Below are 288,358 nucleotides of genomic sequence, written 5' to 3'. Positions count from 1 at the left end.
CATCCAAATTAGTTAGCATATGGTGAAACAATGATTTCAGGAGTAGATTCCTTAATACCCTTACCCTTTTAGCCCATTCCCCCTTCCCACATCCCCTCCAGTAACCCTCAGTTTGTTCTCCATATTTATGAGTCTCTTCTGTTTTGTCCCCCTCCCTGTTTTTATATTATTTTTGTTTCCTTTCCCTTATGTTCATCTGTTTTGTCTCTTAAAGTCCTCATATGAGTGAAGTCATATGGTATTTGTCTTTCCATGACTAATTTCACTTTGCATAATACCCTCCAGTTCCAACCACATAGTTGCAAATCGCAAGATTTCATTCTTTTTGATTGCTGAGTAATACTCCATTATATATATATATATATATATATATATATATATATATATATACCACCTTTTCTTTATCCATTCATCCATCGATGGACATTTGGGCTCTTTCCATACTTTGGCTATTGTTGATAGTGCTGCTATAAACATGGGGGTGCATGTGTCCCTTCGAAACAGCACACCTGTATCCCTTGGATAAATCCCTAGTAGTGCAATTGCTGGGTCATAGGGTCGTTCTATTTTTAGTTTTTTGAGGAACCTCCATACTGTGTTCCAGAGTGGCTGCACCAGCTTGCATTGCCACCAGCAATGCAAAAGAGATCTTCTTTCTCTGCATTCTCGCCAACATCTGTTGTTGCCTGACTTGTTAATGTTAGTCATTCAGACAGGTGTAAGGTGGTATCTCATTGTGGTTTTGATTAGTACTTCCCTCATGATGAGTGATGTGGAGCATTTTTTCATGTGTCAGTTGGCCATCTGGATGTCTTCCTTGGAGAAGTGTCTATTCATGTCTTTTCCCTATTTCTTCACTGGATTATTTTTTTTGGGGGGGGTATTGAGTTTGATAAGTTCTTTATAGATTTTGGATAATAACCCTTTATCTGATATGTCATTTGCAAATATCTTCTCCATTCTGTCGGTTGCCTTTTAGTTTTACTGATTGTTTCCTTTGCTGTGCAGAAGCGTTTTATTTTGATGAGGTCCCAGTAGTTCATTTTTGCTTTTGTTACCCTTGCCTCTGGAGACGTGTTGAGTAAGAAGTGGCTATGGCCAAGATCAAAGAGGTTTTTGCCTGCTTTCTCCTCAAGGATTTTGATGGCTTCCTGTCTTACATTTAGGTCTTAGATCCATTTTGAGTGTATTTTTGTGTATGGTGTTAGAAAGTGAGGTCCAGGTTCATTCTTCTGCATGTTGCTGTCCAGTTTTCCCAGCTCCACTTGCTGAAGAGACTGTCTTTATTCCATTGGATGTTCTTTCCTGCTTTGTCAAAGATTAGTTGGCCATACGTTTGTGGGTCCATTTCTGAGTTTTCTATTCTGTTCCATTGATCTGAGTGTCTGTTCTTGTGCCAGTACCATACTGTCTTGATGATTCCAGCTTTGTAGTATAGCTTGAATCTGGGACTGATGCCTCCTGCTTTGGTTTTCTTTTTCAAGATTTCTTTGGCTATTCGGGGTCTTTTCTGGTTCCATACAAATTTTAAGATTATTTGTTCTAGCTTTGTGAAGAATGCTGGTGTTACTTTGGTAGGGATTGCATTGAATATGTAAAAGATTGCTTTGGGTAGTATTGACATTTTAACAAAATTTGTTCTTCCTACCCAGGAGCATGGAACCTTTTTCCATTTTTTTGTGTCTTCTTCAATTTCTTCCATAAGCTTTCTATAGTTTTCAGTGTATAGATTTTTCACCTCTTTGGTTAGATTTATTCCTAGGTATTTTATGGGTTTCGTTGCAACTGTAAATGGGATCGATCCCTTGATTTCTCTTTCTGTCGCTTCATTGTTGGTGTATAGGAATGCAACCGATTTCTGTGCATTGATTTTATATCCTGCAACTTTGCCAAATTCATGAATCAGTTCTAGCAGTCTTTTGGTGGAATCTTTTGGGTTTTCCATATAGAATACCATGTCATCTGAGAAGAGTGAAAGTTTGACCTCCTCCTGGCCCATTTGAATGCCTTTTATTTCTTTGTGTTGTCTGATTGCAGAGGCTAAGACTTCCAATACTATGTTGAATAACAGTGGCGAGAATGGACATCCCTGTCTTGTTCCTGACCTTAGGGGGAAAGCTCTCAGTTTTTCCCCATTGAGGATGATATTAGCATTGGGTCATTCATATGTGGCTCTTATGATCTCGAGGTATGCTCCTTCTATCCCTACTTTCTTGAGGGTTTTTATCAAGAAAGGATGCTGTATTTTGTCAAATGCTTTCTCTGCATCTATTGAGAGGATCATATGGTTCTTGTCCTTTCTTTTATTGATGTGATGAATCACATAAATTGTTTTGCGGATATTGAGCCAGCCCCGCATCCCAGGTGTAAATCCCGCTTGGTTGTGGTGAATAATATTTTTAATGTATTGTTGGATCTGGTTGACTAATATCTTGTTGAGGATTTTTGGATCCATGTTCATCAGGGAAATTGGTCTATAGTACTCCTTTTTCATGGGGTCTCTATCTGGTTTTGGAATCAAGTCAATGCTGACTTCATAGAAAGAGTTTGGAAGTGTTCCTTCTACATGAGTAGTTTTTAAAGAAAATTCCAAGTTATTTTCCCAGAGTGAATGTACCAGTTTACATTCCCATAAGCCATGGGAAGGTAATCCAGTTTCTCTGCATCTTCATCCATTTACTACTATTGTTGTTATTATTATTATTATTATTATTTTAGCCATTTGTAACAGCACTGCAGGCAGTCTTAAGGGTTAACTTGTTTCAAGTAACACACTCCTTGCTTACTGACTTAAGGCCCTTAATCTGTAACAGAACTAATTTGCTTTCTTTGAGATTTGCGGACCATTGGCATTAGGAAATGTGAGACCAAAACTTTCCCAAGTCACAGAGGCCAGTAAGTCTGCTTGAAGCCACTTCAACTTTCTGATTAGCCCAGCAATATGTCAGCAAAATGTTTTTTTTTTTTCAAGATCACACAAATGACTTTACTGACCTCCCTTTGTGTATCTGTGGACCTTGCCCTCCTTTGCAGAAAGAACAGAGTACTCTTGCACAACCACCCCCAGGTACAAAGGAACCAGACCTTCTTGTACAACCACTGAGTACCAAAATAACTCTGTAGCTGGCATCTTCAAGTCTGCGTGAAATGTCATAGACCATTGTACTCTCTTAACCGATTCAACCCCTTTAAAGGTCTCTGGGCCAGGCAGAAAACTCAGAGCTGGCTTTGGACAAGAATCTTCCTTCTCCCCAGATGGCTGGCCTCCTGAATATAGTTCATATTCCTTGCCAATCAAAACTCATCCCTTGGGGCTCCTGGGTGTCTCAGTCCATTAAGTGTCTGACTCTTGATATCGACTCAGATTCTGATTTCATGGTTCATGGGATTGAACCTCACAATGGGCTCTGTGCTGACAGTGTGGAGCCTGCTTGGGATTCTCTCACTCTTTCTTTGTCTGCTCTTCCCTTGCTCTCTCTCTGTCTCTCAAATAAATAAATAAACATTAAAAATAAAATTTATATAGAGAAGCAAAAAAAACAGTATAGCCACTACAATACTGTAGAATAACAAGGTTGGAGGACTGACAATTACCAACTTCAAAACTTACTATAAAGCTACAATAATCAAGACAGTGGTATCAGCAAGAGAATAGATAAATTGATTATTGGAACAGACAGATCCTTAAATAGACCCACATAAATATAGTGAACAGATTTATGGCAAAGGACCAAAGGCAATTCAATGGAACAAAGATAGTCTTTTCAGCAGATGGTGCTAAAATAAGTGGATAGCTACATGCAAAAAAAATAAATAAATAATATAGACACAACCTTACACCTTTCACAAAAATTAACTAAAAATTGATCATAGACATAACTGTAAAATGCAAAACTATAAAAAATCCCAGAAGATAGAATAGGAGAAAACCTAGAGGACCTTGAGTATGGCAAAGATATTTTAGATAGAACGGTAGAAGCATGATCCATGAAACAAAAATTTGATAACCTGGACTACATTAAAATTGTAAACTTCTGTTCTGTGAAAGACCATGTCAAGAGAATAAGAAGACAAATTACATCCAGAAAGAAAATATTTGCAAAAGATACATATTATAAAGGCTTGTTATCAAAACTATACAAAAAATTCTTAAAACTCAAAACAAGAGGGGTGCCTGGTGACTCAGTCATTTAAGTGGCTGACTTTGGCTCATGATGTCAGGGTTTGTGAATTCAAGCTCCGCATCAGGCTCTGTGCAAATAGCTCAGAGCCTGGAGCCTGCTTCAGATTCTGTGTCTCCCTCTCTCTCTGCTCTTCGCCCACTCACACTGTCTCTCTCTCTCAAAAATAAATATTTTAAAAATTAAAAAGAAAAAAAAAACCTCAATACAAGAAAATAAACCATTTGACAAATGGACCAAAGATCTTAACTGACACCTTACTAAAGAAAATACACAGTTGGGGCGCCTGGGTGGCTTAGTCGGTTGAGCATCTGACTTCAGCTTAGGTCATGAACTCGGGGTTTGTGGGTTCAAGCCCCGCTTTGGGCTCTGTGCTGACAGCTCAGAGCCTGGAGCCTGCTTTGGATTCTGTGTCTCCCTCTCTCTCTGCCCCTCCCTTACTCATGCTCTGTCTCTCTCTGTCTCTCAAAAATAAATAAATGTTAAAAAAAATTTTAGAAAAGATACACAGTTGACAAAATAAGCATATAAAAGGAAGTTCCGCATAAATGTTTTTAGAAATTAGCAAATTAAAACAGCAATGACACTACTACACACCTGTTAGAGTGTCTAAAATTTGGAACACTGGCAAGAGAAAATGCTTTTGAGGTTGTGGAGTAATTAGAACCCTCTTACATTAATTGTGGGACTACAAAATGGTACAGCCTCTTTGGAAGGCAGTTTGGCTGTTCCTTACAAAACAAAACATACTCCTACCATATGATCCAACAATCATGCTCCTTGATAGTTACATGAAGGAGTTTGAAACTTATGTCCACACAAAAGCTTGCACACAGATGTTTTTAGCAGTTTGATTCATAATTTCCCAAACTTGTAAGCAACCAAGATGTTCTTTGGTCGGTGAAGAGATAAATTGTGATACAACCAATCAATGAATGCTATTTGGCAATAAGGAAAAAAATGAACTACCAAGTCATGAAAAGATATGGAGCAAAATTAAATGCATATTTCTAAGTGAAAGAAGTAAATTTAAAAGACTACATATTATATGATTCCAACGATATGACATTCTGGAAAAGATAGAAAACTATACAGACAATAAAATGATCAATGATTGTCAAAGGTTGGGAGAGGGGGAAAAGAGAATGAGTAAATGGAGCACAGAGGATATTTAAGTGAAAATATTATTTATGTTTACATAATGATGGAAACATGTCATTATACATTTGCCTAAAGCCACAGAATGTACAACAATGAAAGTGAATCCTAATATAAACTATGGATTTTGGATGATTAAGAAGTGTCATTAATTATAACAAATGTACCATTCTGGTAAAGGATGTTGATAACTGGTGAGTCTATCCATGTGTGAGGGCAAGGAATGTATGGCAACCTTATTCTCAGTTTTGCTGTGAACTGAAAACTGCTCTCAAAAAAAGAAAATCTTTATAAAAATGATGTTAATTTTTTCTGTCCATCAAATTTACAGTTTATTCAAGCCTACCATATTGAGTATTTCTCAAGTACTTGAAAGAGTCAATGTTCTAAATATATGTAATGCAGATTCTAATTGAGATACTGAATAAATTTGAATTTTCAGATATTTCTCTGAATCATGTCTTGCCCTATTGCATATAGTACATATTCATTGAATATTTCTAATTTGTTAGAACAAACTACAAACTTGATAGAAGTTTTTGGAATAGGAAAGAGTCTTAACTATTTTAAATGTTGCCATTCCTCATTCATGTTGGTTATCTTAGAGATGAGTCTATCATACCGCTTATTAGATTTGAATAATTGAAATTATTTTAGTGTTGGCAGTCCTTATATTGAATGGATGAATGAATGAATAACAGAATTCTATGCTTCCTAACTTCACTATATACAATTGAAATAGTGGTATTTAGATTTTTTGGGAGGGAAAAAGACCACTTTGGAAGATATAAAGGCTCCAGTTAGATAGTAAAGAATTAATTTGGTTGTGAGGTAGAGATGAAGAAGAAAGAAAGATATTCTAGGCTGGATAAGAGGAATAGGCAAACCTTTGCTTGAGTTGATTGAAATTTAAATGTAAAAAAATATGAAAAATAATGACAGATTTATTGTGGCATAATTTGAAATAAATATGTGGTTCCTGTTCCATCCTATTTTTTTCTTGCCTCATAGCCCCTAAAAGCCTTGGAATCTTTGACAAATGTCTCTGTAGGCTCCTGAGAGGACTATGGCTGGGTACTCCTGTATAGCCACAGGGGAACCAACCAAGTGATAATGAGTAGAGTCTAGAAACTTTCAGCTCCACCCCCTTAACATCCAGGGAGGGGAGAGGGGCTAAAGAAAGAGGAACACCTATGGCCAAGGATTTAAGAAATCATGCCTCAACTACTGGCTTTGAGGGAGATTCTGCATTGTAAATACATGAAGGTTCTGTGAGGATGGCCCATACAGTGAGGGCATGGAAACTCTAACCCTTCCCTCCATACCTTGACCTATACATCTCTTCCATCTGCCTATTCTTGAGTTGTATCCTTTTATAATAAACTAGTAATATAAAAAGTAAACCATTTTCCTGAGCTCTGTGTGCTGTTCTAGAAGATGATCAAACCTGAGGAGGGGGTCATAGGAATCTCCCATTTATAGCCAGTCAGATGCACAGGTGACAGTCTTGACTTTCAACTGGCATCTGAAATGAGGTGGTGTAGTCTTGCAGGGCTGAACCTTCAACTTGTGAGATCTGGCACTAACTCCAGGTAGATAATGTCAGAATTAAATTAAAATATGTTAATGTAAGACATCCAACTGGTGTCCACAGAGAGTTGGAGAATTGCTTGATGTGGAAACGTTATCCCCACACTTACAGTGAGAAGTATTAGAGTAGAAGTATGAAGAAGAAACAACTTTTCACCTGTGGGTTGGAATCATGAATCATTTTCAAATTCAAGTAGAAAAGTACTGATTTGTTGCAGTGGGCTATCATTTTAAGTTATAGGGTAGTCATTTATAATTTCTGTCAATTCTGCTATAAGCCAGCATTTCAAAGATATTGGATTTGATGGATTATATATATATGTATATATATACATACATACATACATACATACATATATATATATATCTTCACCAAATCCATATTACCTTCCGCCTAGACTTCTCCTAATATTCTCCTAAATTTTATCTCATCCTTCCGGCTACCACCTACTGTAATCTTTGCACTGATTCTCAAGAGCTTTTGTTATCCTCCCATTGCACTTAGTATAAAACCGGTCATCTCTAACATGGCCTCCCAGATCCTACACAATCAAGTATTTGCTCATGTCCCCAGGTGACATCTCGTGACATGTTCTCACTCTATGATCTAGGAGTCTAGTCATTCTTGAGTTTAGAATTCACCAGCAATTTCCCTCTAAGTTCCTATATATACAATGATCTACCCTTCATTTCATTTACTAGATTTTCTTTCCTCATTCTTCAAGTTTCAGTATGAATGTTGGTTTATCAAACAAGCCTTTTCTATAGCCCCAAACCAAGATGGGCCCCTTTCTTTCATGGCACTCTGTTCATTTTCTTCATAACAGTTATCGGAGCTCGTATTTGCATATTCGTTTGGGTAATTATTTGTTAACTGTTTCTTTCCAGTGAACTTGAAATGTCAGTGAGGCCAAGATCATTATGCTTCATGCAGCATGGAGCACAGAAGTCAAAAACTAATTGATGAATAAAACAACGAATATGTGAAATAGCACTTTATGAGGATTAGCCTGAGATAACTGTGCAGGATGTATTGGAAAGGAGGAATCACCAGGTAAGAAACCAGTTGAAAGGCTCTGGTGAAAGGCCTGGTATGTCCTTAGAGAAGAGAGTAATATGATGGTAGAGAGACTAGAGAAACAAAGAATTTGAGAAACATATAGAAGGGAAATGAGGATTTTTTTTTACATTAGATATTAGGGTGCCAGAAAATATCAGTTATTTCTAAATGTTGCAATATTATTTAGGCATTTTAAGGTATTTTATTGTTATCTGTAATTTGTTTTTATTTTCTAAGTTCTCATATTTGTACATTTATTTTTTATTCTCTATTCTGCATTTGTCTCTGTGTAGCTTAATCAAAATCAGTGACTTGGCAAGTTAGACTGTTATTAATAATCCTATAAGATATCAAAAATATAAATTACATAAGCAGTTGCATTAGAAGTTTGAGAAATACTGATTATGAATCATTTGCTATAAAAGCAATTTGAATATATTGTGCTTTATCTCTAGGAAAGGATAGATTTAAGTTTCCATCCAAGTTTATGCCTAATTTCCTAGAATTTTTTTAATAGCATCCACTTTTCAGTTTTCCCATCAAAAGTGAGACTGTCCAGATTTGTGTGTATGTGTGTATATGTATCTGTGTGTGTGTGTGTGTGTGTGTGTGTATAAAATTACTAAATTTTCCTAATTACCTTAAGTACATTTTCAGAAATAGACTGAATAGGTGTGGATTTTAGATAGTAGAATAAATCTAAAGTTTATACCCCACCCCCAGAAGAAACATTGTTAAATTAAGGCCCTTATGTTACATATAAAATTATTGCTGAATGAAGTTATTTTATATAAATAAAATACATTTATGTTTACATAATTATGAAATATTTGCAGAGGTATGAATGATGCATCATGATATTTAATATAGTAACAATAGTGATATTTGTTTAACAGTATTCTTTTGTGATGGAAACATAACTTATTTATGTTTTAAGTTTTAAGATTCTTACAAAATATTAAATCTAAATTCTATCTCAGTGCATACTATATTCAAATGTGATGAGTTTCCTCATGAATAGGTCAACAGGAAAATCTACAGTCAGCCCACAGATGATAGTATTAAGTTACTGTCAGTGTAAGAAACTAAAATTTGTTTCATGTTGAGCTACTGGCTAACATAATCTGTTTTTAGGTATTTTAATGTCCAGTGGAATAAAATATGCCTAGTATACTATTCAAAACACATCCACCATTTTGATTATATTTCCTCAGAATCATAATGTATGTGGCTTTGTTGAAGTCATCATGAATGTTTTATATCAAAGAACTTTTTTAAAATGTTTGTATTGAGAGAGAGAGAGAGAGAGAGCGAGCGAGCAGGTGGAGGAGGGGCAGAGAGTGACGGAGAGAAAGAATCCTAAGCAGACTCCACACTGATAGGGCAGAGCCTGATGCAGGGCTCAAACTCAGGAACTGTGAAATCATGACCTGAACCAAATCAAGAATTCAATGTTCTACTGACTGAGCCACTCAGGCACCCTTCAAATTTTTTGATTTGTGTGCTACCTTCAGCTTTCTCTTTATATAATAAAGCAAAGCATGTCAACATTGTTTCTAACCCAAATCTTCTCCTCTTCTGATAACCAGGCCTGATCTATGTTTCCATAGCAGAATAAGGAGCATGATCTGTTTCTTTGTCTCACCTTGCCTTTCTACCTCTCTTCTCCCATTCACCCAGTTGCTTCTGTTTCCTCCTGGGTTAAAAAGAAGTAATGTTTAGAGGTAAAGGGAGAAAAGCCACTATACTTAGCAGTTTTTTGTGGTCCTCTCTTAACCGCTGAAAGCTATTCAATGCCTTCTGCCACAGTAGGAGTCCAACCAGTGGTTCTTTCTCTCTCAGGTTCTTTCTGTAGAATCTTTGGATACCCATCTGCCCCTTCCCTACTCCCTCCACCCACCTTGGGCCCCTGAAGGACACCTGGATACTGCCTTGTCTGGCCACCTTTCCATGACACAACCTCAGTTCCTTAGCTCCATTATCATACTTCAGGGGTCTGTTCATCCTGACAAGCAGCCATTTTGTGAATGATCTTTGCAAGATGAGACAAGTCTAGCTATACTCAACCGTGTACATTTGAACTTGGAAAACCTTCACTCTTGCCAAATTGTTGGTGAAATGCAGCTCACACTAATGCAGACTTTTTTTTTTCACCCAATTGGCTGGGGCAGCTTCATCATCTATAATTCAACTCTAAAAAACCCATGTGTGTTCCGCTCTGATAGTAGTCAGCAAGTTTCTGCAGTTTACAAGAATCTATCTAGAAATAAGATGTATCCTTTCTGACAAGCACCTCCTATGACTCAGAGGAAGCCTTTGCTGTTCTCTTACTTAGTTTGAGGAGGAGAGTGCAATTTGTCTTTCCCCACACAGAGGAATGGAGAAACAACAGAATTGTATTCCCTGTAAAAGACAGGAAATTCCTGTTTAAGACTGCATCTTTTTTTCCCAACAAATCCCTTTCTATTATCCCAAAGTCAATTTCTCTTCTTTTCTTATATAGATCAGTTAAAATGTTCCAAGCCACATTTTATCACGCTCTAGGAAAAGGATCTACACTATTTATCGTATTTTCATACTTAACAATCACTTCTTGTCCTTATACAAATGACTGCAGACAAAACACTGAAACACTCATAAAAATATTCCATTTATGTATTTGTTATACATGCTCCTTATTGATAAGCAATTTGGGGCCTAAATATTTAAAATTAATATTTTCAATGTAGGTAAATGATTCAAAATATAACTTGTTAATACTGAAGAAATCATTACCTTGAATATGTATCTCCACTCTGAATGCTGAATGCCCTTAGGTAAAAACATAAACAGTTTTCTCTAGGTTTCTCCATTCTGACTGAGAGCTGTATTTTGAAAAAAATTTTATTATATTTAATAATGCTTTGATAAGTTATTTCTTTCTATTTGATGTCATCTACAGTCTCCAAAGGAGTAATATACATAGACATAATGTTTTAAAAATATTCTGAGCTATATTAATTTACACAAAAGAACATAGTCATTACAAAATATCTGTAACCTAATAAATTATGTTGTTTTCTTGCATGTGATTTATAGCAATTGATATAATACAGTTGGGATGGTTACATTTTCTGTGTCAACATGAATAGGCTATAGTATCCAACCGTTTAGTCAAATACTAATCTAGTAGTTGCTGTGAAGGTATTTTTTAGATGTGGCTAACATTTATAATCAGGTGACTAAGTAATAGAGTTTACCCTTAATAATATGGACTGGTCTCATTTAATCAGTTGAAGGCTTAAAGAGTTATAGCTGAGGTTTCCCAGGTTAGAAGGAATTCTGCTTCAAGTCAATAACATAAAAATCCTGCCTGAGTTTCCAGACTGCCTTTGGATTTTGGGCTTGTCAGACCCCACAACTGCATGAGTCATTTCTTAAAATAAATTTCTCTGTATATTTGTATCTATCTATATCTAATTTATATCTCTGTCCTTTTAGTTCTATTCTCTGGAGGACATTGTCTGATATGACACTTATATCCATTATAAAAGGCTATTATTCCTTTTATTTATTCCTTTTTTAAATTCTGCAATGATCTGAGGTGATGGAAACAATATGTATTTTACTAACAGCATGATCATTCTTGTTTTGTTATTGTGGCCCAGTATAAGAGGTTTTTTTCTTTTATCTTTTTTTTTCTTTTTATGAGGATTTTATGATTCATGTTAAAATCTAGACAAATGTGTGAACTAGAAAATCTATTTTGTATAACACTTATAAAGATATTATTGTATCTGCCAACTGTATACACTAGTGAAAAAGAAAACTTTATGGACATCTTGAAAAGTGAATTCTGTGAAATAAATGTGATTATTGAGATTCAAATGTGCAATACATGATATGGATAAAGATGACCTTTTCTATGTAGTTCAGAATAAAGTTGTAAGAGTACTCATTTTGCCTGAATGAAATTTGAAATCAATGAAAGAAAAAGAAACAATCGTTGCGACTGTCCCACTATGAATTACCCAGTTAAAAGCACTATTTCAGATATAAGGGCTGTGTATGACCTGCTGGAAGACATGTGGGGTCAACTCTGTCAAATATACAACCATTACCTGCGTGAACTGTTGGTGGGAGAATGAATGGGTATAATCTTGGAAATATGTACCACAAGACTTAAAAATGTTCAGACCTTTACCAAATATGAATTACATTTCTAGAAATGTAGCCTGTGAAAATGGGGGGGGGAAGGGGGGAAAATGTGCTTAGTGATGTTTAGTAAATGTAATACTAAAAATGTTGAAGTCACATTAATTCTCACTTTGAAGGAGAATTATTATATTTAGAGCCAATCTTACTGAATTACAACAACTGCATGGAGGTACCCATTTATGACCATTAGATAGATTTAATAATTTACTTGAACATGAGTTTTTCAGAGTTTTTGGACAATTTATGAAAGAATGCTTCAGATTATCGTATAATTAAACTGAATTTATGAATAATTGTGGCTACAGGTACATTTGGCTGGCTACCAAGTGACTGAAAGTTAAACTCAATATTTGGTTAAAATTGGAGCTACAGTTAAATATCAGCATCATAGAATAAATTTATTGGCATATAAGAGTTAACTGGATGATATAAGTAAATATAATAAATTATGATACTTAAAATAATTTAAAATAGTCAAAATTTAATGTAACGGAGAAATGATAATTTCTTGATTTTTTAAAGTCTGAAAACATTAAATTGCTACTGTGATTTATTAAAAAGGACATTTATGTTGCTAAAAGGGACTCTTAACTCTAAGCTGATGGGTAGGTGAATAAGAGCAAGGCTTTTACTTTGGTTTTAAATCTACCCATAGACAGAATTGGCAATGGTAATGCTTCCACCAAGTCATTAAGCTTTAATTCTTATTCTCTTCAAAAGCGATTGAATAAGGTAAGGATTTATCTCCTGGACTACAAGTTTTGTTTGAAAGTGATTATGCACATTTACTAATGTAATCCTAAAAAGTAAAGTTTATGCATACCACTTGAAAAGATGATTTAGCACCATAGTCAGGAGTAGACTGTTGCCATCAAGAGTGGGTGTGTGTATACATATATACATATATTTATATATATGTACATACGTTGTTTTTGCATTCACTTGTTTATGTACATTATCATTTTAGAAAAGCTCCAAGTAAAATATTTTCTTGAGTTCCTTGGGATATAAATGTATTCGCGTAAATATTTTCAAAGTTAATTTTTACTTTTTAAATTAATTTATTTGTTTTAAGTTTTGAGAGAGCCAAAGAGGGGCAGAGAGAGATAATCCCAAGCAGGCTCCATGCTGTAAGCACAAAGCCTGACGTGGGGCTCAAATTCCTGAAGGGAAATACGACCTGAGGCGAAACTAAGAGTAAGAAGCTTAACTGACTGAGCTACCCAGAAGTCCTACAAAGTTTATTTTTTTGAGATTATGAATATTAGTTGCTCAGAAAGATTAGGATTAATGTATAATTTAATATCCATTATTGTGATTTGTATTATATTTTCAACTGTGTAATCATTTTGGTTCAAAGGAGATAAACAATAAATGAGATGACATGTCTATGCTATATTTTTCACATTTTTACACTGACTGGATATGATGATGGTGACTTACTTGATCATGAATTGTTTGATATGTACAGTTTGAGGAATGCCAGATATGACATTCAATTAACCTTCTAAAGGCTAAGACCAAAATGAAGGCCAAATAGGAATTTTTGGCTAATTAACAAAACCAAAGCCAAACATTGATGTTTCCTAAGCCAGAAGTATCACATGGAGGCCAGGGGCATTTGATGGATCAACATTAAGCCTTGGAAAGAGAATGATATTGTCCTTTCACCACTGTGTGCTCTTATATCAACTTTTTTCCAGAAAATATAGTGTTTACATAATATAAACATATAAAAGTGTTTATATAATATAACATACAAACATAAAAAGAATGGCACACATTCTTTTGCTTGTGTGTCTTAAATAAGTTGTGCCAAATATCTTCTGGTATGCAGTGTTACGTTAAGAAGTGAGTTGGTCTGTTTTCCTGGATGGCCAAATTTCTTTACTTTTTTAAAACTTTGTTTCTAAGGCATAATATAGACTTTTTATTCTTTGAATCAGCATTGACTTATTTTAGAACCCGAACATATAACATAGAAAGTTTGAAAAATTTTGAATTTGAAAATATGAATTTGTACAACATAAAATTTCAAATATACATGCAATATTCAAGTGAACAAAATTAAAATGATAAACTGTAAATTTTCAAACCTTTTTGAATTAGTACATAATAGTTCTAACAATTTTAGCAGAGCTCTTAGTATTCTTTCCTTCTTCCTTCCTTCTCCTTCTTCTTTTTCTTCTTGTTTTTCTTGTGGTTGTCATCATCCTCCTTCTCCTCCTTCTTTCTCCTCCTCCTCCCTTCTCCTTCTCCTTCTATCTCTTCTTCTGTTTCTTCTCCTTCTTCTCCTCCTCTTCCCTTTCTTCTCCCCCTCCTCCTCCTTCTTCCCCTTCTTCGCCTTCTCCTTTCTTCTTCTCCTTATTCTTCTTCCCTTTCTTCTCCTTCTTCTCCTTCCCCTTCTTCTTATCCTTCTTCTTTTTGTTATTTAAAGTTCATGTCTATAGGATAAATCCAAAGCATGCTACAGTTCATTTTACACTTTGGTTCCAAACAACCTTTTAGATCTCATCTCTTGTCATACCTTCGGAGCACTCTTGTACTCTGCCTGGGTCTTTTAATTCTAATAACACCAGACTACTTTCTATTCTCCAGATTAAATATATGCTTTCTGATATATTTGGAATTTCTGATCTCTTATCTTTTGGAATTTCCTCTGCTAGAAAGTTGTTCCTTTGGGCTTCATTCCCCTGAAGTATTTGTCAAAACTCTAGTCTTCAAATTCCATTCAGATGTTGATTTTTCCATCCCCATATATGTGGTCCAACACTCTGGTCAGAATTTATTATCTTTCACTCTGTGTTTCCATAGTCTGTTATTTATACCTCTCTTCTAGCTTTGAAATCCTTTGACTGCCTTTCAGTTCACTGATAACTTTTCATTTATTCACCATTTATTCATTAATTCAAAAGATATTTATTGAATGCCTGTTATATTCCAGGTGTTGGTAATACCAGTCCAAAAAAGTATATAGACTCAAAAATGAACAAACAAACAAACGACAATCCCAAAGTTATCTAAGTCCTCATGGCACTTAGGTTCTAGTCATGACTAACTTCTGAGTTCTTTGAGTGTTAGTGTCACTTTCTCCAGCATGAAATAAAATGTCCTTCCTACATAGAACAGGTACTCAAAAGCTATGCCTGCCTGTTGCCCTTTCCCATAGATAACTATTTCTCTGAAGTTAACAAAAAGTTTTGTTAAACATGCCAATGGAGTGTAGAGATTATCTAACTATTATGAAGGATCTAAATAATTAAATAATAAATACCACTGTTTTAACAAATAGCCATTAATCCATGCATGCTAGAAGTCATATATATATATATATATATATATATATATATATTTACATTTATGTATTTATTTATCAGTTGGATATTTTTTTAACACCTGTTAGTTTTTTTTTAATCACCTCTCCTAACCTGGGGAAAGAACCAAATATCCAGATCCAGAGAGTTCCAAACAATATAAACCCAAAGAGACCCACATCAAGGTACATTATAATTAAAATGTCAAAAGTTAAAGACAAGGAGAGAATCTTAAAAACAGCAAGGGAAAAACAATTTATACAAGGAAACTCCCATAAGATTATCAGCAGATTTTTTTCAGCAGAAACTTTGCAGGCCAGAAGAGCGTGGCATGATATATTCCAAGTGCTGAAAGAAAAAAACTTCCTAAAATACTCTACCAGGCAAAGTTGTCATTGAGAATTGAAAGAGTGGTACAGAGTTTTCCAGAGAAGCAAAAGCTAAAGGAGTTCACTCAATCAGCCTCACACAAAACGTTAAAAGGATTTTATGTGCTTATATCCAACGTATGCTTCTCTAAGTTAACCATGTCCTCAGGCATGTATAACATCAGTATACATATTATACATGTAAACATTGTCTAGTTTATACTTTTATGATGCAAAAAGGGTCCTGGGTAAGATCAGGGGCCTTTAAGACTTATGGAAGAAAGTAACATATTGGTTATAAAAAGACTTGCCTAATTTCAAAGAAAGATGGATAGCTTGTGTAAACCTTTATAGCCAGCTCTTTTATTAGTACTGATTTAGGTAGTAAAAGTAGACTGACCAGATAAACCTTGGAAGCAATTCCATCTAATCATATTGTGGAAACCTGTGAAGGTCCTCAGTAACTTCAGAGAAGTTCCTTAAACTAACAAAACCTCTGTTCTCTTTGTACCACACCATGCTGAAACCATGCTACATTCTGGCCACACTATTCACTGTGTATTACTTCTCCTGCCCCTGCATGCTGTTTCTCTCCTTTTGAATTCTTCTTAGCCATTATGAATTCTGAATATTTCATCTGCAGCCTAGACTTCACTATGCATACAACCCTCAAGGTACAACCAACACTTAAACTATCTAAACCAACCTCTGTATATCTAATCTCTCTCTTTATACCACTTTGAATATCCACCTACATGGTCAAGAATCAAATCAATTTTGCAGGAGCTAAATTTGTATTTACAACTGATGTCACTATAAAATCCATTGTTCATCTTCGATGTGAGTTAATAACCTTATTTACTCAGGCCCCTGAGTTTGGAATTCACATCTTCATAATCCCTTGCTTGAACGTAATGATCTTCCTATTGTCATCTATGTATAATGTTCCTCTCAACCATTTTCCACATTGCTAGAAATACCTTCCAGTTGCTTTCTTGCTAAAAATCCTTCAATGGCCTCCATTTTCTAGAAAAGAATATTTATATTCCTTAGTATGAAATGCAATTCCTGGTCTCATCTCCGTCTCTTTCTCTAATCTTGTTTTTCTCCATTACTCAGCATTACTATTATTCTCAAGGTACAAGTATAATAGGATAATCTTTCACATCTATTAAGACTCGGTTCAGGTGACACCTACACTATGAAGGTTTTGACAGTCTCCTGTATTGAGGCAAAACTAATACATGGTGAAAAACTATTTAAAAATCTTCAAGTTATATCAGAATAGAAGATTAATTGAACTATTTCTCACCTAGACTGAAACTCCCTGTTGTATATGCAAATGTATTCTCTCTCTCTCTCTCTCTCTCTCTCTCTCTCTCACACACACACACACACACACACAGAGTTTTAAAAAGTGAGTATAGTACATGATGGTACTATACTATGGTATACCATAGTCTTATGGTACATATTAAAGTTATATTTGTTGAAACAATAAATAAGAGTTTAGAATAGAAGAACTTTCACATTTCCATATTAAAAGGGTTTAGTAAGAAATTCACTTTGGGAAATGTTTCATATTATACTCAGTGAATAATTAAACCCTGAATTTATGGAACTCTCTTCCTTTGAACATAGATGTATGATATTATATTTGTTTGTCCTTGTGTGTTTTTGAAATTATAAAAAAACGAACCTAGAATTTTAAAAGTACTTATGACGAAAAAATATGTTTATAGACTGAGGAAATACCTTGGAAATGCATTAATCCATGTTATTGATGGGAGTATAGTAAATTGTATAATGTAATAACACTAACTTTTCTTTAAGGAAAGAACTGGAGTGTTTTTAACCAAATTCTGTATGTTTACTGATTTCATATCCCTTTGAGATTGAAAGCTTAAGAATGATTTGACTTTAATTCTCAGTCTCACAGTGGAATAAATCATAAATAAATTTCTTTACAGTACCAAATAATGCTAAATTTGAGGGTCAGGTTTAAAATACATGTTTCTGTATTTCCCTTTTATGTGTGTTTTTTACGTTTCTGAAGTCTTTTCCCTCCTATGATTTTGTGTGCATATAGAAAAAGACCATAATCTTGAGTACTTATGTTTACTTCAGTATTACTTATACTGTCATCTGCCTTTTCATTGATGTAGTAATCAACTGATCGAATATTTGCCCATTATTTAATATAGTCAGAGCTAAGACATATTCTAAATGCTGAGAACTGGAAATACAACAATGAACAGCATAATGATGATATGAAACCTTATATATAGTAAGGCGGTTAATAGTAACTATTTATGCTAATGTGCGCTTGACTGCACTTGTGATAAATGCTACAAAAGGAAGGAAAGGGAACTCTGAGAGCATAGACCTATCCTAGTCTGCAGAGTCAAGGATGGATTTTTTTGATAAAGTTACATTTCAGCTGAGAACTAAGCAGATTTAAATCTAAGAGGTTGGTGGGGTATTTCTAGGGAGTGGCAGGAGGTGTTTAAAGAGTTAACAGAAGTAAAAGATGTCTCCAGAGACATTAATACAAGTCAAATTAGGTATATAATTTTAGTGACAATTAAAATTGTTGCTTATGTTTCACTAATAGGTTAGAGATATTTCGCATTAAGATAAGTCATGCAAGGACAAGATTTATCAGGTAAATTTAATGTAATCTTTGTTTAGTTTTAGATACAGATACTTTGGTATAATCACAAGGTCTCTGGAAAAATTACAAATAATGGATAGGTCAAATAACAACTTAAATGCTATTTAGACCAGACTTATAGAGTTACACAGTCAATCATAATAATGGCTCAGCACAAAGGATATTTTTATTTTATTGAAACATAATCAAATTTAATGTTTACTTTTATCAAAATGTTTATCCTCAATTCTTAAGTTTAGCTTTCTAATACAGACTTATGTGGCTTTACAAAAAACAGATACAAATTAAAGGGAACTAAAATGGATATTAAATGACAAAAAAACTGTTTCACTTAAAATTGGTTCCAGTAGAAAGAATTCCAAACGTATGAATTGTGTATAACGGGAAAGCAGGTAAAAGCATGAGTGGAAAAAAAAAAAAAGATTTGTTGCTTTACCTTCAGTTATTTGGATCTCTTGTTTGTAAGCTATCTATCTTTATGCCACCCTCCTTAATTTAGTTCTATAATGACGAATTCACAGAGCATCAAGTGTTTCCCAATGAATATTATACAAAAGTACCTACTATCTACGGGAAAGAAAACATGAAGAATTAGGGACCCTCAGAGCCATAAGAATGGGGGCAAACCCATTAAAAATGACCGATATCACCTTTCTCTTAGGTCTCTTGTGACAGAATATTCATGTGAGAGTATATTTGCTCATTGAATTTTTCAGGAAATAAAGTAAAAGAGCAGAGAAATGAAAAGCAAGTCATTTCTTCCCAACGAGTATCAATAATGCTAGTAGTGAGGTCTCAGTAGTTGAGAGAAACATAAGAAAAATGGAATGAATAAAATATAGGACAAACAGAGGTCTTAAGAAAAGTAAATGAGGTGTGAAAAACAAGAAGAGGGCATGAAACATAGAAACAGAAAAGAACACAAAGGAAAATAAAATTCTTACTTAAAATTTAAATAATAATGAATTTTCATCTATTCATAAATCATCAAACTATTTTGATTATTCATATTACTATGTAGCAGTTTCATAGCTAGTGTGGTTTTTGAACTGCTTGGAATCCAAGGCCATCTGTTTTTTTTTCTAATATAAAAGGTACACTATATAAAGCAAATGTAGTTATTTTCTATTTGAACACACTATATTACTTAATCATTGAGAAGAGATTATATCATCTGGACTAACTGAAAACCTTTCCCTGGGAAGGGAATATGCCACTGAAATGTCTGCCAACTTAATACCCAAACCCAGTCAAGTGCAGTCAAGACTCATATACAGCCTGGTGAGTATAGGGCAGTAGGTGTTTCTGTGTGTTAGCTGCATTTAAGCTTAACCAAGAGAGATAATGGCCATATGAAACAGTAGTCACATAAATGGTTGTAGGAAGTGAGATCTAGTGCAGGCGAAAGATGACTGAGCTATGTATCAACTTAGGACAGTCTGAGGTGATAGAAGTTCACTGGGGCAGACCCATGATGGAATAATTAAGGTAAAATTTTCATTTCAGAGAACTAGGCTGTCAAAGGTGTGTGTGTGTGTGTGTGTGTGTGTGTAGAGAGAGAGAGGTGAAGGTGGTTTATTACTCATAGCCATAAGTTCTCAGAAATTGCCCACAGAGCACAGGAAACCAGATGTGCTGACAGAAAAGGAGACTGGCAGTTCTGATTTTGTTATATTTCAAGTTGTGGAATTCCAGGCAAAACTCCATTTCCATGTCTAATCAGATGTTACATGTGTGGTTGGAAGGGCCTGGAGTTCCTGGTAATTTGTTTCAGTCAGAAGTAGAAGTAGGATTTTAGGAGCTAGGACAGAGCAGATTAGGTAAGGAATGGAGATCTAGCTGTGTGAAGATAGAAACTGGAACTCTGGAGGCTAGGGCTTACAGTAATAAAAATAATAATACATATTGAGCACTCATACCATCCCCTGTGCTGATTAATTTATATGAATTGTTTTTCTTAATTTTCATGAGCATGCTATAGGGTAGGTAGCATTATTGTTCTCATCCAAATCATAAGAAAAACAGAATAAATGTCATGCTGAACATCACATAACTAGTAAGTGGTTAAGACATTATGCAAATTATCTTTATTAGACTACAGAGCTTATATCTCCATAAGAACTGAAAAGAAAGTACTGGGGCGCCTGGGTGGCTCAGCCGGTTAAGCGTCCGACTTCAGCTCAGGTTGTGATCTCATGGTCTGTGAGTTCTAGCCCCGCATCGGGCCCTGTGCTGACAGCTCAGAGCCTAGAGCCTGTTTCAGATTCTGTGTCTCCCTCTCTCTGACCCTGCCCCATTCATGCTCTGTCTCTCTCTGTCTCAAAAATAAATAAACATTAAAAAAATTTTTTTAAATTAAAAAAAAGAAAGTACTGAGGAAGACCGATTAGAAAACAACAAAAAAAAATAAATAAAAATAATACCACATTAACAACATCAAGGTCGACAAAATAAACAAATTATTTGGAAACAGATAAATACACCCAAAGGACACACATAATTGACTACAGTTTTCCCTAAAGGATTGGGAAAGATACAAAAGACTGTTGCATTTACTTTGGGGTTTTAGTACTTCATAGCAGTTTTTCATGGCTAATATCGTTATCCTCACTTTGCTGATATGGAAACTGAGACTTAAAGATAAGATCCTTGTCCGAGGTAATGAATTTAGTAGGAGGTAGATACAGTATTCAAACCAGACCAGTTTGTTTATTCTGTTTCAGAGCCAGTATTCTGAATGACTATACCATACAAAGTGTAGATATAAAAAATAATGAGGCTCAACATCCAAAGAAAATACAGAGAAAAGATCATGTCACTTTCAAAAACAAGGATGTTTTTAGTGAAAAAGGCAAGCAATGTACTGAGAAAAAAATCATTTTCAACTATATATCTTTTTTCCTTGCATGCCATTTCTCATGGCTTATTAAAAAAAAAAAACTACTAAATTTGACATCTATATTTCTGGTACATGATTAATTTACTTCAATACAATAAATGTGCAAATCATACCTTTGACTTTCCAAATGACATTGTGTGAATTTTGTTTTCAATTATGTTTTCAATTATGAACACAGTCTACCTCCTGAGGTTTCCAGTTAAGATAAAAGGATATGTCACAGTGAGGAACAGTCAACTCATCAAGAGTCATGGTGCGAAGTGGGTTCTACGAATCCCTGCCAGATGGAATTATTTGTAATGATGAACGATCTCAATTTCTGTACAAGTAATTTAAAACTTATTCTCAGTTGTGAATGAATTTTGTATCATATAACAAAAATTAATTGTATCTGTTTTTAAATGTATCTATTTTTAATCGGAACACTTGAGACGGCATTTACTATCATTGGATGCATCACTGTTCCAAAATATTTAATAAAAAAACAAACAATAAATGTCTACTAGATGACGAAGCAATAAAGCTGAACCATTCGAGTAAAACACAATATATGCAATGCCAGTATCTCTAAAAAGAACTTTGTTTTTTACATAACTAGCTATGTTTGATGGAAAAAATGATTTATGGAGAAAACACAAAACAAGATCAGTTTAGCTTTTTCTACTTTTTCTGCCCCTATGTCTCATTATAGTATCAAAAATAATTGGGCCGAACTGTTTTTTAAAGTATTTTTATTGTCCAGTTACTTGCATTAGGTCAGGGAAGATATCAGACGATGGTAATAGTTATTTAAAAAAAAAAAAAAAAAAAAAAAAACAACAGAGTGGCCAGTACAGTCTAAAGGAAGTAACATAAAAAGAAAATAATTAGTATGTCAAGTAGATAGGGTATCAAAGGATACTGTCAGAGTAAATAGGAGAAAAAAAAAAAAAGCTTCACCTACAAGAAATTTCACGTGGATAGGTCAGAGGATACAAATAATCACAATTGTAAAAAAAAGGTTTTTCCCCTTTATTTTTTTTCTTTGATAAATAAGTGAATACATGAGAAAATATTGTATTGCTGTTTATGTAGACTATGAGAGAACTGGCTTTTTAAAATTGGGACATGACAGCATTGCCTTAATTATTTGCTTTGTTTTAAATAAGTTATTTGGATAAAAATTAATTATTTTTCCTGGCCTTTAACATTTCCTTTAACAAATGGAAGAGTTCTTTCATTTCCTACATCTAACAAAACATAGGTCATAAAAATGCAAAAAGAGATTATTTGACTAGGTGAATATATGCATGAAAAAAATCATTGAATAAGTAATTGGTCAGAGTTGATGTGAAGCTTAAGAAAAAGTTAAAAAAAGAGAGAAAGAAAAGAAAAAATTCAAAAAGAGAACGGAAGTTACCCTTTGTCCCTAGCACTCTGGCCAGTGTTCTACTAGAATGCAAGGTCCTAGTCTATTGCACTCTTGCCAGTGCTGAAGAGCTCTGAGGGGAGGCTGAGAGCTATTACTGCTATGAAAATGTCTTGTTCCAGCCATCTCCTTCTGCAGGGTACTTTTTAGTATCATTAAAATCAAGTTAAAAAGAACGACGTAAAATGTGGAAATGATGGGGGGGGGAGTCGGTAAAGGAAATTACAATCCTTTGAGCATTCATGTATGCTATAAGGTGGTGATCAGGGAAGATAAATATATATATATTATATTATATTATATATGTTATAATATATTATATTATATTATTATATTATATTATATATGTAATATATATGTATATATAATATACAATATATAATATATATATGTAATATATGTATATATAATATATAATATATGTAATATATGTATATATAATATATAATATATATGTAATATATATGTATATATAATATATAATATTATATTATATTATATATGTAAATATACATATATATATTTACAGAAAAAATTTAAAAAACATGGTAGGCAATTAATGTTACTATTAACTATTGGCATGTAAAGAAGTTACTGTATTTCAGATACCTAAAAAAAGGAAAATACTGAATTTGATTCTAATCAGAAAATGGAAAAGAAAATATGTTAAATTTAAAAATTCATTTCAGGGGCGCTGGGATGGCTCAGTCGGTTAAGTGTCCGACTTCGGCTCAGCTCATGATCTCACGGTTTGTGAGTTCTAGCTCGGCATTAGGATCTGTGCTGACAGCTCAGAGCCTGGAGCCTGCTTTGGATTCTGTGTCTCCCTCTCTCTCTGCCCTCCCCCGCTCACGCTCTGTCTCTCTCTGTCTGTCTGTCTCTCTCAAAAATAAATAAATGCTAAACATTCATTTTAGACCTTTCTTCTTTTCCTAAGTACTTAAGGCTATAAATCTATCTGAAAGCTCTGCTTTATCTCCAGACCACAAGTTTGATATGTTTTAAAAATTTTTATTTCACTCAAAGTATTTTCTAAATCCCTGTATGCATATATTTTAATTTAGAAGTGTGTTGGATAATTTATGCAAGCATTTGGAGAATTTCTTGTCTTTCAACAGCTTCTAATTTAATTTTCTTTTGGTCGGAGAATATAATTTATGTAATTGTAATTCTTTAAAATTAGCATAAATTTCTTTACCACTAACTCTTATTATCTCTTTAATATCTGTAGTATTCATATGAGGTTCTCTTCTTATATATTATCTTCTGGGGATTGCTTAATTTTATAAATCTCTTCAAAGAATAAACTTTTGGCTGTTTATGATTGATTGTCACTTATTTTATTTTATTAACATTTCTGCTGCTATCAACTTATTTTCTTTCTCCTACTTCTTTTAAATTAATTTTCATCCTTCCAGAGCTTGAAGGTTAGTTTAGATTTGCAACTACTTTTCATTTGAAGCTATATTTTTTCTGTAAGCACTTCTTTAATAACAACTTCTAGTGAGTCATATTTTGTATTATTATTCAGCACATAAATTACCAATATCATGAATGAAAGAATGAATAAGGCCATCGATTGGATGCCACAATAATTGAATAAATAATGACAATTTTATACAGACATATTTGATAATTTAGATGAATGGAAATTGTCCTTTAAAGATACAAACTAATAGAGTCCACCAAAAACAGATAATTTGAGTATCTTCATATTTACTAATGAGATTCAATTTGTAGTTAAAAAAGGTTCCAACATTAGAAAACCCTGGGTCCTAAAAGCCTCAGCGGTTAATTCTACCAAATGCTAAAATCAATTAGTCATGAACTTTCAGGAAGTGGAACAGGAAGAAATAATATTTCTCTTATTTTATGAAGCCAGAAATATCATGATAACAAAACCAAAGATATTACGAGGAAAAATAAACAAAACGCTATGGAGGACTATTGTCATGGACATTGAGGCAAAAATCCTTTTAAAAATATTAGCAAAATGGGGCGCCTGGGTGGCGCAGTCGGTTAAGCGTCCGACTTCAGCCAGGTCACGATCTCGCGGTCCGTGAGTTCGAGCCCCGCGTCGGGCTCTGGGCTGATGGCTCAGAGCCTGGGGCCTGTTTCCGATTCTGTGTCTCCCTCTCTCTCTGCCCCTCCCCCGTTCATGCTCTGTCTCTCTCTGTCCCAAAAATAAATAAACGTTGAAAAAAAAAATTAAAAAAAAATATTAGCAAACTGAATCAGTGATATGTAAAAAGAATAAAATACTACAATCAAATGGCAGTTATTCCAGGAATGCAGGTTTGTTTGACATTGGAAATCAATCACTGTAAACCACCATACTGACAAAACTGACAAAACATTTTAAAAAATAATTTGATCATCTTAATAGATGTAGAATACAACATTAGATAAAATTCAACATCGTTTATGATAAAAACTTTAGGAACTGGGAATAGAAGCAAACTCCTTCACATAGTAGAGAATATCTACAAAAATGCATACTTAATGGTGATGGTTGAAAGCTATTGTCTAAGATCAGGTAAGTGCAAGGATATCCAATCTCACTTATCTATTCAGCATTGTACTAGAAGTCTTAGCCAATGCAATAAACTTGAGAAACCATCAAAATACATACAGACTGGAAGAGAAGAAGCACAAAGTTTTTGAGTTAGCACTTTTTTTTTAATTATAAATGGATTGCCAAATTATCCATTTCCCCAGTAAGTCCTTCTTCGTATAATGTGTTAGAAGTGTTTAACACTAGATTTTAGTGTATTTTCTTATTCTCTCTTCATCTCCCCTTTCTCCATGATTTTGTATTCTAATTATTTTCTTGCTATTTATTAATTCCAGTGTCCTCTTTAAGTTTTGTGTTGTACATCTCTCTCCTTTCTCATGCTGAACATTTGCCTGCTCCTTAAAGCCCATTATACTCTCAATGGCTATCTAATAGTTCTATATTAATATTCTAACTTTTAATGACAGATCCTTGATATAGCACCAAATTGCAAAGAATTGAGTTTCATAATGAGAATTTCTGTTAGCATGAAATATCTCTACAGGAGACATTTGAAATCTCCGAGGTCTTTCAGGGCATTTTACTGTAAAATTAACAATACTTTTAGCTGGTATTTTTTACTGCTTGGTGTTTAGTCATTGCCTTCTCCTGGCTAGAGGAAGGATCCTTCTAGATTGAAATTATGTCATGAGGTAAATGAAGAAAGAGGGTTTATTTAAAGAATATTATTCTTATGATGAACCTGGTTTTTGAATTAACATCCTACACTTAGCTCATGTATATACATAGCTAAGTCTTACATAGAAAATTTGTATTACCTATCTAACATTACATTAAAAAAATCATATGCCTGTTGGGTATAGGCACTCATAGAGACAAATAAATTTGTTTTCCCCACTTATCCTTTTTAAAAAACTGTATCTCACATTATCTCTCTTACATTTAGAAATATTATATACATAGTCCATGAATATTCATAAGGTGGAAAGCTCTCCTTTTAACCATTTTACTTAGGCCTGATTTTATTGATACCTGTGTTAGAGGATTCGGTGGACTTAGGAAAAAAAAGAAAAAAAGACCTGACTTCTAATTAAGCTCCTCCCAGTTTTGTAATAAAAATATTTATTTTAATAATTGTAGTAGCAGCATGATATCAACAACAGCTACCACATATGGGGCATTTACTATATGACTGTGTTGTGTTTTTTTTTAACTTTAAAAAAAATTTTTTAAAGTGTTTATTTTTTTAATGTTTATTTATTTTTCAGACAGAGAGAGAGAGAGAGAGAGCGCCAGGAGGGCCAGAGAGAGAAGCAGGCTGCAGGCTCCCAGCTGTCAGCACAGACCCCGATGTGGGGCTCAAACCCATGAACTGTGAGATCATTACCTGAGCTGCAGCCGGACAATTAACCAACTGAGCCACCCACGCACCCCATGGCTGTGTGAAGTGTTCACAATTACATTCACAACGATCCTATGAGATTGGTAAATTATTATGCTCATGTTTAAATACAGGCATAGGGAGACAAGATACTTTTCGTAACTTCACATAGCTACTATGTTCCATGTCTGTCAGCCTGAACTCAAAATCACTCTAACAGGAAGTTTATTTACTTGCCATTACTTCCATTCCAATACAGGACATTAAATTGAGGGTTTCAGAAAGAGGATAGTGTGGAAACCGTGCACAATGGTTTCATTCCCTGCTGGACTCAGAAGAATCCAAGAGATGGAAATACATGTTTATAAATTTAATTTGTAGCATAGTTCTATGGAAAGACACCTCTGTTCCTAAGTCAGATAAATATTGTTAACGTTTTTAAAGTGTCCAACCTCATAAAATCCATGACAGGGGTGCAATCAACTTGCATAATGACTGAAATTTAGTGTGTAAAAAAGACAGATTAGGACTTAGAAATATTGAGAATATCTTCATCTAATGTACTATCCCAGGAAATGAAGTTTCAGTACTTATGTGCTCATAAACTTAAGCAATTCATATAAGGCAGTTAAATATTCCAGTTCACCAGGGTCCTTATCACTGGCATAGTCAGAGTTGGTAAGAAATGGAAAGACCTTAGAGTTCATCTCACTTAACAGAAAGGAAGCTGACAGATTAAGCAATTTATGTAAGTCTTACAAGTAAGCTATTGACCCAGCATTAGAAACAGAATGTATGACAACGACTGATGTCTTGCTTACTATCTGCAGACAGCATGTTTGCTGCAGCAGAAACTGGCTCACACCCTGCTTCCATCCCTCTCCCCTTCACTGGCAGCCATTATTCTTGCACATTTTCATTTGAGAAGGCTCCATATCATCACTGATAAGAAATAATTGTCACCCTCAGCAAAAACGCAAGAGAGTGCACAGGGTTGATATTCTCATCCTCAAAATAATTTTTCCCCAAATCAGGGTTAAGTCACATTGATTCACAGGCATGAGCTTCAATCTGATATTGCCATTGATTGCCCTGAACTTGCCTGTGCTTTAGGAAAGGATTTCAATTTCTAGGATCTGTGCTCCACTTTTCACAAGTTGAAAACTTGCTCCAATTGGTGAAATAAAAATGACAACAAGGACTTTCCTCATTTCAATCCCTGATGTGACCTCGAATCTACTACTGTGCTTTCTTAAATATCCAACTGCATCATCTCATTTCAACTGTGGCAGCTAGTCCTGCTGATATAGTCTCACTCTGTCCTTTAAATTGAAAGCATTGCAGCTGTCCACCATGTTCTTGCCTTTCTAATCTGTCATGGCACTTTTTTAAATGTAGTTTTATTTTACTCAAGTATAAGCATGATTTAAAGAAAAGATGCATATATTAAATATTCCCATAGGACAAGCTATTACTTATTCAATAAACAGTGAATATGTGCACATAAGACATTCAGAAATTACAATTCTAAAATGTACTTAGAAATCATAGTTGTGTGTACCATACTTTCTGGTTAAAGTATCTAGTGGCTATTGTGATGCCGAAGTTAAAAAAAAAGGTAAAAATTATTTCTAGTACTCTCAATCTGTTAGCCAAACATTTATTTAGTCTGTAATGTAAGCAAGATAATTAGTAAACTTATTTTATAGTTCTATCTCAAATTTCCTTATAATATTGTTTCCAGATTTAGCAAATAAAACTATCAGATTACCTAGTTAAATATGAATTTCAGGTAAGCAGCAAATATTTTTAGTATGGATCTGTCCTAAATATTGCATAGGACATGTTCACACTAAAATTGTTTGTTGTTTATCTGAAATTAAATTTAACCAGGAGATCCATACTTTATCTCTGGCAATCTTAGACTCAAGGCAATTAATGGAATTTGCCATATATGTGGTAATCCTTAACTTTGCACTGGACCATCTCATCATCATCTTCTATAATAATAATTTTTCTAAGTTTATACTTAAAGATGAATTAACTTGAATTGAAAATACATTTTCTTTTGTGGCTTTTGGAAATCAATCTTACTTAACTCTTACATGTATACTTTTGGGTACATTATACAATAGCTGTAACAGATTTAATCTGATTGTCTGAGTGAATTGATTGCATTACCCATCTTTTCAATTAAATTAAATTAAATTAAATTAAATTAAATTAAATTTTTAAGTTTTATTTATTTATTTTGACAGAGAGAGAAAGAGAGAACGTGCAGAAGTGGGGGAGGGGCAGAGAGAAGGAGAGACAGAATCCCAAGCAAGCTCTACACCATCAGCACAGAGCCTGATGTGGGGCTTGAACTCACAAACTAGGAGATCTTGACCTGAGCCAAAATCAAGAGTTGGACACTTAACCGACTGGGCCACCCAGGTGCCTTGCATTAACCCACCTTTAAAAGAAACCAGGAAGTGGTATTATTATCTCTAAATTGCAAACCATCTGATTCTTTGATTTCTGTTTTTGTTGTTCTGGGTATTTCTTTTTTATAAATGGAGGTTTGATATTTTTGAACTTCAATATAAGTCCTTAATTACTTAGGAAAATTGCCTAACTAAATTTCTAACAGGGAGGAAAGACCTACTAGCAGCATTCTTTGGAATTCGAGAGGGTGACATCACTTTGAAATTATTCAGAGAACACTATTAAAAAAGGTCTTGCAATTTGCAGTTGCTAGGCTACTGTATAGAAAAGAAGTGTGAATGACACCTGCCTGTGCATGTAGGAGAGAATTAGAGCAATCAAATGGTTTATAAGACAGCAAGATAAAAGCTTTAATTTGCAAGCACAGGATTACCATTAATAATTATTTTTATGAATTAAGAAAACAGGGATGACTATGAAAGTTAGAGTTTTACAATTTTATTGGATAGAAGTGACTTAGGAAATTTGTGAATTAATGCTGATTTGAGGTAAGATTAAGTATAATGTGAAACAATTAAACATTTGTTCTGCTTTGTTTTATCTTCCAAAATAGTATAACAATCTGCATAAACTTTTATTAGACCCAAACTGTAATACAGTTTAAGTGCAGCAAGCTAAAGGGAATATTTAGTAGAGAACAAAATGAATCTTTGATGGGAAACAATTACAAAGAGAGTGTGGATTAGTCAAAGGATAATCTCTTAGCCTTACTTTCTGCTACACTTGTTTTTGTTTTGTTTTGTTTTGTTTTTGTTTTTTGATAATTTCAGTTTATCTGCTCTAATTCCTACTAATGTTTTATTGCTGTCTTTATAAGGTTACATTGAACACTATTTCCCCAGATATTTATCTGCCATTCAGATAAATCTGGTTATTTCTTCTCAACAATCCATAGCTCAAGTTTTTCAATTACATATTTTGGCAGTAATGTTGTCTTTTTTTTAATTTTTTTAACGTTTATTTATTTTTGAGACAGAGAGAGACAGAGCATGAATGGGGGAGGGTCAGAGAGAGAGAGGGAGACACAGAATCTGAAACAGGCTCCAGGCTCCGAGCTGTTAGCACAGGGCTCGACGGGGGGCTCGAACTCACGGACCGGGAGATCATGACCTGAGCCGAAGTCGGCTGCTTAACCACCCAAGTGCCCCAGCAGTAATGTTGTCTTTCAAACAATTCTAAATTTACAGATATTGATGGTGTGTAATATATTCTTGCTCGCCTTGTTAGTTCATCTAAAAGCACAGTTACTGTTCAAAATTCAGACATTATGCTATTCTCACAGAATTACAGTACCTGTAGAAGTTATCCCAAAGGATCTAGCTGGTCACTGGAATTTCGGTTTTTGATTTTCTCTCAAATATAGCTAGCAACTAAAACCAAAGTCATATATATACAATAAATACATAATTCATTAATGCTTTGCAAAAAAGTAATCTGTTATATGTAATTCCAAGAATAAAGAATCCTTATTGCTGTTAATAGTCTTTTAGTTATTGTTAGAGACTAAGTGTTTGCATCCCTCCCAAATTCATATGTTGAAGTTTTAATCCTTAGTGTGGCTATATTTGTAAATAGGGCCTGTGAGGAAGTGATGAATGTTAAATGAGCTCATAAGGTGGGGCCCTAATCCAATACGGTTAATACCCCTACAAAAAGAGGAATAAACACCAGAGCTCCTTCCATCATGTTGAGAACATAGTGAGAAGGCCATAGTCTGCAAGCGAGGAAGAGACCTCTTACCATAAGCTGACTATGCTGGCACCTTGATCTTCGACTTTCCAGCCTGCAGACTGTGAGAAATAAATTTATGTTGTTTAAGCCCCTCATCAATGCTATTTGTTAGGAAGCCCAAGCTGATGAAGACACTTATTACATTTTTTTCTAATAAATATTTTAATAAATATTTTCCTAGAAATTTTCCAAAACATGCCCTGAATTGCTATTATGGTATAATTATCACAATGCACCCCAATTTGGTCATAATCTTCCAGTCCCCTTACTCTTCCCATTCCTTCCCTTACAAATACACTTATTATGTTATTATGTGCTTTAAATATGATTAAAGTGTGATTTCTTGAGAACTAAACACTCTATCCCAAGAAACTTCAGCTATAGAGTTACTCAATTCACTCTAATCACATGCCATTTAGAATAGGAATAGTTGTGAATGTTTTAACAAAAGAAACTTTGTAGGCTGCTCACATAATTCTCAGCAAGGTCTGTTGCTGATAAAAACAAAACAAACAAAAACTTGAAACACACAAAATTCAGTGATTTCCTAAAGTTTGTGCATAGAAGAATGGGCAAATTGGAGTAAAGACATATCACAATCTGTGGCAAGAAATGAAGCTAAATAAGATGTGCCCTAGAATACGGGATCTTGAAAACAGTATAAATCTTTTATTTCCCAAAGCATCTACTCCAGAACCTCTCACAGAGTGGGTGACCAATTTAATTCTTACCCAGTTAACCTAAATGGATCTGTATGCCAATTATAGATTGAGTCAGTACTGCAGTAATGGAAAAATGAGGCTCCCAGTGATATTTCTGCTACAACAGCAACCTGAAGTATCTGCTACTGTTGTTTCCACAAGTCAGGTCTTTGCCATTGAGCTGATCCCTGTTAAAGAAGCAGAAAACATTAAGACTAGAACCTGGCGAGAGAAGACATTGTTGTCATCTCTCCACATACCTAACAAAAGATGATCTGTCTTCATGGCTGAACATGGTTAATGTATGCTTTTTTAAAATTTTTTTTTAATGTTTATGTATTTTTGACGGAGAGAGAGAGACAGAGCATGAGCAGGGGAGGGGCAGAGAGAGAGGGAGACACAGAATCCGAAGCAGGCTCCAGGCTCTGAGCTGTTAGCACAGAGCCCATGTGGGGCTCAAACTCACAGACTGCGAGATCATGACCTGAGCCAAAGTTGGAGGCTCAACCGACTGAGCCACCCAGGTGCCCCTTAATGTATACTTTAATTAAGAATTGTAGGGCGCCTGGGTGGCGCAGTCGGTTAAGCGTCCGACTTCAGCCAGGTCACGATCTCGCGGTCCGTGGGTTCGAGCCCCGCGTCAGGCTCTGGGCTGATGGCTCAGAGCCTGGAGCCTGTTTCCGATTCTGTGTCTCCCTCTCTCTCTGCCCCTCCCCCGTTCATGCTCTGTCTCTCTCTGTCCCCAAAATAAATAAACGTTGAAAAAAAAAAAAAAGAATTGTGAGTTATTTCAGTTGTAAAGAGATACGCCCCATTATTGACCTTGTGCTGTTACATTGCAAAGTTTCTTCTATTGAATATACCTCTTCAATTAGCAAAAAAGGAAAACAGACTCGTGATTGGGGACCTTTGCGGTGGGTCACTGAATTGCTTGTTGAAACATGTTAGCACTGATAACTGCATTGCTTATATTGGTTCATGAGTAAACAAGACGAAGTATATCTACAAGGAGCCAATGAGGTTATGTAAAATCATATATTCAATTTCAGACTGGCACCATTAATTAACTGTATTTGCCCAATTTTAACTTCACTTAAATTCTATAAAATTATTACAAGTGTATGATTGCATTTTTCTCATAAACAGCCCTTTCAAGAAAAAAATAAGTAAACTGTGCCTTGTGTCTTCATATAAATGCATAATAATGATTATTGTATCACAATGTAATTAAATTAGATATCATAAAACTTCTCACAAAGGTAAAAATATATCCATGATATTATATAAGGTAGGGCACTACTATAATGGAACTAATAATTCTACTAGTCTAAGAATATTTTTGGTCATATGAGGTTCCCTGGGAGGAGTATGTAATATAGAAATCTAATACAATATGTATTATGCATTAGATAAGAGACATTATTTATCTTTTCCCCACTACAGAAGCTTAGCTTATTTGATTACACAGGAAACCTAAAAAACCTTACTGAATGTTTCAGTGAAAGTATCTTTGTGAACTAATATGAATGCAAAAAAAAGAAATATTCTAAATTAATGTCTTTTGAAGTCAGTTTCTAAATTGATAAATTATGAATTTTTTTAAGTTTTTATAAAGTCTCATTACTTTTAAATATATAATAAAATTAATGTATCCAGTATTTATATGTAAAATGTTATTTTTATACCATATTTGTCTCATATTTTTTAAAGCTTATTTTATTTTGAGATAGAGAGAGAGAGAAAGAAGGAGCAGGGGAGGGGCAGAGAGTGAGAGAGAGAATCCCAAGCAGGTTGACACAGGACTCAGTCTCATGAACTGTGAGATCATGACCTCAGCTGAAATCAAGAGTTTGACACTTAACAAACTGAGCCATGCAGGTGCCCCTTGCCTCATATTTTAAATAAAATATAAAATATTACAGAACTAGCTAAAGTGTCTGCCTTATCTCACTCTTTTCTTCTCTGTTTGAACCATTATCCTGAAGTTGTTTATTCTCTCTAAGCATGATTATATTTTTCACTACCTATTTATGTCCCCTAAAATATATAGTACTATTCTGTGTGTTTATAAAATTTACATAATTGCTATCATACTGTAAATATTCTTTTGCAATTTTCTATTTTCTGTCAGCATTATGTTTTTGAGATTAGCCTTCTTGATACTTATAGATGTAGTTTATTCTTGTTAACTGATTTATGGAATAATACTATATGAATACACCAGAGTTTATTTGTTACTTTATTGAAAGACATTTAATTTTTTCCAAGTTTTTGCCATTACAAACAATACTGCAATAAAAGATCTGCACTTGTCTCCTGTATACATGTATGAGAATTGCTCTAAAATCTAGGGTCAGAATTGCTGGGGTAAACAAAATGCACATATTGAACTCTTCTAAATACTGTTTTTCTAGGTAGTCATTCCAATTTTATTTCTATGAACAGTGAATGAGGGATTCCATTCCCTTACATCCTTACTTATAACTAATATTAATGGACTTTACATGTTTGTCAGTGTGATGGATGTGAAAAGGAAACTTACTGGTTAGTTTTTCTTTATCCTTATTACTATTGTGCTTGAGTATACATATATATTTCATATATTGATTAGCCATCATAGTTCTGCTTCTGTGACTTGCTTGTATATTCTTTATCCATGTTCCATTGAGTTCACTGTCTTTACTCATTGAACTGTGGAAGTTTTTTGTTTAATTTTTAATAAAGTAATTTAAATAAATTCCATACATGGATCTATTGCAAAACATTCTCCCTAAGTTTTTACAAATTTTAATTTTTAATAAATTTGTATCCTTTTTTTTTTAATTTAAGTTAGTTAACATACAGTGTAGTCTTGGCTTCAGGAGTCGAATTCAGTGATTCAGAGTACTCATCCCAAAAAGTGCCCTCCTTAATGCCCATTGCCCATTTAACACATTCCCTCACCCACGTCCCCTCCAGCAACCCTCCATTGATTCTCTGTATTTAAGAGTCTCTTACGATTTGCCTCCCTCTGTTCTTATCTTATTTTTTCTTCCCTTTCTCTATGTTCATCTGTTGAGTTTCTCAAATTCCACATATGCACAAAAACACACATAGATCAATGGATTAGAATACAGAAGCAGAAATAGACTCACAAATATATGGCCAACTAATCTTCAACAAAGGAGGAAAGAGTATCCAATGGAAAAAAGACAGCCATTTTAGCAAATGGTGCTGGGAGAACTGGACAGTGACATTCAGAAGAATGAAGTTAGACCACTTTCTTACACCATAAACAAAAATAAACTCAAAATGGATGAAAGACCTAAATGTTAAGACAGGAAACCATCAAAATCCTACAGGAGAAAACAGGCAGCAACCTCTTTGACCTAACTGTTAATATTTTGAAATAAATCAATATTTTCCTTTATTATTTATGCATTTAATCCTTGGTTAAGACATCCTCCCTTAGAAAGGGTCAGAAATACATTGTGTTCTATATTCTAGTAAGTTGATAAAGTTTTGCTGTTTACATTTTTATCTTTAATCCATCTGGACCTTGTTTTCAGAATGAGATGGGGAATCTATTTTCTTCTATCTAGGTGGCAGCCACTTTTACCAGTACAATTTATCAAAGGGTCCATCCTTTCTCCTTGATTTTTAATGTCATCTCCATCATACCACACTAAATGTTTACTCCACAAGGAAGTGGCATCATTTTGCTTGTTAAGTTCATTCCTGACCTGTTAGAGTATGTGGTCTGCATGGTATTGATATTTTGGTTTCATTGAAATGTGTGCTTATGTGGATCCTGAGAAACTTAACAGGAACCCATGGGGGAGGGGAAGAGAAAAAAAAAAAAAAAAAAAAGGACGTTAGAGTGGGAGAGAGCCAAAGCATAAGAGACTGTTAAAAACTGAGAACAAACTGAGGGTTGATGGGGGGTGGGAGGGAGGGGCGGGTGGGTGATGGGTATTGAGGAGGGCACCTTTTGGGATGAGCACTGGGTGTTGTATGGAAACCAATTTGTCAATAAACTTCATATAAAAAAAAAAAAAAGAAATGTGTGCTTACTGATCTAGTACAGTACATGGCAATGTGATAAAAGTATTATATTTTTGCTTGAAATTACACATATTCTCTAAATTCTTGGTGCATGACTTTATATATGCTGATTAGATTAAGCATCCAAGGTGATCTTTAGTATGCTTTCATCTCTATACTAGATGTAGATTTAGAAACAGTTACATTATTTATCATATTTCTTTATCTGCTTTGCCCTTCATTTTTATACTCTCAATTTATTAAAGTTTATTTTAAATTACATTTAATACATCTCATACTAAATTCAATATTCAAAGAACATTTACTGCTTAACCTAAACTTAATTTTTCACAGTGGCCATGGAGATTCTGAAGGTGCAGAATGTGAAGTGCTGGTAGTAATATCACCATCAAAATTCCTTGAAAACCTCTCAATAAAGGGCACTCAGTTCCGTGTGTGCAACATGAGACTAGATCATAAATTCCACATTGAGATACCACCTTACCACAGGCTGAGTGGCTAAAATTAACAACTCAGGAAACAACAGATGCTGGTGAAAATATGGAGAAACGGGAACCCTCTTGCACTGTTGTTGGGAATACAAACTGATGCAGCCACACTGGGAAACAGTGTGGAAGTTCCTCAAAAAGTTAAAAATAAAACTACCCTATGGCCTAACAATAACACTACTATGACCTTATCCAAAGGATACAAGAGTGCAGATTCATAGGGACACATGTACCACAAGGTTTATAGCAGCACTTTCAACAGTAGCCAAATTAGGGAAAGAGCCTAAATGTCCATCAACTGAAGAAAGGATGAAGAAGATGTGGTTTATATATACAATGGAATACTAGTTGGCAATGAGAAAGAATGAAATCATGCCAATGTGGATGGAACTTGAGGGTATTATGCTAAGTGAAATAAGTCAGTCAGAGAAAGACAGATACATGTTTTCACTCATATGTGGAACTTGAGAAACTTAACAGAAGACCATGGGGGCTGTGATGGCTTCATTCCCATGTGGGTTATTCCTTTCTCTTGCATGCCAGGAAGAGGGTCAGAGAGAATAATTTGAGCTGGGGCATTTATTCCCCATACTTCATATTTTAATATCCTCAATGGGGTGACATATGGGAGGAATACTTCCATATTATCTCCACATTCTATTAACTTTTTCCCCAGGGGAGGAGGGACTTACTTAACAAATGTTCCGGCAAGAAGGAATTGAAGATGCCCACTCCAGTATCCTCTCCCTTTCATATCTGTCTACCACAGAAAAGGTTCATTCTACTTTGTTTTATTTTGTCATTATTTCACTGTGGCAGTCTCTGGTCTTTTATGGAAGGACTGTAATTCAGTTGTACAAAGGTGCCAATGCCTGGGCAGGTAAATCTAATTGTGTGCAAGTACTAGCAAACCTATTTGACAGCACTGCTGAGGTCATATTCTCCAAACAGGCCTATCAGTAATGAATATGGAATATTGATCTTTACTTCAATGTGTCCAATGTCTTGTTTCTCTGTTAATTCTGAAATCTGAGGGAAGGAATTATATTTTATTTATTGAATGTCAACATTTTTCACAAGTTCTGGAGTTACATTTTCCTATCTGAGTATAATTCTCATGTAAAGGTAATGCCTCTTTTGAATAATTCCAATAAAACAGGGAAAGAGGTAGTAAATATAGGTTTAATTTCTCCAAATAGAACCACATTTATCAATTTGATAAGGCATTATAATAGGCTCTGTCTAAATGTGATGAGCAAGGGTAAGTGTCAGTTCCATATAAATCAAATGAGTGTGTACCTCAAGAGAACTGTCTTCAGAAGAAAGGGTTTAAAGATGGAGGGTTGACACATCTAGAAAATACTCATACAGCATTGAGGGAAGACTTTGGCAATTGGATGTAGACCAAAGACAGAATGGAGTTAGGGCACATTGTCTTGGGTAACTGTAAACTGTGGGGTCATCATGAGGTTAACCCAGCAAATGGAAAAAAAATTGACCTGGGATAGGATGCCAATGAATTCAACTTTTAAATCATTTTTATTGAGACATAATAGCATATAATAAATAAAAGTTAACTATCTTAAAAGTTTCCTTCTGTCAGTTTACAGTCAATTTCCCTTAACTTCTAGCAACAGGTAAGTATTGACCCATATTGTGTCACTATAGATTAGATTTACAATTTCTAGGATTTCTTTTTTTTTTTTTAATTTTTAATGTTTATTTATTTTTGAGAGAGAGAGAGAGAGAGAGCATGCACGCATGAGTGGGGGAGGGGCAGACAGAGAGGGAGGCACAGTATCTGAAGCAGGCTCCAGGCTCCAGGCTCAGAGCTCTCAGCACAGAGCCTGACATGGGGCTCAAACCCACTGCCATGAGAAGATGACCTGAGTCAAAGTGAGACAGTTAATGAACTGAGCCACCTAGGTGCCTGGGGGGCTCCATCTGTTAAGCATCCAACTCTTGATTTCAGCTCAGGTCATTGATCCCATGGTTTTTGAGTTCGAGCCCCATGTCGGGCTCTCTCACTGACAGTATGGAGCCTGCTTGGGATTCTCTTTCTCTCTCTCTCTCTCTCTCTCTCTCTCTCTCAGCCACTCCACTGTGCACACACACTCTCTCTCTCTCTCTGAAAATAAATTTCATTTAAAAAAATGTTTTATAAAGGGAACCATTCAGTATGTACTGTGCCTATCTTTTTTTCTCTTAATGTATGTATTTGATATTCAGACATATATTTGAGTTATCAATTGTGTATTCCTTTTTTTATGACTTGGCAAAATTCCATTGGGTGGATATACTACAATTTTTTTATCCATTCATCTATTAGTGGATATTAGAGTTGTTTCCAGCTTTTGCATTACAAGTAAGGCTGTTTTGTATATCCATGTATAAAGCTTTGTGTGCATATATTTGTGCTCCTTGGTGAGTATTTAGAGTACTAACTGCAGGTCATTTAATTAGTATATATTTAAATTTATAATAATATTCTAGAGGTTTCCTAAAGCGGTTGCAGCATATTATATTCCCACCAGCAGGACATTAGAGTTGCAGTGCTCCTCATCTACCAATGCTTGATTCTATTAGTATTTTTATTTTTTGCCAATAAGTTAAGTTTTGAAGTAGATGCTATTGAAAAATACATAGAAGAGATTTAGATATTTAATTCTGAAACTCGAGGGAGAGGTGATCTGGATCATAAATTTAGAAATGACAAGTATATGAAAAAGAACTAAAATAATGAGAATAGATTAAATGATTCATATCATGCTTATAGAATAGAGGCTCCTGGAGATCAGAAATATTTCATTTAATAGAAGATTAGGAGTCTAACAGGCAGGCAAAGAAAATATAAAGATGGAAAGTAGATCCACAAGCATATGGAAGGATCAAGTGCACAGACAATTTAATTATAAGTGATTAACAGTGTCATATGCATCAGAGAGATCCTGTAAAGGACCAAAATTTCCCCTCTTTAATTTGGCAACTAGGATGTTATTGTACCTTCAACAAAACTGTTTTTGTTTTGGGGTGCTGGGTGGCTCAGTCGGTTGGGCGTCTGACTTCGGCTCAGGTCATGATTTCGCAGTCCATGAATTCAAGCCCCGCCTCGGGCTCTGTGCTGACAGCTCAGATCCTGGAGCCTGCTTCAGATTCTGTGTCTCCCTCTCTCTCTGCCCCTCCCCTGCTCATGCTCTGTCTCTCCTTGTCTCAAAAATAAATTAAAAAAAAACATTAAAAAAAACAAAAACAAAAAAAAACCCTGTTTTTGTTTTGTCCTTGAGCTGGCAATCAGATCACAGTGGGTAAGGTGTGATTGGGCAGAAATGAAGAGGTTGCAAATAAAAGTGACTGACTTTTCAGCATTTGGCTGAAAAGGGGAAAAAGAGACCCAATGAGTCACAGACATTGAATTGAGATCTAGTCTGTATAAACCTTACTACAATGTCTGGTATACAGAAAGAAACAAGTAACTGTAACCCTACTTGTTTTAAGTGAGGGATTAGAGAAGAGTGTGATATTTATCTTTCAAGATTGCACCAGATGTCAAAAACCAAGCTGCCTGTAGGCATTGCAGAGTCTGTGACACTCAGAGCAGTTTCTCTTAACACATTCCATAATCCACAAATTTTATGAAGGTAAATGTAGCTTAATAGTGACATGAAGAACATTCATAAAAGATAAAATGAGGGTAGGAGCCCATAAATTTTCATATATGCACATAATAATCTAGAAACATCTCTTTGGTGACTATGTGGAAGGCTCATGAATTATTAGTACATAAGTCTTGAGAATGTTTTTTCTCTTTGGTTTATAAACTATGTTTTTATTTTATTTTTATTTTTTTTAAGTTTATTTATTTATTTTGCGAGAGAGTACAAGCAAAGGAGGAGCAGAAAGAGAGAGAGAGAGGCAGAGAGAGAGGGAGAGTATCCCAAGTAGGCTATGTGCTGTCAGCACATAGCCTCACAAGGGGCTCAAACCCACGAACCGTGAGATCGTGACCTGAGCCAAAACCAAGAGTCCACACTTAACCGACTGAGGCACCCAGACACCCCTAAAGTTTGTTTTGAGAAACTGTCAGCAGAACCCTCTCTTTCTCCACACATGTTGACTTATTGATTATGTTTTTTTCCTGTTCAGACAGACTCAAAGGACAAGTTTCCAGTTTAAACAACTCATCAGAGCTCACCTAAGATGATGAATACAAATGTTGTTAGCCTGCTAAAAAGATTGCCTTATGTTGAAAGAAAAACATGCAAACTCTCTTGGTTAACTCACAAATATTACTGTTTTTGTTAATATGGTAGAAAGATAGAGAATAGAAACCATGAGGTTTAAAGGCCTCAAAAGAATAGAACTCAAAGACCTTTTCAAAAGTATTTTTCTAACATCATATTATTTAAATGTTAATCTTAGACATAAAAGTGTATCCATTTCTTTTTTAAGATTTTAGAGCTTACTAGGGTCCAATTTGCTAACGCTGGTTATCTAGACTTGGAACACTATATATGTGGGTAATTACTATAATTACCAATTAAATTACTCTTCAGATTTAAAGAATAAGGCACTTATTTCTGAAACCAGATCAAAAACTTCAAAAAATATTTTAAAGGTTTAAACAAAGAGCTATGATGATGGAATAAATCTCATAAAAATGAAAAATTATGGATTGATAAAAATTCACCTTATATTGTTACAAAATGTCTATAAAGTAACAAATCTGAACAGAATATAAATATGCATGTTTCTAAAATATATCTCAACTTACTAGGGCTGATAGAAATTCTATATGTAGTAAGAAGAGCTGGGAGAATATTTTAACATCTTACCTAATATTTAAACAAAATAAAACACACACAAATATATTTTAAAGAAAAATGTGAGATTGAATATATAAACTATTTAATCAAGATTCTTCTCTTTTTGTATTTTTCTTTGATAACAATGAATCATAGGCACAAGACTCAAATTATCAGCATACTCATAAAACGATTGGCTTATTTAGATCCGCCTGAACAAAAACTTTTAATAATTGACAATGATGAAGATAATGATGACTATTAAAATAAGCTACATTACATTTCTCCTTTGTGACAGACCCTGTTAAGTCATTATGTTAAGTCATTCATAAGTTATGTTAAGTCATTCATAAGTTTTTACCCGTTTGCTCCTCATATCAATATTATCAGGTTCATTGTGGTAGCTAAACTACGTAGTCTTTCTTCCATTTTTATAGAACTCATAAATGTTTGCTGGAAACATTGTTGCCCAAAAGAAGAACAGAATTTCCCAGCTTCATTTACAGCTAAGGTATGACCAAGTGACAAAATTTTGAACCATGTGATGAAAATAGTATTGTGTGAATCTTTCTTATTCAACAACCAGCATGAGCCTTTGCCCTACTTCTTTGTTTTTTTCCTCTCTCTCTCGTGCAGAGTATATTTATGATGGCTTGATTTGGAGAACTCCTCTTAGCCCATAAAACTTTTCTGTGAATGGAAGCCAGTGTAATACAAGAACAAGAGAAAGAAATATGAGAGCACTTTATGGATCCCACATGCCATAGGTGCCCTAAAGTACTGATTTGCTGACAGTTATATTAGAGATAACATTCTACCCTTTTTAGGCACTTATTTTTTGGATCGTTATCATAAACCTGATTCATATATATATATTCACAAATTATTATATCTTATATATATACACATATATTATTCCAGTGTTATTAATGAGGAAACTAAGATTCAAATTAGATAACTTCAAGGTTGCAAAATTACTAAATGATATCATTTATCAGATGCATAAGAATCATTATTATGGATGTTTCACCTCCTCTTTCCCTTTGGGTTCCAACCTATATGGGAAACATAAGGATCAGTATGAAAATGAGACCCAAAGCAGTCTATTAAGACTATCCAATTTCTTGATAACTTCCCAAACTCAGACAACTAGGAAAACTGTGTTGGAAGAGACTGGCTTAGACATTGGCCTCCCATTCACTTTCCAACAACCCCCCACCCCCGAATTAAAGTTCAACTGGAACAGGGGTAGAAAATATGAAATAGAATAAAAACAAGGATAATTGGTCCTGTCTTTCAGTGCAATCATTACTTAGATCCCTTGTAGAAGTGATGCCCTGTGTCAAACACTTACAGTGTACTGGAACATATTCCCTCGGCCTAATTTCAGTACAGATGTGGTCGACAGTTCCGTGCTGACTGCTATCATCAAACACTAAAGAGTCCTTGCTTTGCTGCCCCTGGACTACACGTAAGGCCCACCCTAGAGGTGTAAGGAGAAAGCCTCCCGGAGCAAGCCCTGAAGGGTGAATGCCATCCTTTCTGTCCTGTATGAAGTACATTCTACAGTTTTTCAGAGCATTCTCCCTAGGCTGAGGCTCACTTCCTCATACCTGCCACCAGCTTATTAATATAAACTTTATTAGCTTTTCTTCTGTCCCTGTGCTACTGTCCTTACTATCTAGCTTCTGTGTCCTGAGAACACCTCTCAAGGAAACTCCCTGCACTCAAATCTTTGTCAGACTTTATTTGAGGAAAGATCTAAAACCAAAACAGGTCAATAACTCTCACCTTTTTGATTAGCTACATTTCCCTCTTTTCTTAGAAGAGAATAAATTAAAAAAAGGAGAAAGAGACACATTTTTTCTTCCATTCTTCCTTAGTGAACCTTCTTACATATCCTGAGTAGATGGATAAGAGAGAAATTAACTCACTTGGAGTAATGTAAACTGGACTAGGTAAGAGATTTCTCCTGAAATAAGGTCAGCCATTATGTCTGACAATTGTAACGAGAACTTTAAAATCTACTCTCATAGCCACTTATGAATATACAATGAAATACTGTTAACTGTATTCATCATATGGTACATTAATTATACCCCAGAACTTACTCATAGGTAACTAGAAGTTTATACCTTGTGACCACGTTTAATTAATTCTCCCATTTCCCCAACCCCTGCCTCTGGGAACCACCAATCTGCTCTAAGTTTTTATAAGTCTGGCTTTTTCTTTTAGATTCCACATGTAAGTGAGATTATACAGCATTTGTCTTTCTCTTTCTAACTGATTCCAACTAGTATAATGCCCTCAAGATCCGTCCATGTTATCGCAAATGGCACGTTTTTTTCCTTTCCTTTCCTTTCCTTTCCTTTCCTTTCCTTTCCTTTCCTTTCCTTTCCTTTCCTTTCCTTTCCTTTCCTTTTTTCCTTCCTTCTTTCTTTCTATTTTTTAATGTATGAATAGAAAGTCATGTTTTCAATGATTACAATTACTGAAAACATATATAGTAAATTTAATTTCCTTATGGAAAAATCATATACCAGTGAGAATCATTACTCATAATATCAAAAAAATCAATGGAAAACAGATCTCAACTCTTGCCTCAAATGTGCCTACATCTATAATTGCTTTGAATTACATTTTACTCAGCTATTCTCCTTCCCCAGTTTATTTTCAATTTTTACATGATTATTTAAAAAAAATTAATGTTTATTTTTGAGACAGAGACAGAGTAAGAGCAGGGGAGAGTAGAGAGAGGGGGAGACAGAATGTGAAGCAGGCTTCAGGCTCTGAGCTGTCAACACAGAGCCTGACTCGGGGCTCAAACCCAAGAACCGTCAGATCATGACCTGAGCTGAAGTTGGATGCTCAACCGCCTGAGTCACCCAGGCACTCCTGCATGATTACTTCTATGCAATATTGGCAGCTTGAATCTTGGACATAAGACCTATATGCAAGAAACCAATGCACTATTGTGTATAACATATACAACTTTATTTTACTAATAAACCAGTAGGAAATGTGCTGTGATGGGTAGAACATGTACTGTTATATCTGTTTTAAAAGATAAATAGTTAACATAATGAGTTATAATTTGGCAAAACCACAAAGCTAGTTAGTTACAAACTCATGTAAAAGCTAGTTAGTCACAGACTCTTTTGACATCTTAACTAGTTTTCTTTCATTTAGATGGAATTGCTAAAACTTGACTGCTACATGAGCTTCCTTTCTAATAGCCCCGTGTTTCCTAGGGAGAAGGTCCAGGTTAATAGCTCTTTCCACTACTAACTTACTCCTCCCTGATGGTGAATTTCTAATAAGGAACTAATGCTAGTTGGCTCAACCACTTCTACGCTTCTTATTTTCAGGTCTGTTGGTCCACAGAAAGAGCAAAGCCTAGTCAACACTCTACTATATGGTATGAATAGGGCCAGTTCTCATCGTATGGGAATATCCTGCAATTGTTCAACTTCTTTGGTGACCAAAAAGCACCTCTGTATGATTAAAGGTCTCATTGACCATGTATTTAAAACCACATTCTGTAATAAATTTTATCCTTAAGTCTAACATTTCGATCTCCCTCTGTTATCTTGATTCTTATTTATTTTTGACCTTGAGAGAAAGATGAGATTTTATTGCCTGCCCCACCAATGAAAATACAATAATTACTTAAACTTAAAGACATCTCAAAAGTTTCATTTTTTAGTGTGTGTAGTAGTTGGTTATAAATCAGTAAATTAAAATGTGCTATTGCTAAATAGTGAAAATATTTTAACTATTCCAGAAAAAAATAATTTGGAAAAGTATAATACCAAGTCAAGTGAATAATCAAATGAATCAAAGATAAACTATGTTTGGGGATACAGCTATATAATTCATACATATTAAATAAGCAGAATGTCAACAACATTAGAATAGTCATAAGAGATAGTAGACTTTATCTAAATCCAATGTAAAATTATTAGTTCATTTGGTGCCAAAAGCTACTAAATTTATTAAAAACAGTATCCTTTTGTCCTCCTGCTGAAAATCTACATTTTACTACCAAAAATGATAGTAATCACGTACATATTTCATTACCATTAAAAGGAAACATTTAATTCCGACTGTGAAATTGGTTCTTAGCTTATGTGACTGTGCTAAAGTGTCCCGCATACCACTTATGTTTGAGTTGAATTCACAGCATGAAGCTTATCCTTATGAGAATGGCAAGTAGAAATACACTGTGGCACAACTTATTTTAGAAAGACACTATCATTTCAGTTATATAGGGAATCCTGGGACTTATGAAATATTTGACTTCCAAAAAGAAAATAGCCATTACTCTTCACTCCTCTTAATCTCCATCTGAAGAACAAAGAGAAAACTGAAGTCTCTAATTCTTGGTCTAATTTATCTACTTACACTTTGAAGGATGCAGAGTAAAGTTAAATTACTGAAAATATATCATTTCATTGCACTGTTTAGATAACTTGGTGAACAGTTTAAATTCTTTGAAAAATGGTTTTTTTTTTAATGTTTATTTATTCTTGAGACAGAGACAGAACGTGAACAGGGGAAGGGCAGAGAGAGAGGGAGACACAGAATCTGAAACAGGCTCCAGGCTCTGAGCTGTCAGCACAGAGCCCGACGTGGGGCTCGAACTCAAGAACTCTGAGATCATGACCTGAGCCGAAGTCAGACGTTTAACCTACTGAGCCAACCAGGCGCCCCTAAATTCTTTGGAACATAATTTAACTCAATGAATATATTCAGAGAAAATAAAAGTGAAAAATTCATTTTGGTGATTAACTTAGGAGCAGCATATATGCACTACACATCACAGATAAGTCTGTACCCAAATAAAACATATCTCTAAATGGAGGGGGGGCATATAGTATTAAGCAGGGCCCCAATATGAAGATGCTAGTTTTGTATGTGTACGTGCATTCCTTGTACATTTTTGTTGTGCTTTATATGTGCATGTTTTCATTGCCTACATGTTAGGAGACAATTCTCCATGGGTTTCTTGTTTTTCTGTGTTTTGGAACCAGAGGCACTAAGTGTCGTTGTCCCAGAATATCTTTTCCAAAATGTGTAGTGAATACCTTTGGAAGATAGAGGCACTGTATCTCTCAAAGAGCACAGGGTAGGAACACGTACTGCCCATTATAAAATGATAAAGGTTCCTAAACTCAGGGTTCTTTTCCTGTAGTGTAACCCACTGAATATGCTGGCATGTTTCTAGGTCCCTATACATCACCCTGGTGGGACATCAAGGTGAGGGAAACTGAATCAAATATGCTAAAGTTCAAAAGTGTAATGTGTTGTGAATAAGACAATCCTTTGTCCCTGACGTTGGAGTTTCCTGTCTTCCGGCAGCATCTAAAAACCTGACATTTATTTGTTAGCTTGAAAGTAGGATTAAATCTTAGAACCTTCTAAGCTCTTGACAGTTTAGATGATAAGAATGGGAAGGTGACAGAGACATGGCTTTGAAGAAGTATAGTAATCCCATGGGATGATCTGAGGTAAGTCGCTAGCAAGTAGTAAAGGACATTTTCACCAAATTTTATGGTCTGTTGGAAAGTAAAAAGTCCTTCACTTTATTACATGATAATGGGAAAGAATTGGGGAGAGAGTTGCAGGCCAAGTACTGAGAACTGGGTTGAGGACAGTTATCCAAATGGTGTTCTGATGGTTTCTATCTCTCTTCTGGATAGGAAAATTCCCTTGCCAACCTGGGCTGGCAGGAGTTTCTGCTGTCTTTCAGATAACAGTTATACAGATGTGAACCCACACTGAGCATGAAAGGGAGAAAATTCATTACTGCTAAAGCTAGTAACAAGATGGATCATTAGAACTCTGGCAGGTTTCCTTGAGAGGTAAAAAGTGGAACACATACTATTTTATTAAGAAGAATGGCAACATCTGGGCCATCTTACAAACTCAATATAATTTGTAATATATTTTGAGGAGACTAGGAACTCACATTTTTATAAATATGTTGGAGTCTTGGGTCGCCTGGGTGGCTTAGTCAATTGACAGCATGAGACTCTTGATTTCCTCTCAAGTCATGATATCATATTCTTGAGTTCGAGCACCCATTGCGCTCTGTGCTGACAGTGGAGAGACTGCTTGGGATTCTCTCTCTCTCCTTCCCTCTCTGCCCCTCCTACCCCCTTCTCTCAAAATAGATAAATAAACTTATGTATATATAGTGTCTTTTATGAATCAGTAGCTAGTACCTAGAGGATGGGGACTTTTTTGTCATTATTCATGTTTCATTGAGATGGGTAATCTTTCACAGATGTGGGCTATACATGGCTACTCAGCAAAAACTTCCCAACTTGCATGTTTCCAAGACCTTGTTGCTACATTTACCATTAAAACACTAGCATCCTGGTTACCCAAATTGTCAACTACACTTAGGGCAGCTGTAATACTTATCTCAGTTTAACACATTGGCTTACAAACTCTGGTCCCCCTCTTTTTTTTTTTTTTTTTTTTTTGTAAACTGCTACTGACAATATGCCTCAATTACTTGCGAGCTCAGCTATGTGTGTAAAATAATTTTATTTTATTTCATTAATCCTTGGTATTTTTACTAGATGCCATATCAGAATATAGTCTATCTAATTAACCACATTTTCTAAAATATATTTTTTTTAATAAGCCATTCCTCTGTTCTGTAAAACCAGATTGGTGATCTGGGTTGATGTATGATAATTCTAGTGAATTCCATATCAATGTATGTCTTTTCTTTTGTTTAAAGCTAAATATTTTTCACATATAAAAGCTTAATTTATATGCCATGTCAAAACAAGATATATTGTTAATAACATTTGTTGATTTGGGTAGACGTATTAGAGTCAAGGAAAGCAAAATGAAATCTAGATTTTGAATAAAAAAATATCCCTCCCTTTGTGAGGAAAAAGATTACCAATGGATAAGCTGCTGTTTGTCTACTCACCTAGATGAGATACTCAGGACTAATTGCTGTTGGAATGAGACAATTTGCAGTAACGGTAAATATGATAACCTTTGCAAGGTAAAATTCATCTTGTTGAACCCATGACTTGCCTCCATAATACCTTAGTCATAATTTTTCATGACCCCATTGATCTATCCCTTTAGAAACTGTGGTATAATCTTTTATGCATGAAATAGGTCATCTTTTCCATCTCATTATTAAATCTTTCACAAGGGAGGGCTTTGATGACAACCCAGTATTTTCTGATTCTGAGAAAATTTTAAAAATCTATCCATTCACATGCTTTTCCCAAAATCTCCTGGTCACTTAACAATAATACTTATAAATCTGAGATATCTTGCCAAATATAATTAGTATAGATCCTCACCTCAAGCTTATCTCGGTTTCAAGGCATTACGAAAAAATGAGACGTACTGCTGAAGACTCTTACATGAATTTCCTCATTCTCTCTTCTGCTTAAAAAAGACACTTAAATTCTACATCAGATTTCTAAATGGCTAGTGCAAGATTATTGGGTAATTATAAAATTAACTAAGTTTGGTATTCTGAGAATATTAATATCCTATTCATTTAACTTACATGTGTATTCAAGGTTTACTTGGTGTGATCTGCTAGATACCAAATTCAATTAATGAAGGAGTCAAAAAAAGACTTAATGACTAAATGATAAAATAACTCTAAGGTCATCTTTATTTTGATTATCACCTGGTGTCCTATAGTTTTAGTCTCCACCCATGTCCAGTTAGAATCCAAAGTATGTTTTTCAAAAGGAGAATTGGTATTTTCCAAAGAGAAATGTCTTTACTCTAAAACCATAGGGCCTCCACATTAAGTTTCCTATTAGAGTGTATCATAATTTCAATTATCAAAATGTCCAAGTGACAGAACTGTTTTCCATGCAGCCTATAAAGTTGGAAATATATATTTTTTCCCTTTGCCTTGGATCTGTTTAAAGTCAAAAGATTCTGTATCACCCATATAAACTCGGAGAAGTACAATAAACTATAAGAAATTCATCAAGGATTATACTACTTTCTAAATGGTAGAGAGTAGTTTCTAATAACCATCATTTGAAATGATATCTTGACATACTCCAAACTATTAGAATGCATAACTATTATTGAGATGATAGATAAATGTGGGATTTGTCTCATATATTATGAAAAGCATACATCTCATAAGGTGTATAGAAATTTCTTGTTTTCTGGCCAATGTAAATGATACCATTAAACTAGAAAATTAACATTCAGTTGTGAAGATGGTGAGATGGTCAATTTTCTTGATGGATTTGATTGTGATACAGAGCCAGATAATTTATATGTCCCAGGAGGGAAGACAGTCAATATAAACTAAAGTTGTTGTCAGATTAAAGCCATGGTATTTTTGCTCATTGTGAGAATAAAAAAATATTTACCAAATGAATCTCTATATAGCAGATATCAGAATATCCATTTACTTCAGTAAAAAGACCTTATTTCGAAGAGTCCCAAGAAAGAGACTATTATCCTTCTGTACATTTTATTTCTGATAAAAATAGATAATTAAATGGTGCTGTGAGAAGAATAAATATTCCTGCGCTTTGCTCATGTCTGTTCTAACACAATCTGTGATTTTACACTTGAGAAATAAAAGTTTCCAGGAGCTTCCCTTTTGGTCCCTTCCATGATTAGAGTTCTCAATCTGTAAGAATTTGTCAGATATTCTGGGACATTATTCTAACCATACACTCAGGAACCAGGAGCCATACCTACTGTGTTGTTCACAGATGATTTGGGGTCAAATTTTTAGTTAAGTTATGCTCTTTTGCCATGCCCATCTCCTTCAGTGATATTGTGTAACCTTAAATTTTGATACCTAGGTAAACCAATATGTGTTTGTATGTGTTATTATAGTTAAATACCATAATTTCAAGTGTTTTGTTTGAATTGGTCAGTTACCCTAATCAGAAAATTAGAATGATGGCAGAGAGGGAGGTTGCTGAAATTATTTATCTAGTTGATGGCAAAAGGAGTTGAATATTTTCTGTTTTCATATTGGATATTTCTATGATGATCCTAAAATATTTCCAATTATCAAACATTCCATCCTATTCAAAAATAATCAACTTTGTATTATTAAGAAAGAAACAGAATTTAGTTCCCATTATAACTGCAGCTTTATAGTTTTATTCTTTGAACTCATGATTTTTCTTTATACTCTGACATTTTTAAAACATTCTGTCATATATCGTAATCTGCTATTTACATATCAATTTCCCTATCTTTTCAGTATACAGAAACAGTTAGGTTTAAATTTTCTTGAGGGTAAGAACCTTCCTTTATTAACATCATAAATTCCTGCTACTATCTTATGTAATACCTTAAGAAATTAAGTGCTATATAAAATTTTGTTGCTCTAAAATAATAAAAAGCAGGAAGTGCCCTGATGTATTTAACTCAAAGTACCACCTATATGGTTACTTATAATATTTTCTGAGCCATTAATATTTTCAGGTATTTCACTAACCCCTTGCATATCTCTTCTTATTTTTCCTCTCAACTTTGTACTAAATAATAGCATTAAGTTACTAAAGTAATAAGAACATTTATACTAAAATACGATTATAATCAATATTTTACATATAAGAAATTCTAGACAGAAAAATTATGCATAATTTTTGTGTTGTACATTTAGTATTAAAGCTGGGATTTTAATGTAGACAGTCTGAATATGGAGCCCATCAATTTAAAAATCATAAGATAATTCTAGATATGATACTAAAGCTTAGATCTGATACTAAAAAGAAAGCATAAATAAAATTAAATATCAAACTATTTATAACTACACATGCAAAGATTCTAAATGGACTAGCAGAATTATAATCAAATGTCATATTATGGGGCATGTAGGTGGCTCAGTAAACTGAGCATCTGACTTTTGATGTCAGCTCAGGTCATGGTCTCATGGTTCATGAGACTGATTGAGATCAAGCCCCATGTTGGGCTCTGCCCTGACAGCACTGAGCCTGCTTGAGATTCTCTTTCTCCCTCTCTCTCTGCCCCTTTTCTACTCATGCTCTCTCTTTATCTCTCAAAAATAAACATTTTTTTAATTGTCATATTATTATTTTTATTATAATACTCCATTGTAATATTTAACCATCATGTGTCAATAGGTGCCAAAAAGAAATTTGGTAACATTGTTAGTAAAAATTGATTCATAGCTGCCAAACTTGAACTTCTACTCAATTATCCAATACCCTTTGACTATATTTATGGGTTTTTTTTTCAGCCATTTAAGAAAACTCTTCACGATATTTTAACATGGTTCCTTCATAGACTTCTTTATTACAAGGTCTTTGAAGGAGCACTTTGATCTGCCATTGCTACCAGTACTTTTCCATAATAAACTGCTGAGAACTCTATTCTTCATGTCTCATAAGATCCTTCATGAAAATGGCCTATGCAACTGTCTTCAGCCTTTCTCTTGATAAAAGCTAAAATCTATTCCCCTAAAGTTCCTCTGTCCCACTAGAGACAGAAAGCATTCTGTGTTCTCTCTTCCCTTTTTCCCTTGTAATTTTTAGATTTATCGCCCTCCCTTTCTTTTTCCAACTACAAGTACAACATCCCTTACAGTCATAAGCGGTCATCATATTCCATAAAATCACAAAGAAGAATCTCTCATATCACAGATCTTGATGTGTGAAAACAATTTGGGGTATTAAGTATCTTCTTTTGTGAATATGACAGATCTTCTAAACTGGTAAATTTTACTTATCAGTATGAAACTAATGTATCTTATCAACTGATATTAGATGTTGGAATCCCTGTTATACAGGTAGTTTTACTTGGCCATGTGATTTTGAATGGAAGGTTCTTTTGTCATGACACTAAGAGGCAACCAAATCTCTGTATATGTTATATTGAAGTCAGAAGTATAGAAAGACAAAAGATTGAGAACCATAGCGTATAATCTACAAGTAGATCTATAATCATGTATATATGTCATATATACTTTATATAAAATATATTATAAAATGAGTTAATATATATTAAATATATATTTTAGAGATCATCTGGTAGACAATTTTAGGGTTATAAGGGTAAATGCATTTTCAAGGATACAGTGGGAAGTAGTTTAGAGCAGAGACTTTAATTTAGACAACCAGTTTATTGGGATTTCCACTTTATTGGCACTTCAAATTCACCAAAATTCTTTTATATATATCACATCTTCTTTGTCCATTCATTAGTCAATGGACATTTGGGCTCTCTCCATAGTTTGACTATTGTTTATAACACTGCTATAAACATTGGAGTGCATTTAACCCTTCAAATCAGAAGGCTCCCATTTCTCCACACCCTTGCCAATACCCGTTGTTTCTTATGTTGTTGATTTTAGCCATTCTGGCAGGTGTGAGGTGATATCTCATCATGGTTTTGATTTATATTTCCCTGATGATGAGTGATATTACTCAGCCATCAAAAAGAATGAAATACTGCCATTTGCAATGACATGGATGGAGCTAGAATGTACTATGCTAAGTGAAATAAGTCAATCAGAGAAAGACAAATACCATATGATTTCACCCATTCGTGGAATACAAGAAACAAAAAGGATGAGTACACCGGAAGGGGGGGGGCAGCAGAGAGAAAAGAGGGAAACAAACCACAAGAGACTCTTAATGATAGAGAACAAATTGAGGGTTCACAGAGGGAGGTGGGTGGGAGATGGTCTAGATAGGTGATGGGTATTAAAAAGGACACTTGTGATAAGCACTGTGTGTTGTATGTAAGCGATGAATCACTGAATTTTACTCCTGAAACCAATATTACATGTTAACTAAAACAGGTTAATTAAAATTTAAATTTAAAAAATGCTTTTAAAATTTATCTTAAATTTCTTGCTTATTCTAGAGATTCACCGAGAATCTGGAATGGATCAACTAAATAGTTATTTCTAGTTTAAAAGTTCAGTGGTGATGTCACTAAGATACCACATGTTATTTGCATTTTTTGGGGGGGGGGAGAGAATTCATTAAACACGATGTCCAAAAAGTCCTACAGTTGATTCTATTGGGTACTTTTTTTCACAGTGCAGTGATTTTTCTTGCCCCCTATAGTTAGAAAAAACCTAAAATGCAACTTTTCTAACATAACAAAAAAGTAATTGCTATGAACCTTACACATAGTTGATGGCATATTTCACAAGTAATACTATACTGGGTTGGTATATTAATTGTTAACATCATCTGTTTCCTAGGAAACCAACATAAATTGAACAGACACACTAAATTCAAACTTGGTAAGATCTACATATTTTATAATTGTTACTTTTTTATATTTTTATACATTTATTTCAACTTGGTAATTACAGAAAAAAAAATCCAGCTTAAAATGCATGTGTCCTCTTTGCTACCCTGCTACCCTTATCTATGATCTCTCTGTCTCTCTATCGGCCTATTTATCATCTATTGATAATCCTAATTCTAGAATGTCAGAGTTGAAAGAGAGACTGGATACAGGATAAAGATTACTTCTCAAGCAACGTCCCAGAAAATGCAGAGATAAGATCAAGATCATGGGTACAGAAGCTTTTTGGAGGTAATATGTGACTTTTAAAGGCAAATGGGAGACTAGACGTACACATTTAGATTTTTTTTCCCCTAGTGGAGGATAACTGATGGGTCTTGATTATATTTGTGAAGTGAACTTGCTGAGACTGGGGGCCTGGAGGAATGAGTCGAGAGGTAACGGTTTGAAACTACAAAACATGAGATGCTGACATATCAGTTAATATTAATTAATATTAGTGTAAACACTTAAATATTTTTTAATTTTGTGTATTTGACATAGTGTGTTAAACTGGGGACTTAAAATTTCATACCCCCTATCCCTCCAACACAATTTTTAACCTGAGTGAAAAACAATGAAATTAAGCTGAACAAGCCTTAAATTTAACCTTACGCTGCTTAAGTACTAGAATATCTTGGAAGCATTGAGGGCAAAGAACAACAGAAAAAAAAAACTTGAATAACAAGATGTAAAGTAAAAAATTAACAGTCACGAGGTTGCCAATATTGGATAACACCATCCTCTTAGATTACTTGTCATGTATAATTTCTCTCCAGTAACAATGTCTTTGGACATGAACTTATGTGATTAAGAAATTACTGATATTATGTAAATTATAAATCAATAAAGTCATGCTGGAAGATTTAAACATAGCACAGAGGATATGCAGTTACTTTACTTATAGTAAAAAGTGTTATTTGAGCAGAGTAAAGAATAGTTGAGAGGTCCATAGGACTCTTGCTATGCCATAAACTCCATGAGTAAGAGGTGTTTTTTCTTGTCAACAAGTACGTCCCTGCCGATAGGGTCTGGCACATAGTGGATTTCAATAAATATTGACCTAGTGAATGAAGAAATGCTATTTTTCTCTAGGCATTTTTCATAGCTATTATTTTATAAGCTTTAATACTATTAACTTATTAATTTTCATTCTGTTATGGAGAAAATAAACTTGTTCATTGATTTTGAAAACTTTCAGGAAAGGGACCTATGGAGAATATCAGGAACATCTTAATTCACTGATTTCTGTTTTTTGTTAGTAAGTACAGCCATCTGGGAACTGGCCTTTAGGGGCATGTTGCTCTTGAACAGGTACATGCATAGAATATAGTTCTGGGAATCAGTATATGAGGCAACATAGACTGGAGACTGAATTGGGATTTCATTGCAGGGGAGCCAGAGAAATAGCACCTTAAGGAGTGACAAAGTAAACATGGCGGTGTCCATCAATCTACCATATCTGATGCCACACCATGTGGTTGAAGAATGGCTACCTGCAGTTGGAATACATTTTAGCTGCAAAACAATTAAAAATTTTTCCTGGTTTAATTAAAAGGCTCAGAAAAGTTTAGGATATGTAGAGTGAAGGGAGTCTCTACATCATTACCTTAAAGACAATATTTCATCCATTATTAATTCTTTGATACTGCTAATAAACATTACATATTATTAAAACTTTGCTATTAGGATTTAGGGGATATGCACAAAATTGTAAAATGACAAAAATAGTTGGGATACTATATAACAGTATTTGTGTCCCCTACTACATTTTAATGCGAACATTTTTTTTAGTGTCATTTTATTGTTAACTCATTTGTATTCATTGTAATAGCACTAATCATAATGAATTCATTTGGAATTAATGTGGGTGTCACACATACTTTCATAAGAATTCTACAGCAATTCAATGTTAATTTAGTGTTCTATTCAAATAAAGTGTAACTGTTTTAAGTCATGTAATAATCCCATTCTGTGAAGCTATAAAAATTATAATGGTATAGATTTTCTCCAGAGAGATGTCATAATCTCAGAAGCAGCATTTCCTAGCTTCCATATGCAACCTAATGGCTATGATCATGGGCTACTAATAACTCTCTCAATGATGTGTGGGGTCCTTCACTGGGCCATAGGTCAGCTACAGAGCAGGAGAAATTATGTCAGACCAAGGATATAGCCTCAGAGTGAACTGTTATTTATGTGGTCTTCTGGCTTTGGTGGATAGATGTGATTTGTATGAATTCACTTGTTACTATAGTTACAATAGTTCAAATGAGCAACATCCTTAACATTTTGTTCAAGTAAAAGAAACAGGCAAATATAGAAACCACCACTGTTGTGAAATGAAACTAAAATGTTTCATCCATTGACTTAACTGTTCATTGTTGAGTGAACAGCAAATGTTTAGAAGAGCTATTTATTGAGAGGATAACAAGATAATAAGGTGAGTTGGTAAAAATAAAGTGGCTTAAATTAATAAATTTAGGAACTAGCATAAAGATTTAGAAGAACAGAGAGAGAGAAAGTGAGCAGATAAGAATGTTATTTATGTACAGAACATTTTGTTATTCTATCAGCTGTGTGAATAGGGTACCTAGAAAGATACTAGAGTTGGGACAGAGTTAGTTAACTTTCCCTAAAGGCTAAATAACAGATGAGCCATTACCAGTTGCTCAGGTGCCAGAGTCCTCACCTTATAATGTTATTTTGGTGATAAAAATCACATGCAATTGAAAAAAACAGTGTTAAGAGGTAGCGTTGCCTCTCTAGTGTATCTGGTGTCAACAGCCCTAATGGGAATTAGCAAAGCTTTGTGCAAAAAAAGATAAAATACAAGACTAGGCACTCAAGAGTTTTTGGAGGTTTGATACATTCTATTACCTCTCCCAATGTTTTATTCACACCCAGTGCCAATAAATCAGTAATTTGCATATCCATATGGTCTCACATATTTTTTCCCAGCACCAGTGCAATATGAGAATTTGAATTTTAAATATGGCAATTCAGTGATAAACTATGCTTATGAGAACGTGCTATAGCAGTGTAAAAATTGACAACTGATATGGAATAGGTCTACAACACTCACAAAATTTAAAATGGAACTCAATTTATAATAAAGCTAAATTCCATAAATAAAGTTAATGATACTCATAATCCAACAAGTTTTTTTTCCTCTGACTTTTCCATGAACAATTTCTAACGGTAGAAAGTAGAATATCTGAAGGCACAGAGCACAAAACATTTGTCAAAATACAGAGAACATAATCAAAAGATCTAAAATTCATATATATCTTGTTGTCTTTACTATACATATCCATAATAATTTTGAAATAGCATCTGGGGAAAATCTTGTTGGTTGCTCTTGGGGAAAATTCTGCTAAATGTAATTTCATGCTGAAAATTCAACTCCCATAGCCGGAAAGATATGGCAAATTTTAAGGGTCTCAGTTATTACTAATCAGTTTCTTTTACAATGTTGAAATAGTTAGAAAATGCCTTTTTTTCATGAAGAGATGTAATCTCATATTCTTACTATTACTAAATTGTACTACTGCAAATTTTACCCAAAGTAACTGTAACAGTGTTTTTTAACAAAAAGAATTAATCCAATTCTCAAATTTTATTTTCACTTAATTTTGTAAATGTCATGAAAACAATAAAAATTTTGAGTTGAAGTAGTGACAGGTAATTAAAAATATCTGTTAAATGAATGTAATTATGAGTTTTTTTTTTGTATTATGAAAGAAAACAGTAAATTCCTCCCTTACCGTGCTTGGAATTTTAATAAGATATTTTCATTTCTGTGTAAAAAAAAAAACCTCAACCTTAAGCCTGAATATTCTGTCTCTTCTCCTCCCCTCTCCTCTCCTCTCTCCTCTCCTCTCCTCTCCTCTCCTCTCCTCTCCTCTCCTCTCCTCTCCTCTCCTCTCCTCTTCTTTCCTCTCCTCTCCTCTCCTCTCCTATCCCCCCCCCACCATGTGCATGCTCTCTCTATATATAAATAAATTTAAAAATTTAAAAAAATGTGTTTGATCAAAATTTCTTCCCTGAATGTGTACTTCCAGGAGATGTACTTAATGAGATTTTCTATTTCTATTTCTCTCGTTAAATACAACTAAAGTCCTTAGATATTATATATAAAACAAACATAAGACTCTGAAAGGTGAAGAGAAGACAGATTGTGAAGGGATAACACAGTGGTGAGTTCTCTTGGTTTTCTTTTTGTGTCATTTATCCTTAGATGGAGCAGAAGAAGCTGGCAAAAAAAATACCAACAGTGTTGATAAAATTACCCCAACAAAAGCTTGATCTCTCTAAAACAACCCAGACTTCAAAGGGTGAGTGGTTATGTAAGCTGAAGAACAACTATACCAGGGATTTCAGCTCTGCAGTAAAAATGGACAAACTACGGTACAGTGTAGGGAATATAGTCAATAATACAGTAATAATGTTATATGTTGATAGATGGTTACTACACTTATTATAGTGAGCACTAAGTAATGTTTAGAAGCCCACATGGTTTTATACAATGTCCAGCGCTTGTGAAAAAAAAAATGTTCCTAAAAATGAGTTGTGATTTGAGAATGCTGACTACCATCAGAGAAGCTAGGCATTCATTCCAGCATTCCAGTCTGTTGCTTTGGTTGAACTAGGACTTTCTATGTGGGCTCTGGCATTATCACCTTTACATCAGCAGTAACAAATTTGTTCACTAGGATTAAATTGCCACATAATGCCATCTGAGACCCACGTTACAGAAAAATACGAACTTCTTAAGTACTATGTTTCATAAGTACTACTCATAAAATATTTTCTCTGGCAAACCCAGAACATATTGATGGACAATTTTGTATTAATTTTGTTTGATGAAATCTTATGACAGGATAGAATTTGAACTTTCCTCCTTGAAAGGCTAAGAAATATTGATGCTCCACAGTAAGATAATCCATGTTTTATATTTTGGTTTCCATTATCCCCTGACTCAGAAACTGTCAGCTCACTATGGCATGAGTAACTCTGTTTCAGAGCATGGGAAATGTTGGGGCACCTGGGTGGCTCAGTCAGTTAAATGTCGAACTTCAGCTCAGGTCATAATCTCCTGCCCTGTGTCAGATTCTGTGCTGACAGCTCAGAGCCTGAAGCCTGCTTCAGAGTCTGTCTCCCTCTCTCTCTGCCCTTCCCCCACTCATGCTCTGTCTCTCTGTCTCTCTCAAAAATAAATAAACATTAAAAAATTAAAAAAAAAAGAACATGGGAAATGTTTTGAGTTCCATTTCTGATGGTGGTAATGAATTTAGTTTGATTCCTTCTGTACTGACTTACCTTGGTAATTTTTATAATGAAAATATGCGTTTACAATAACTATGCAACTAGAGCAAACCTGCCTTAAACCATAGATGGTTACGATTTATATTATTAAGTTTATTATGTGATTAAACCACACGGATGACACAAAAGACAAACTGGCTTCTTTTTCATGGCCGAATTGATGCCACCTACATGGCTGCATAACTAGGCGGTCCTTGAGGAAATAGTAAAGTAATGACCAGTATCGCCACATATGTCTGAGGATTTTGTGCTCAACACCAACCTACACAAGGTGACCTGCTAAGAAGCGTGAAATCCAGATTTCTCCCTACTCTCCCAACAATGAACTCTACAACACTAGCCTTGAAGGAAGAAGCCCTTCATCTAATTGTCTTCCCAGAGGACTCACCTTTTTCTAGCTGGCACAAAGGTTTATTCTGTGCTCTTCTGTGCCGTAGTGGTAACCAATACAATTATTTAACAAATACTCACTGAGTTCCAACATCGTATCATTAGCCTGGCGGCATTCACCGAGGATAAAAATAAATGACACAAGATCTAAGAATGTCACCAAGTAATTCATAATCTAATTTAAATGCTGATATATACAAACACATAACTATATTATCAATGTATATGAAAAGGAGGAAGAATCTGATATACCCTGGGCTCTTAAAACGACAGTAAATTATTTTGATAGTATGCATCTTCTGGTATACATAATCATTCTTTATTTTTCTCCTTTCTTATATGATTAATTTTTTTCCTATGATATTTTTGTTCAGTTTTATACAATGAAAAATCATATTATTACTGCTATAAAGGCTAACAATTATAAAATGGCAACTTAATATTCAGAAAATTCTTAATATTAGAATATAGAAAGTATTACATTTTCATTATTCTACCTGATCCTCATAAGATCTTGCAAAAATGCACATGTGTGATGGTTGATTTTATGTGTCAGCTTGACTAACTGGTCACGGGATGTCCAAATATTTACTTAAACATTATTTCTGAGGGTGTCTGTGAGTATGCTTCTGGATGAAGCTAGCATTTGAATTGGCGGAATAATTAAAGCAGATTGCCCTACCCAGTGTGTGGGCATCATCTAATCCACTGAAGGCCTAAAGAGAGCAAAAAGGTGGAGGAAGGGAGAATTTACTTCCTTTGCCTGCGTGTAGGCTGGGATATCCATCTTCTGAACTCAGACTAAAAGTTATATTATCAGTCTCTCCTAGTCTCTGGCCTTTGGACCCAGACTAGAATTACACCATCAGTTCTCCTGGTTCTCGGGCCTTCAGACTGAGAGTGGAACTATACCATTGATTTTCCTAGGTCTTCAGTTCATAGATAGCAGACTGTGTGACCTCTGAGCCTCCATCATTGTGTGAGCCAAATCCTCATTAACAAATTCTTTTCAAATATATATTTTATATAACATACATTTATAAATATAAATATTTTATATTCATATTTATTATTAAATTTATCAATGTAAATATATATATTAATATATATATCCTATTGATTCTAATTCTCTGTTGAACCCTAACACAGTGTAAATATTGTTAGAGAATCCACTTATATGAATAATTATTCCTCTTAAAAGTTCAATATAATCTATGTAGTGTTTTCCCACATAAATATATTTATGGATAGACATGAATGACTAATCCAGAAATACAATGTGTTAGGATTTTTTCTTTTAGAAAAACCTTTGGATAAAACTATTAATTACCCTTATTTGTTTTTTTGAATTTTTTAATGTTTACTTATTATTTTGAGACACAGAGACAGAGTGCAAGCAGGGGACAGGCAGAGAGAAAGGGAGACACAGAACTGAAGTAGGCTCCAGGCTCTGAGATGTCGGCACAGAGCCAATGTGGGGCTCGAACCCACAGACCACTAGATCATGACCTGAGCCAAAGTGGGATGCTTAACCTACTGAGGCACCCAGGTGCTCCTAATTAACCATATTTGACTAGCAAGTTTCTTTCTCCTTCTCTAGGTTATTCAACATTTTTCTGCAGTTTAAATTGCGTAATTCATGATTGTAAAGAGAAGTTGGGCATGAAGTTCCAGGATAAATGTGATACATTTTGAAAATTACCAACATTGTTAACTTTTAACTCCTTAAACTTATGTCTAGTCCCAGGCTGGTTTATGTTTATGTACAATAAAGCAGTCTGTTTACAGGCACTGATAAACCATTTTTAGTAACTTTCAGGCTCTCACGGAATGGATCATTGGTACTTGAAAAATAAAAACCATGTGTAGGTAGCCTATATAATAGATACAATGGGAATTTCATTCAAAAGGGTGGCCAAGGATAACAGCTGACAAGCTTATTTCTCAACATCTCCACTTTCAAAATAGCTTTCTATGCCCTTGTTCACATTTTAAATGGAATTTCTGCTCAGATTCATCTCTGAAAGAGACAAACACTTACTGTGCCATTAGTGTATACTGCTCTTGCAATAGAGAGCCAAAGGCCAACAGCACTATTTTCAGCATTTTTGCCTCCACACAAATCATTATTAAATACAAGCTTCACTGATAAGAGCCTTGCCACACTTTTAAAACACATACTTCCATTTTTTAAGTGCACCAATTAAACCAGACTGAATTATAAAATTACCATAACACGTCTTTAAAGCTTCAAAAAAATTCAAGGAAACAAAACACAATGAGTCAGAAAGAAATGTTTGGTCTTCTACTTCTAAGGAATTGGTTAAAGTTAATTTTCTTTGCAGTGTTAAGAGTGTCAGAATTTGGGGGGTCTGGGTGGCGCAGTCGGTTAAGCGTCCGACTTCAGCCAGGTCACGATCTCGCGGTCCGTGAGTTCGAGCCCCGCGTCGGGCTCTGGGCTGATGGCTCAGAGCCTGGAGCCTGCTTCCAATTCTGTGTCTCCCTCTCTCTCTGCCCCTCCCCCGTTCATGCTCTGTCTCTCTCTGTCCCAAAAATAAATAAAAACGTTGAAAAAAAAAAATTAAAGAGTGTCAGAATTAGGGACAGGAGAGGAAATCCACACTCTTACTGAATATGTATGTATATTAAGCACATATGTATGTATATATATTCAATATGTGTATATGTATGTTAACATATATATGTATATACATGTAATCCTATATATCCTATATGTAGAGCATATATATGTAAATATGTTATCCTATATATATAACATATATATAATATATATATGTTAACATACATATATCCATATTGAATATATATGCATACGTATGTGCTTAATCTACATACATATTCAGTTAGAGTGTGGATATGTATATATATGATATATATATAACATATATGGTAACATACATATACACATATTGAATATATACATACATATGTGCTTAATATACGTACATATATCCATACATACATGTATGTATACATACATACATACATACATACATATTCCAATATATACTTCAATAACCAGGAGCTAAATTCTCTTTGCAAAACACCAATGTCCATATCTAAAACAATTATTTAACACAAAGACTACTGGTAACATTTATTTCAGAAAGAAATGAGCTCAAGTTTTATTTTCAACAATGAGAATTAAGATTAAGGTCATATACAATTTTTATGTTCACAGAGTCTGAATAAAAATTAAATTAAATTACTGCTTCTTTGGTGTATACCCAATACCTAAATGATATTTGAGCATCTGACCATCCAAGTGGAAACTCAAAAAAGTGGCAGTGCTAGCTGACTGCCTCTTTATTAACTTCTGCCTCCTAACAATCAATACATTGGTCTACCACTGACCCATAGTACACAATATTACAGGTAGTAGTCAAAGAAAATAAAATGCAACACTTCCATGTCATGGTCCTATCACAATCATGTCAAAGGCAAGTGCATAATCATTTCAAATGTGTCCCATAAGACATTAATGCACATTCTCACCACTATGCTGAGTTGGTATTAGTGCTGTTTCAAAAGACATTTGTCATATTACCAACTCTCTTATGAGACACTTATTTCCTAAATAACTGCAATCCCTTTGTTCTGTGTCATTAATTTTCATAGCTTGGTTAGCAATAAACTCTAAAAACAGATTAGGGAAGATACCATCTTCCAAATATAAAATTTTAACTGAGATAAAAGCACACAAAATATAGAAGTTCTTCCTCCTTTCCCCCCCTCTCAAAATTTTGATACTTATTAATGTCAAAGTTTAATTATCTGTCTGAAAGCCAAAGCATATACACATTGAGTATTTACCATAAACACAGCTTACTGGGCTCCAAATGTAGCTATGCATAGTTGAGCTCCCAGATGGAAAGGACCATTTTATCTAATTCTATGATAGATGCCGCCTAGAATTGTGAAATGTAAAGCTTGGGGAGACTTAAGAAGTGGTCCTGTAGTTTATAATTCCATTTAAAAGGAATTATAAAACTGAAGATGATCAAAGTACAAGTAAACAGGTAAATGCTATCAAAGAGCTTGCAAATATATATGGCTAGATAATGAGAAAAGCAACCAATGTTAACTTAAAACTTCTACTTCACCAGATACTTCACTTGTATTATCTTCTTTAATGTGCACAAGTTAAAGATAAGGAATCTGACAATCCCAGAGGTAGCAAAGGATGGATATGGATTCAAAGTAGGGTTAGGCTGACTCTAAAATCCTATTTGTACTAAACCTTGTGCTCTTTTACAAATTCTTCAGTCAGGACTAATAAAATGAAAAATTGATCAAGTGGCTAAAACAACATAAATTTTTAAGACACTAGTGTGATTCCCCCTTACTCATTAAAGTAAGGGCGATGTTGGAAAGCTAGTCTGAAACCAGATAACAAAGGAGATTGGATTTCTGGGTAATGTCTGTATTTCGCCTTTAAATGTTTTTTTCCCACCATAGATATGTATAAAAATCATTTATTTTAATTTAAATATACAACTATGGACCCTGACTGAGGCATCCTAAGTCAGAATCTCTGCTACCAAAATTTACAAATTATGGGGGAAAAAATAAAGAGATTCCCTGGACAGGCAAAATTATACCTCAAGTCATTAAAAATATATGACCAAAGGATTGGCATGATAAGAGAATAGAGGGCTTGAAGAAGATAATCTGTTGGTAACTGCCTTGAAGGGGAGAAAATAAAATCAGAGACTGGTCAGCAATCAGACACAAAGTCATGTGAGCCTTGACCACAATTTGGCTGTGATAATGTAAAAGAGATTTTTTAAGTTTTCACTCATACATACTGTACTTGCTTTTGTTCTCCAAAGGTGATAGTGATCAGGAAGTTGCAACTAAATATACAGAATTTGTTCCAGGATTGAACTATCTTCCTGAATCAATTCTGGTGAACCATTCTAAACCACAGAGAAAAAGACCTAAAAATTATTTTTACTTTTCTTCCTTGAGCAAATATAATGTGCTAATCACCGCCTTTCCTGTTTCTTCACATCTGAAACATTTCTCTTCTACTTTATTTCTCTTGCAGTATTTAGCCCAGGTTGCATTCATTCATTGTTTTTATTAAGCACCTGGCCTATGTTACAGATAGTGGGTAGAAATGCAAACAAAATGTAATCCCACTTTCCAGAAGCTTGTAGACTAGTACAAGAAAATGCTATTTTTAAATCAACTGTGTGATTAATGCTAGGATAGAAAAATTGGACAAAATATCAAGAAAATTCTAAGGAGGGAATGCTAAATTTTACTAGCATGGCCACAAAAAGCATCATAGGAGACATATACTGGAGTTAAACACTGAAATTTGAGAGGCTGCTTTATACAAAATCAAGGATGTGTGGTATACTCCTGCCTAATAGAATATCGAAAAAATCACAAAACTACACAACAGGTTGGTTCAGAAGTTATGAGTATATGTCTAAGACTAGGATATGAGTCGAAATGGACATGGAAGGGGTGAGCAATACATATACCTAAGCCTATATTTAGAGAGGCAGGTATACATACTAGTTGGTGAATTGTATATTGGATCAAGGATCCAATGCTTAATCCTGTAAGCAATGGGGAGCAAATATACGATTTATGATTAGATTTTGTTTGGGGGAGGAGCAGTTAGGACACAGGAAATACTCCAAATGACAGATAGCAAACATGCACTTCCAGCAGCAGCGATGACACTGAGAGGTGTTATCTCTAAAATCTTCATTCTCTGAGGTTGTCTGTCACCCAGTTTACAATATTTGCCTCCGATTATAAGAGACAGATACCTAACTTTTGTTGTATGTATTCTTCATCAGTCTCACCTCACTTTAATTTTCAGGGAATAAAATTTGCCTAATTTCTCTGTTGGGCAATTTTTTTTTTCTATTTTGCCATCGTATTTTACTTTTTCAATAAGTATATAAAGAAGTGTCAATATTATTATTTTTTGACTAGTTAAGTCATTTTTGGTTTGTAGTCACCCTTCAGAAATGCATACTTTGTAGTATCTTATCTTAAAAGGAGACATGCAAATCAAATGCACTGTCCTCAAAGTGTCTTTTTTTTTTTTTTTCTTTTTTTTAACATCACCCAGTGTCAGCATGCAAATAGGATCAGCAGCTAAGAACAAAGTGTTGTTGTGGTGGCATTCTGGCTATCCCCTGTGACTGGCATTATCAGGACCCTTCCTACCTACTGGAACTTAGACACAGGGCCAAGGTCAGTGAAATATGTCTTCACTGGGCTGCTCTAATGTTTAGCAAATAAATGCCATTAAGGACATCTTTGAAATTCTTTAAAGGATTGGATGAGACTTTTATTTAATTATTCATTCTCATCAGAACTAAACAGCTACATCTGACTATGATTTCATCTACAAAGTAAACATTAAATATTTGTTGAATGCATTCGAATAAGTTAGTTACTTTTGAAAATTCCTTATAAAGAGAAAATGCAAAGGAATGGTGATATTCCAGGGCAATAATCACATCTCCTTGAATGTGATACTTTGTCTACTGTGGAAGTTAATAAGGATCACTAACTTGCTATCTGTTGATGAGAGTCTTTTCTTTTTCATTTATTTTTGAGTAGTTGGTTCATTTTATAGCTAATTTTGCATAATTGCATTAACAGCTACAGTTTTGAAACTGAATCAATTTATAACTAATTGCTAAAACTCTCAATTCTCCTTAAGGCTAATAAAAGGAATTTTACTGTGACACAAAGTTATTTAATAAACTAATAAACGTGGGAAAGAGGGAAATGCACAAGAACCTTATTTCTTGAAAACTCTTTGTTGCATACATTTATCTTGTATAATTACCACTTGGTGTAATTAATATCATCCTGCATACATTTATCTTTTCAGCATAGAGAGGCTATTATTCTCTTACTAGGATGTTTTTCTGCCTATGGCAGTCAATTAAGGGGAGATTTAAGGAAAAACACATATAGAAACAGAATACTTTGCAATGTGATTCTTTGCATTCATATGCAGTTTGAAACGATTTACAAGTGTTCTTGTATTAGGCTCCCATTTGATGATGGTTGAGCACAGATACTAGATATATTTTGAGGGGGAAACTCTAGCTTTTGCACTGTACAGAACTGAGAGTATATAAAAAACTGAATACCTCTAGAACCTTTATTCTGAACCTACTAAAACACAATATTTTTTTCAGCGTCTGGATTATACTCTACTCTGATTAATGTGAAACATTTAAGGAGGATCTGAAAGATTCCATTAACTTTCGGTTACTGGATTGCTGGAAAGATTATTTTCTTTTACCATTCTCTACCTTTTTGCATTGTTCTTTCTTTCTTTCTTTCTTTCTTTCTTTCTTTCTTTCTTTCTTTCAAAGATTGTTTATTTTGAAAGAGAGATAGAGTTCATGAGCTGGGGAGGGGCAGAGAGAAAAGGAGAGAGAAAATCTCAAGCAGGCTCCATGATGTGGGGCTTGATTCTATGAACCGTGAGATCATAACCTGAGCTGAAACCAAGAATCAGACACTTAACAGGCTGAGCCACCCAGGCAACCTACCCTGTACTTTCTTCTACAACAGACTCCAGACCAACATTTCTTCTCTCATTTTAGAAAAACAAGTTACAAAAAAAAATCAAGATTCAAAGAAATGCTTTCTGGAAGAAATTTATTTTTATTTCCTTCTTTAAATAACATGATCAAAAATTTTATGTCATATGGCTTTCTTCTTTAAGTGTGTGTATTAAGCCCTTAAGGAAAAGTAAGACCAGATGTCTCTGTGCCACCCTGTGCTTTCAAACATATTGAATTTTTGTTATTACTATTCATAGAGTATTGTGTTCAGCTTGTTAGCTGGTGATCTCCTCAGTAGTTTTTCAAGCTATAAATAATTTATCTTAGATTTGTGTGGATAGTAATATAATTAAATAAGTCTATTATTCAATTACTACATCAAATTATTTGAGGTTGTTTTATTGGACAGAACTTAGTAATTTTACTTGATAGGAAAAGTACTTCCATAAAACTTTCAATGAATCAAAGTCACAATTTTGCCATTAAATGACTTTGCTGTATATGTTTGTTTTTGGACCTTATTGATTGAGTTATGTAATGAGTACTTATGCAAATAATCGTCTCAAAAATTTTCAATCTCACACAAAGGAATACATGGTGCCTTGTAAAAAGGTTCCACCTCCTCTAGTACTCAAAGTCTCATCTTAAATGCAGATCATTAATGAATTTGTGGAAACAAAATAGATATCTCATAGTATCTCATTCCATCACTACTGTGTAAGTGGTTCTGCATACTATACACCCAGTAACCTGCTCCTAATTTCCATTCAATTAAAGATGCTGTAAGGTCTCTGGATTTATAGGTCTTACTAGTTATCTTCTACTAAATTTCATGTTTGAGGCCCTACTATAATTGCATTTGCAGGTTGCTTTAGTTTCAGAAATATGGTGAATATGGAAACAAAACATATCTCATTATTTCCTTTACTCCAGATATTTTTCTAAGTCACATAAGAAGACTACAGAAATATTAAATTAAGGGTATTTTAATTTTCATCCATTAATTTCTGCATACTTCAGCATTCCCCGGATGATACGGATATGAAATGAATCATCACATTCTTCCTTCCATTCCTTTCCTCAAACTTTGAATATAGAATTGACCAGTTAACTAATATATATGTTTAAAAATTGCATCTTAACTTTAATACATGTTTCTTCTCAGTAAAAGACAAACAAGCAAGTCAAACTAAATTACAGTCCTGGCTCATGAATATATGCATACTTATTTAATTAGGTCAGAAAGCAATATGGTCAAGGCAGGATACATTTACATTTTGACCATGTGCTAAAGAAAGTAAAAATAGAGCATTTTAAATGATACAAGTTTTGACAACATTGTATTTCCTTAGACATTGACGTAATTACATTGAAAAACTTCTAAATAGAGACTTACTACAACTAATATTCAAGAGAAAACCTTCAAATATTTTCTCTTTGAAAATAATAGTCCTAGTATCTAATGCACAGAATAGAAGCGCCATCCTTTCCCAAGTACCTCCTTATGTTCTTTGATTTCTTTGCCACTGATGAAACACACATATGAAAGACATGGGAACACATGAGGGCATTTGGAGTTCATAAAACATCAAAGAACTTAAAAAAAAAGAAACATTTTTTCTTCAATTTTAATATATATCCTTATTTCAAAATAAGTTGGATCTATATATTTCTGCTTCTATGCTTTAGCTATCAAATATTATTTGACAAAGTTTAGCTGATCCACACAAGCTTTCTGAGTACTCTTATATCCCTTCAAAAGTTTTATTTGAATCAGAAAATTGTTATTCCCATGGCTAGATGACCTATAAGCCAGAAATTGTTATAGAAGATAAATTTACATCCCATGGGCTTCAGCTCATTTGACCTTAATAAAATACATTTCCAGTAAGATGAGTTTCTCTAGTGAAAGCACAACTAAGTCACTGCTGGCCACACTCACCTTTTAGTTCACAAGGTTTTTACCCTTAGATTCAAGTATAATTGCAATACTTACACAAGTAAAAGAATTAAAACACCTTTTAGAATGAGAAAAAACTTCTAAATCTAGGTTTGTTATTTGAGCTCCTATTCTTTCATAAGTGGAGCTATGTCTTTCAATTTAGGTATAATATCTACGAATGATGTAATCAAGATGGTGACATAGGTAATTACTGACTTCAGTCGCCCTCAGGAGAAGACCAACTAGCACCTATCCACAGACAAGGCATCAATTGTGAAGATCCTAGAACATGGGAGTGAGGTTGAAGCACCTTCCTAGAGCAGAGAATAAGAATGACTGCATTGGAAGAGTAAGAGGAGTGACTACACTCTGATCACATCACTCTTCCTGTTGGTGACACAGTACCACACCAAGAGGACCCCCTTTGGCATACAGTTTCTCCAGTGGCAAAAAGAGAGGCCAAGGTAGACATCCAGCTCCCTCAACATTTTGGGTCATTGTCCAGGAGGCTGCTTAGGTCTGGCCTCATGGGAAATCTGCAAGTCTCGTACCAATGATTATATCATGATGGAGAAGTGGAGTGGACATTTTAACAACCAACACTCAGATCTTGGAAGACTAAGTTCCTATTAGAACCAGTACCCAAGTAAAAATCCCAACTAGAGGTTTTGTTCATCTGCAGAGCAAAGACGGTAGCCTCCTCTGACCACAGAACTTGGTGTGCAGTTTGGTCTGATTTGGGATCCCAAATGGTGAGCCTTGCCAGTTCTTGGAGCCTATTTAATTGCCCCATCCAGGCAGGGAAACTGATTCATAGTCCTGCCTGTGGATGAATGTAAACCTCAGGGGTGTAAACCAGGAATCTTAATCAAGGCACTCAGGAGGCTGGGTAGCCCATCTTCAGCCCTGCTTATAGTGACACATGAAGAGAAAGCCCAGCCAATGGCTCTGCCTATCTGCAGAAAAAAAGGCAGTGACCTCATCTGGCCAGGGAACCTGGTATGCAAGTCTGCCTGATTGGGGGTCTCCAAACAATGAGCCATACTGGCCATGAAACCTGTTCTGCCACCCTGTCTAGGCAGTGAAGCTAATTCATAGCCTTGACCACTGCTGAGTGTAGTTCCCAGTCCCATCTAACTAGAAAGTCTCACACGAGAATGCAGGCAACTGTATAGCCCATCCCACTGAGCAATCAGATAAGTAAAAGTAAATAAAAGTCATAAGAATTGTAAAGAAAGAACTAAAATTGTCTCTAATTGCAGAATCCATGTTTTGACATACAGAAAATCCTAAACACTCCACTAAAAAAATGATAGATTTAATCAATGAATTCAATAGGTTGCTGAGTACAAAATCAGCAGTGAATTATCTAAAAAAGAAATAAAGAAAACAATCCTATTTACAATAGCATTAAAAGCAATAAAATACTTAAGATGAAATTTAACCAGAGGGGTGAAAGATTTCTACACTGAAAACTAAGACTTTGATGGAAGAAATTAAAATGGACACACAAAATGGAGATATTCCATGTTCATAGATTGAGGGAATTAATATTGTTAAAATGTTCATACTATTCACAATCATTCACAGATTCAATGCAATGTCTATCAAGATTCTAATGGATTTTTTACAGAAAGAGAAAAATAATTATGAAATTTGTATGGAACCACAAAGGACCCCTAGTAACCAAAGCAATCCTGAGAAAGAAGAATAAAGCTGGAGGAATCACATTTCCTGATTTCAAACTATATTACAAAGCTATGGTTCAATACAGTATGGCACTGGCACAAAAAGAGACACATATACCAGTGGAACAGAATTGAATGCCCAAAATAAACCCATGCATATATTGTCAACTAATATTGCACAAGAGTGCCAAGATACCCAATGGATAACATATAGTCTCTTATAAATTGTGCTGGGAAAGTGGATATTCACATGCAAAAGAATGTAACTAGATTCTTATCTTACACTCCTCATAAAAATTAACTCAAAATGGATTAAAGACTTAAATGTAACACTTGAAACCATAAAATTTCTGAAAACAACACAACACAAAAGAAAACAAAGAAAAACAAAACAAAACAAAATATAAGGGAAAACTTCTTGACATGGGTCATGGTAATGATTTTTTGGATCTAATACCTAAAGCACAAGCAACAAAAGCAAAAATATAAAAGTGGGACTACATCAAACTAAAAAGTGTCTGCAAAGCAAAATAAATGATTAATAAAATGAAAAAGTAACTGGGGCACCTGGGTTGCTCAGTCAGTTAAGCATCTGACTCTTGGTTTGGGCTCAGATCATGATCTCACTTCCTAAGATCAAGCCCCGCATCGGGCGGTGCACTGACAATGTGGAGCCTGCTTGGGATGCTCTATCTCACTCTGTCTCTGCCTCTTTCTGTCAAAATAAATAAATAAACTTTAAAAAAATCTTTATTAAAAAAATGAAAAGGTAACCTACAGAATGGGGAAAATATTTGCAAACCACATGTCTGATAAGAGGTTAGTATCCAAAATATATAAGGAACTCATAAAACTTAATAGAAAAAAACAACAATCCAATTAAAAACAGGCAAATATCCTGAATAGGTATTATGCAAGGAAGGTTTTCAAGTGGCCAACAGGTACATGAAAAGGTGCTCAACATCACTAATTATCAGGGGAAAATGCAAATCAAAACTATAATATCACCTTACACCTGTCAGAATGTCTAGAATTTTTTTGACGTACAAATTGAGACTAATAACAACTGATGAGTCTATTCATATCCTAGGGCAGAGTTGTTGTAACAAAGTACCACAAACCAGATCATTTAAAACAGAAAATCATTACCTCACAGTTCTGTAGTCTAGAAGACTAAAATTAAAGTGTGGTCAGGGCCTTGCTGTCTCTCATGGCTCTAGGGGAGCAATCCTTGCTTGGCTCTTCCTAACTTCTGGCTCTCTTGGAAATTCTTATTTTTTTTCCTTGGTTTAGAGATGCATCTCTCCAACCTCTGCCTTAGTCTTTCCTCTGCATGCCTGGCTCTGTTTTCCAATCTTCTCTTCTTATAAGGATATGAGTCATACAGGAGTAGGGGCCACCCTAATGACCTCCGATTAAATCTGTATAAACCACACTTCTAGATAAGGTCACATTCACAATACCAGAGGTTAGGACCTCAACATATTATTTATGGAGACAAAATTCAACCCATAACAGTGTGTATCTGCCTTCTGCTAACAATTTGAAAACACAGGAGGGTGCCTTCCTGTTCTAACACTTCAGTTTTATGAAAATCATGTATGTACGGTTTTATAGAAAGGAAATGCCAGATGTACACTGAAGGAAAAGAGACATCAAATTAGTTTTTTGAGAATAATTTATTCACAAAGGTGATTTGAAGAGATCATTTAGTACTTTATAAATAAGGATAATTATGTCCCAGATAGGTTATGTGACTTGCCTTGAAAGTGACTCCACAAACAATACATTCTGAATACAACAATGACTACACTATTTATAGACACTGTGAGACTGAATTATACTCCAGCAGCAACTGTACTGTAGTTATTGCTCACTTGTCTAGTGTTGCTTTGTTGTCTAGAGTTACGTGATCCCTTTAAATACAGTGTGTAATTTTAGCATTTAAAAGTGGGCTTGAAGCATAACAAGATTGAAAACCACTACTCTAAAAAATTTCTGCAACAATAGGGGCACCTGGGTGGCTCAATTGGTTAAGCATCTGACTTTGACTCAGGTCATGATCTCACAGTTCATGAGCTCGAGCCCCACCTTGGGATCTGTGCTGATAGCTCAGAGTCTGGAGCCTGCTTCGGATTCTGTGTCTCCCTCTCTCTCTCTGCCCCTTCCCCACTCACACTCTTTCTCTACCACTCAAAAAATAAATAAATGCTAAAAAAATTAAAAAAAAAAACTTTCTGCAACAATAAAGTGATCCTTATCTCTTCGCTTGTCAAATTTTGTTTACCAGCTGTGGAACTACAGTTTCTATTTTAAGTAAATATTTGTAAACCCAATTATGTTTTAAGGGTTCTATATGAAAAGAAAATAATGAATATGGAAACGCTTCATGCAGGGTAAAACTTCTGCTTAACATATCATCAATAATTAAAAACTTGAAGAAAAATTATATAATTCTGGTATCATAAAAGGAAAACAAGCTACATACTATACTGCAGTGTGACTCTTACACTTTTCTCTCAGAAACAGATTGAATGTTTGGCACTTTGCACAGACCATAAGTCAAGACACTTAAGGAGACTTGTTTACATTAACTACACTTATGTAGGTCAATACATAATGGTCTAAAAAGAACTGCAAGCCAGTTTCAGGACTTTTGAATTAGAAGAATGCTGGAGCATTTCTTGAAAATGTGACAAATTACTAAGCTTTTTACCTAAAAGTCATTATTATTTTTCATGAATTGTAAATGTTGTATGAAGCAGGGTTATCACTTCTGCTGTTTTTTTTTTTTAAATCAAGGGCTAATAGAACTCCAAATTTTGAAAACATAAAAATACAGAAATTCAGTATGAATTTTGAAAATATTTTAAGAGAAGGGTGCCTGAGTGGCTCAGTCAGCTGATTGTGCAACTTTTGATTTCAGCTCAGGTTATGATCTCACAGTTCATGTGATGGAGCTTTGTGTTGGGTTCTGGGCTGACAGCACAGAGCCTGCTTGGGATTCTCTCTCTCCCTTTCTCTCTGCCCCTTTCCTGCTCCCTCTCTCTCTCTCTCTCTCAAAATAAGTAAATAGACTTTATGTTTACATATATAAAGAGAAATGCAGAAATTTATTCAAGAGGGACATCAATATGTAAGTATTACAAATGCAGTGATAAATTTACCCACATTATTTTTATAGCAGATAGTGGCAGATGAATTAAATATTCAGAACTATTTTGGCAAGCCTTCACTGATGGTTTTGAATTCTGGGGAAAAACTCCATAATGTAGCTAAGCTACTGTTCCTTTGAACAATGAAAGGAAGAACAATTGCCAAGATTTTAAGAAGGGAGGCATATCTGGAAAAAAGAAAGAAGGCAAGGTATGCCATTTTGGAGAGTAAGAAAAAGCTAGAGGGTTTATTATTACTGCTACTATTTAACCCTAATGAGATGTAATTTATATGAAATAAAATACATCTATGTAAGTCTTTGTTTAATCAGTCTTCAGAAAATACATACTTGTGTAACTACCACAAAATCAGAATATTAAACATTTTCATCAGTTACAAAAAAATCCCTATTTCCAGTCAATTTCCCCTTCCCCATCTCAGAATACCACTGATTTACTTGTCTGTAAAGATTAGATTTGTCATTTCTATGGTTTCCTATAAATATAATCAGACATTTGTCTACTTCTGACTTCATTTGCTCAGTGTAATGTTTTTGCTTGGTGTAATGTTTTGAGATCACCCACATTGCTGTATTATCAATACGATTTTGAAAAAAAAATTGACTGCTGTTCCATTATGTGAATATATCACACTTGTTTATATATTCACTTCCTGGTGATGCTTGAGTTGTTTCTAGTGTGAGTCTGTAATAAATAAAACTTCTACAAGCACTCATGTACAATTTTTTGTGTAAGTGTATGTGTTCATTTCTCTGGAGTATTACACAGGAATGGAAATTGCTGAGTCATGTGGCAAGTGTTTAATATTATAAGAAAATGTCCAATTGTTTTCCAAAGTAGTTTCATTATTTTAAAATTGTTATTTCCACAGTAATGCACACAATCTCCACTTGCTCCATATCCTTAGAAGTATTATCAATCATTAAATTTAGCTATTTTGGGCAATATTGAGTGCTACTTGCATAAATAATGCATTATAAAATTGAGTATTATTTCATGCACTTGTTTGACATTCTAATAACTTGGTTAAGTTTTTTGATTGGATCTTTAATTTTTTTATTATATTTTTGGCTTATTAATGAGTTGTGACAGTTTTTAATATAGCAGTCCTTCACATATATATGCATGGGAATATTCTGGTTTATATCATGCATTTTTAAGCATATGTTTTGAGAACTTAAATATTAAATTTTTCATTTTATCAATTTTATCCTATTTATCACTTTTTTCTTTTATTGCTCATGCTTTTGTGTCCTATTCAGAACTATGAAACAACCAAACAAAAAAAAAATAAATAAAATTTGTTTATTTAAAGATTGTGACTATTTTCTATTTTTTCACAGAAATTTTAAAAATTTTAGCTCTTAAATTTATGTCTATGATCCATTTCAGCTTTTATTTTTGTATTTAGTATATATGTGTGTATGTGTAAATATACAACACACACATGCCCATGTATACCATACTTAGATACATGCTTAGGGTATATATATACACTCATATTTATGCATTAACCCATGTATACACACATATTTATAATTATTTATGTATTATCCATAAAAATATAAGTTAAGCTAGAGTTCATACTGATATCTCTGATAGTAATTCAGTACCACAGTGCTGTCCTTCCTTGTTTATCTTTAACTTCCCTCTTTGAGAATCAGAAAGCTGGGAAACCTGCTTGTAAGCATCCAACACCCATATACTTATTTGTTCAGCGTAAGAGTACATGTAGAGCAGTTTCATAGGTTTTAAGCATCACTTAAGAAACATTAACAGAGATGCCTGGGTGGCTCAGTCGGTTAAGCATCTGACTTTGGCTCAGGTCATGATCTCGCAGTTTGTGCGTTCAAGCCCTGCATCGGGCTCTGTGCTGACAGCTCAGAGTCTGGAGGCTACTTCAGATTCTGTGTCTCCCCCTCTCTCTACCCCTCCCCTGCTCACACTCTGTGTCTCTCTGTCTCTCAATAATAAATAAACATTACAAAAATTAAAAAAAATAAATATATTACCAAATGTAATATGCGTTCATTGTTTTAATATGTATTTATACAAATAGTAAAAGAAATATATATATAAATAAATATATATACAAGAAAATCTGATCACTGATGAGATATTTCAGGTTAATAAAGTATTATTTTTTCTCTTTGTTGTGATAATGATATAGTGGTTATATTTTTTAAATGAGGCCTTCTTCTTAACTTATAGAGAGTGTCTATAAGTAGATAATTGTTAGTTCATTATATTATTCTTTCATCTTTTGTATGGATTTTTCTCCAGTGAGAGGTAAAATTATATATGACACTCATACAAATATAACATATGTATGGGTTTGTACACAACATATAGACAGATATACTTCATATATTTAAACGTTAGGAGAAAGAAATTATAGCAGTTGGACAGTAATCCATTCACTCCCATTAGGAAGCACTCCCAAGGAAACAAAAAAGAAGATGGGTAAGCCAGTATGGCCTTCATGTCAATAGCCTTCATATCTGGGAAAACATATTAATCATACTTGCTCTAAGAAAGAGCTACTATCTACACAATGTCCCTAGCAATATATAGTTGGCTAAAGGTAGGCTGAACAATTGTCTTAGTTTATCCCAAACCATTTTGGTTTTAGCACTGAAAGTCCACTGTCACCGTATATCCCTCACCAGGATTTTAAAAGTTACAATTTGGGAGGATAGGTACAGAGGTTTGAAGGGAAGATACAAAACACATGCAATAGCCAAAAAACAAAACAAAACAAAAAAATCAGAGAGAGAGAGAGAGAGAGAGAGAGAGACTCAAAGTAGTTTTAGTATCAAATTGTTAAGACACAGACCTATCCGACCCTTCACAGTCACGATTGCTGTTTTGTGCCATAGCAGCTGTTGTTGACAATCACCACAGTTGGTAACTTCCAATAATGGATCATCCATTGTGGCATCACTCTGAGCAATGTGACTAAGTGCACAACAGTCCTTTGACTTTGCCTATAATTAAATGTTATGTTATCAAGATAGTACTAGTTCAATCACTTTTAATATTATGACCACGTTTCATAAGAGTTCAGGTAATGAAAATGAGAAATGTTAAAAAACCAATGTTGGCATGATACAGAAATCACAACAAATGAAGGCTAAATAAATCTGTTACTTTTATAAATGGTCACATGCTACTGGGTTAGGAAGGTATAACCAAGACAGATTGTACTGCACAATATTCAGAAAGTAACTTGAGATTTGTCATGGTATAGAAGCAGATATGGAATTAATTACACACGAATACTGAATCTCACAGGTCTAGGATGATACAGGCATCTACTTCTAAACCAGACCAAAGTTTTTGTCTACCAAACAGACATTCATACTCAATCACAACACCAGCTGATTAATTTGGATGTACCACACATTATCCTGGTGTTTCCTTGATTGCTCTATAAATATGACAAAAGTAACATTTCCTGATTCAGTGGTTGAAACTAGAGGAGAAGAAAGGGAAAATCTTGATGAGAGATGTGTTGGCTCCTTCCAACTTGAAGCTGATTATGTCAGAGTTTATTAATGATTATACTTTCTGCAGTATATCAGGTGATGTGTTGGACCACAGCAGCAACAAAACTTGCCCCAGCTCTAATGTATTTTGGTTCCAAAAAAATGCATTTCATATCATCGAAGATTTTAATAAAACTATAGAAAACACAAAAAGATTGTTGATGTTGTCTCCAAATACAAACTAGACATTGCCAACAATCTGCACGTTCAAAAGACAGTGAAACTATAAATTTTGGCAAATTTTATTCAACTATAGAGCTCTTAATAAAGAAAATAAAAAGGTCATACTTACTAAATATACCTTCAAACTTTACAGTCTAAGCTGCAAAAAAGGAGTGTAGTTTGTGTACCTCTGATAACTGACAGTTTTGGTTTCCCCAAAACTTACAGACTCATTTATTGAGATTATTTTACATTATAAAAAAATAAGGAGATAAGTTTCTAGACTCGTGGTTGAAAGACTGCTAGCACTGTGGCTGGATATAAAGAAGATGTTACAATGATGGCTTGATATGAAATCCCATTTTCAAAGTGTGGGGCAAAGAATTTTCTTCTCTAATTTGAAAACACACTGAGAATGAAAGTAGAGAAAAAGGATTTCTACAAAACACACATTTATATGCTATTTCTTCAAAACTATTTGATGATCTTTGAAGTGGCCATCACGAGCATAGAAAAAGATGAATTGATTGCACCTGAGTGTATGATGTTAGAGTAGGTCACAACAAAACTCAGACACTAAAAAAAAAAAAAAAAAAAAAAAAAAAAGACTCATTTCTTGGAAAATAAGACTGTTTCAGAACACACATACTACTAGAAAAGGGCAGCTAAATTAAACCGGATTTTCTCAACTTCTTTATTAAAATTGTAACTTACTTAAAATACAACTTCATTTTCAGGAGTTCAAATTACCTCTTTGCCTCAAAATAAGTTTCACTGAGAAATAGAGGTTTAGCTTATGAAGATATTCAATATGCTTTGTAGTGTGTGAAAATAATGGGCATTTTAAACAGGAATAACTTATTACTAATAGACACAAAGAACATGATTAACAAATGGCTGATCTACCAAAACAAGCTGGTAAATACAATGTAGGTAGACATTTTCAGAGAGATGGAAAGTGATTCCTCCAATCCTAACCTGCTGCTGCTGCTAAATAAAATCCTAAGTATTCCATTCTCAAATGATTTTGTTGAGACAGTATTTAGTTTGAAATCATCACATTGGACTGACATCAGGACTCAGTGTACTGTTGGGCTGATAAGAGCAGAGATGTAAGTCAGGGCGCCTGGGAGGCTCAGTTGGTTGAGTGTCTGACTTTGGCCCGGGTCATGATCCCATGCTTCAAACCCTCGAGCCCTGTCTGTGCTGAAGACTCAGAGCCTGGAACTGCTTCAGATTCTGTGTCTCCAACTCTCTCTGCCTCTCCCCCAACTGTCTCTCTGTCTCCCAAAAATAAGCATTTTTTTTTAATTAAAAATAAAAATTGCTTGTTTTGGAGCAGTTTTAGTTTCATAGCAAAAGTTAGGAAAAGGTACAGATAATTCCCACACACCCCTTGCCCCACACATGCCTGGCCTCTCCTGTTAACATCCCCGCTGGAATGGTATATTTGTCACGAGTGATGAATCTACCTTGACACATCATTATCAACCCAAGTCCATTAGTTTACAATAGGGCTCAGTCTTGCTGTTTTACATCCTTTGGGTTTGGAAAAATGCCTCCTGGCACACACTCACCATTATAGTATACAGAATTGTTCCAGTGCCTTAATAATCTGTACTCCACCTATTTATTCCTCCTTCCACCCAAATACCTGGCAACCACTGGTATTTCCCCCCACCCCACATTCTTATTATTATCATTAATATTCTTTAGTTTCTTATTTTAAAAGTTTTTTTAGAGGAGCTTTAGATTTACATAAAAATTTCAAAGGGAAGCACAGAAATTTCCCATAAACTCCTTCCCCTGACACATGTGTACCCACCACCATTTATCAACATCTCCCACCACAGTGATACATTTTTTATCACGTCTGAACCCACACTGGCATGTCATAATCACCAAACTCCACAGTTTACCATAAATTTCACTGTTGATGCTATATATCCTGTGGGTTTGGACAAATGTAAAATGACAGTTATTTATTATTATAATATCATACAGAGCATTTTCCCCTCAATGCCCTACAAATGTTCTGTACTCCATCTTTTCATCTCCTTGTACCAACTCCTGGCAACCATTTATTTTTAACTACCTCCATAGTTTTGCCTTTTCTAGAATGTCATATAGTTGGAATTATATAGCATGCAGCCTTTCACATTGGCTTATTTCACTTTGTAGTATGCATTTAAGTTTTGTTCACGTCTTTGCATGGCTTGCCAGCTCATTTCTTTTTTTTTTTTTTTTTTTTTTTTTTTTATGAAGTTTATTGACAAATTGGTTTCCATACAACACCCAGTGCTCATCCCAAAAGGTGCCCTCCTCAATACCCATCACCCACCCGCCCCTCCCTCCCACCCCCCATCAACTCTCAGTTTGTTCTCAGTTTTTTAACAGTCTCTTATGCTTTGGCTCTCTCCCACTCTAACGTCTTTTTTTTTTTCTCCCTTCCCCTCCCCCATGGGTTCCTGTTGAGTTTCTCAGGATCCACATAAGAGTGAAACCATATGGTATCTGTCTTTCTCTGTATGGCTTATTTCACTTAGCATCACACTCTCCAGTTCCATCCACGTTGCTACAAAAGGCCATATTTCATTTTTTCTCATTGCCACGTAGTATTCCATTGTGTATATAAACCACAATTTCTTTATCCATTCATCAGTTGATGGACATTTAGGCTCTTTCCATAATTTGGCTATTGTTGAGAGTGCTGCTATGAACATTGGGGTACAAGTGCCCCTATGCATCAGTACTCCTGTATCCCTTGGGTAGATTCCTAGCAGTGCTATTGCTGGGTCATAGGGTAGGTCTATTTTTAATTTTCTGAGGAACCTCCACACTGCTTTCCAGAGCGGCTGCACCAATTTGCATTCCCACCAACAGTGCAAGAGGGTTCCCGTTTCTCCACATCCTCTCCAGCATCTATAGTCTCCTGATTTGTTCATTTTGGCCACTCTGACTGGCGTGAGGTGATACCTGAGTGTGGTTTTGATTTGTATTTCCCTGATAAGGAGCGACGCTGAACATCTTTTCATGTGCCTGTTGGCCATCTGGATGTCTTCTTTAGAGAAGTGTCTATTCATGTTTTCTGCCCATTTCTTCACTGGGTTATTTGTTTTTCGGGTGTGGAGTTTGGTGAGCTCTTTATAGATTTTAGATACTAGCCCTTTGTCCGATATGTCATTTGCAAATATCTTTTCCCATTCCGTTGGTTGTCTTTTAGTTTTGTTGGTTGTTTCCTTTGCTGTGCAGAAGCTTTTTATCTTCATAAGGTCCCAGTAATTCACTTTTGCTTTTAATTCCCTTGCCTTTGGGGATGTGTCGAGTAAGAGATTGCTACGGCTGAGGTCAGAGAGGTCTTTTCCTGCTTTCTCCTCTAAGGTTCTGATGGTTTCCTGTCTCACATTTAGGTCCTTTATCCATTTTGAGTTTATTTTTGTAAATGGTGTGAGAAAGTGGTCTAGTTTCAACCTTCTGCATGTTGCTGTCCAGTTCTCCCAGCACCATTTGTTAAAGAGGCTGTCTTTTTTCCATTGGATGTTCTTTCCTGCTTTGTCAAAGATGAGTTGGCCATATGTTTGTGGGTCTAGTTCTGGGGTTTCTATTCTATTCCATTGGTCTGTGTGTCTGTTTTTGTGCCAATACCATGCTGTCTTGATGATGACAGCTTTGTAGTAGAGGCTGAAGTCTGGGATTGTGATGCCTCCTGCTTTGGTCTTCTTCTTCAAAATTCCTTTGGCTATTCGGGGCCTTTTGTGGTTCCATATGAATTTTAGGATTGCTTGTTCTAGTTTCGAGAAGAATGCTGGTGCAATTTTGATTGGGATTGCATTGAATGTGTAGATAGCTTTGGGTAGTATTGACATTTTGACAATATTTATTTTTCCAATCCATGAGCAGGGAATGTCTTTCCATTTCTTTAAATCTTCTTCAATTACCTTCATAAGCTTTCTATAATTTTCAGCATACAGATCCTTTACATCTTTGGTTAGATTTATTCCTAGGTATTTTATGCTTTTTGGTGCAATTGTGAATGGGATCAGTTTCTTTATTTGTCTTTCTGTTGCTTCATTGTTAGTGTATAAGAATGCAACTGATTTCTGTACATTGATTTTGTATCCTGCAACTTTGCTGAATTCATGTATCAGTTCTAGCAGACTTTTGGTGGAGTCTATCGGATTTTCCATGTATAATATCATGTCATCTGCAAAAAGCGAAAGCTTGACTTCATCTTTGCCAATTTTGATGCCTTTGATTTCCTTTTGTTGTCTGATTGCTGATGCTAGAACTTCCAGCACTATGTTAAATAACAACGGTGAGAGTGGGCATCCCTGTCGTGTTCCTGATCTCAGGGAAAAAGCTCTCAGTTTTTCCCCGTTGAGGATGATGTTAGCTGTGGGCTTTTCATAAATGGCTTTTATGATCTTTAAGTATGTTCCTTCTATCCCGACTTTCTCAAGGGTTTTTATTAAGAAAGGGTGCTGGATTTTATCAAAGGCCTTTTCTGCATCGATTGACAGGATCATATGGTTCTTCTCTTTTTTTTTGTTAATGTGATGTATCACGTTGATTGATTTGCGAATGTTGAACCAGCCCTGCATCCCAGGAATGAATCCCACTTGATCATGGTGAATAATTCTTTTTATATGCTGTTGAATTCGATTTGCTAGTATCTTATTGAGAATTTTGGCATCCATATTCATCAGGGATATTGGCCTGTAGTTCTCTTTTTTTACTGGGTCTCTGTCTGGTTTAGGAATCAAAGTCATACTGGCTTCATAGAATGAGTCTGGAAGTTTTCCTTCCCTTTCTATTTCTTGGAATAGCTTGAGAAGGATAGGTATTATCTCTGCTTTAAACGTCTGGTAGAACTCCCCTGGGAAGCCATCTGGTCCTGGACTCTTATTTGTTGGGAGATTTTTGATAACCGATTCAATTTCTTCGCTGGTTATGGGTCTGTTCAAGCTTTCTATTTCCTCCTGATTGAGTTTTGGAAGAGTGTGGGTGTTCAGGAATTTGTCCATTTCTTCCAGGTTGTCCAATTTGTTGGCATATAATTTTTCATAGTATTCCCTGATAATTGTTTGTATCTCTGAGGGATTGGTTGTAATAATTCCATTTTCATTCATGATTTTATCTATTTGGGTCATCTCCCTTTTCTTTTTGAGAAGCCTGGCTAGAGGTTTGTCAATTTTGTTTATTTTTTCAAAAAAACCAACTCTTGGTTTCGTTGATCTGCTCTACAGTTTTTTTAGATTCTATATTGTTTATTTCTGCTCTGATCTTTATTATTTCTCTTCTTCTGCTGGGTTTAGGCTGCCTTTGCTGTTCTGCTTCTATTTCCTTTAGGTGTGCTGTTAGATTTTGTATTTGGGATTTTTCTTGTTTCTTGAGATAGGCCTGGATTGCGATGTATTTTCCTCTCAGGACTGCCTTCGCTGCGTCCCAAAGCGTTTGGATTGTTGTATTTTCATTTTCGTTTGTTTCCATATATTTTTTGATTTCTTCTCTAATTGCCTGGTTGACCCACTCATTCGTGAGTAGGGTGTTCTTTAACCTCCATGCTTTTGGAGGTTTTCCAGACTTTTTCCTGTGGTTGACTTCAAGCTTCATAGCATTGTGGTCTGAAAGTATGCATGGTATAATTTCAATTCTTGTAAACTTATGAAGGGCTGATTTGTGACCCAGTATATGATCTATCTTGGAGAATGTTCCATGTGCACTCGAGAAGAAAGTATATTCTGTTGCTTTGGGATGCAGAGTTCTAAATATATCTGTCAAGTCCATCTGATCCAGTGTCTCATTCAGGGCCCTTGTTTCTTTATTGACCGTGTGTCTAGATGATCTATCCATTTCTGTAAGTGGGGTGTTAAAGTCCCCAGCAATTACCACATTCTTATCAATAAGGTTGCTTATGTTTATGAGTAATTGTTTTATATATTTGGGGGCTCCGGTATTCGGCGCATAGACATTTATAATTGTTAGCTCTTCCTGATGGATAGACCCTGTAACTATTATATAATGTCCTTCTTCATCTCTTGTTACAGCCTTTAATTTAAAGTCTAGTTTGTCTGATATAAGTATGGCTACTCCAGCTTTCTTCTGGCTTCCAGTAGCATGATAAATAGTTCTCCATCCCCTCACTCTCAATCTAAAGGTGTCCTCAGGTCTAAAATGAGTCTCTTGTAGACAGCAAATAGATGGGTCTTGTTTTTTTATCCATTCTGATACCCTATGTCTTTTGGTTGGCGCATTTAATCCATTTACATTCAGTGTTATTATAGAAAGATACGGGTTTAGAGTCATTGTGATGTCTGTATGTTTTATGCTTGTAGTGATGTCTCTGGTACTTTGTCTCACAGGGTCCCCCTTAGGATCTCTTGTAGGGCTGGTTTAGTGGTGACAAATTCCTTCAGTTTTTGTTTGTTTGGGAAGACCTTTATCTCTCCTTCTATTCTAAATGACAGACTTGCTGGATAAAGGATTCTTGGCTGCATATTTTTGCTGTCTAGCACCCTGAAAATCTCGTGCCAATTCTTTCTGGCCTGCCAAGTTTCAAAAGAGAGATCAGTCACGAGTCTTATAGGTCTCCCTTTATATGTGAGGGCACGTTTACCCCTTGCTGCTTTCAGAATTTTCTCTTTATCCTTGTATTTTGCCAGTTTCACTATGATATGTCGTGCAGAAGATCGATTCAAGTTACGTCTGAAGGGAGTTCTCTGTGCCTCTTGGATTTCAATGCCTTTTTCCTTCCCCAGTTCAGGGAAGTTCTCAGCTATGATTTCTTCAAGTACCCCTTCAGCACCTTTCCCTCTCTCTTCCTCCTCTGGGATACCAATTATGCGTAAATTATTTCTTTTTAGTGTATCACTTAGTTCTCTAATTTTCCCCTCATACTCCTGGATTTTTTTATCTCTCTTTTTCTCAGCTTCCTCTTTTTCCATAACTTTATCTTCTAGTTCACCTATTCTCTCCTCTGCCTCTTCCATCCGAGCTGTGGCGGTTTGCATTTTGTTTTCCATTTCCTTTAAAGCGTTTTTCAGCTCCTCGTGACTGTTCATTAGTCCCCTGATGTCTGTAGCAAGAGATTCTCTGCTGTCCTGTATGCTGTTTTCCAGCCCAGCGATTAATTTTATGACTATTATTCTAAATTCACTTTCTGTTATATTATTTAAATCCTTTTTGATCAGCTCATTAGCTGTTGTTATTTCCTGGAGATTCTTCTGGGGGGAATTCTTCCGCTTGGTCATTTTGGATAGTCCCTGGTGTGGTGAGGGCCTGCAGGGCACTTCCCCTGTGCTGTGGTGTATAACTGGAGTTGGTGGGCGGGGCCGCAGTCGACCTGATGTCTGCCCCCAGCCCACCGCTGGGGCCACAGTCAGACTGGTGTGTGCCTTCTCTTCCCCTCTCCTAGGGGCGGGATTCACTGTGGGGTGGCGTGGCCCGTCTGGGCTACTTGCACACTGCCAGGCTTGTGATGCTGGGGATCTGGCGTATTAGCTGGGGTGGGAAGGCAAGGTGCACGGCGGCAGGGGGGGGGCAGGCTTAGCTCGCTTCTCCTTAGGTGATCCACTTCAGGAGGGGCCCTGTGCAGCCGGAGGGAGTCAGATCGCTGCCGGAGGTTTGGCTCCGCAGAAGCACAGAGTTGGGTGTTCGCGCGGAGCGAGCAATTTCCCTGGCCGGAGCCGGTTCCCTTTGGGATTTTGGCTGGGGGATGGGCGGGGGAGATGGCGCTGGAGAGCGCCTTTGTTCCCCGCCAAACTGAGCTCTGTCGTCCGGGGGCTCCGCAGCTCACCCTCCCTTTGTCCTCCAGCCTTCCCGCTTTCTGAGCAGAGCTGTTAACTTATGACCTCCCAGACGCTAAGTCGCGCTTGCTGTCGGAACACAGTCCGTCAGGCCCCTCCGCTTTTGCAAGCCGGACTCGGGGGCTCTGCTTGGCTGGCGAGCCGCCCCTCCGCCCCGGCTCCCTCCCGCCAGTCCGTGGAGCGCGCACCGCCTCGCCGCCCTTCCTACCCTCTTCCGTGGGCCTCTCGTCTGCACTTGGGTCCGGTGACTCTGTTCTGCTAATCCTCTGGCGGTTTTCTGGGTTATTTAGGCAGGTGTAGGTGGAATCTAAGTGATCAGCAGGACGCGCGGTGAGCCCAGCGTCCTCCTACGCCGCCATCTTCCTAGTATCTAAAAACCGCCAGCTCATTTCTTTTTACAACTAAATAATATCCCCCTCTCAGGCTGTATCACAGTCTATTTATCCATTCACCTACTGAAGGATATCTTGGTTGCTTCTAAGTTTTAGTAATTAGGAATAAAACAGCTATAAACATCCTTGGGCAGGTTTTTGTGTGGACATGTTTTGAACTCCTTTGGCTAAACACCAGGGAGAGTTACTGCTAGATCATATTGTAACAGTATGTTTAGTTTTATAAGAAACTGCTAAACTGTTTTCCACAGTGGCTACACCATTTTGCATTTCTGCTAGCAATGCATGGGAGTTTCTGTTACTCCACAACTTGGCCTGTATTTGGTGTCTTCAGTATTCCACACACTGGATCTTTAAAAAGTTGATTACTTTGGCTAAAAAAAAAAAAAAAGATACTTAATAGTAAAACCAACCAGGATATATGAATTTGTGATTCAGAGTCCCTGGAGAACACTGAGTAACCTCTAAACACTGTAGAGTATAAAACAGAGATGTTTCATAATTGTAATTCTTCCTGCTATGTGAGATACACCAGTATGCCACACCTATCTCCTGTGCTATTAGAGCTCAAAACATGCCCTGTGCAGGAAGGAAGGACCTGAGGAGCTTCGCTTGTTGCCTCTACTTCTCTATTTCACTTGATTGTCTATGTGCTTGAAATCATTAGAAAATATTAAAAATGCAGAAGAACTCTTATTCATATGGACTTTACAATGCAATCGTGTGTGGTGTTAACTCAATTATTATATAATATCCCTAAAATATAAAAGTAGGTATTTATTATATATTATATACAAATTATATATGTAAATTGTATACAGCCATATATTTATGTATATGTAATAAATTATACCTTATATTAAATTTTAATTTATGACCTTTTTTTTACAGAACATACTGAAATTTTCTATCTGCCAAATAAAGGGTGACACAGGAATTATTTAGAATTTTATCAATAGCTTAAAAAGTTATAATAACCATATGATTAGTATATAGCAGTCGGGGCAGTGACTGCTTGTGATAAATAGTGATATGAAGTTGTAGATAAAGTGAAGCATATTTGATGACTGGAAAATTTTTCAGGTACTTTTGCAGCATGAAACAAATATCCATGTGAGATAATGGCAGGTAAGACAATGTGATAATATTGATGAAAGTTCTCTCAAATTTGGGAAGAAGCCAAGATGGCGGAACAGCATGGAAGTTTTTTGTGTGTCTTGCGTCCATGAAATGCAGCCAGACCAACACTAAACCATCCTACACACCTAGAAAACTGATTGGAAGGTTAACACAACAATCTGCACAACCTGAACCACAGAATCCAGCAGGTATACGACACGAAGAGCTGAACTCGGGGAGCAAGAAGCCACGAAAGGTAGGGAACCCCTTTTGCGGGTGGAGAGAGGACGGAGACTGGGGAGGGAAGGAGCATATGGGAAAAGCACCCCTCCCCAAAAGCAGCTGGAGAAAAAGTGGAAAATTGGAAACAGCCACAGGAACTAAATTAAAAAGGGAGAAAGGAGAAAGGAGAGGTTTAATTCCATTAAGGCTGTAAACAAGGGGAGCGCAAAGGCTGCAACTCTGCAGCTCCATACCTGGCAGTGCTCTGGTGGGAAAGGTGAATCCGAAGGAACAGAGTGAGGTCTGGGAGGTTCTCGGCCACATGGGGAAAAGAGGTTCCACTGCTAGAAGGACAATCGGTAGAGACTGTTGAAGCCACCTGGTCCCAGCAGACCCCGGAAGGCAGCCACATTTGTTGGTGCTGGGGCAAGGTCATTGAGGGTGAAGCCTGTTGCCAGATGTGTGTTGCAATTTTCCATAATCCCTGAAATACTGATGCTACACTGTTTTTCGATCTTTATGGGGGGTGGGCTGGCACCTGGCTGCAGTCTCGGGGCACCAGCAAAAGCAGGGTCCAGCGGGTGTTCCTGGGTGCAGCCGACATTCTGCCATTGCCCATTCAACCATTGCTCGGTGAGACCCTCTCGCAGAGGGGCGGAACGGGTCAAAGCCGCAGTCCTTCAGAAGTAAGGGGCTGGGGAAGACAGCCGCATCTGATACAAAACTTTGGAGTGAGGTACTTCCTGGGGCCTGGTCACAGAGATGGAAAGTGGGGAGTGGACGAGAGCTGAAGACAGAGGACAGGTGCGCGATTGCTGATCCGGGAGAACAGAAAGGTTAGCTGGGTGGCGCCATTTTCACCACTCTCGCACATGCACATGCGCACCGACGAGCACCACAACAATTCACCCAGTAGGCTAGCGGCGGCGCCATCAGTAGAGAGCGGAGCTGAGCCCCACCCAACTGGGTCAACTTAATCCTTAAAGGACACAAACCTCACACGCAGCTTAAATTATGGACTAAAAAGAGCTACATGGACTGACCTCTAGGGGAAAACGAAGCCATTTCAGTCCTACTTCAATCTGTTAGCAGGTTCGTCTATTCAATTCTTTTTCTTTTTTTCTCTTTTTCCTTTTTCTCTTTAACAATTCTTTTCTTTTCTTGAATACGGAAAGAGAAAAAACTCATTTTTATTTTCAATTTTTATTGAAAATATGTCTTTAATTTTTATTACTATATTTTTTACTTTTGTGCAAATTTTTAAAATTCTACTTTACTTCCATTCTTTTATTTTAGTCTACTTCAGTGTACTCACCTTTTCAAATTGTCAAACAATTTCCTTTTTTTTCTTTTTCTTTTTTTCTCTTTTTCATTTCTTTTCTTTTTCTTGAATGCAGAAAGAGAAAAACTTCATTTTTACTTTCAATTTCTTTTAAAAATATTTTTACTTAATTTTTATTACTATATTTTTTGCTTTTATGTAATTTTTTTTCAAATTCTATCTACCTCCCATCATTTAATTTCAGTCTACTATAGTTATTCACTTTTTCAAATTTTCAAATGATTTCTTCTTTCTTTTCTTTTCTTTTTCCTTTTTTATCTTTTTTCTCTTTTTCATTCATTACTTTTTTCTTAAATACAGAAAATGAAAAAAAATCATTTATTTTTAATTTTTATTAAAAATATTTTTCTTGGGGCGCCTGGGTGGCGCAGTCGGTTAAGCGTCCGACTTCAGCCAGGTCACGATCTCGCGGTCTGTGAGTTCGAGCCCCGCGTCAGGCTCTGGGCTGATGGCTCAGAGCCTGGAGCCTGTTTCCGATTCTGTGTCTCCCTCTCTTTCTGCCCCTCCCCCGTTCATGCTCTGTCTCTCTCTGTCCCAAAAATAAATAAAAAACGTTGAAAAAAAAATTTAATAAAAAAATATTTTTCTTTAATTTTTTCTACTATATTTTCTACTTTTGTGTATATTTTTTTCAAATTCTATTTTACCCACATCATCTCATTTTAGTCTACTTTAATGTGTTCATTTTTTCAAATTCTCAAACGATTTTTTTTTTCTCCTCCGCCTTTTTTTCTCGTTTATCTAATCTGTCAAAACACTTTCAACACCCAGACCAAAACACACCTAGGAACTAGCATCATCTATTTGATTTTTGTGTGTGTGTGTGTGTGTGTCTTTAATTTTTAATTTTAATATTTTTTTAACTTTAATTTTTTTTAATTTCAATTTTTCTACCTCATGAATTCCTTTTCTCCCTTCAAAATGACAAAACGAAGGAATTCACCCCAAAAGAAACAGCACAAAGAAACGATAGCCAGGGATTTAACCAACATAGATACAAGCAAGAAATCTGAACCAGAATTTAGAATCACGATAATAAGAATACTAGCTGGAGTCAAAAATAGATTAGAATCCCTTTCTGCAAAGATAAAAGAAGTGAAAAATAACCAGAATGAAATTAAAAATGCTATAACTGAGCTGCAATCACGGATGGATGCAGTGGCGGCAAGGATGGACGAGGCAGAACAGAGACTCAGCAATATAGAGGAAAAACTTATAGAGAATAACAAAGCAGAACAAAAGAGAGATTAAGGCAAAAGAGCACGATTTAAGAATTACAGAAATCAGTGACTCAAAAAAAAGGAACAACATCAGAATCATAGGGGTCCCAGAGGAAGAAGAGAGAGAAATAGGGGTAGAAGGGTTATGTGAACAAACCATAGCAGAAAAATTTCCTAACCTGGGGAAAGACGCAGACATCAAAATCCAGAAAGCACAGAGGACTCCCATTAGAGTCAACAAAAACAAACCATCAACAAGGCATATCATAGTCAAATTCACAAAATACTCAGGCAAGGAGAGAATCATGAAAGCAGCAAGGGAAAAAAGTCCCTAACCTCCAAGGGAAGACAGATCAGGATTGCAGCAGGCCTATCCACAGAAACTTGGCAGACCAGAAAGGAGTGGCAGGATATATTCAATGTGCTGAATCAGAAAAATATGCAACCAAGAATTCTTTATTCAGCAAGACTGTCATTCAAAATAGAAGGAGAAATAAAAGTTTCCCAGACAAACAAAAATTAAGGGAGTTTGTGACCACTAAGCCCTGCAAGAAATTTTAAGGGGAACTCTCTGAGGGGAGAAAAGATGAAAATATATATACCAAAAGCAACAAAAGATTAGAAAGGACCAGAGAACACCACCAGAAACTCCAACACTACAAGCAATAAATTATGGCAATAAATTCATATCTTTCAGTACTCACTCTAACCGTCAATGGACTCAATGCTCCAATCAAAAGACATAGGGTAACAGAATGGATAAGAAAACAAGATCCATCTATATGCTTTTTACAAGAGACCCACTTTAGACCTAAAGACACCTACAGATTGAAAATAAGGAGATGGAGAACCATCTATCATGCTAATGGTCAACAAAAGACAGCTGGAGTAGCCATACTTATATCAGACAATCTAGACTTTAAAATAAAGACTGTATCAGGAGATGCAGAAGGGCATTATATTATAATCAAGGGGTCTATAGACCAAGAAGACCTAACAATTGTAAACATTTATGTGCCAAATGTGAAAGCACCCAAATATATAAATCAATTAATCACAAACATAAAGAAACTCACTGATCATAATACCATAATAGTAGGAGACTTCAACACCCCACTCACAACAATGGACAGATCATCTAATCAAAAAATCAATAAGGAAACAATGGCTTTGAATGACACACTGGACCAGATGGACTTAACAGATATATTCAGAACATTTCATCCTAAAGCAGTGGAATATACATTCTTCTCCAGTGCACATGGAACATTCTCCAGAATAGACCATACACTGGGACACAAATCAGCCCTAAGTACAAAAAGATCAAGATCATACGATGTATATTTTCAGACCACAATGCTATGAAACTCAAAATCAACCCCAAGAAAAAATATGGAAAGGTAACAAATACATGGAGACTGAAGAACATCCTACTAAACAATGAATGGGCTAACCAAGAAGTTAATGAGGAAATTAAAAAGTATATGGAAGTCAATGAAAATGACAGCACCACAACCCAACACCTCTGGGACACAGCAATGGCAGCCATAAGAGGAAAGGATATAGGAATCCAGGCCTTCCTAAAGAAGGAAGAAAGATCTCAATACACAACCTAACCTTATGCCTTAAGGATCTGAAAAAGAACAGCAAATAAAACCCAAAACCAGCAGAAGACAGGAAATAATAAGGATTAGAGCAGAAATTAATGCTATTGAAATAAAAAAAAAAACAGTAGAAAAGATCAATGAAAGCAAAATTCTTTGAAACAATTAACAAAACTGATAAACCACTAGCCAGTTTGATCAAGAAGAAAAAGGAAAGGACCCAAATAAGTAAAATCAAGAATGAGAGAGGAGAGATCACAACCAAAACAACAGAAATAAAACCAATAATAAGAGAATATTATGAGCAATTATATGCCAATAAAATGGGCAATCTGGACGAATTGGACAAATTCCTAGAAACATATACACTACCAAAACTGAAACAGGAAGAAATAGAAAATTTGAACAGACCCATAACCAGTAAGGAAATCAAATTAGTAATAAAAAATCTGCCAAAAAACAAGAGTCCAGGACCAGATGGCTTTCCAGGGGAATTCTACCAAACATTAGGGAAGAGTTAACACCTATTCTCTTGAAGCTGTTCCCAAACATAGAAATGGAAGGAAAACTTCCAAACTCTTTCTATGAGGCCAGCATTACCTTGATTCCAAAACCAGACAGAGACCCCACTAAAAAGGAGAACTATAGACCAATTTCCCTGATGAACATGGATGCAAAACTCCTCAACAAGATATTAGCCAACTGGATCCAACAATACATTAAAAAAATTATTCACCACGACCAAGTGGGATTTATACCTGGATGCAGGGCTGGTTCAATATCTGGAAAACAATTAACGTGATTCATCACATCAATAAAAGAAAGGACAAGAACCATATGACCGTATCAATAGATGCAGAGAAAGCATTTGACAAAATACAGCAAACTTTCTTGATAAAAACCCTCAAGAAAGTAGGGATAGAAGGATCATACCTCAAGATCATAAAAACCATATATGAACGAGCAACGGTAATATCATCCTCAATGGGGAAAAACTGAGAGCTTTCCCCTTAAGGTCAGGACATCCTTGTCTTCAGGGATGTCCACTCTCACCACTGTTATTCAAAATAGTATTGGGATTCTTAGCCTCTGCAATGAGACAACACAAAGAAATACAAGGCGTCCAAATCAGCCAGGAGGAGGTCAAACTTTCACTCTTCACAGATGACATGATACTCTATATGGAAAACCCTAAAGATTCCACCAAAAAACTGCCAGAACTGATTCATGAATTTGGCAAAGTTGCAAGATATAAAATCAATGCACAGAAATCAGTTGCATTCCTATACACCAACAATAAAGTGACAGAGAAATCAAGGAATTGATCCCATTTACAGTTGCACCAAAAACCATAAAACACCTAGGAATAAATCTAACCAAAGAGGTGAAAAATTTATACACTGAAAGCTATAGAAAGCTTATGAAAGAAATTGAAGAAGACACAAAGAAATGGAAAAAGATTCCATGCTCCTGGATAGGAAGAAAAATATTGTTAAAATGTCAATACTACCCAAAGCAATCTACATATTCAACTCAATCCCTATCAAAGTAACACCAGCATTCTTCACAGAGTTAGAACAAATAATCTATGTATGTTGTATGGAACCAGAAAAGACCCCGAATAGCCAAAGCAACCTTGCAAAAGAATACCAAAGCAGGAGGCATCACAGTCCCAGACTTCTAGCTATACTACAAAGCTGTAATCATCAAGACAGTATGGTACTGGCACAAGAACATACACTCAGATCAATGGCATAGAATAGAGAACCCAGAAATGGACCCACAAACGTATAGCCAACTAATCTTTGACAGAGCAGGAAAGAACATCCAATGGAATAAAGACAGTCTCTTCAGCAAGTGGAGCTGGGAAAACTAGACAGTGACATGCAGAAGAATGAACCTGGATCACTTTCTCACACCATACACAAAAATAAACTCAAAATGGATGAAAGACCTCAATGTAAGACAGGAAGCCATCAAAATCCTTGAGGAGAAAGCAGGCAAAACCTCTTTGATCTTGCCCACAGCAAGATCAACACTTCTCTTACTCAACACTTTTCTGGAGGCAAGGGAAACAAAAGCAAAAATGAACTACTGGGACCTCATCAAAATAAAACGCTTCTGCACAGGAAAGGAAACAATCAGCAAAACTAAAAGGCAACCAACAGAATGGGAGAAGATACTTGCAAACGACATATCCGATAAAGGGTTAGTATCCAAAATCTATGAAGAACCTATTAAACTCAACACCCAAAAAACAAATAATCCAGTGAAGAAATGGGCAAAAGACATGAATAGACACTTCTCCAGGAAGACATCCTGGTGGCCAGCTGACACATGAAAAAATGCTCCCCATCACTCATCATCAGGGAAATACAAATCAAAACCACAATGAGATATCACCTTATACCTGTCAGAATGGCTAACATTAACAACTCATGCAAAAACAGATGTTGGCAAGGATGTGGAGAGAGAGGATCTCTTTTGCATTGTTGGTGGGAATGCAAGCTGGTACAGTTACTCTGGAAAACAGTATGGAGGTTCCTTAGAAAACTAAAAATAGAACTACCCTACAACCCAGCAATTGCACTACTAGGCATTTATCCACGGGATACAGGTGTGCTGTTTCAAAAGGACATATGCCCCCCAATGTTTATAGCAGCACTACCAACAACAGCCAAAGTATGGAAATAGCCTGAATGTCCACTGATGGATGAATGGCTAAAAGAAGATACATACAATGTATGTATGGAGTACAATGGAGTATTACTCGGCAATCAAAAAGAATGAAATCTTGCCATTTGCAACTACTTGGATGGAACTGGAGGGTATTATGCTAAGTGAAATTAATCACTCAGAGAAAGACAAAAATCATATGACTTCACTCATATGAGGTCTTTAAGAGACAAAACACATGAACACAAGAGAAGGGAAACAAAAATAATATAAAAACAGGGAGGAAGACAAAACAGAAGAGACTCACAAATATGGAGAACAAACTGAGCATTGCTGGAGGGGTTGTGGGAGGAGGGATGGGCTAAATGGGTAAGGAGCATTAAGGAATCTACTCCTGAAATCATTGCTTCACCATATGCTAACTAATTTGGATGGAAATTTTAAAAAATAAAAAATAGAGTTAAAAAATAAAAAAATAAAACAAAAATTTTAAAAAATTAAAAGAAGTTCTCTCAAATTTAGACTCTCTCTGTCTCTCTGAACAAAGATGCAATTGGAAACACACTTAGTTTTGAGATTAGCAGCATAATAAAAATGAAAAACAATGAATATTATTTTTCCTAGTGTAGTGTAAATTCAACATAATGGCTTTTGCATCAAAGTGGGCTCCATTCTGAATCTGCCATTCCGAACTTTGTCCAGTTAATGACTTAACCTGTTCGCCTGAGTGACCCCTTAAATGTGAGATGGAAACAATACCACTACTTATTGTATAAATTTGGTGTGATCTCTAAATTACAGAATGATAATAACTTAGAACACAGGCTAAAACATAGTAGTAAGTTTTGGTATTACCTATGTTTTGTTGATTAAACTCGAGCAGCATCAAAATCCTTCAGTTTGTAAAACTGTAAAAGCCAATGTGTAATTCATGACCCCAGGGGCGGCTGTGATGATGGTGGTATGTGGGGACTGAACTTTCTCTCACTGAGCTTCTGGGTGACCAAGCTGAGCAAAGTTCCCTGATAGCCAGCACTGGATATGTAGTAAAAATCAAGGTTTTATACTTGATAAGGCTAAACTAGCCCACAGGAAGTGAAATGTTATTTGAAGAGAGCTAAGACTAAAGTCTTCAGGAGTGGTTATGGTACAGTTTGGAGAAATTCTAATAGGATAGTGCTGCAAAAAGAGGTTGACTAAAAAATGTTTCATAAAAAAGTAGAAAAATAAAATTGTGTGTGTGAGGTATTAAGAAGAGTCCAAGAAAATACTAAAACATTATTTTTGGGGCTCCTGGGTGGCTCAGTCGGTTGAGCATCTGACTTTGGCTCGTGATGTCATGATCTCATGGCTCGTGAGTTTGAGTCCTGCATCGGGCTCTGTGCTGACAGCTCAGAGCCTAGAGCCTGCTTCAGATTCTGTGTCTCCCTCTCTCTCTGCCACTAACCCACTCACATTCTGTCTCTGTCTCTCTCAAAAATAAATAAACATTAAAAAAAAACATTATTTTAAACCAGTCAATAAATGAAGAAGTGCTTAATGAAAAAGGTAGTGATTTTGTAGAATATTTAGGGAGAAGAGAATTTATATGTAGAACATAAATTCACTAGTCTTATTAAGGGATTAAGAGATTAAAAGAAACACACGAAAAAGAATTCCTCCAGGATAGGCACTTGGAAGATGCCCAGATTTAGAGGGCTTAACTCTCAAAAGACAAAAGGCTTTATTGGAAGAAACAGTAAGTGAAAATGTAAGTATGTGAGTTGTTGTTCCATATAGCTATGACTATATTTTAAGCATGTTTTTAAGTTTATTTATTTTGAGAGACAGAGATAAGGAGAGAGCACAAGTGGAGGAGGAGCAGATAGAGAGGGAGAGAGAAAGAATCCTAAGCAAGCTCCTCGCTGTCAGTAAGTAGTGTGATGCGGGGCTTGATCTCACAAACCTCGAGATAATGACCTGAGCCAAAATCAAGAGTCAGATGCTTAACTGACTGAGCCATCCAGGCACTCCAATTATATTTTAATTTCTTGGTTATTAATTAAATTTTCAAATGAATTAGTTAATTATATATAAAGATCAAATTCAGCATTCTGTGCCATTTGTGCCACTTACTAAGTATAAAATTTTAGATGACATATAAAGAACAGTGAATTTTTATTATCATTTTATTCTTGAATATCTACCATTTTATGATTGCATTTCCTTTTTTTTTAATGTTTATTTTTGAGAGAGAGCGAGAGAGTGAGCATGACCTGGGGAGGGGCAGAGAGAGAAACATAGAATCCGAAGCAGGCTCCAGGCTCTGAGCTGTCAGCACAGAGCCTGATGCAGGACTCAAAATCACAAACCGTGAGATCATGACCTGAGCAAAAGTTGGAGGCCACCCAGGTGCCCCAGTGATTGTATTTCCTAACTGAAATCACAAACATGTAATTTTCATTAAAAATACATTGATATTAGTAATTTTGATCTTAATTGATAAATATCTATAGTGATAGTTCACATTGCTCTTATTTTTCAATGCACATCAATAATCACTTTTTTCCAATAAATAAAACTGGAAAAGCATTACACTCTAGTCCTTCAGTATAACTGACCACTAATGATGGCACAGAAGGAAATGGAAAACACCCGTTCTCTTTTCTTATAGAATCTATAACAAACTAGGAAAGATAAATAGCATACTCACACAAATATTAACATATGTATAAGCCACTTAGGAAATAGAACAATGATTAACAGTAGTTAAGTGCAAAGGGAAAAGTATATAAATAAACAAGCAGAGTTAATTAGATAAAGCTGAGAAATTTTCTCAGAAAAGGATTTTGGTTGAATCTTAAGTTTTGTTGTTGTTGTTAATTGTATTTTATACATACACACACACACACAGAGAAAGTGAGAGAGAGAGAGAGAAAGAAGAGAGAGAGAGAGAGAGGAATATCAGGAGACTTTGGAGTGCATGTACATAAATCTCACTGCACCTGTAACAGAGGAATCTAATCTGTCTTCTCTTTCTAGCATCTCTTAACAACTACATACAATACTTTCTTTCCATGTTATATTGACTCTTTGTTCTCTTACTAGGCTCTAAAATTTGAGGGTGTGGGCTGTTCATAAAAGCTGCATACTACTTGAGCTAGAGCAATTGATGAAGCAGACTGGAGAGATCATTTTGACTATCACAGACAAAATAGGTCTAGTGTGGAACTGTTTCAAAATGAGAAATCAACTGAAACCAAATACTTGGATGACAAATGTGTAGAGAATTTGAAATGAGCCATTAAGGTACTGCAGCCCATTTTGAATTCATGGGCTAATTACTATAAGATTACCTCTTTTTCTGTCATTTTCCCAAATGGAAATAATTTACTGAGAAGGGAACTGATATTCTATATAACGGCTGCTATGGCGATAAAAGTATCTTTACCTGTTTAGGGGCTCCTGCGGCTCAGTTGGTTGAGCATCTGACTCTTGATTTCAGCTCAGGTCAAGATCCCAGGGTCAAGGGATTAAGCCCGACATCACGCTCTGTGCTGAGCACAGACCCTGCTTGAGAGTCTTTCTCTCTCCCTCTGCCTCTCCTCTGCATGCACTCTCTCTCTCTTTCTAAAAAGATAAAAAAAAAAGTATTTTTACCTGCTTAAATAGTCTGAATTTGGAATGGGGAAAGACAAAATTCCTTTACATTTTTTTCATTTAATACAGAGAGAAGAGGCAAGTATAACAACAAAAACAGCAATCTTAGACAAGTCTGTAATCTTTTTCAATATGTTATTTTATAACAGCACTGGCATTTTTAGTATGCTGCATTTGCTGAGCAGTAATTTAAGTCTCAAAAGGAATAAAAATACTTTGCAAATTTAAATGCATTTATTCAGGGACCACTCTACCACAAAAATAGCTGTTGCATTTCACCCCAGATTGTTAAAAATCAAAGTGCAAAATAATTTTAAAAGATAGTTAAAAGATGGAGCAAAAAACACTAAAAGTAATAGTTGCTGCATAGAGAAGCTAAGTAGGCAAAACATAGCCATCTGAGAATTAGGTAATTTGATCATGGCTCTAGGATGGAAATTCCTGTACTTCTTCATTAAGTGTAAAATATGTTACATTTTATGCGTTCAGTGGATTAGACTTTTTAACTTCAGATGAGCTTTCTGCTTGATTTAGCTCCTTAGACATAGATAAAACAGAATGGCAAATAAAAAGCTAATTGTGCACTATATTGTAGAGATGGAAAGAATACATATTTCACAAAAAAAAGTTAGTTACAATCTATGTTATGTTATGGAAGCCAATTAGATGACAACTGTTTTATTATTTACTTGTTCATCTCATCCAAACATTCATGGGTTTGGTAAATATATTTGGGTCTCATGAATGTCTAAATTAGGTGAGGTAGGAAGGGAGCACAGTGGTGAAAGTGGATATGGCCTCACTCTGGTTTTAAGGATCTTAGGTAGTTTAGAAAGACACTATAGGAAGCGTCTTAGACCCTAGGGTAATTTGATACAAAAAGCATCCATGATTATGCTCAGAGATGGTCAGAGATGGCTGTGAGGGGCATGAGATTACTAGATTTTATTTTGATCTCTGTTATGTCCCCCCTCTCCCCAGAAAAAGCATATCTATTTCACTAGAAAGATACATATTCATCTATTTATTACTACTGCGAGAAAAACTTCTAACTTCTTGAATGTTATTTTGTTTCATTAAAAGTTAACATAAACACACAGAACAGGAAAAGCATCTGCTGGGTAATTAGTAAAACATCCCTGGGAGAACTGAGAGAGCAACATAGTGTGGAGGTAGAAGAAACAAGACTAGAAATTCAGAGGTGACACTAGAGAGCCTAGATTTCTCTCCCTGATAACTTTATTCTTAAGCAAAATAACTATATAAAATTAAACATTGGGTAGGTACATTGTGCTATTCTGTGAGTTTGCAGCTGAAAAAGAGGCATGAAAATAAAAGCCCTGTGAACATTCAGCCCCATTGTTCTCTGATGAAGAACTATATTTACAGATTTAGCATATAAGTAGGTTATTAAAAGTATTAATGTTTATTCATTTTGGAGAGACAGATACAGACCATGAGTGGGGAAGGGGGCACAGAGAGAGAGGGAGACACAGGATCCCAAAGCAGATTCTAGGCTCTGAGTTTTCAAAATAGAGTCCTAGGCAGGGCTTGGACTCACAAACCACAAGATCATCACCAAAGCCGAAGTCAAACATTTAACAGACTGAGCCACCCAGGCACCTCTAAGTAGGTTCATTTGAAGACAATTTCTTAAGGATTCTTTTTTTTTTTTTTTTAATTTTTTTTTCAACGTTTATTTATTTTTGGGACAGAGAGAGACAGAGCACGAACGGGGGAGGGGCAGAGAGAGAGGGAGACACAGAATCGGAAACAGGCTCCAGGCTCTGAGCCATCAGCCCAGAGCCTGATGCGGGGCTCGAACTCCCGGACCGCGAGATCGTGACCTGGCTGAAGTCGGACGCTTAACCGACTGCGCCACCCAGGCGCCCCTTAAGGATTCTTTATTCTTCCCAAATTGTTACTGTCTTTGTATCTTTTGGGGCTCCAGATCTCATGCTTAGGTCCTTTAGGTTTTCGTATTTTTAAAAATCATTTTCTTTATTGCTTTCTAAACGATCATGTAACAGGGTTCTCACACAGAGAGTCATGACAGTGAGGCTTTTCTTTCCAGGAGGCAACTTTATTTGTTCCAGCACTACTCAGTTGCGTTCATACCCAAAGAGCTGAGTCCCAAATGCTACATGATGTAGCATTTTTATACATTTTCTATGTCTTTGTCTCCCGTATATGGTAACACACAAACATGCAGTCTGATTAAGTGTTCTTATGTTACAAGGTCAAGAGGGATGTTGTCAAGTGCGGTATGTATATAGTCAGGTTGCCTTGAGGTTTTGTTTTTGTTTTTGTTTTTTTCGTTCCTTGGACCCTACTACAATCTTAGTTTCACTTCTGCTTCACTTTATATACAAAGTTTTTCTGGACATATATTCATTAATTTCACAAGTTACATTGATTCTTTGGCCACATTTCTGTTTGCATTTGATCTGAGAATATATCTAGTTTTTGGAATAGTTATTTTTCTTTCTGCCTGACAGTACACAATTGATCTTGTGGTATTTTTTTCATCACATATATTCAACTAAATAACAGAGAATGATAGGTATTTTTCAATTCTCCAGTACTCTGAATTTTTTTGTTGTTATATCAGTCTGCTTCTTTTTTTACAATTTTTTAAATGTTTATTTATTATTTTTGAGAGACAACGAGAGATAGAGCACGAGCAGGGGAGGGACAGAAACAGAGGGAGACACAGACTCCAAATCAGGCTCCAGGCTCTGAGCTGTCAGCACAGAGGCCGACGTGGGGCTCGAACTCATGAACTATGAGACATTGACCTGAGCCAAAGTAGCAGACCTAACGGACTGAGCCACCCAGGTGCCCCTCAGTTCGCTTCTTAATGAGCAAGATTTGACTTTCCCTCTATAAGAACATGATTAGCAAGTTATCATTGTATTTCTATTAATTTTTATCTTACATACTTTCATTGTTTTTTTTGCAAAATGCGTCTTTTGTTATTTTATAATGTCAACTATTATATAGCTTCACAATTTTAATATTAAGACATACACACTAGATATTACTATTTATGATTTATTTTCTTGCATTTCCTTGGTAAATTTTTAATTTTCTTTTTTTCTTTTTATTTTTTATTTTAAATATAATTTATTGTCAGATTGGTCTTCATACAACACCCAGTGCTCATCCCAACAGGTGTCCTCCTCAATGCCCATCACCCACTTTGCCCTCTCCCCCACCCCCCATCAACCTTCAGTTTGTTCTCAGCATTTAAGTCTCTTATGGTTTGCCTCCCTGCCTCTCCGTAACTTTCCCCCCCTCTTCTCCTCCCCCATGGTTCTCTGTTAAATTTCTCAGGATCCACATATGAGTGAAAATATATGGTATCTGTGTTTCTCTGCCTGACTATTTCACTTAGCATAATACTCTCCAGTTCCATCCATGTTGCTACAAATGGCCAGATTTCATTCTTTCACATTGCCAAGTAGTATTCCATTGTATACATAAACCACAATTTCTTTATCCATTCGTCAGTTGATGGACATTTAGGCTCTTTCCATAATTTGGCTATTGTTGAAAGTGCTGATATAAACATTGGGGTACAAGTGCCCCTATGCATCAGCACTCCTGTATCCCTTGGGTAAATTCCTAGCAGTGCTATTGCTGGGTCATAGGGTAGATCTGTTTTTAATTTTTTGAGGAACCTCCACACTGTTTTCCAGAGCGGCTACACCAGTTTGCATTCCCACCAACAGTGCAAGAGGGTTCCGGTTTCTCCACATCCTCTCCAGCATCTATAGTCTCCTGATTTGTTCATTTTGGCCACTCTGACTGGTGTGAGGTAGTATCTCAGTGTGGTTTTGATTTGTATTTCCCTGATGAGGTGCGACGTTGAGCATCTTTTCATGTGCCTGTTGGCCATCTGGATGTCTTCTTTAGAGAAGTATCTATTCATGTCTTCTGCCCATTTCTTTGCTGGATCATTTGTTTTTCGGGTGTGGAGTTTGGTGAGTTCTTTATAGGTTTGGATACTAGCCCTTTATCCGATTTGTCATTTTTAAATGTCTTTTCCCATTCCATTGGTTGCCTTCTAGTTTTGTTGATTGATTCTTTTGCAGTGCTGAAGCTTTTTATCTTTATGAGGTTCCAGTAGTTCATATTTGCTTTAAATCCCTTGCCTTTGAAGATGTGTGGAGTAAGAAATTGCTGCAGCTGAGGTCAAAGAGGTTGTTGCCTGTTTCCTCCTCTAGGGTTTTGATGGTTTCCTGTCTCACATTCAGGTCCTTTATCCATTTTGAGTTTATTTTTGTGAAAGGTGGAAGAAAGTCGTTTAGTTTTATTCTTCTGCATGTTGCTGTCCAGTTCTACCAGCACCATTTGCTAAAGAGATTGTCTTTTTTCCATTGGATACTCTTTCCTGCTTTGTCAAAGATTAGTTGGACATATATCTGTGGGTCCAATTCTGGCTCTATTCTATTCCATTGGTCTATGTTTCTGTTTTTGTGCCAATACCATACTGTCTTGATGATTACAGCTTTGTAGTAGAGGTTAAAGTCTGGGATTGTGATGCCTCCCACTTGATTTTCTTCTTCAACATTACCTTGGCTATTTGGGGTCTTTTGTGGTTTCATTCAAATCTTATGATTGCTTGTTTTAGCTTCGAGAAGAATGCTGGCACAATTTTGATTGGGATTGCATTGAATGTGTAGATTGCTTTGGGTAGTATTGAGATTTTAACAATACATGAGCAGGGAATGTTTTTCCATTTATTTGTATCTTCTTCAATTTCCTTCATAAGCTTTCTATAGTTTTCAACATACAGATCTTTTACATCTTCAGTTAGACTTATTCCTAGGGATTTTATGATTCTTGGTGCAATTGTCAATGGGATCAGATTCTTTATTTCTCTTTCTGTTGCTTCATTATTGGTGTATAAAAATGCAACATATTTCTGTACATTGATTTCGTAACCTGCAACTTGCCTGAATTCACATATCAGTTCTAGCAGACTTTTGGTGGTCTGTCAGGTTTTCCATGTAGAGTATCATGTCGTCTGTGAATAGTGAAAGTTTCACTTCATCTTTGCTAATTTTGATGCCTTTGATTTCATTTTGTTGTCTGACTGCTGATGCTAGGACTTGCAACACTATGTTAAACAACAGCAGGGAGAGTGAACATCCCTGTCATGTTCCTGATCTCAGGGGGAAGGCTCTCAGTTTTTCCTCATTGAGTATATTAGCTGTGGGCTTTTCATAAATGGCTTTTATGATGTTTAAGTATGTTCCTTTTCCCGACTTTCCTGAGGGTTTTATTAAGAAAGGATGCTGTGTTTTGTCAAATGCTTTTTCTGCATCGATTGACAGGATCATATGGTTCTTATCTGTACTTTTATTAATGTGATGTATCACAATGATGGATTTGTGAATAATGAACCAGCCCTGCAGCCCAGGGATGAATCCCACTTGATCATGGTGAATAATTCTTTTTATATGCTGTTGAATTCGATCTCTTGTTTCTTATTGATAATTTTTGCATCCATATTCATCAGGGATATTTTCCTATAGTTGTCTTTTTGCTGGGTCTCCGTCTAGTTTGCGAATCAAAATAATGCTGGCTTCATACAATGAGTCTGGAAGTTTTTGGTCTCTTTTCCTCCCAGACTCCAGGTTTCAAAGTCCTTTGGCTTCAGCACTTCTTTGTTTGAGAGGTATGGATCCCCCTACTTCTCCACCATGTAGCCCTGTCCTTTCTAGAACAAGTTTTAAAAGAGTTTTCCAGACAGAAATTCTAGGTATAAGATAGAAAGGTAGAATCATGGAATATTTGGAAACGGCCTTTTACTTCTGTGTAGCTAGAATGCAGTATATGTGGAGATAAGCTGATCTAAGAGTGAGTGGGGAGGGGAAAAGGGAGAGGACAAAGAGGAGACTAATTTTTAATTTTCTACTTTATATTCAGATTTTATTGATTTCTTGAAAACTTAATCTAGTTTTGTTTTTATAATGCTTTTATTTTTCTTTTAATAAGCTATTAATATTCTTGTTTCTCTTTCCAGACTTTAGCATTGCTGTAAGAACTCAGATGACATTCTCATATTTCTTTTCCTTGGAAGTTTTTTTTTTTTTTTTTTAATTTTTTTTTTCAACGTTTATTTATTTTTGGGACAGAGAGAGACAGAGCATGAACGGGGGAGGGGCAGAGAGAGAGGGAGACACAGAATCGGAAACAGGCTCCAGGCTCCGAGCCATCAGCCCAGAGCCTGACGCGGGGCTCGAACTCACGGACCGCGAGATCGTGACGTGGCTGAAGTCGGACGCTTAACCTACTGCGCCACCCAGGCGCCCCGCTTGGAAGTTTTTTTAATCTTGTCACATTGTATGGTATTCTCTTTAGCCTTAGAATACAGGAATTCTACAAGAATATGTCCAGGCATTTTCTACATTCAAACTCAATAAACTTTTCAATAGAGAATATCACTTCTCTTCCAGCTACTAAAAAATGCCTTCTGTTATTCATTTCATCAATACGATTTGTCTCCTCTAGAACTTATATATTTATATGTGGAGCCAACTGGGTCTATGTTCCAGGTCTCTTTTTTGTTTTAGCATTTTTATCCTTTTTATGTTGTTGCTGTGTTATGAGAGAATTCTTGATTTTTGTCATCCAGTATACTTAAAAAGACTGCAAAATAAACTGAAATTTAATTTGATGTCCGTCGTTTTAAGATCTAAAAACCTATAAACTGCAATTTAATGACTATACACACTTCCAAGCATTTTAAAAGATAAGAAAAATCTGAACCACATATTATATTCTTTGAAAAAGCATTTATGGAAGATGGTTGTGCTTTTTAAAAAAATTATTGAAGTATAGTTGACATACATAATTATGTTAGTTTTAACTGTACAATATAGTGGTTTGACAGTTCTATACAGTATGCAATGATCATTATGATAAGTACAGTTACCATCTGTCACCATACATTATTACAATATTAATGACTATATTCTCTGTGCTGTACTTTTCCTCCTCATGACCTATTTATTCTCTAACTAGAAGTTTGTACCTCTTCATTCCCTTCACCTATTTTTCCAATCTCCCTGGCCATATCCCCTCTGGCAACCACATTTGTTCTCTATATTTATGAGCCTGTTTCTGATTTCGTTTGTTCTGTTTTTTAGGTTTCACACATAAATGAAATTAGGCGGTATTTGTCTTTGTCTGACTTATTTTACTTAGCATAATACCCTCCTGGTTCATCTACATTGTCACAAATGGCAAAAATCTTAATTTTTTTTATGGCTCAGTAATATTGCATTGTATATAAATATAAATACACACACATCACATCTTTATCCATTCATCTATCAACGGGCACTTAGGTTGATTCCATGTCTTGTCTATTGTAAATACTATAATGAACATAGAGGTACATGTGTCTCTTCAAATTGGTGTTTTCATTTTCTTCAGATAAATACCCAGTAGTGGAATTATTGAAGCATATGGTAGTTCTATTTTTTTTAATTTTTTGAGGACCCTCCACACTGTTTTCCACAGTGGTTGAATCATTTTACTTTCTGATCAACAGTGCACAACTGTTCCCTTTTCTAACATCCTCACCAACACTTGCTATTTCTTGTCTTTTTGATACTAGACATTCTGACTCATGTAAGGTGATATCTCATTGTGGTTTTGATTTGCATTTCCCTGGTGATTAGTGATGGTGAGCATCTTTTCATATGTCTCTTGGTCATCCATATTTCTTCTTTGGAAAAGTGTCTATTAAGGACCGTTGCCCATTTTTTAATTGGATTATTTGCATTTTTGGTGTTGAGTTGTATGAGACCTTTCTATATTTTGGATGCTAACTCCTAACTGGATGCATGTTTTGCAAATGTCTTTTCCAGTACAGTAGTTGGCTTTTCATTTTATATATGGTTTCCTCTGCTGTGCAAAAGCTTTTTATTTTGGTATACTCCCAATAGGTTATTTTTGACTTGTTTCCTTTGCCTGAGGAGACAAATCTGAAACAATGTTGCTAAGGCAGATGTCCAAGAGACTACTGCCTATATTTTCTTTAAGAAGTTTTATGTTTTTAAGTCTCACATTTAGGTCTTTAATTTATTTGGATTTTTTGTGTGTGTGTGGCTTGAGAAAGAGCTCTAGTTTCATTCTTCTGTCATGTGTTCCCAGCACCGTTTATTGAGGAAACTTTCTTTTTCCCATTGTTTTTTCTAGCCTCCTTTGTTGTATATTAATTGACCATTTAAGCATAGATTTACTTCTGGTCTCTTTATCCGGTTTCATTGATCTATGTCTATTTTTGTGTTGGTACCATACCATTTTGACTGCTATATCTTTGTAGTATATCTTGAATCTGGGGTTATGATACCTTGGGTTTTGTTCTTTTTTAAGATTATTTGGAGTCTTTTGTGGTTCGATAAAAATTTTAAGATTATTTATTCTAGTTAATTTGTTATAATTAATTTTGTTTCATATCTTGATAATATCAATCTGTTTTGGCATCTCATGTGTGCTACTGGCCTGGAAAACCCAGAAGGAAATCTACCCCTAATTTTGACCACAGGATGATGATGAAGGTCTAAGCAAGTTTATCTCTACTTTGTCAGTCAGTATTGTAGCCCCTCTGGTTCATCAGATTTCCAAGAGAAATGTCCACTGAATCTTCTTTAGTTCAGTTTATATGAGATTTATCATCCCATAGTAATAGCAAGGGGAGAAAATATTTTAGCATTTTCACTGACTTAAGGCATAATAAGGAGTTCTCTCACATTTATGTATGTTTTCCCTTGTTGCTTGATCTGAGTGTCCGTTTTTGTGCCAATACCATACTGTCTTGATGATTACAGCTTTGTAATATAGCTTCAAGTCTGGAATTGTGATGCTTCCAGCTTTCGTTTTCTTTTTCAACATTGCTTTGGCTTTTCAGGATCTTTTCTGGTTCCGTACAAATTTTAGGATTGTTTGTCCTAGCTCTGTGAAGAATGCTGGTGTTATTTTGATAGGGATTGCATTCAATGTGTAGATTGCTTTGGGTAGTATAGATGGTTTAACAATATTTTTTCTTCCAATCCAGAAGCATGAAATATTTTTCCATTTCTTTGTGTCTTCTTCAATTTCTTTCATAAGCTTTCTATAGTTTTCAGAGTACAGATCTTTTATATCTTTGGTTAGGTTTATTCCTAGTTACCTTATGGTTTTTGGTGTCATTGTAAATGGATTGTTTCCTTGATTTCTCATTCTGCTGCTTCATTATTGGTTTATAGAAATGCAACCAATTTCTCTACTATTGGTTATTCATCCCAATGTACTTCTCTTTCTCCTCCTTCTCCGTTTCCTTCACTTTCTCCTTCTTTTGAATTAGTACTCCCTACCCTTATGAGAAAGTTGGAAGTGCATGTATAAAATTTTGCTAGATCGGATTTCCCTCATAATAGAAATAAGAGTTATTAGAGTAGTTATGATGAGAAGAGTACTTATTAGATATTGCAAAGGGAATTTGCAAATTAAATTTAGTTCAAATTAAATAAATTTAGTTCAAATTAAAAAAAAGAAATAATTCCTAATTAAATAACTAAATCTTATAAAATAATGCTATAAATTTAGTTCAAATTAAAAAAAAGAAATAATTCCTGCTTAAATAACTAAATCTTATAAAATAATGCTATAACCTTATAAAGAAAAAAAAAGAATAAAATTTCATAAGACGGCTGTCAAGCGGAGCTTAGTCTTTCTACTAAAACAAACAAAAGACATATTGGTTACCACAAATAAAATGGAACAAAAAAAGGTACTGTTAAGCTCCGGATATTGTTTAATTTCACAAGACAAATACAGATGGAAACACTAGATTCTCATTCTGTATAGCTATTTTTTCAGCTTCTAACATCTTTAAAGGCAAAATTTTAAAGCTGTAATGGTTTTCTCACTGTTGTTGCTCCTGCTGTTGTTATTTTGTTTACTGACTTTATTTGACTAGTGTGATGGTCCTTATTAAACCCTCGGTTTCTTGAGCATTTTATTTGAACTCCATTTTACTTAGACTATACTCAGCAGATGCTATTTATCCCTTCTGTACCTAAGTACCCTTGTAGAGAAGATGAAAGGATCACTTTCCTATAAAATTCCATTGTGAGGTAAAAGGTTCCATAAAAATACATTTCAAGAGAACCCTTACATGATGTTTAAATAGAGACTATTTTTTCTCCTCTGCACAGTATCCATATAACATCTTGTTATGACTATCCTATATTTTTGAGAAAATTTATTTTATTCTTGAAAAGACAAATGTAATATGAATATTTTATAAATGTAATTTATAAGTTGGAACCAGAACTTCAAATATTACTTGACACATTTTTTTCCTGCCTGTTAAAATAATTAAATTTGCTTTTTTGAAGGAGAAATAACAGCTTTAAAAATTCAATAAGAAATTTTAGTTCAAGACAGTGGTCTGAAAATTATACTTAAGGTTGTTTCCTCCCTAAAATACCACAGAAATTACAGTAAGTGGTCACAAAATAGAAAGGGAAATAAATTCAGAAAAAACTCTGAGAATATTAGAAAATTACCTTGCCTTTGTCAGGCTGCTATAACAAAAAATACCATCAACTGAGTAGCTTATAAACAACAACCGTTTATGTCTCATAGTTCTGGAGGCTAAGAAGACCATGGCACCAACAGCTTCATTCTAATAAGGGCCCCCCTTATATTTCCATTATAACCTCACATGATGGAAGGGACAAAGGATTTCTCTAGATCTCTTTTATAAGGACACTAATACCATTTATAAGGGCCCAGCTCTCGTGACCTAATCACCTCCCAAAGGCTTCACTTCCTAATAATATCATCTTGGGGATTAGGTTTCAACATGTTACTCAGGTGGGGTGACACAATCATTGATACCATACCACACCTGAAAAAGGCTTTTACAATAAATCTCTATATACTGTAAAGTAGATGAGATGGAGGAAATGAATAAATAAAACTAGAGAAAATCACAGAACAATATAGACACAGGAAAATCTCCAACAGGAATAAAGCCCATTTTGCTTGGGGAACCCAAGTAAATTTAGAGTTACAAGGCACAGAAGATGTGTCTTACCATCTGCTTGGTGAAATGTGGTTTTCTCATTAAAAATAAAGTGATTTTTTTTTCAAAAAAAGTGAAGATCCACTAGGGAATAGGAAACGCTCTAAGTATACAGGTCAATACTTCAGAATACATCTCGTCTTACTTTGGCTTTGGAGGAGGTGATAGCCTATTGGAACCTTTCCATTTATGTGCTTAAGTAAAACCTTTTCTGAAATATGTACATTGGTAGGTCTAAACTTCCAAGGAGAAGACTAATGGGGAAACAGACTAGAAGTACAATTATAATCCCTTTCATGAATCATCCTGACCTCAATTCATCAACAGAGATGCAAATTAAACAATTAGCAGTAAAGAAAAATAAAACAAGATAGAATGTGTAAGGTGAACAAATAGAACAGATGACAGTGGAAAAAAGAGAAATCTCGAAAATATGATCAAATCTTTAAACTTCTTAACAATATTTTTAGATTAGAGAAGACAGCACATCCTTAAAGCAAGATCAGATTGTTGCACAAAAGTAAAAGAAAAAAAAAACTGTGAAAAGAAGGATTTCTGGATATCAAAAATATTTTATTTTTTATTAAAAAAAATTTTTAATGTTTATTTATTTTTGAGAAAGAGACAGAATTCAAGTGAGGGAGGGGCAAAGAGAGAGGGATACACAGAATCCAAAGCAGGCTGCAGGTTTTGAGCTGTCAGCACAAAGCCTGATGTGGGGCTCAAGCAAATGAACTGCCAGAATATGACCTGAGCCAAAGTCAGATGCTTAATTGACTGAGCCACCCAGGAGCCCCAGAAATACTTTAATAAGATATCTGACTTCTGCTCTGCGATACAGACAGCTAAAAGAAGTGTCGCTCTCACCCTTATAAAGTTAGAGGGACAGATTAACTTTCAGATGCATGATTTTTTTCAAACCAATTGGAGAGCTGAGGTTGCAGAGAATTGACCTAAAATTTAAGGAAAGACAGGCACCTGCTGGGAGAGAGGAGGTGAGATCACATATTTATCTAGAGAAGATATACCAGACATCTGTAAGAATAATTCAACCAAAAGAGTTGATGAGTTGATTTATGTCAAGTGTAGTGTGTTTTGCAGTATAAAATCCTTGGAAGATCACAGAATTTGCAAATATCCTTTTGTATTCAGCTAAATGAATAAAGATAGGCATCAAATAGTACATATTGGATGAATGTATTAATATATGACATTCCAGAAAAGGCAAAACTATAAGGATATAAAATCAATTGGTGGTATGTATGGGGATTTGGGAAGGAGAGGTTGATAGGAAGACACTATATGTGGGATGATGGACATGTTCTGCACAAAAGTGTAGTGGTGAATTTACAACTCTGAATTCGTCAAAGCCCATGGAACCATATACCAGAAAGAGTGATTTTTAATGCATATCTATAAATTTTTTAAAAAATCAGGATGGTAATATAGATGAAGTGTGAGAAAATAACTGAATACAACTGAATCACATAACCATACTGATGAGGAAAAAAGAATCTGTTCTAAATTAACTATGCAAACCAGTGTGTTGCCTCAATATTGTGTGGGTAAATATATACAAAGAAATGTATCCAATAATCTATTCTGGTTGATAGATGTGGTTCTCCCTTCGATATGGCTTAGCAAATATAAAAACACTTTATTTTTATAAAAATATTAAACAAGTAAGTAATATTTTTGCATATGAAAGCAAGGTTCCTCACTATTGGGGAAACACTTATAAATAACTAAATGAGAAATAGAATAAACCTTGTGCTGCCGATTGAATTAAATGTCAGTACAGACATGTGATAGAAGACAGATGACAGATTACACACATCTATACATGCATACATAATTATAGATGTGTGTGAATGCAGGAATTAGTAAATACGTATTCTTAGATCTGTATTGAGAGGAAATAGAAGTGGCAGCAATAAGCATACCTGGTGCCCAGGTCTTAGTTTCTAAATATAAGTTTCCAATAAAAAGATCCAGGGCTCCTTGGAGATGTTGTTGACTTCAGGGCTGTGGCAAGAAAAATACAAGATGAGCCTACAGCATCTATTGGTATCAGAAACCTAAGATATGTAATTAAAAATAGATGGGGGCATGTTAAAAGAACACAGGAGCCAACCTGAAAGAGTCCCAATGGACAAAGCTAGAACAACTTGAGTAACAAAATAAGGAAGGACAGAATAGGATTATAACCTCTGAATAAAATAAATGTCCATGAGTCCATACAGCTATAAATAAATAACCAAATAAATGGGAAGAAAAGGACATCACTTCCTTATAGAAGTAAAAATGTAGAAAGAGTAAAGGATGTACAAAATCATCATTAGAACAGTACAGCAATAATTACTCCAGGCAAGATAACATTAATGCATGAACATTTAAGCACAGAGGTTGTATTCATATTCTCAAAACATTATTTAGTAATTACAAAAGGAATAATAGGTACTATACAATGTAGAATCCTGACAGACACACCCTTCACCAAGCTAAGGTAACACCAGTAATATTTATCAACATAATGTAGATCCTAAGAGGGTGTACTGGAAAAGGAACACCACTTCTGTGGTACCTTTTGCCAAAATGTATAACATCAATATACTCATGAACAAATTCCAGAAAAGTCAGATCGAGGGACACTGTAAATATATTGTTCCAGGTCTTGAAGTAAAGTAAAAGACTGAGGATACTTCAAAGATTGGAGGAGAATAATAAAATACAACAACTAAACGCAAGATGAGATTCTGGATTGGTTCCTGGAACAGAAAGGTATTAGTGGGAGAAAAAAAAGATAAAATGTGAACAAATGCCACTGTTTAATTAATAGTACTGCCCAAAAGTAGTTTCTTAGTTTTGGTAATCATCCTATATCATGCAAAAAAAATATTTATAAGGGAAAATTTGGTGAAAGATATAGTGAAACTGTATTATTTTTGCACCTATCATGTAAGTCTAAAGTGCTAAGAATCCTTCTTTTTTGTTTGTTTAATTTTAAGGTATAGTAGGGTAACAGAAAATTTTCCTGAACCACAAGCAAAAATCAATGGTATGAAAATTAGCAGAAAAAATTATTAGATATAAAATATAAATCTAAGTAGATCCAATTATCATAAATAATAAAAACATATTAAATAATAAAGGAAAGATTAGGTACAAATATTCAGAACTCAAATAGTATGAGCCAATTAAATGTGTTCACTAAATGAATCACAAAATGTTGAAACCCCTTTCTCTAAACATAGGCAACAGACTTTCAAATCACACGGGCAGAGAAAAGATTGCATAAACTTTAAAAAATAGAAGCACACAAACAGTAAGAGCAAAAATAGGTAATGCCAGACATCTCATTGAAAATATTGCATAGGAGGAGTTAAGATGGCGGGGTTCCGGAGACCCTAGGTTTGTGTCATCCCTTGAACACATTTAGATCAACATCGAATCGTTCTGAACACCTACGAAATCGGTTTGAGGATTAAGAGAATAATCTGCACAATTAGAGGGAGAGAACGTGACAGGTAGGCGCTTGTGAAGACGTGCCTCCGCCATGTGGAGGAGAGGGAGAAAACAAAGCGGACAGATGGGGAGAGAGAGCAGCCCGATTGGGTTCACACAAAAAAAAAACCTCCCCTAAAACCATTGACGGGGAATCGAGAACTTACTATAGCAAGTTTTTGCCAACAATGGAGCTCAGATTCTGGGGTTTTAGAAGTCTGTGAAATTCCACAGAGTTGAGGGAGGCAGGCAGTGGTGCTGCTGGGGAGGAGCCCGAGGAATGGACGGTGTGGTGTGGGGATGCCCTGTGTCCTGCCGGGAGAGAAAGTTCCCCTTCTTGGAGTGCATTTGGATGGAGGTGTATTTCAACAGCAGGGGACAGAGGCTCCTGCAGAAGGCAGATAACCTGGTCGCAGTTTTTCCTTTGTTTCACCATAATCAACTCCAGGCACCTGCGCAGACAGGCACCTGCGCAGACATGCAACTGCTTTTCTGGCACAGAACGGCGCCAGGCACCGTGCAGCCAGGCTATCTTTCGGAGGAGGAGAGCAGTCTGCCTTACCGGGTCGTTTAAGATTTGCAGTTTTGAATCCCAGCCGCGCACCGGTGATAAAACACAGTGTGGCGCCAAATGTGTCATTGGCGTGGGCACGCAGGTTGAGGGAAGGAATCCCAGGGACCTGGGACACAGGAGGGGAGATTGTTCACACTTCTGTGAGGGCTTCCTGAACGGCAGTTGGTGGGCGTGACCTCCCCTCCCTGGGGGATGAGAGACCGGGCGAAGCCAGCTTCCTGCCCCTCCCCCGCCCACCAGCACTTTAGATCTTCAGTGAGCCACAAAGTGCCCCCAGCGGAGGCTCCAGTCACACCACACTGTTCCCTGCAGGGGCCTCTGTACTAGGGCAGATTTGACAGTAAACCAGCATAGCAAGGCCTCCCTCAACAGAGGACCCACGTCACCCCTGCCACCCCACTCCACCCCCATGCACCAAGTCATAGAGAGCGCCAAAGCATCAGCTTTAGCTCTGGTGGAAATAGGACCAGGTACTTTTTTATTTTTCTTTCTTTCTTTCTTTCTTTCTTTCTTTCTTTCTTTCTTTCTTTCTTTCCTCTTTCTTTCTTTCTTTCTTTCTTTCTTTCTTTCTTTCTTCCTCTCTCTGGGTTTCTCTCTTTCTTTGTTTCTTTCTCTTTTTGGAATCAGGCATTTTGTTCAGTTTGTTGGCTTTAATCATTTTTCAGATGAGGCTTCTTTTTTCTTTCTTTTTCTTCATAATCAGGCTTATAGTTTTTTTTGTTTGTCTGTTTGCTTGTTTTTGTTCCTTTATCCTTTTCTTTTTTTGGGGGGGCAGGCTTTATTTTTTTAATCAGGCTTATTTTTACAACCAAATGAAAGCACAGCTAATTAAAGGTCCAAACACTCCCCCACTGCAAACAAGAAGGATCTCTGTAGAGGACTGACTTGTGGGAAAGAGCAGGCAAAACACAATGGTGGAGTGCATGCAGCATACACCAGAAACACTTCCTGAAGCGTCTGGCCCTGGACAGTATATGACCCCTTCTTTATACAGCATTACTCTCAGGAGCAGGAAACATAACAAGCTTTCCTAACCCGCAAAAGTCAGAAACCTAGAAAAATGACAAGACAGAGGAATTCTCCCCATAAGAAAGATTAAGAAGAAATCACAGCCAAGGATGTGCTCAAAGCAGATATAACCAACATATCTGAATAAGAATTTAGAACAACAGTCATAAGAATACTAGTTGGGCTTGGATAAAAAGCATAGAGGACACCAGAGAAATCCTTACTGCAGAGATAAAAGACCTAAAAACTAGTCAGTCTGAAATAAAAAATGCTATAACTGAGATGCAAAACTGACTGGTGTAATTACAATGAGGATGGAAGAAGCAAAGGGATGAATAGATATTACAGAAGATAAGATTATATAAAATAAACTGAAAAGAAGAGGGAAAGAAAAAAATTATATCATAAATACAGACTTAGGGAAATCAGTGATTCGATGAAGTGCAATAATATCTGTAACAGTAGAGCAGGGAAAAGGGACAGAAGGTTTATTTGAACAAATTATGGCTGAGAAGTCCCTAATCTGGGGAAGGAAACAGGCATTCAAGCCTGGGGAGGCACAGAGACCTCCCCTCAAAAAACAAACAAACAAGCCAAACAGGTCAACACCTAAACACATCATAGTGAAACTTGAAAAATTCAAAGAAAAAGAGAGAATTCTAAAAGTAGCTAAGGACAAAAGGTTCTTAACCTACAAAGGTAGACAACTAACAGCAGCATACTTGTCCACAGAAACTTGGCAGGCCAGGAGGGAGTGACATGATACACTCAACATTCTAAACAGGAAAAATTTGCAGCCAATTATACTTTATCCAGCAAGGCTATCATTCAAAATAGGAGAGATAAGGAATTTCCTAGACAAACAAAAACTAAAGGAGTTTGTGAACACTAAACCCGCTCTGCAAAAGATATTAAAGGTGACCTATTAAGCAGGAAAGAGAGACCAAAAGTAACAAAGACTGCAAAGCAACAGAGATAATCTACAGAAGCAGAGACTTTACAGGTAATACAATGGTACTAAATTCATATCAATCAATAATTGCTCTGAATGTATATGGGCTAAATGCTCCAATCAAAAGACATAGGGTGTCAGAATGGATTAAAAACAGGTCTCACTGATATGTTGCTTACAAGAGACTCATTTTAGACCCAAAGAACTTCCAGATTGAAAGTGAGGAGGTTGAGAATGATTTATTATGCTAAGGATGCCAAAAGAAAGATGGAGTGGCCATACTAAAATCAGACAAACCAGACAAATTTAAACCAAAGACTGTAATAAGAGATGAAGAAGGGCACTACATCATCATAAAGGGGTCTACAAAACAAAAAGATCTAACAATTGTAAATATTTATGCCCCAACTTAGAATACCAAATATATAAATCAATTAATAACAAACTTAAAGACATTCATTGATAATAACACAATCATAGTAGGGAAATTTAACACCTCACTTACAACGAACAGATCATCTAAGCAGAAAATCAACAAGGAAACAATGGCTTTAAATGATATGTTGGACCAGATGGACTTACCAGATAATATTCTGAGTATTTTACCCTAAAGCAGCAGAATGCACATTATTTTCAGGTGCACATAGGACATTCTCCAGAATAGTTCACACACTGGGTCACAAATCAGGCCTGAATAAGTACAGAAAGTTTGAGATCATACCATGCGTATTTTCAGACCACAATGCTATGAAACTTGAAGTCAACAACAAGAAAAAATTAGAAAAACTACCAATACATGGAGATTAAAGAACATCATACTAAATAATGAATAGATCAACCAGGAAATTAAAGAAGAAATTAAAAAAATGAAAGCAAATGAAAATAAAAACATGAAAGTCCAAAACCTTTGAGATGCACCAAAGGTAGTCTTAAGTATATAGCAATCCAGGTGTTCCTCAGGAAGGAAGAAGTCTCAAATATACAACCTAACTTTACACCTAAAGGAGCTGGAAAAAAGAACAGCAAATAGAGTGCAAAAACAGCAGAAAAAGGGAAATAAGAAATATTAGAATAGAAATAATATAGAATAAAAAAAACAGTAGAATAGATCAATGAAGCTAGGTGCTGGTTCTTTAAGGAATTAAAAAAAAAATCATACCGCCTAGCCAGGCATATCAAAAAGAAAAGAGACAGGATCCAAAGAAATAAAATCACAAATGCAAGAGGAGGAATCGTGACCAATACCACAGGAGTTAAAACAATTATGACAATATTTGAAAAATTATATGTGAAAAAAAAGAAAAATTATATGTGAACAAATTGGGCCATCTACAAGAATTGAATAAATTCCTAGAAACATATAAACTACCAAAACTGAAACAGGAAAACATAGAAAATTTGAACAGACCATAACCAGAAAAGAAATTGAATCAGTAATGAAAAAATCTCCCAAAAAACAAGAGTCCAGGGCCAGATGGCTTTCCAGGGGAATTCTACCAAACATTTAAAGAAGAATTAATTCCTGTTCCTTTGCAACTGTCTCAAAAAATAAAAATAAAAGGAAAACTTCCAAACTCATTCTATGAGGCCAGCATTACCTTTCTTCCAAAACCCAACAATAGCCCCACTAAAAAGTAAAATTATAGGCCAATATCCCTCATGAACTTGGATTCAAAAATTCTCAATAAGATACTAGCAAATAGAATCCAACAGTACACTAGAAGAATTATTTACTACAATCAGGTGGGATTTATTCTTGGGCTGCAGAGGTGGTTCAATATCTGCAAATCAGTCAACGTGGTGCACCACAGTGAAAAAAAAAAAGAAAAAGAAAAAAAAGATAAGAACCAGATGATCTTCTCAACAGATGCAGAAAAAGCATTTGAAAAAATACAGCATTCTTTCTTGATGAAAAACTCTCAAGAAAGTAGTGATAGAGGGATCATACCTCAATATCATAAAGGCCATATACAAAAGATCCACAGCTAATATCATCCTCAGTAGGGAAAAACTGAGAGCCTTTCCCCTAAGGTCAGGAACACAACAGGGATGTCTACTCTCACCATTGTTGTTCAACACAGTACTGAAGTCCTAACCTCAGTATCAAACAACAAAAAATAACAAATTGGCAAGGAAGAAGTCATACTTTCACTCTTCATAGATGACACGATACTCTACATAGAAAACCCAAAAGATTCCATGAAAAAATTGCTAGAACTGATACAGGAATTCAGTAAAGTCGCAGGATATAAAATCAATGTACAAAATTTGGTTGCATTTCTATACCATGATAATAAAGCAGCAGAAAGAGAAATCCAGGAATCAATCCCCTTTAAAATTGCAAAACAAACAAAATATAACTAGGAATAAGCCTAACCAAAGAGATAAAATATTGGTACGCTTTTGAAAGAAATTGAAGAAGACACAAATAATGGAAAAACATTCCATGCTGATGGATTGGAAGAACAAATATTGTTGCTGTGCCTAAGCTACCCAAAGCAGCCCTTGGGTTGTATTCATTGCAATGCCTATCAAAATAATCCCAATATTTTTCACGAAGCTAGAAGAAGAATCCTAAAATTTGTATGGACCAGAAAAGACCCCAAATAGCCAAAGTAATATTGAAAAAGAAAGGCAAAGGGGGAGGCATCACAATTCCAAATTTCAAGCTGCATTACAAAGATGTAATCATCAAGACAGTGTGTATGGTACTGGCACAAAAACAGAGACATAGATCAATGTAACATAATAGAAAACCCAGATGTGGATCCCCAAATACATGGTCAACTAATCTTCGACAGAGCAGGAAAGAATATTCAATGGAGAAAGGACAGGCTCTTCAACAAACTATGTTGGGAAACCTGGACAGCGGAAAAATGAAACTGGACCACTTTCTTACACCATACACAAAAAAATTCAAAATGGATGAAAGACCTAAGTGTGAGATAGGAAACCATCAAAATCCTAGAGGATAACCCAGGCAACAACCATTTTCACCTCAGCCATAGCATGTTCTTAAAAGACACATCTTCTGAGGCAAGGAAAACAAAAACAAAAATGAACTATCAGAACTTCATCAAGATAAAAAACTTCTGCAAGTGAAAGAAAAATTAAAAAAAAAAAAACTAAAAGTCAGCCCATGGAATGGGAGAAGATATTTGCAAATGACATATAAGATAAAGGCCTATTCTCAAAAATTTATAAGGAACTTATTAAACTCAAAAAACCAAAAATAAATAATCCAGTTAAGAAATGGGCAAAAGATATTAAGAAATTTCTCCAAAGAAGACATTCAAATGGCTAACAGACACATGAAAATACGCTTAACATCACTCATCATCAGGGAAATATAAATCAAAACTACAATGAGATAGCCCCTTACACCTGTCAGAATGTCTAAGTTTAACAAAATAGGAAACAACAGGCATTGACAAGGATGCAGAAAGGGGAACCCTCTTATACTGTTGGTGGGAATACAAACTGTTCATCCACTCTGGGATACAGTATGGATGTTCCTCAAAAAGTTAAAAATAGAACTACCCCATGATTCAGCAATTGCATTACTGGTTATTTATATAAAGGATATGAAAATACTGAATCAAAGGGGCACATGAACTTCAGTGTTTATAGCAGCACTATCAAAAATAGCCAAATTATGGAAAGAGCCCAAATGTCCATTAACTGATGAATGGATAAAGAAGATATATATGTCTTGAGTTGAGTAATATTATATATATATATATTTATATATATTTATATATATATATAACCATATATATATGTATATATATATATGGTTATATATATATATGGTTATATATATATATACATATATATATGGTTATATATATATATAAATATATATAATATTACTCAACCATCAAAAAGGATGAAACCTTGCCATTTGCAACTATGTGGAAAGAGGTAGAGTATATTATGCTAAGCAAAATAAGTCAGAGAAAGACAAATACTATATGATTCCACTCATATGTGGAATTTTAGAAACAAAACAATGAACATGGGGGAGGGGAAGGGCAAGTAAAAATAAGATAATAATACAGAAGGAGGCAAACCATAAGAAACTCTTAACTATACAGAACAAACTGAGGGTTGCTGGAAGGGAGGTGGGTGAGGTGATGGGCTAAATGGGTGATGGTACTAAAGAGGGCATTTGTGATAAGCCCTGGGTGTTATATGTAAGTGATGAATCACTAAATTCTACTTCTGAAACCAATACTACACTATATGTTAACTAACTTGAATTAAAATAAAATCTTGAAAGAAAAAAAAAATAAGAAAATATTGCATAGTATGAAACAAAGGAGAAATTTCTCCAGAATTTTGACAGAAATTGAGTTTGAACCCAGAATTTTATAACTAGCAAAAATTAAAACTGAAAGACAAAAAGGAAAAAAAAGACACTTTTAGCATACAAGGTCTTGGAGTGACTATTATCATATCTATCATTTTCAGAAAGAGATCGCTTGAACATATGCTCAAGGAAAAATGAATTAAGAAAAATATGTGTGAAATTCCCACTAACATTTGAGGAACAAAAAGGCAATTCCTTTAAAAAACAATCAGAATTATATAAAACATTAATACTGTGCTATGATAAAGAATCTGGAGGTCATCAATGTTATAAGGGTATTTCATGGCTTTCTGCCAACCCCAAAAATTTAAAAGTATTTAGACTCCAGAAAAACAAAAGGTGCACAAATATTATAACCCAAATTGAAGCAAAATGAAAATGCACCTCAAGTTTTAGCATAAGAAAATGTAACACATCTATCTATCTATCTATCTATCTATCTATCTATCTATCATCATCTATCTACTTATGTATTTATTATTTATTTAAAAAAGGTAAGAAGAAACTTTTGGAGGTGATGGATATGTTTGTGTCATTGATTATAGGGATAATTTGTCAAGTGTATACTTAACTCCAAACTAATCAAGTTGTATACATTATGTTCTGCTTTTTGTAATTTAATTACACTTCAATAAAGTGATTTTTTTTTTTTAATGTAGGCTTCATGCCCAGTGTGAAGCCCAACATGGGACGTGAACTCAGGACCCTGAGATCAAGACCTGAGCTAGGTCAGGTCAACTCCAGCTAGTATTCTTATTATCGTGATTCTTTTTTTTTTTTAATTTTTTAAAGATTTATTTATTTTTGAGACAGAGACAGATCGTGAGCAGGGGAGGGGCAGAGAGAGAGGGAGACACAGAATCTGAAACAGGCTCCAGGCTCTGAGCTGTCAGCAAAGAGCCTGACATGGGGCTCAAACTCACAAATCCTGAGATTATGACCTGAGCCAAAGTCAGACGCTTAACTGACTGAGTCACCCGGGCGCCCCTCCCTTATAATCATGATTCTTAATTCTTGTTCAGACATCTTGCTTGTATCTGTGTTGGTTAACTCCCTGGCTGTCGTTTCTTCCTACTCTTTCTTTTGGGGTGAATTCTTTCATTTCATCATTTTGAAGGGACAATAGGAATTAATGAGGTAGAAAAAATTAAAATAAAAAAAGTAAAATTAAAAATATTAAAATTAAAAAATTACACACACACAAAATCGAATTAATGATGCTAGATCCTATGTATGTTTTGGTCTGGGTGTTGAAAGTGGCTTGATAGATTAGAGAAAAAAGGGGAAAGAAGAAAAAAAAAGAAAATCGTATGAAAATTAAAAAATATATATACTGAAGTAGACTAAAATGAAATGATGGAAATAAACTAGAATTTGAAAAAATTTACACAAAACTAAAAACATAGTAGAAAAGAAATTTAAAAAAATATTTTTTAATAAAAATTAAAAATACAAGTGAAAATTTTCTCTTTCTGTATTCAAGAAAAAGGAAAGAAACAAAAAAGGAGAAAAAAGGAAAAAAAAGGAATGATTTGAAAATTTTAAAAAATGAATACACTGAAGTAGGCTAAAATAAAATGATTGAAGTAAAATAGAATTTTAAAAAATTTCCACAAAAGTAAAAAAATATAGTAAAAAAATTAAAGAAAAATATTTTTAATAAAAGTTGAAAATAAAAATGAATTTTTTCTCTTTCTGTATTCAAGAAAAATAAAAGAAATGAAAAATAGAAAAAAAGAAAAAGAAAAAAAGGAAAGAAAATTGAATACATGGGCCTAACAGACTGAAATATGACTGAAATTACTTCATTTTCCCCTAGAAGTCAGACTATGAAGCACTTTACAGTCCATAAACTAATCAGGTGGTGAGACTTCTGTCCCTAAAGAGCAGAGGTTGGCCCAGTTGGGTGGGTCTTAGTGTAACTGCTCTGTTCTCCGCTAGATGGCGCTGCTAGCTGACCGGGGTCGAGTGTTGTGGGGCTTGTAGGTGCCTATTAACATGCGCGGGAGCAGTGAAAATGGCGTCACCCAGCTACCCAGTCTCTAGTATCGGAACTCTGTTCTCCCTGATCAGCAATCACTCACACGTTCTTCCTCTTCTGCTTTCATCCACTCCCTGCTTTTACACTGTCCATGACCAAGCCCGAGGTAGGACCTCTTTCATATGTTTTGTCTCAGACGCGGCTGTTTTCCCCGGCCCTTTACTTCTGAGGGACTGTGGCTTTGACCTGTTTTGTCCCTCTGCAGAGGGTCTCACCAAGCAGTGGCTGTATGCGGCTGCATCCAGGAAAGTTTCCCGGACTGTGCTGCCTGTGGCTGCACAGCTGCCTGCCAGCTGACTGTGCTCCCAGAGCCTGTGGCCAGGTGCCAGCCCACCACAGGAAAAGTTCACGAGACAGTGTAGCAGCAGTGTTTCAGGAATTATGGAAAATCACAACACCCATCTGGCACCAGGCTTCACCCTTAATGACCAGCACCAGCAAATGCGGCAATTCTCTGGGGTCTGCTGGGCCCAAGTTGCCTCACAGCCTCTACCAAATGTCCTTCCAGCAATGGAACCCTGTGTGGCACGAGTGAGAACCTCCCAGAACCCACTCTGCTCCTGGGGATTCACCCTTCCCACCAGAGCACCGTCAGGTATTGATCTGTAGAGCTGCAGACTCTGTGCTCCCCCTGTTTACAGTGTTAATGGAATTTAAACCCTCTCCTTTCTCCTTTCTCCCTTTTTAGTTCAGTCGCATGGCTGTTTCAATTTTCTACTTTGTCTCCACCTGCTTTTGGGGAGGGATGCTTTTCCCATAGTCTCCCCCTGGCCTGTCTCTGTCCTGTCTCCGCCCATAAAAGCACCTCCCTTCCTGAGGCTTCTAGCTCCCCAGGGTCACCTCCCCAGTCCACATACCTGCTGAATTCTGTGGTTCAGGTTGTGCAGATTGTTGTGTGAGCCCTCCAATCAGTTTTCTAGGTGTGCAGGATGGTTTAGTGTTGGTCGGGCTGTATTTCATGGACATAAGACACACAAAAAACTTCCATGCTGTTCTGCCATGTTGGCTCCTCCTCAGTCTGAGTAATTTTAATTCTGAGTTAATATTGTAGTGTAATGGTTTGAATTTTATTTTTCTTTTTTTAACATGTGGATGAATCATTCTATATGTAACATTTTACTATAACATTTTATATGTATTTTATATGTATAAATTTACTTTGGATGAGTTTGAGTTTTCAGTGGAAAAATATAATTTCTATTCACTATGCCATTTATTTTAAATCTGCTTGAGCTATGGTTGTCTTTTGGAAAAAAATATTGATAGGAACAGCTGCAGAACCAATGTTTCATGTAGAACATGAAAAGAGTGGTATAAAATACAGGAAAAATATGATTTAATTGATAGATGTGAAGAACTAAATGGGATTTAACTATAAAATTTTAAATGTATTCTGTGGCAAAATCTTGTTAGTCTTCAGAGTGACAGTTATTCTATAGCATTAAAAGTATTTCCTGAGTTATTTTGCTAATTAACTTAGGTTTTTCTACTTAAAATAACGTAATTTATAATGTTGATAGATAATGTGTGAATTTTATTATTTCACCAGTAACATAAATGAAAAGTTACACATCAAATTTGTTGATCTGTTAATTAATTACTTAAAATTGAATATATTTTCCAATTGCAGAAATTAAATAATTAAAAATCAGCATGAAGTAAAGAAAACCTGAGAAAAATCATTAATGTCACAGATTTTTTTATCACACTTGTGGACTTCAACAAAAAAAATCTTCTTGATCTAATCTTTATAAAATTGAATAGACATACGATTTTTAAATGCAAACTTGTTCATGTCATTGTGAAATATATTTAATTTTCATTTCTTCTCAGTTCTCCAAAGGAGGCCTGAAGACAAAGAACTAAGGGCAAACAAATTGCACTGAACAGAACAAAGGCAAGATACAAACAGAAGTTTGATGGGGATATTTTGTTTTCAAATATTCCTTGGTGAGTAGTTCTGTAGAAGCAAATGGCAAAGTGTATGCCCAAAGAACTGGGGGTTTTATAAGTAAAGTATGTTACAATGATTCAAATTATTGTTCTGTCTAGATATAAAAAGGGATTTACATCTGTGATGAATAAGAGAGCATACTGTATAAAATTAGATTCACTTTTTTGTTTCTTCAATTAATACTTATTGACAGCATACTAGATAACTGGATTCTGTACTAAATGCTGCCTATATCACTATTGAACAGAACTCTGATAGAGTCTATATCGTAGTATGGAGAACACAAACAGTTAAATACATAAATGATTTGATTATAGGTAAGAGACAAACACATGATGATATATTTCATAGATATTATGAAAAAAAGAAATACTGTGCTGAAACAGTGAGTAATGAGGGCAAGTGTCTAGGCCGGTGGAGGTGATATTTAATTTGAACCATGAACATTGGAGTCAAGCTAGTCCTGTAAGAAAGGAGGGGATTCAGGTGAGCAGGAAATGAATTCTCGGCAGAGGGAAACACATGCAAAAGCTCTGCAGTGGGAATTCGGTTGGCATTTTTTTGTGTACTAAAGGAGGCTGAGGGCAAGAAAATAACAGTTTTGTATATTTAAACAAAATATATGAACAGTTGTACAGTGTCTGTGTGTGTTTGCATTATAAATACTGAGAGCGGTTATAATTAGAGTGTTGCCGGTAAGATTTTCCTGACTTTGAAATTCGGTTAATTTTTTCTTACTTTGAATATATCCAACCACACCACCAGTTCTTTTTCTTATCCTCTCTCTCTTTTTTAAAGCTTTTATTAAAGTTTACTTGCTTATTTTTGAGAGAGAGAGAGAGAGAGCACATGAGTCGGGGAGGGGCAGAAAGAGAGGAGAGAGAATCCCAAGCAGGCTCCAGGTGGCCAGGGCAGGGCCTGGTTGTGGGGCTTGAAGCTACCAAGCCCAGAGATAATGACCTGAGCTAAACAAGGAGTCACAGGCTCATTGGACTGAGCCACCCAGACACCCCTCTTATCCTCTCTTAATCATGTAATGTATCTGATTCTTGTAACTGCCACTATTTTATAATGATAGGAATACAAGGAACCTTTCATTTTAATCAGGCGTCTTTTAAATTTGTTCTACATGTCACTGTAGGGACATAGGTGTGTTACTGAGAGTGACATGGAAAAGGAAAGAAGCCTCAGTATTTTTTACTGTAAAGAATTACAGGGCAGCTAAATGAACGTAAAGCCTGGCAAAGTTTTATTAAAGTACCCTCCAAGGGAGGAATGGTCCAGTCAAGAGACATGAAGGCCACAGAAACTGTGGAGTGTGGGCATATAGCAATTTTTGATATATATCATAATTTGCCAACTATGCATGTATTTTCCCAAGATGTATTCAAAATACCTTAATGGGTTAAGATATGGCAGTATTCTTTATATTCTGGAACATAGGTCAAATAAGACCAGTGGCTGCCTTCTGCGCAAGTGTAACAAGTTTGTTACAGAAACTTGTAAAAGTTTTATTTAACAACAAACTTAACTTTCTCTGCTGGGATTTGCCTGGATGTTATAACCGCAGACTGGCTGCTAGATGGTCGATGGGGGTGACCCCTGGGCAGTTCTTGGTTAGGGCTCCTGGTTAGGACTCTTCAGGTCTAACCTCCTGTCCGTCATGCCTAGTTTCCTGCCCAACAGGTGCTTTTATAGAATAATTACTTGGTGCCTAATACAGTTGACCCTTAAACAACATGGGTTTGAATTGCCTGGGTTCACAGTAGGTGATTTTTTTCAGTAACTGTGGTCCAGTAAGTACTGTAAAGTACTGTATTTTCTCTTCCTTATAGTTTTTTCAATATTTTCTTTCCTTTAGCTCACAGTATTATAAGAATACAGTAAGTAATTCAACTCCAAACTGAAAATGGCAGTATTTATTTTCTGCCTGTGATAATTTTAATGATTTGGTTCAGATAATAAGCAGTAGTTTTCATTGCTGCCTTAATTGTTTCCTTGCTGATGTGAAGGAGGTTCATGTTTACTCACAATGTTTCAAAAAGTGAAAATTTAATTTCATAGTCTTGCAAAGCAAAATATGGTGCCGGTACTGGAAAAAAAATAGACTGAGAGAATGGAGATGAAATAATAAATTTGCATAATTCTGAAAATAGATTATTTCACAGACATGGATTTTTGGAATATTTAGACATTATTAACAACATCCCTTGGAAACATGTAACATTTACCAAAATCTATACATATATATCTATGAATTGTCATTTGACCTATATTATTATTGTTTTCAAAGCTTTGGGTAGTATATGTGTTGAGTAATCTACATTTGATATTAGTTATCATTTTTTAAGATTTCAATTCTTGTGGACCTCCCATGAATGAGTGTTTTTCAGAAGGTCCATTGTTATTCAGTCTAGATTACACAATCTTGAATGCAGTCTAAACAGAGACTGTAGAGGGTCAAATTTTCCTTTTTATCCTATAGAATTGGAAATAGTAGGTATGTTTTGTATACAAAATCAAAAAGTACGTTCTAACTGAAATCTGTCATTGCTCTTTATAATCTAAATACATTTCCAGTTTGAAAGATGGAAAAGTATTCTCATGATAGAAGCTGAGAATAGGAATTATGTTAAAATCTACATCTTAAAAATAATTAATTCTTCAATTAGAGAAACAGAGAACCATAGAATGGAAGAGTTTTCTCAATGCCACAAAATTAGTTAAATCAACTGGGCAAAGACTCAATCCAGAGATTTTGTCATCCCATCATGCTTCTTTACAGACTCTAATCTTTGTCCACCACAAAATTTGGTCATTTTTCACAGGTCATCAAGGTTTGTCATGTTAAAATGTATGTGTATCAGCAAAGTAATTTTTTCCCTAAAATGGTTTCAAGAAACTTTAATAACCTAGCATAAAATTGTTTAATGGTAACCATAGTTAATATCCTTTTTCATCACTGAAATGATGTTTAGGGTTGCAGAAACATGCTTTAAGGCTAGATAATGATTTACAATGAGGTAACTGAGAAATCTGAACCAGTCCCAGTCATCAATTCTAACTTCTAAAGCACTTATGTGTGTCATAAGAGCCTTGATTTATAGTGGCCTCGTAAAGAAACCTGGTTAATAAGGAGTCAGCTAGTCCTTTAGAAAGCATATTTACTCAAGTGCACTTCACTTCCTTGTATTTGTGTGGAAAATAGATTGTAACACTACACTTAAATATCTATTGGTTACTACAGAGTGAGCTGAGCAAGGAAAGATTAAAAACTTGCTATGAAGCACATTGAAACACTCTGGTGCATAACATAAAATATACTGGGAAGTCATAACGGCAGATGAAACCATTTGGCCTATTGCAATTGGATTTGGAGTGTATTTTTAGAAGAAAAAAGCACCTGTAAGCATATACGGTAGATGCAGCATGCTAGAGTGTAAAACATTTTTGTGATGATGTTATCAACATAAAATGGGAGAAGGTCCTGAGAGACCAAGAAAATGTGAGCACAGCACGCACATGGAAATGTTAACATGAAAGGAAAGGTGGCTCAAATCTTCTATTAAGTTCAGAAAAAGTTATGGTAATGGAGGTCATATAAGAATCTGTTTTGATAAGATCACTGGCTGCCCAGGAATTTATCACACATGCAGACCTTGTATCTATCACCGAAAGAGAAGGAAGTGGACTCAGTGTTATAAGAAAGGGTCTGGAGTCAGTAAAGTCCCCTGAAAACCATGATAATTTTTAGAGAATTGAATAAAAAATTAGAGTACAAACAGTAAAGAATTGATTAGTGCCAGAGATATTTTGAAGAAATTTTGATGTACATGCTGACCAATGCAATATAGAGAATGTACAAGTTCTAAATTGATCCTCTTTCTTTAAAAATCCCAAATAATGTTTAGTCATCATAAAGTTGTTCTTTACTACTATGAGATTCTCAGTAATGTTATTCTCTTTTTCCCAATGAATCAGTACGTTCTTGATTTTAAGTCTTTCCTAACACATGTATGATCACTCTCACCATTAATCTGTCTCAATATTCTATACTTGGCCGTGTTTCTAGCCTCATACCACCTTGTAAGTCCAGCTTTCTGCTTTCTGCCAAGTTTCTGCCCCAACACTTAATCCCTAATTGAGGAAAATCCACAAATGTTTATTTAGTTATTTATTTATTTTTTAACTTTTTTTTTTAACTGATCTCTATTCCCAATGTGGGGCTTGATCTCATGACCCTGAGTTCAAGAGTCATGGGCTTTACTGACTGAGCTACCGCCAAAACACACACAGGCATTTAAATAAGCAGCAACACTTATTTCCGGTTTCAGTTGTCATTCACTACTACCTCCCATTCCTTCTTGAGTCCTGGTCAGCAATTTTTCCTCCAGCCAATATTTCAAAATCACATCAAGCTTATTTTTTGCAGGTCTCCTTTTTTTCTTCACATACTCTCTCTCTGTCTCATTCTGTCTTTCCCACACCCCTGTCCTCTAACAAATTAAGACCATTTTCCAGGAACTCTCTATTTTCTTTCTCAAACCAAATGTTCTGCACCCACACTCCTGCTTTTCTCATTTTTGCTAGTGTAGTTATTGAAAACATAACTCTGTATGTGTAGGAGTCATGATTTTCCTATTTCTCAGTGACTTAGTGCTATAAGTAATCACTGATTTCTACTAAGCACAATATAATTTTGCTCTCTCTCTATTTTGGATATTATACATATGATTGCATATAGATAGATTTTTTAAATTATTATTTTTATTAAGTGTATTTGTTTATTTTGAGAGAGACAGAGTGAGTGGGGGAGGGACAGAGAGAGGGAGAGAGAGAATCCCAAGCAGGCTCCTTGCTGTGAGTGCACAGCCTGATGTGGGGGACTCAAACCCACAAAACTGTGAGATACCTGAGCTGATACTAAGAGTCAGACACTTAACTGACTGAGACACCCAGGTGCCCCACTTTTTTCATTCTTCTTTAATTTTACTAGCTCAGTTTTCATTTCTCTATGTTGCCTTTGCATGCCATTCTTATGATACTCACTTTGGTTTTCTCTCTTTCCCTCCCGTCTTTAAAATTATCCTCCATAGTTTAACTCATCCATGTTGACGATTTCCACCAAGAGTTAAATTCTGATGATACTCATATTTCATAAGCATGCCAGATTTATCTTCAGGTTTTCAGAAAATTATAGCCAATTGTTCACTAGATATCAGTTGCCTCCAGTTGAACAATCTCATATTGAACCCAAAATATCTAGCCTTCTACTTTTAGCCGATCAGCCAACATGTTCTTCTTGTATTCTCTGACTAAATGGCACCATTCTCTACTAAATTGCTCAGCTGCAATTTATTTGAATTTACTTTTGTTATCTCTACTGTCACACCCAGTTTATGTTTGTGTTTTGTTGATATCACAACCTAAATATTTTCCAATCTCTTCTTTCTTCTCTCTTTCTGACTCTGATCATCCCCACCCACCTTCCCTTCTTTCTCTCTGTCTCTAGGTTACTCTAACAGCTTCTTACCTAATCTCTAGGACTTTGGTCTTTCCTCCATTTATGTATTTATGTAATGTACTTTAAATGTTTAGTCATATTTTTCTTCCTCTAAAAACCTGGGCATATTTTGTTGTTTTTGTTGTTTAAATCTTTAGTAACTCTCCATATTCTTCAGAATTGAGGTCACATCCCAGAACTGAAACACCTCATCCCTCCCTTCATCCCCTCTCCTACTTTCAGCCTCATTTCATGCCTGTCATACCTACAAATAGTTATGCAGAAAAAAAAAAGAAAGAAAAAGAAAAACACTTCACTGCTTTCTTGATCCTCTTATTTCTTAAATACTCTGTTCCAATTCCATTTTCCAGAATTGTTATTTCTACTCTTCCACTGTTTTGTTGTTACTTTCTCAAAACCTCTTTCAAAAAAAAAAGATTTTTAAAATTAGATGTCTTTCTTCTGTTTTCAAATTTTATATTTCGAGAACACCCAGTACTATATAACAAGGTTACTATTAAACACTGATTTTATTTTCTGTATTCCACACTTGTCTGAACTCAGAAACCACACCTTAGTTAACTTTCATTCCTGGAGCGTGGTATATTTATGGTACATTATTTGTACCCAGTAAGATTTAATCAAAAGAATGAAGGTCAGAAAAGACTTAGGTAAATAATGAAAAGGTAGAAGCATTTAAAAGATAAACAGAAAAAAATTGGGTTTAAGACAAAATTATAACTCGGCTAGAACAGCCTCCATAAACCTTCAATTGCAAAGGGAAAAACTGAAGAACAACAACAAAAAAAGAGATATTATAGTTATCAATCCTACTGTGTATTTTTAATTCAAATTTCTACTTAAGAGAGAAAGCAGTGAAAATTAGGGGTTCTCATAAAGCATAAAATAATGGATCATTTTATGTGATAAATTCCTATGAATCTTTAAGAGATTGTCGTCCAGTAAACAAAGGTCTAAAATTATTATCTTCTGTTAGTACTTTTATACTAATTTATACAATTCTTCCCAATCTATTTTGTTGTTTGAAATTGTCTATTTCAAATGAGTAACAACTTCTTTCTTGTTTCATTTAAAAAGTATTATATCAGAAATTGTTCACATTCAAACCGTTAATAAGAAGGGATTGAAAATAAAAGTAATTACTGTTAAATAGTTCAATCAGTTTACCAAAGGCTAATTTGACTATTGTCTAGAGTTTAACAGCTTCCAGGATATACTTTTCAAAACTTAAATTACTGAAATTAGTCTTTTTTTTATATAGTATCTTCTATGTAATCTTTATTCATATAGTGTCTTATTTTTTCAGATTATTCCATTTGATGCTATAAAATATAAAAGGATAGGAACTCATAGGTTATATTTGGAAGACATTTTTAAGACCATCTATTTATTTTGTAAGCATAAATAGAATATATAATGTAAAATAGAACTGTGTGAGGTCCAAAAGTGATTTGGTTCAAACTACTTTTTTATCTCATTCCTTCATTTTTTAAAATCAACATTTATCAAATTTCAGATATTATTTTTGGCATGAGATTCAGTGGAATAAAATACAAAGAAAAAACAAATAAACAAAAATAAACCCAAAGTAGTTTCTGCCTTCATGGAAGTGTACAATTCAGTTTCTGTACAAATTAATTTCCTTATGCAATGTTAAGAAAATACATTCTTAAACAGGAGTATCTGACTGTATGCAGATAACAATGGAAAGTTTACTCACTGTTTAAGTTCATTATTGTGTTCCTTTGATAAAAAGTTGTAGAGATCCTCAATCTGATTGTGTACCATTTCTGTCAAGTGCCCTTATTTTCAATGTTTAGGAGACATAAAATATAAGCACATTCTTATTATACATGATAGTCCTTTATTTTAATTTTTAAAAAAAGTTTATTTATTTTTTGAAAGAGAGAGCACAAGCAGGGGATGGAGGGAGAGAGAGATTTTCAAGCAGGATCCGGACTGGCAGTGTGGAGCCTGTTGTGAGGCTCGAACCCATGAACCTTGAGATCATAACCTGAGCCTAAATTAAGAGTCTGACTCTTAACCAACTGAGCCATCCAGGTATGCCAAAATGTTTATTTATTTATTTTGAGAGAGAGAGAATGTGCGCACATATGCCTGTGCCCACAAGCAGGAGGAGGGACAGAGAGAGGGAGAGACAGGGAATCCCACACAGGCTCTGGGCTATCGGCACAGAGCCTGACGTGGGGTTCAGGAACCATGAGATCATGACCTGAGCTGAAATCAAGAGTTGGCTGATTAACAAACTGAGCCACCCAGGCACCCCACATGATAGTCCTTTAAATATTTGAAGACAAAACTAGAATTACTCCTTGTAGAATAAGATTTTGGCTCACTTTAACTTTTTATCAAAGTAATACAATAGTAAAGTTAAATAGTGAGATTTTCATCACCACTACAGCACTACTCTAATTTAAATGCAGAGGTTCTATATGTATTTCTCTAAATATGTCATTTATTTTATTTAGTATGCCAATCTGCCAAGAGTATTTTGAATCATGGTTGTGTAAATTGTCAGATTATTTATAATTTTGAGCACCTAGGTGGCTCAGTCATTTAAGCGTCCAACTTCGGCTCAGGTCATGATCTCATGGTTTGTGGGTTCAAGCCCCACGAAAGGCTCTGTGCTGGAGGATTCTGTGTCTCTCTCCCCTTGCCTCTCAAAAATAAATAAACATCAAAAAAATTTAAAAATAAGTAAACATTAGGGGCGCCTGGGTGGCACAGTCGGTTAAGCGTCCGACTTCAGCCACGTCACGATCTCGCGGTCCGGGAGTTCAAGCCCCGCGTCAGGCTCTGGGCTGATGGCTCAGAGCCTGGAGCCTGTTTCCGATTCTGTGTCTCCCTCTCTCTCTGCCCCTCCCCCGTTCATGCTCTGTCTCTCTCTGTCTTAAAAATAAATAAACGTTGGAAAAAAAAATTTAATAAAAAAAATAAAATAAGTAAACATTAAAAAATTAGTTATAATTTTTTCTGTATTTCTATAAACTAAAATTGAATAGCTTTCTGTTTTATGTTTTAAGATATTACTCTGGACAACAAAAGGCATAGTTCTATAGATTATTCCTTACTTCTTTGTCTTATGGAATCATACACCTCCTTGAAGACTTTATGCAAATGCCACAATTTCAGCCTCTTTTATTTTACACTTTTATTTTATTTTTTACTTTATTTTGCACCTTTTATTTTACATATTGGGGACATCTGAGAAATAAGTGTATATATATACACACACACACACACACACACACACACACATAGAGAGAGAGAGATATCTATATAATACTTTTAGTTTTATTTTTTCTTTAAAGCCTTATTTTGTATATAATGCCAAAAGAGTATTTGGCCTATCTTACGTCTAATTACCACAAATTGCAAATTATTGAGAGACTAAGTGACTGTAATTTTAATGCATTTCCACATCAGCTTTTATGTTATTCATTACTTACCACTCTCTTTCTTCTTCCTTTTGAAAGCTTAACTTTTGGAAGTAAATATATTACATCCCTTTACTATTGGTACCAGAGCCAAAACTAAACCATAGCATTAATAGGAAGATTTCAAATTACAAACAGTGCCAACTCTTAAAATTCCTACTAAGTAAGCATATGTTATTAATATTATCTAACTCATTAGGTGGTTTTCTGGCTAATAAATATATTCTTTTATTTCTTCCTGAGAGGAAAATAATACAGGCTGTAAATTTATTGACTATGATTAAAAAAAAAGACTTTTTTCTATTAAAATGAATATCATACAAATTTCTCATATTTCTGCTGCTTCTAAAAGAAGGAAGTAGTGTCCAATGTAATATTCATTGCCAGGTGCATACTTATTCCCATGTCCTTGACTCTGCCTGTGGTGCAGCTGTTTGCTTTCAGGGATTGTGAATGCACCTGTCTTTCCTATGTGTTCAGACTGTGATTCGTTTTGAAATGAGATGAACACACAAAGTTTCATCTTTTTCTATGCTACAGATGAAGTCCTTTGTGTGGCGAACAATTGACTTATCTTTCCATGCATGTTCAATAAGGCAAGATAAGACTTCTACATATCTGCAAAGCCCTATTCATATTTTATTTTGCACAAAGAATAGAAATATCCATATTCTCATTGTGTCATGCTCTGGTACTTATAGTATTATTATATTTACATGAATTTGGTTTCAATTATTAGCACATATTTAAAATATTTGGGGTCAAAATTTCATTGAGATGATGGGAAATCACTAGAAAAAGATTTGTAAAGATTGGTATTTGGAGGTTGAGTGACATGTTCAGACAGGAGGAAAATGTGACTGGCAAAATGGTACTTAACAATAACTTTAATCTGATTGCAATTCACCACCTCTTTAGAAATTACTTTTTTCAAGTTTCAATAGAAATATTTCATAAAGTATAAATGGACCTTTTCTGTGTAGAAGGCTCATAAATGACACTACGGATGCTCAAGACGGATAGGTATAATCACATTAATACCTGGGAAGGAAATAGTGAGTTGTCCCATGATGGGATGTGTCACTTTGTTGACACACCATCGAAAGAAGTGAGGGACAATACTGAAGTACAAATGATTGTTCTAATGGGGGAAAATGTACTGATGCGATGGGGAGCAAAGGCAAGAGAGGTTTTCTTTTGTCTGCTGAAAAATGTAGAAATTTTTTTTTGTTTTTCTGTAAATCAGAAAGGAAATTGACTTTATAAATCATGGAAGGGTGATGAAGATCACTAAGATTTGCTAGCATGTCCAAAATAAAGATATGTAAATTGACAATGTATGAAAAATAGTACACGATTTGGCATTAATATGGACTATGTAATTTAATTTTTGAAACAAGTAAGTGAAAATTAAATGATAAATTATTACGTTTCATGGGTTATTAAGTTTCTCCCTAAAATGCCTTTTTCATACATTATTGTTACAACCTCATTTATGAACTTAATAATGAGCATACTGGTTGTTGTCATTGAACCAGAAGTGTGAACAAAAAATAATATTAATGCATACCCTTATCCTTTCTCCAATTTCTTCTTTTCTGAATCTACCATTCTTAAATCTCCTTACTATGCGTCCATGCTGGTTCTCCCAGCCTATGCAAAGAAAAATAATGCCTATTGTGAAAGGATTTTCAAATCCCAGCAGGGGTTATTCAGCTCAGTGTCAGACAAGCAGAGTTAAGTCCCCATCAAAAAGAAGCAACAAAAGAACATCACTCTCCTTGGGGTACTGGGTAAATGAGTTTCACTGTACATTCTAGTACCGCAATCACCCAGAGTAGTGGAAAATAATCACTTACTATTTCCCCTAAGAATGAGGTTATTAGCACATTGTGGCTCCTTGGAAGTTTATTTTTGTTCTTCTATAAATGTTTTATACACTGCTCTACTATAACCTGTAAAATCAAAAATGATATTTAAAGTTGCCAAAAGATTTGATTTCCTTTTTAATATTATTTTTTCACAGAGTAATAGAGCAAAGTCAATTACACGGCATCTTAATAAAATATTAAGCACTAATCAAAAAATGGAAATAGAAGGCATTAACATAAATCTGGCAGAATTCAATTTTCATTTTCACATTAAACATACTAAAATGCTTATTTCTCTTCCTACTGGTTGCCTTAATTATGGGTGCTTAAAAAAAACCTACTCTATGATCTTAGAAAGAAAATGAATGTAATGTTTATTTTTATTTCATTTTACTGTTTTTGATGAAACATTATTCATTAGAATAGTTAATGGAAATTTCGTGGAAGTTGTATATTTCAGGTAAGTTTAGTATTTTCAGCAGATATTTGTCCATTTAAGAGAAAATAAAGAGTAATGGAAAGTAAGGAAAAAAGCAATTTTTTCTCAATTTTAAAGTACTGTTGGGGCACCTGGGTAGCTTAGTCGATTAAGCATTCAACTTCGGCTCAGGTCATGATATCATGGACAGTGAGTTCAGTCTTCATGTCGGGCTCTGTGCTGACAGCTCAGAGCCTGGAGCTGCATCAGATTCTCTCTCTCTCTCTCTCTTTCTCTCTCTCTCTCTCTCTCTCTCTCCCCCTCCCCCACTTTCACTCTGTCTTTCTATCAAAAATAAATACATCTTAAAAAACAATTTTAGGGGCGCCTGGGTGGCTTGGTCGTTTAAGCGTCCGACTTCGGCTCAGGTCATGATCTCACGGCCCGTGAGTTTGAGCCCCGCGTCGGGCTCTGTGCTGACCGCTCAGAGCCTGCAGCCTGTTTCAGATTCTGTGTCTCCCTCTCTCTCTGCCCCTCCCCTGTTCATGCTCTGTCTCTCTCTGTCTCAAAAATAAATAAACGTTAAAAAAAATTAAAAAAAAATTTTTAAAGTACTGTTGACCCTTGAACAACATGGATTTGAGCTGTGTGGGTCTACTTATACATGGATTTTTCTCTTTTTTTATAATACTGTAAAGGTATTTTCCTTATGATTTATTATTATTATTATTATTTTAATTTATTTAGTTTTTAATTTATATCCAAGTTAGTTAGCATATAGTGCAACAATGATTTCAGAAGTAGATTCCTTAATGCCCCTTACCCCCATTTAGCCCATTCCCCCCTCCCACAACCCCTCCAGCAACCCTGTTTGTTCTCCATATTTATGAATCTCTTATATTTTGTCCCCCTCCCTGTTTTTATATTATTTTTGCTTCCCTTCCCTTATGTTCATCAGTTTTGTATCTTAAAGTCCTCAAATGAGTGAAGTCATATGATATTTGTCTTCCTCTGACTGACTGATTTTGCTTAGCATAATACCCTCTAGCTCCATCCATGTAGTTGTAGCATTTCAGGGATTATGGAAAATCACAACACACATCTGGCACAAGGCTTCACCCTTAATGACCTTGTTCCAGCACCAGCAAATGTGGTTGTTCTCCAGGGTCTCCCCCTCCCTATAATTTTTTACATAATATTTTATTTGCTTACTGAGGGCTGATGGGGGGTGGAAGGGAGGGGAGGGTGGGTGATGGGTATTGAGGAGGGCACCTATTGGAATTAGCACTGGGTGTTATATGGAAACCAATTTGAGAATAAATTTCATATTTAAAAAATAAGAATGGAGTATACAATGCATATAGCCCACAAAATCTGTGTCACTTGACTTTTTTTTATGAGTAAGACTTCTAGTCAATAGTAGGCTATCAGTTGTTAAGTTTTGGGGAGTCAAAAGTTACATGTGGGGGCACCTGGGTGACTTGGTCAGTTAAACATCCAACTTCGGCTCTGGTCATGATCTTATGGTTCCTGGTTCCAGGCCTGCATCGGATACTTAATATAAGATCTACTTTAAATACATTTTTAATTGTTGTTGACTATATGTACAATGTAGTATTTTTGATATTTCAGTCAAGCTAATAGATTCAGCCTACTATTTTCATCATATAACTCTTTTCAAGAAAATCTATCTAGATTTCTCTTTTCTTCTTGGTTTTATGTTATGGATCCCCACAAAATGATTGTATTCTCTCAATTCAAACTCACATTTTTTTTCTTACTAGCAAAAATCTATTATTACAGCTTCATGCATCTCTCTTCACAATATACTTCCTGCTAATGTTTGTCTTTGCACTGACAAATTTCCCAGTCTGGGTTAATTTTGCTCCCATCCTTCCCCAATGCCCAACACACACACATATTTAAATGGCATGTATTCTTTGAAGCTAGCTCAAATCTTAAGTTTTTATTAAATATTTATTGTCCACTATAATATATGGAGATACCTTTTCTGAAATATTTTTGTGACAGATTTTAATACAATTCTATGTAGTATAATACTGTGTTGTCTTCCTCCTTCCCTCTCTCCCTCATCCCTTTCTTCTTTCTTCTTTTTTTTTCTTTCCCTAAAATGTATTTTAAAGTTTTTGATAATGCAAAGAAACATGATTATTGGTCTTTCTTGTGTGTTTTCTATTCAATAAGTAGCACAAAATTTGTAGATCTTTACCAAGTTCTCATTAAAGAAAATGTGGCATTTAATTTTATCAGAAAATATCAATATTTCTGATTAATTCTATGTAATATGTATGCTTTCTGAGGCTGATTTTTGAACTTTAATGTTTTTTGAAATTTAGATCATTAGAAGTTGGGAGAACTATTATTTTATTTTATTTTATTTTATTTTATTTTATTTTATTTTATTGTTTATTGGGAGAATTGTACTTTAAAAATTGAGAGCCCTTTATATCTTCTGGTGTAGAGACTTCATTTTACCTTTGGGACCAAAATTATTTAATTTGGGGAGAAACAGAAACAGACTAAAAGGATTTGGATTGACCCTTCAGGCATATGCACACACTTTTCTGAACCGAAGCTATTTGTATTGATGTGGTGGTTTATTGTGATTCTGAAGCACTAAACTCAAATCTCTGCTAACACACTAGCAGAAGAGATATTGCCATGATAAGATTTGCATGTCTGCATATTATACCTCCCTGAGAGAAATATTTCTATTCAAGCATATTTTTTGAATGTCACATATTTCTGTGTTATTTTTTAATTCTGAGGAGATGTGTGAATGTGTGCTTTTCTAAGTTTGGGCTTGTAAGGTCGTGGGAATCCTACTGGAATTAATTATCATTGCTATAGATACTTGTGGCCTATTAAAATGACCGCAAATTCTTTGATACCCCACCCACTAAGAATGGGGATTATTTTCTCCAACCTTGTAGTTGGTCTGGCCAAACAATGTGATGAAATCATATTATGCCCATTCAGGCCTTAAAGAGTACTAGAAGTTTCTGTGTTGGTCTGTAGCAGCCTTGAGTCACCATATTAATCTTACTATGCTGCTGGAGACTACATGGAGAGACCCTGACTTACATGGAGAAGAAGGGTCTAACTGATACTAGCCTTTGCATTTTCCTGCTAGGATACCAGGCAAAAGAGTGAAATGATCTTACATTCTCTAGACAAGTATACACTAAGCCTCGTACCACAGAGTGACCCCAGTGAAGATCTCACAGAATAGAGAAATTGGCAAGCTAAGCTCTAGAGTGTTTCACAAATCAGATTACATAATAAAATGTTTGTTTTTTAAAGCAACTAAATTTTAAGTAGTTTGTTACACAGAAATAGATGACCAGAAGTTTGCCTAAGTCAATAGAGAGCCAGTTTCTTCAAGGTTGTTGACCCTAGAATGGCATCAAGTGTGGTGGGTGATGAACAGATAACATGGAAATATAACAGATGTGTTCCTGTTGTATACATGACACAATATAGTAAGCACTTAGAGGGGGCTGGTACATGGAAATCATACTGGTAGAGACTTAAATCTTTGTAAATTAGAATATCAATATACATTTTTATGTATTTGATTTCTGATTTTAGTGTGTTGACATAATTTAGTTAGTGAAAACTGAACATACCAGTTAGCACTAACATAATCGAATATATTTATATTAATTTTATACTTCTCTTGCTATGAATCATATAGGAACAGTGCTGTTCCTATTTAAGCCCTCTTACTCTTAAAATTTTCAGAGATATCCTAAGAAAAAATACTTTTTTTTTATAATCTAGCATGTGTGTACTAGAATAGTTTGAATTTGAAGGCTAGGTGGATTGGGACTTTTGTTATGCAAAAGTGATCGCTCCAGTTATAAATATATTATACATGTTTTATTGTATATGAAATATACATACACAAATATTTTTGCTGTATCTTTATTACCTGTTTATTTATTATATTTCTACTTATGTCTACATCTATCTGTTATATTCTCTTATTCTTCCCTATTTGTCAGAAACAATTTATGCTATCAATCTTTACTTAAAACCTAGGAGATCATCCTACCAAATGAAAAGAGGAAGAGAGAAATGGCCCAGAAAGAGGTGGTTTGGTCATAATCTCAATTTGTTCAAATCTTCATTTTTTGAGGTTGTGAATTATCTTAGACTTAATGTTGCTGTTTGATAGTCTAAGTGCTTTGTCATACTATGTTGAAGGACACTGTTAAGTCTTTCTGGGTCTACATTTTCTGCTTTATCAAACTCTTTTTAGGATGTATTTTCACTGTAGAATAGTTTCTCTTTACTCTTAATACATGTTGTGAAACTTCCTTCCATAACATAAAATCAACATGTGGTCAGTTTTAAAGGACAGAGTTTTCTCAACCCAGATTTGTTTCCTACTTTTAATGTAAGAGATAAAATTCATAATCCTTAGCAACAGTCAACATCTTGTAAAAAACAAAACAAAACAAAACAAAACAAAACAAAGCAAAACAAAAAAAAAACAAGCAGAAATTTGGCAATTTCCTCGTCTGGGTTTTTCTTCTCTTTTATGTGCCTGAAACTACTATATGCTTTTCTGCTTATGAATCTTAACCCATGACATTCATTATCATTGCCTAGAATACTTCATCTTTTATTTCACACATCTTGAGAATGCTTAAAAATATATTTGCATTTGATTGACTTTTTCCAGTTTCTTCAAGAGAAAGGGAAAATTATCTACCTGGTAAAGTGTAGAATTAACCAAAACTCCAATAGTACTTTTGTCTCATACCCAGAGTCATAATAAAATTCCATTGTAGGGTTTAATTTTTGAGGAAAAATATAGTTACCAATTGTATATTACTGTTAGCTACAGTTTATTGTGCTTTTGTCCCCACATCAGTTTTGTAATTATTTAATACACTTTCAAATGCTATAACCTCAGTCTTGTTCTCTGAAGTTTGTAATGTAAGAATAGTCATATTGTTCAATGCTTAACTGTTAAACTATTATGTTAATAATAATAAAAATATTTAAATTTAATAAATGATTAACCTATGTAGTACTGTACTAAATAGTTTAGTTTGGTTATATTTTATAATCTTAAAATTAGCTGAATAAGGTAGGGACTATTTTTACTCTCATTTTCCAAATGAGAGCTCTGAGGTTTAGGGACTTTGAATTTATTCATTATGATGGGTGTGAATAATTTGTCATTCTATCCTCAAAAAACATTCTGAAGAATTGCAACTCTTCTTCCATGTCCTCAATTTTTGTAAAGGATATTGCCTTTAGTTATTCATATACCAGTTTTCATCCAACAGTTCTTGTAAAAGATCCCATAGTCAATTTAGTTGGTGAAACTTAAACACATTTAATTTTAGAATTAACAATGATAAGTAAAAGAGTTTTCCTACATCATGGATTGTTGAGAAATTAAATTTTAGAGGCTTCAAAATATTAGTAATAATCATAACATTTATTTTCTGAGTATGCTGTTAGCCACATTGCCATGTACTTTATGTGCATTATCTCTTTAAATATAGCGGAAATGTAGGAGTTAGAAAACTGTAATTATTTCCCACTTTATAGCTAAATAAACTGGATATTTGAAATACTAAGGAAAAATTTAAAGTCATACAGTCAGAGAAAATGATAATTGTTTTTAAAATGCAGGCCTTTCTGATTCCAAAGCCGAGAACCTACTCATTAATTATGCTTTCTATTGAGTTACATAAATTCTATATTATGTCTTACTAGTGAAATGCAAATTATTGATTAATATGTGATGTTAGAACTTAATTCTTAAAAGTAACTGATTTATTAGACTAATGTTAAAATCTATTTTATTACTAATATTAGGTGTCTAAAATGTTTGACTTTGCATTTTTTGAAAAGTCAGATACAAAGGCAAAAGATCTAGCCTCAGATTCTAAAAATATTATAATAATGTTGAAGAGGAAACTTACAAAATAACATTTCAGTCATTCAATGCACATCCACTGAACTTCTGTGATGTGCTAGATACAGCTAAATGATGTGAACAAACCAGAAAAAGCAGTGCCCTCACGAAGCATACATCTGGTTCAGATTGTGTAAAAAATAATGAAATAAATAACAGTGAAAACACATAAGTGTTTCCATAGTGATAAATGTTATAAAGTAAATAAACATGATGCATGATTGAAAGTGAATGGGGAAACAAACGTATATTTTAGGTCGGTTGACTTAGGGAGGCCCTTTCTGGAGAGGGGACATTTGACATAAAAGCTGAATTACCATGAGTCACGCCATGCACATATCTAGGAAATAAGTGCTATGGATCTAAATTTGAGGAAAGTTTGACCTAGTAAAAGGGCAGGGGAAGGCTGAGAAGTGGAGTAAGACAGTTTCTGAGCCAAAGCAGTAAGAAGAGCTAGATAAGGGATGAGATTAGACAGGAAGGCAGGGGTTAAATCATACAGGATCTGTCGATCTTGGTAATGAATTGGAATATTATTTTAACAAGGGTTGGAAGCCATGGGAGTGTTTTTAGCTGATGAGTGATATTGTTTTGTAAGTGAGTAAAAGTGGAAACAGAGAAATCAGTGGGTAGTTATTTAGTTATATAGCTTTGATTAAGGTGGTCGAAAGAAGATGGAGATAAATGATAGGTTTAGGATATTTTCTTGAAGTATTGATTAGACTTTCTAATGTATCAGATTGGCTTGTGAATGGTACCAACAATTATGAGTATAATCTTAGAAGTCAATATATAATGGTATCATATATTGAATTGGGGAAGACTGGGGGAAAATAGGTTGGATGGAGGTGGGAATGATAATAATTGAGTCTCTTTTGATTTCACTGGCATGTAAGATAATTATCAATTCATGTGAGCAAAACAAGTAAGACATTACATATACAAATGTAGATAATAGGGAAGTATTTTCACTAATGATATTTTTAGGAATAATAAATAATATTGAAATTCTGGTGTGAGGCTGTTTGGGAGAACAAAAAAGCACTAGATTATATAAGGCCTTGAGTGATTTACCATTTGAAGGTCAAACTGAGGAGAAATAACCAGATAAAGGGATTGAAAAAAAGCAACCAGTGAAGTAGAATAAGCATCAGAGAGATGTAGTGTGATAGAAAGTAAGACAGAAGTGTTTTCAGAAGTGTGTCCCTGTTGCTGAGAAGTGGAGTAAGACAGTTGGCTTTGCCAACAAGAAAGCCATTGGCCACTTGACAAGAGCATTTTCAGTCAGGTATAGATGGAGATAGAAATTTGACTAAAACAAATTGAAGAAAATTATAGGTTAGAAAATGAATAAAGTAACTATACACAACACTTTTGACAGTTCTGCTATAAAATTAAACAAACAAATTAGGCTGTTCCTGAAAGAAGATACTGAATCATGGGTAGGTTTTTTCCCTAAAATAGTAGATTATACAGAATAAATGGTGTGATCACTACATTTCTTACTAGCATTTGAGCTCCATGAAGGCAAGGACTGTATTTGTCTTATTCCATTCTTTTTGTTTTGTTTTGTTTTGTTCAATTCTATGTCTCCACTGGGTAGCCCAATTTTCCTCAACATAATATGCCATACATAAAACTTTGTTGAATAACAATAAATAAATGATAAACTTATAATTATTCACTTTCTTAGAATACTTTCCTCCTATATCAAATATTAGCAGAGGTTTTTTTGTGTTTGTTTTGTTTTGGGAGTGTGTGTGTGTGTGTGTGTGTGTGTGTGTGTGTGCATGTAAGTGTATGTGTGTTTGTGTATATTTTCTTCAGGATCCCAGACCAAAAAATTTGCAATATTCACAATCTTCCTTTCCATTACGGCTTGACAAATATTCCCCCCAACCAAAATATCCTTCAGTTTTCTGATTCCATCAATGAAATATTTCTGTAATAGCCATTTCTTTCATTCTATTAGATTCTCTAATTCATTAGTTTAGACTTATTATCCATCTATCTTTCTATCTATCTATATTTTAATATTTCACTAAAAGGACTGAAGTTATCATTGGTAGCCAGCCTTCACAATGATTCCAAATTATTCACAGCACGGTATAGCTCCCTCCTACACTGAACTAGGATGATCTGCCTTACCAGAACATTATTGTGGAAATGGCAGTGTTTGACTTCTGAAGGTGTGTTGGGCTTTGTCCTCTCCTGGATTACTTTGGGTTAAGGCAGCTGCAATGCTGTGAGGATATCTGGTGGCCTTATAAAATTCAACAGGGTAAGGTACTGGGGCCTCTTGTCAACAATAAGCACTGACTTGCTTTGAAAGAAGATCTTCTAATACCAGTCAAGCTTAATGATGACTGGAGCCCTAGGAGACACTTTTACTGCAACCTACTGAAAGATAGTGAGCCAGAACCATTCATCTAAGCCATTCTCAGATATCTTACCCACAGGAGTTCTGTTAGAAAATATATGTTTTGTTTTAAACCATTAAATTTCAGGACAATTGCAGAAATAAATAATGTACACCACCACCAATATCTTGATTTACTGATTTACTAGAATTATCTTTCTAAAACTATGCTTATAACAGAAAATTACAGTAATATCCCTTTGATGAGAGAAGCACAGTGAAACTTTTTGTAGTATAACATGGAAGATATAGATCTTTAGTAAATATTGAATGAATGAAAGAGGCTGGCAGGAATAAAGAAGGTAAGAAAAAGAAAGGGGGGAAAAGGTGTGATTGAAATTGGAGCTCAGAGTCAATGAAATGTATTAATTAATAGCCTGGACTCAGGATCTGAATCTCTTGGCTTGAATCCTGATTTTATATGTGGCCATGAACAAATACCCTGACATTAATAATCTCAGTATTTCTGTTTCATTACTGTGACTTTAAATATATTTGATGTTATTTATTGAAAAAAAATCTTTGTCTTGCATGTAGTTCTTCGTTAAATTTGCATAATAAAAACAAATCACTTAAGTTTATTAGTCTAAAAAATCATAAGTTATCAGTTGATTAGAAAAAAAATATGGTAGCTGTTTCATATCATCAGGGAAAAGATATTTTCATATTTAAATGAACATCAGAAACAAAGTTTTTGGGTGATATGGCATAGGAAAACTCATTGTTTACCTTAAGCTAATTTTAATTTAGTGCTGAATATAAAATCATACATGAGCAACAAACAGAGAAGCAACACCCAGGGATCCAGTAAGAGTCATACATTCTGTCAGTTTTTCCCTTTTTCTGCCTTGGCCCTTAGAGCTAGAAGAAGTAAACTAAGAGAGGTATAGGCACCAAACATATGTCACAGTGGGCCTCAGCAAGGCTTTCCTTTGCACTGTCATCCCTAGCATGTCAGAGCCTTCTCCTGTCTTAACTCAGCCCCAGTTCATGTTAAGACCTCCTTCCCCACCAAAAAATTCCTCTTATTGTCCATGTAGAATCCTTATAGGGTGAGGATTAATTACAGTTTCCCATAATCTGTCCTGAAAAGCCCTGCTCTCTCAGCTGTAGTTTGGAACCTTCTCCCTGATCTCCTAAGTATGGAAAGGTTTTTTTATTCACATACCCTATTCTTGCTATATAGTAAAAGAGATCTGTTAGACATCGATAGTTATAGCATATTGCTCTCAAAAAGAGGTGCTATGAAAATAACATTTAGGTGTTATACTTAAAACCTAAACATTTGGATTACATTTGTTGATGTCAGAGCCTACCTTATGGTAGACTTTTTACAACATAACGACATAACTTTTATGACATTACCTTGAAGGGAAATTTTGTTGGGATTTCTTTTTGTTTGTTTGTTTGTTTGTGTTTTATTTAGAGAGATGGAGGTGGGGGAGAGGGAGAGAGAAAGAATCCTCAGCAAGCTCTGTGCTGTCAGCTGGAAGCCCTATGCCGGGCTCGAGGTCACAAACCGTGAAATTGTGACCTGAGCTGAAACCAGTAGTCTGATGTGCAAGTGAATGAGCTACCCATGCACTCCTCCAATTTCTTTCTTTTATTTTTAATTTGTTTTAACGTTTCTTTATTTTTGAGACAGAGAGAGAGAGAGAGAGCATGAACGGGGGAGGGTCAGAGAGAGAGGGAGACAATCCGAAACAGGCTCCAGGCTCTGAGCGGTCAGCACAGAGCCTGACGTCGGGCTTGAACTCAGAGACCGCGAGATCATGACCTGAGCCAAAGTCGGCCGCTTAACCGACTGAGCCACCCAGGCGCCCATCCTCCAATTTCTTAATTAACATCCAACTTGAAAACTTTTCCAGCACAACTCATTTTTTTTTTTTTGAGACAGAGAGTGGGGAGAACATGAGTTGGGGTGGGGCAGAGGGAGAAGGAGAGCGAATGTTGTATCTTAAGCTGGCTGCATGCTCAGTGTAAAGCCAGACATGGGGCTCAAGCTCCCAATCCTGAGATCATAGCCTGAGCCACCCAGGCTCCTCAGCACAACTCATTCTGAATTGAGAGTATTTGGCAATATAATTGAAATATATTTTTCAGCCAGCCTAAATATAAAATTAAAATTTATGAAACATGAATTTTAAATATTGGGGTAATTAATACAGTGCTTCATAGAACAGATATTCAGGTTTAAAACATTTTGAGGGGAGAGAATACTGTGTATAAGGTGACTAGTTTATTTAAAATCATAAATATTATTCAGGCATATAATCCCATATTTTTGTAGAAAAAAATGCTTTACTCACATCTATTTAACAGAATTGAGGTTTCAGTAACACTAGAATAGAAGTTTTGACTGGCTCAATTATTTTATAATATATAAACTTGGAAACATTCAGTAAAATATAACTTTATTAATACTTAAAATTGAAAATTTTAACCTATCTGAAGTGTTTGTAAGATATATTGGAAGTGAGATTAAAAGACATTTCCATAAATATTTTCTAAAATAAAATAAAAGGTATAGTGAGGTTTGTTGTTGTTGATGTTGTTTTATAAGCCCTGCTCATATGATAGATTTTGTCCCATCAAAGTGTGTTGGCTCATTTTATATATGTCTTTCTGAATTACGATTGTTACAGATTATTCTAGTTTTCTTGTAGTTTTTAAGTGCATACATAGTAAGAAAAAAATATTTTACATGACATGATGATATGATAGACTCAGTTTCTTGGTTCTTTCTCCTTAGACACACAAAACAATAGAGATTAGCATATTTCCCTATGACTGATGGATTCATGGCTTTCAATTTCCTTGAAAAGCAGCTGTAACATTCTGATGAGCTGATTGTGGAAGCTTGTCATTTCAGTGATCCTCTGGAGACAGTCATGGGCAGCAGAATCAAAAACAGGTTTACAATTAATGAAGCAGAAGTATATTGTGAACAAGAACCTGATGAGTTCCTTCAGCAGCTGTCATGGGCAAAGATTTCATATCGAATTGATTAGCCTGGCCCTCATTCAGCTAGTTGAAGATTATATAATGAAATTGTGAGAGAATATTTAAAATGCTGCTGTCTGTAAACTTCAGAGAAATGGTGCCCCCCCCATATGTTCCATTCTTTTAAGCTAGTCTCTAATGTGGGAAGTCACCTTAATGTCACATCTAGTTCTTTAAACAGTCCCCCTCTTTTATTAGAAAAATGATGGTATTTTATTCAAGGCTTTTTTATTCACAGACTTTATATTCTCCAGGCAGTTTTTCTACCAACTGGCTATTTGTTCAGAGAAAATATTTGAAAATTAATGTCTTTTTTCAGTCACTAACTGGAAGGATTCTTGAATCAAATTAGTTCAATAATAATATCTGTACTTAATTTATTTCATCAAATGCAAAGGGATATATAACAAATATAAACTGAAAAATCTTCCAGGATTAAACTAACTTACTTAATAGAAACTTGTTGAGCACTTTGGAGAAAACAATGCAAATGGTAGATTTGGTCATACATTCCATCATTCTTGTAGTCTAGTGAGTGATATATATAAAACAGTTTTTTTTTTAACAAACAAACATAATTAAAAAAAAAATACTTTCAGACTTCTAGTTTCCAGTCAGACATGTAAGGAAGTTGGAAATCATCATTCCTATTCTCACAACAGGAAAAAAAGTGAACAAATTGAAAATCAGCAAATTCTTAGATCCACTATACAGTTATTGTTAACAGGGCACTTTGCTACCCCCAAACTGGAGAGACAGGAGCATACAAAGAATCCTAACTTCCTGGAACAGAAGACCCCAAACAGAAACCTCCATGGGAACATAACAGGGCAGGAAAACTACAATTGATAAATTGCCAGAGGCTCAGGGTAGACAGGTTTGGTGTTAAAAACTCGAGGATGCTTAGTCTTAAGGAGCACTCCTCAAATTTTTGTGAGTTTTACATCTAGGAGCCCTGTCAATTTCTCAGTAATAACTGGAGAAAAATCTTCTTGTGCTTCTGACAGAAGGAAGGGAAAAGTAGCCATTAAAAAATATATTCATTTATTTTTGAGAGAGAGACAAAGCATGAGTGGGGCAGAAGCAGAGAGAGAAGGAGACAGAAGATCTGAAGCAGGCTCTGTGCTGTCCCACAGAGCCAGAAGTGGGGCTTGAACCCACGAACTATGAGATCATGACCTGAGCTGAAGTCAGATGCTTAACTGACTGAGCCACCAAGGCAGCCCAGGAAAGTAGCCCCATTTTGAAATATGGTGGAGCATCCTATTCTTCTTAACAAGATCTGCCCTCAAGAAAAACTATTTTACCAATGCCTAACCTACTGGGGTGTTATGAGAGACTGAGTGACCTGAGGGAGCAGAAACAACCAAATCCAGCTTGTTCTAGCCTTCCATGTGGGATAAGGGGAATATCTGCTTTTCTATCTTGTGGGGAAATAAACAAACAAAACCTGAGAAGCACTGATGAGTTCATATGTATACAGGCCTACTCTTAGGCCTAATAGGACTATAGAATGCTTCTCCTCCTCCCACAACTTACTACCACATCAGTAGAGCTCCTGTATAATAACAGCAGAATACAACTGAAAGAACTGAATATGTCACAGCCTTCTTTAAGAAGTCTGTAGAGACACTCGGAAACAACAGAGGAGGCAAAACCAAGGACACCAGAGGGAATTTTGTCTCTGACATAGCTACAGACAACAGTAAATACAGCCTTGCCCCCTAGCCAGATAAACATTAATCTCACACAAAGGCCTATCTACCTCAGTTCCTTTTACTTAATACATAATGTCTAGCTTTGTACAAAAAATTCCAAGTTTTATACAAAAACACACAGTTTGAAGACAAAGACAAAAAAAACTTACCATTTTAATAGACAAAGCAAGTATCAGAACGAGACAGATATGGCAGAAATGTTGGAATTGTCATACAGGGAATCTCAAACAACTATGATTAATATAGGAAGGGCTCTAAAGGAAAAAGTGGACAATATGGAAGAACAGATGGATAATGTAAGCAGAGAGATGAAAATTCTAATAAAGGATCAAAAGAGATGCTTGAAATCAAAAGCACTGCAGCAGAAATTAAGAATGATTTTGAGGGGCTCATCAATAGTTTGGATACTGCCAAGGAAATTATCAATTAGCCTGAAACCTCTAAAAATGAAATGCAAAAACAAAAAAAGAATGAAAAAGATGGAATGGGATAGCCAAGAACTGTGGAACAATCCCAAAAGGTATAACATGCATAATAACACCAGAGGAGAGAGAGAAATGAAGAGAAGAAATATTTGAAGCAATAATGCCTGAGAATTTTCCAAAATAAGCAATGGATACTGAACAACAGGCAAAAGCAGGTAAGTACCCAAAAATCGGTGATTAGGCATACCATACTTAAAGTACAGGGTAGCAAAGACAAACAGAACAGCTTGAAAGACTGGAGAGAGGGGCAGGGGTGGCTCAATCACTTAACCCCCATATGGGTAAGCACGAGCCCTGTTTCAGGTGAGCCCCACTTCTCTCTCTTTCTCTCTCTCTCTCTCTCTGTGCCCCTCACTTGTGCCTTCTGTCTCTCTTAACAAAATCTCCTCAAGAAGTGAAGGCATTTACAAAAGAAGAAAGGTTAGTGTTAACTCAGTAACTTCTGCTTTGGGGCTTGAATCATAAATAGCCCACAGAGCAAGAAGGAAAACAAAGCAAAACCAAACAACAAAACAGTCACAAAGGGGTGGCGTGGGGTTAGGGAGTGGTGGTTCCTGAATGTCTATTTGATATTACAGAAATATTTAATATTTAGTAAATTTTCTTATCTTGTAGTATTTATTCTTTTAATGATGCAGTTATGTGATGAAATAATACTTTTTCTTTGGTCTTTACTTTTTAAAGTATAGCCAAATTTGCTGCAGCAACATTAATAGATCAGAAACAAATCCACACTGACAGACAAAAAATATATGTATCTACACACACACACACACATGCACACATATACACACATAAAATTGGTGAAACTTCTCCATTGTGTAAATGTAAAATCATATTTGATTCTGAAAAGAAAATGGTTCATACTATTTTGGAAGTTGTAAAATTCTATAATTTCCTTTTTTTTAAATCTTTTATTTCCTCTTTTTCCCTCTGCAATGTAGTATAACATTTAGAACATCCTAACTGTGGGTTAAAATTAATTAGAATTGCAGAATGTCATTTTACTTCTTTTTTTCCTGAAGTTTATTTATTTATGTTTGAGATAGAGACAGAGAGAGAGAGAACAAGGGAGGGGCACAGAAAGAGGAGAGTAATACTCTCAAGCAAGTTTCTCTCTGTCGGCATGGAGCCTCATGCAGGGCTCGATCTCTTGAGATCATGACCTGAGCCAAAAACAAAGCAAACCAAAGAGTCTGATGCTTCACGGGCTGAGACACCCAGGTGCCCCTAGAATGTGCATTTTACTTCTTGAAGGAAACAGAGGTATTTATTTGATTTCTGGATCAGTTCTGTAAACTCCTTTATAATTATCATATGCATCTCCTTCTAGTTGGAATATTCTGGCATTATTAAGTCTGCTATTTGAGAGACAGCATAGAGAGGTGAGAAAAGCTTAGTGTTTGAAATTAGGTAAAACCAAGCTTGAATTCTGTCTGTAATGTTTGTAGTTGAATTCCAAATTGGGCAAATTGCTTAAATTATCAGCCTCAGTATTCTTATCATCAATTGACCTTTAAATGCAAGGATAGAAGGAGATGACATATTCAAATTACTTAGAACAATTCCTCGTACATAATAGGTTCCATGTCTTTAGTATAATGTGTTATTCCATGAGAATTCAGTTTGAAAGAAAAAAAAAAGATCTTTTGAAAGATGCCTTACTTGTCTTTTGTGTCTAATGTCTGGTTTCCATTATTCCCAAGAGTAGGTGTTTTTAAGTAAACAATGAATACAAAAGTCATTTGATTTTCAGTATTTATTCTTAGAATCAACTTGGTAATAATAAAAATTTACCAGGCCTAACTATTATCTGTTCAAGTCTGTATGTGAATCTCTTATACAGTCGTCTTCTCCTATCTTTTACCTCTTTATCTCCTATCATTTTTTATCTCCTGCTTGCTCTTTTTTCTTTTTTGTCATTCAGACATATTAGAGGTAGGCTATTCTAAGCCAGTTTTAAGACATTCAAGATATCACATGATTTTCAGAAATTTCACTTGGCTTTCTAATTATTCTAACTAGGTGTTGAAACCAGTTAACTTTTCCTCAAACACAAATAGTAGGGAAATAGCCTGGATCCAGTGAGACAAATTGGCAGATAATCTCCTTACCTGATGGGTTTGACAAAACAAACTCAATTATATGTGTGTAAATCCAACTCTCACACACAAGCCTTACATATGGCTAAATGTGCAGGGCACCTGTAGAAAATGCAACGGCGTTTTGATTCAAGTGCAATGAAAAAAACAAAGCTAAGAAATCAAAAGCTGTCTAAAGTAGATTTTATGTCCACAAACAGGAATTTTAATTACATATAAAGAACACTTTTAAGAACCTCTGCAAGGGGCGCCTGGGTGGCGCAGTCGGTTAAGCGTCCGACTTCAGCCAGGTCACTATCTCGCGGTCCGTGAGTTCGAGCCCCGCGTCGGGCTCTGTGCTGACGGCTCAGAGCCTGGAGCCTGTTTCCGATTCTGTGTCTCCCTCTCTCTGCCCCTCCCCCGTTCATGCTCTGTCTCTCTCTGTCCCAAAAATAAATAAACGTTGAAAAAAAAAATTAAAAAAAAAAAAAAAGAACCTCTGCAAGTGTCTGCCATTAGGATTGTCTTCATAAGACAATATGGTTCTTGTTATCAGAAAGACATCCAGTGTACTGAAGAATTTAACCCAGTGTTTGTGGACATGAAATGTGAGCCAGACTGCCTAGGGTCCACATCCTGGCTCTATTTACTACTGGGGACCTAGGACTAATTACTGAACATCTCTACATATATTAATTAGAAAAAAAAAGTAGTATAAACCATAAAGTAAATGTTCAACATATACTATCTGTTATTATTAAGGAGAAATATTTCTTCTTGCATATTATATCAATTATTACACAAGCTAATTTTTAAATTTTTTTTTTCAACGTTTATTTATTTTTGGGACAGAGAGAGACAGAGCATGAACGGGGGAGGGGCAGAGAGAGGGAGACACAGAATCGGAAACAGGCTCCAGACTCCGAGCCATCAGCCCAGAGCCTGACGCGGGGCTCGAACTCACGGACCGCGAGATCGTGACCTGGCTGAAGTCGGACGCTTAACCGACTGCGCCACCCAGGCGCCCCCACAAGCTAATTTTTAAATTGTGTATTTTTGGGGCACCTGGGTGGCTCAGTCGGTTAAGCACATTGACTTCGGCTTAGGACATGATCTCATGGTTCGTGAGTTAAAGCCCTGCATTGGGCTCTGTACTGACAGCTCAGAGCCTGGAGCCTGCTTCAGATTCTGTGTCTCCCTCTCTCTCTGACCCTCCCATGCTTGCACGCACTCTCTCTCTCTCTCTCTCTCTCTCTCAAAAATAAACATTAAAAAATTTAAAAAATTAAATTACTTGTATATTTTCCTTGACAAATAAACATAAAATCAGTTTGCTTTTATTTCTGGAATTAAATTTTAGTCTAACATTTATTAATTTGTATTTGCTAAGTGTCAACTATAATTTTTCCCTCTAAACCACTCTATGAATTTCTATACTTATATTAAGGACTTTTTTTTCAACTTTTGAGGGAATAATTTTTTTTCTTTACAGAAAATTTTTAAAATTTTTATTTAAAAATTTTTTATTGTTTACTTATTTTTGAGACTGAGAGAGACAGAGTGTGAGTGGGGAAGGGGCAGAGGAGACACAGAATCCAAAGCAGGCTTCAGGCTCTGAGCTGTCAGCACAGAGCTCAACATGGAGCTCAAACTCATGAGCCAAGAGATCATGACCTGAGCCGAAGTGGGATGCTTAACCAACTGAGCCACCCAGGTGCCCCTTAAATTTGTATTTACATTTCATATAGTTAACATACAGCACAATATTTGTTTCAGAAGTAGAATTCAACAATGATTCTTCACTTACATATAACACCCATCACTTCTCACAGCAAGTAACTTCCTTAATACCCATCATCTATTTTGCCCATCACTTCACCCATCTCCCCTCCAGCAACCCTGTTTGTTCTCAATCTTTAAGAGTCCCTTATAGTTTGTTTTCCTCTCTCATTTTTCTTCCCCCCCCAAATGTTCTTCTGATTTGTTTCTTAAATTCCATACATGAGTGAAATAATATGGTATTAGTTTTTCTCTGTCTGACTTATTTCACTTAGCATAATACACTCTAGTCCCATCCATGTTGTTGCAAATGACATGATGCCATTCTTTTTGCTGGCTGAATAATATTCCTGTGTGTGTGTGTGTGTGTGTGTGTGTGTGTGTGTGTGTGCGTGCACGTGTGTAACATCTTCTTTATCCATTCATGAGCTGATAGACATATGGGCTTTTTCCATAAAAAATTTAGCTATTGTTGATAGTGCTGCTATAAACATTGGGATGCATGTGCCCCTTTCAATCTGTATTTTTATATCTTTTGGGTAAATACCTAGTAGAGGAATTGCTGGTCTAGGGCAGTTCTATTTTTAACTTTTTGTGGAATCTCCATACTGTTTTCCAAGGTGGCTACACCAGTTTGCATTCCCTCCCAGCAGTGCTAAAGAGTTCCCTTTTCTCCACATCCTCACCAACACCTATTGTTTCTTGTGTTGTTAATTTTAACCATTCTTACAGGTGAAAGTTTATATCTCATTGTGGTTTTAATTTTTTTTAATGTTTATTTTATTTTTGAGAGACAGAGAGAGTGTGAACGGGGGAGGAGCTGAAAGATAGGGAGACACAGAATCCGAAGCAGGCTCCAGGCTCCGAGCTGTCAGCACAGAGTCCGACACGAGGCGCAAACTCACAAACCAATAGATCATGACCTGAGCCAAAGTCAGATGCTTAACTGACTGAGCCACCCAGTTGCCCCTCTCATTGTGGTTTTGATCTGTATTTCCCTGATAATGAGTAATGTTGAGTATCTTTTTGTGTGTCTGTTAGCCATCTGGATATCTTCTTTGGAAAAGGGTCTATTCATGTCTTCTCACCATTTCTCCACTGGATTATTTTTTTTTGGGGGGGGTGTTGAGTTTGATAAGTTTATTATAGGTTTTGGGTCTAACCCTTTATTGGATATGTCATTTGCAAATATCTTCTCCCATTCCACAGGCTGCCTTTTAGTTTTATTTATTGCTTCCTTTGCTGTGCAGAAGCTTTTTATCTTGATGAAATCCCAGTAGTTTATTTTTGCTTTTGTTTTCCTTGCCTCAGGTGACATGTCCAGTAAGTAGATGCTCTGGGGACACCTGGGTGGCTCCATCAGTTAAACTTCTGACTTAAACTTAGGTCATGACCTCGTGGTTCTGTGAATTCAAGCCCTGCATCGGGCTCTGTGCTGGCAGCTCAGAGCCTGGAACCTGCTTTGGATTCTGTGTCTCCATCTCTCTCTGCCCTTCCCCCACTTGCTCTCTCTCTCTCTCTCTCTCTCTCAAAAATAGATAAAAACACTAAAAAAAAAAAGAGGAAATTGCTCCAGCTGAAGTCAAAGAGGTTGCTGGCTGTGTTCTTCTCTAAGATTTTGATGGTTTCCTGCCTCACATTTAGGTCTTTCATCCATTTTGAATTTATTTTTGTGTATGGTGTAAGAAAGTGGTCCACTTTCATTCTTGTGCATGTCACTGTCCAGTTTTACAACACCATTTGAAGAAACTGCCTTTTTTTCCATTGAATATTCCTTCTTGCTTTGTTGAAGATTAATTGACCATGTAGTTGTGAGTCCATTTCTGGGTTTTCTATTCTGTTCCATTGATTTATGTTTTTGTGCCAGTACTATATTGTCTTGATGACTACAACTTTTTAATATAGCTTGAAGTCCAGAATGGTGATTCCTCCAGCTTTGCTTTTCTTTTTCAGGATTACTTTGGCTCTTCAGGGGCTTTTGTGGTTCCAATCAAATTTTAGGATTGTTTTTTCTAGTTCTGTGAAAAATGCTGGTGGTTTTTTGATAGGGATTGGATTGAATGTGGATTGCTTTGGGTAGTATAAACATTTTAACAGTGTTTATTTTTCCAATCCATGAGCATGAAATGTTTTTCTATTTCTTCATATCTTCTTCAGCTTCCTTCATATATGTTCCATAGTTTTCCAAGTACAGTTCTTTTACCTGTTTGGTTAGGTTTATTCCTAGATATATAATGGTTTCTGATGCAATTGTAAATTGGTTCGATTCCTTGATTTCACTTTTTGCTGCTTTAATATTGGTGTATAGGAATGCAACAGATTTCTTTATGTTGATTTTATATCTTCAGACTTTGCTGAATTCATGTATTAGTTCTGGAAACTTTTTGGTGGACTCTTTCAGGTTTTCTACATATAGTATCATGTTATCTGTGAGGAGTAAAAGTTTGACATCTTCTTTGTCAATTTGAATGCCTTTTATTTATTTTTATTGTTGGATTGCTGAGGCTAAGACTTCCAGTACTATGTTAAATAATAATGGTGAAACTGGACATCCCTGTCTTTTTCCTGACTATAGAGGAAAAGTTCTCAGTTTTTCCCCATTGAGCATGATATTAGCTGTCGGTCTTTTGTATATGGCCTTTGTGAAGTTGGGGTATGTTCCATCTGTCCCTACTTTGGTGAAGGTTTTTATCAAGAATGGATGCTGTGTTTTGTCACATGGTTTTTATGCATCTAATGAGATCATATGGTTCTTATTCTTTCTTTAGTAATGTGGCATATCATGTTGATTGATTGGTGAATATTGAACCACTGCTGCAGCCTAGCAATAAATCCCACTTTATTGTGGCCAATAATTCTTTCAGTGTAGGGGCACCTGGGTGGCTCAGTGGGTTGGGCATCTGACTTCGGCTCAGGTCATGATCTCACAGTTTGTGAGTTCGAGTCCCGCATCAGGCTCTGTGCTGATGGCTCAGAGCCTGGAGTCTGCTTTGGATTCTGTGTCTCCCTCTCCCTCTGCCTCTTCCTTGCTCTCTCTCTGTCTCTCAAAAATAAATAAATGTTTAAAAAATAATTCTTTCAGTGTATTGTTAGACTTTATTTACTAGTATCTTGTTAAGAATTTTTGCGTTCATATTCGTCATGGATATTGGCCTGTGATTCGCCTTGTTAGTGGGATCTTGGTCCAGTTTTGGAATCACAGTAATTCTGGCCTTGTAGAAAAAGTTTGTAAGTTTTATTTCCATTTCTATTTTTTGGAACAATTTGAGAAGAGTAGGTATTAATTCTTCTTCAAATGTCTGGTAGAATTCCACTGGGAAGCCATGTAACCCTGGACTTTTGTTTGTTGGGAGATTTTTGATTACTTCAATTTTTTTTTGCTGGTTATGGGTTTGTTCAAATTTTCTATTTCTTCTTGTTTCACTTGTTGTAGTTTGTATGTTTCTAGGAATTTGTTTAATTCTTGTAGATTGCCCAATTTGTTGGCATATGATTTTTCCAAATATAGTGTTATAATTGTTTGTATTTCTGTGGTGTTGGTTGTGATCTCTCCTCTTTCATTCATGATTTTGTTTATTTGCATCCTTTTACTTTTCTTCTTGATAAGTCTGGCTAATGGTTTATCTGTTTTATTAATTCTTTCAAAGAACTAGCTTTTATTTTTCTTCATCTGTTCTACCATTTTTTTGTTTCTATATTGTTTATTTCTGCTCTAAAATTTATTATTTCCTTTCTTCTTCTGGCTGTAGACTTTATTTGTTGTTCATTTTCTAGCTCCTTTAGGTTGTGTATTTGAGACCTTGCTTACTTCTTGATTTAGACCTGTATTGCAATATAATTCTGTCTTAGGACTACCTTTGCTGCATCCCTAAGTTGTGGACTGTTGTGTTTTCATTTTCACTTCCTTACATGTATATTTTTTTATTTCTTCTTTAATTTCCTCATTAACCCATTCATTCTTTAGTAGGACATTCTTCTACCTCCATTCTTCTACCTCTTTCCAATTGTTTTTCTTTTGTTTGACTTCAAGTTTCACAGCATTGTGGTCTAAAAGCATGCATGGTGCCAGCTTGACCTAGAAAAGGTTATGTGACTATGCCAAGGTTTGGAGTTTATGGTAAATGGCAGCACAAGACCAGTGCCAAGGTCTGCTGCCCTTAGCCAGCATCTTTATTCCTATGTTGGTGAACAGAGCTGCTTTATGACACTTGCCTGGTCTTTTGACCTTGCATTCCAAGAAGGGAAACTGTTTCTCCCTGTGTGATAGAGGGGATCCTCAGACCATGTTTCCTGCTACCATGTCTCCTCCCTCCTTCCCCAGCACAGCACAACTAGGTGGGACCCTGGCAATGGTGCAGACCTAAGAAACTTCAGACTCTGCACTCTGCTGTTCACAAAAAAAATTGCAGTATTTAAAGCCTCTCCTTTTTCTCAGTCAATTATTTTGGGGAAGAGTTTTTCCTGTGAAATTCCCTGCATGTGTTTTCCCTCTCTTTTCACTCTTTCTCCCTCTCTCTCTCTCTCCCGTCTCTCAGTGGTCAGGCTTCCCTCCCCTCATCAGTGCTCATGGCTCTTTTGTCTCCCAAATCAATTCTCTGCAGTTCCTACCTTCCACAACGTAGTTGTTTTTTCTGCTTATAAGCATGAAACTTTGTTCTCTCAGTCCTAAGATTGATTTCTTGGGTGTTCATAATGATTTCATATTTATCTAAATGTGTTTGAGGCAAGAGGCAAGCTTAGGGTTGCCCTGCTCCTTCACCATATTAAACAATTCTCTCAATCATTAATTTTTAAATGTTTATTTATTTTTGAGATAGACAGAGAGAATGAGTGGGGGAGGAGCACAGAGGGGGACAGAGGATCCGAAGTGGGCTCTGTGCTGACAGCAAACAGCCTAATGTGGAGCTAGAACTCACAAACCAGGAGATCATGACTTGAGCTGAAGTCGGATGTTTAATCGATTGAGCCACCCAGGCACCACTCAATAATTAATTTGTTTAAGTTTGTTTGTTTGTTTGTTTGTTTATTTATTTATTTATTTATTTTGAGAGATAGAAAGAGAGAGAGACAGACAGAGGGAAGGAGACAGAGAATCCCAAGCAGGCTCTTCACTGTCAACACAGCCCAATGTGAAGCTTGAACTCATGAACCTGTGAGATCTTGACCTGAGCAGAAATAAAGAGTTATAGGCTTAACCAGTAATTAATTTTTTAACCAAAGTTTGCAATTGCCAAGAAAGAAGCAATATGTAAATTAGAAATTTCCATGTTTTGATTGAAAAATTGGACTTTCATTTTTTGAACTATATATTTTAATTGTATTTGTCTTCAGAATCAAGTATAGAATTAAAAATTTTGAAATAAGAAGAATATTGAATACTTTTTTTAACATATATATGGCATATACATATATATCACATTTTACTGTTAAAAATTACATTTTTAATTCCTAATTGTAAATTGCTGATAGTATTATTTCAACTTTGCAGTGTTTGGATATTTCTGTAACATGACAGGAAATATTTATAAAGTATATCTGTATTCCTAAAGATGATCCTCAGAAAATCAACATTTCAAGATAAAGTGAGAATCACAGACATAAATAGTGGGGTACATCACTCTAACCATGCAATCTAGTAATTTGTCACACTGACCATCTATCCTGATAACCTTTTTTATACTGTTAAGCATGAAATGTTCCTTTCTTGCTTTTCAATTTTTTCTTTTGCCTCTTTTTATAGTTTTTTTTTTAATCCCCCATCTTTGTGTTCTTATTCCTCTCCTTGTGGTCTAGGCTGATGCTTCCTTTTCAGAGGGGACTAATTTCACTGGAAAGTAGAAAAATATTTTTAAAAAGTTACTCCTAAAGGAATTTTCATTTCATATATATGGCCATATTGATGCAGGCTCACTTGGTCTGAGGACCCATAAGGGATCACAGAGGATCAGGCAAGAGGGTCCTTGGCTTTGTGCACATAGAAATAAAATGTGAGCTGACAGGAAGTGAGAGCACAGTTTATTGAAGACATAAGGACTGTGCAGATACAGACAGAGCATCTGGGACACTTGGAAAGGAAAGTTGAGTGAGTCTTGTCTTTGCATGGGGTTTGGGATTTTTACTGAGGATTGTAGTCAGGTATCATGTCTTCTCAGGCATCCAGGAACAAAGGCAAGTGTTTAGGTGTGCTCCATAAGTCCTTTATGCCCTGGAGCTAGGGGTTTTGGTGAGCTGGTGGTCTTGGAAAACATTCATGAAGACCTTGCCTGCTCGCTTCTTAGAGGTTATCTGTTGTGCTAGAAGACTCAAAAAAAAAAAAAAAAAAAAAAGAAAAACAAAAAGAAAAAGAAAAGCATTAACTCATTGACTTTTACAAGAAAGACATACATTATCTGTTTTATAAGGCATGTGTAAGGTGAGGGCTAGGTCCTAGCAAGACTAGAGACAGAAAAAAAGCAGACTTTCATGCATGCAGTCTCTTTAGTTTTCCTACTTGAATATTATCTATCCCTTCAGTTGTCAAGGATGTCACCTGGAATATTCCTTCAAGGATAAGAGAACTCCAAAGTTAAACCATGCATTTTGTCAAAGATTCCCCTCATCTGCTAAAATATTATAAAGTGCCATATTTGAAATTTCCAGTTAATACTACCAGAAAAAGTATACTGGAAAACTGAATCTGTAAATTCTTTTTTTTTAATGGTTTAAGTTTATTCATTTATTTTGAGAGAAACAGCATAGGAGCAGGGAAGGAGCAGAGAGAGGGAGAGAGAGAGAGAATCTCAAGCAGTTTCCATGCTGTCAGCGCAAAGCTGGATGCTGAGCCCAAAACCACGAAGCATGATCATGACCTGGGCCGAAGTCAAGAGCGGGACACTTAATGGATGGAGCCACCCAGTAGCCCCCACTATATATAAAATAATGAAAACCTAACTTGGTACAGAATAATAACTTAATCTCATAATGAAAGCATCAAAATTAATAAACTAATAAACACTAAAATGTTATTTATGTAATTATATGTAAATTAAAAACTACATGGGCTGCTTTTAGCAAGTGTATTCACATACTAAATGGAAAATAGATTTTTCATAATTAAATATGAATACTAATTTATCTTTTAATTACTACATGTTACCAAGCAAATTCCATATCCCCCAATAAATACTTATTAGCTTCTTTAAATATGTTATTCTTTAATTTGCTTACAATTAAAAAAAAGATATTTTCTCCATTCCAGTTGATTATGACTGGTGAGGGTGAACCATGTTTTTGAAAACTGTTATGTGGCAAGTAGTTATAGATATTTTTCATTTAATTGTTGAAGCAGAAAATAGCTTCCATCTAAGTTAAAGATTCCATCCCCTGAGGATTTCAACAAATATGGCAAAGGTCATTAGTTTTATACTTGATTATAATTAAGTATATTTTGACATAGATCTAATTTATTGCTTTACCAAGAGTGCTAGCTTTACTGTAGATTATTTGCTTTAATGGGAATGGATTTTGGTGTCTTCTCCATAAGAAGAATTCTGTTAACTTTGGAAGAGTTAGCAGAAGATGATTTGGAAAAAATACTAATGCACTCCCAATTATATAATTTTTACTTTACATCTTTATTTTATTATTGTAGGCCTATTTTATATAAAAATAATAGTAACAGTAAAATTTAATTATTGACGTGTTAAATGTATCAAAATGCATTTCATGATAATTTATAGAGAAAATTTGACAGTGCTAACATCCTCATAGTTTAAGATTTGTTTCCTCCTCACAGAGATTAAACTGTCAGTTCCGAGGATGTGGTCCCAAAAGCAGAGAGAGAAGAAAAAAGATATTTGCTTACTGTACTATTATTTGTCTTCTAATATTATATTTTTAATTTTTTACCTTCCAAAAAGACAGGTGGTTATGAATCAAACCCTATAGTTATGTACAAAGTAACATAGAAGTGGAGTTCATAAGTGGAAAACATCTTTTCTACTTCAATTATCTAAATATTTATTTAAAAATTGTGTGTGTGTGTGTGTGTGTGTGTGTGTGTGTGTCTGTGTCTTCTTGGTCTTCAATAAACATCTTTATTTGCCACTTAAACATACAAAAGAAATGCCCTAACTTTATGTAACCTATGTGACACAGGCAAATTATTCCACTTACATTATAAACATCATGTATGAGTACTACACTCAGGCATGGAGAATAAAAAGAGATTGGAATTTCAACATCTACCATCTTATAGATATGAATATATAGCAGCCTACTCACCCTATTTTTGTAAATGTATTTTAGTGTTTTATAAAATTCATTTGACCTTTTAGAATATTCTTTTTTTTGTTTTTTTTTAACGTTTATTTATTTATTTTTTTTTTTAATTTTTTTTTCAACGTTTTTATTTATTTTTGGGACAGAGAGAGACAGAGCATGAACGGGGGAGGGGCAGAGAGAGAGGGAGACACAGAATTGGAAGCAGGCTCCAGGCTCTGAGCCATCAGCCCAGAGCCCGACGCGGGGCTCGAACTCACGGACCGTGAGATGGTGACCTGAGCTGAAGTCGGACGCTCAACAGACTGAGCCATCCAGGCGCCCCTAGAATATTCTTTACTAATTTCCTTTCATTCCTTCTATATGAATATTTAACAAGAACACTTTTTATCCCCCTTGAAATATTTTCCTTTTTTGAAATGGATATAGTGTTATCTTTTTAAATTGACTTTATATGTTTTGCCAAAGCTATATATCTTGGAAGTTTACATACATTCTACCAATAACTTTGCTAATGATTTCCACACTTATGTTTTAGACTTAGATATTTTATCCTTGGTTTATTGAATAAGTATAAAGATACAATGCATACTACTCAGAGTGTTTATGGGCACTCCATTTTGATAATATTTCATTAATTTTCTGGATTCTCAGACTCATTTAATAAGAGAGATTACCAGAGTAGTAAAGCACCATTTAATAATCTTATGCTTCAAGCATTAAGGTAATAAGAAACAGCCACTCAGGTAAAAGCTCGACTTTTGAATAAAATGGGTCTGTCAAATTTGTTTTTCCAGAATGAGACAGAACTAGAACAGAGTATATTAGTTGAAGCTCTATGACTCCAAAATATTTTCTCAATGTGCCAGCTTAAATTTCTGTTCATTATTGATATTGTAAAGTTATGTCTTCTTCATGAATATTTTAAATCATTTTCAGTGCACATGTCTATATTTAAATTCTGTAGAACATTATAAAATATCTAGTATATTTGTTAAGTTTTTAAAAGCAGTATGAATAAAATTGTTTCAAATATTGGGAACTGATTTATAACTATTTGCTTAGTAATAGCTTAAGTTCTAACAAACCTTAAAATAACTATCTAAAATTCATTAAATAATTTGTAATATCACCTGCTATTGAAAGAAAAAAAATGAATCATAGTTCAGAGCCACTTTAATTTTGATATGGGCAAGAGAGAAATGTAAATTCATGTCTATATGAAAAGAGATAGTTATTAAAAAGGTACCCCTTCTGTGTTATATTTAATTCCATTCCCTATTACAACATTTACGAAGCACTTATTTTGCAGAAACACTGTTCTAAATATTGTTGGCAAAACTGCAAATCAAAAAGGTCCATCACACTGACTGTTTTCACTGTGAAATCAGAAGTTAACTCCTGAATAAGTAGTCATTTATAAAAATAATTTAATACACAATGTGTATAAAGTGCTATAGAAATACAAAATGAGCAATGCATTAATTTCACAGTGGTAGGACTATGGGGATTTTTAAGGAAAGTTACAAATTGGAAGACTTTTTTTCTTTACCTTAAAGAATAAAGGTCATTTTGATGGTTGTGAAAAGGGTAATCCTGATGATAATGGCAAAGGTGATGGATAGACTTCCACAAGAAGAAATGATCATGAGATAAGAAAAGGTATTATGGTGTAAAAAGTTTTCAAGTATGGCAATGACAAGGTAAAACTTTTCAGAAGGAGACTCTATTGACATTAGAAAGGATATAATAGAGTAGAAAGCCAGGCAGAAAGGAGATAATCTATGAGGCTATTTTAAGACCTTCTACCTGCATAAATTCTACACAATGAAGCATTTTTAGAAGGTAATCATAGTTCTAAACCTAATATGACTAAGGAAAATAGTCTAGAATTTTTCTTCTACAAAGTACTATACTAGTCTAAAATTAATCTAACATTGTTATCTATATCCTAAAAGATCAAGTTTGTTAACTAATAACATTTTTATGAGAACTGATTATCTCTGGACAAAATTATATGTTATGAATATTTCAAAGCAGTATAATGTGATTATTTGATCATTATATAATCTTCAGCTCAAAATATTAGAGCACATTAAGAAAATTCTTCCCCAGATCTTAAAGTTGTGTACTAAATTAAAGAATTACGGAACTTAAGGCATATTTTAGATAATATCTAAATCCTAGGAATTCATATTCACTGATTATTGGATTCAGTACACAAAGGCAGTTTTTCTTAATGGATAGGTATAATAATTACTATCTTCTATCTGAAGGAAAAGATTGAACTAATTTTCACCTGAAAGAACATCAGAATATTTGAGTCCGTTTTTTCCAAGTTTACCTTTTTTTTTTTGAAGTTTGATTCTTTCGTTGCTGAGTAGCACTTTTTCATTTATTTGTTTCAAGTTTTTATTTAAATTCTAGTTAACATATAATGTAATATTGTTTTCAGAAGTAGAATTTAACGATTCATCACTTACATATAACACCCAGTGCTCATCACAGGTGCCCTCCTTAAGGGGTGCCTGGGTGGCTCAGTTAGTTAAGCGTCCACTTTGGCTCAGGTCAAAGTGGTCTGTGAGTTTGAGCCCAGAGTTGGGCTCTGTGCTGACAGCTCAGAGCCTGGAGCCTGCTTCGGATTCTGTGTCCCCCTGCCCCCATCCCTCCTGCAATCGCACTCTCTCTCTCTCTTAAAAATAAACAAACATTTAAAAAAAATTTTAAAGTGCCCTCCTTACTATCCATCACCTATTTAACCCATTCCTCTGTCCATCTTCCCTTCAGCAATGTTTTTCTTTATAGTTAAAGAGTCTGCTTTATGGTTTTCCTCTCTCTTTTTCCCCCTATATTAATCTATTTCATTTCTTAAATTCCACATATGAGTGAAATCATATGGTATTTGTATTTGATTGACTTATTTTGCTTAGCTCCACACACACTATACACACTAGCTCCATCCACATCCTTGCAAATGGCAAGATGTCATTGTTTTTGATGGCTGAGTAATATTGCATTGTGTATGTGTGTATATATATGTGTATGTGTATATATATACACTACCTCTCTTTGATTATTATTACATTATATATATATGTGTGTGTATATATATATATATATACTACCTCTCTTTTATTCATTCATCAGTCAATGGACATTTGGACTCTTTCCATAATTTGGCTATTGTTGATAATACTGCTGTAAACATCAGGATGAATGTGCCCCTTTGAATGAGAATTTTTACATCCTTTGGGTAAATACCTAGTAGTGCAATTGCTGAATCGTAGGGTAGTTCTATTTTTTACCTTTTGAGGAACTTCTATACCATTTTCCAGAGTGGCTGCACCAGTTTGCATTCCCACCAACAATGTTCCCCTTTCTCTACATCCTTGCTATCTGATGTTTGCCTTTTTGTTGTTGTTTCCTGGCAGTTATATATGAGGCTGAAAACATCATCACTTTTGGATAAATTGTACATAAAATTATGAATTAGGACATACGTTAATAAGAATTTCAAAAAGTATTATATGACAATTGATAATTGAATAGAGCCAAAAGGAAGGCTATATACAACATATTTTAAGTGAAAGAAAATGGTTCAAAGTGTCTGATTCACCCTTTTTCCATCTACAGAAAAATTATGTGTGACGTAGCATAAGGACAAACTCATGTTATGGAATATACAAAAGAAAAGTTTTAGCCCATAAGAATAGCTAATGAATGCCAGAAGTAAAGTCAATAACTGATTTAACTCATTCTACTGGAAAGACAATTACTTTAAGAAAAATAGCTTTAAAATACCTCTGATTTCATTTAAGAGAATAACATTAAGTGTGATACCCAGAATTATTTTTTCTGTATAAATTATTCTTTCCCATCACAATTTGCAATCAGTATTTTTTTTTTAATTTTTTTTTTCAATGTTTATTTATTTCTGGGACAGAGAGAGACAGAGCATGAACGGGGGAGGGGCAGAGAGAGAGGGAGACACAGAATCGGAAACAGGCTCCAGGCTCCGAGCCATCAGCCCAGAGCCTGACGCGGGGCTCGAACTCCCGGACCGCGAGATCGTGACCTGGCTGAAGTCGGACGCTTAACCAACTGCGCCACCCAGGCGCCCCTGCAATCAGTATTAATTGATAATACATGCTGAGGTAGAAGGTAATTTCATAAAGGTTTATTTATTTTTGAGAGAGAGAGGGAGAGCAAGTGCATGGGGAGGAGAGAAGCAGAGATAGAGGGAGACAGAATCTGAAGCAGGCTCCATGCTCTGAACTGTCAGCACAGAGCTTCATGTGGGGCTTGAACTCACAAACCATGAGATCATGACCTGAGCCAAAGTTAGACGCTTAACCAACTGAGCCACCCAGGTGCCCCTGAAGGTAATTTCAATATATGAGAGAAATGAACCCTGTTGTAATTTGTTCTTGAAGGAAGCTATTTCTACAACCTCTTTTTTTTTTTTTTTTTAATTTTTTTTTTCAACGTTTATTTATTTTTGGGACAGAGAGAGACAGAGCATGAACGGGGGAGGGGCAGAGAGAGAGGGAGACACAGAATCGGAAACAGGCTCCAGGCTCTGAGCCATCAGCCCAGAGCCTGACGCGGGGCTCGAACTCCCGGACCGCGAGATCGTGACCTGGCTGAAGTCGGACGCTTAACCGACTGCGCCACCCAGGCGCCCCTCTACAACCTCTTAAAACTCATTTAAAGTCATGTGTATACATAAAGGAGCTGTTTTACTTTTCTAACAGGTGTTCATCTTTCTTATCAGAAGTTTATTTTATTATAGTCAATGTCCAGTTTTTCTTTAATGTCATAGATTAATAACCTGTTTCCCCAATTCAGTCTGTAGTTTTGTTATAATATTGAAGTTAAATTAATAAAAATAGACTTATGCCCTTTCTTGTTAGAAGATGTTATTTCCTTTGGGTTAGTTCATTTTTTTAAGAGCAAAATTGAAGACTACAATCCTATGTACATGCTTATTACTATATTTTATTTTCTGATCTGCTACTATGTTTTTTTCACTGTAAAGTACTTACTCTTCCTTCCTGGTTTTATATTGGCAACTGTTAGTTTTTCTTTCTTTCACCTTTACTCTTTTCCTTAATTGGTTTTGTACCAATATACTTACCATATATCCTTATCAGTCTGTTCTAAGAAGCCACATACTCCAATATTGTTAGTGCCCCATAGGTCTTTCTAGAGTCATTTGATGCTAGATGAGATAGGTTACAAAATGTGCATCATCATAAATAGAAACAGCGAAAAAGTGTCTAAAGATATTATTTTTAGAGAGGAAAAATAACCCACAGAAAGAAAAAAATAATTGGTTTCGACCTTAGAATCTGTGGTTACAAGGAATTGGTATTAGAAGGCAGTTGGTATCCAGAAAGACCAGCAGTAACAGCCAGCTACCAGCAAAGACAGTAAAACAGGTGAGTCGTATGCTGCAGTCAACAGCTACCACAAGTAGCCTTGCGAGGGTGATTCAGACAAGTGCATGTTAGGAGTGGTCATAGCCTCAGAAGAAATGATTGTGCCTTTGTGTCCTGGAGTTCTAGGACCATCATCAGGGAGACAGACCTTTATTGTGTGGGACCTGGACCCACTCTGGCCTGAGAGACAAGTTAGGCTGAGGGCCACCACAAGTGAGCCTTAAGGGATTGGTGGGTGGACTGTCAGTGGTGGCGAGCGAGGTGATTAGGGTGATATTTAAAATTAGCAATGAGCAGGCAGTGACTTCAAAGAATGACTGTTATTGGGGAAAAGAGTAGGACAACAAGCGATATTACTGCAGGTCCACTTCTAACTTCCTACTCTTTTGCCCCATACCAATTATTTGTCTAAATTGTTCCTCATAGACCAATAGTTCATTTTATGTCACAGATCCAGTTACAGAACTCCTTTTTTTTTTTTGTCCCTACGCCAAATTCTCTGCCTTGATTCTTTAAGGATGACATTCTTTGTGGCCCCTCCAAAACTCAATTATATATTTTAACTCTTCCCCATATTTCCAATACTTAAGGAGAGATTTTGTCTTACAATCTAGATCAGGGCTAAATCGTAGGTTGCCATAGTTTAGCATAGGGCATCAAAAAGGTCATAAAGAGATATGCTAAAATACTGTGTATTTTAGGTAGGTCCTATTAATAGTTTATCCAAGCAGAGCTCACTGGTTACATCATGCAAAGTGTTAAGACCTCATCCCACCAGGCTGGAGTAAAGGTGAGGAAGGAGAGTAAAATCTTGTCCTCTTAGAAGAGAAAGAAAATGCTGTCCTCTTATTAACTTCAACATCTTAGGGAGGAAGGGAAGTCTCAAAAGAAAATTACTTGTGATCCCAGGGTTTTTTGGTTTTTGTTTTTATTTGTTTGTTTGTTTTCAATTTCTGTCACAATTTTCCTCTCCTTCTGACACAGAGGCATCCATAAGAAGCCAATTAATGTGTCACAAAGGACTGGCTTGCACTGGGCCTGGAATATTTGTCGCTTTCTCTATTCTGCAAAAGGTGTAGACTTCACACCAGGCTCATGGTGCTCGTTCAGAGAACCTACTGTCCATCTCTTTTCTCATATTTTGGTTATTACTTCCCCCAACACTTCATTGGAAATATCTTGAGACAAAAACCAAACACTCACATTTATAGGAGAAAAGGTGCTTGCTGATTTTGAAGAGATACATGTGGAACTTAACTGATTTTTATAATCTTTATTCCCAATAGCTTTTTTCTTCACAAAATTACCTATAATGTAATAGGTAACATTACATAGTAACATAATAAAATTATAATCACTAATTGGAACAAACTAAAAAAAAAGCCTGTCATCTGATGTATATAAATTGCTATATTGTAATAATGAATTTTATTTTGATTTCTTAGTAGACAAGTTGGGGAAAAAAGGTAACTATTTTATTATTTATAGTCATTGCCCTATATTTTAAACTTTTACTATGCTCCTATTATGTGTGAAGGAAATAATGGGTGTTAGAAATACAAACATAATCAGGATAAAGAAATTTATATTCTGTTGGCAGAGAATAAAAATAATGATACTGTATTGATATGTTGTAGAACATTATACAAATATTACTATGATAGGGCAAAAGTGAGAGCAAACCCATGTTAAATCACTAAGCACATACTATAAAATTGGGCCTTGGAAAATTAGCAATTCATGGGGTACAATATTGTGAAAAAGGGTGTTCTTGGTAATGTGAACATAGTTACCACATGAAGGCATGAAGGAGCATGGTGAGGCCACTACTGATGACTAAGTTATTATAAGAAGAGGGTGTTATTTAAAAAAAATTAATAAATAAAATTGAAAGTAGAAACCTAGTAATGTATTAAAATTAAATGCATTAAGGGGCGCCTGGGTGCTCAGTTGGTTAAGTGTCCATCTTTGGTTCAGGTCATGATCTTATGGTCCAGGAGTTAGGGCCCCTCTTCAGGCTTTGGGCTGACAGCTCAGAGCCTGGAGCCTGCTTTGGATTCTGTGTCTCCTTCGCTTTCTGCCCCCCCCCACTCTGTCCCTCTTTCTTTCTCTCTCAAACATAAATAAACATCAAAAATAAAATAAAATAAAATAAAATAAAATAAAATAAAATAAAATGCATTAGAATTCTAATCTTTAAAAAAACACATTGTATGGCCACACACAAATATATCCACAGGCAAGAATCTGCCCATGACAAGTGCGGAATTCTACGGAAATGGCAATGGAGGTGAAGGAAAAGGCCAAGATTTGGGAGATGTTTGTGAAAAAGAAACATCAGGATTTTGCTTGCGAAGGACAGTGAGGAGGGGCAAAAGCTCCAAGTTGTGTGGTTTTGTATTGGTGAATAGTGATGCTATTTATTGAATTAGGAAATGCAGGATTAAAAAGTTTAGAGGGAAATCAATTTAGGATTATTTGACATATACATTTTGAGAGAACTAAGTGGTCCACAGAAATTTCTTGAAAATAATTAGAATGTTTTTTGAAAGAAACAAAAGGCAAGAAGTAATAGATTAAAAAAGAAAAAAGTTAACATTGTTAGTCCTGTGATTGAAGTCTTTGGGAGAAATATGTCTTGCTTTGTGATCCACCATAAACCAGAGCCTGAGATAAAAGCTTATGGGCAGGGAGTCTATCTGGGAGGTTATTCCAAGAAACACTGGAGAGGCAGCAGGGAAACTGAGGAAGAGATGGAGAAAAAGGCAACAAATTGTGCATTATTGAAGTCACTGCTACGAACAATGGGGTTTGATTCAACAGAGACCCCTGAGAAGTGCCTCGCTGATTTGTTTAATTCTTCAGAAGGAGCACTGAGCATTCTTCCAAGGCAGCCATCTCCCATTGGATGAGGATGCTCTGAATGTATTAACCTCTACCCCCATACATCCTGACTATGCTTCATAAAAGAATGCTGAGGCTGTTTCCAGGCTAGGCTACTGTGCTTTTTAATTTTTTTTTTAATTTATTTTTTAACATTGTAGTGCACTGGGGGCTGTAAATGGTCTGTCTAGGAAAGTATAAGAAAAGGAAAAGAGTACAGTTAAAAAGCCCCCATGCTCTGTGTCTGGACATTAGCACATTTTTACTTGAAATGGCCTTTCCACCTACACAGACATTTAACCTAGCTACTATTTATCAGTCTCCTAACATATTTTTCATAGGAATTAAATGGAATTCAGGGATACATCAATTTCCTTCTTCCTTCTGTTTGATCCTGAGCTCTCATATCTATTTAGAATGTATTATGAGACAGAACAGTATTATGATCTTTTGTCCATTCATCATTGAACTGTCACAAAAAGGATTCTAATACCTTTGTCTACTTCATAATCATGGTCTGTGCTTCTTAATTATTACTCCCCTCTGGGATCTGTTTACCTTAATTTAGATTCCTACAAAAAGTTGGTTTCAGTTGAATGTAATTTCTAATGAAGTCCTCATAGGTCTCCAGTCCATTGAGGTTCATGTACCTTTACCCCAGACGCACATTTACTTCCATGACCTATCCCCAGAAACTTACATGATGCCAATTGCAAAATTACTGTGAAGTAAATAATTCATTGGATGAAACCTATACTGTATCCTTTATTGTTCTTGTCAAGAATATGAATTTGAATTCAATTATTTCATATGGAACATATAACTTTATGTTGCATTTTAAATGTACTGATACCAGTTATGCCCCCCTAATTTCATCAGCAATAAAAATGAGCAAAGATAGATGTGGTTTTCATTTCTATTTGATATGCTCAAGTAGAGAGTTTTTGTTTATCCTAAGTGCTTACTGTCTTATAGAGGATTGGGCTCTTCAGTGTTAAGGCAGAATGAAATTAGAGTGGAAGGTGACTATTTTTATTTTAATTTTTTCTTTTGCTGGATGTGTAACAACCTGGGAAGCACAGGAACAACAAAAGGAACAACAAAAGAAAGGTAGAAGTAAAAAAGGTGAGGTGAGAGAAACACTTCCTCTTTTATTTGCTCACCTATCTCATCCCTAATTAATTATTTAGATAAGGGAGGATATGTTAGTAAAATTTCTCATCTAGAGAAAGACAGCTGAATCTTAAGATTTTATCAAGTCGGGAGGCGTCCTTTAAATAACCAAGAGATCCACCCAAGAAATTATATAGCCTATTTAATTGGCAAAATAACCCACCTACTACTCTTCCCATTCTGTGTAGTTCAGTAAAGGAATAAGTACTGCATTTACATTATAATCAAGACAATATAATTGGGATATTCCATTGCCGAATATGAGCTTCCTGTAGTATTTCTGAAGATTGTCTATAAGGGTGGCTTGCATTAGTGTGATATGTGAAAAACAAACAAACAAACCATAATCCTATCGTTAACAATAGTGGAAATGTCTTCTGGGAACTAGGCCAATGAGATAAGAACCTTTCCCCTGTACTGATATTGGGACTTGAGTTCCTTCTCTCTTGTTATTTTTAAGATGAATGAGGTCTATTTGATTGTTTAGGCTTATCCACTTTTCCAAATAAACCAGATTTTATATTAAACTAGTGACATATATGCCTGTGCCCCATGGTTTGTGACTACTTATCTCTTTATTGCTTAGCTATGATGAGACAGCTGACTTGGTTCTTTGCTAAAATACCTAGAGTTGGGAGGAAAGGACCTTCCACAATTTCAGATTTGTTTCTCATTGGCAGGACCAACTTCTTCATAAGTTTACAGGTCCAAGGCTTAGGAGCATAAAAACCCCACTTGATCTGTGTAGTTACGGCTGTTAAAGTTTAGGGGGTACTGTTCTCTGAAAGATGGAGTGATCACAGTTACATCTATTTAGTTCAAGAAGAAAAATAAGTTTGAAAAACTTATATATTTATGTTTTTAAATATCAAGAGTTATATTAAATGCATGGGGAATAAATCACTTTTCCTTTCTTTATTTAAAGGACTCACTGTCAAAACAATGGTATCATTTAACGTTTTTTGAGAATGTATATCCTGAGGCTACTTGGGTTCCAGGAGGTTAATTTTATTTTTACAGATCCTTACTGTGACTCAAACTGACTCTGCAGTTGCATTCCTGATGCCTTTCCTGTGCCTTTGTTTTTTATGTATAAATCTGCTTCGTGTCAGTGGTGTCACATGGTATACAAAATAAATTATATTTTATTTTAGGTTTATTACACAGAAACACCTTTATCTTAAATCTAATGATATAGACAAAGTCATACCATTATATAGTCTTCCTACCATTGCCCTGGTAATTTAATTCCTTTTTGAATATAATGGTATATTTATTTAAAATGTTTACACAAAGCTTTTTTATAAAATAAGGATAGCCAAAATAATTCCTATGAAAAACTCTAATAAAGGGTTATATTTTTAGTAGTGAGACATTTAAATACTCTTATGCCTATAATGGTACTCATGATATCACTTTGCATTATAAAGTTTAAACTTTCTTTCCTTGTTATAAAACTCAGTTACTTAGTGAAATATTATATACATGAGGTAAATAAATCTGTAATCAAGTGTACCTTGAACATTTGAGTTCATTATTAACTTGTGAGGAAAAAAAAACATGCTATGATTGACATTTACATTCTATTCTTAGCATGCCAAAACACCTTTTCTTATAAAACCATTTAAAATTTTAGGAATCACTTCTACTTAATTTCAGATACACTCAGTTAAATAATTTCACTCAATTTACAATAATGGTTATTTCTTAAACAATGAAATTGGATAGTAAAAGTGGTTGTGTTTATTCACCTTTTCTCAAAGTCTTTGTAATGGAGTCCCAATATCTAGCATGTTTTAAATATGCTTGAAACTTGTGAAATGTTTCACAAATAGTATATGACCAACAGTAAAGAAAGAAAATTGAGCCAAATTATTTTTTGTGATTGCTTTTATTTTTATGATTGTAAGTATTCACAAAAATTGATAGCTGATGAGATTGGCAGTCAATATCATTAGCTTCCAGTACTTAAAGTTATTTATATTTTCCAAAGATGTCAAAAAATGATACCAAACCTGACCAAGACATTATAAGTGATGACAATTACTAATATTTCTCATGGACTTAGATGGAAAATCCTTATAAGCTAGGAACATATTGAATATACCAACATATAAAATAATACTTGCTGAAAGAGGGTTTTATTCTAATACTATGTTGCTTTAACATTTGAAAACCACTGAATGTAATTTATAGTGTAAGTAGGACAAACAAACACAAAAAATACATCATTTCAATAGAAGTAGATGAAGTCTTTGACTAAATACATCACTCATTTATTATAAAAACTTTCAGCAAACTTGGAGAAGAAATAAATGCCTTCAACTTGGTACAGGGCATCTGTTGAAAAAACAAATAAAAACAAAAAATCTGTAGTATCATACTTAATGGTGTGCAACTAAGTATATCTCCCTCTCCTAATATCAAGACCAGGGCAAGGATGATTTCTCTCAATGACTCCTATTTAATATTACAGTGGACAAAAGAAATAAAGGGCATTAAGATTTAAAAGGAGAAGGAAAATTATATTTATTTACAGATAATGTTATGGTATATGTAGAAAATTCAAGTGCATCTAATGCAACTATTAGAACTGTAAGATTAATGTTTTTCCATTTCTTTATGTCTTCTTCATTTTCTCTCATAAGCTTTCAATAGTTACATCATAGATCTTTTTACCTCATTGGTTAGGTTTATTCCTAGGTATTTTATAGTTTTTAATGCAATTGTAAATGGTATCAATTCCTTGATTTCTCTTTCTGTTGCTTTGTTCCTGGTATATAGAAATGCAACTGATTTCTTTATGTTTATATCCTGTGACTTTGCTGAATTCATGTATTGGTACTAGCAGTTTTTTGGTGGAGTCTTTTGAGTTTTTCACATAGAGTATCATGTCTGTAAAGAGTGAAAGTTTGACTTCTTCCATTCTCATTTGGTTGCCTTTTATTTCTTTTTTCGTGTCTGATTGCTGAGGCTATGAATTCCAGAGATCTTATGAAAGAAATTGAAGAAAATGCAAAGAAATGGAAAAACATTCCATGCTCATGGATTGGAATAACAAATATTGTTAAAATGTCAATACTACCCAAAACAATCCACACATTCATTGCAATTCCTATCAGAATAAAACTAGCATTTACATAAAGCTGGAACAAACAATCCTAAAAATCCTAAAAACTAGCATTTACATAGAGCTGGAACCAGAAAAGACCCCAAATAGCCAAAGCAATGTTGAAAAAGAAAATCAAAGCTGGAGGCATCACAATTACAGACTTCAATCTATATTACAAAATTGTAATCATTAAAAAAGTATGGTATTGGCACAAAAACAGACACACCGATCAGTGGAATAAGACAGAGAACCCAGAAATGGACCCACAAATGTATGGCCAACTAATCTTCAACAAAACAGGAAAGAATATTCAATAGAATAAAGACAGTCTCTTCAGAAAAAGGTGTTAGGAAAAGTGGACAACAACATGCAGAAGAATGAACCTGGACATTTCCTTACACCATACACAAAAATAATTTCAAAATGGATGAAAGACCTAAAAGCAAGACAGGAAACCATCAAAACCATAGAAGAGAAAACAGGAAACAACCTCTTTTACTTCAGCCACAGAAATTTTTTTTACTAGACATGTCTCTGGAAGGAAGGGAAACAAAAGCAAAAATGAACTATTGGGACCTCATCAAAAAGTCCTCTGTACAGTGAAGGAAACAATCAACAAAACTAAAAGCAAACAACGAAAAGGGAGAAGATGTTTGCAAATGACATATTGGATAAAGGATTAGTATCCCAAATCTATAAATAAAACTGAACACCCAAAAAACAAATAATCCATTGAAGAAATTGGCAAAAGACATGAACAGACACTTTTCCAAAGAAGAATTCCAGATGACTAACAGATACATGAAAAGATGCCTAACATCAGTCATCATGAGGGAAATACTAATCAAAACCACAATGAGATACCACCTCAAACCTATCAGGATGGCTAAAATGAACAACTTAGGAAACCACAGATGTTGGCAAGGATGCAGAAAAAGGGGATACTTTTGCACTGTTGGTGGAAATGAAAATTGGTGCAGCCACTCTGAGAAGGAGTATGGAGACTCCTCAAAAAATTAAAAGTAGAACCACCCTATGACTCAGCAATTGCACTAGTAGGTATTTATCCAAAGGATACAAAAATCCTGATTCAAAGGAACACATGATCCCCAATGTTTATAGCAGTGCTATCAACAATAACCTAATTATGGAAAGGGCACAGATGTACATTGATTGATGAATGGATACAGAAGAGATGGTACACACACACACACACACACACACCAATGAAGTTGTAGAATTCTCTATTTTGTTAAGATAAACAGAAACTACCCCAATAGTTAAATATAACCTCTCCAATCTGAGTAATTTCTTCGAAGAATATTGCACACAGCAACCTCTTTAACCTTGGCCATAGTAAATTGTTACTAGACATGTCTCTGGAGGCAAGGGAAACAAAAGCAAAAATGAACTATTGGAATCTCATCAAGATAAAAAACCTATGCACAGCAAATAAAACAATCAAAAAAACTAAAAGGCAACCTACAGAATGGGAGAAGATATTTTCAAATTACATACCTGATATGAGGCTAGTATCTAACATCTATGAAGAACTTATCAAACATAATATGCCAAAATAAATAATATAGTTAAGAAATGGGTAGAAGACATGAACGGACATTTTTCCAAAGAAGTAATCCAGATGGCTAACAGACACATGAAAAGATGCTCAACATCACTCATCATCAGAGAAATACAAATCAAAACCATGATGAGATACCACCTCACACCTGTCAGAATGGCTAAAATTAACAAGACAGGAAACAACAGATGTTGGTGAGAATGTGGAGAAAGAAGAACCCTCTTGCACTGCTGGTGGGAATGAAAACTGGTGCAGCCACTTTGGAGATAGTATGGAGGTTCCTCAAAAAGATAAAAATGGAACTACCCTATGACCGAACAACTTCACTAACTAGGTATTTACACAAAGGATATAAAAATACTGATTTGAAGGTGTACATGCACCCTGATATTTATAGCAGTGCTATCAATAGTAGTCAAACTATGGAAAGAGCCTAACTGTCCTTCTACTGATGAATGGATAAAGAAGAGGTGGCATACATATACAGTGGAATATTACTCAGCCAGCAAAATAATTCAATATTGCCATTTGCAAGGATGTGGATAGAGCTAGAATGTATTATGCTAAGTGAAATAAGTCAGTCAAAGAAAGACAAATACCATATGATTTCACTCATATGTGGAATTTAAGAAAACAGATGAACATAGAGGAAGGGGGAAAAAAGGAAACAAACTATGAGACTCTTAACTATAGAAAACAAACTGTAGGTTTCTGGAGGGTAGGTGGGTGGGATTTGGGCTAAATGGGTGATGGGTATTAAGGAGGGCACTTGTGATGAGCACTGGCTGTTTTATGTAAGTCATGAATCACTGAATTCTACTCCTCAAAACAATATTGCCCTACATGTTAAGTAACTACAATATAAATAAAAATTTGAAAAAGAAGAACTAAAAAGAATATTGCCACACACATGGTCACAGCTATTTAACTATAAAAGATGGTTTCCTCCTGTATATAAACTAATTAAAATTAACTGTCTTACAAGCTAGGTGTTTTAATTTGTTTTTCCATTTGCATTTATTTATTTATTTAATATAATTTATTATCAAGTTAGTTAACATACAGTGTATACAGTGTACTCTTGGTTTCAGGAGTAGATTCCCATGATTCATGACTTACATAACAACACCCAGCTCATCCCAACAAGTGCCCTCCTCAATGCCCATCACCCATTTTCCCCTCCCCCCCCACATATCAATCATCAGTTTGTTCTCTGTATTTAAGAGTCTGTTATGATTTGCCTCCCTCTCTGTTTGAAACTATGTTTTTCCCCTTCCCTTCCTCTATGGTTTCTGTTTTGTTTCTTAAATTCCACATATGAGTGGAAAGACATATCTGTCTTTCTCTGACTGACTTATTTCACTTAGCATAATACCCTCCAGTTCCATCCACATTGGCATGATTTCATTCCTTCTTATTGCCAAGTAGTATTCCATTGTATATATAAACCACATCTTCTTTATCCACTCATCAGTTGATGGACATTTGGGATTACTCTATAATTTGGCTATTATTGATAGTGCTTCTATAAACATGTGCCCCTATGAATCAGTAATCCAGTATCCTTTGGACAAATTCCTAGTAGTGCTATTGCTGGGCTGTAGGGTAATTCTATTTTTAATTTTTTGAGGAACCTCCACACTATTTTCCAGAGTGGCTGCCCCAGTTTGCTATTCCACAAATAGTGAAAGAGGGTTCCCATTTCTCCACATCCTTGCCAACATCTGTTGTTTCCTAATTTTAGCCACTCTGACCAGTGTGAGGTGGTACCTCAGTGTGGTTTTGATTTGTATTTCCCTGATGATGAGCGATGTTGAGCATCTTTTCATGTAAGAAACTGAAGAAGACACAAAGAAATGGAAAACATTCCATGCACAAATGCATTAACAAATATTGTTAAAATGTCAATACCACCCAAAGCAATCTACACATTCAATGCAATCCCAATCCAAATTTTACCAGCATTCTTCTCAGAGCTAGAACAAAGAGTCCTAAAATTTGTATGGAACCACAAAAAGACTCCAAATAGCCAAAGAAATGTTGAAAAAGAAAACCAAAGCAAGAGGCATCACAATCCCAGACTGTAGCCTCTACTATGAAGCTATAATCATCAAGACAGTATGGTATTGGCACAAAAACAGACACAGACCAATGGAATAAAATAGAGAACCCAAAAATGGACCCACAAATGTAGTCCAACTAATCTTTGACAAAGCAGGAAAATGTATCCAATGGAAAAAAGACAGTTTTTTAGCAAATGGTGCTGGGAGAACTGGACAGCAACATGCAGAAGAATGAGACAGGACTGCTTTCTTACACCATACACAAAAATAAAGTTAAAATAGATGAAAGACCTAAAATGTGAAAAAGGAAACCATCAAAACCCTAGAGGAGAAAACAGGCAACAACCTCTTTGACCTAAGCCACAGCAACTTCTTACTCCACACGACTCCGAAAGCAAGGTAAATAAAAGCAAAAACAAACTATTGGGACCTCATCAAGATAAAAAGCTGCTTCACAGTGAAGGGAACAGTCAAAAAAACTAAAAGGCAACTGATGGAATGGAAGAAGATATTTGCAAATGGTATATTGGATAAAGGGTTACGATCCAAAGTCTATAAAGAGCTTACCAAACTCAACACCTGAAAAACAAATAATCAAGTGAAGAAGTGGGCAGAAGACATGAATAGACAGTTTTGCAAAGAAGACATCCAGATGACATTTTGAAATTTTTTACATGATCTTTTGACTTACGACATTAAGAATATGAAGTTGGACAAAGGCATTAAGGAATTTTTAACTGAGATTTAATTATTATAGAATAATTATTTAAAATATTTTTTCTTTTTCTCTTCTGTCTACTTTTATTGTATCTATTCTCTTCCTCCTGTTATTTTAATTTCTCTTCTCATACTCTCTATTTTTCTTCATTTTTACAACTGACCCTTGAACAACATAGGGTTTAGGGGCACTTACCCTCACACAATCAAAAATCTGCATGTAAGTTTTGACTCCCCAGAAACATAAGTAATAAGCTACTGTTGAATGCATGCCTTACTGATGACATAAACAGTGAATTCATATGTATTTTGTATATTTATTATGTACTGTATTCTTAAAATGAAGTAAGCTAGAGAAAATTTTATTAAGGAAATCAAGAAAGAAAATACATATACAGTACACTACTGTATTTATATTAAAAAAAACACCAAAAATGTATAAGTAAATCTGTGCACTTTAAAACAGTCTTGTTCATAGGTCACCTGTATAGTATATTATATGTGTTATATTCTGTAACTTGCTAAGCAATTTACTAATCACAGTCTATATTCTACACTGAGAAAACAAATTTTTGTTTGGTTTTCTGATAACTTCTGAAAAGATTTTAGATATGAAACACCCAGCAATAACCTTGTGCTTAAACTGAGATGTGGTAAAAATCCAAATTAAGCCCTAGGTTTTTTTCAAATTGTTTCAGTCTGGAATTTTTTCATTCATAGCTATGACCTTCAGCTGCTGAGTGATTTCAGTGAATTTGACACTTTTCAAAGGAGATTTTTATATAATATGCACATTATGAGTCAGATCTCACATTAAATGAAAAATATTTCCTTGGAGATTGACTACCTACATTATTTTTCTGTTAGTACCTACTAGCAGGATATCGTTTATTTAGGACAAATTTTACGAAGCTAGATATTAAGGTTTATTTCAAAGCTCTCTGAAATCCGTTCTCTACTTACAACAAAATAACTCAGTAAGCTTGTTTAAAACAAAGGCTTAACTATAATATATAACAGCATTCTTGTCACTTTCATACTTATTAAACATGCATAATGCTCATAATATGAACAACGAACTGGCAATGATTTTTAAATGCTCATGGTGATAGCTAGCTGAAATGTCTTGCCAGATAAGCTAGAGGTTTGGGCTCTCTTTGGGGAAAATAGGCAATGCTTGTTTCTGTGGTCTGAGTGAGAACTCCCAAAATTCTATGTTAAAACCTAACCTCCAAGGTGATAGTATTAGGAGGTGGGTACTGTAAGGGGAGGTGATTAGGTCATGAGGGCAGAGCCCCCATGAATTGGATTAATACCCTTATGAAAGAGGCCTGAGAGAGGTCCCTTGAACCTCTTTAGCCCTACGAGGATGCAAGATGTCTGTGACCAGTAAGAGAGTTCTCACCCAACCATGCTGACACCCTGATCTCAGGCTTCCAGACTTTCAACTTGTATCTTGTATCTTGTTATAGCAGCCTGAACAGACTAAGACACTTATGATTGTCCCAAAGCCTAGGATGTGGAACAAGGATTTCTAAAAAAAGAATTTTTGTATTATTTGATCTCTCCCTCTATTGAGGCCTCAAAATCTCCATTTATTAATTCTTTGCCTAATTTTTTTAATTTCCTAATTTATTATTTCTTGCCTGATTTCCTTGGCTATAAACTCCAGTACAATGTTGAGTCATGATAGCAAAAGCATATACCCTGTTGTGTTCCTGATTGTTGGAGGAAAGCTATTGGTCTTTAACCTTTAAGTATAATGTTTGCTGTGGTCATTCCATAGATGTTAGCAGGGTGAATATGCAGTCTTGTATTCTTAGTTTGTTGAGTATTTCTCATCTGAATGGGTATTGAATTATGTCACATGCTTTTTTGTGTTTGTATTGTGATGACCATGTGGCTTTGTAGTTTATTCTTTTAATAAACTCAGGTTCAGTAACCATGTTTGGATATGTCTAAAAACCTAAAATTATGTTCCCAAGATTTAGAAATATGGACCCTGGCATTTGAACCCTTTGCCTTACTGCTATCATCTTCACTTTCCACAATATCGTGGAGCAAAATGGACAGGTTGTTGTTATATTTTGCCTTTCTAACTAGTGTGATGTTTATTGGTCAACTTGATTGGACCACATGATCCCCAGTTATTTGGTCAAATATTGTTCTGGATGTTTCTGCGAAGGTGTTTTAAATAACATTAACATTTTAATCTGTAAAGCAGATTGCCCTCCATGATGTAAGTGAAGCCTATCCAGTTATTTGAAGGCTTGAATAGAACAAAGCAACCAACTCTTCCCCAAGTAAGAGAGAATTCTCCAGCAGATTGACTTTGGACTTCATCTGAAACATCAGCTCTTCCTGTCTGCAGGGCCTTCTAACTGGAACACCAGCTGTTTCTGGGTCTTCAGCTTGCTGGCCCACCCTAAAGGTTGGACTTGGCAGCCTCTATAATCTTGTGTGCCAATTCCTTAAAATAAATCTCTTTCTAGGAATATGTTTTATTGATTCTATTTTTCTAGAGAACCCTGAAGACAAGTAGCAAGGAATCCCCTGAATCCTATCCTTCTCCTTCTTATCTCAACCTCAAAGATTGATGGCATGCAGGGAGATAAGCATTAGGAATTTCCAAATGATTTTAACCATTATACAGTACCCCACAAATTAGAGAACTTCAATAAAATGTTTGCCTTATGTAGTTGAGATGAATGTAGTGTTCAGACACGTAAAACCTAAGTGTCCTTAAACTGTTTCTGTACTTGACAGAATTTTTTTCCCATCTTTTGGTTTATTAACATCAAAACATTAATCACATCAACATTAGAATTCCTGACTGGGGAAAAATTCTGTTTATAAGGGCATTTTCTATATGCAAATTCTTTACTCACCAATCATCATCACTGCTTTCTAAAGTCTTTCATGGAGATATTAAATATATATACGTACTCTCTTTAGCCGTCTCTAGTAATTGCATACAATATACCAAAAGTTTGCTACCCTGTTTCATAGTTATATACATTGTTAAAAAAACAAAAGGAATAATTACTATATTATGTAGGTTTTCTTATAAGTTTCAGAAATGGTGAAATAATATAAAAACTATTCCTCAATCATTTGTTATTTGAAATCAAGACTTCATGCGTTTAGTTTTTTTATTTGTTAATTGAACAACTGATGAATAAGCAATCTGTTTGAAGTCTAGTATATGGCTTTGAGAAATATATGAAGAAGACAGGCTCCATTCTTCCCACAAGTGACATAAACAAAAGAAGTTCTGTTAATTGGAGAATAATTTGTGATTAAGTAATGAATTAAAATAATATATATATATATGCAGACTTTTTTTTAAGTTTTGGAATGAAACTACTTAAAAATCACCATGAGTGGAGAAATGTACAATTTTAATCTTTTTTAATTGATGTTTTAAAATTAAATTGGAAAATAATTTTAAATTATACTTATTAAAACAATAAATGAGTACAAAGATTTTCATCATTATTATGTTATTAAATTTTCCAGTCAAATGTATATTCATCTTTTAATAAGTCAAAAACACAGAATTATTTTTTAAAAGAAAGGGCATTATTCCATTTGTATATCTTCTTGCACCCTTTCTGAAGTAACCTTAGAAAATTATTTGGTATATTTCCTCTATTATATGTATACAAATGTACCCAAACATATATGTATATTTAGATTTGACCCCCACCCCCCCTCCACACACATCAATTCACAATTCTTTGAGTGAAGTCACCTTAGGTATATTCATAGGTATTTAAACTCAATGCTTAGCAAGGTCCTAAAAGTTATGTTTGTGATAACATACATACAAACATTACACTTTGCAGAAGTGGAAATGATTAAAACATGCTTTAAAATTTTTTTTAAATGTTCTGAGGAGGTTTACATTGATTCTTTCCATTGAAGAAAACTACAGAATCAAATTCAACATGTGAATATGTCAGATAATATGTTTGGGATTGAAACACACCCTTAACCAAAAATAGTGTATATATAATAAACAAAATATTTCATGTGAGTAATATTATTTATTAGATTTGTCTCAGAAACCTAGTTTGTTGAGGCAGAAACAGATGGTACTACTCCCTTGCCTGAAACTTAGAAATCCAAGACAGGGAGAAAGGGAGGGGGTTGGAAGGGAAGAAGGAGGGAGAAAGAAAGAAAAGTCAAGAAAAATGGAAAAAAAAAAGAGAGGAAGGAGGAAAGAAGGAAGGAGGAAGGAGATAAATATTTAACTGATGCTCTTTTGATGCTAGATCCCTGATAAGTCTCAGTGGTATCTCACTATGGTCTTTTGCAATAAGATTAAATCCCTTCAAAAACCTACATGAAACAGCCATTCTATAAAATTCTTGTACCACATTTCACATAGACTGCTTTCCCTCCTACATGTTGTTGCCATTTTATCCCCCACTTGGTGTATACTCACTTCCACCAAATGCAATTTAAAATATATCTTCTACTAGTTTTCAAACTATCTTGACTTTATCTTCTACTCAGTGGCCTTCAGAACCAAGGCAATTTAGATTTTTAAATTCTAAGTAACTTTATTTTTATTTTTTTGTAATGATGTAATTAAATGTGATATTTAATATCTATCCTGTTTTTAAATGAAAATTATTTAGCACATGGAATCAACCATGCATCATGTACACTTTATCCACCTGTGTTTTAGTGTTATTTTGTATTAGAAAATGAAAAAAATACTCATATGAAATATGTGCCTAGGCAATTATGTTTCCTGAATTTTTAAGTGATGTTTAGTTTTAAAGTTTTCAAATTGAAAAATATTAATGTACTAAAATGAATATTTTAAATTTTATTGTGAGAACGTTTAATATGAAATCTACCTTCCCAATAAACGTTTAAGTGTAAAATACAATATTTTTATCTATAGGCACAGTGTAATTCAGCAGATCTCTAGAATTTATTCATCTTGTATAACTGGAATTTCATATCCTGTTTTTTAGCAATCCTCCATAACCCTCTTCCCATAGCCCTGGCAACCATGATTTTAATCTCTGCTTCTTTGAGTTTGATTATTTTAGATACTTCTGCAAATTGAATTATATAGTGTTTTTCCTTCTGTGACTGGTTTAGTTTGTTTAACATAATGTCATCAAGGCTTACCCATGTTGTTGCAGATTGCAAGATTTCATTTTTTAAGGCTACATAATATTCCATTATATACATACATGCACATATGTATACACATACATATATATACATATATGTGTATGTATATATACATACACATACATATATACACATATATGTATGTGTGTGTATGTATTATATATATACACATACATATAATACACATAATATATACACATAATATACATATATACACATAATATAATACATATATTATATATATGTATACACACACATACATATATGTATACACACACACACACACACATACATACGACATTGTAAAAATCCATTCATCTGTCAATGGATATTTACTTTGTTTCCATGTCATGGATATTTCAAACACTGCCAAAATACACAAATCTACATGTCAGTTCTATGGATTTTTATATTTGCAAACATTTGGGCACACAACAGAAAGAGCACCCAAAAGCATGCTCTTGCCTCCTCCTGTTCAATTCCCTCCCCAATAAACAACTGCCATTACTCGGATTAGTCTGCTAATGATCTTCCTATAAATGGAATCATGAATATGTATTCTCATATTTATTGTTTCTTTTCTTTAAAGTCACTCAATTCATCCATATTTTTAATGTTATAGGCTTATGATTTTTTTATTAAATAAAACTATGATAAATATTTTTGTTCACATATTTTTGCTGTAAATCTGATTTTGAATAGTTTCATTGGAGGATAATCTATAGGTAAAAGGATATAAAATTTTTTAATGATAAAAAAGTTTTCAGAATGACTATTTTAATTTACACCCCACTAATAATGTATTTTGTGACATATATATTTTTATTAGAGTCCTTACAATATTTCCAGTCCAAGATATTTGAGGTTGTACAGTATGTACAGTACCTATAAAACAGAAACTCCCCAAAGTTTGTAATTATATCTTACTTTCTTTTATACTTTCCTATTTCATGTTCTAAAATATTCAGTAGTGCTTAGTATTGAATTAGCACATTGAATATGTTTTTGAATGTCTAAAGAAATAAATAATGGAATACAGTACGATTTTTAAGGTTGAGTGCACCTTTAAAAATGAGAGCTGAAATAAGAAGAGTGGATATAACTAAGCTACACTAAAAAGGATGACTGAAGCACATTGTTTAATGGCTTCATATGTTTTTATCATTTGTGACTCCAGGTTTCTCTCTACAGGCAATATTATCTTGTGTGTTTAAATTGTTTCATTATTATGGAGAAATGATTAAAAATTCTGCTGAGCTGTGAAGCAGTTATCTGGGGATAGAAAAAGCAAGAGATTAGAAAATATTACTGAGGGATTATAAATATCTAATAATACTAAACTGGTCTATAATTACCTCTATGGGAGATAATTTTACAGAATAAAATGATAGTATTAGAATAAACAAAAGACTGCACTACATCAACATGTTCTTTTTAAATATAATTATTTCCTAAGGACAAATCCAAGTCATCTTTTTTTCATTATGACATTTCTGTTTGCAATACATTTGACTATGATATGCCTTCTTGATGGTTGGTTTTTGTTGAATCTGATGGGAGTCCTCTGTGCTTCCTGGATTTGGATGTCTGTGTCTTTCCCCAGGTTAGGAAAGTTTTCTGCAATGATTTGTTCACAAAACCCTTCTACCCCCTTTTCTCTCTCTTCATCTTCTGGGACCCCTATGGTTCTGATGTTCTTTTTTAATGAGTCACCAATTTCTCTAATTCTTAAATCGTGCTCTTTTGCCTTAGTCCCCCTCTTTTATCTGCTTCATTATTCTCTGTAAGTTTGTCCTCTATATCGCCAATTTGCTGTTCTGCCTCATCCATCATTGCCGCTGTGGGAATCATTCAAGACTGCAGCTCAGTTTTAGCAATTTTTATTTCATCCTGACTAGCTTTTACTTCTTTTATCTCTGCAGAAAGGTATGCTAATCTATTTTCAACCCAGGCTAGTATTCTTATTATCATGATTCTAAATTCTGGTTCAGACCTCTTGCTTTTATCTTTGTTGATTAAGTCTCTGGCTATTGTTTCTTCCTGCTCTTTCTTTTGGGATGAATTCATTGATTTTGTCATTTTGAATAAAGAAAAGGAATTAATAAGGTTAAAAAATTAAAATTAAAAAATTAAAAACAATACTCACACACACACCAAAATCAAATGAAGGATGCTAGATCCTGGGTGTGTTTTGGTCTGGTTGTTTAAAGGAGGTTGATAGATTAGAGATAAAAGGGGGAACAAAAAAAATAAAAAGAAGAAAAAAAGGAAAGCATTTGAAAATTTGAAAAATTAATACAATGAAATAGAATAAAATGAAATGATGAAAGTAAAATCAAATTTGAAAAATTTACAAAAAAGTAAAAAATATTGTAGAAAATATTAAAAATATTTTTAATAAAAATTGAAAATAAAAGTAATTTTTTTCTTTCTGTATTCAAGAAAAAGAAAAGACACAAAACAGAAAAAAAATTGAATAGGTGGATGATCAGCAAAGAGACTGAAATACAATTGAAATTACATCGTTTTCCCCTAGAAGTTAAACTATGAAGCACTTTATAGTCCATAAACTAAGCAAACACAGAGATTTGTGGTGTTCCTGAAGAGCGAGGTTGGCCCAGTTGGTCAGGGATTAGTGTAATGGATCCATTCTCCACTAGATGGCTCTGCATAGCTTACTGGGCTGGATTGTTGTGGCGCTTGTAGGTGTGTATGTGCATGTGCAGGAGGGGTGAAAATGGCATCACCCAGCTATCCAGTCTCTAGTATGGGAACTCTGTTCTCCCCGATCAGCAATCGTGTGCCCGTCTTTTGTCTCCGGCTTCCTTCTACTCCCTACTTTTACACTGTCTGTGACCAAGCCATCAGGTTGCCAGGCAGCACCTCCCTCCTGAGTTTTAAATCAGATGCAGCTGTGTTTCCCTACCCCTCACTTCTGGGGGGCTGCAGGTTTGACCTGTGTTGACCCTCTGTGGGATGGTCTTACCGAGCAATGGCCAGGTGCTGGCTGCACCTAGGGACATTCATGGGACTGGCACCAGGCTTCATTCTGGCAACATTCTGGCACCAGTCTTCACCCTAATGACCTTGTTCCAGCACCAGCAAGTATGGTTGTTCTCTGGGGTTTGCCTGTGGGGGGCTGTACAGCCTCTGTTAAATGTCCTCCCAGCAGGGGAACTGCCTCTCCCCATGTGGCCTGAAGACCCCCAGACATCACTCTGCTCCTGGGGGTTCGCTCTTCCCACTGGAACACCACCAGGTATTGAGCTGTGGAGTTTTAGACTCTGTGCTCCCCCTGTTTATAGAGTGTTAATGGAATTTAAGCCCTCCCCTTTCTCCTTTCTCCCTTTTTAGTTCAGTCCTTGTGGTTGTTTCCACTTTTTCACTTTGTCTCCAGCTGCTTTTGGGGGGTGCTTTTATACTACTCTCCCCCCATATGTTCTTACCCACAAACAAAACAGCTCCCTGCCCTCCATGACTTCTCTTTCTCCCAGTTCACCTCTCCACACTGTGTACCTACTGAGTTCTGTTGTTCAGGTTGTGCAGATTGTTGTGTTAATCCTCAGATCAGTTTTCTAGGTGTGCAGGATGGTTTAGTGTTGATCTGGCTGTATTTCATGGGGGTGAGATGCAAAAAAAACTTCCATGCTGTTCCACCATCTTGGCTTCTCCTCCTCATTTGTTGAATGATTCATCTATGGTTGAATTCATCTATGGTTCAATTAACTAGCATCGTCTTGGAACCTAATGAATTATAAGACCATTCTATATATTGATAAATTTGATTTAACCTTTTTATGTTGATGTTCTTCAGGTTCATTTGTCCCATATTTACAATTAGTTTAGTAAGCTGATTTAATATTGTACAATTTTGATAATTTAATTTTCAAGTGGTCAAATAAATGATCAAGTATATTATAAGATTGCTCATTCATAATAAATTCTCTGAAGTGAATAAATTATACAAGATGAGGATTAAGAATAGATGAGAATTGGGGTGACTGGGTGGCTCAGTTGGTTAAGCATCTGCCCCTCCCTTGCTCTTGCTCTCTCTCACAAATAAGCTTAAAAAAAAAGAATTCATGAGAATTTAGAATGAATAATAAAACAAGTTAAATTTATGTCAATATGAATATTTAAGGTATATGTTGATCATGGTTAACGTTCTACCTTATATTTCGTATAGACTAGTTAAATTATGTATTTTATAGATAGAAATATATCTTGTATGAGATTAAAATTGGTAATAATTAATTTGGTTTTGTATTATTACCATTAATTTCCTTATGCCCTTTTATTTTGTATCAGCTGAATTAAATTGAGATGTCAGTTTGAGAGTGCTTAATCCAGTATTGTGTCTCCCATTTACTTACTATAGTTCTTTTTACATGGTAATTTTACCTCAGATTAATATTTCTTTTAACCATTTATTGATAGTCTTTAGCACAGACAGTTAAAATATAGCAGTTAAGTGTTTTGAGTATTTGAAAAGCAAATTGTAGATACAGGCTGTCATAGACTCTGGATCTAAAGTTCTCTACTGTCTAGCAAAAGAGCGGTATGCAGAATTGAAAGTGAGAGATGCCTAATGTCCGGAAAAAGACAAGAGCCCCAAATAAGGGTCCTTGCCCCGTTTTTATTAGGATCAGAAGGCTTACATACTGGCGGTGGACATGCACAAAGGGACAATGAATCTGTGATCATTAACTTGTGACATGAGGGAAAGGGGGTCTTGAGGATATTTGTGGTTAGGGGTTTGGGTTAATACCAAACAAAATCCGGGAGTTGGGTAGTCACCTCCCTATTCCTAGCACCTTTGCACCTCCCTATCCTCGAGGTGCCTTTGAATCTCCCTATTATTAGGGTGCCAATCTGGTTTACCCAAACTTGGGTGTGAGCGTTTTATGACTTTGTATTTCTTTATGCCTTGTTAACCCATTGGTGTAAACTCAGGGGATTCCTAAGCTTATGCCCCATAATAGGCCAACTGTAGGATGCTCCCAATGTAAAAAATGGACTCAAAAATGTATATTCCAAATTATTCCAAATTGAAAATTTAGCCTTAGGATAGTCCTGAATATTCAAACATGGTGAATTCGTTAAAAAAAATGAAATGCCCTACCTTTATACCTAGAGCCAAACATTCGATAAGGTCGAAAGCATATAGCTCTACTTAATTTCTTATGTTTTATAAGCATTTTGCTTTGGGGCTTCTATTCAGGAGTGGGTAAAAAAAAGTCTAGATAGATCAGAATGCATTCTTAATGCATTTTTCCATTTGACTACAAGCAGAAGTACATTTTAAAAATTAAATTAAAATAGTACCCAGAAGCATATTCCATCAAGGTTCTCCTCTCAACTTATAAGGTTATGTGGGTTTGTGTTGTATAGAAATTACTGTTTTGCTTTTTACTACACTGTGAAAGAGAAAATCTGATAATTAATTTGGCAGAAAATTAAATTTAAAAAGATAAATATATGAAAAGATACTTTATCTATGACCAATATGCCATTTCTTTCAAATCTGGTGAAACAAATCCTGAACTTTACTTAAATATATTTTAGGTATTATACAACATAAATGAATGTTATGTAGTTTGATACATTGCCCTCCATTGCCTGATAGTGATGATGAGCAATCATTTTTCATTGTAAAATGATTCAAAATAATTTGGACACACAAAGCCATTAGATTTTTCTAGGTGGTAAGATTGACACAAATGATTAGGTGCAGCTAAAAGTATTGCTTTTCCATAATCTTGCTTTCAGATATACAATAGCAATTTTCTGACCAAATTTTGTAACACAAGGAAATCTTTTTTGTGTCTGTGTGGGCAGGTTTGGTCATATGACCTACTGTTACTGGTAAGATTTCATCAAGTCCCAGCTCTCTGTTGCTTTGGGTTTTCTGATTAAAATTTGCATGAATGTCTAATTATTAGAATTAAAACAAAAAACAAAAAATCAAAATAAACAAGTTACTTGGTCCACTGGATCCTCATACTCTCTCATGCAAAGATAAAGGGAATTTTTACTTTATGTAATTCATAGTTTTGAATGTCATTAAGTCCACTCATAAAGAATCCTTGATGCTGAGTAACAAGCTACTCATTTCACCAGTGATATTTTTGTTGTCATATTTAACAAACAAAAGTATGGGCATCCTATATCATACACCTGAAACTATTATTACACTGTATGTTAACTAACTGGAACTTGGATAAAATATTTAAAAAAATAAATAATAATCAGATAGTACAAATAATACACAACTATAAAAAAAACAAAAATGAAAATATAAATATGCTCTATGAAATAATTGGGGCATATTTACCCTAAAAATTCATTCTCTGTTTCAGCAGAAATTTGAAGTTAATTGATGCCCTCTATTTTATCTGGTAACTCTATACCCATTTCTAACACTTATTATGACATTAGCAAAGTCTATGTTGTGGATCATTTATTCTTGCAATAAAAATAAAGCATGTACTATGGGTAAAGCTTTGTTATAGGCTTTGGATATATAGTTATGAATATAAGAGAAAAAATTCTTTGCTCAAAAAAGTATGTTCTATTGGGGAAGACTAACATCAAACACTAAATGCCTATATTAAATAGCAGATTAAAGAGCTATGAAGAACAAAACACAATAAATGGGAATTGGAAAGTACAGTGAAATTATTAAAATGAGGCAGATTGTTATGGGAGAATCTTTGCATTTATTCCTCTTAGGCATATATCAAGTAATAAACTTGTTAGGTTGAAGTGAATGTTTAAGTTTAAAATTTTTAGAGCATATCACACCATTCTCTAAATGTACTATATTATAAGCTGAAAATTAATGTGTAAACATTTATTTGTAATGCATCCTTGTCAACATTTGATTTTATAATTCTTTTTAATTTTGCAATTGTAATATACAAGAAGTTTATAATTTCTAATGATTTTGATAAAATATTTCTTCTATGAAATGCTTGTTGAGGTCTTAGGCACACTTTTTACTTATTTTTTGTTTTATTTTACGGCACTTAAAAATATATATTTCACTGATATGGTTGGCCTTAGGTCTACTATTATGTAATTGTTTTTCTCTGATATTTTCTTCCTTGCTTGTTTTTTGTTAGTTTGTTTCTCTTTCATTCTCCTCTTAAATGAATCAATTAAGTTCTCTTTTGGTAGTTTAGAATTGCTTTTGCTTCTAAATTATGAACTCTACAATATATTGCTATCTCGTGTTTTCAGTAGGCAGTATTCTCTACAATGTATTTTCAAATACTCTTTAATTTGGTCCACACCTTTACTCTCTTTAGTTCCCCTTTTCTCTTTATAGAATTGTAAATTCATACTTCAACCTGATATTATTTTCTTTTAACCTGAAAAACTTTTATCATTCCTTGTGGTGCAAGTCTGCAGGTTCTAAACAAGAACAAAGGAAGTGCCTGTGTCATCATTTAGTTTTACTTTTAAGAGTTATTATAAGTTATTATTTTTTTATCTAGGTGATTATATTTTTCTTGGGCCTTTTTTCTTTTCCAAACTTTAAAGGTGATCTTCCATTATATGTGGTTTTCACTGTTTCTAATAAAATGTTGGATGATGATGATGATATCTCTGATTGTAATTTGTTATTTTTGTTTCTAGCTTTTTAAAGGACATTTTGATTATCTTTGATTTTCAGCAGCTTTTAGTATGTTTTTCCTTTTTTTCCTGTTGATCTTGAATCTGTGGGTAAATATCATTAATTAATTTTGGAAAATCCTGAGACATTATAGCCTTTAAAACTTTTTCTCCCATTCTTTCTTTCTTTCTCTATAAACCCAGTGCCATGTAGATTGGAATCTTGACATCTTTTCATGTTTGTTTCCATCTCCATTTTTCTTTGTTTTTTCTTTAATTTGCTTATTAAATTAGCTGGATTCTATCAATCTGCATACAAGTCACTTATATTTTCTTTGCCTTATCTACTAATATGCCCAAATGATTTTTAATATGAAATATTATAGGTTTTCTAAAAGTTACATTTCATTTGGTTATTTAAAACTTCTCTTTCTATGCTGAAATTCCCTATGTATTTTTTGATTCACTATGTTATTTATTCATTTTTTTAATTTCCACCATTTCCTGGGTAATCCTGCATGTCATCTTTTACTGTCAGGTTTTATTTTTCTTTGAATATCGTTCACATTTACCTGCTAGTTCACATCCACCAGACATTTGGCATGATATAATAGCAGAGAAGAAAATATTTTCTTTTGATAGGGTTTTACACTTTTCTTCAAGATTTCTGGAGGCAGAATTTCTTCCACTTAATAAAAATTGAACTGAGTCACAGCTGCAATGTGAATTTAGTGTCTGTTCTGTACTGAGTTCCTACGTCATGGGTGGAATGAGGACTTCTTCTAGCCGGACTTGGGATCACAGCAACTTAAAACTAAAAGATTTCTCTGAATTGTCCTTCTCTGCACCAATTCACACATAATAGCAAAATCTCATAGGGGAAGCTTGAAATTTGAGACATTAGCCTTTTCTCAAGGACACTGGCTCTAACGGAAGTTCATCTCTTCCTTGCCTTTACAAAGTATCTTCTTATCATTCTTGTACCTTCTTTCCTATGGTAAGTTTGTTTTTCTGTCCACTAGTGTCTTCAGAAATAAAAAGAGGCTCTGCTCTACTCACCTAGAAGGAGCTCAATCCCTTATGTCTGTAAGCTCTGTTTGTATTCAGTTCTTTAATTTTTAAAATTCTGATTATATAAATTACATGGTATTTTCCTACTGTAATGGTAGAATTGTTGGTTTACATAAATATCTACCTTCTAGCTGGAAACAATTGAGCTTTTTTTTTTCCTTCTGGAATGTATGTATATATGTATGCATGTATATAAGGGCAGTATGACATAAGGATGGAAAAAAAGAGCTGGAAACCATATAGTGGGGACTTTAAAAATTTGGTAAGGTTTCCAGTTCCCTAGATTTTATTTAATAGACAACAGAAATAATCCAAATATTTTTAGGCAACTCTAATAGAAATATACATTAAGATAAAATGATAAGACCAGATAGAGAAATAATTAAATGAAAGGATAATGAAGATGAGAAAGCTTTTCAAGACGATTAAAATATGAATATATATATATATTTATTAAATAAGACCAGATAGAAAAATAATTAAATGAAAGGATAATGAAGATGAGAAACCTTTTCAAGACAATGATTAAAATGTGAATATATATATATTTATTTATTTATTAAATAATATTAATATATATTATTTATTTCTTGTAGGTAAATTCTAGACTTGATTTAATCTATGTTCAACATGAACACATTCATACTCACTACCTTAGTTGCCCTATAGATATTTTACAAATAGTTTAACATATATCTTGTTTTACATATAACTATATAATAGTAAAGATGAGGCCTAGAGGCTAGGAAAGAGAAAAAATTACTTTTGATATATATATTTTTTATTTTGTTCTGCATAAAAGGAATATTTTCTGAACTAGTTCCCAAGTGTTAATAATTGAAGATAAATTATTTTATGGTAATTCACAATTCTTGCTACTTTTTCTGGTTCAATATTTTTAGTAATTTATTTATCAATATATGGGGAAAAGTTTGGAAGTAACTGAAAACCAAAAATCAGTAACTTTTTTATAACTTCCCCAAGCTCACATATTACCTTTTCTTCCATTTCAGAAAACTTACTGTCTTGTTTTCTATGTTTGGTGAACTTACACAATGAAAAAAGTGTAGTCCTCAGAAAAAGGTTAATATCAGCCATTGACACCAATTTGAATATTTAAGTTCATGTATGGTTTTTGGAATGTTTACATTTTGTGCTTATCTGAAACAAGAGTTCAAAGTTATTGCTTTCTTTTAAAACAAAATCACCAGGGGCGCCTGGGTGGCGCAGTCGGTTAAGCGTCCGACTTCAGCCAGGTCACGATCTCGCGGTCCGTGAGTTCGAGCCCCGCGTCAGGCTCTGGGCTGATGGCTCAGAGCCTGGAGCCTGTTTCCAATTCTGTGTCTCCCTCTCTCTCTGCCCCTCCCCCGTTCATGCTCTGTCTCTCTCTGTCCCCCCAAAAAAATAATAAATAAACGTTGAAAAAAAATTTTTAAAAAATAAATAAATAAATAAAACAAAATCACCAGACAATATAATGGTTCAGTTCTCCAAACTATCCACGGGATGCATGGACTAGTGTGTAAATCAGGCCATTGTCCTCACCAATTTTCTATGCAGTTGATATGAGGTTAAAATGAATCCCAAGGGAAAAAAAAAATAATTAAAGAAAAAAAATAATAAAAAAATGGCGCAGTCGGTTAAGCGTCCGACTTCAGCCAGGTCACGATCTCGCGGTCCGTGAGTTCGAGCCCCGCGTCGGGGCTCTGGGCTGATGGCTCGAAGCCTGGAGCCTGTTTCCGATTCTGTGTCTCCCTCTCTCTCTGCCCCTCCCCCGTTCATGCTCTGTCTGTCTCTGTCCCAAAAAAATAAATAAAAACCGTTGAAAAAAAAAATTAAAAAAAAAATTAAAAAAAAAATGAATCCCAAGGAAAATCTATATAAATAATAGTGAAAGTGCTGTGTTTTCACTCATGGCAAAAAATTAGGAATCATATTATTTTTCTTAAATATATGTGTGGAACTATATATTTTGCAGCAGTTAGCACTGATGTTCAAGAAATTATAATTTTGTTTTCAAAAGGTTAGTGGGAAATGTACATTAAGCTCTTGGTATTTTCTTCATTTTGCCTGTCATCTGAGGTGAAATAAAGGTTGCATGCAGAGTTCTGAACAAAAAATAAAAATAAAAAAAAAAGCAAACTTTTGGGACAAGGGCTATGGTATACAAACAACACTGATATATTAGTCCTCATTTTCTAAGTTTGTCTCTTTAGGACACCCTTAAAGAGAGTGTCTTTGTTCCTTTCAAATCAAACTTGAGTGCAGATTTTTTTGAAATGTATTAACCCCGGTGTTCAGGTTTCCTTTGTCTGGATGTTCCAGCCAGCCATCTTGCTCTAAAGCTCTTTCTCTATGTAATAGAACCTTGAGGCTTGCTTTTTAATTTTTTTAATTGAGTATTTTTATTAATAAAGTTTTAAATGTATGCTGGAAGACAGTTTTTATTTACTCTTACTTCTGTGTTTCGTATTTTTGTGCTCTGCCTAAAATATCTTGACCTACCAACAAGTTGCAAAAATAGTGTTCTTTATTTTGTTCTGAAAGCTTCAACTTACAGATTTTACATTTGGGTTTGTTATCATCCACAGATTAAGTTTTTATATATTGAATGAAGTCACTGGTCATTTATTCCAATGGAAACTCAGATTTCCTGTTTGCACTTAAATTTAATTCAGTCTTTCTAAAAAATTATATTGACTCTATATGTAGTTCCTTTTCTGTATCCTATTCTTTTCCATTTATCTATTTGCTTGTTTTATAGTCATATTATGCTGCCTTAATAATTTTTATTTTAAAAATAAGTTTTGAAACCAGGTAGTGTAAGTCCTCTAATTTTGTGCTTAAAAAAAGTTTTTTTTTACAATTTGATTTTATATTATTTTATTTTTCCAATATTTTTATTTTTATTTATTTATTTTTAATTTACATCCAAATTAGTTAGCATATAGTGCAGCAATTATTTCAGGAGTAGATTCCTTAATGCCCCTTACCCATTTAGCCCATCCTCCCTCCCACAACCCTTCCAGGAACCCTCTGTTTGTTCTCCATAATTATCAGTCTGTGATGCTTTGTCCCCCTCCCTGTTTTTATATTATTTTTGTTTCCCTTCCCTTATGTTCATCTGTTTTGTCTCTTAAAGTCCTCGTATGAGTCAAGTCATATGATATTTGTCTTTCTATGACTGACTAATTTCACTTACCATAATACCCTCCGGTTCCACCCACGTAGTTGCAAATGGCAATATTTCATTCTTTTTGATTGCCGAGTAATACTCCATTGTGTAAACATGCACCACATCTTTATCCATTCTTCCATCGATGGACATTTGGGCTCTTTCCATACTTTGGCTATAGTTGATAATGCTGCTATTAACATTGGCATGCATGTGTCCCTTCAAAACAGGACACCAGCATCCCTTGGATAAATACCTAGTAGTGCTGGAAGCCGAGCTATCCAACCAGCCTGATGGCAGCGCCCGGGTGGATGACGGATAGGGACTGCAGGGCGGCCCACCAACAGTGAAGCTTCTTGTACTCCTGCTTTCAGGTAATTTGGCCTTAATAAAAGTACCTGGGGAATTGTCTGTTGGGGAAATTGCCCTCGACAGGCCCCCTGGGAAAAGAACCATTGGGAAAAGAAAATAAGGTTCTCCAAGGAAATTGTGCAGCCCTACATCTAGCCCTTGCCACCCCCTATAAAGACTCCTCTACCCAAAGGAAAGATAGCCCCATATATTTCCCAAGCAAGGAGCAGACAAATGGGCTTGAAAGCCCCACTCCAGCAACTAAGGAGTGGATCTATCAGCACAAGTTACTCCAACCCCTAGGCCCACTTGGCCCCCAGGAGGCATTCCAGATGATGATTGAACCTAGTGGGTTAAAGTACAGAATGGTTCATTAGTTCCTCGGTGCGTTGTATCTCTGAGAATGCACAAGGCATGGGTTCCTAAGGCCCTCTTGCCCCCCTCTTGGCCCCTTGGACCCAGGCGAACACTTTCATTCCTCAAACCACAAATGGTTTGGGAAAACAACTAAGAAGTCCTGTCCCTGTAACTGTTCCACTTGAGGTGTTGAGAGATAGATGACATTTCATGAAAACAAGAAAGCAAATGCTCTATAGATTATAGATAAACGTAGATACGTGAAGAAAACAATGTAAGAAATTAATCAATAAGCAAAGGGCAGGAGGGAACATTATGAGAAAATAACCATGTTATTCCTTAAAGGGTGAAAACACATAGGAATATTTTTAGAATTAACTAATGCCAGAAAACATAGGTGACACACGCTACAAGGAAATTTATAACAAATATAATGCCACGTTTGCCACAATAAAGTGGACAGTCCAACACAGTGCTGTTGTCTGTGTCCATTTTTATTTCTCTTTTATTTTCACTTTTTCGTTGACGCTGTTCATTCTTCGGGAACCCCTGGACCTGGTGGAGCTACACTCCGGCATAGTAGTGCAATTGCTGGATCCTAGGGTAGTTTTTTTAGTTTTTTGAGGAACCTCCATACTGTTTTTCCAGAGTGGCTGCACCAGCTTGCATTCCCACCAACAATGCGAAAGATCCTCTCTCTCCACATCCTCGCCAACATCTGTTGTACTATGAGTTGTTAATGTTAGCCATTCTGACAGGTGTAAGGTGGTATCTCATTGTGGTTTTGATTTGCATTTCCCTGATGATGGGTGATATGGAGCATTTTTTCATGTGTCGGTTGGCCATCTGGATGTCTTCTTTGGAGAAGTGTCTATTCATGTCTTTTCCCCATTTCTTCACTGGATTATTTGTTTTTTGGGTGTAGAATTTGATAAGTTCTAACCCTTCATCTGATATGTCATTTGCAAATACCTTCTCCCATTATGTTGGTTGCCTTTTAGTTTTGCTGACTGTTTCCTTCGCTGTGCAGAAGCTTTTTATTTTGATGAGGTCCCAGTAGTTCGTTTTTGCTTTTGTTTCCCTTGTGTCTGGAGACGTGTTGGGTAAGAAGTTGCTGCAGGCAAGATCAAAGAGGTTTTTGCCTGCTTTCTTCTCGAGGATTTTGATGGCTTCCTGTCTTATATTGAGGTCTTTCATCCATTTTGAGTTTATTTTTGTGTTTGGTATAAGAAAGTGGTCCAGATTCATTCTTCTGCATATCGCTGTACAGTTTTCCCAGTACCATATGCTGAAAAGACTGTCTTTATTCTATTGGATATTGTTTCTTGCTTTGTCAAAGATTAGTTGGCCATACATTTGTGGGTCCATTTCTGGGTTCTCTACTCTGTTCCATTGATCTGAGTGTCTGTTCTTGTGCCAGTACGATACTGTCTTGATGATTACAGCTTTGGGGTATAGCTTGAATCCTCTTTTGGTTTTCTGTTTCAAGCTTGCTTTGGCTATTAGGGGTCTTTTCTTGTTCCACACAAATTTTAGGATTATTTGTTTTAGCTCTGTGAAGAATGCTGGTGTTATTTTGATTTTGGTAGGGATTGCATTGAATATGTAGATTGCTTTGGGTAGTATCAACATTTTAACAATATTTGTTCTTCCTATCCAGGAGCATGGAATCTTTTTCCGTTTTGTGTGTGTGTGTGTGTGTGTGTGTGTGTGTGCCTTCGTCAATTTCTTTCATAAGCTCTCTATAGGTTTCAGTGTATATATTATTCACCTCTTTGGTTAGATTTATTCCTAGGTATTTTATGGTTTTGGTGCAATTGTAAATGGTATTGATTCCTTGATTTCTCTTTCTGTTGCTTCATTGTTGATGTATAGGAATGGAACTGATTTCTGCGTGTTGATTTTATATCCTGCAGCTTTGCTGAATTCATGAATCATTTCTAGCCGTTTTTTGGTGGAATCTTTAGGGTTTTCCATATAGAGTATCATGTCATCTGTGAAGAGTGAAAGATTGACCTCCACCTGGCCAATTTGGATGACTTGTATTTCTTTGTATTGTCTGATTGCAGAGGCTAAGACTTCCAATACTATGTTGAGTAACAGTGATGAGAGTGGACATCCCTGTCTTGTTCCTGACCTTAGGGGAAAGGCTCTTAGTTTTTCCACATTGAGGATGATATTAGCGTTGTGTTGTTCATATATGGCTTTTATGATCTCGAGATATGATCCTTCTATCCCTACATTCTTGAGGGATTTTATCAAGAAAGGATGCTGCATTTTGTTAAAAGCTTTCTTCAGGCTCTGGGCTGATGGCTCGGAGCCTGGAGCCTGTTTCCGATTCTGTGTCTCCCTCTCTCTCTGCCCCTCCCCCGTTCATGCTCTGTCTCTCTCTGTCCCAAAAATAAATAAACATTGAAAAAAAATTTAAAAAAAAAAAAAAAGGGGCGCCTGGGTGGCGCAGTCGGTTAAGCGTCCGACTTCAGCCAGGTCACGATCTCGCGGTCCGTGAGTTCGAGCCCCGCGTCAGGCTCTGGGCTGATGGCTCGGAGCCTGGAGCCTGTTTCCGATTCTGTGTCTCCCTCTCTCTCTGCCCCTCCCCCGTTCATGCTCTGTCTCTCTCTGTCCCAAAAATAAATAAACATTGAAAAAAAAAATTAAAAAAAAAAAAAAAGCTTTCTTTGCATCTATTGAGAGGATCATATGGTTCTTGTCCTTTCCTTTATTGATGTGATGAATCACGTTAATTGTTTTGCGGATATTGGACCAGCCCTGCATCCCAGGTATAAATCCCACTTAGTCGTGGTTCTTCCAGTCTTTGAGCATGATATATTTTCACATTTATGTGTATCATCTTTAATTTCCTTCATCATTGTCTTATAATTTTTAGACTACAGATTTTTCACTTCCTTGATTAAATTTATACCTAAGTTTTTTGATTCAATTATAAATAGGATTGTCTATTAGTTTCTCTTTTTAATAGCTGATTGTTATGTATAGAAACCCCAAATAACTAAAGCAATCTTGAGAAAGAAGAACAAAGCTTAAGGTATCATTCTCCCTGAGTTCAAAGTGTACTACAAAGCTCTAGTAATGAAAACATTAGGGTACTGACAAGGAAACAGGCACATAGATCAATGGAATAGCTTAGAGATATAAACCCACACATATAATGGTGGTTTAATCTATGACAAAGGAGGCAAGAATACACAATGGGGAAAAGAGTCTCTTCAACAAATAGTATTTTCAAAACTGGACAGTTACATGTAAAAGAATGAAACTGGATCACTATCTCATACTATATACAAAAATAATTCAAAATGGATAAAGATTTGAATGTAAGACCTGTTACCATAAAGCTCCAAGAAAAAAGCATAGGCAGTAGGGTTTATTTATAATTGTGAAAGTTGGAAGCAATCAAAATGTCCTTCAGTAGATGAATAGATAAACTCTGGTATATCCAGACAACGGAATATTATTCTGAAATAAAAAGAAATGAGCTATAAAACCATACAAAGACATGGAGGAAATTTAAATATGATATTACTAAGTTAAAGAAGACCATCTGAAGGGGCTACATGCTCTATTAACTATATGATATTTTGGAAAAGGCAAAACTGTGGAGACTGTAGAATGATCAGTGGTTGTCAGAAGTTGGGGGAAAGGGACAAATATCTGAAGCATAGACGATTTGTAGAGCAGTGGAAATACTCTGTATGATACTACAATAATATATATATAATTTTATATATATAATTAATATATATAATTTTATATATAGTATATATATATCATTTATATATATATAATTTTGTTAGTCTGTAATTTTTCTTTTTGTATCTTAAGCCAATTTTTTTCTTTGCATTTTTTGTAATGATTTGTAGGATTTCCTGTTATTTTTTGGACAGTATTCTTTCTTATATATGTGTACTTCAAATATCATCCTATGTTTATGTTTGTATTTCCTCGTTTTATAAATTAAATTTACTGATGATGATAATTTTTTTAATGCAGCTGAATTAGTCAATCTTTCCCTTATTTCCTGTTTAAGAACTCCTTCCCTATCTTGAAGTTTAATATACTTTTTAAGCAGTAAAGAGAGCACAATAAAGCACACATTCACACCTTTTCCTTATCCCTTGATAGACAATAATTAATGCATGTTGGGCTAGGATGTAATCACTAGGCTCAACACACTGCTTTCATTGATTTTCCAATAAGGCTTAAATCTATGAAGAAGAAACTTCTTTCTTTTTCTTCCAGTGGTTAATTTAATTTTCTCCCCTACTGAACCAAATTATTTATTTGCTAGCACAGTCTTTATTTATCATCTCTTCATGTTTCCCATCTATTGCCAATGCAATCACAGCTCATAATAATTAATAGCTGTTTCTTAGTATTTCTAGTTATTACTGTTTCTGCCTAGTAGCAATTTTTTTTAATTTCAAAAATAATGTGTTCTTCTTTTCTAGTAAAGTCTTTCCTTATTGTATATCATTCCTAAAAAGATAGACCTGAAAATTGAGACAAATTCATTTTAAATTATAATACATGTATACACTTTAATCAATATTAAATATTTCAGAATATTTTATAACTTAAAATGTAAATATGTATTTTTATTTGTTGCTGTGTCTTTAGTATTGACCCAGATTTCTGAAATTCCACTGCAAAAACAGGGGTTTTTTTGTTTGTTGTGTTATTCTTAGCTATTGGCTACCTTCATTAACATTTACTCTTATGTTTCCTTGTCTGCATTAAGTTCTTTGTTGATTAATAATCTTCCTTAGCCTGACTTTCTGAGATGATGTTCAGGTCTTGACCTAGGAAAAAAATATCTACCTTAATGCTCTCACAGAAAATATAAACAAATAAAATTTCCCTTACACATTAAGTGAAAACTACTTAGCCTGTAAGAGAAGGGAATCTTGAAAAAGTACACAGAAGTGCAGTTCCGTACCTTCTTAATTTCTTTTATATTTAACTTCTTGAGGTCATGTAGCTTATCACTGATCAAAACAGGAATTTATTTCCTAAAATAAAGGCAGCTTAATAAAACTCCTAATGGAATATCAGTGTAATTTTAGAATATGTTAAGTTTCATTCTTCCAATGTAACTGATTAATATCTATCAGACATAATTCTGTTCAGTTAAGGCCCATCTCTTTATGATTAGTGCTATATATGACTGCATGTATAGAATTCAATTACTATAGTGAGTAAAGCTATTATGTTTTGTGAAGGTACTACATAAGATTTAAAATATCTTCCAAATGGTTTTTAATATTCATCATAGCCTAAAAATACTTGGATTATGTGGCAAAAATGTGTACACTGTGGGTGTATACCCTACTGTAGATTCAGAGTTATATAGAACAAAGAAAAAAAGTACCATGTATGATTATTTTGTAGCTTTAAAAGACACTGAAGATAAATATGGACATAATTTTTAAGAAAAGAGAACAAAGAAATATGATTGTTTTTCTGGCCTCTGCTCCCTTATTTGCCATCCACTCAACATTTATTGAACAGCATAGGTTAAAGGCCAAAATAAATATGCATATATTCATGACAGATATTAGTATCCATTTGGAGTGAGTCATATTGGATCAACCAAATAAATGTCATTGCTGACAGAATGTTAATTGGTCATTCAAAGGGTGGAACATAATGTATTAACCCAGTTTAGTTTGCATCATCACCTATGCCATTGTTGACTGTAAGGATTATGAAAATGGAGGAATTTATTATTCTTGGATTATTGGCTAAGTCAGTCAATGGTGGATGATAAGCCATTAATGAGACACAGAATGCTATAAATGTAAAAAAAATTGGGTCATTGAATCCAGTTCTTAAAAATGTGTGTGTGTGTATAAATAAGACATTAAAGACTTATCAAGTCTTCAAAAGAGAACACTCTGAGGTGTATATATACACTAAGAGGGCCATTTACATATTAATAATAGTTAAAGCCACATTAAATTAGTTAGCAGAGAATAGTAGTAAAGAGAAGTGACTTGGGAGTACTCCAGCATTTTAACCTAAGAGGATGAGGACCCAGACAAAGAGACAGAGCAAGTGCTTAGTGCAATCGTAGAAACCAGCACAGAAGCATATTTCCAAAAGGAGAAATTATTCTGAGGTTAAACTGGGAATGGAGAAGTGAAAATGGATTTTTCAAATAGTAAATTTTGGGAGACATTGACAGGTGCAGTTTCAATGGAATAGTGCAGATCTATGCCAGACTTCTGTAGGCTGAAGACTTAATAAGGGTGACAATAACAAATGAAGACAAATTTTATCAAAAAAGGGGAGTAGAGAAATAGAAATGAGAATTTTTTTAAGATGAAGAAAAGGGATTGATAAAAAACAATGAAAAGCCTAGTTATATATAAATTATTTAAGTATAAATAATTAAGCATACAGAAAGGTACACATAACATGACCATGCAGATAGATCAGTGGATTTTACCAACAGAATACAACTATGTAACCAACATTTAGATCAATAGTGAGAACATTCAAGCATGCCAGAACCATCTTCATTTTTTCACTAAATCCATTAATTACTTTTACCTGAATTAACTGGTATTCTGATGTACAGTGGTGCAGTTCACTTATTTTTTATTATGCTCTATAGTATTGCATCTTGTGAATATAATATGATTTATATCTATTCACCTGTTGGTATGACTTTGTTAGCATCCTTTTTGCAGTTATTTTCAATAGTACAGTCATGTAGCTAAAATATATAATTTCTAAAATTAAAAAATAAATCATTTACAATAGCAACAAATATAAAGCTGAGCCAAATATAGCAAAACATATGCAAATCTTCCAGAAAACTCTAAAACATTGTTTAGAAAATTTACAGGATGAAAGTCTTAATAACCTGAACCAAAATTAAGAGTTGGCACTGAATTGACTGAGTCACGCAGGTACCCCTAAAATTTTATTTTTAAAGGCAAAGAATCAAGAATACTCAAAATAGCTTTGAATGAGATGTTTTCTGAATTCAGAAATCTCAAGAGCAATCAAGTCAATAGTTGCATACCTATTTCCCCATGTCTTCCACTACTTAACTCTTCTATTAAAGACACACCTATATCTATGTTTGTGAGAATTCACTATGAATTTTGTTTGTGGTTACTTGCTTTTAGGATATGGGAAAATAGAGCACCATTGATTAGTTTGTGAGTTACAAATACTATAATAAATGAGAAGAAATGCTTTTATGTTTTTCAGAAAGACTTGGGTACAGGGGTATTTCATTTCCTCATTTTAGTTAAGATTTTATTTTCTTTCAGTTTGGGAATTTCTGTTTTAAATAGTAGTCTGACCCCCAAGTAAGTCAGACATTAAATGTCAGTGATCATTATATTCTACTTCTGATGCACTAATGTTGGAGAAAATACAACAATGCATAAGCCTTGATTCAAAAGCAATAAGAAGACATAGTCCCTATTGTGTGTTGTGACTATTGTAATTAGTGAAATCCCTCCCTCCTGTAAAACACACTGACATTGAAAATTATCTCTGACTTTCTCCTCCTACAACAAACACAGAGGTGATTTGTATATATAACCAATGATTGTACTAATAAGGCTTTTGTTATCAGTCAGATATATACCAACAGAGAATGCCTTGTTCATGTGAATTACCCATATCCTGCCAAGAATGGGATGAGTGAGTAATGTTATGCTTAGTACTACTTTACTGCTTCTTTTCTTGTCCAATTATTTTACTTAATTTTTCAGTTGCTTATGTTGTACTGAGTTCAGTTGAACTATATAAGATATTTAGAGAAAAATGGGACATGCCATTCTTTTTGTACCAGTAATTAGTCTGATTTAACAAAGGCCATATAAAACATTCAGTAATTAATGAAGTTTGGTTAATATACATTACAAAGAAAATCGTGGAGATCTAAATGTTACATAGGGAACTGAGGCTAACAGAATATAAAGATAAGTTTAAATTTAGATAAAATGAGTAAGTCTAAACTAAGCATTCTATTTTCGGCCTCATTTTACAGACTGATTTGATCTTAGAAATATTTGCAATTACCAAATTTGTGATACATAATGGATCAGCAAGAACACATTTGGCATTCCTTAATGCCTATATATAAGAGGTTTATATTTCATTAAAATTATGCTTTATTATAGATCATTAGTTTTTATAAATTATTATTTCAATGATAATATTGACATAGTTCCTGTTAAAAATGCTTAGTAAAGTTTTAAAATTAAACACTTTGAAGTTATGAAAAATACTTCTCTATAAATAAACACAGGAGAAAATAAATTTCCCTTTTGGAATATTAACAAAGATATTGGAGGTAACCGGGGTATTTTATCATTGTCATCAGTAAGAAAAGGATTAATTGCTGTCATGTTCTCTCTATGCTACCTTGTGGGGTACAAATTACATTTTTCTAACCTCAGAACCTTAATCAAAAACAACGAGATTTGAGCTGGTATTAATCTGCAGCTGCCAGTGGCAGCCTTTCCATGGCAAAAGAGTGCAAGGTCAGCAATGTGAATTTCTGCAAAGAAGGGAACATACTTATCAGGAGACTACACCTGGTAAAGCAAAAATGCAAGGACAGTGTGCAAATCAAGACTGTACTCAAAGAAAAGGCACAGTGAAAGTCATTGCCTCTTGCCTCAGTGTTTAAGACTGAATCATAAAAGCCATATATTAAACACATACACAGAGCCCTCTGGGTCTATGTTTATCCAGAAAAGTTCCTGGAAACTTATTTGAAGTTCTATTAAACCTAAACATATAATAAAAAGCACTATGAGCACTGGAATTTTTAAATAATTTTAAGTTACTGAGAAGTGAATGGTAATATAATGATTTATTAGATGAAACTGTTTAGTGTTTAGCTAGTGTGCATTACCTCTCCTTTAATCCTTACGAACCCCTTTTCCTCAGAAGTTTTCTATATTCAACTCTATTCTTTCTCTTGATTGTTCAGTTTTAACAAACTGTCACCATTTTTCTGATTCTGGAGTCTGTAAAGCTCCATCCTGCACTCATTAGCTCAGACCCACGTATATATTGTTTCCCTGCCTATTATATGTCTAGCCCCTAACGTCGTGCTGTGACTACTGGCCAGAATACTAAGTCTCAGGATCACAGTAATCACATGGAGCCATGCCCAGTGGTGTAGCGACCTATTTTAGGTTCATTTTATAAGTACAATTTAGTTTCTTCCTTTTTGTCTCAAACATATAGAAGTCTTAAACCTGATTATCTTTTTTTAAAATTTCTACACATATAAGTATCATATTTTTTGTTGATACTCCATATTAATTTTCCTTCCTCTCATTAACTCATGTGGTTTTCAACATACTTTTTAATAACAAATTTTACTCTATTTCTCAATAAAATAACATCAGCTAGTCACTCTTTAGTAATTATTTTCCATGGACAAATAGCCGATCATGGCTCACTTATACTAGTGGTGAGTTTCCAAATGTATTTAAGAAGTAATCCCAGAAGATATTTTCTCTAACACATACTTCCTACAGAGTACTACTGAATTTTAACTCTTTTTTGTGCATTACCATTGATGTTCATAGCAATAGAGATCTAAATATCTGTATAAAGCCATTTTAATAAAGTATAAATCAAAGTTAACCATATTATATTGATGTCAGTTGTAATTTTTAAAGACACTGAAAACTTGATTTATTAGATTGAAAAGCTCAAACAGGTAAATTTAATATTTTGCTAAATCAGCTAATTATGAAATGTACAAAGTGCGTACTTCATTTATACTATAAGTGTACTGGTATGCATTTTCCAAATATCCTTTTTTAATCCTTGCTTCAATTCCCTGAATAATTAATAACATTTTCCTGCAAGACTTCCCCAGCAGTATGTGGTAACTACTAGCATATATTTTGTCAGATGTTATTATACATAGTTATATGCCACTTCCAAAACTTTGAATTGCTATAGGCTAAAACATAATAATTGTTCCTTTTTAACATATTTGACTTCTTGTAGATGCTTTAAAAAATAACTTAAGGGCCAACATGGCAGAGAAGTAGGGAGATCTGTACTTCCCACATCTCCTAAACAAAGAAGGGCTGAAGCCAAAGGACTTTGAATCCCAAGAGTCTAGGAGGAAAAGAGATTGAGTCTATCAGAGAGAAGCTAAGACAACGTGAGAGACCATAGGGCTACTTCAAGAAACAAAGCAAAGAATACCTGGTGGAGGGTCCAAAACATCACTACGAGAAGAGAAATAAAATAACCAAAGTCACAACACAGGGAGCAAGTCACACTCTCCAAAAAACACCTCCTGAAGGGCCAGGACCTGGACAGTGTATAACCCCCCTTTAATATCGCAGTGCTCGCAGGTGCAGAGCACATAGCAAGCTTTTAAAACTCATAAGGGACAGAAAACTAGCCAAAATGATGAAACGGAAGAATTCTCCTCAAAAGAAATTCCAGGAAGATGTGACAGCTAAAGAATTGATCAAAACAGATATAAGAACATAATTGAACAAGAACTTAGAATAATAGTCCTAAAATTAATCATTGGGCTTGAAAAAAGCATAGAAGACAGCAGAGAATCTATTGCTAGAGATCAAAGGACTAAAAAATTGTTATGATGAATTAAAAAAATACTATAAACGAAGTACAAAATAAAATGGAGGTGACCACAGCACAGATTGAAGATGCAGAAGGGGAGAATAGGTGAATTATAAGATAAAATTAAGGAAAAAGAGGAAGCAGAGAAAAAAGAGAGATAAAAAAAATCCAGGATCACGAGGGGAGAATAAGAGAACCAAGTGATTCAATCAAACAGAACAATATCTGTATCATAGGAATTTCAGAAGAAGAAGAGAGAGAGAAAGGGGCTGAAGGTGTGCTTGAACAAATCATAGCTGAGAATGTCCCTGGTATGGGGAAGGAAACAGGTATTGAAATCCAAGAGGCACAGAGAACTTCCTTCAGACCTAACTTGAATCGATCTTCTGCCCGACATATCATAGTGAAACTGGCAAAATACAAGGATAAAGAGAGAATTCTGAAAGCACCTAGAGATAAACGGGCCTTAACATACAAGGGTAGACACATAAGGGTAGCAGCAGACCTATCTACTGAAACTTGGCAGGCCAGAAAGAAATGGCAGGAAATCCTCACTGTGATGAACAGGAAAAATATGCAGGCAAGAGTCATCTTTCCAGCAAGCCTGTCATTCAGAATAGAAGGAGAGATAAAGGTTTTCCCAAACAAACAAAAACTGAAGTAATTCATCACCACTAAACCAACCCTACAAAAGATTCTAAAGGGGACTCTGTGTGTGAAATGTTGCAAGGACCACAAAGTACCAGAGACATCACTACAAGCATGAAACCTACAGATAACGCAATGACTCCAAACCCATAATTTTCAATAATAACACTGAATGTAAATGGACTAAATGCTCCAACCAAAAGGCATAGGGTATCAGAATGGATAAAACAAAAACAAAAACAAAAACAAAAACAAAAACAAAAACAAGACCCTTCTATTGGCTGCCTACAAGACACTCATTTTAGACATGAGGACACCTTCAGATTGAAATTGAGGGGATGGATTACTATCTATTATGCTACTGGAAGTCAAAAGAAAGCTAGAATAGCCATACTTATGTCAGACAAAATAGACTTTAAATTAAAGTCTGTAACAAGGGATGAAGAAGGGCATTATATGATAATTACAGAGTTTATTCATCAGGAGGAGCTAACAATTATAAATGTCTATGCACTGAATTCGGAAGCACCCAAATACATAAAACAGTCACAAACATAAGCAATCTTACTGATAAGAATGTGGCAATTGCAGGGACTTTAATGCTCCACTTACAGAAATGGACAGATCATCTAGACAGAGAATCAATAAAGAAACAAGGGCTCTGAGTGATACATTGGACCAGCTGGACTTGATAGATATATTTAGAAATCTACATCGCAAAGCAGCAGAATATACTTTCTTCTTGACTGCACATGGAACATGTGTTTTGTGACATGGGTCACAAAACAGCCCTTAATAAGTATAAAAGAATTGAGATCATACCATGCACACTTTCAGATCACAGTGCTATGAAACTTGAAATCAACCACAGGAAAAAGCCTGGAAAACATCCAAAAGCATGGAGGTTAAAGAACACCCTACTAAAGAATGAATGGGTCAACCAGGCAATTAGAGAAGAAATTAAAAAATATATATATATATATATATATATGTATAGAAACAAATGAAAATGAAAATAGAATAATGCAAACCTTTTGGGATGCAGCAAAGGCAGTCCTAAGAGGAAAATACATTGCAATCCAGGCCTACCTCAAGAAACAAGAAAAGTCCCAAATACAAAATCTAACAGCACACCTAAAGGAGCTAGAAGTAGAAGAGCAAAGACACCAAAAACCCAGCAGAAGAAGAGAAATATTAAAGAGCAGAGCAGAAATAAACAATATAGAATCCAAAGAAATAGTAGAGCAGATCAATGAAACCAAGAGTTGGTTTTTTGAAAAAATAAACAAAATTGATAAACCTTAGCCCAGCTTCTCAGAAAAGAAAGAGAGAGAGAGGACCCAAATAGATAAAATCACGAATGAAAATGGAATTGTTACAACTAATGCCTCAGAAATACAAGCAATTACCAGGGAATACTATGACAAATTATATGCCAAGAAACTGGACAACCTGGAAGAAATGGACAAATTCCTAAACACACACACACACACTACCAAAACTCAAACAGGAGGAAATAGAAAATTTGAACAGTCCTATAACTAGTGAAGAAATTGAAAGAGTTATTAGAAATCTCACAGCAAATAAGAGTCCTGCACCAGATGGCTTCCTTGGGCAATTCTACCAGATATTTAAAGCAGAGATAATACTTATCCTTCTCAAGCTGTTCCAAAATTTAGAAATGGAAGGAAAACTTCTGGACTCATTCTATGAAGCCACCATTATTTTGATTTCCAAACCAGACAGAAACCCAGCAAAAAAGAGAACTAGGTAAATATCCCTAATGAATATGGATGCAAAAATTCTCAACAAGGTAGTATCAAATCGAATTCAGCAGCATATAAAAAGAATTATTCACCATAATCAAGTGGGATTCATTCCTGGGCTGCAGGGCTGGTTCAATATTCGCAAATCAATCAATGTGATACATAAAAGAAAAGATAAGAACCATATGATCCTGTCAATCAATGCAGAAAAAGTATTTGACAAAATACAGCATCCTTTCTTAATAAAAACCCTCAAGAAAGTCGGGATAGAAGGAACATACTGAAATATCATAAAAGCCATGTATGAAAAGCCCATAGCTAATATCATCCTCAATGGGGAAAAACTGAGAGCTTTCCCCCCTGAGATCGGGAATAGGACAGGGATGTCCACTTTCACTGCCATTATTTAACATAGTGTTAGAAGTCCTAGCATCAGCAATCAGACAACAAAATGAAATCAAAAGCATCAAAATTGGCAAAGATGAAGTCAAACTTTCTCTATTCTCAGATGACATGATACTCTACATGGAAAACCTGACAGACTCCACCAAAAGTCTGCTACAACTGATACACGAATTCAGCAAAGTCGCAGGGTATGAAATTAATGTACAAAAATCTGTTGCATTTTTATACACCAATAATGAAGCAACAGAAAGAAACTGATCACATTCACAATTGCACCAAGAACCATAAAATACCTAGGATTAAACCTAACCAAAGATGTAAAAGATCTGCATGTTGAAAACTATAGAAAGCTTATGAAGGAAATTGAAGAAGACACAAAGAAATGGAAAAACATCCCATGCTCATGGATTGGAAGAATAAATATTGTTAAAATGTCAAAAATACCCAAAACAATCTACACATTCAATGCAATCCAATCAAAATTGCACCAGCATTCTTTTCAAAGCTAGAACAAGCAATCCCAAGATTTGTATGGAACCACAAAAGACCCCAAATACCCAAAGTAATGTTGAAGATGAAAACCGAAGCATCACGACCAAAGGAGGCACAACCAAAGGAGGTATCACGATCCCAGACTTAGCCTCTACTACAAAGCTGTAATTATCAAGTCAGTATGGTATTAGCACAAAAACAGACACATAGACCAATGGAATAGAATAGAGAACCCAGAATTGGACCCACAAATGTATGGCCAACTTATCTTTGACAAAGCAGGAAAGAATATCCAATGGAAAAAAGACAGTCTCTTTAACAAATGGTGCTGGGAGAACTGGACAGCAACATGCAGAAGAATGAAACTAGACCACTTTCTTACACCATACAAAAAAGAAACCCAAAATGGATGAAGGACCTGAATGTGAGACAGGAAACCATCAAAACCTTAGAGGAGGAAACAGGCAACAACCTCTTTGACCTCAGCTGCAGCAATTTCTTACTCAACACATCTTCAAAGGACAGGGAATTAAAAGCAAAAATGAACTATTGGGACCTCATGAGGATAAAAAGCTTCTGCACTGTAAAGGAAACAATCAACAAAACTAAAAGGCAACCGACAGAACGGGAAAATATATTTGCAAATGACATATCAGATAAAGGGCTAGTATCCAAAACCTATAAAGAACTCACCAACCGCCACACTTGAAAAACAAATAATCCAGTGAAGAAATGGGCAGAAGACATGAATAGACACTTTTCCAAAAAAGACATCCAGATGGCCAACAGACACATGAAAAGATGTTCAACATCACTCCTCATCATGGAAATACAAATCAAAACCTCACTGAGATACCACCTCATGTCAGTCAGAGGGGCTAAAATGAACAAATCAGGAGACTATAGATGCTGGAGAGGATGTGGAGAAACGTGAACCCTCTTGCACTGTTGGTGGGAATACAAAATGGTGTAGCTGCTTTGGAAGACAGTGTGGAGGTTCCTCACAAAATTAAAAATAGAACTACCTTATGACCCAGCAATAGCACTGCTAGGAATTTGCCCACTGGATACAGGAGTGGTGATGCATAGGGGCACGCGTACCCTAATGTTTATAGCACCACTTTCAACAATAGCCAAATTATGGAAAGAGTCTAAATGTCCATCAACTGACGAATGGATAAAGAAGATGTGGTTATACAATGAGATACTACTTGGTAATGAGAAAAAATGAAATCTGGCCATTTGCAGCAACATGGATAGAACTGGAGGGTATTATTGGAAGTGAAATAAGTCAGGCAGAGAAATACAGATACCATATATTTTCACTCATATGTGGATCTTAAGAAACTTAACAGAAGACCATAGCGGAGGGGAAGGGGGAAAAAAAGTTACAGAGAGGGAGAGAGGCAAACCATAAGAGACTCTTGGATACTGAGAAAAAACTGAGCATTGAAGGGTGTTGGGAGAGGGAAAGTGGGTGATGGGCATTGAGGAACGTATTTTTTGGGATGAGCACTGGGTGTTGTATGGAAAATAATTTGACAATACATTTATATTATTAAAAAAAACAAAAAATAAAATGATTTTGCTTCTTATCATTTATCTTTGTATAAATATATCAAGTCAGATCCATAATATTAGGTTGATTATTTTAATATGTCCATAGGTAATGACTTTGGAAATCAATCTGTAATCTGATAGAATAAAGAAACTCTTTGTAGGACTTCTCAAATATGTGCAAAACGTATTCAATGGAATTTTTAAAATTCTTTTTATCTTTTTAATCATCCATCTACCCATCTAATCATCCTCATTTTTTTAGAAGCAGGTATTATAATTTCACTGAAGAAAAATATGAGTAGTAAAAGATAAATAGATAACTTCAAACATAATTACCCAAATAGTATCTAATTTGTCTGCTGCTTTAAGCAGGGAATATATGATCATGTTCCTTTTATAGTTAGCAAAATCTTATATAATATAATGCCCATGTAAATTATGCCAAATGTTATACTAAATCATGTATTTATATATTAATAATATACATATGTATATGATAAAATAATAAAGATATGAAGAATAAAATATACCACATTAAAATCTCTAAAGTACAAATCATAGTTTTCAATTAAATATACCAGTTCAAAAATTATTTATTAAAATAGTAATCACCTTTTTAAGATCTAGAACAAATAATTTAGAAATAGGCAAAAGACTTAAGAGACATTTGTCCAAAGAAGATAAACATGCTTCCATCAAACACATAAAAAGATGCTCATCATTAATCATTTAGTGAATACAAACAAAACCATAAGATAACACTTAACTTACACCAGAAAGGCAGTAATGAAAAAAAAAAATGGGAAATGAGTGTTAACAAGCATGAGAAAAATTAAAAACCTTGGACGTTGCTGATGGGAATGTACAAAGTTTCAGCTACTATGGAGAGAAGAGTTTGGTACGTCCCTCAGAAATGAAATATAGAATCATATTACCTAGCACTTCTAATTTCAGGTATATATCCAAAGTTATTAAAAACAGAAATGTAAACAGATACTTGTACACCAATGGTCATAGTACATTATTCACGATAGCCAAAAGGTAGAAATAACCCAAATGTCTTTAACAGATGAATGGATAAACAAATTGTGGTATATATAGCTATAAAAAGACTGAAGAACTAAAAATGCATTTTACCATACAGATGAACGTTTAAAACATAATGCTAACAGAAATAAGCCAGACATAAAAGGTTATACCTTGTGTGCTTTCATTTATATGAAATTTCCCAAAAAGGAAAATCTGTAGAGACAGAATAAATACACGGTTGTCTGGGCCTGGGGGTCAGGGGAACGTATAGGAACTACTTAATGGATATAAAGTTTTCTTTTGCAGTGATGAAAATATTTTGGAATTAGGTAGGATCATGGTCATACAACATAATGAATGTGTCAAATGCCACATATTGTTCCATTTAAAATTGTTAATTTTATTTGTGTAAATTCTATATTAATGAAAATATAATAATTTAGTGATATTATATATATATATATCACATAAAACAAAAATTTAGTAAGGTAGTTATATGACAGAATAAAGTCAAGCTAAGGTGCCATCCGTATCTGTGTTTGATTTCTTTAATTGATATATACATATTTTAATTTAAAAAACTATTTTCTTATCATAGCTATTTTCACATCATAGATATAAAACCAAAAATTTAATGCTGTCATAAATTCAAAGATAAAGATGAGTGTACAAAGATAGCTTTAAAATAAAGACAGTTGGCTACAGGGGCGCCTGGGTGGTGCCCAGTTAAGCATCTGACTTTGGATAAGGTCATGACCTCTCAGTTTGTGAGTTCGAACCTGCGTCGGGCTCTGTGCTGACAGCTCAGAGCCTGGAGGCTGCTTCAGATTCTGTGTCTCCCCCTCTCTCTGCCCTTCCCCTGCTCATGCTCTGTCTCTCTCTGTCTCTCAATAATAAATAAACGTAAAAAAAATTAAAAAAAGAAAGTTGGCTACAATATACAATACAAACTCTTCCTGTGCCCCTTAAGACATAAATGTGAATAGTCTCTCCAACCAATAAGCCTCAGATTAGTTCTTGGTAGAAATTCCCTTTAACAAATGCTCCTGGAGCCAGAAGATAACAGCATTCCAGTGTAGTAGTATCAGACTTTCTGCTAATGTTTTCCTGAACTTAGCAGAGCACAATGCCCTAAGCAAGCCTTCCTCAAGTCACCCTTTCACAGGCAGCTGGTGCATACCGTTGAAGTTAAACTTGCACCGCAAAGCAGAAACAGCTTTTACCTTTTTACCTTCCTTAAAGACAACAATAGACCATTATAGCACTCTATGTTGAGGCAAGATTATTCAGTTTCAATAGGCTGGCTCCAAGGCTGCAAATTCAGCTCAATCCTAACCTCAGACTTGACACTAACAACTTTATTTTTGCATGGAAACTAAAATGTTACAGACATAGCTGAAGTCATCTGTACTTTGTACCATAATATCATGAGAAAGTCAAGGGGATTTGTGATTCCAGTAATACCAGCTGAAAGATTATTATAGAGATTCAGTCATCTAATGGTTCATTTGTGGGATGCCAGTCAGGATTCTTTGATCCTTACTAAGAAATATTACCTATAAAAACATAAACTGAAGGGCACCTGAGTGGCTCAGTTGGTTGAGCATCAGGATCTTGACTTCAGCTCAGGTCATGATCTCAGCGTTTGTGAGATCAAGCCCCACATCGGGGTTGTGCTGTCAGTCCAGAGTCTGCTTGGGATTCTCTCTTTTCCTCTCTCTCTGCCACTTCCCGGCACATGTGAATGCATGTTTTCCACCTCTCTCCCTAAATAAATAAATAAATAAATAGAAAAAAAGATAAACTGAATTTTCAGTTTTAGAATAACACCTTTTTCAGTTAATAATTGCCCTCTCTTTGACTTATCAGTTGTATATGAGTAAGGCTCAAAAATAAAATAAAATTCTAATATTGCTGTATGGGAGAAACTGTTGCGCTTAAACTCATTAAAATAAATAAGTTTAATAAATCAATGTCCTTTAAGACATGTGAAGACTGGCAGTGCAGGAATATACTAAATACCTGGAAGAGGGGAAGAAACAAATGAGAAAATATAAGCAGAAAACAAAGCAAAACAAAAGGTTTGGGGATGGAAATTTATCAAAGATGAAACTCACTTTTTTCTCCCTTTACATTAAAACAGTTATATAAACGTTATTGGTGGTTTATTTTAATATTTTTTAAATGTTATTAGTACTTTAAAGGTGATATATGCTATGCTGTTCTGCCACAGAACTAGAAATAAATCATTTTCCACAAGTTCAGAGTTCTTCAAATACCCCACTCTTTTCCACTTATATAAAAAGTTTCAATCTGAATCTCTAATTTTTCTTAATACTGTATAGTATCGTGATTATTCCCATCATTGTCTTAATTTTCTTTGTAGCCTTTAAGGTACTTCTAGACAGATGCCATGGTGTTTCCTTTCCTTATTGCTGTATTTGGTCTTCCCTTCTAGAAACATTTTCTAGGTTTCTATTTAAGGTTATCTTTTATAAACCCTAAAAATCTTAACTTTTTGTTAATGTAAGCATTACACTTTTCATGGTAAATGCATTTCTAAGGATTTTATAGTTTCTCATTGTTATTACAAATGGATGTCTTATTTTACAACATCTAATTGGAAATACACACACACACACACACACACACACACACACACACAGAGGTGGAGAGAGAGACAAAGAGAAAAGGCATGCTTTCTAATTCTTTGTTAATATTATTGAAGTATAATTAACATACAGTGTTATATTAGTTTCATGTATGCATTTTTTAAAACTGAAATAAGCTTTCTAATTCTTGTATCCAGTTAGTTTTCTAAATGATTTTTCCTAGTTCTCTTAATTAAAAAAAAAATTGACACCTCAACTTCCCATTGTTTGGTGAACAATTTAATCAGTTGTTTTTTATCCTCTACCTTTTTATTATTGCCTTATAGAAATATTTTCTTTAAAGTTTATGATTCTCTTAAGGCTCTCTTCCATAACTCTAATTTTCCATTACTTACTATTTTTCATAAAAAGATGCATGTGACCAAGCATTTGAGATGGAAGTTGGAATCTGGATTGTCTCAGTTTTAAACACTAAAACTCAATGAATATATTTCCTCTTTAAAAAAATATCAATATATGCACACACACACACACACACACACACATACAGATGCTATGAGAGTTAAAAGAAATATAGAGAAGAGAGTTTTATAAGTTACCAGTGAATATGAAGTATTGTTTAACCAAAACTGTGAACATCAACACATTTAGCTTTAAGATTTACCTAGTATCAAAGGCCTAATAATGAAATCTATGAAGTATTACCTCAGTATAATTTATATGCTATACTGGGATTGAAATTCATGATAGCAATCAATGTGGAAAAAATTATTATACCCATTTTTTATTCCAAAGTTATAATTTACCCTTTGCAACTGTTGCAGTGAAGGGTTTTATCTTTTGCTTCTTTTAAATTATGGGAGGGCTGTACACAAATTAACTCTATGAAGACCAGTCACTTGAAAATTGCCTGGTTGAAAGATTTATTTTCGTTCTTAATAACAATATCTGAATCTCAAGTGTGTGTGTGTGTGTGTGTGTGTGTGTGTGTGTGTGTGTGTATGTTATTCCTCAGGGTAATGATGGAGAAAGTGCTGGGGATATTTCCTACTGAAGGGTGATGAGAGATCAGGGGTTGGCTGGCAGTTTTAAACAGCAGAAACCACTCTTACCTGGTCTGCTCAGGGGTGTCAGATACAACATACTCTGCAGTCATTCTCCCTGTCACCACAGGAATTCTGCATTTTATAAGGAGTTTATATTTGAAGCTCAAAAGAAAGTACAAAATATTTATAGAAAAATGTAGAATCATGTGCAAACAAAAGAAATGATAGTGATAGGAGGTTTTAAACAGTCTTGCCATGACATATATTTTCTATATAGCTTGATGTATTGGATAAATGTTAAAAAATGATAAAAAGGAAAGTGACTGAATCTGCACTGAGAAATCATGGCTAGAGGGTAGACAAGGTAAAAATAAAATTCGAATAAATTGTGGGGCATATTGTTTGATGTTATAAAGATGAGATAAAGAATCAAACTACTGCTTCATATTCCTAGTCAGGGAGCTTCGTATCTAATTTTACTCTTTGCCTTTTTGGCTCACTCTAAACCTGTGTTTCTGGAAGGTTACTGGACAAAGGTAATGGTGTGATAATGTAGAGGAACTAAAACATTTGAAGAAGAAAAAAAAAAGAGTGCTCTACTCAGGTTTTCTTACTAGCAGAGTAAAATTCTAGAAACCAGTTCCATCTTGCTGCCATATTACTAAGCTGGAACTTTTATATATAAAATCTCCACAAAATAGTCTTTGTTAAATATTACATTTAATAATTACTATTAAATACAAACACATGTAAATATACACACCTTGTGGAAAAAGATAACTTGTCTCTTTGAATTATCAAGCAAGACTATAAGCCTCTATATTTCTTTTCTGTAAGTTTATTTATTTTGAGAGAGAGAGAAAGAGAGAGTATTAGCAGGGAGGAGCAGAGAGAGAGAGGGACAGAGAGAATCCCAAGAAGGCTCCACACTGTCTATGCAGAGCCTGACATGGGGTTCAATCTCATGAACTGTGAGATCATGACCTGAGCCGAAATTAAGGGTCTGATGCTTAATCGACTGAGCCACCCAGATGCCTCTAAGCCTCTATATTTCTAATAATAATTTGTATACTTTGCTTTAATGTTTTTATTTCAGATTTTTTAATGTTTTCAAATACTATTTGACCTATATAGTTTGTTAAATATATTCAATTAATTTTGTTTACTCTTAATAATATTTTTAAAGGAAATAGTCTATACAATAGAAAGTAATCAAACTTCTAATAAGGCAAACCATTAAGTCATGTTGTATATTCTCAATAATAGAAAAGTTGTAAGATTTGAAGGGAAAAAGAGAAATTAGCCGTATAATAGTTCAGATTAACATTATGGATAATCATTTACACTTTTCATAATGAATTCAATGATTTTCTATTACACAGCATATCCTGTTATAGAAACAGGAAATAATATTTCATGTTAAAACCATGCAAATTAAATTTTCAAACTTAGAAATCAATAATCCTTGCAGTCAGAAATGCAAATAAAAGTTTTGCATGTTTTTTTAATTTCAATCATTGTTAACTGGCAATGCTACTATCTTCGCAAAAATATGATTTAGAATGTACTCTTAAGGAAAGGATAGTTATAGGGGACAGATCTAGGTTTACTGTGTAAAGCAAACCATTGATCTTACACTAGGTTTTAGGGAAGAGTTTGTAGTGGTTGTATTGATTATAGAGGCTGAAACAGGTTGATGAAAGCCTTGGAAGCATGTTCCATGTTGTTACAGAGGCAAGAGTGGGTTGACAGCAGCCTTAAAACTGTTCATTGGAGTGAGTTTAACACTAAATAGCTGTCTTTCAGAATGTAAGGATGTCACTGATTGGCTGCCCTTAGAAGTATGCACACTTAGTTGTTGATTGATTAGAGAGGTTTAAAACCATTTCTCATGTTTAAATCTTACTCTGATTATAGAAATGAAATAGGCTGATTAGACAGGTTTAAGGTCAGTTTTGAAAGTTATTTGGCAAGATGGCTATAAAACAATCAGTCTTTGTCTAAGTGTGCGGGGACTTGTAAAATATTTTCAGTCCCTATTTTGGTCCCCCTTTAACCTAATTCCAGGAGAGAACAGTAAGTTTAATCCAGGTTTTCACCACTTTTGCCTTCTTCTTGAAGGTGAAGTGTTATGTCAACAAGTGTTCACTTCGTGTGTTGGCCAACATGACTTTATCCTACTTTCTCTTTGATTCTTTTGTTGAATCGTCTGTAAGGACAGTATCCACTCCTAAATTTGAACATCAAAACTTGAATGGGAAATAAGTCCTGACTACTCCAAAAGTCTACCTATGATAAACAGATTATTTTTATTTTGAGCTTAGATTATTCCACCTCACATCTAATGTTAACCCAGCTCCAGCACAAACTACAGTGCCAACATTCATCTGGCCAGAACAAAACCCAAGCCTATTTAATTATCAAAAATAAATAAATAAATAAGGAATTTAAGCTAGTTCTTTATAACTGCAGCACGAGGTCTCCTGTGTATTATGTCAACAAAAATGAAGGATATACTTTTTGAGGACACTGTAAAGTTATTCATTCGCTACAGATGGGACCATTGTCATCAGGTTTCTCTTTCTGCTTTAACTTACACTCCAAAGAAGACTTGTATCCTTTTGTACTTCCTATTAGAGAAGAGCCCATTGAAAATTTTGGAGGAGTCATATATACACAGTGGTCAAATTAATATGTCTGCGTAACAATTATTGTTAGCTATGATTTGAAAATGAGCAAGCTGATTCCTATACATGACAAACAAACAAAGCACAAAAACCCAGGGGGTGTGTACAATGTAATTAATTTTAGTGGATCTGTAGGATATTTTCTCTAGATACTGCCACAATAAAATATCAGTGATGTTATATCCTCCAAAATATCTGTGTTCTCCCTTTGTGGAACAAAGATTTTTTACAATGTTTTTATCGTTTACGAGGAGTATCATTTGCAACAGTGAAGGGACACTAGTTATACTATTCTTTAATGTCTGTAGTGGCAATAACTGTGAGAGTTGAATTATAGAGCAAGCATTTTATTTATTTTTTTTTTATGAAGTTTATTGACAAATTGGTTTCCATACAACACCCAGTGTAGAGCAAGCATTTTAATGGTCCCTCATAAAACCTAGATTTAGGCAAGTTATTAGTAGTAATAAGGAGAACCTGATAGGATAAGTCATAAATGTGTAACTTTAAACAACAGGAAAACATATAACTAAAAACATAAAGAACAAAATGTTTAATGAAGAATGTGATAATAAGTGATTCCAAGCATTTAGAATAATTATGTCTGACAATTTGAGGAAGAAACAGTCTTATTCATGTTCATGCAGTCATATGCCTGTTCTGAAAATGTTATAGTCCAGGAAAATAAGTATCTAAGAGAATTCTGACTTCTGTAGCACATTTCTTTCCCTTTTCCTGGGGTTAAAATATCTCTTAATCTTAGGCCTAATGTCATTCTACCTTTGGGTTTAAATTTAAGATATATAGTTCCAGGGGCTCCTGGGTGGCTCTGTTGGTTAAGTATCGGACTCTTGGTTTAGGCTTAGGTCATGATATCATGGTTTGTAAGTTCGAGCCCCACATCAGGCTCTGCTCTGACAGTACAGAGCATGCTTTGGATTCTCTCTCTCCTTTTAAAATAAATAAATAAACTTAAAAAAAAGATATATAGTTCCACATTCTTGTAAAACACTAAAAATAATAAATGTGTTTAAAAATTAGTAAAATATATTAAAAATTCACAAATTAAATAGAGATGAAGTAAGTAAAAAAGAAATAATGGAGGCATAATTGCCAGAATGTTTTACTCTGAACACTTACTCAACAATGAAGCTCAAGTGAATTTATGAAAACTATGACTTATTTGTGAATTTTTGAATTCATCTGAATTACAAAGTTAAATTTTTAAAAATTCTAATTTATACATGGCATATCTTTTTTTCTTAAGTAATTTGGATTAGACTTTCTTAACACAAATGGGGTCCTGAAAGTGTTTCCTATGAGGAAAAGAAATGCTGTTTCCTTAGCAACAAAAATTATGTTCAGAAAACAGTTTAACATAAAATAGGTTTCTTTCATTTGCTGTCATGCTTATCGGAACTATAAGCTTGAAAAGTTAAATTAGGGACCTTAATTAGAAGTCACTTAAAATAAACTGAATTTTGTTATCCATACAAAATAACTATAGAAAAAAAGTAGCACACTTCTCTGGTGGAATTGCTGACCAGCTCTTTGATAGAGGGTGCATTATTCCTTTTGAAAAATATGATGAACACTTATACTAGTTTATGGCTAACCCATATAATATAAAGTTAACTTTTAAGATAGTATCTTGAAATTGAAAAAGATTAGAAGACCTTTCTTCTAGGAGTCTAAAATTTTCTCCTGATCCATGGTTAATTGTGTCAGGAAATTTTCAACTATATGGTCTTTGTCCAGATTTGTATACTGATATTTGGATCAAATATACTAAATATTCAATTGGAAAGAATGTGAAATAGTATCTGTATTTATTATGAAGATAAAACTTAGCTAATTATTCTTTAATATATCTTGAAAGTTTCTTTTTATACTGGAAGTATTTATAAATGATACAAATGTAAAATTATATCAATGCTTATAAATAATGCTTCTTATTTTTCAGGCTATATTTAATACATAAGTCATTAGCACATTTATTTATTGCTTACTATTGGAAGGAATTGTCTTAGGAGTTATGGAACATTGGATTATGACATATTTTTTAAGAAAGGGTAATAAATAATATTAATTTTTATCTTCCACAATTTGGAATTTAGTGAGAAATAAAATGTAAGCCAGACAAGTGGAGGTCATATATCACTCTATTACTGTTAAAGCTAATGAAAAGGTATGTCTTTATGTGAGTGGCCAAGTGGGATAATCATTGTGGTTGTAATTGGACAAATTTATCCACCAATCACTTGCACAGATGGACAAATATAAGGTTCTCTCCAAGAGATGGAGTCCACCCCTCTCAGCTTATGCCTAATTTTAGTAAGCAGACACATCTGAAAATGATAATGTAAGGGAATTTAATATGATATGGTCAGTTTCTTCTCCTAAATTCATCTATCAGATATATCACTGCTGAGAAAAAGTGAAATTGTTCTTACAAAATAAAAGTCTTTCTTCTGGTGAATGGAATGGAAATTCTTTCCCTTTATGCAATCCTAGTGTGAGATCTCTCTCTCCAAACATTTAAAATAAATAATTTAAATGTCACCCTATGGAACCTATAAATCTATGTGAATAGAATTTCCCATTGACCAAATGAACAAATATCAATATATAAACATTGTTTTTCAAATGCATCCATATGTCATTGTGATTAATGAATACAAAACATCTTTAAATATATTACTAAATTAAAGTTGTAGTAACTTTCAATCTTGTAACTTTATTAATCAACAGATACTAAAATATACATCTACCTCCTTAAAGGTTCATCCTACTTTGGGGCATTAAAAAGGGTTTGTCATACTAAAAAAAATATTGGAACATAAAATAACTTGCTTCAACCTGTAACTGTTTTAAAAGTATTGAACTGAATTGTGCCATTCTAGTTCATCTATGCTTGATTATTCATTTGCAATCTGAAAATCATTTCATAGAAATTTAAAAATTGAACAGAATATAATGGTTCCATAAAATATGTATTCATAATTGATGTTTCACATTTTATAAGCATTATGGCCACCTAGGTATTTTTCTGCTATTGAAACTGTCTTTTATTTGAATTGAGTAAGTGTATCCTATGTTTGTTGATTCTTGAAGATGGAAGGAAATCTAGAAGTAACAGTTCAAATTTATTATAAGTATAGAGGTAACATAGAGTTATTATTAGGGGCACAGGACTTGGCGTGCCTGGGTGGCTCAGTCAGTTTAGTGTCGGACTTTGGCTCAGGTCATGATCTCATAGCTCGTGAGTTCGAGACCCACATCAGGCTCTGTGGGGACAGCTCAGAGCCTGGAGCCTGCTTGGGACTCTGTCTCTGTCTCTTTCTTCCCCTCCCCTGCTCAAGATCCATCTCTCTCTCTCTCTTTCTCAAAAATAAATAAACACTAAAAAAAAAAAAATAAAGAGCACAGGATTTGGTAAAGCTAGACAGTCAAGATTTCAATTCCAATTCATCCATTATTGAATTTTCTGTTCTCTCCCCACCTTCAAAGGAGATAATGTTAAAAGGATTGATACGTGTAAAAGGTTAATGACAGTGTGTAGCATTTAATAAATACTACTACTATCAGTAAAACTGAGCTCCAAGGAAGTTAAATAGCACCTCCAATTTTCACAAAAACAGTTTCAAATCCAAGTTTTATAATGATAGTAAGTTGTGTTTGTAACCACATATTTAAATAATATACTTAAAATTTTCTTTCTACTTTAGAAGTCTAACATCACTACTGAAAATTATCTAGCTCCAAGAGTTAAAAATCATTAACTTTTTAAAAAATTTTTTTTTTTCAACGTTTATTTATTTTTGGGACAGAGAGAGACAGAGCATGAACGGGGGAGGGGCAGAGAGAGAGGGAGACACAGAATCGGAAACAGGCTCCAGGCTCTGAGCCATCAGCCCAGAGCCCGACGCGGGGCTCGAACTCACGGACCGCGAGATCGTGACCTGGCTGAAGTCGGACGCTTAACCGACTGCGCCACCCAGGCGCCCCCAAAAAAATCATTAACTTTTTTAATGAGATGGCTCTTCTCTTGAAAAAGGATTCTAAGCAAACTAACAAAAATATTTCACAATATATCCTAACTTTTGACAATGTAATTGTATTTGCTGAAATTCATTAAAAATGTTAAGTGACATTAATTTTCTATCATTGAAACCTTTTTCCTATTTCATTTCTGTTGTACTTATAGTATCTCTGATTTTTTTTTCCAACTGAGACTTTAGTTCCAGATATTTGAGAAGTTAGACAGGCTTAGCAAGTAAAATTTTTGGAATGTTACTATATTATTCACTTAGGCTATGGACTCCCAGAGTGAATACCTAGTAAATTCCCCAGCAGACTTTACAGTGCTATCTCATAGCAGGTGTTAAAAAATAGTGTTGATAAATGAATACATTTAAAAAATGACTCAAGGAAGAGAGGATTTCACAGAAACAAATATGTTTCGCAGGGCAAAGCTATTTAAAAGAGGTTTTAATTTACACCTGGGAGAGGCAAAAAAGAAAACTGCACACTTAAATTCATGGGGTAGCATTAAGTGTTAGTTCCATCATGGCAGAGGAGGTGTCACCATATCTAATGGAATGAATAATAGAGGTATGTTGGAAAATGCTACGTGCTACATACACAAAATGTGTACTACGTAGTACACACAATGTGTGCTACGTACACAGAAATATTTTAGTAAATTGTGATAGGATCTAATGATAAAATCATGAAAATACAAATCCATATGAAAATTCATAAGATGGACGTAGAATTATGTTCGTATGCACAAAGGAAAAGTGAATTGATGTAAATATACAGATAAACTAATGGGCTACTCAAGTCAAGAACAAGTATCATGATTTTCATACATAAATTCTCACAGAAAAGACAGTGATGTGGAGAATGTTAAACTAGGTGATCTCTTGCAAGCCTATTCTCTTAAAGAGAGACTATCTGATAAAACTTAACTGATTTTGTTAATAGTTTTATCTCTCTGAAGATAGTGAAAGCAATTATCACTTCTCTTAATAGAATTTTGGCTCTATTTGTTCCCTTACTCAATAACTGAGCTCCCTTTCCAGCTTCAGGACTGAATCATGACAGATCCAAGGCAACCTTAGTTGTTTCTTTCCCCTTGTCAGCGACTTTACTAAATATGGACACATGGCCCATTTCTGGGTAATGGGATATGAGGTGAAGTAAGTAATTAAGCCTGTCTAAAAGTCTTTGCTTGACCTTAAAGAAGACAATACGTGATAAATGGAACTTAGTCCTAGCTACAACAAATTCTCCTGATCCTTGGTCAAATGGAAATGAACACACCAGAATTAAAATATAAGAATGTGATATCTACAGCTCCTACAACTATCTTTTGAAAATAAGGCTAGCTTAAATGATGATAACTCTGATGACCTGAAAGTGATAGAACACAAATATGTAGAGGATTTAGGTCTTTGGTGACGTAAATTTTTGAATAGTCAATCAATAATCATCTTCCCAGAAAAAAAAAAAAAAAGAGGTTAGAGTGGGAGAGAGCCAAAGCATAAGAGACTCTTAAAAACTGAGAACAAACTGAGGGTTGATGGGGGGTAGGAGGGAGGGGAGGGTGGGTGATGGGTATTGAGGAGGGCACCTTTTGGGATGAGCACTGGGTGTTGTATGGAAACCTATTTGACAATAAATTTCATATATTAAAAAAAATCATCTTCCCTTTGCTTGTTTGTTATATAAAGTAAAAAATACACACAACTCCTCTTTTTAAGCTAATTCAATCAATGACAAAGACTTCTCTTATTCGGGAAACACAGCATTTGAAAAAATTAACCATTGAAAAACATCTTTGAAGATGCAAAGAATATAGAAGTATACTTGGACAAAAATATATTTCAACAGAAATTTTATGATACAAATATCATAGAATTGCAAGAACTATGCTGAATGCCAGGCATATAAATATAATATATATATTTCACATATAAATATGTTATATTTACACATGCATATATCATATGTGCAAAAATGTGTGTATATACATATGTGTCTAGATAGATAAGCACTGTTAAACAAGTACTGACAATCAAGTGGAAATGTGTGTGCAGAATGTAAATCAAATATAAGATATCTATGCCTTCTTATTAAAAATGAAAATCAAAGCAATCTATAACTTAGACTTGAGGAATTTGAACATAATAATTAGCAAAAAATACATTATTTTGTTTTTGTTAATTTCAACTGTAAGACAAATTTATTTGACCTTTTACAAAGTTACCCACCAGAGTATACACTCTGCAACAAAGTAATAAAATAAATAGTTCCTTTTATTTTTTATAGTATTTTGTCAGAGCAGAAAATTTCTCAGAAAGGTGTCTGATATAAGGACCAAATAAGACCTCAAATTGTACTGTAAGAAATATATCCCAGGAGTATCCATTTTGAATTCCTAGGGATATATATTATGAATGGAATATATACTGTTAGGTTTTCATTTGTTCAATAACATAATTGTATAAAGTGAGTAAAAGAAAAAAAACAGAATATACCCACACAATGACATTATATTTAAACCATAAATCTATTTTAATATGTTAATATAATATTTTATTTAATTAATAGAGAAGATAGTAAAAACTGGAGTTGGCAAAATCAATTTTAATAAAATGCTTACCAATAGGATTTTAAAGTGATGATGGTATATGTGTGTGTGTGTGTGTGTGTGTGTGCATACATATTTTCATTTTGGAAGTGAAAAAATTGAAAATAGATTTTAAATTTATGTATAATATTCTGATCTTGACTAATGATTCATGTACTAGATCATAATTACAGAAATAGGTTTCATATATTATAATATGATTTTATTTTGGAAACTTAATTATATTGAGTTAATTTTTTTAAGAGGAGTATGGGTAAAAAAAAAAGTGGAAGTCAGATATTTAAAAGCCTAGGGAAAAAACTTTGCACTGATCATTTTCATAGCAATATAAACTAAATTAAAAAAGAACAGCATATTTAAAATAACTAAGTGATAAGGTCAAACATTCTCTTGGATTTAATAACTGTCTTGGAGAAATTTTTAAAATAAGATTCTAAGGTTCTCTTAACTCAGAAATACTTATGATAGATATAATTTGAACTAAATTTTTCTTGTAAGCTTGCAAAAATATTCCAAAGTTTTTGAATCATGTGTTTATTAAATGATAGTGTGTGCATCTGCTATTGTGTATAAAAATGTTCACTCTAAACTTTACATGAACTGTTCCTTCTCAATCATGATTTATAGAAAAAAAATCAATAGTTATTATTGATGTGCAGGTCAATCTTGATATTTGTCACCATGTATATGTATGTATGTGTATGCACACAAATTTTTCTTTCTCTCTCTATATAAAAACATATACATATGAAATCTTACATGTGTAAATGCACACAGTTATACAGTGAAAACAATGTTATATAGACACTCAAAAACCTAGAGATGGATACAATATTTCACAGAATAATAATATTTGTGCATTGTTTTTTCCCACCGCCACTCAATAAAAAGGTACTCAACAATTAATTATGGATTTTGAGCAAATGAAAATGGTCATGTACACCAAACTATTTCTAATTCATACATAATATTCTTAATTTATGTTTACTTAGTTTGTGCACTTAACAACCCCTTGCATATTGTTTTGTTTTACATTGCATTGTCTAGTAGTAGGCATTAGCCATGTGTGGCTATTAAACACTTGAGATGTGACTAGTGCAAACTAGTGCTAAAAGTAAAAATGCACACTAGGCTTCAAATATGTAGTGTGAATAAAAAATATAAAATATCTCAGTATTTATATACAATATATGTTTATATATATTTTTTACATATGTTTTGAAATGTTATTTTAACATTGTATTATATAAACTATTAATATCGATGGTTTATTTTTATCTTTTTTAATGTGGTTTCATATATAAATATGATTTTTACTTATTACAAATATGTAAAATTGCATATGTGACTCAGATTGGTGCATCACATTATATTTTTATTGAACGGCACTGTTTTAGATAATCTACCATCTAGATTGATGTTAGCAGAGATATGATAGGCAGAATAATGGCTTTCCCAAAAGTGTCTACATCCTAAATCCCAAAACCTGTGAATATGATAAAGGAACTTTACAGATGTGATTAAGGTTAAGGACCTTCATAATTCTTGATTATCTGTGAGATCCTAATCTAATAACATGAGTCTATAGAAGGAGGAGGACAGATATAGAGTGTGTGACAGAGATTTGATACGAGAGGGATTTGACTTGCAGCTAGCATTGTGAATAGAGGAAGAAGGCCATGACCCAGAAAATATGGTCAACTCTCGTAGTTGGGATTGGCCCTCAAGCTATAGCTGACAAAGAAACAGGAACCTCAGTCTTACTCACACAAGACATGAATCTGCCAACAGCCAAGCAAGCAGTGAACAATTTTCCTACTATATGCTCTAGAAAGGAACACAGATTACCAACACTTGATTTAAGCCTTCTGAAAACTGTACCAGGCCTTTGACCTGTAGAACTATAAGACAAAACATATGTGATGTTGTTAAGCTGCTAGGTATGTGGTAATTCGTTACAGCAGCTATAGAAATCTAATATAAGAGAAAAGGTGGGCCAAGATTGTTTTAATGACATTTAATAATATTACTACTCAATGTCAGCCTCTTATATCCTGGGTACGAGACTTTTAGCTACTCTTTTACCAACTTCTTTGAAATAAAAATATCATATGTATAGTACTGGCTATTTAAGAAAAAAAGGAAGAGGAATAGGAGACAAAAGATAAAGGGGTGGGAGGAAAGAAAACGGCAGGAAAGGGAGAACAAGAAAGAAAAGAAGGAAAAATGAAGTGAGGAAAGAAAAAAGATCAGAAAAAAAAGAAGGAAAGAAAGAGGGAAGAGGGAGGGGAACTTTTTAAAGCTTTCTTACATTGGGATAAGAATAAAATGCCATCTGAACATAAAGCTCAGTATTATATGAGGCTTAAAAAATGCTGTTTTCTTTTTTAAGACTCAAACTGCAGTCAAGGAAATTACTTTTTTCTGTACAATTGCATTATCTCTATAGTGTATAGCACCTCCCTATCCGAGCTTTCAGAATGTTTTATATATACCTGGCTAGAGACTGTAAAAATTTCTGTGCCTAATCTGTGCTTTTTATTCATTTTTAAAGTGGTTGCCTTATCTCTCCTATTATATTGTCTACATCTTATAGGAAAGACCTATATTCATTTGCTCCTTGGTTCCTTCACAATACTCATGCAGCTCATTGGAAAAAATGAAGAAAATTCTTTATCAACTCTAAATGCAAATATGGTTATATTTCATTAGCCTGTGAAACACATGTTATTACTAATATAATATATTTCAACTACCTCCTTAAAAGACCAAATACTTCATTCATCAATCAATAGTAAATTCTTCAAGTATATGAATCCATAGTAGCTAAACATCAATTAACAAAGAATCACTTAGAATAATTATGTTTATACTTTTATCTTTGATAATACAACCATAAAATCACAGATCTAGAAAATATACACACAGTGTTTAAGACTGGTAAACCTTAAATTAAAACAAAATTGAGTATAATGGAAGAAGATCTGATTCAGGTCAATAATAACATTACCTAGGACTCCTATTGCCAAATTAAAAAAAAAAAAAAAAGACAGGCTATATGGTGGGGTAGAAAGAAGGAAGCAAGCAGAATAGGAGTTGGGATGGGCAGATTATTACTAAGAAAGTGTGTTTTTTTTAATAGAAGATTAGTATAGAATACAAAAGGAATTAACATTTTATTTTGAAAATTTAATTCATCTTGATGTTTCACAGAGATACCTGTGACTAACTTGTATTGGTTGCCCAGGATTTTCCTGGTTGTAGCACTAAAATTTACCACGAATCCCCACAGTGTCAGACAAACTGGAATGATTCTTCCCACATACAAACACACACACACACACACACACACACACACACACACAAATACAAACACATGTGCATGCACACACACACAAATACACTCTCCTATACAGATCATTCATTGTTACCATGACAATTCACATTGTCATCCTGATGTTGGTTGATGGTTTTAATGGGAATCTTTCACAAATTTGTGTGCTAGGAACTAATAGGTGATTTCTCCCCATCTCCTGCCTCAGACCTTTTTGTATACACACCTCTTTGGTTACCGCATAACTTCTTGATATAGTGATATACTGTGTGACTCGTATTTGGCAAGACTGAGACTTGTTGGATCCCAGGATGAGTGTTCTTTATACAAAGCATAGATCCTGGGGATACTTGGATTTAGCTGATATAGATAATCTTATGCTTGACTGCTTCAAAGCCATGTACGCAGTATATATAGTATACATCTATTATTTTTACCTGCCTATCCTTCTTTTGATACTTATCCAAAGGGTTAGGCCTGTGACTCATTCAAGGACAATGTTATTTGTTCTTCCTGAAATTTAGTTATTGTTTTTGAGAGTAGAAGAAAACAGTTGATTTATTCTAGAGCAGGTACTTGGGGGACTTTTCTATTCATTAATATTACCTGGACACCCAGAAGTGTCCCAGGTTTTGTTCTTATCAATACTTGGTAATCAAACATTTAGTTCAATTAGATGAGTTTTCTCTTTCAATTATTGCTTTTTAAGGAAAGAAATTACCCTTGATTAGCATCACTTGATGAATGACCACTAAATGATAGATTCAGGAGTTGGATTATAACCTTCATTTATAACCACCTTCAGTTCCATTCAGGTAAATTACAATTTTCTATATAGTTTGGAAAGTGGTTAATAGGTCACCTATTCAGTTAAATTGTCTTTAGATAAACACAAAAAAAGTAAAATTCATAAGCCATCTTTGTAAATCTTTAATTTCTTCTGATTGCTTACTTAATGCTATTAGTTGGATCATAGTTTAATTTTCTACAAGTGATACTCAGTCATCAATATCTGATATTGTCTTTTACCAATAACATTAAGAACACTGAATTTTATTAGCCCAGATCTTTTAGTTGACTTTTATATCAGTGACCATTACATTGGCTCACTGTGACTTCATCAGTGTTCCAATCATTCTATTCCTATCTATTATCATTTTCAACTTGATTTTATATATTGGATTAGATTTATGTCTCTGCTTTGAGCCTCTTCCTTGAACACCAGACCTTTATATCCAACTGCCTGATTCCATTTCTCTGCTTTAATTTCTAACAGATATCCCCAAATTAAAGTGTCCCAAACAGACCTCTTTTTTTTTTCATTTTTTTTAATGTTTATATGTGTTTGAGAGAAAGAGTGCAAGCTGGGGAGGGCAGAGAGAGATGGAGACAGAAGCAAGCTCCAGGCTCTGACCTGTCAGCACAAATCCCAACTCGGGGCTTGAATTCATGAACCATGAGATCATGACTTGAGCCAAAGTCAGGCGCTTAACTGAGCCACCCAGGTACCCCAAGGAACTCTTTTTTTTAGTTTTTATTTAAATTCCAGTTAGTTAACATACAGTGTAATATTAGTTTCAGGTGTACAATATAGTGATTCAACAGTTCCATACATCACCCAGTGCTCACCACAACAAAAGCACTCCTTAATCCCCATCTTGTATTTTATCCATGCCTGACCCACCTTCCCTTTGATAACCATCAGTTTGTTTTCTAGAGTTACGAGTCTGTTTCTTAGTTTGCCATCTTTGAATTTTTAAAGCATAAATCATTAGACCTCCTGTATTGAAACCCTTCAAGTCTGTCCATTTTACTCAGAATAAAAGTTAAATTCTTTGCAACTTCCGTGTCCCTAAATGACCTGCCATATCACATATCTCATTCATCTCATGCCACTGCCTCCTGTCCTGTTCTGCAGAGTCACTGGGGCTTCCTTGTTAGCCATCTAACATCCCAATCCCACCTCTGTTGGAAACTTTCACACTGTTCATTTTTCCCTGATTGCTCTTCTCCACAGGATACCCATGATTTGCTTCCTTACCTTCCACAAGATTATGCTCCACTGTTTTCTTCTCTACATGTTGCTTTCTTAATACTCCCCATCTCCCTTACCTTACTTTTTTTCCATTTCTCTGGTCAGCATTATTTCAATGTCTCATGAAACCAAAACATAGTAAATTACAAATTCAATATGATTTTGGTCATTACTAAAAATGAAAAATATCCATCTATTATAACTATAAAGCCACTAATAATAATAAATTCTAAAATTGAAAATACTGTTTCCTTTTATTGCCTGTCCTTTCCACAAGCATTCATGCTTCATGAAGGGAAGACCTTTGTTTTGTTTTATTTTGCTGTAGTATCTCTAGTGCTACAAACTATGCTTATCATGTAGTAAGCACCCAGTGAGGGTTTCAAATGAAATAAAATCTCTGCTAAGATTATTTTCTCCCTCCTCTACATACCTATTGAGTAAAGGACTCTTTTCAGGAAATAAAACAGCATGCTTTACAGCCAACATGAATTCATCAGCAGGTGAAATTATTTCCTAACAGTTTTTGGAAGTCCCTGGCTTAAACACTCAGGGAAAAACAAGATATTTGCATTAGCTTTGAGTTTAATAAAGCAATAAAACTGAGCAGGCCAGTGTTTGTACTCACAAGTATTGTGAGCCTTCTGAGATGTTCTTGGCTTTATTTTACTTTCACTCTCTTGGTGACGTTATACCTTGACTGGGTTGCCCCTATACTTCTGAGTTTGGATAGTACCATACTTTATCCTCCCTCAGTGCCTGTTTTCTATAGGGTTTAGAGTAAAGAAGATGTTTTAACAATTTGTTGTAGAAGTTATCAAAAAGTTTGAAAAAAATAAAGACATTGAATGTGCAGAATAAAGGTGCTGATCACTTCAACCATGATTAACGCACAGAGATATTGACTTATGGAATTGGGAAGAGACATACTCTAGAATATTCAGTGTGAATAGTAAATGTGAATGTTTCATGCAAGGAAGATAGAAAATTACAATTGCAAAAGCTATTGTAGTATGTCTATAAAAAACAAAGGATGTATTATTGATTCTCATTCCACAGGATAACAGATGTAGGTACTTATATACGTAATTAAAACTATTTTAATAAAGAAATAATGCTTTGCTGTTTTTCATTTAGTTGCTACAACACCAGCACCATGAAAAAGTGGAGGCTGTAGTAAACAGAATAATAATTCCCCAAAGATGCCATGTCCTAATTCCCAGAACCTGTAAATATGTTTTGTTACATGGCAAGGGAAAATTAAGGTTGGAGATGGATTCCTTAGTATAAGGAGATTATAGTGGATTTTCTGGGTGGGCACAATATAATTTAAATGGTCCTTTAAAGTGAAAGAGAAAGGTAGGAGAGGAGATCTGAATCAGAAAGAGATTTGGAGATGTTGCCATTGAAGATAGAGGAAGGAGCCATAAGTCAAGAAATACAGGTGGTCATTAGAAGCTGGAAAAGGCAAGAGGATGAATTTTCCCATAGTGTCCCCAGAAGGAACTCACCCTTGCTGATGCTTTGATTTTAGTCCAATGAGACACATTTTGGATTTTGGACCTTCAGATGTGTGAGATAATACTTTTGTGTTAAGACATTAATTTTGTGGCAGTTTGTAAGAACACCCATAGAAAACTGCTATTTTCTCTCAGAATATAAATACAGAGGTCATATGATGATCATGTTGATTCTTTGGTTTCAGAGAGTAAGGTCAGGTATTAACCCTCATGACATGAGCCTATACCAGGGACCTAGATTATCTAGCCCGTATATATTTCTACAAATGATCCCACCAGTGCTGGAACTACTCACAAACCCACTGTATAACTGTTAAATACACTAGATGTAGGGGTTGATACTGATGCAACCACAAGGGAAAGATGCTTACTGGTTAAAGTTACAAGAACAACTGGACGAATTGGTAAAATTCAGCAAGAATATTTTGATCACTATGTGTCGATAACATTATAAAGGGATATAATCATGGAGAAACAATAAAGAACTTTGAATAAAAAATGCATAACTCAAGATGTTTATTGATACAAGGTCAAACTATGTGCCATAATTAATATCACAAGTATTTAGAATATGGAAATATTACTGTCAGCTGGGGACATTAAGGCAAAATACATACTGTGGAAGAAAATGGTTCCAAGACAAATCTTGGAATATAATTGGATTTATATTGATATTAGTTAAAGGGTGGGCATGAATCCTGCCTTAAGTTTTGTTCCTTAAGAAACAATGAGAGAGAGGACTGGGGTTCAAGGAAGATGGCGGCGTAGGAGGATGCTGGGCTCACCGCGCGTCCTGCTGATCACTTAGATTCCACCTACACCTGCCCAACTAACCCAGAAAACCACCAGAAGACTAGCAGAATGGAGTCTACGGAGCCAAGCGCAGACCAGAGACCCATGGAAGAGGGTAGGAAGGGCGGCGAGGCAGTGCACGCTCCACAGACTGGCTGGAGGGAGCTGGGGCAGAGGGGCAGCCTGCCGGCCAAGCAGAGCCCCCGAGTCTGGCTTGCAAAAGCGGAGGGGCCAGACGGAGTGTGTTCCAACAGCAAGCGTGACTTAGCATCTGGGAGGTCATAAGTTAACAGCTCTGCTCAGAAAGCGGGAAGGCTGGAGGACAAAGGGAGGGAGAGTTGCTGAGCCCCCGGACGACAGAGCTCAGTTTGTTGGGGAACAAAGGCGCTCACCAGCGCCATCTCCCTCGCCCATCCCCCAGCCAAAATCCCAAAGGGAACCAGTTCCTGCCAGGGAACTTGCTTGGTCAGCGCAAACACCCAACACTGTGCTTCTGCAGAGCCAACCCTCCGGCAGCAGGTCTGACTCCTTCCCACTGCCACAGGGCCCCTCCTGAAATGGATCACCTAAGGAGAAGCAAGCTAAGCCTGCCCCTCCTGCCCCTGTGCACCTTGCCTACCCACCCCAGCTAATACACCAGAGCCCCAGCACCACAAGCCTGGCAGTGTGCAAGTAGCCCAGATGGGCCACGCCACCCCACAGTGAATCCCACCCCTAGGAGAGGGGAAGAGAAGGCACACACCAGTCTGACTGTGGCCTCATCGGTGGGCTGGAGGCAGATGTCAGGTCTGACTGCGACTCCGCCCACCAACTCCAGTTATACACCACAGCACAGGGGAAGTGCCCTGCAGGTCTGCACCACTCCAGGGACTATCCAAAATGACCAAACAGAAGAATTCCCCTCAAAAGAATCACCAGCAAATAACAGCTAATGAACTGATCAAAAAGGATTTAAATAATATAACAGAAATTGAATTTAGAAAAATGGTCATAAAATTAATCACTGGACTTGAAAACAGTACAGAGGACAGCAGAGAATCTCTTGCTACAGAGATCAAGGGACTAAGGAACAGTCAGGAGGAGCTGAAAAATGCTTTAAACGAGCTGCAAAATAAAATGGAAATGACCACGGCTCAGATTGAAGAGGCAGAGGAGAGAATAGGTGAACTAGAAGATAAAATTATGGAAAAAGAGGAAGCTGAGAAAAAGAGAGATAAAAAATTCAGGAGTATGAGGGGAAAATTAGAGAACTAAGTGATACACTAAAAAGAAATAATATACTCATAATTGGTATCCCAGAGGAGGAAGAGATAGGGAAAGGTGTTGAAGGGGTACTTGAAGAAATAATAGCTGAGAACTTCCCTGAACTGGGGAAGGAAAAAGGCATTGAAATCCAAGAGGCACAGAGAACTCCCTTCAGACGTAACTTGAATCGATCTTCTGCACGACATATCATAGTGAAACTGGCAAAATACAAGGATAAAGAGAAAATTCTGAAAGCAGCAAGGGATAAACGTGCCCTCACATATAAAGGGAGACCTATAAGACTCGTGACTGATCTCTCTTTTGAAACTTGGCAGGCCAGAAAGGATTGGCACGAGATCTTCAATGTATTGAACAGAAAAAATATGCAGCCGAGAATCCTTTATCCAGCAAGTCTGTCATTTAGAATAGAAAGAGAGATAAAGGTCTTCCCAAACAAACAAAAGCTGAAGGAATTTGTCACCACTAAACCAGCCCTACAAGAGATCCTAAGGGGGATCCTGTGAGACAAAGTACCAGAAACATCTCTACAAGCATAAAACATACAGACATCACAATGACTCTAAACCCGTATCTTTCTATAATAACACTGAATGTAAATGGATTAAATGCGCCAACCAAAAGACATTGGGTATCAGAATGGATAAAAAAACAAGACCCATCTATTTGCTGTCTACAAGAGACTCATTTTAGATCTGAGGACACCTTTTGATTGAGAGTGAAGGGATGGAGAACTGTTTATCATGCTACTGGAAGCCAAAAGAAAGCTGGAGTAGCCATACTTATATCAGACAAACTAGACTTTAAATTAAAGGCTGTAACAAGAGATGAAGAAGGACATTATATAATAATTACAGTGTCTATCCATCAGGAAGAGCTAACAGTTATAAATGTCTATGCGCCGAGTACAGGAGCCCCCAAATATGTAAAACAATTACTCCTAAACATAAGCAACCTTATTGATAAGAATGTGGTAATTGCAGGGGACTTTAACACTCCACTTACAGAAATGGATAGATCATCTAGACATACGGTCAATAAAGAAACAAGGGCCCTGAATGATACATTGGATCAGATGGACTTGACAGATATATTTAGAACTCTGCATCCCAAAGCAACAGAATATACTTTCTTCTCGAGTGCACATGGAACATTCTCCAAGATAGATGATATACTGGGTCACAGAACAGCCCTTCATAAGTATACAAGAATTGAGATCATACCATGCATACTTTTAGACCACAATGCTATGAAGCTTGAAATCAACCACAGGAAAAAGTCTGGAAAACCTCCAAAAACATGGAGGTTAAAGAACACCCTACTAAAGAATGAGTGGGTCAACCAGGCAATTAGAGAAGAAATTAAACAATATATGGAAACAAATGAAAATGAAAATACAACAATCCAAACACTTTGGGATGCAGCGAAGGCAGTCCTGAGAGGAAAATACATTGCAATCCAGGCCTATCTCAAGAAACAAGAAAAATCCCAAATACAAAATCTAACAGCACACCTAAAGGAAATAGAAGCAGAACAGCAAAGGCAGCCTAAACCCAGCAGAAGAAGAGAAATAATAAAGATCAGAGCAGAAATAAACAATATAGAATCTAAAAAAACTGTAGAGCAGATCAACGAAACCAAGAGTTGGTGTTTTCAAAAAATAAACAAAATTGACAAACCTCTAGCCAGGCTTCTCAAAAAGAAAAGGGAGATGACCCAAATAGATAAAATCATGAATGAAAATGGAATTATTACAACCAATCCCTCAGAGATACAAGCAATTATCAGGCAATACTATGAAAAATTATATGCCAACAAATTGGACAACCTGGAACAAATGGACAAATTCCTAAACACCCACACTCTTCCAAAACTCAATCAGGAGGAAATAGAAAGCTTGAACAGACCCATAACCAGCGAAGAAATTGAATCGGTTATCAAAAATCTCCCAACAAATAAGAGTCCAGGACCAGATGGCTTCCCAGGGGAGTTCTACCAGACGTCTAAAACAGCAATAATACCTATCCTTCTCAAGCTATTCCAAGAAATAGAAAGGGAAGGAAAACTTCCAGGCTCATTCTATGAAGCCAGTATTACTTTGATTCCTAAACCAGACAGAGACCCAGTAAAAAAAGAGAACTACCGGCCAATATCCCTGATGAATATGGATGCAAAAATTCTCAATAAGATACTAGCAAATCGAATTCAACAGCATATAAAAAAGCATTATTCACCATGATCAAGTGGGATTCATTCCTGGGATGCAGGGCTGGTTCAACATTCGCAAATCAATCAACGTGATACATCACATTAATAAAAGAAAAGATAAGAACCATATGATCCTGTCAATCGATGCAGAAAAGGCCTTTCACAAAATCCAGCACCATTTCTTAATAAAAACCCTTGAGAAAGTCGGGATAGAAGGAACATACTTAAACATCATAAAAGCCATTTATGAAAAGCCCACAGCTAACATCATCCTCAACGGGGAAAAACTGAGAGCTTTTTCCCTGAGATCAGGAACACGACAGGGATGCCCACTCTCACCGCTGTTGTTTAACATAGTGCTGGAAGTTCTAGCATCAGCAATCAGACACCAAAAGGAAATCAAAGGCATCAAAATTGGCAAAGATGAAGTCAAGCTTTCACTTTTTGCAGATGACATGATACTATACATGGAAAATCCGATAGACTCCACCAAAAGTCTGCTAGAACTGATACATGAATTCAGCAAAGTTGCAGGATACAAAATCAATGTACAGAAATCAGTTGCATCCTTATACACTAACAATGAAGCAACAGAAAGACAAATAAAGAAACTGATCCCATTCACAATTGCACCAAGAAGCATAAAATACCTAGGAATAAATCTAACCAAAGATGTAAAAGAATCTGTATGCTGAAAACTATAGAAAGTTTATGAAGGTAATTGAAGAAGATATAAAGAAATGGAAAGACATTCCCTGCTCATGGATTGGAAGAATAAATATTGTCAAAATGTCAATACTACCCAAAGCTATCTACACATTCAATGCAATCCCAATCAAAATTGCACTAGCATTCTTCTTGAAACTACAACAAGCAATCCTAAAATTCATATGGAACCACAAAAGGCCCCGAATAGCCAAAGTAATTTTGAAGAAGAAGTCCAAAGCAGGAGGCATCACAATCCCAGACTTTAGCCTCTACTACAAAGCTCTAATCATCAAGATAGCATGGTATTGGCATGAAAACAGACACATAGACCAATGGAATAGAATAGAAACCCCAGAACTAGACCCACAAAAGTATGGCCAACTCATCTTTGACAAAGCAGGAAAAAACATCCAATGGAAAAAAGACAGTCTCTTTAACAAATGGTGCTGGGAGAACTGGACAGCAACATGCAGAAGGTTGAAACTAGACCACTTTCTCACACCATTCACAAAAATAAACTCAAAATGGTAAAGGACCTGAATGTGAGACAGGAAACCATCAAAACCCTAGAGGAGAAAGCAGGAAAAGACCTCTCTGACCTCAGCCGTAGCAATCTCTTACTCAATACATCCCCAAAGGCAAGGGAATTAAAAGCAAAAGTGAATTACTGGGACCTTATGAAGATAAAAAGCTTCTGCACAGCAAAGGAAACAACCAACAAAACTAAAAGGCAACCAACGGAATGGGAAAAGATATTTGCAAATGACATATCGGACAAAGGGCTTGTATCTAAAATCTATAAAGAGCTCACCAAACTCCACACCCGAAAAACAAATAACCCAGTGAAGAAATGGGCAGAAAACATGAATAGACACTTCTCTAAAGAAGACATCCGGATGGCCAACAGGCACATGAAAAGATGCTCAACGTCGCTCCTCATCAGGGAAATACAAATCAAGACCACACTCAGGTATCACCTCACGCCAGTCAGAGTGGCCAAAATGAACAAATCAGGAGACTATAGATGCTGGAGAGGATGTGGAGAAACGGGTACCCTCTTGCACTACTGGTGGGAATGCAAATTGGTGCAGCCAGTCTGGAAAACAGTGTGGAGGTTCCTCAGAAAATTAAAAATACACCTACCCTATGACCCAGCAATAGCACTGCTAGGAATTTACCCAAGGGATACAGGAGTACTGATGCATAGGGGCAATTGGACCCCAGTGTTTATAGCAGTACTCTCAACAATAGCCAAATTATGGAAAAAGCCTAAATGTCCATCAACTGATGAATGGATAAAGAAATTGTGGTTTATATACACAATGGAGTACTACATGGCAATGAGAAAGAACGAAATATGGCCCTTTGTAGCAACGTGGATGGAACTGGAGAGTGTGTTGCTAAGTGAAATAAGCCATACAGAGAAAGACAGATACCATATGTTTTCACTCTTAAGTGGATCCTGAGAAACTTAACAGAAACCCATAGGGGAGGGGAAGGAAAAAAAAAAAAGAGGTTAGAGTGGGAGAGAGCCAAAGCATAAGAGACTCTTAAAAACTGAGAACAAACTGAGGGTTGATGGGGGATGGGAGGGAGGGGAGGGTGGGTGATGGGTATTGAGGAGGGCACCTTTTGGGATGAGCACTGAGTGTTGTATGGAAACCAATTTGACAATAAATTTCATATATTGAAATATATATATATATATATATATATACATACCTTAAAAAAATTAAAAAAAAAGACAATGAGATAGAATTTAAGTTTAAGAGGTTTATTTGGGAGTTTATAGAAGAAGGAAGAGGGGGGAACTGAGATAGGAAAGAGAACTCCAATAAAAGATGTTTTATTGAGCAAATTAGTGTTGTGGATGACTGTATGTCAATCCTGCTAGGGTACACTGGAAATTAATTTGCATATGCCTCAGAGATTCCCCAGTCAAGGATTAAGAGAGCTGTGGTATTTCTCAAACTCCTCATTTCATAACTTCTTCAGAATTGTTTTTGAATGACTGACCTCCCCAGAAAGTCAGACTTGAGCCTTGCTTGCAAGCAGAGCAAATTCCCATATCCATAAAAAAGATGTGTAAGAGTTTCTTATACTAAGAAGCCTTCAGTCAGAATTTACAGGTGAGTGCCAGGTAGATACAGGCAGAGAAAGTACCAGTAGCATTTACTGTTGCATAGTTCAGCATCCATTCATTTCCATCCTTCACTGTCATTGAAAAAGTGATATTGTGTTATAGTTACTCAAAAGAAAAAAACCCCAGAAAGATTAGTGGGATAAGATATAGTCTCTATTGTTTCAGTACTCAAGGGCCTAACCTTTATCTTTCTCCTCTAGTATCCATTCTAGACTTCCTTTTCTGGGTTATTAGTTCTGCTGGTGCAGGTACTTGGCCAGTAGAACAACCAACTTCATTCCTAAGAAATTTAAGCTCTTGGTTTTTGTGAAAACTTACTTTCTTCAAGAGCTTTGGTAAAGGTCTTGTTTCTTATTAGGCTGTGGTAGCTGCAACTGCACATGTATAATACAAGAGAGGGAATCACCAGCAAATCCTTTGTGGTATGGACTCATTGTTCTCATTATATCACAACAATCAGATATACTAAGGGCAATCAGGATCAATTACCTTTGCAATAATAGTAACTAATATCTTTGCCTTTATGGAAATCCTAAATTATTCAGGTGACACTTATAGATGTAGTAAACTGTAGCTGTGTTCTCTCAAAGCAGCTTTCCATCCCTCTGGGAAACATTTTACCTCTAACCCTTCAGTCTGAAGATGTATATATGGAAGGTGCAGACTCCCAAGAGGGTCTTCAGGAGTCATGGAGAGAGAGACCACTCCTACTTTAATCCTTTGATCCCTGGGCATGTGTATTCTGCCTGTTGGGAACACAGTATTATTTGGTAGCTGTTAATGCTAAGTATGTACCATATATAGAACCATAGACTGACAGGGGTTTATCCCTAGCTGGAACATTAGCTGCGTCAAAGAAGTAATTCTAACATTGAATCAGGTTAGCAGTTTTCAGGTTACTTGCTATGTGATTTGACCAGAAGATACTTGAATTATCTATTGTTACATATCCTTTGTCAAAAAAATGAGTCCCTTGGTCTCTGGTAAGGTGAGATAATGGTAAATCAGACCCTCTGTGAGCACATAGTAACAGTGGTAGCCAAGGACCTGTGGGCACTTTATAATAGTATCTGGATATGTGTTGATCTCCATAAGAACATGATGATTCCCTTCTAGGATAGAAAGGATCCCATTTAATCAACTTGTCTAAAGTGGCAAGCTTTGTCTCCTCAAGCTTTAGTGACATACTAAAGGTCTAGTTTCAGTATCTGTTGCTGACTATTCAGTCAGCAGTAGCAATAGCTATACCTGTTGTGGTGACTGGCAGTCAAGCCTGTTGGTCCCATGCAGACCCTATATTCTGCCTCCAGATTTCTCTATCCATGGATCCATTTTGCTCTCACTGGCATGATAGAAAAAAAGATGGCTGACTTCCATTGAACATGCCATTCTGTCTTCCTGGTTGTTTAGTATCTTTTATGTGAAGGATGCTTTCTGGTGAGCCTTTATGTGAGTGGCAGATTCACATACTTTGTACCCACTCTCAGGACTCAATTCACATGCTTCTTCACCATATATCTTTATTCCAATTCCAACTGTTACTTCCCCCATGGTTCTATGTATATTCCTGTATAAGGCCATCTCTTCACATAAAATTGATAACTAGGTAGACTGCTTGAAGATCTGCCCAACGAAGCTTTCCTTTAACCACTGTTTCTCAAGACCACTCCTGTGTTTCTAGTAGCCCTTGATTTCTGCTTTGTTAACATATTTATTCAACTCATTTCTGAACAAAACCCTAATATTTTCTTCTTCTGTCAACTGGCCGTGACAATAATAACTACTCCCAACAAAGCTATGGATGTGAACTTAAGGAGAGGTGTCAGGTCAGTGACAAGTGATGAGTCAATGACAAGTGACAAAGGGGTCTAGACCACTTTTGTGTTCTTTATATCTTTTTAGGCCTGGGTTCAAATGTACCAGTCCCACCTTATAACATGGTAATCAGACAATATCCATTTCATGATGTGTATCTATGGTCATGTACACATTTGATGCACCATAGTCAGGTTTTTCAGTACTTACGGGACTTCTTTATGCTTTGCACTGAAATTTTCCTGTCAGGGATTGCCAGAGACTCAACATAAAAGATTTGATTTCGTCTACAATATGTGATGGTTTCACTCACATACACCATCTCTCATCTACACTACTACTATATATAGGTCACTTTTGTAAATATATGTAACATATAAATCTGTATTGCTTAATATTTTCCCCATAGCCAGTATCACTTGATTCTTCCTTTTCCTGCTTTCTACTTCCCAGGTTCTTCAACTTTATATTTGCATTTTGTCAAAGTTATTGACATTTTTGTTATGTATTATTAATATGTAAAATATATTCAGGGCAGTCAATTTGTGCATTTTATATTTTGTTCTCTAAGTTTAGATTGCCACACCCTTTTGTTTCATTCAAGGGATAATCCTTTTAGTGCAAAGGTGGAATGAATTTTCCATTATCCATTGCTTGGATTTTACCATATTGTCTATCATCATAGAGCTGGGTATTAGAGGATAGAATGTTTACAGGTTGGGGAAGAAGTAAGCCAGAATTGTTTCCACAATTCTAAAATGAAAGGTTCAGTTAGGAGGATCTCTAATTGTTTTCAGTTCTAATATTATAGGACTTTGAACAGAATTATTCTGTTAAATCTAATTTTATGTTATTCTAGTTAGCTTCTAGCCAATTGAACACAATAAGTTTTTCACCACTCAGAATTCCAAATGTATCCAGAAAATAAATTATATGTTCTTTCTATCTATCTATCTAGCTAGCTAGCTAGCTAGCTAGCTATATCATCTATCTACCATCTATCTATCTGTAGACATATTGAGCTATAAGTTAACTAGAGCATCCTTATCTTCACAGATAATTCCAGAACTATGGAATCTTTTGTTGTACATAGTCTAAATGATAAGATATCGTATACTACAAACTCACATATTTTGCTCTTTTAAACGTATTTTGCTCTTTTAAACCTTCCAAGACATCTAATAAATAAGCTGAGCTGTATTCCCAACTGAATTATGTGCTTGATTCAAAATATGTGGAGGTCTTCCAAATACTTTTTCAGTGGAGATAGTGTGGGGTGCCTTGATTTACCCTTCATCTTGCATGGGATATTTCTGTATGCCCTTAGACATTGGACATTTAAAACCTTCAGTAATTTGATAGGCCTCAGTCTTTAGGGGGTTGATATCCCACAACCAACATGCTTGTATCTTACCAGAGGATCCAGAACAGTTTCTATTTTTTGCTGACCAGTTTTGACTAACATCATAATTATTCAATAGAATTGGCTTGAGAGGAAAAATACTAATCTTGATCTTAAAATTATTCCATTAAAAAATGAGGAGTTAATATAAGTGAAAACTTTTTCTACTTTAAAATTTGCTTTTTTTAATAGAAATATTCTTTTCTTCTCAGAGTAATGATGCTTATTTGGTAATAAGTTATTTTCCCCTTTACCCCTTGGAATGTCTTATAGAAACTAAGTTCGTGGATACGACTTTAGTATAACTTTTGCACCTGTAGATATTTTGCTGTGCAAATGAGTTTGCAGATGCATGACCAGAAACTCTTGCTTACATCAAGTATAAATCTAATCTTAGTACAAATGGCAGTTGAGACCATTATGTGCACAAGCTTTTCATTATTTAGAGCATAGTTTCTTTGCCCTGTAAACACTTGACATAAAATATTTGGTTGGAGGTAATATTCTCATCCATCTTGATATATGCAACTTACTGAAGCAGTAAGCATAGGGTACTGACTATTTTTTCTTCTGATGATGAACTTTCCCCCCAATTATGTATTTATTATAGCTATATTTTTCTGACTATACATAATATCATGCCAGTGAAATACAAATTTATATTTTTGCAAAAACTAATTTGTACCATGCCAGTTAGAGATAAAAATGATAGGAAATAAAACAAGGAGGGAAGATTATTTTGTACAGGTATATTTTAAAAATTCTGAACAAATCACTACTGACATGATTTGCTTTTAAAAAAAAACAATAATGAAATACTAAAGTAAATATTAAAGATCACATAGCTCATAAATACTAAAAACTCATAATTAGAATCCTAACTTTATATTGGCATTAGTGCTTATATGGTACATAAACTTATAGAGGTTACTTAGGTTCTAAGCATCTGGGTTGTATTATCTATAGAATGATGGTATTGAGAATGCTTATCTCAAAGGATGGTATTCAGGAATAAAAGAGAGACTATAATTTTTCATGTGGTATACCATGCAAAAGAAAAGTTTATAAAACTAAAATGTAACAGAATTTATTTGAGTGCTATCCAAATATATAACTCCTTTTCTTGTAATATATTACTTTAAAATATAACATATTTTAAAGATATCCATTATATATATATATATATATATATATATGTATATATATATAAATTTTAAAAAGATAGAATTTCTTTATCATTTTTTAAATTTAAAGTCAAGTTAGTTAACATACAGGGTAGTATTGGTTTCAAGAGTAGAACCCAATGATTCAACATTTACATATAACATGCAATGCTCATGCCAACAGACGCCCTTCTTATTGCCCATCACCCATTTAGCCCATCCCTCACCCAACACCCTCCAGCAACCCTCAGTTGGTTCTCTGTATTTAAGAGTCTCTTATCGTTTGCCTCCCTCTCTGCTTTTATGTTATTTTTCCTTCCCTTCCCTTATGTTCATCTGTTTTGTTTCCTAAATTCCATCTGTGAGTGAAATCATATGTTCTACATACTGTTCTCCAGAGTGGCTGTACCAGTTTGCATTTTCATCAACAGTGCAAAAGGGTTCCTGTTTCTCTGCATCCTTGCCAACATCTGTTGTTGCCTGGGTTGTTCATTTCAGCCATTGTCGGAGGTGTGAGGAGACATCTCATTGCGGTTTGATTTGTATTTCCCTGATGATGAGTGATGTTGACCATCTTATCATGTCTGTTAGTCATGTGAATGTCTGCTTCAGTAAAGTTTATATTTATGTCTTCTGCCCATTTCTTTATCGGATTATTTGTCTTTTGGGTGTTGAGTTTGATAAGTTCTTTATAGATTTGGGATACTAAGCCTTTATCCACTATGTCATTTGCAAACATCTTCTACCATTTTGTCTGTTACCTTTTGGTTGTTGATTGTTTCCTGTGCTGTGCAGAAGCTTTTTATCTTGATGAGGTCCCAACAGTTCATTTTGTTTTTATTTTCTTGCCTCCCGAGACATGTATAGTAAGTTGCTGCAGCCTAGGTCAAAGAGATTGCTGCCTGTTTTCTTTTGTAGGATTTTGATGGTTTCCTGTCTTACACTTAGGTCTTTCATCCATCTTGAGTTTATTTTTGTGTATGCTGTAAAAAGTGGTCCAGATTCATTCTTCTGCATGCTGCTGTCCAGTTTTTCCAGCACCATTTGCTGAAGAGAATGTCTTTTTCTCATTGGATACTCCTTCCTGCTTTGTCAATGATTAGATGGCCATACGTTTGTGGGTCCATTTCTGGGTTCTCTATTCTGTTCCATTGGTCTATGTGTCTGTTTTTTGTGCCAGTACCACACTGTCTTGGTGATTGTAGCTTTATAATACAACTTAAGTCCAGAATTGTGATGCCTCCAGCTTTGCTTTCCTTTTTCAAGATTAATTTGGTTATACAGGGCCTTTTCTGGTTTCATACAAATTTTAGGATTATTTGTCATAACTATGTGAAGAATGCTGGTGTTATTTTGGTAAGGATTGCATTGAATATGTATATTGCCTTGGGTAGTATAGACATTTTCACATTTGTTCTTCCAATCTATGAGCATGAAATGTGTTTCCATTTCCTTGTCTTCTTCAGTTTCTTTCATAAGTTTTCCATAGTTTTCAACATACAGATCTTTTACCACTCTGGTTAGGTTTATTCCTAGGTATCTTATGGTTTTTGGTGCAAATTGTAAATGGGATAAATTCCTTGATTTGTTTTTTTGCAGCTTCATTATTGGTCGATAGAAATGCAACCGGTTTCTGTACATTGATTTTATATCCTGAGACTAAGCTGAATTCACATATCAGTTCTAGCAGATTTTTGGTGGAGTCTTTTGGATTTTCCATGTAGAGTATCTGATTATCTTTATTTTTGCATTGACAGACTTTAATACATTTCCGCCATTTTTCATTGTTAATGTAATTTATCTAATTTTTGGTGATTACTCAAACATATTGTCTTCTTTTAAAATATTATTCTGAATAACTAACATGAAGTAATTTCTTTGATGTTTCAAACTAACATGTAAAATGGTCAATGATCATCTACAGTGAATTATTTCAAATACCTAGCTTTATATATACATATGTTCCTCTTATAGTAAAGTAATAAAATTCTTGTTGACCATTTTTCAATACAATAATAATTCGATAGATGCAAGAGACTTACAAATAATTAAGCACCACCTAAATTACCACTTTATTCTATCTGCTATCAATTTAAGAATAGGATGAAGAACACAAAAGCAAAATGTTTTAAATTATGTATACATTATTATGTACTTGTTTCTATTAAATCTCTGTATAACCTACAAAATCATATATTATGGCTCAGATAGAATTATAATTGTTTTCATAAATTGCATGTGTTTCTGAATTGGTTTTTATTCTGTAAGTGGAAAAAATATTTTTTATTATCTGACAATGAGTTTCATAATTAAATTTGAAAAGTGCATTTCTGTACAATCAATGAGTTTCAGTTACTTTCCCAGTATTAGAGTATTTCCTTTGATACATATATTGAACTTGAAGTCCTTGATCCCCAGTTCTCTTATGACTTCATGACACTATATAATACTGAAGAATAAAACACTTTGAATTTATAGAATATAACAAAATACAGCTGAGAGGATATATATTTTTTAATGATACACTTGTATAGATTTATCATGCACATCTAACAGAAGTATAGGGAAACAAACAATTTTAAGTGAAATTTTATATTTGTAACATGCCTGTAAGTTGAAAACATAAGCACTATAATTAGGCAAAACTTGTCAGAGTAATACTCAAACTTTTTTCCTTATCTGTAAAGGAAGTAGAGTTTTAATAAATCAGAAGCTGTTCTATGTGCACACATGTTCTATCTTCACCAAAATGGTCAACAGGAATTTAATTACTTTTTATCAGATAAATATCTCTTAAGACATAAATATCTACTATCAGGAAATAACCCAAAACAATTCATTTTGGATCGATCACTGAATATAAGTCAAATATCTAGAGTATCTAAGAAAGGAAAAAAAAAGAAGAAAGAAAAAGCAGCTATGCCCTTGACCCCAAAGTGAGAGATTCCACAGTTCACTACCACTATTCTCAAAGTATACCCTCTATTACACTTTATGTAGATAAACTCTTAGTGATTTTCACTTCAAGACTGTTTGTTCATATCATCTATAGTAACTGTCAAGATAAATTAAAAATTCCAGAACATGACATCTAAATAAAATGGGAGCTATATTTATGCTAGCTATTTCAGCACATCATGTTATAAATTTCTTCACTCAAAAATGGAATGTTTTTACTGGTAAGAGACAGATAAATGACTGTATTCTATGGAAAACATAATAAGTTTTGGCCTTAATCATTCATTCATCATATCATAACATATTATAAAAGATAAATGTATGTGTCGTCCAAAGAAAATCTGTGATTTTGGCATAGCTTTTAGATAATAAAAATGTTATTTTAATTAAAGTACTTCTCTATTTAGATATTTGAATTAAAAATTTAAAACATATATGTAAACTCATTTAAAAGTATCAGAATTTCTATGCAGAACATTGTCAGAGTGGTCAAAGGTGACCTTTAAAAGTCTACAATATGCAATACTTTATTCATAAGTATTTAAGTCAATTGGACTTGATGTAGAGTAAATACTTAGAAAGTTAGTTAAAATACTTCTGCTATTAATAATGGTCATAAAATTAAATTATTAACAATTCTATGTGTTATTTAATCCTTAAAGAGAAGAAAAATGATCTGTAAATTAAGTCACTATGTGTATCATAGCATATATTTAATGTTGGGGTTATGTAGTAGGAGAATTTCAGGGTCTTTCTTGGTTTAATCTATATTAAATAATTAGCTTGTACGAGTAGAAAATAATGTGGTCTTTCTAAAATTCTTTTCCAAAACCAATATAGATCAGATATTATATATTAGGCTTCTGTACTAATTTTTTTACTAGTTTCTCCCTACATAAATTCAACCTCCAGGTTGTTCATTAAGAGATTTAAAAAAGTATTGTTTATTTTTCTCTACATTAAGCTTTGAATTCTTTGATGGCAGAGATGAGATTTTTGCAATACTTAGTACGCTAGTCAGTATATCATACATACTCAAAGGATTTTATTTTATGTGTAAGAGGTGTTGTGTGCCATATTAGAAAGAAAGGCCAAGTATAAGCAATGGTTAATTGTAAGACAATATATTCCATGCAAATAGTAATAAAAAGATACTTGGTATGACTATATTAATATCATACAAAATAAATTTTTTCTTTCTTTTTTAAAAATTTTATTTGATTTATTTTTTAAATTTACATTTAAGTTAGTTAGCATATAGCGCAACAATAATTTCAGAAGTAGATTCCTTGATGCCCCTTACCCATTTAGCCCATCCCCCTCCTACAACCCCTCCAGTAACCTTCTGTTTGTTCTCCATATTTAAGAGTCTCTTATATTTTTGTCTCTCTCCCTGTTTTTATATTATTTTTGCTTCCCTTCCCTTATGTTCATCTGTTTTGTATCTAAAAGTCATCATATGAGTGAAGTCGTATGATATTTGTCTTTCTCTGACTAATTTCACTTAGCATAATACCCTCTAGTTCCACCCACGTAGTTGCAAATGTCAAGATTTCATTCTTTTAGATTGCCAACTAATACTTCATTGTATATATATATACCACATCTTTTTTATCCATTCATTCATCGATGTACATGTGGGCTCTTTCCATCCTTTGGTTATTGTTGATAGTGCTGCTATAAACATTGGGGTGCATGCGCCCCTTCAAAACAGCATACCTGTATCCTTTGGATAAATAGCTAGTACTGCAATTGCTGGTGCGTAGGATAGTTCTATTTTTAATTGTTTTGAGGAACCTCCATACTGTTTTCCAGAGTGGATGCACCAGTTTACATTCCCACCAGCAGTGCAGAAGAGATCCTTTTTCTCCACATCCTTGCTAACATCTCTTATTACCTGTGTTGTTAGCGTTAACCATTCTGACAGGTGTGAAGTGGTATCTTATTGTGGCTTTGATTTGTATTTCCCTGATGATGAGTGATGTGGAGCATTTTTTCATGTGTCGGTTGGCTATCTGGATATTTTCCTGGAGAAGTGTCTATTCATGTCTTTTGCTCATTTTTTCACTGGATTATTTGTTTTTTGGGTGTTGAGTTTGATACATTCTTTATAGATTTTGTATACTAACCCTTTATCTGATGTGTCATTTGCAAATATCTTCTCCCCTTCCGACGGTTGCCTTTTATTTTTGCTGATTGTTTCCTTCACTCTGAATAAACTGAATATAATCACTGTGAAAACTCTAATGTCTTAAATTCAGAAATGGAGAAACTGATACCTAAATTAACATAAATTTCAGGGGCCACAATAGCCAAAATGATATTGAAAATGAAGAACAAAATTGGAGAACTCAACTTCCTCATTTAAATTCTTTGTACAAAGCCACAGTAATCAAAATAATGTTTATTGACATAAGGTTGGACATACAGACCATTAGAATTGAGATTCCAGAAATAAGCCCACATCTCAATGAATAATTGATTTAGAAAGGATACGAAGATCATTCAGTGGGGGAAAGAATGATCTCTGAAGCAAGTGGTGATAGGAAAACTGTATTTTCACATACAAAAAAAATGAAGTTGGAGACTTCTCTTACCCCAAATACAAAAATTAACTCAAAACGGATCAAAGACTGAAATATATGTCCTAAAATTATAAAAGTCTAAGAAGAATTCATAGGGGAGAAGTTCATGACTTTTGATTTCACAATGATTTCTTGGATATGACAATAAAAGTACAACCTGCAAAAGAAAAAAAAAACTAGATAAATTTCATCAATTAAAGTTTTGTGTATCAAAGGACATTATCAAGAAAGTCTATAAATTATATTCTATAAAAGAGAATTTATAGAATAGGAGACAATATGCAAACTATATATCTGATAAGGATCTACCACCTAAAATATGAAGAATTCTTACAACTGAAAAACAAAAGGACAATTCAATTTAAAAATTGGGAAAAGTACATGAGTAGACTTTTCTTCAAAGAAGACATACAATTTTCAACAAGCACATGAACAAAATACTTATTATCAGTGGTCATTAGGGAATGAAAATTAAAACCATAATGATCTACTCTTTCATACCCAACTAGGATCAAGATAATAAAATATACACATATGATGGCAAGCCACTCTGTAAAACAGTGTGGAGGTTCCTCAAAAAATTAAAAATAGATCTACCCTATGACCCAGCAATAGCACTGCTAGGAATTTACCCAAGGGATACAGGAGTGCTTATGCATAGGGGCACTTGTACCCCAATGTTTACAGCAGCACTTTCAACAATAGCCAAATTATGGAAAGAGCCTAAATGTCCATCAATTGATGAACGGATAAAGAGGTTGTGGTTTATATATACAATGGAATACTATGTGACAATGAGAAAGAGTGAAATATGGCCTTTTGTGACAATGTGGATGGAGCTGGAGAGTGTTATGCTAAGTGAAATAAGTCATACAGAGAAAGACAGATACCATATGTTTTCACTCTTATGTGGATCCTGAGAAACTTAACAGAAGACCATGGGGGAGTGGAAGGAAAAAAAAAGTTAGAGAGGGAGGGAGGCAAACCATAAGAGACTCTTAAAAACTGAGAACAAACCGAGGGTTGATGGGGGGTGGGAGGGAGGGGAGGGTGGGTGAGGGGTATTGAGGAGGGCACCTGTTGGGATGAGCACTGGGTGTTGTATGGAAACCAAGTTGACAATAAATTTTGTATTAAAAATAATAAAAAAATAAAATATATACATATGAAATGAAAACTTGGTGAAGATGTGGAGAAAATGAACCCTTCCTACATTAACAGTAGGGATGTCAAATGGTTCATCAGTGTGTAAAACAATGTGGTAGTGCCTCAAAAAGTTAAACACAGAATTACTATGTGATCTAGCAGTTCTACTCCTAGGTATATCCTCAAAGGAATGGAAAACAAGTAATCAGATATTTCTATATGACTGTTCATAACAGCAATATTTACAATGGCCAAAATATGGAAATAACTCAAATATCCATTGAGGGATGAATGCGTAAACAAATTGTAGTATATGCCTACAATGGAATATTGTTCAACCATAAAAGGGATGCATACAAACACGTGTTATAGCATACATAACCCTTGAAAACATGTTAAATGAAGAAATCAGACACAAAGGATTACATGTTGAATGATTCCATTTATATGAATTTTTTAGGATAGGTAAATGCATAGATATATAAAGCAAATCAGTGGTTATCAAGGCCTAGAGGTCAAGAATGGAATGTGAATAGTTAATGAGTACAGAGTTTCATTTTGGAGTGATAAAAATTTTTGAGGCTAGACAGTGATGGTCATTGCACAACACTGTGAATGCTCTAAATGCCATAGAATAGCACACTTTAAAATGGTTAAAATGAGGGGCACCTGGATGGCTCAGTCGGTTAAGCCTCTGACTTCAGCTCAGGTCATAATCTCATGGTCCGTGAGTTCAAGCCACACCTCAGGCTGACAGCTGACAGTTCAGAACCTGGAACCTGCCTCAGATTCTGTGTCTCCCTCTCTGTCTGCCCCTCCCCTGCTTGCACTCTCTCTCTCTTTCAAAAACAAACATTAAAAAAATTTAAATGGTTAAAATAGTAATACTTTCTGGAGATCTGGTGTACATTATTGTACCTATAATTAAGAATAACATTTTGTGCAATTAAAATCTTGTTGAAGGTAGAGCTCATGTTAAATGTGCTTACCACAATTAAAAAATTATTAATTTTTATTTGATATGAATATCACTTAAGTTGTTAAAAAATCATTTATTTTTGTCTCTCCCTAACTTATATTTTCATAACTAGTTCACACTATAATGAATATAAGCATTTTGATGTTTTCCTGGGTGATCCATAAATACTACCAATGGTACTAAGGAGACTTCTCCATTCTTTCTGTGTTTGGTGAGACATATTACAGTGCCTGCTACCATGGATGTTGAAGTGGGGAGAACCTTCCTCATCCAAATCTTCATTTTACAGGCTTGTACACATGACTCACGTTCAGCCAATTAGGTGGCTTTTCCTTAAAGACTAAACTGGGAACTAGTGAAATGAAGATAAAAAAAATGGATTTTAGAAATCAATTATGGTCATTGGAAGCAGGGTCAATTAGTGATGATGTTCTATAATGTGGAGAAAAATGTCTCGGTGGGAATGTTTCTGATAAACTTTAGTGGTTTTGTTATTTCCTTCTTTGCTTTTAAAATTGCACCATTCACGAATTTCATAAAATTTGATCCTTTCTCCATTCATGTCTATGAGTCTCTTAAATTCTTCAGAAAAATAGTACCATTAAATCTGGGGGAGAGCATGGTGTGTGTGTGTGTGTGTGTGTGTGTGTGTGTGTGTGTGTGAATATGCACTTTGACTCATACTTGAATTAGCCAGAATAGGTGTCTATTGTTTGAAACTAAAAGCTCAGATATGTTCATGGTTGCTTATTCATAGTTCCTTTATCTTTTTCCTTTATGGACACTCATATTTCCTAGATAGTACATGTAGTGAATCATCATTGAGGCAGTTTATCTCTCTGAACTTTAGGAAGAAAAAAGTCTTAATATTTTAAAATCCTTGGCTTAGCCTTGTTATTTGTCATGAAACTCAGAAACATTTTACACGCTTAGCAGTGTTTTGCTTTTAATATTGGTTTTTGGCTTTTTTTTAAGTTTATTTATTTATTTATTTTGAAAAAAGAGAAAGCGAGTGGGGGAGGGGCAGGGAGAGAGGGAGAGAGAGAATCCCAAGCAGGCTTCGTGCCATCAGCGAAGAACCTGATGTGGGGCTTGAACTCAGGAACCATGAGATCATGACCTGACCCAAAATCAAGTCAGATGCTTAACCATCTGAGCCACCTAGGTACCTCTGGTTTGGGCTTTCTGTAGAAGATTTTACACAGTTAAGAGTATGATAATAAAACCATACACTTTTCAAATGGATATTCTGCTACTTGATTTTGGATGAATTTTGCAGCATTCCCAGTATTCTTAATGTACTGCAGAAAGAATGAGGTTCTCCTCTGTCACAAGTTTTTTCAATGGATTACGATGGGATTTAGGTTCATTAAAAATATTTGTATTTTATTTTAAAGTAAAAATTCTATAAAAATTGATCTCATGTTGGTAACATTGTATTGGCATCCATGTAGTGCCATATTGCAGAGTATGTCTCATGAGGCACAGAAGATATCCATTGCCAAGAAGCTGACATCTGGTTCATAACTTTTAGTGTTGGTTAGTGGGTCTCTTGGTAAAGCATAACTACACTAAATCAAGTACTAAAGATGTATTGACTTGAAATTCCAAGGGATAAGCACACAACGTCAAAGCTATTTTCTGTGTCGTTAATTTCTAGTTATGTATTTTTAAAAATTAACTGTTTTTTAATAATTAACCAAAAATTATTGTTTTTATAACAATATCTAAGTTGAATTATTTTGCACTAATGCTTGCAAAACACATCATGCATTTTTTTTACTGTATTCTTCTGACATCAGTGCCATCTATTACAATATAACAGGTTCTTCTAATCCAAAACAATTAGAAGCAAGCAGATCTTATAAGTGGAAATCTTCTGTTACCGCTCTGAGTCTTACTTAGTCTGTATAACTAAATTATGACATGGTGTTTTATGAAATTCTTAGCAGAAGTGTATTGACATAAAATGAAAGTGCAAGGAACTATCATTAAATATAAATGACAAATGGGGTGCCTGGGTGGCTCAGCGATTAAGCGTCTGACTTCCGCTCAAGTCATGATCGGTTTTTGAGTTCGAGCCCTGCGTCAGGTTCTATGCTGACAGCTCAGAAGCTGAAGCCTGCTGCAGATTCTTTGTCTCCCTCTCTCTGCCCCTTGTCTGCTCACACTCTGTTTCTCTCTCTCAAAAGTAAATAAACATTAAATAATTTTTTAAATGTAAATGACAACCAAAATATCAGTGACAACTTTGGATGCATGTTTCTGTAAGTTATTTTGAAAATTTAAAATACCGCTTTCTGTCCAAATTATGATATCATGATCCCATTGACAGCAATATTGAAAAAAATGTTTTTACAGATATGGCGTAATTAAACAATTTACGTAGAAAACAAAACCAAAAACCAAAAAAATGGGATTTTGTTGTTGTTGTTGTTGTTGTTGTTGCTGCTGCTGCTGCTGCTGGGTTTTTTTTCATTCCTCTATTTCTTACACAAGTAGTTTCTTATTTGTATGATTAAATAATGATTCACCTTTCTAGTGATACCCCGTATGACAATGATAATTCATTATACTAATAGTATAAATTAGTTTGGAAGAATGGCATTGTTTCCTCTTTTTTTTTTTTTAGTTTCTTATTTTTATTTAAATTCCAGTTAGTTAACATACAGCGTAATATTATTTTCAGGTATACAGTTTAGTGATTTGACACTTCCATTCAACACCTGGTGCTCATCACAAGAAGTGCACTCTTTAATCCACATCACCGGTTTCGATCATCCTTACCTCACCACCACCTCCACTCTGTAACTGTCAGTTTGTTCTCTATAGTAAGAGTCTGTTTCTTGGTTTGCCTCTCTCTTTTTTTCCCCTATACTCATTTATTTTGTTTCTCAAGGAAAGTTTTCTCCTCTTAAGAAACTATGAATTACATTTAAGAAAGAAATTGTCGAGTATGCCTGTTAACTTATCAGTTATTCAGATAAGAGCATGTTGGCTCAAATTACAAGTTTGCTCAATTTCTTTTAAGTTATCATAGTTTATCATAAACTTGCAAGATACTTTACATTCTAGACATATTGGAATATTTATGGACCAGAAAAAAAAATTTCCTAAAGTATTATTCTTAAATTGTAGCCACACTCTTATAGCTTAAGAATGGTTCAGCAGAAAGATGATACTAGATAAGAAATACATTTAGAACTTGAAGAAATTTACTTGAGGGAAGGCACTGGAGTAATCTCAATTCATGTCTCAATTTCCCAAGTGGTAGTAACAAATGTGTTCCCCAAGTAACAACTTTAAATTGAGTAGTGTATCTTTACCCATGGTACATGGTCACCTGTATCAGAATCTTTTGCAGTGCTATAAAATGCAGACTCTTGGACTGAATAATTCTAATGTATCATTATCTTTAGAGGGGGTTCTATTAATACATTTAAATTAGCACCCCAGTTGAATTTTATGCACATTAAAATTTGACAAATGTTTACCTAATGATTCAGTACCTTCACTATACTATTGAACAGTAATTTCATTCATACTGATATCAAATTCTATGTCACTGGGACCCAGAATATACTTCCTCTGGAATCACTGTCATCAATTTATGTAATATCATATATCTAAGGACAGACATTTTATACATATTATGACTTTGTGGAAGATCAAGAATTTAGGAACAGTGGAACTATAAGGAGTGTGGTCTATTGATTGTTCAATTCCCAATATCCAAAGATGTGTGGTAAGGATCAATACGGATCAACACCAATATTCATATATGTCAGAGAGAGTGGCAAAGCTCAGAATTATATGTTGTGGTTCTCTATCTGTTATGGAACTATAAATGGTCAGAACTATGGAGATATGGAACACCATTAAGTAAAACGGAACCCAGGGCATAGTTTAATTCTCATGATATTCAAGGTAGAGTGATATATTAGATATTGTTAAGGCATTTTGAAACTGATAATTTATGATATAAACTAAGCCAGCTGTAAAAAAAAAAATGATGGAAAAATCTGTCCCTTAAAGATAGCACAGATTCTTAGGAGATGCTTTAGGGAAACTAAATAGGGGAATAACATGAAGGATGGACATAGATTCTACCTGTGATCCAAGGTTTTTAGCACACTGCAGATTTAGTCTAATTTGATTAAAGAGTTGTATAGCATTGACAAGCATAAGTGTCTTTAGCTGAGTAAAACCAAGAAGGCAGAGACTGACAGGTGGCTTTGTCCTTAAGTAATTAGTTAGAACTTGGGATATATTTACCAGTAGTGACAGAGTCATGAACAATGGCTATGTATAGTTCAATTCATTTCCTTTTAACAAACCCAGTTGAGTGATTCACTGTGACAGGTACTCTCCAACACAACTGCCCTTATCAAGTTCGCAGGGAGTTACAAGTTATTCTAGATCAGTTATAGGAGCTCTCTTAGTGCTGCGTGTAAAATACATTTATGAATTAACATCAACAAAACAGTAGAGCAAAACCCAAACCCAAACAAACAAACAAAACAAAACTTTGACATGCTAACTGGGTTGTATCATAGGAAATCAACAATGTGTTCTGTGTCTTTCATGATCATCTCACCCTAAAATTAGAAAATGATCTTTTCATAAGGTGATGCCTGCTTGTGGGTAAAAACAATATTAGTTTTTTCTATCTGATTACTGAATATGACATATGTCAAAATAAATGGATAGGGATTTTTAGGTACTTATACACTTGATAATTGAGGAAATTTTTTGAAATATTTTTATAACTATCTCCTATGATTGATATTGTTTTTATTTTTTAATTCAAGGGGTTTCTATTTTCAGAAAAAATAATATACTAGAGAAAGGATAAAGCAAATGCACATTTTTGTAGAAAATATTCAGGGCCAAAAAAGTTTTTACTTTTGATAATTTAATTTTACATTAATTATAAGTAAGTCACCATATACAACACACTGACACCACCCATCATAAGTTGACTCAAGATAAGCCCCTTGATTTACAGTGTTTTCTGTCATGTGCATGTATTCAAAATAATACTGTTGTGATTATTGGTATAAGGATGACAATAATTCGTTAGCAATAGTAAAAGCCATTCCTTGTTAGTTTTTCTCCAATTTTATCGCTGATTGTTTCTCACTAATGCCACTAATGTCACTTTAGTTCAAAGCACCTTCAGCTCTCAGCCCATATATCATCCTCTAGCTGCCTGGCTTCTATCCTTACACCTTACGGTGCACTTTTCATGGTGTGGTGCAAGTGCTCTTTTGCAAACTGAAAGCAGCTTGTTTCATCAAGTACAATTTCATCATCGCCTTCTAATTCTAACTATTTGCTGGGCCCTGTTTGTATAACTTAACTGCAAACTACCGTACTTGCAGTCACTAAACTCTACTTAGCTCACCTTCTTTTCTTTTACTATCAAGACCCTATATTGTCTCATGGCTTTTGCATCTACTCTTCTCTATATTGAATCCTCCTCTAGCACCTCTTTGAATGATGGACTGACTCTCTTACACTAAGATTTTGATTGTACTGTTATCAACTCAGAGAGAACCTAATTACTTAATGGAGACCCCAATCTCCAATCTCTCTTACTAATAACTCTTAAAACTCCATGTTATAATCTTCAGAACATGTATGTACTTTTCACTGTGAACTTCTTTATTTTCTCTTTCCCCTTTGAATGTACGTATCACAAGAACAGAACTCATGGCTGTCTTTTTTCCACTTCCAGTGCTTAGAAGAGTGCCAGGCACTCAATGGTTTTTGATTAGGACTTATGAAAGAACTCCTCTGGAATTGAGGAAATTATTTTAAGGATCCATAAATGTCCATTTTGTGTTTTTGTGTTAATGGATGTGTATGTCATTATAATTTGGTGAAAAGAAGCTATCTATCCTATTAGAAACTATATTTTCCAAAAAAACAAAAACAAAAACAAACAAACAAAAAAAACCAAACAAACCCTTTGGATAAATACTTTGAGAAAGAAGTAGACATCTTTGTTATGGAAGAAATGATAAAAGTTTAGAGAAAGAATAAAAAGATTCCTAGAAGAGACAGTCACATTGAATTCAGAAAAACCTCATTGATTAAGCCTTGAAAATATGCTAGGTTTGAGTATTATAAACGCTCTGCTTATAACTTCTCCCTTGATATATCAATTTTAAACTGAATCTATTGTTGGGGCACCTGGGTGGCTCAGTAGGTTAAGTGTCCGACTTTGCCTCAGGTCATGATCTCATGGTTTGTGAGTTCGAGCCCCACATCAGGGTCTCTGCTGTCAGTGTACAGCCTGCTTCGGATTCTCTGTCTTTCTCTCCTCCTCTGCCACTCATGCTGTCCCTCTCTCTCAAAAATAAATAAACATTGAAAAAAATAATAAACCAAATCTATTGATTACCGAAAACAAAAATGAAAAATTTAGTTTATTCACTGTTTTTATTCTATTGCCAACCCCTTGCCACATTTTTTGGGAATATTTTTAACTCTTTCATTTGTTATTTTTATAATTTTAAAATACTCTTAATCCTATTTTTCCAGTATATCAACTTTGTAGTATAGGCTGCTGTATTTTTGCTGTGTATGCAGGTAAGGAAGATGGTGTTGTATATTCTACTCTCTAAGTCCTGCAACATGGAAATGCTTATATAACATTGCCAGATTCTTTGTCTTCATATAGAATGCTACATTTAAAACTTGAAGCCTTTACATTATTATCTTTTAGCAAAACTGTATCACTTTTATGTAGGCAATTCGTAGTTGTTGAGCTTCTTGGAGTTTTAAAAATAATGTTTTTATTCTTATTTTTTCTGCCTATGTTTTATCTGTTCTTTTTAAAAACTCTTTTTATATGATTTTTTTTATCTGTTAGAAATTATTTATAACTGAGGAATTTTGTCTCTTTCCATTTCTACATGCTTAAAATTTCTCAGCTTTTTTCCTTATGGTCTGCCGAATTTAGGCAATACTTAATATTCCTTATTTTTAAGATCTTATTTTCTGTTTTTAAAGTCTATTTATTTATTTTGAGGGAAAAATAGAGAGAATTGAGAGAGTGCAAATGGGAGAGGGGAAGACAGAAGGAGAGTTTGAGAATCTCAAGCAGGCTCCTCATTATCAGCGCATAGCCTGACTGGGGTGGGGATGGGGGGCTTGAACCCACAAAATCAAAAGTGCAATGCATGCTTAACTGAGTTACCCCAGTGCCCCCCGCCTTTTTTTCAGTTTGGTATTTTTTACTACATTGTTTTATGTTGTAATTAGTGCAACATAGCTTCAAATCTCAGAAAATCTTATTGGAAATTTTTGGCTTTCTTTAACTATATTATTTTTCCTTCTTTATGAGCCAGTTGGAATGTTAGTTGAACTTATCTTGATCTTTTCTGTTATCTGTTGCTGATTTACCTCAAAAGTCATTACCTCTGGTGATGGCTGGCTATTCCTTCAGGTTTAGGAATGTACTTCACTTATATTAATATGAGTCTGGTTACTAAACCCTATCAGTAGTAGATCTGTTTATATTATTTTTTTCCCAGAACAGTGACCTTCTCTGCAAGTTCTTTGCAATGGGTAGGATATATAAAGGGCTCAATTGCCTGTGTAGCAAGCAACAGGCTATCACATTTCACAACTTCTGTTATTTCTTTTATAGTAATTTGAAAGTGTTGTACTAATTGCTTTTTATTCAGTAGCCTTTTAAATCCTCAAAATACCTATTGAATGCGTTACCACTAGTATCCCCATTCTACATATGAAGAAATGTAAATTATACAGGTTTAACAACTAGTCCAAAGTCACACAGGGGGTTGGTGTTAGAGCCATTTTTGTATCCTGACAATTTGATGCCAGTGTTTACTATGGTTTAATATCATCCACTCTACAAAGTTTCCTTAATTTTTCATCAATATTGTTCACTAGTCTTTGTTTGTACTTATTCTAACAATTAGTACTTATGCTGAGATTTTTTACTTTTATTTCATAAGCCTTTATATAATTTTTAGTTTTTCTACTCTACTTTTTTTCCACTGTTGTTTTTTAGGGGAATAATACAGATTATTCTTATTTTATTAATTAAGTAGATTCTCATATTTCTTTAATGAATACAATAGACCATTTTATATGTACTTTTTTTCATTATCCGTTTTCTGCATTAACTCTGTTTTCTCCAGTCTGACAGCCAGTTTGTTCTTTTTGAAGCATCTATTTGATATTTTTTCAATTGTCTGGTGGGTACTGGATGAACATTCATGTTAATGAATAAACATTGGATGGATCATAGAGGCAGAATATATTATGATGATATTGTCTTTGCTGTTTTGAGATGTTTTTCTTTAAAATCCCTGTATTGATTTCCTATTGCTGCTTTAATGAATTACTGTCATCTTGATTGTTTAAAACAACAAAAATGTATTCTCTTACAGTTCTGGAAGCCGGAAGTTTGAAATCATTTAACACAGTTCGTATTTTTGTTTCTTTTGCATTCTGTTTATATAAAGAGAGCAAATTATAGGTTTGTGTTTTTACCTGAATTAGAAAGATTATGAGGGAAAAATGTATGAGAAGAATTGTGTTGAATTTTTTTAGGTTTATTATGTATAACAGCCATCTGCTTAGAGATTTGTATTGGATAGTAATCATGTCATTTGTGGTTAAAAATGTGATTAAATGAGGTATGCTTTGGACAAAAGTAGAGAGATAAGAAACCAGGTCTCGGATGCCTGAATGGCTCAGAAGGTTAAACATCTTACTCTTGGTTTCGGCTCAGGTCATGCATGATCTCATGGTTCGTGGGTTCCAGGCCTGCATCCAGCTCCACACTGACAGTGAGAAGCCTGTTTGGGATTCTTTCTCTCTCCCTCTCTCTCTGCCCCTCCCCCGCTCACTCTCTCTCCCTCTTTCTCTCTCTCTCTCAAAATCAATAAATAAAATTTAAAAAAAAGAAACTAGGTTTTAGGATGAAATTATGACACCATTCAGTATTCAGAATAAGAGAAAACCAATTACAAAATAGACTGAAAGGAGTGATTACTGAGTAGGAGTAAAATTAGGCCAGCAGTGGGACAGAAACCAAATGAGAACAGGGCTTGAGAGAAGAGAAAGGGGTCAACTGACAACTGTGTCAATCCTTCATGAGAGAAAAGCAAGGTAAGAACGGGAAAATATTGATTGGACTTGGTAAGATAGAAGTTATTAGTGTATTTCTTGACAGGAACACATGTAATGGAATAGTTGGGCAAATAAATTACTACATGAAGTAAGTTTATATCCAGATTTCTAAAAGTATGTTTTAGTCTAAATTTATACCAAATTTGTAAACGTATATTTTGTACAACATATGGATATAGTTAACATATATTTTCAGTTTTTCCATGTTAAAATATATATTGTGCCATTTTAAATAATTGGATATAAAATTTCAGTGAAGCAAGTTGAGACTTGGTCTTATTCTCCACAAGCTACATCAGTGCTTATATAGCATTAGTGGCTTATTTAAAATAAAAATAGTTTATTTGTTTTCAAATAAGCTAATTTGTTTATGTTTTCATTGTGGCCTAGCAGGTTTGGGAAAGGTTAATTAATAAAGTAGAGTTCTAATATATTAAATGGTGGGTAATGGTTAGACAGGTGGATAAATGGGAAAGGTATCCTATGTGGGAAGAATAATGTGAATCAAATTTTAGATACTGGATTACAAAAGGCCTGACTAGGAAAAGAAGACTTGTCTATGAGAATTTTTTTTTGAAAAGGGAAAATTTTATTAAAAAAAAATGCTGCTAATAAGGGACAGTATGGGATTCTAGGTTAACCAATTTAGATTTGTATCTTAGAGCATTTACGTGTCACTAATATATATTTTCACCTAGGGTTCTCTGGTAAAAATTTAGGAGAAGATTTATCTTGAATTGTCTATGGCAGATTGCAGTGGATGATAAACATTGGTTTTAATGAGGGCTCTCCTATCAAAGACAAACTTTCCATTCAAATGGTCAAAAAAAGTGACTCTGATGTATGCTGTACTGCAAAGTAAATGTCTTCGTAAATGTAAATTCAATAATGTGCAGAAATCCCCTATTAAGTGGTTAAAAATACCCATATCTCTTCTCTCATCTATTTGATATCATTTTAATCAGTAAGATAATTTATATTTAGTTTTGCAATCATCTATCTTAGTTTCCTATATATGAGAATGCAACTCCATTCAAGATTCTTATTTTAATTTCTTTTCAATGATCATTTAGAGTGTCAGATGCCCAGAAGAGCATACCAAGATTTATACTCTTCTGCCATTGTCATGTTGCTTTATGCAATAAATAAGGAAAATTGGACTTGATTTAGCAATTCAGCTAACCAAAATGGCTGCCCATATTTTACTCAAGTATCAGCAAAATATTGGGCAGACTATTCATTATTATAATGTTAATTTTTTTCCTTGTACTGTAATGCCCCTGGCCTTGGCATATTTCTTCAGAGCGGTTGCAGGAAAATTATCTGTATTTGGCAGAAGTCAAGAATTTATGATATGCCTCTTAGCGGTACTACGGCAAATAGCAAAAACTGTTATCCTTAGTGTACTTCTGTAAGGCTACCTTTTAAAACTTACATCTGACCTGAGATTCTGCTTTACAGTGCAATAATGCTTTTGTACTACTTTTCAACTGAAAAAGTATTGCCTAATGCAGATCCAGAAAGATCCAGGATTTCTTCTATGTGAGGGAATTTAAAAGAAGTTATAAATACCAAACTGAATTACCATAACCTTACTAAGGCAAACTGAGTTATGAGATATGAACATCAGCTTCCATTATTATACTGACCTTGGGTAAAATCAGTTCCCATGGTTTAGCAGCAAAAATGTTAATGGGTTATGGTTAAAAATATACAATTTGAAACAGTGAACACTGAGTACTTCTTTATTTCTCAAGATGAAAACTTACTATACTCATGATTCCTCACAGGAACAGGAAAAAAATGCTGTAAATATAATGACACACTCAATTTTGATTAATAATATTTCTTTGGGACTTGACTGAAGCCATGACTTTTGCCACCTTACTTCTGAAAGTTTATTAGATGTGTAGAATTTCAGAACTAGAAAGATCATCAAAGGTAATAAAATCCTGCCTACATTTTAGAGATTAGGAAAAGTCCATGAGGGGTTAAAATCTATACCAAAGTTTAGAGAGCTAATTTATGGCAGAGCAAGGCTGAGAAATATTCAGTTAATCAAACTTAAATAGCTTTTTTATTGAAAAACTTTTCAGAACGTTATATAGATGAATGAGCATTGTGAATTATCTAGAAGAGAATATAGTGTATGCAGTTTATCACACTGTTAAAGTGAGAACTATTAATTTGGAAAATACCTGTATATATTTTCATTAAGCCACAAATATTCCATAGTACACAATTTAGACAAATTCTAGAAAACATTGATAGGTAAGGTTGCATCTTAATAATTTATTATAATAAAAATTAGCTTATACTTGGCTTAGAAGTTGACACAATTCAGATATATTAATTTGAAATAAAAACATGTTTATTAAATTTACATATATTTATATAAAAATATACTTTTACACAAATGTTGAATATGATAATCACATCTTTATTTTCCTCTCATCTGTTGTCATACCCCTCCTCTAATCAAGCAACCAGTTTTAAATTAATTATATGTCCTAACAGATATATTCTGAAGTTCATTTAATTATATATGGCAATGTGTGCACATAATCACTCATGTGCATTCACAGGAATTGTGTTTGCTTTATAAAATGACAGAATATTACACACAATATTCTTAATCTTCTCTTCACTCAAAATACATGGTAATCTCTCCAAATCCCCTGGTTAAATTCATTTTTTTTTCAAATGTTTAAATTCCTTCTCCCAATGTGTAGATACATAACCAGAGCCTTTTTGATAGACAATCAGTACTACATCCATTTTTTTACTTTATGGAAAATGCAGAAAATGTCTTCATATAGATAGCAGCATCTAGATGTTCTTATTTTTATGGGAAGGACTCTCTCCTGATTGATTTAGCAATTCAGCTAACCAAAATGGCTGCCCATATTTTACTCAAGTATCAGCAAAATATTGGGCTGAAAGCCCAAAATATTCAGGACTCTCTCCTGAAAGTAGGTTACTAGGTCAAGGAATATATCAACTTTAAAAAAAATTATATTAGCCATTGAAAATCTTTTGAAAGGCCAAATAAATTTAATATATAACCACAATTACTATATCTTTATTCATATCCTAGTTATCAATAATAAATTTTCTATTTCTGCCAGCTATATAGGTGTATGGTGTTAATAATGGTCTTCAAACAATCCCCAAAGAATTTAGTACATCAATATTTTAATCACTATCCACCTATCTAGTGGGATAGCCACTTTCTGCTCAATAACTGATTTTGCCATTCTAAGATTAGGCAAATGTCGTAAAGAAAACAGATGTCGTGACTGTGGAGCTCACCTTGATGTGCTTCCCTTTTATCAGTCCTTGAAGCCTCTCTAGTCCTGTTCATGTTGGTTGCTCTTCAGTGTCTTCCTGTGGTTCTAGTATATATTTGTCTGCCTTTTTCTGCAGTTGTAAGGAGGAGGGCGTGCACAAACCATACTGTCACGACTGCATCCAGAAGTCTGTTGTTACTGTTTTTTAATAGGGTTTTTCATATGTTTCTTTTATTTTGTGATCCATATTTTATTTCTTTAAGCATTTCATATGTAATTATTTTATATTCTGTGTCTGTTGCTTCCTCTACTTTAACACCTAAGTCTTCTGTTAACATTTCTTCATTGTACGTTGGTTCTTTTCATGATTTTATGATCTAGTATTATGAGTTACTATTTCATGTTAATTGAGGGAATTATAGGAGTCTCTATTGAGGAATGATCCCCTGTGAAGAGAACTTTGTTTGATTCTGCTGGGGTTCTGAGGGCAACATGGGAGAACTTTAGTCTTCCAGGGATCCTGGCTTAAATGAAAATGTGTCACCTAATCTGTTGTGCCACACATCTCATGATTATTCTCTTTATGACTATGCTTGTAGTTGCAGTTTTGCTCAAGGATTTCCATCTTTCTCATTAATTTTCTGCTTACTACCTATTTCAATTTGTGTTTTTAGTATGTTTCTACTTGTGTTTACCAATTTAAAAAGTATTCATTTATTTTAATTCAAATGTAATTAACATACAGGGTTAATTAATTTCCAGTGTACAATATAGTGATTCCATAATTCTATACATTACTCAGTGCTTATAATAATAATAAGTTTACTTTTAATCCCCTTCACCTATTTCGCCCGTTGTAATTTAGGGATTTTGAAGATTTATCAGGCTTCCTAGGGATGATAAATGCACTCATGTATCCAATTTCAAGATTTCTTTGTGAAGTTTTTAAAAGAAATTAAATACATTTTATATATTTGAACATTACATGAATTGACATTATTTTAATGTTTATTTATTTTGAGAAAGAGATCATGCAAGTGGAAAAAGGGCAGAGGAGGAGGAGAGAGAGAGAGAGAGAGAATCCCAAGAAGGCTAGCATTATCACTGCAAAGCCCCATGTGGGGCTTGAACTCACAAACTGTGAGATCACGACCTGAGCTGAAATCCAGAATAAGATGCTTAACCAACTGAGCCACCCAGGTGTCCCAACATATATATTTTTTTAGGTTTACTTATTTATTTTGAAAGAGAGGGAGAGAGCTAGTGGGGCAGGGGCAGAGAGAGCAAAAGAGAAAGAGAGAATCCCAAGCAGGCTATACGCTTTCAGCACAGAGCCAGATATGGGGCTCCATACCACAAACAGATTGTGACCTGAGCTGAGATCAAGAGTTGGATGCTTAACTGACTGAGCCAACCATGTGCCCCTGTTTTGAATTTTCCTATCCAGGTGCTTGAATTTTCTTTTTCTACTTGTTATGATTTATGATTATATTTCATGCCTTTCAGAAAAACATACATATATTTTTTCCTAGTTGCTACTAGGTCTTCCTTCACAAGTATTTTATATAGTTTTATATTTACTGTTATATGATGGTTTTAAAATTTTCCCTAGGGTATTTGTATACCCTAGACTAAATAGACTAATAGACTAAAGAAGCCATTTATTTACACTTTATACCTTTTGTTTCTTATTTTTTATTAATTACTATAGAATATTTTTTATATTTATTTGTATTTTCTTCATTTTTCTAGGAATATGTTTATATATCAATCAAAACTAAATGTTTTAGAACTTACTTTTCCACTATTCATACAAGTAATTTAATTTTCTAGTTTTATAACTTGTATTATATTTCAAGACAAGATTAAATACAAAGGTAAGAATTTGCTTATCCAATTCCTGATTTAAACTACCTTTAATAAGTATTTCCTCATTTAGAATATCAATTGGCATTTATTTTGAAATCTAATCTTTTATTTAGTTGTTACTCCAAATTTAAGTTTTTTGATCAAATCATAAAATAAATATTTATTGATAAAATATTTAGAGTTTTCTTCTAACTTTGCTACAGTAATGAATTATTTTAAGGGTTTTTCTGGTAACAATATCACCTTCCGTTTCCTGAAGTTAATTATCTTTGGTATAGTATAACTTTTTTTGCACAAGTGCTTGTTTTTAATTAATATTCATTTACAACTTCTAAGTTAATGACATCTATGAAATTAGCATACAAGTGTTCTTAATAGTCCTTGTGAAATGTTGTTATACTTTTTGTACTTGGTTTATGAAATGAATTGGGGTATTTCTATCTCTAACATGACATGAAGTAATTTAAATAATTGTGTAACTTTCTTCTTCTATTAAGCTTCTTCTTCCTCCTCTTCCTCTCCTCCACCTTTGCCATCTTCTTCTTCTCTACCTTTTTCTTCTTTTTGTTGTTCTTCTTCTCCTCCTTCTCCTTTTGGTTTATTATCATTTTGGTTTATTCAGTTTTTTTGCTTTTGCTGTCATCTTTGGTAATTTATATTTTGTTATCTAACATGAGCATTTCATAGTTGTTTTGTCTTATTTTCATAATTTCCATCCTTTCTTCCTTTTTTCTGAATTCACATTTGTAACGTTTTGATCTTATTAATTACAACTAAAATTTTATTTTAAGTTAATCTTTAAGACTGTCCTTATTTTTTAACTTAATTTCAAATGTTATATTTATTTTAATATTTTGCTTTCTTTTTATTTTTCTAGTTTCTGAAGATGCTAATGGCTTTGAGAAATTCTTTTGGCTATATTTTAACTAAATACCTGAGTAACTGTTAGTGAAAGAAAAAAAGTTTATTGTTTTTTAAAATACACAAACTATGTCTGAAGGTTGTAGGCTGCAAGTATGGTTCAGTTTACATTGATGCCAAGTGTCATTTTTTTTTTTTTTTTGCCAAGTGTCTTTTTTAATTCTTTTGCTGTTGGCTCTTATTTGTAACATCCACAGTTATCAATATAATCAAGACCATAAAGAAAAAAAGAGAGAGAAAGAGAGAGAGAGAGAAGAATATGTATACCTTCACAGAGCTTGGGGTGGGGAGGAAATCATACCCATCTTTGTTTGTTAATTGGCTTTCCCAAAAGAGAAGTAAATTGTCTCCCATCTTTACAGCAGAAGGTGGTTTTACAAGTTGGAGCAACATGCCCCAAAGAAGTTAGGCTCTTGCCCTCCCTTAGAGATGGAAGGTAGGAGCACTATCTTCTTTTATGGTTACATTTCAAAAGCATGATTTCCTGGTCCTTGAGAAAGATATTTCTGGATTGTTAAAGTGGCCAAAGGCTTTAAAAAATATTTATATCTCAAGGGGGCAGAGATAGAGTTTACCATTCTAAGTTTTCTAAAGTAAATGTCCTAAGAAAAGTGATCAGAAGCCTCCAGTAAGGAAGAAGACCATGGAAAGTTTAGTTAAACTGAGGGTTGTGCTAAGTCTGTTTGTCACAACCAACTTCCATTCAGTTTCTGCGGGAGTCTAAAGTTCAAGACATCTTGGTTAGTTGTTTAGTAGCACTTCTCTTATTATGGTCTACGTATAGCTCCTCATGTTCTAGTGATCCATGCCCAAAGGACATTGTATCTTTGTTTGACACATTAACAATGCAATATTTGAACAGGAAGAGGATAACTGAAAAAAAGAAAATCCCCTTAAAGGAAAGAGTAGGGAAATACATAGTGATCAATGATGCCTAGCTCCTGGGACTTCATGATGGAGAGCAAAAATGAGAAATCACTGTCCAGATAAATGTATCTGATAGGTGCCTTTCTTCACCTTCCCACCCCCTGAAAATACAAACTTGTTTTTGCCATCTAGGAACCTCTCTATCATTCATTGTTGTTGGCTGCTGCTTATAATATTGAGATAATCGTTCTTACCTTTTTTTTTCTCCCTTGGCCATAATGAGATGAACTTTGAGGAGAATGCCTTAAACGTCAGCTTTTGTAATAGGTGATGAAGAGTTGTAGACTGTTGCACTCCAGAAATGCTGTTATTTTTGCAAAATAGTTCCTTTGAAAAGGTATTATGTTTTAAGGATATTTTCTTCCAGTCATTTCCTGTAAAAGTAATGCTAGCTAAGAATTCTGCTTAAACATAGTCTTTAAAATTTCTTGTCTTTTAGCTTACTGGCCTCTTTGTTCTATCTAGGCCTCTTCCCCTTCCCATCATAGCTGTTGCCCTGAGGCAGTTTGAAATGATAGCCTTAGGTGAAGAGACAGCATCCAGAATCCTCCCTTTGCTACTGGCTGCCTAATTTTATCAATCTTATCTCCTGCTGTGTTAGCTATTTCTCTGCTTTGACTAGTCTCAATTTGGGGTACACACTTTGTGTTTTGAAACCCAGCAGGCCCACAAATTATGGGACTCTAAATCACTTAGACTGCAGGCCACATGTGGAGAATTTATCTCTTCGCAAAGCTTTGTTTTCTTCTTTTTCTGCTTTCAACTGCTTTCAGAACTTTGAGTTCATACCTCTTTTTGGAGACTTGACTAAAAGCAGCTAGAAGTAACCATTATATGCTACCATATGAATGTTCCTACCGTTTGTGCTAACACCACAGCTTTAGTTGACATATATCCTATGTGCAACTCAAGGTATAGTAGGTTGTGTTTTTACTTACTGTTTTTTTCTGTCACAGGTTCATGATTAACGTTCTTAAGTTCACACAATAGCTGGATCTATGATCTTGGCATCAGGCTTCATTCAAGCTGGAGTATGTTGGGAAAGGGGGAGTTGCAGGGGTATCTCCTTATTTTTATCAGAACAGAAAAAAAGATATTTTTCAGAATCTATCCAAGAGACATCTGCTTCTGTATCATTGGTCAGAACTTTTGGACATGGCCCCCTTAGCAGCAAAGAAGGTGAAAAGAGCATTTCTTGTTTCTTTAGTCAATGTGGTCAAGCAAAAACGGGATCAGGAATTAATACTGGGGAAGTCAAATAAGAAATTACATCACAGATGAGTCCTAAGTTCTCTTAATTTTTAATTTCCTAATAATGAAGGTATAATGCCATTACTTTGCTCTAAATATAGCATTTACTGTTACTTAATATGAAGAATGTCATTTTTTTTTTTTAATTTTGCTAAATACTTTTTAGTTCTCTTGAGTTCAATTACCTTTGGGGTTAATAAGTATTCTGCCTCTTACTTTCCAAGACACTCACATAATCACTTAACCACTATTTTGCACACAGCACTGTGATTTTCTTAATGTTTATTTTATTTTTGAGAGAGAGAGAGTGAGCGTGAGTGGGGGAGGGGTAGAAAGAGTTGGGGATAGAGGATCCAAACGGGGCTCAGTGCTGACAGCAGAAAGCCCAACACGACACTCGAGCTTTAACTCATGAACAATGAGATCATGACCAGAGCTGATGAACACTTCCGTGGACTGAGTCACCCAGGCACCACTGCACATAGCACTGTGTTAAAAAAACAAAACAAAAAAAAAAAAAACAAAAAAAAAAAACAAAACAGAGTATGGTCTGTAAAATTTTCTTATTGTTGTTATGATTATGCTGCTCCTGGTGGTTGGTGATGGCAGTAGTGATTATAATTTTTCCTTATGTCTAAGAATGAGTGATATTTTGAGGCTCCAGGGTGACTCAGTCACTTGAGCACCCAACTTCAGCTCAGGTCATGCTCTCACTGTTTGTGGGTTCGAGTCCCATATGAGGCTTTGCAGACAGCACAGAGCCTGCTTCAGATTCTCTGTTTTCTTCTCTGGCCCTCCCTTGCTTGCATTCTCTCGCTCTCAAAATAAAAGCATTAAAAAATTGAAAAAAAAAAAAAACCAACAATGAGTGATGATGGGGTTTTGGACTGAAGGGGGTTTGGAGCTGACCTCCAGGAAAGAATTCTTGAAGACATCTTTGGTGCAAAAAAGTGATTTTATTAAGTGAAGACATCTTTGGTGCAAAACATGTCCCTGCCCAGGACCCATGGGCAGAAAGAGCTGCACTGGGGTTGTGAAAAGTTACTGCTTATATACTGTGGAGACGAAGGAAATAAAGTCAAGAGGAAGTTTCTTAAAGGGATTTCCATATACTAATGAAGACTCACAGACTACTGGAAGCCTAGCTGTTGTCAAGCTAAGGTTGTTTTTCCCTCTGGCAAAGCATTATAATTAAGACAGTAGGGAGTTCCTGGATATTAGGCTATTGATGACATATTTGTAAATGATGGAGACTCTATCAGTTTAATCATTTTTTTTTTCTGTCCTTTTCTTTGTTGTGGGGCAGCCAGAAGTGCTATATCCCACCTGGAGGTGTCAGTTTGCATTATTCTCCCTCATCAAGTGATATTTTTGCAAAAATAAACATATGAAAATTATATGTGCCATAATGAGCAAGTTTCCCTTGTATTTATTAAATCAAATTTAATCATTTTATCTCTCAGCTCCTCTGTGCTCTTACTTATTTTTTTGACTAGATCTCCCCTAGTTTCCAATATATTTTTATTTATTTATTTATTTATTGGCTATATATTTTGGTGCATATGCGTATGTAAACCTTATATTTTTGACATCTGTAACTTTTATCATTATGTGATCTCCCTCTTTATCCCACTTGATTTTATTCTTAAATTTCAACCAGCTTGATGTGAATATAGCAAATTCTGCTTTTTATTTGCATTTACCTGTTGCCCCTTTGTCTACTCCTTTAAATTTGTATTTACTTTGTTTTTGTTTTAAGAGGTTCATTTGTTCCTTCCTTCCTTCCTTCCTTCCTTCCTTCCTTCCTTCCTTCCTTCCTTCCCTTCTTTTCACTTTTCAATAAACTATAGCTGGGTTAGGGTTTTTTACTCTGAAAAAATTCATTTTTTAATGAGTGAAAGAATACAAAATAGTTATTCAACTTTAGTTGTACCAAATGTGCTATTTTACTTCTTAAATCTTACTATATTTCATATAATTTTTTTCTTCTTTCTTTTATTATTTTTTGCTGGATTACTATAGTTGCTATTTATTCAGTTTGGTAATAGAATATGCTATATGCTTGAATTGTGAAGGGGTTCAGAAGTCTCCCCAAAATATGTAACTTTGATATATGGATTATTTTGCACAAATATAATCAAGATACAGCAGATCCAAGAAAAGACTTTCCTTTTCCCTGAACTGTCTGAAATAATTTAGACAGAGGGTCCGGTCCAAGAAGAGAACTATCACTTCAGTGAACTACAAAGAATATGGGCTAGGCATGACAAGCTTTGGGATTGTTCAGCAGGGCTTAGAGATCAAATTCATCTCTGGGTCCCATTGTCTCTGCAACGTATGGCAAACATTTATTTACCAAACATCTGCTTTACCCATCTTCCCATGAATTTTCTTCTTTTTAACGCCTCCTCCCTTCTCCTTAGCTCAGAATGGATATAAAGCTCAAATGACTTCCCTGACTACCTGTGGATCGTACATTTTTATGGGACCTTCATATGTATGTAATTAATTTTTTTTCCTATCTGCCCTTTGCTAATTTGGTTATTTAGACCAGCTGAAAAAGCAAGAATAGTAGAGAATAATTTTTTCATTCCCAATAACTATTAGTTCTTATTCAAAAAGATTTGAATATTTTCTGTGTGTCAGGCAGTCTTCTAGAAAGATGAGATAAACAAAATAGAGGAAAAATTAATCTCCTCTATGGGGTTTTTCTATTATTTTTTTCCAATTTTTTATTTAAATTCCAGTTGGTTATCATACAGTGCAACATTAGTTTCATGCTGAATTAAGTGATTCAACATTTCCATTACAACACCCTGTGCTCATGACAAGTGTACTCCTTAATCCCCATCACATATTTCACCCATCCCCCTGCTTACCTCCCCTCCAGTCACCCTCAGTTTATTCTCTATAGTAAAAAGTCTGTTTCTTGGTTTTCCTCTTTTTGCCCCCTCTATGTTCATTTGTTTTGTTTCCTAAATTCCACAAGTGAGCGTTTAACTTTTTGAGGAACTTCCCTACTGTTTTCCAGAGTGACTACCAGTTTGCATTCTATGGAACTTTATTATAATCAGATACATTTTATAGTCTGCTATGGTCTGAATATTTGTGTTATACCAAAATTCTTATATTGAAATCCTAATGCCTGCTATGAATGTGTTGGGAGGTGTGGGTCCTTTCTTACAACTAAAGTGGAATAACTATTGTGTATTTTTCCATTTATTTTTTTTTTAATGTGTTTCATGTCCTTTAATGAGATTAATGTTCTTTTAAAAGAGACCTAAGAGCCCCTTTGTCCTCTTTCATCATGTGAGGACACAGAGAAAATTAGCTATCTGAAACCCAGAAGACAGCCTTCACTCGAATTTGATCATGCCAACACCCTGATCTTGAACTTCCAGGCTCCAGAACTGTGAGCAATAAATTTATGTTATTTATAAACCACCAAGTCAGTAGTATTTTGTTACAACACCTGGGACAAACTAAGACATTATCGTTATATAAAGTCAAGAAACTATCTCTTACTAAAATGCTCTATTTTTCAATGTCTTCAAACCCCACAAGATGAGCCATTTTGAGAAGATTTCCTCTCTTGTCTCTACTCCATCCTAAATAAAATCTTTGGAATACTTTCTTCCCTTTTATTAACAGTCACCTTCAAATTTTATATTTAATTCTGTTATTAAAGTTTTCCTTTCAGTATGCCCATTCTGTTTCAAGAATTCTCCTATGTCAATTTTTAGTACAATACAGACACTCCATTTTTCTCCTAATATAGTCATTACTCATAACTATTTCTATTTCATGTTTCTTTTTGTTTGTTCCTTGTTTTGTTCATTTGTTATTTGATCCGAGTCCTTTTATGATTAGTGTTTTTGTGGATGAAGTATGCTGTTCCCAGAGTTGCTTAAATCTTCCATTTTTACAAATGCTTTTCTTTACCTTTGTTGGCATATGTTGTCTTGGGTTACAGTTATGGGGTTGCAGCCTTTTTCTCTTTGTAAACATTGGTCTCCTTGCTTTCATTGTTGCTTGAATATTCTGAAGTCAGTACTATTATAATTTCCAATTTACATGTGAGGAAATGAGGCCTAAAAAAAACGCTATTTTACTCAAGTCATAAACTATGACAGAACCGAATTCCCCACAGACATGCTTTTAATTGCTGTATTCTATTTCAAGTTTGTGGACTGGAGAAGAAGTAAAGGGCCCTGTAAATTGAGAGGCACGTGGGAAAAGCAAATTTCTTTCTGGCTTAGAGCCTTGTCTACCTGTTATTTCTGCTTAGAGTGTCCTTAGATTTATCCTTGACCAGTTGCATTGGTATTGTTCAGATCTCAGTTGAAATATTTTTTTCTCAAAGATGCCTTCCTGAACCTGAGGTTATAAATAAAGTAGCTATCAAATAATATACATTCATCTGTTTGTTCATATCTATCTATCTATCTATCTATCTATCATCTATCATCACATTAGAATGTAAACCTGGTCTTCCTAGTTCTCTGTTCTATTCCTATTGTTAAGAATATGTGTAGTATTTATCTCTGGTTCTTGGAGTGGAGTTTCTAAAATCTTGAAATTTCCAGATTGAAATCAGTGTTTTGTTATTTATGAGCCCTTTAGCATGAACCTGTGAGTTCATGCTAATAAATTAACTCCAGGAAGATAATACATCTTGATTCAACTAGAATAGGGGAGGGCAAGAAAGCTCTACATTCTGGGCCTTTAAGACTTTGCCCTGTCTGTGTCTTCATTTGGCTTGACTGATTTGTGTCCTTTACAGTAAAACTATTAATAGTAAATATAGGGCTTCCCCAAGATCTGTGAGTTAGACTAGCAGTTGTCAATCCTGAGGGGAATTATGGAAAATTCCCGGATTTATAGTCATTTGGTGAGAAGTGGCGGGCTGGGAACCCCATCTGTGGCTGGCATCTTTTGGGGTCTGCCCTAACTCTGGATGGTTAGTGTCAGAATTGAATTGTAGCACACCAATTAATATAAAACAAATCCCCAACACTTTGAGCAAGACCACACACATATAATTTACTCACTTAAAATGTGTTCAATAATTGACTAAAGGAAGAAGGTTGGAGTAAACTAGACAAGTCTCTTAGCCCATGGATTTATTTTCAACTTATATTCCTGAGTATCATGTCCCCACTACAGCCTGCAATAGACTCTAGATACTCTTTCTGGTGCATAAATTGAATCTTGACTGTAAATCAGAAAAGCAATGTTCTGATTGCTGATACCTTTTGTCTGTTGAGATGTTAGTCCATTGCCTCTTTCCTACCTGCTTTCTGCTGTCATCATTAACAATGTTAAACCATACTACATTTTGGATTCTTTTGATCTCCCCCTTATAATTGTACTAAGTAGTAGGTCCCCTTCCCTATAATTACCAAATTAGATATACTCACAATGCCCAGTAATCCATATTTTCTTGCATCTCAAATACTTCAAAAATGTGTTAACACACCTTAAAATTGTAATGTGAGGACTTTTTGAGACACTGTCTTTAAAAATGTCTCTTTCTCTAATTCTCTTTCTTTCTCTCAGAGGCCTGAGAATTAGAGAAAGAGACAAAGAGACTCTGTCAAAAGACAATTTGTTTCAAAAATATAATTATCATCCCTATTTTACTGTCAAAGTAATATCATCTTTTGTTTTCAGAAAAAATATAACCATTGACAAAGAATTTCAGGCAACAAAATAGAAATTTCTGAGCTTACCTTTTCTGGTAAATATAATTACTTAAAAATAAGAAATGTGAGAGAGAACACTAATTCTTCCAGACATTAGTGTGTATTGTCACTGCAGTGAGGAAACCCAAAGGTTTGTTATACTGTGTAAAAATTATATTGTTAGGTCAAATTATATACATCAAAGCACCAAATATGGTATAAAGATGAATGTACTTAGAAAAATAACAAGTACTGTTTTATCAAATTATATATAAATAGGCCTTTGAGTATGTCTAGCAGAAGTATGAATTTTAGAAAATGTACATCTTTTCTTTTTTTAATTTTTTTAAGGTTTATTTATATTTGAGAGAGAGAGAGAGAGAGAAAGAGAGAGAGAGAGGAGGAGGGGCAGAAAGACAGGGAGACACAGAATCTGAAGCAGGCTCTAGGCTCCAAGCTGCCCCCATGTGGGGCTCGAACTCATGAGCAGTGAGATCACGAACTAAGCCAAAGTCAGATGCTTAACTGACTCAGCCACCCAGCTGCCACTAAAACATACATATTTTCTTAATGTATACAACCTTTTTCATGGTAGGAATTAAGTGCTAAACTTGAATATAATTCTTCCTTGATTGGTGTCATATTCAACTTTCAGGTTTCGACAGAAAGATATTGTTAATCTTTAAGATAATAACTACTGTTATTTTGCTGCTCAAAGATATTCTTAAATTTAAAACCACTGATTATGTATGACCCTGACCTAGAAAATCTCCCACTGGGACTCAAATAACTCTATTTACATAATAACCATATAATAGCACATTATCTTTTACTTCATTTAAGCAACAACAACAGTGCCATATGTTTTCCCATCTGAAATGTCTGACAAAAAAAAGTTAGGTTAATTCCAAAATTAATGATAAAGATTGAATAATAAAAAAAGCCAGTATGTGTATCAGAGTGATCAAATCTATTCTGACCATAATAAGGGTAAATAATGATAAATATGAAAAATTGGGACTCTGAAGAGATCCTAGTCTCCCAATATGTATTCCTGCTTTATGTGTCATAATACTTGAAATTCTACTATTAAATCAGATTCCCTCAAGTTCTCTTTTGTTTGTCCTTTGAATAAATGATATTAGTAAATATTTTGAAAATAACTTCATTTTTAATAACATAAATTATAACACTTATATTTAATCTTAAGTATTTTAGAGGGTCTGGGTGGCTCAGTCAGTTAAATGTTCAACTTCAGCCCAGGTCATGATCTCACCGCTTAGGAGTTCAAGCCCTGCATCGGGCTCTGTACTGACAGTGCAGAGCCTGGATCCTGCTTCAGATTCTGTGTCTCCCTCTCTCCCTGCTCCTCCCTCATTTGCACTCTGTCTCTCTCAAAAATAAATAAACATTAAAAAAATCGTAAATAATTTAGCAATTTTATTAGAGAATGAAAAAAAGACTATTTCTCAGTGCCTACCTGATTAGCATGTCTTATAATCTCCAAATATGAATTGAATCACAGAATTAGTTTAGACTATGGAAGGATTGGAAACACTTTTGGGAACTGACTTCTGAAGGGCTAAAGTATTGTCAGTTAAATTCTGTATTTATGGGAGGTGGACAGAGGGGAGAGAGAGGAGAGAACAACAACAACAACAACAACAACAACAACAAAAATGGAGAAAAACATTCAGAAAGAACACCAAGAACCAAAATCATATGTTATTGTCTACGTTATTATGAAGTCGTTCTTTCTCTTCATTAGTATGACTTTGCTATTTCTCTTTTCATTAGCATGACTTTATTTTTCCAGGTATTCTGTCCAGGCAAATGCTTTGATTGTTCATTATAGTAACTTCCAGAAAGTTATGTGAACCTGTCCACAGGCAATTCATTTTGCCCTGATTCTTTCAATCTCTCACCTTAAAATCTTCATCTGGTTGTTTCTACCAATCCTGGGCTACTCTATCATGATGCTTTCCCAATCTTAACAAAGCTCCCTCTCATCTTAAAAATAAAATTGTCTTAAAACAAACTTGTATTCCTGAAAAAAATTTTGACCTCACCTTCCCTCTCTCCCAGACACTGAAAATTTTGAGATATTTTATCCCTTACCACAGTAAGCAAGTTTTGTCCTATCAGCAGTTGTGTTTAAAATGTTTGGGAAGGCAGCTTTTGACAATAATATTGAATTGATCTAGGCTAGTCAATTTGAAAAGTAGCCTATCACACACATAAAAAAAAAAGTTGAAGAAGAAAAATAAGAAAAAAAACCCTATGAGAATAAGCTCAAAATTAAAGAAAAAACAAGGAAAACAAAATAATCTTGGAACTGGTGAAAGGGATTAACAAATGTAAATGTGAACCTGACTCAGAAAAATTATCAAGATGATGAAACAAGAAGGCAGATGATTAAAAATATTTCTTGTATAAAAGGAAAATCAATCCATTTAGGAGCATGTGGCTAGAAGGATGGGAGCTTCCCATCCATAAGGACTGACTTATTTGAAAAGAAAATTGAACCATGTTATTTTGTTGTTGTTGTTAAATTCTCCTGTCAGTTTTAATTGTACTTAAGATGAAAGAAACAGAAATCTTTAATATAACCTGTGTGATCTTGTCCTGTGTATCTTGTTTTGACCTTATTTTTTTATCCTTTTTTTATGACCTTATTTTTAACTACTATCTACTCAATCATTTGTTATTGATAACAAACTTTTTTTTTTCAGTTTCTGAAATTCTCCAGGTACCAATCACAGCATGTAATTTTGTATTGATCCACTTTGATGTTAGTTTAATATGTTGCCCTTAGTAGAAAACAAATCTTACAAAAGCAAATTCTATGATTCATTCATCAATGCATAATTAGTGCCAATATTTGACAGATATTTGATTCTCAAGTCAAGTAAAATAAGTCATACCCAAAGATTATTATATTGGAATTCGTTTTATAGGACTTTCAAGATCTGGAAAAACTGATCAATGGTGAAAATCAGAAAAATATTGCCTTTTTCTGGATGGTGAATCAATTGGAATGGGGCACAAAGAAATATTCTGCATTAATGGAATTATGAAGTTATTGATTACTTGGAAATACTCTTTGTCAAACACCAATTTTATATTTAAGATCTGTGAATTTCACTGTGAGAAAATGTACTTATGTACTTCCAAGTAAGAGGAAGATATGACCCATATCTTTCAAATGGCATATCCTGGAACCATATTACTTAGAGCCATTTCAATCCTTCATATATTCATTCATGCATTCAGAAGATACTCATTGATTATGTACTTCAGTTGATTATCTGTGAAGATAAAGATAGCCTGTGCCTTTGTAGAGAACAGAGCTAAAGGGGTTTGAAGTTCATTTTACTGGCAATATGGGATGGGATATTTCATGAGGATTAGAAAAGGAAAGCCCAAAAAGGCAAAGAACCTATACCTCAATTACAATTCAACATGAGCCCAGAGCACTCTGCTTTTATTTTTCTTTTTCTCATATATGGCTGTCCTAGGAAAGCTTTATGCTTTTGATTATTTGTTTATTTTTAGAATAATTAAATGCACAAAATATGTTTTGGTTTCTCAAAAGTTATTTAAACACTAGATAAGCTGTGGTATTTTTTTCTAACAGCACACATATTTTCAATCTTGGTTCATTAAGTGAAGTACATTTTTTTTTATCCAACATATTTATTTTTATATACTTCTAATATGTATTCTGTGCTCTGGCCCTAGTGAACTATTGAGATTTGCAATTTCTCTGTCTCACCTTTTAAAATTTATCATCTGCTATAAAGAAGGTAAAGAATATGGAAAGAAAGAAAGAGAGATGCAGGGAAGAAATTGCAGTTTATAGAATTTCCCTGCTTTTGCTTAAAGCTCAAGCTTGTACCTTATTTATGAATATCAAATTTGGATTGACTATTCTTTCCATGAGCTTTAATCATGTACATGGATAATAATACATAATAATAAACATTATTATATATTGTACATATACATAATAAACATTATATACACATATATGTATTATATATTGTATAATACATAATAAACATTGTTATATATTTGCCTAAATGTTGCTATCTACAGTAAGTTTTACACATTGATGCATCTCCAGTACTTTGCATATGGCAACACTTGATTATTTATTCATTGAAAGAATTAATATGTGTCACTAAATGTTAAAGATTTCAAAACATGGCCTTATCAATTTATCATTATCCTCATGATATAATTGAAATTGTGGACTGTATTCTTAAGGGCTGTGAATTCATTATTGTTCTAAATGTCCAATAACATTATGTATGGTTTTGCTAGATTCTACAATGTGAAATGGTTTATAAGCTTACTGCCGAAGGTACATGTGCTACAATATATTCCAACAAGGAGTCACATTAATAGTAAACTATTTGAAGGCTAAAAACCATGAGTAATGATAAGATTCAAAATTAAGTATTCAAGAATAAGAAATAAAAATCAAAAAATGTCTCTAGAAAAATACACACACCCACATACATATACACAATTTCAATTATCAGACAATTATTCAGTTGAGTGTTAAATTAATTTTATAATATTACATGTATATTAAATATTTTAAAAAATCACTATCTTGCTAAGAACCTAATACTACCCTGAAATCTCTCATAAAGTTAACAACCTAAGTCTGGTCCCAAATTATTAGACTATACTTACAGTCTTATATTTTTGAAGGCAAATATCTTAGACATACTTATAAACATACACTAAAAATGATGAATTGATAGTGACCAAAAAAATTAATGTATGCGACAGTTGATTTTACTCATTTGATAAAATAATTAATGCATAAAAAATGCATTTTTTGTTATGTTAGGACTTACCATTTTTATTTCTTTCAAAACATTACACATTTTATAAGAAATTATTGAGCTCTTTCCTTGGTATAAATATAATTAAAATATATTTCACTTATTTTAGTGTGGGTCTATGGTATTCTAGTTTTTATTTTTACACATCTTCATGAACTCCTTTCAAGTAAATAAACTGTCCTTTGTATCTCATTTGGTTTAATATGTGTTGCCACTGGCCATGTAGTCCTGTTTTCTTGTGAACCCCCATGGTCCAGAAGAAACACTGCTTCAGCACCTGTTTCTGCATTGTGTTTTATTTACCACAACATCAAGTGTAGGAAGTTCCGATTCCTTTGACTTTCAGCAACAAAAGCCAGAAGGATCGTTAGACTTTGCACTGTTGTTTGAAGCAGAATGCAGTACAAGTCTTGTGGCGACTAGCACTGATTGCCTTCTAGACTTGGCATCACGTGTTGGATCAAAGGTGTAACTGAAACTGAGCTGAAGAGAATTCTGACTGAAACTCAAAGAGTGTTAATGAAGGGGATTTGGTCTCAGAATAACCTGATAGAGAAAAGAGAAAAAAAAATTATCCAGGGGGGCCTGGGTGACTCAGTTGGCTAATTTCCGACTTCAGCTCAGGTCATGATCTCGCGGTTCGTGGTTCGAGCCGCGCCTCCGGCTCTGTGCTAACAGCTCAGAGCCTGGAGGCTGCTTCGGATTCTGTGTCTCCCTCTCTCTCTGCCTCTCCCGTGATCATGCTCTGTCTCTCTCTGTCTCTCAATAGTAAATAAACGTTAAAAAATTTTCTAAGGAAAAAAAAAAAAAGAAAAAAATTAACCAAAAAAAGAAGTGAGCTTGTCCTTTGAAGAAGTAGGTTAAACCTGCTGTGATTTTTGGTGCAATGTATGTCTTCTGAAAACAAAGCTGTGTAGAATTTCTTCATGTGTTTGATCTGTATGTGTGAGTATATGTATACATATGTATGTATGTATGTATACATACATATACTCACATACACATACATACCTATATTTTACATATTTGTAGGGATTATAGAAAAGTGCATATATAAAATTTTTAAAAAAGTAATTGTAGATGAGGAAGAGTAATTGGTTAAACTAATTATGAATTATATGTAATCTAGCTGTAGAATTATGAGTGCTCTTATGAATTATGTACTACATAACTATAGATGAAAATATAATTTTAGTTCAGAGCAAAGGAATGAAAGTACATTATTAAAGCCTTTTAATGTATATGCTTAGGAACACCTGTGTGGTTCAGTCAGTTAAGCATCCAACTCGATTTCAGCTCAGGTCATGATCTCAAGGTTCATGGTATCTGGCCTTGCATTGGGCTCTGTGCTGATAGAAGGGAGCCTGCTTGGGATTCTCTCTCTCCCTCTCCCTCTGCCCTTTCCTTGCTCATTCTCTCTCTCTTTCTCAAAATAAATAAATAAACATTAAAAAATAAAGTATATGCTTAAAATTGTTATAATAAACTTGTTAATCTATCTGTGATTATTAATATGTCATTTTATATTAACTCATTTCATTTCCTTCCACAAATATGTGAATATTCAACAAAGGAGCAGATACAGTAGGGGGGAAAGAGGGATGAATAAAACATTGAAGTTGGGGGCGCCTGGGTGGCGCAGTCGGTTAAGCGTCCGACTTCAGCCAGGTCACGATCTCGCGGTCCGTGAGTTCGAGCCCCGCGTCGGGCTCTGGGCTGATGGCTCAGAGCCTGGAGCCTGTTTCCGATTCTGTGTCTCCCTCTCTCTCTGTCCCTCCCCCGTTCATGCTCTATCTCTCTCTGTCCCAAAAATAAATAAACGTTGAAAAAAAAAATTAAAAAAAAAAAACATTGAAGTTGATGTTAGGTGGCATATTGTTTAATACTGTTATTGGCCCTTAAAAGAAGAAATATATAAAACTACTCCCATGAAAGCAAAGGAATGAATGCTAAGTGGAAGAATTTTCAAAATTAAGTGATATGGACAAAATTCCAAAATATCCATTAGTTAAAAAAAAAAACTAATATTTTTTAGCCTACAGTATGAGTATAGGCTCATGTTAGTAAACATCAGCAGATTTAACTTGGGACTACCTATCCTTTCCCTAGGATATTTCCTACCCTAGATAGGATAAAATGGGTAGGGAAAAAAAGAGAATATTGAGAAAACAGACATAAGGGCATTTATAATATTTTTCACTTGTCTATTGTATCACAATAAACAAGTCATTTTTACATGTTATTTGTATTGGGTTTTCAGTAATGGTTAATGTAGCAGAGATGGCATTATGAATTAACTGACATATCCAAAATCACTGAGCCCGTAAATTGGAGAACTGCTAATCCAAACCATATCTCAACTCCAAGTGTATTGTTCTTTCAATACCAGTTACTGATGGGGCAACCAAAAGAAATAAACATTTCTTTTATAGTAGAGTAGAATATATATTTACAAGTGTACTCAAAAAGTGTAGTTTCTATGTTTTGTCTAAATTAATCTAGTCTTAATTGGAAACCACTTATCCCTTTCATAGGGGTAACTTAAAACTGTAGTAATAAGACAATTCTTTAAAGTGTTCAGCTTTTCAAGTAAAAAGCCTCAAGTCATTAAATTTCCCATTATTTCCAGGATACTTAGTAAATGGTAAGGAATGGGTAAAGGAAATAATAGTCTGTTGTGGCACTGGAAATAATAAGCTGTTAGGTCTCATGGAATCCTCTTGATGGATATCACGTTTTCATAGCAACATCCGTTGTATGCTTTGTCATTGCACAACCAGCCAGCATTTGTGCTAAAGATAGTGGTTTGTGTAAGTTGGGCTTTCTTATTCTGTGCTTACCAGTATCTAGCAGACTTGCTTGCCTGCTTTGTCTTTTCCCCAGCTCCTCTTGGAATTCAGAGCATTCTTCACACATGCAGCCGAGGTCCAATTCTGACTCTCATTTGTTCTTCAGCTAGACAAATGGGTCCCCTCTTAGCTTCTAAAGGGTTCTCTATGGCAAGTGCTTCCTGAAAATTCCCTTGACTAACATCTCGGATGCTCCTTAGACCCACTCATACTAGAACAGAATCAAGGACCACTCTGGAAAGATAAATACTGTCTACTTTCTGTTTAATTATAAATACCACTAGAGTTATTTCACTGTGGTTGGAACTTACAGATTAGAGTGTGGCACAAGTATCCACACTGGTGAGGTCTCCCTAATTACTATTTTTCTCTAAAGCCATACTCCTTTCTAGGCTCAACCTAGAATGGAGAAAGGGGAATGGAGAAAGAAAATGAGAATCTTGTCATTGTTTCTTCTGTCCCTTTTCTCAATTTCTCATCTACTCATTTTAACAAAATAAACTCTCAATCCTTCCTCTTATCTGGTTGTCCTTTAAATAGTACTCTGTGATCTAATTCACAATACCTCCTTCTCAGTAAGATGAATGATATCCTAAAGGAATCTATAATAATAATAATGATATTATTACCACTACCACTATTACTACTACTACTGTCTCTATTCCTATGCCTGGCTTGAAAACCTATGAAAATTCTCTTCTGAAATTACAGAAACTGAACATAATTTTGTATTTAAATTTTCACTAGTGTTGTTAACTATCACTTTTGGTTTTCTGCGTTCCCTTCTCGTCTACTCAAAAACGTATACAGAACTATTGAGTTGAAGATCATAAAACAGAAATGTAAAAAAAAAAAAGAGAGAGACTAACATGGCTAATTTTATAGACCTGGATGATTAGCCTCTACAGTTATATCGGTTAACTCTATAGATGACTATGAACTTTCAATATATGGAAAAATATACTAGGACATATAGGGTGTAACATGCTATAGTGTGACTGCAATATCTGTATGAAAATCTCTAGGAAATAAAGTATACTTCCTTGATTATCACTACCTAGTAGTTCTTATAATGGTAATATCTATGGTTTTCTATATTTGTTGCTGAATTAGAAAACATACTGACTTCTCCAAAACTCAAATTTCCTTCTTGCTAGTACCATAGTTTTATTACTATAAAGAATCTTCCACCTAAGTTCTCTTTACTTTACTACTAATAAATTAATTTATTGTTAAAGGTAAGGATAGGGATTAAAAATACTAATAGGGGCACCCCGATGGCTCAATCAGTTGAGCATCCAACTCTTGATTTCAGCTCAAGTCATGATCTCACAGTTCATGGAATCCAGCCCTGTTTTGGGCTCCACGCTGAGCATGGAAGCTGCTTAAGATTGTCTCTCTCTCTCTCCCTCTGCCCCTCTCCCCCACTCACTGTCTGTCTAAAATAAATCAATAATAATAATAAAAGGAGGAGAAAGTAGAAGAGTTAAAGTTCAGCTAATTATTTCTATACTAAAATCTAATACTTATAAGTCATTTCTTATAGAAAATGGATGTATGATTTCATATGAATTTATATGCTGACTGTAGTAAATGTTTTTTAAATATCGAAAAATTTACTATAGCTGAATTGAGAGTATCATTTTAATGAAAGAGCTGTTGTTTAATTATAGAGGATATACATTTGGAAACTATTACATGGAAAATATTCTTGTGCAAATAATATTCATAAATTATCACTATTTAAAAATACATATTTTGGGGCACCTGGGTGGCTCAGTCGGTTAAGCATGCAACTTTGGCTCAGGTCATAATCTCATGATTTGTGGGCTCAAGCCTCGAGTTGGGCTCTGTACTGACAGCTCAGAGCTTGGAACCTGCTTCGGATTCTGTGTCTCCCTCTCTGTCTGTCCCTCCCCGCTCACTCTGTCTCTGTCTCTCAAAAGTAAACATTGAAAAAAATTTTCTTTTTATAATACAGATTTTATTATTGTATTTTAACCTACTTTTAAAAAGTTTATTTATTTTTAATGTTTATTTATTTATTTTGAGAGCGCGTGCGCGAGAGAGAAAGAAAGCGTGAGCAGGGAAGGGCAGAGAGAGAGGGAAAGAGAGAGAATCCCGAGCATCCTCCATGTTGTCTCGCAACAGGCTCTGCAGAACAAGGGGTTTGAACTCACAAACCATGAGATCATGATGTGAGGTGAAACCAAGAGTCTGACTGTGTCTTTAATGGTCTGAGCCACCCAGGTAGCCCATGACCCACTTTTAAAAAGCATCACTTGTCCAGAGTTTATAGGTGATGTAACATTTTATATCATTATGATATAAATATGTATTAATTTATTTTATATATAATATATAAAACATATGTATGTTTTATATCTTATATTTATTTTAAATACATTTTATATTATATATGTGTGTGTGTGTATGTATATGTGTGTATACACACACTCACATATATCAGATGCTTACTTCTCCAGGATTTGAAGGTAATATAATATTTTATTTCACTAAGATATATAAATATATAATCTATTAACTATAATATACATCAACTCAGATACTTGAAATTCTGCCAGGTATCTGTCAAAGTGTGTGTTAATTCAGAAAACCATAAGTGAATAACTAATTTATGAATTCAGAATATATATAAAGTTTCATCAAACTTAGTGCCCACCCTTCAAAATTTAAATATATTGGGAAAGAGGAACATAGATAATTACCATGTATAGGAGAATAGGAATGCTGTCATAAAAGTAGAAACAAAATGATGCAGTACAGAGAAGGAAAAAAATTAATTTATATTATGATGCTTGTTTACTATGGATATATTGTATAGTAGAACCTATGCAGATATGTTCATTTTCATGTAAGATGTCAGTGCATGATATACTTACTGATTTATCATGTCCAGCTTTCTAATACCTTACAACTGATTAAAAGCATAGCACCAACTCTTGATATTTATTCCAAAAATGAAACTGAGGGGGGAACACTAATATGTGTTTTTCAGATCCAAATGATTTCCATACTAAGGTCACCAAAGAACTATAATATCAATGTGTTTTTTTTAAACTGTTCAGGATTTTCAGACTAGCACATCAAAGAACACAAGTTTATAGGGGTGTTATTGGACAGTAAAGGATTTAAGTTGATCTTAATACATGGAAAATTAATATGTCCTCTCTTCTTTTTTTTTTAATTTTTTTTCAACGTTTATTTATTTTTGGGACAGAGAGAGACAGAACATGAACGGGGGAGGGGCAGAGAGAGAGGGAGACACAGAATCGGAAACAGGCTCCAGGCTCTGAGCCATCAGCCCAGAGCCCGACGCGGGGCTCGAACTCACGAACCGCGAGATCGTGACCTGGCTGAAGTCGGACGCTTAACCGATTGCGCCACCCAGGCGCCCCCTCTCTTCTTTTTTAAGCTCAATTCCAACTGCAGAACTTTAATATTAGGACATGAAGTTAACAGGACTTATGTTGCACATTATATATGCATTCAGCTGGGAGAGTTATTTCTCAAAATCTCCTTTCCTTTCTGAAATACTTTAAATGAAATTTATAAAACTTCCCTGAGAAGATGGTAGTTAATGCTGGGATGAATCTGTGGATAGGTTTTTTAAAAAAAGATGTATATATACTTATCAGTACAGATTCCAAACAGCAATCACATTTATTTTAATATGAATTGTAGTATCATATCATACTACTTTTTGAACTAATATAACCATGTATCTCTTTTACAGAATCAGTACAATTTACAAACATGCCTAATTTAATTCTGAAGTTTCATTACGGAAATCATACACTAAAACACAGAACTTCCTTTCTCCCAGGAAACAAACAGAATTTAAATGTCTCAGTGGTGATAGTTTGCCTTGAATATAAATTTTGAGATAAACTGTATTTTGAATAAGGCTTTTCAAAGAGATAGCAATTCATTTCACTTTTATATACCTATAAATTTTATTATAACAAGTTTGGGAAGGATATCAACACAGTAATTCTTCTGAATTCAAAAAGATTAGAATGAACGTTCTGACTAAATGCAGAACTATCTGCTTTTTGGTTAATTATTAAAAGCAATCGACAACATGTTGCAAAAATAGTCATAAGCTAAATAGTAATATTGAGTCACCTTAATGAAAGGATTGGAGCTTTGATCTGCATATAAATTAATATGCTAGAAAATCTTCCATGATAAGAGAAAGCAATCTTCCTCAAATCACAGGAGGCTGATAATCTTGAAAGACTAGGTGATATCCCAGACTCAACAAGGTCCTGGTTCATTGCTCACTATTCTGCCTTCAAAGAAAGCAGTGCTTTTCATTTTGTTAGCAATGATCAATGTACATGCACAATACAAAATAATAGAAATAATGGAAAAGAAATACATTTGAACATAGAATTGTTAAAATTAAGTTTAATTTTTGAAGAGGAACAAATCACATTTTAAGAATAGTTAAATGGTTTATCTGTTTTAAAATCTTATTCTATGATTTGCTAATCATTGAATTTCTCTTAATGCTCATTATTGGGGAGATTTAAAGTAGAGTCAACATATATACAGGGGAAGCTAAATTAAATTCAGGGTGGTTTGAGCCAGATTTATGTTCATGTATCTACAAGATGAATTAACTTTATTAAAACATAAATTCTAAAGTCACTAACAATGAATGGAGTGCTGCTAAAATGTTGTTATAGGTTATTATATTGTTTATCACCCATTTGGAAAAGCATACCCAGAAATAAAGACTTGTGCTTCTTTTATTATGTCTCTTTACTACCCCCTAAAATCAGAACAACAAGAAAAACCAAAAAACAAGATACCCCTTTCTTGCCTGAATTCTCTATATTTTCCTTCCATATCAGAGTCACTTTTTTTGTGCCTTGTGCTATTTTCATTGCCTCTTTGTCCTCAGTCTATACTTAAAATAGTGGTGTCATGGTCAATTTTTCTCTAAATTTGTACTGTGTTTGGAGATCACAGTCCTTTCCATTCTTTCACTGTATTCAGTAAGCTTATAAGTTCCAAATATGTATTTCCAGCCTCTTTTCCTTCCTGAGCATTAGACCCATATTTTCACCTATTACCTTTCCATTTCTTTCAAGCATTTCAACACTGGCATGTTCACAAGCAAGCACATTTTCTCATTTCCTGTTCAATATCACTGCTTCCAAATTCTGCTCTTCACTGTATGTTTTTGGCCTATAACAGATAACATTATATGTACTGGAATATAGTTATATAAATTGATGGCTTTAAAGATCTATTGTATAACTTTTCTTTTGCTAACCTTCAAAGTAAACTTTTCCTTTTATTCTGACATTTCAAAATGTCTTTATAGCTTGTCTTTCCTGTGTAATATGATGTGCATTATTCAACTTTGTCTCTAAACTAATCCTAGAATAGCCCCAGACTGACATCTCACCTGTAATTTTCTTTATTTCTCTATATAGCTTCAAGTCCAAGTTATCTGAGGCTCTACACAATGTAAGCATCTGTCAAATCACACAGATAATTTTATCAATGTGAATCTCTTCCTATTTAAGAACATATATTTTAAATACATGGGTGCATTAAAGAAGTTCTGGTAGATTACAGATAAATGCTGAGCATATAGTAGATACACAATGTCAGGCCCGATTTAAGGGTTAGAGGAGACTTCACTTCTGGATGGTATAAAAGGAAAGCCATGTGGCAAGCATGTGTACGTATATATACATATACATATGCCATACATATATATATATATATACATGGATATGAGGAATTTGGGGTAATTAATCTACTGCATTATAAGTACCCCACAATTAGGTATCATTGTGAAATGATCTACTTGGCACTAAAACCTTTGGTTGCTGCACCCGGGTACACTGTGTGTAACACAAAAAGGAACATATATTCACATTCAATAACACAACCAAAAAGGAACATATATTCAAATTCAATAACACAACCAAAGAGGTGCAGGATATTGATTCCCAACTGACACTTCAATTAATCCCTTAACAGAGGATTTTATAATATTATTAAGCCACCACAGTGAATTCTATAGGTATTAATGTACTCCTATGTGCAGCCTGTAGTTAGAGTTGTTGTTTTGTGGGAAGCCAGGAAATGCAAACAGTAATTTCTTAGTCACTGAATGGGAGTCTAGCAAAAGATTTTTGAACAGAGAAGGTAATCTGTATGTGGTATATGCATCTATTTTCATTGGATAAATCACAGCCTTCTCCATGATGAAAGGGCTCTAATAAACCTTTCACCAGAGGCTGGCTGGATATTGGCCTTTACCATTGCCAATTAACATCCAGCAGTGGCAGCAGGTGGCCAGATTAGCCTTAATTAAGGGAAATGCGTATTATGGAGCCAATGCACAGTCTCCATTCCTGCTACCACAGAGATCATGTAAATAAGCCCATTGAGCAAACAGCAGGATGGCTGGAGAAGGAGAATGATTAAGATCCATAGGAAAAGTAATCTTTTTCACCTGTTTATTAAAAGCCTATTTCTTTTGAATTGCCCTTTGGTGGGCCTTTCCATTGCACATGAGTATCTTATATTTTTTGACCGTTTTGAAAGATCCATATAAACAGTTCTCCTGCAGTTTACTTATCAACAGTTTTCCAATTTTGTTCTTTCAAAGCCCCGATCATCAAAAAACTACCTTAGCCCCTGTTTCACGAATTAGTGTAGATTCATTCCTCAGACTACCTCTTCTTCCTCTTGAAGTAGGAAACTAGACATAAGGACCCCAAGTCTGTGCTTTATGACTACTGTCTTTCACAGCCATTCCTGTAATATAGTAGCCATCAAGTTTGGGTGGGTGCCAGCATATCATGCACAACCAACTATAAACTACACTTTCCTATACTACCTGGTCAAAGGGAATTCTCCATGAAATCATTAGTGTTGGTTGAATTGTGGGCAACAAAGCAATAATAGCAAACACTTAGCCAATTGTATTTTATATTTACTTTTGCCTCTGGACCTGCTTAGACACCATCTCAGATATAAAATTTCCATTTAGAGTGGAACATTGTTGCTCAGGTCTGATTTTATTCACTGGATCAATTTATGATGAGTGGTCTTGTTATATGGTATTCCAAAGTCAGGCATTTAACAGTTACTAGGGTCTAGTAGCTTTCCAAAGACTGTTTTTCAAACAGAGGATGGTTGGTAGCAAAGGAAATCATGGTCTTACTACAAAACATTAGGGGTTTGCACTGTGATTCTCCACTTGAGATTTGCCAGCTATCTTCATACATCATTCCTAACTGCTGAAAGTACTTCCAATACTTTCCGATCTCAAAATCATAAAACTTGTAGTGGTTTTGTATTGTGTCAACATAGCTGAGCTGAAACTACATTTTCAAAAAGCACTTTCCTTGTAGAATTTTTCATTAGATTTTGGCCCCAAGGGAGATTTTTAGGAGATTTGGAAGCAAGCAGTTAAACAGCAGCCCCCATGCTGTGTATGTTAGTGTAGTATGCCAGGGGTCATTGCAACTTGTGTGCATTGTCACTAATCTGCTAATGCACATTGTTGGTGTAGGACAGCAGCTGAGCCCACATCTTTTCCAGCCTCTGCCAGATATTTTGTTTTTTCCCTTCAATTTCACTGAATCCTTAGCTAGGTGTATA

This window comes from Lynx rufus, unplaced genomic scaffold (genome assembly GCF_022079265.1).
Source record: "Lynx rufus isolate CCGP_SWC_20201006 ecotype Redwood Valley unplaced genomic scaffold, mLynRuf1.p SCAF_1, whole genome shotgun sequence".
Classification (NCBI taxonomy): domain Eukaryota; kingdom Metazoa; phylum Chordata; class Mammalia; order Carnivora; family Felidae; genus Lynx; species Lynx rufus.
This window is presented reverse-complemented; position numbering follows the sequence as displayed.